This window comes from Podarcis filfolensis, assembly GCF_964270895.1.
Source record: "Podarcis filfolensis genome assembly, chromosome: Z".
NCBI classification, from domain to species: domain Eukaryota; kingdom Metazoa; phylum Chordata; class Lepidosauria; order Squamata; family Lacertidae; genus Podarcis; species Podarcis filfolensis.
In genome coordinates, this window is record NC_139617.1 from 4,031,391 (window position 1) to 4,305,967 (window position 274,577).

General features: G+C 47.2%; 11 protein-coding genes and 2 long non-coding RNA genes across 48 annotated transcripts; 10 read left to right on the forward strand and 3 right to left on the reverse strand.

Annotated features, from left to right (window-relative positions):
- Positions 1–291: 291 nt before the first annotated feature.
- On the forward strand, positions 292–25,797 carry GJB1 (gap junction protein beta 1). 5 transcript variants are annotated; one of them, XM_083595665.1, is made up of 2 exons: positions 292–480; positions 23,838–25,797. In XM_083595665.1, exon 2 carries the CDS (start codon positions 23,850–23,852, stop codon positions 24,684–24,686), a length of 837 nt encoding a protein of 278 aa, XP_083451791.1. In that variant the 5' UTR covers positions 292–480; positions 23,838–23,849; the 3' UTR covers positions 24,687–25,797. The 5 variants fall into 5 exon arrangements, with proteins under 5 accessions (XP_083451791.1, XP_083451789.1, XP_083451788.1 ...); XM_083595663.1 differs by lacking the exon at positions 292–480 and adding an exon at positions 11,933–12,021; XM_083595662.1 differs by lacking the exon at positions 292–480 and adding an exon at positions 15,316–15,423.
- A 1,865-nt stretch (positions 25,798–27,662) lies between these two features.
- Positions 27,663–31,064, forward strand: LOC310754099 (gap junction Cx32.2 protein-like). Its single transcript, XM_083595629.1, has 2 exons — positions 27,663–28,801; positions 29,496–31,064. The coding sequence occupies exons 1-2, from the start codon at positions 28,579–28,581 to the stop codon at positions 30,446–30,448; spliced, it is 1,176 nt and encodes a 391-aa protein (XP_083451755.1). The 5' UTR covers positions 27,663–28,578; the 3' UTR covers positions 30,449–31,064.
- Positions 31,065–31,207: 143 nt separating this feature from the next.
- On the reverse strand, positions 31,208–61,208 carry ZMYM3 (zinc finger MYM-type containing 3). Of its 10 annotated transcripts, none has more exons than XM_083595523.1 (25): positions 60,974–61,197; positions 53,579–54,457; positions 52,206–52,249; positions 51,675–51,747; positions 50,639–50,930; positions 50,247–50,424; positions 48,823–49,035; positions 48,273–48,423; positions 47,327–47,442; positions 45,718–45,804; positions 45,258–45,408; positions 44,591–44,763; positions 44,303–44,468; positions 42,716–42,780; positions 42,231–42,402; positions 41,796–41,911; positions 41,520–41,694; positions 41,004–41,150; positions 40,158–40,261; positions 37,866–38,034; positions 37,265–37,416; positions 36,594–36,708; positions 33,652–33,906; positions 33,444–33,561; positions 31,208–32,295 (listed from the first exon to the last, which is right to left on the reverse strand). In XM_083595523.1, the coding sequence occupies exons 2-25, from the start codon at positions 54,444–54,446 to the stop codon at positions 32,091–32,093; spliced, it is 4,305 nt and encodes a 1,434-aa protein (XP_083451649.1). In that variant the 5' UTR covers positions 54,447–54,457; positions 60,974–61,197; the 3' UTR covers positions 31,208–32,090. The 10 variants fall into 10 exon arrangements, with proteins under 10 accessions (XP_083451649.1, XP_083451652.1, XP_083451647.1 ...); XM_083595526.1 differs by having other exon boundaries at positions 60,931–61,169; XM_083595521.1 differs by lacking the exon at positions 60,974–61,197 and adding an exon at positions 60,298–60,614.
- A 22,665-nt stretch (positions 61,209–83,873) lies between these two features.
- On the forward strand, positions 83,874–96,895 carry NONO (non-POU domain containing octamer binding). Of its 9 annotated transcripts, none has more exons than XM_083595618.1 (12): positions 84,151–84,512; positions 87,997–88,220; positions 88,323–88,454; positions 89,978–90,171; positions 92,862–93,163; positions 93,793–93,888; positions 94,281–94,477; positions 94,570–94,654; positions 94,857–94,956; positions 95,125–95,167; positions 95,391–95,500; positions 95,967–96,895. In XM_083595618.1, exons 3-12 carry the CDS (start codon positions 88,331–88,333, stop codon positions 96,102–96,104), a joined length of 1,389 nt encoding a protein of 462 aa, XP_083451744.1. In that variant the 5' UTR covers positions 84,151–84,512; positions 87,997–88,220; positions 88,323–88,330; the 3' UTR covers positions 96,105–96,895. The 9 variants fall into 9 exon arrangements, with proteins under 9 accessions (XP_083451738.1, XP_083451745.1, XP_083451740.1 ...); XM_083595613.1 differs by having other exon boundaries at positions 84,154–84,512; positions 87,997–88,218; positions 89,951–90,171; XM_083595612.1 differs by lacking the exon at positions 87,997–88,220 and having other exon boundaries at positions 83,874–84,512; positions 89,951–90,171.
- Positions 96,896–97,332: 437 nt separating this feature from the next.
- On the forward strand, positions 97,333–110,616 carry LOC310754668 (mitochondrial ornithine transporter 1-like). Of its 3 annotated transcripts, XM_083596752.1 has the most exons (8): positions 97,333–97,866; positions 100,177–100,219; positions 101,013–101,131; positions 103,320–103,578; positions 104,350–104,490; positions 106,054–106,226; positions 108,212–108,370; positions 109,823–110,616. In XM_083596752.1, exons 3-8 carry the CDS (start codon positions 101,062–101,064, stop codon positions 109,948–109,950), a joined length of 930 nt encoding a protein of 309 aa, XP_083452878.1. In that variant the 5' UTR covers positions 97,333–97,866; positions 100,177–100,219; positions 101,013–101,061; the 3' UTR covers positions 109,951–110,616. The 3 variants fall into 3 exon arrangements, with proteins under 3 accessions (XP_083452878.1, XP_083452877.1, XP_083452876.1); XM_083596751.1 differs by lacking the exon at positions 100,177–100,219 and having other exon boundaries at positions 97,333–97,870; positions 101,021–101,131; XM_083596750.1 differs by lacking the exon at positions 97,333–97,866 and having other exon boundaries at positions 100,000–100,219.
- A 2,627-nt stretch (positions 110,617–113,243) lies between these two features.
- ITGB1BP2 (integrin subunit beta 1 binding protein 2) lies at positions 113,244–126,770 on the forward strand. Of its 4 annotated transcripts, none has more exons than XM_083595632.1 (11): positions 113,244–113,508; positions 117,130–117,179; positions 118,197–118,253; positions 119,321–119,460; positions 120,432–120,550; positions 121,478–121,533; positions 122,636–122,706; positions 123,801–123,903; positions 125,087–125,209; positions 125,557–125,619; positions 126,130–126,770. In XM_083595632.1, the coding sequence occupies exons 1-11, from the start codon at positions 113,445–113,447 to the stop codon at positions 126,418–126,420; spliced, it is 1,137 nt and encodes a 378-aa protein (XP_083451758.1). In that variant the 5' UTR covers positions 113,244–113,444; the 3' UTR covers positions 126,421–126,770. The 4 variants fall into 4 exon arrangements, with proteins under 4 accessions (XP_083451758.1, XP_083451760.1, XP_083451759.1 ...); XM_083595634.1 differs by having other exon boundaries at positions 113,245–113,508; positions 121,481–121,533; XM_083595633.1 differs by having other exon boundaries at positions 113,250–113,508; positions 125,090–125,209.
- A 5,039-nt stretch (positions 126,771–131,809) lies between these two features.
- Positions 131,810–144,340, forward strand: LOC310754109 (rho-related GTP-binding protein RhoG-like). Its single transcript, XM_083595667.1, has 2 exons — positions 131,810–132,087; positions 141,164–144,340. The coding sequence occupies exons 1-2, from the start codon at positions 131,905–131,907 to the stop codon at positions 141,761–141,763; spliced, it is 783 nt and encodes a 260-aa protein (XP_083451793.1). The 5' UTR covers positions 131,810–131,904; the 3' UTR covers positions 141,764–144,340.
- A 1,681-nt stretch (positions 144,341–146,021) lies between these two features.
- On the reverse strand, positions 146,022–148,717 carry LOC310754669. 2 transcript variants are annotated; one of them, XR_014543949.1, is made up of 3 exons: positions 148,554–148,717; positions 147,304–147,656; positions 146,022–146,697 (listed from the first exon to the last, which is right to left on the reverse strand). It is a non-coding gene; the product is annotated as an uncharacterized lncRNA (long non-coding RNA). The 2 variants fall into 2 exon arrangements; XR_014543950.1 differs by having other exon boundaries at positions 146,022–146,703.
- Positions 148,718–152,041: 3,324 nt separating this feature from the next.
- Positions 152,042–203,274, forward strand: TAF1 (TATA-box binding protein associated factor 1). 6 transcript variants are annotated; one of them, XM_083595515.1, is made up of 37 exons: positions 152,047–152,235; positions 154,072–154,189; positions 156,344–156,457; positions 162,957–163,058; positions 163,523–163,695; positions 165,200–165,433; positions 167,508–167,699; positions 167,808–168,000; positions 170,093–170,260; positions 171,451–171,575; positions 171,669–171,776; positions 172,182–172,355; positions 173,182–173,355; positions 173,444–173,548; positions 175,048–175,248; positions 177,327–177,465; positions 178,521–178,651; positions 180,975–181,085; positions 181,569–181,718; positions 182,032–182,145; positions 182,241–182,416; positions 182,649–182,890; positions 184,310–184,526; positions 185,552–185,696; positions 187,044–187,240; positions 188,898–189,006; positions 189,277–189,375; positions 190,947–191,124; positions 192,399–192,466; positions 193,564–193,686; positions 194,447–194,539; positions 195,092–195,176; positions 196,462–196,529; positions 196,617–196,733; positions 198,336–198,483; positions 199,866–200,040; positions 203,020–203,274. In XM_083595515.1, exons 1-37 carry the CDS (start codon positions 152,107–152,109, stop codon positions 203,093–203,095), a joined length of 5,271 nt encoding a protein of 1,756 aa, XP_083451641.1. In that variant the 5' UTR covers positions 152,047–152,106; the 3' UTR covers positions 203,096–203,274. The 6 variants fall into 6 exon arrangements, with proteins under 6 accessions (XP_083451642.1, XP_083451644.1, XP_083451643.1 ...); XM_083595516.1 differs by lacking the exon at positions 156,344–156,457 and having other exon boundaries at positions 152,042–152,235; positions 182,029–182,145; XM_083595518.1 differs by lacking the exon at positions 156,344–156,457 and having other exon boundaries at positions 152,042–152,235; positions 182,029–182,145; positions 203,023–203,274.
- A 3,646-nt stretch (positions 203,275–206,920) lies between these two features.
- Positions 206,921–221,845, forward strand: HTATSF1 (HIV-1 Tat specific factor 1). Its single transcript, XM_083595620.1, has 9 exons — positions 206,921–207,505; positions 213,074–213,278; positions 213,683–213,730; positions 215,269–215,423; positions 215,671–215,834; positions 216,649–216,748; positions 217,863–217,952; positions 218,645–218,782; positions 220,315–221,845. Exons 1-9 carry the CDS (start codon positions 207,335–207,337, stop codon positions 220,597–220,599), a joined length of 1,356 nt encoding a protein of 451 aa, XP_083451746.1. The 5' UTR covers positions 206,921–207,334; the 3' UTR covers positions 220,600–221,845.
- Positions 221,846–226,173: 4,328 nt separating this feature from the next.
- On the forward strand, positions 226,174–239,212 carry VGLL1 (vestigial like family member 1). Of its 2 annotated transcripts, none has more exons than XM_083595672.1 (4): positions 226,174–226,384; positions 229,032–229,237; positions 230,610–231,020; positions 238,949–239,212. In XM_083595672.1, the coding sequence occupies exons 2-4, from the start codon at positions 229,054–229,056 to the stop codon at positions 238,987–238,989; spliced, it is 636 nt and encodes a 211-aa protein (XP_083451798.1). In that variant the 5' UTR covers positions 226,174–226,384; positions 229,032–229,053; the 3' UTR covers positions 238,990–239,212. The 2 variants fall into 2 exon arrangements, with proteins under 2 accessions (XP_083451798.1, XP_083451797.1); XM_083595671.1 differs by having other exon boundaries at positions 226,187–226,384; positions 229,032–229,261.
- A 7,872-nt stretch (positions 239,213–247,084) lies between these two features.
- LOC310754121 lies at positions 247,085–247,729 on the reverse strand. Its single transcript, XR_014543626.1, has 2 exons — positions 247,592–247,729; positions 247,085–247,468 (listed from the first exon to the last, which is right to left on the reverse strand). It is a non-coding gene; the product is annotated as an uncharacterized lncRNA (long non-coding RNA).
- Positions 247,730–247,758: 29 nt separating this feature from the next.
- On the forward strand, positions 247,759–265,329 carry LOC310754100 (pinopsin-like). Of its 3 annotated transcripts, none has more exons than XM_083595631.1 (5): positions 247,759–248,469; positions 248,609–249,162; positions 254,878–255,209; positions 256,134–256,367; positions 262,105–264,521. In XM_083595631.1, exons 2-5 carry the CDS (start codon positions 248,784–248,786, stop codon positions 262,318–262,320), a joined length of 1,161 nt encoding a protein of 386 aa, XP_083451757.1. In that variant the 5' UTR covers positions 247,759–248,469; positions 248,609–248,783; the 3' UTR covers positions 262,321–264,521. The 3 variants fall into 3 exon arrangements, 2 of the variants coding, with proteins under 2 accessions (XP_083451757.1, XP_083451756.1); XM_083595630.1 differs by having other exon boundaries at positions 247,797–248,469; positions 256,131–256,367; XR_014543608.1 differs by lacking the exon at positions 247,759–248,469 and adding an exon at positions 264,649–265,329 and having other exon boundaries at positions 248,691–249,162; positions 256,131–256,367; positions 262,105–263,342.
- The last annotated feature ends 9,248 nt before the right edge of the window (positions 265,330–274,577 follow it).

Below are 274,577 nucleotides of genomic sequence, written 5' to 3' on the forward strand. Positions count from 1 at the left end.
TGCATCCATCCCCACACTTCCAAATCTCTCTTAATTCCATTCCACATTGGTGTATAATTATCTTGAAATAAATTTATATTCTTCGGGGTTAGCCAAATTCCCAAATATTTCACTTTCTTTACTACTTCTCGCTTTCAGGCCAAGGGAGCCGGTGTTTTCCAGGTCATGAGGACAGCATGACTAAACCACTTCTGGCACAATGCGACACCGTGACAGAAGCCAGAGTGCACAGAAACGCTGTTTACCTTCCCGCCGCAGCAGTACCTATTTATCTCCTTGCACTGACATGCTTTCAAACTGCTGGGTTGGCGGGAGCTGGGACAGAGCAACGGGAATTCACCCCATCACAGGGATTCAAACCGCTGACCTTCTGATCAGCGAACCCAAGAGGCTCTGTGGTTTAGACCACAGCACCACCCGGCACCTTCCCCACCCTACTCCAAATGTTAAAAATGTGGCACTTACTGTAACAACTTCATTGTGAGTACCAGCACTTTTTTATCTTTTTTAAAAAGCACTGCCAAGAACTATAATAAAATGGGGGGGGTGTTGGGGGAAGGATAGTACCTCTAATGGGATATGTTGTGCCTTTTGTCCACCTTTGGTCCCCACTTTGCACTCAGCTCTCACCTGTGGCTCCTAGAAGCTGTCAGCATGTGACAGCGGCCACACCCCACAAACAGCTTCAACTGGCCAGCTAAGCCTGGTAGCCAAGGAGTCTTAAACTCTCATTGAGTTATGGACCTCCCCTGCATGTGAAGACAGACTCCAGTGGATTGAGTAGACAAGAGTGGGTCCATTGATCAAGAAGGCAGTTTCTGCACATGCTATAGGGGGAGGTGAGGGGCAGATGGGGCTCGTCCACCTGGGAAAGTAGCCCATCAAGGAGAACTCTGATCCTAAACCTCCACTGCCTTGTGGAATATATTCGGGAGAAGAAAAGGCTATGGAGTAAACCCCCCACAAATCCAGAGCAGAGTCCCTAAGGCATTTGACTGGCACCCTGCATTCCTCCTTCCAGCAACTCCTGCAGCCAAGCTGGTGGCAAAGGGATTGCTTTCCTTTCCTTTGGACCACATCAGTGAGGCCGAGAGGAGAGTCTTGTCATCTGGGAAGCTCAGGAACGTCCTCCATACACACTGCCCGGGCCCCAGGGAGGTCACTTCAGTGCTGCTAACGCAGCAAAAACAAGGTTTGACTTCACCCCTCTGGAGGCAGACTTCATTGTCTCCCGAGACAGACGGATGCCAACAACAAGAATGAAATCCAGACAGTAAGGAGAGTGGGAGGCTCATTAATGAAACAATGCCTGTGAACCTCTGTTCTCCATTGAAAACAGGTGCAACAATTTTTAAGCCCTCTCCTTTTTTTGCAGTAAACATTCCTCAGTCAATATTTGTTGTTATCAAGAACAGAATCAGCCTCCATGTGCCAAATGACGTCAGGTGCTAAGTGCTTCAAGTTCCTGAAGTCAAAGGCCTTGCTGTTGCTGGCATCTGTCTGTTTTGGGAGACAATGGAGGGATGCACCTTCTGGTCAAAACATTAGAGGCTTGCAGCACCTACTGTGGCTGTAGAGACCGACACAGGAGAGACATGTTTTGTTGCAGCCGGGGCAGATGAAGGCGTCCGGTTGTATTATGGTGCAGGTGTATTATAGTGTTTCTTTTCTTTCTGCTCCTCCCAGCGGGCATTGCTCCGCTGGTCGCTACCATAGATGCATGACCTGACAGTCTGTCTCCAGACACTGCAGTCGTCTGCAAGAGATTCCACATGGTGGGGTTGATTTTGCTAGCTTTCCAGGGACAGATCTGCTATGAAACTAATGAAGCTTAATCTTCAGGGCCCCTAATCCCAGAGGGGCCCCAGAAGTGACTTTAGTCCACGTTGCTTAAAAACATTGGATCTAGTACAGTGGTACCTCGGGATGCGAACGGGATCCGTTCTGGAGCTCCGTTCGCATCCTGAACAGAACGTAAGACACGACTGCGTGTCTGCGTGTGCGCAGGTCACGTTTCGCCGCTTCTGCGCATGCGCCTGACACCATTTTGACCGTCTGCGCATTCACGAGTGGCGAAACCCGGAAGTAACATGCTCCATTACTTCCAGGTTGCCGCAAAGCGCAACCTGAAAATACTTATCCTGAAGCGTATTTATCCTGAGGTATGACTGTAGATGCAATTTGAGTCGCACGACTCAAACTGATTTATTTTCTGTTGTATATATTTCAACAATCCCCAAGTTTGAGAGTCAGCAGCACAGATTTTGTGAAGCTTGTTGTGAACAATCCCATTGAAGAAGATAACAGTGGTTCCCCAAACCTTGTTGCTGGTTGCAAAGGGGCCCCATAACAGTTCAAGCTTCAGGGCCCCAAAAATGTAGGTCCACCACTGCAGCCTTCATGTCACGTTTACAGACGTCTTTGTAAAGCACAGCTGGCCTGAAGACAGCTCCCCATAGAGCTCTTCCTTGGGGATCCTTCCATCCTCCATTCCGTGTACATGACTAAGCAAGCATAGACATCACTGAGACAGGAGTGTGAACATGTTGGGAATGTGGACTTGGGGGAGAACACCATTGTTTGAGACTCGGTTATGCCATGTGATGCCCAAAATTTTCACAGGGTGCCACTGAAATGTGAAAACCCAAAGTCTGTGACTGGTTCTCGTTCATGCAACCAATACCAAAGCGGTCTATGCAGTTGTCCCATGTATGATAGTCCTTGACATCTCTGGCCTTGAAATCTCCCAGCAGGAATAGGTGTTCCCAGTCTGAGATCATCCTGACAGTCTGGTCTAGTTGCTCATAGAACTGATCCTTGGACTGCACATTAGAGCTCGTTGCAGAAGTGAAAATCCTCAAAATGTTAACTAGACTAGAGGTGTTTGAGAGGTGGAGGAAAAGTAAGCATTCTGAGCCTTCAGTCGGCAGTTCAGAAGAGAGTTCCTCACTGTGAAGCCTACACTGTGGATACATGGCTCTTCTGGGTGGCCTCCTTGCCAGAAAAAGGTGTAGCTCTTCTCTCAGAGGCAGCCATTTGAAGTGAGTAGCCTCCTGTAGAGTGACAAAGTCAATGTTGACAGATTTCAGCTCACGGTCAATGGTGGTCATCTTCTATGAGTCGTTGACCTGCAGCAAGTCGGTGGACAAGCCAGGAAACATGGTCCTGACATTCCAGCTTGTTAGTTGCAAGAAGGTTTGTTTCTTTTCTTTTTTGCCCAGTGCAGAAGTTTAGTCCGCTTGCGGAGTGATACTCTGGTCTCCAGGCACCCATTGCAGCAGGCAGACAGTGGCAGGTCAGCAGTTTATTGACCAGAAGCTGCCTGGCTTATGGTGGGCAGTAGTTGACTAGTGAGACAACAGTGTGATGAGTCAACAGTGTGATACAGCAGCAAAAAAAGCTAATGCTATCCTAGGCTGCATCAACAAAAGTCTAGTGTCCAGATCAAGGGAATTACGCTAATAGTACCACTCTGTTCTGTCTTGAATACTATGTCCAATTCTGGGCACCACAATTTAGGAAGGATTTTGGCAAGCTGGAAGGTGTGCAGAGGAGGGCAACCAAGATGATCAAGAATCTGGAAACCAAGCCTTATGAGGAATGGTTGAAGGAGCTGGGTATGTTTAGCCTGGAAGAGAGGCGACTGAGAGGAGATATGATAGCCATCTTCAAATATCTCAAGGGCCGTTGCATGGAAGAGGGAGCAAGCTTCTTTTCTCCTGCTCTGGAGGGTAGGATTCGAGGCAATGGCTTCAAGTTACAAGAAAGGAGATTCTGACTAAACACCAGGAAGAGCTTTCTGACAGCAAGAGCTGTTTGACAGTAGAACGGACTCCCTTGGGAGGTTGTGGACTCTCCTTCCCTGGAGGGTTTTAAGCGGAGGTTGGGTGGTCATCTGTCATGGAGGCTTGAGCTGAGATTCCTGCATTGCAAGGGATTGGACTAGATGACCCTTGGGGTCCCTTCCAACTCTAAGATTCTATTATTCTATGAGACACAATGATCTCTCCTACCAATGAAGGCAACCTATATCATTTGTAGCTTACTCCAATCAGGTTGAGCTTATAGCTCATAACCGCTGCCTCTTGTGTTGTTTTTGCTTTGTTAGCCGCACTGAGGTGACCCCTCAGGGGCACAAGTTTGGGCAGTGCGTAAGGAGATCCTGGGCTGCCCAGATGGCAAGACCCCTCTCTCTTGGCCTCACTGATGTGGTCCAAAGGGAAGCAGAGCAAGACATTTGCCACCAGCTTGGCTGCAGGAGTTGCTGGAAGGAGGAATGCAGGGTGCCAGTCAAATGCCTTAGGGACTCTGCTCTGGATTTGTGTGGGGTTTACTCCATAGCCTTTTCTTCTCCCGAATATATTCCACAAGGCAGTGGAGGTTTAGGATCAGAGTTCTCCAAGCAGGGCTCTGCGTGTTGGAAGCAACGAAAGAGAAAGAGAGAAAGGAGCAGAAAGGAAAGGAGGAGAAAGAAAGTTCCTGGGCAGACAGCTGAGGTTTCTTGAGTGTCAAAAGGTTCTCAGTTGGCAAGATAAAAAACATAACCCTTTATACCAGCTGTGGGCTTAAAAATTAAACCAGAAACAAAACAACAACAACTCTTACATTCCTGGCTGTGATGAGAGGGTTAAGAAGTTTTATGTGGTGCCAATTAGGAAGTGTTTGTCTAAAATGTTTGCAAAATGACTTTTAAAAATGCTTCTTATCTTGCAGGGGAAGAGAGATTATTATATCTTCTGGGCTGGGCTAGCAACAGCCAGAAACTATGTGATTAGTAATTGGCAGGGAGGAAGGAGCGATATTCCGGTGACCATGTGCTGGCTTAACACTTCTAGAAGGATTCTGATGCTTTACAATTTACAAATGATAAGGGAAGGGTGGCAGAGGTTTACAGTGAAAGGAGATAGCCGTCAATGGGCTCCCAGGAGGTGTTGCGACTCAACGTGCTTAGAACTTTTGGTCTGCGTGAGTCCTGTAATGACTCATGAGCAAAAGCTGGGGTTTTATATTCTGTCGGGTGGGGACCAAAGGTGAACAAACTACTCCAGAAGGAACTCAGTGCCCCCCCCCCACCAGAGCTAATACCCTTCCCTTAACACCCCATAAACCCCAGCTTTGGCAGTAAACCCTGAGGAACAATTCCTACTCACTGCCTTGTGAGACATCTTCAGGAGAAATAAAGGCTAAGGAGTAAACCCTAAGGCGGTTGAATGGTGCCTTATATGGCCTTTTCTGGGAAAGTAGCCCATCTAGGAGAACTCTGATCCTAAACCTCCACTGCCTTGTGGAATATATTCGGGAGAAGAATATATTCTGCTTGGCGGAATAAGGGAAGCTATTAAACCTTACTTCTTTCTGTCTCTTACCTGGCAAGTCCACTAGCTAGCAAGACCCTCCTTCCCCTATCCTCTGATTTCAGCCCAGTCAAGTCCCTCTTTCCTGGGGAGACTAGCTCTCTTTCTTCCTTTTGCTATGCTCATTTCTTCATCCTTGTTGTCTTGCCCCAAAATCTCAGATCCCTCTTTCCTTAGTATCCATACCCCCTCCCTAAAAAACAACAACAGGCCGTTGCTGCTCTCAGCCAATGCTGCAAAATAACAACAACAACAACAACAACAACAACAATTTATTATTTATACCCCGCCCATCTGACTGAGTCTCCCCAGCCACTCTGGGCAGCTTCCAATCGAGTGTTACAATATTTAAATATTAAAAACTTCCCTAAACAGGACTGCCTTCAGATGTCTTTTAAAGATAAGATAGCTACTTATTTCCTTCACATCTGAAGGGAGGGCGTTCCACAGTGCGGGCGCCACGACCGAGAACGCCCTCTGTCTGGTTCCCTGTATCCTCACTTCTCACAATGAGGGAACCGCCAGAAGGCCCTCGGCGCTGGATCTCAGTGTCCGGACTGAACGATGGGGGTGAAGACGCTCCTTCAGGTAAACAGGACCGAGGTCGTTTAGGGCTTTAAAGGTCAGCAACAACTCTTTGAATTGGGCTCGGAAACATACTGGGAGCCAATGCAAATCTCTCAGGACCGGTCTTATGTGGTCCTGGCGGCCACTCCCAGTCACCAGTCTAGCTGCCGTATTCTGGATTAATTGCAGTTTCCGGGTCACCTTCAAAGGTAGCCCCACGTAGAGCGCATTGCAGTAATCCAAGCAGGAGATAACTAGAGCATGCACCACTCTGGTGACACAGTCTGCAGGCAGGTAGGGTCTCAGCCTGCGTACCAGGTGGAGCTGGTAGACAGCCGCCCTGGACACAGAATTAACCTACGCCTCCATGGGCAACTGTGAGTCCAAAATGACTTCCAGACTGCGCACCTAGTCCTTCAAGGGCACAGTTACCCCATTCAGGACCAGGGAGTCCCCCACACCCGCCCACCCCCTGTCCCCCCAAAACAGTACTTCTGTCTTGACAAGATTCAACCTCAATCTGTTGGCCGCCATCCATCCTCCAACCGCCTCCAGACACTCACACAGGACCTTCACTGCCTTCACTGGTTCTGATTTAAAAGAGACGTTGAGCTGGGTGTCATCTGCATACTGATGAACACCCAGCCCAAACCCCCTGATGATTTCTCCCAGCGGCTTCATATAGATATTAAAAGGCATGGGGGAGAGGACAGAACCCTGAGGCACCCCACAAGTGAGAGCCCAGGGGTCTGAACACTCATCCCCCAACACCACTTTCTGGACACGGCCCAGGAGAAAGGAGCAGAACCACCGTATAAGAGCTCCCAGCCCCTCTAGATGGTCCAGAAGGATGTTATGGTTGATGGTGTCAAAGGCCGCTGAGAGATCCAGCAGAACTAGAAAACAGCTCTCACCTTTGTCCCTCGCCTGCCGGAGATCATCAGCCAGCGTGACCAAGGCAGTTTCAGTCCCATGATGAGGCCTGAATTGGAAGGGATCCAAATGGTCCGCATCCTCCAGGTGTGCTTGGAGTTGTTCAGCAACCACTCGCTCTATCACCTTGTCCAAGAATGGAAGATTTGAGACTGGGCAATAGTTGGCCATACTGGCCAGGTCTAAAGATGTTTTTTAAGAAGCGGTTTAATGACCGCCTCTTTCAGCAGGTCTGGGAAGGCTCCCTCACAGAAAGAAGCATTCACCACCCCGTGAAGCCCATTGCCCAGCCCTTCCCGGCTAGTTTTTATCAGCCAGGATGGACAAGGATCAAGGAGACAGGTGCCAGCTTTCTTCTAAGATTTTTACCTACAAACTTCCTTGATCACTAAATCTCTACCCAAACTCCCTTCCCCACAACAACCACCCAAGCAACACCTTCACCCCAGGTCCCCTCCTTCAACCAACACCGCCTTTTTCCCTGACCACATTCTAGTTTTTATTCTCAAACATGCTTTTAAGAATCAGTCTCACATTGCTTTAAAACCCTTTAAAACTTAGCTGGTTGTTTTATGAAGGTCTGTAAACGTGCTAATTCTCTCTTGGTGTAATATATGTACTTTTGATTTATCTATTGTCTGTGTCAACCCTGGAGTCAGCAGTGGAAGAAGCCTCTGGGGCTCCTGGGGCAGCATGTCCAGGGGCAGGGGCGAGCCGCCCATAGGGGCAGGGTGCACTGCGGGGCCTCCGGAGTCTACCTGCCTCCTCCCACTCAGCCGCCCTACAGCTGGAGGGGAGGCAGCAGGCAGCGGGGAGCCTGCATGCGCCCAAGCCACCACGTCTCTCCCAGGCATGCTGCAGGCCCTGCGGTGAGTGTCGCCCCGCATTTTGTCACCCCCCTCAGTGGTAATACCTGGGGCGGCCTGCTCCCACCACACACCCCTACCTTGGCCCCTGCCTGGAGTGGTCCAGGTTTCAATGTCAAAAGAACCACCCCTCAACAAATGCATCTAAATTGCATGTAAGAACTGCACACAGGGATGCTCAATAATGGACCCAACATAGGCTGAATCTAGACACATCATAGAAGCATTTCGGTTAAATGCATTGTAAAATTTGTAAGAGAAATCGGGTAGGCAAAAACAGGATTCCACAGTGTGTTGTAAACAAAATCTGCCCTTATAGAGTTTTTTTTAGGTTCTCCATCGGTAGGAGAAAATAACAGAGGCCAACCAGATAATACTGAGAAGCAAAGCAGGTTGTAAGCCTGATCTTTATTAAACTGGGTGCTCACACCCCCACGCAGGAGGGAGGAGGAACCCCAAACATTGGTGTGCAAGCTCTTATATAGACTTTTGAAATTGCCACCCTGTAGCTCAAGACCACCACCCCCCCAATACATCATACAAACATCACTGAAGGGCAGTCTACAGCAGAAATCCTGTCTGCCAGATACCTGATAATGGTCACTGATTGCATTTACATGGGCAGTCTGGTCATTCTTTTGTGATGGTAAATACTCAGTTCCTGAATCCAGGTCACAGGCTCACCCTATTCATACACAGATACACCCTTAAGACAGGATTTGTGATCAAAGAGACAACAGGAGGTTTTCCCATTTCCTTCCCCCTTGCAGAGAAATGTTTGAGGTCAATTTGGGAGAGTAAAAAATGTCTGCAGGATTGTTCTCCAGGTCTGTTTCAGACACATGGTTTATATACTTATGTGTTTGCTTGGTACATTTATGAACATTTATTATATATATAAGGCCTTAAAAAAAATTATTACAGTGTCATCTGGTGTCACAGTGTATACATATAAATACATAACACATATAAATACTTAACACATTGAAAGTGTTGCCAATGTAGTTAAGTCCTAGTTTAACCTCCATGTGAGCTTTGTGAAGGCAAAGGCCCATCATCGTAAAAACTCCCAGCAGATAAACTGGAACAGATGCTCAGTAACAGACAGGACACAGTGTAACCTACATGTAATATCTGGGAATGCAAATCAGGATGAAGGCTCAATAAGCAGGGTCTCTGAAGGCACCCTTTGAATAACTGCAGCAAGGAGTGAGGGGAGACTGGCTACAGGGTGGTGATGGGATGGGGTGCAAGGTGAATAAGCTGCCTTCTCCCCCTTTTGCTTAAACTGCAAGTTTCCCTTTTTCTCTCTGCACCCTGAATAGAAACTGCATTTTCTGTCTTTTCCCAGCATAGCACCCATCTCTGGGCCTCTTCCTTCATTCTCACTTGGCACGCAACAGCAAGAATGAGAAGGCCTTCGGGGAAAGACCAGGAGTCTTCAGAGAAAGAGCAACAGTAAGTCAAAGTAAATCAGGAATAGGTCACACCTGCCTGATATAGACAGCAGGCCAGGCTAAAAATGCAACTTTGCTTAGGGTTACCCATTGTCATGGCATTTTGCATGTGCGGATAGGAGCATGTATTTATTAACCAATGAAAATGGACACATGTGTTGCTCACATTTCAAGTAGCCAATGCATGTTCAATACATGTTGTGTTTCATGTGAAAACTCTGTAGAGAAACCATATAAATCTCAGCCTTAGATGGCAAACAGGCTTTTGGTGTCAGTCTTCTGTGCCTTTCTTGCTGCAGCTTGAAATAAACTTTTTACTATGTTTCTACCCCTGGAAGTGATTATTGGCTTTTGGATCACCCCAGGAACAGGGACATGTGCCCCAAACCACTTCAGTGCTGGTGTGCGCATTCTGCCATTTTTAATTTTTTAAAAATATACTTTATTGAAATTCATATATAACATAAATAATGTACACAACTGTCGCAGGAACCCCCCCCAATCATTCAGTTTGTACAAACTTGACACACACACACACTACATACGCTACACTTCTGTTATAAATTGATAGAAAATCAACCATACATTGGATCTGCACCGTTCCACTTTTATTTTACTCCATGAAGGAAGGACTACAAAATGGGGAAGAGTTGATACAGGCCAGCCATAATCCCTTGAGCATACCAGCACATACACAGGAGGCCCTGCCCAGTTGCTATGCCAACCCTGATAGTCCAAGCAGAAGACCATCAAGGTCACAAAGAACTTGCATATAGGAGTGGATTCAGCACGGAGTGGAACAAAGGACAATGATCAGCTCTTCCCTCTGGGGGTAGGAAACAGCAAACTCCCCTTTGTCACCTGGAAAGTACTCATGGGGAGGGGGAAAGGAGGGAACCAGCCAGGTGACAAGATACTCAGGTTACCTCCACAACTCCTCCCTCAACCCCTCCTTTTTGTGATGTAGTTGTGATGTAGTCTTAGGGGTGTAGTTTGGGGAATTAGTAACTAATAAAAGGTGGGGTCTTATTTTGTTCTGGACTTCCATTTTGCTTCATCTTGTTGTGGGTGGGAGTCCTTTCGCGACAGTATTCAATAAAGGCCAAGCCTACAGGCTGCTGTTTTGCTCCAAGTTATCCTGGTTGGTGTCTTTGTTTTTGTCCAAGGAAGCCCTCGGATTTCTCTGTTAACACATCCTTGAATGAACAAAAATATAAACAGAATCGTATGAACAAAAACCACATACAAAGAGTCCTCTATATGTTTAGAAAAATTAAATTTAAGTTAGATTTATGCTTTCTCTTTTTTTAAAAAAATCTTTTTACTAACATAAATTAAAATAAAGGAGAACAGCGCATTCTGCCATTGTGCTGCAGAGGTTTGGTCATTATTTCAAACCACTACAATAAAGTTCAGATAGAATAAACACCTTAGTTCAGGAAGGCACAAGAGGATGTAAAGTCTGGTTAATGAGTAGAGTCATGGAAGCTATAAAAGACAAGAAAGCTTTATTTGGGAAGTAGAAGGATTGCTCAGACTAGGAAAACAAATCTTGTCAAAACAAATCTTAGGTTGATAATGAAGCATGTGGAGAAAAGAATTCCTCAGCAGATTGTTAAAAACATTAAAAACAAGCAACAAATGTGTCATTTAAATACATTGTGAGCAGGAGAGCACCCAAGGAACTGGCCCAGACTGTGAGGTGACAAAGGTGTGACATGATTGGCACGCACAGGAGGCTGCCTTTACGCACACTCAGATCCTTTGTCAATTGAGTTCAGTGTCACCAGCAGTGACTCTATGGGATTTCAGGCAAGGAGTATATTCTGGCCCTACCTCTAGATGTTGGGGATTGAACCAAGGAACTTCTGAAAACCATATGTTGTTCTACTTCTAAGCTATGGCTAAGGAGATGGCAATGAAGTTGGGTGAATTCTTCACTGCAGATAGCTGTGCCTGAACCACTTTTTCAGGGAGATCTTATCATTTTTAAGCAAATGAAAGAGGTGACAAAATGTGACATTTTAGGGCAAACTGGCTCATGGATTTTTTTTAAAGGTTACTTTGCCCAGATGGCACAAACCTGGGCAAGAGCTTTGTGAAAGAATCCAGATGTGAAATTACTGATTTTTAACAAAAAATATATATGCAACTCTCCACTAAAATCTGACAGTACATTGAGACTGGAAGATAAGCAACACAGATATTTCAAGGAAAGGGTCATAACTCAGTGCTAAAGTATCTTCTTTGCAAACAGAAGGTCCCAGGTTCAACTTCCCACACTGGAATCTCCAGGGAGAGCTGAGAATGTCTTCTGCCTGAAACCCTGGATAGCTGCTGCCAATCAGTGCAGGCAATACTGAAGGACCCAATATGCTTGACTCTGCAAAGGCAGCTTCCTGTATGCCTACGTGTCATGGGCCCTTTTAGCCCTCATTAGGAGACTTCAAGTCTTGCTTGGCTTTGTCTACCAGCACCCTCGGCAGCCCCCAGTAGGTGCTATCCTGCCCAGCAGTCACCTGGCACCTGTCCATTGCACGAGGGCCATCCGGCCTATTTGGGTGGCTGTTTTAACTTTCTCCCAGTTCTTGGGTGAGTACAGGGTGAGCTGTACTTGTTACTAAAGGCGATAAGTACTTTGGCACCCCGCCTGCCCTGCCCTTCCTTAACTGAGGCAGGGAGGGACAAATAAAATCATTGCCTTCTATGACACCAAAGCGTTGCAGAGAGGGCACTGCCCAAGAAAGGCATAGTTAGACACAGGATCCACCCCGCGAGGCAGCACCAGTTCTGTGCCCATCAAAGCTAGAGGACAGTGCAGAAGAAACCGGGAACCTTTTTCTGGCAAGTTTTTTTTCCTACCTCTTTAGGGGAGGGAGGGATCCTCCCACTCAGCTGTCAACAGCTGCCCACAAGGAGTAGTTACGGCCACCAACATGGATGGCTTTAAAAGAGGACTGGAGAAATGCATGTAGGGCAAGGTTATCGATAGCTGCTAGCCACAATGTCTAGGGTCTGCCTCCACTGTCAGAGGCAGATGCCTCTGAAAACAAGGTCTTGGAATTGCAATTGTATTGAGGAGCTATGAAGCTCAGGTCCAGAATCTGATTGGCTGCTGTGAGAACAGGGGGGCTGGACTAAATGGGCCACTGGCCTGATCCAGCAGCCAGGCTCATTGTATGTCCTAGCTGCTTTTCCTATGCCTGCCTTTGCCATAGGTGCTCAGAGTCACTGCCACGGTCACACCACAAACTTGATTGGGCCTTTTGTGCAATAAGGATTGATGTTCCTCTCTCTGTTGTCCTCAACCAGCCGACCACCCTGCAGATGAAATGGGTTGTGGGCCAGGTTGTGAGGCTGGGGCCGCTTCCACATTGCTTATGGAGGCACAGGCTGGCTTTGACAATGCAAAATACTCCATGCAGAAGCATAGGCAGCTGGTTTCTTAGAATGAGACCTGTTGGCACTTAAGCCTGACTGGAAAACAGCTCCTCCTGGGCATAGTCGGCCAACTGGTGCCAAAGAAGGACAGAACTTTATGTATGCAACAACAGCAGCAAGAATACTTATTGCAAAGTATTGGAAGACACAAGATCTACCCACCCTGGAAGAGTGGCAGATGAAGGTGATGGATTATATGGAATTGGCGGAAATGACTGGCAGAATCCGAGACCTGGGAGAAGAGTTGGTGGAAGAAGACTGGAAGAAATTTAAAGACTATCTGCAGAAACACTGTAAAATTAATGAATGTTAAAATGATGTTGGATTGAAAATAAGTGGCATTAGCAACAAAGTTAATAAGAATATGCAAAAATGAATTGATAATGGATGAAAATATAGAGTTATAATATGTTAAGATATAGAGTTAAGATAAACGAAAGAGGGTAAGGATTTGCTGATTTGATTATTTAAATGGGGGGAGGCATACAATTTGGACAGGAAAATTGGCTTCCAGGTGGAAAAATCTAAATTAGAAACAGAAGTGCTAGAACCTAAAACTAAAATCATGTCAAAAATGTATAACTTGCTGCTGAAATGGAATACACAGGATGAAACGGTTAAGTCAGCTATGATTAAATGGGCACAAGATCTTGGACATAACATCATGTTTGCTGATTGGGAACAGTTATGGACCACAGGTATGAAATTCACGGCATGTAATGCCTTAAGAGAGAATATTATGAAAATGATATACAGGTGGTACATAGCCCCAGTCAAGCTTGCAAAAATATATCACTTGCCCGATAATAAATGCTGGAAATGTAAGGAAGTTGAAGGTACATTTTTTCACCTATGGTGGACGTGCCCAAAGATTAAGGCCTTCTGGGAAATGATTTATAATGAAATGAAAAAGATACTTAAGTATACCTTCCTGAAAAAACCAGAGGCTTTTCTCTTGGGCATAGTCGGCCATCTGGTGCCAAAGAAAGACAGAATTTTCTTTATGTACGCTACAACGGCAGCAAGAATACTTATAGCAAAGCACTGGAAGACTCAGGATCTACCCACTCTGGAAGAATGGCAGATGAAGTTGATCGACTGTATGGGACTGGCAGAAATGACCGGCAGAATCCGCGACCAGGGAGAAAAGTCAGCAGAAGAAGATTGGAAGAAATTTAAGGACTATCTACAGAAATATTATAAAATTAATGAATTTTGAAAAGATGTTGGTTTGAACTTTGGTGGGGACTAGCTGTTATGATAAAGATAATGGGGATTATAATGGTTTATGTTATTAAATTTAAAAAAAGCTGAATGGAAAATAAGGTTTTATTTTAAAAGGAATGTTAAGAGATTAGGATTTGCTGAATTAATAAGGTGAACTAGAGAACAAGAAGGGGAGGTATGAGGAAGTCAAAGAAATATGTGATTGAAAAACTGTTATTGAAACTGAATTGTTTTTAATATTTTTCTTTTTCTCTTTTTTTGTGTTTATATAAAATTGGAAAATCTAATAAATATTCATTTAAAAAAAATGATTATTTAAATGGGAATACAAAAAGGGGAGGTGTGAGGAGGCCAAGGAAACAAGCTAATGAGTTTAAAGTTACAAAAAACGGATTTGTTTTTAATTCTTTTTTATCTATTTGTTTTTTGTATTTCGTATTTTTATTCTTTTTTCTTTTTTATGTATTTTTGTATGCTCTCGTTTTTGTATCTTTTTCTTTCTATATGACTTTTTCTATTTTGTAAACCTATGTTTTTGTAAAACCTCAATAAATATCTTTTTTTTAAAAAAAGAAAGAAAACAGCTCCTCCGAGACAGGAGTTCAGCCTCTCCACCTACTATGGAGGAAAAGGAAAGAGGCACTCTTCACATGCTCAGGAGACAGTATTAAAATGTTATGTCTCTGGAATTGATCCCTGACATCCAGAGCAGGTTCTGGGGTAAATTTCAAGCCCTGAGGAAGGTTACTGGCCAGCTATCGCAATGGGCAATGATTCTGCCATCATTCTCTGGTGTCTGTGTTGAAGCACACTTGATCCAGCTGTGCCCAGACAGTGAGCCTAGTGCAAAGGTATTGCTTGCTTTGCCTTCTCCGGGTCTTGTGACCTTTGGGCTGTTTCAACAGCTGTTAGCGGAACCTTGGAGTGGGGCGTCTTAGTACACGTGAGTTAATGTTTACATACAGAATTGGCTTTTGCAAGAGTTTGAAAGGCTTGTGGGGGCACAGTATTTGGTTTGTGGCGTTCACAGCTAATTGCAAAAACTGCTTCTAGGGTGTATGGACACGGGGTGGGTTGGAGGAATTAACCCAGGAGTCCATCTTCCTGTTTTGAAGCAGGTGCTGCCAACTCAGAGAGGTGTGGGCACATAGTGCTCTGTTCACAGCTGGCACCTTCTGGGTCCTGCATGGGGGAAAGGGAGCATTTGGCCCATGAAACTCTGCCGCTGCTGCCACCACTGTGTCTGGCAGAGTCAGGGTGGGGAGCATCTGCCCAAGGCATCTGACCCAGATGAGTGGGCACTGCTCCTGCAGAAATCTCTGGGCTGAACTGGCAGTGCCAACCACACATCCTTATGCTATGTGCCTCTTGTGCTTTATATGGGCAGGAGGCGGCAAAGAAGAGGCGAAGTCAGGGTGGGCAAAAGAGTCTCTCCTCCTTCCTTTGGTTTTCCCTAGATGGAAAGAGGGAGGGAAGTGGGAGGGGCTGCCCCAAGGTATAAACAGCTCAGCTGGGGCAGCTGGGCTGAAGCTTTTTGCAGAAAGGTTATGCTGGTGACTGTCCTCTGATTGGCTACAGGTAAGTGTGCTAGCAAGGGGCGAGGCTGGCAGAGATCCTGTGGGGCTAGGCAATGCTTTGGTTTTGTCAGTGTGTGGAGTTCCTAGGAGTTTGTGCCTACAGACTTTAACATCCAGAATCTAAACTTAATGAGGAAGACTATGTATGCATTGAAATGCAACTTTTTCTCAATTCGGATATAAGCTGGGTTTTTTTGGTGGGGGGGTGGAACACATCAAAATACAGTTATTTCATAAGCAATGGCTGGAACATTCGCAAAACAGCAGCGGGAACTTGCTTGATGCAGAGCAAATGGAAGACTGTAAACGTCCAAGTCCCAAAGTTGCATAGTCAAATCCAGACACCTGCAACCCAAATGCTCTTTCTCCCCCACCCTAACCTTTCGTTTGTTTTTCCACTACGTTTTCTGATTCATGCCATTTCGTATCTGAAATTTTCAGCGTTCAACAGAACTTCTCACATTTGAAGTTAGTGCCAGAAATTAAGCAACAGAGCAGGCTGTTGGATAAGGAGGAAATCCTCTCCTGTTCCAGCATAATGTTCCTTCTGCAGCACTGCAGAAATCAGTATTGGGTGTAAACTTTACAGCAAGCTGAGAAAGCCTCCTTTAGTGTGTGTCTGTGTTTAAAAGCCAAGTGCAAGTTTCTAGCCCTTATTGGGGCTTATGCGCTTTGGAGGCCGAGCAGTGATGGGAACTGGGCTGTGGAAGTTGAACATGACTATGCTTTGCAGCGGCAAGATTGTTATTTGTACAAGGATGCAAGGACATATATATTACCTTCTATGGAGCAATGGTTATTGAAATTAGTGGATTTGGCTGAGATGGCAAAGTTGATGTGCTTAATTAGAGGAAAATTAAGAGAAAATTTGTTGACATTTATGAATAATTGGAAACCCCTTAGGGACTTTGTGTGCAAAATAGAAAATGAGCTTGTGATATCTGGGTTTTAAGACTGAAAAAGATTTGTATATGGAAAGCAGAAGAGTTAGAGGCTATTATGGAGCTAGGGATTTGCATAAGTCTAGAAAGTTAATAGACGGAGAATTGGATGTCTTTTCTTTTTCTTTTCTTTCCTTTCCTTTCTTTTTCTATATTTTCTTTCTTTTAGTTTATATGTTTAAAAAATGCTTGTTGTTTGGTGTTAATTTTGTATATTGCTTTTTTGTTCTTTTCTCAAGTTTTAATAAAAATGGTTTAAAAAAGGGAAAAGAACACCACTATGCTTTGCCTAGCTCCTGGCCTCTCTGCCTAGCGGTCTGTAGAGAGAAAATGATAAGAAAGGGTTAAGTGTGAATGTGAACTTCAAGATTCTGCTCTCTTGTCCTTGTGAAAATATGTTTTGTCCAGAAGTGCAATTCACAGGCGCATGAAATGCATGCGTGAACTTAGGAAGCTGTCTTCCCCACCCCAAGAAATGCACACGTAACCTCCTGACTGCAACTGCTGATATATTACCATGATGTTGAAGTGGCCAGTAAACTCTGCCGTGGTGTCAGCTGGCAACAGCAATGCCTGTGCTGCTTAGGGAATGTGAATGCCCTACCTGGAAGCTGTGACAAAAACAGGTGCATTCTCTGGGGCTGTCCCAAGGCTGCTTTAAGTTGGAGCAAGCTCCAATGGGATGTTGCTTGGGCAGCATTTAGTTTTGGATAAAATGTGCAGTTGTTGCTGCTGTTTGGAAGTTTCTTGTTATATTACTAGGCATTGCTTCAATGTTTATTTAACAGGAGATGTTTGCTTGCTTGCCTTATTAACAATAGTACGACTGTTTAAATTGTGTTCTTTTTTTCTAACTATCCTTTCATTACCTGCAAATGTTGCTCTATTTTGTTCTGTATTGTGTTATGCGCCACTTTGAGCATGTGTTTACCAAAGGAAAGCTGCATACAAATAAACTCACAATTGATGAGGACGGTGCCATTTCCTATCCTGCAAGCAGTGGGTTAATGCTCCTTTGACACAGAGCCCCACCCCCTCCAAAAGCACCCTTTGCTGGGCTCAGGCTCACTGCTGGATTTGTGCTCCCTTCTCTCTTGCAAACCCCTGTCCAGTCCTGGCTGTTCTTGTCCCTCTTCTGCCACCTCTGCCAGGCCCCACCCCCCAAAAGAGCTCAGCCAAGGCTCATTGCCGTCAATGCTGACCTGTGGCGTCAAGCTCCCTGCAGCCCACCCTGGTCCTCTCCCACTAGGTAAACTCTGCCAAGGGATGGCGATTGTTCTGGCTCACAGTGAGACAAACGGCTGCTATCTTGGTTTGCATGCCGCACCCAAACACATCTGCCCTGGTTTTGCCACCGCTGTTGCTGGTGTGGCCATTTGGGAACATAAGAAGCTGCCTTATTCTGAGTCAGACCATTGGTCCACCTAGCTGAGAACTGACTACACTCCCTGGCAACAGCTTTCTAGGATTTCAGGTAGGGGACATTCCCAATGCTACCTGGAGATACTGGGGTTTGAGCATGGGCCCTTCTGCATTCCAAACAGATGCTCTACCACTGAGCTGGGGCTCTTCCTTTCTATGGCAACATAGCAAACTATTTATTGGCACTATATTAGGAACATAAGAAGCCTCAGTACTGCCTACACTGACTGGAATTTCAGACAGGGGATCTCCCCCAGATTGAACCTGGATTCTTCTGCATGCAAAGCAGATGTTGAACCACTGAACTGTGTCCTTTTACATGCAGGGCATAGTCTTCTTGGTTGCAACTCCCAAATTCCATAACTCTCACAGGAAATTTGCCTGGTCTGTTATTTCAATAAATCTTTTCCTTGGCTGCTAAAGACAGCACAGGGATGGGGAATCTCTGTGCCTCAAACCCGGCCCACCCATCAGGCAGGATGAAGCAGCTGCCTCAGGTGGCAAAAGCGCAAGAGGCAGCACCCTGCCCACTCAGACGCTTCTGGTGTGTGGTGTTGCTGCTTGTCTTCCTCACATCTGAGGCACAGAAGACAGGTGGCAGAACGCCTTGCAGAACATCCTCACCGAGTTTCAGCAAGGCAGGCGGGGGGGGGGGCGTGTTCAGATGGTGGCAGAAATGGGTGAAGGCTGTTCCTGCTGTGCCTCCTCTTGTTCCTCAGACTCCAGCCAGTGTTCTCCATAGTCAGCAGTGAAGAGAGTTGTGGTTCAGTTCCACCTAGAGGGCTACAAATTCCCCATCTGTGCCTTCTCATGCGGGTTGGGGGCATCCTTTCCTTCGACCACCAACTAGTGCTGCCATTTGATCATTTTCCCAGATCTGCTTTATTTTTCCATTGTCTAATTGCCTTGTTTTATTGGGATACATACCAACACCCAAAGTGAATGTTTTATAACAAACAAATATTCCGACTAAGCATTCGTAAAAACTTTCTGACAGAAAGAGCTGTTCTTTGGTGGAGCGGTCTCCCACAAGAGGTGGAGGACTCTCCTTCCTTGGAGGTTTTTAAAGAGAGGTTGGGTGGCCATCTGTCATGGATGCTTTAGCTGAGATTCCTGCATCATAGTGGGTTGGACTAGATGACCCTTGGGTCCCTTCCAACTCCTAGATTCTATGATTCCATGAACTGCGCTGTGCTCTAAGGAGACTGTTTCTGTTGGTGGAAAAGTGTATGCATTTTATTTTACTTTTTAATGTTCACTCCCATCCCCAACATGACTCACCTTTGGTTCTCAAGCAAGAGCCACTTCCTCTCCAAAGCTTTCTGGTGCCCTGAATAGGACCTTTGCTCCTTCCAGACCCATGGCCCCTTGTCCAGCTATGTTTGAACTGGTTTAATGGTTACCTTCCCACAGAAAAATCACTGTGTTATTGCTTCATTGCACCTCCACCCACCCACCTTCACTGCAAGTACTGGATTGGGATCTGGGATCAAGTTGCCATCCAGTTGGGACAGTGCTCAGTTCTTCCAGCCCCCTTGTAGCATCGCATGAACTTTGGGAGCTGTCCTCAGCCACCATTCTTCCTACGGGTCTGCATTTGAAAGGTCTTAGCCCACAAATACTCCAGACACAGAATCCATTTGCTGCCTTGAGTTGCTTGATAAGTCCTTCATGCAGTGCCTGATTACCAATAGGCAGAGTAGGTGCTGGTCTATGGGCCCCACAATGGAGCAAAACAATATTGATTTGATCTTGAAAGAGCAAAATGTACTAGGAGATAATTAGCAAGGCTCAACCCCCCCCCCAGGATTTTGACTGCCTAGGGGCCTCCACAGGGTTTAATCCGGCACTGCCTCCATGCCCAGCCCCCAGCCCAGCACCTGCCAGCAGTTGCCCCAGTTTCTGTCCCTGTGATTTTTCCCTGCGTTCACCCCTTCATGCATGTGGCAGGAATCTCTCTTGGACCGGGTTTATGCTCTGTGAGCTTATTCCGCAACAAAGCTCTTCTGCCCAGCAGTTACCTCCTGTGCTCTAGGCAGGCAGCTCTGTCTGTTGAGCTCATGAAGGGCAGTGAGTGTGTGGGCGGGTGTGTGGGCGGGTGTGGTGTGTGGGTGTGTGAGTGTGTAGGGAAGGATGCACTGGAACAGGGTTCGGTTTCCTAACTCAAAGGACTGAAGGCATCATTGTGCTCTGACAGGCTTGGCACCGGATTCCGGTACTGACTTTGCACCCCGGAAGGAGACGCAAATCACCATCCCTTTTCGTGGGACATGGTACAGCTGACGCCAAAAGGCGTCATGGCTGAGGCAGCTGGCGTGTTGAGCATCCTCCCTTCTGACCCCCGGGGGCAGCAACTAGCAGCCTTAACTCTTCCTTCTCCCACCCCCACCCCCTTCCTCCAGGGCCATTGCAGATCTTTCCAAGGCATGCCTGTGTGCACTGGCCTGAGAGCAGAGCGGCCGCCTCCAGTCAAACTCCTGGCTCCTTCTTCCACAAAGTTTAGCGCCCCCAGCTTCTATCCTTTGATGTCCAGAGGGGAGAGGTCACTGTGTGGGGTCTCTGGCCCCTGGCAGAGCCTGGGACCAGGTGCTGGTGCTTGGTTAGAACGGCCTGGAATGCCGTACACAGACACTTTGTTTGGCAAGGGTGGGCGGAAGTCCGGGCGCTTGGTCTGAATTCTAAAGTGTGTTGTTTGGGGGCCGATAAAGGCCTCATTGTATGCAAAGCAGTTTATAAAGCAGCGTATGACTTCCCCGAGCTGGGCACAGTCTGCTGGGAGGCCTGACCCTGCAGAGGGAGCCTGCGGCTGCCTTGGGAAGGACCTGCGGCAAGGTAAAGTCCCGGCTATGAAACCTCCCCTGACCCAGATCTTTGTAGAAGCAGGAATGACTTGGTAGGTAGAAGTCTAGACTAGGGTGGCGGTGGCAGTCCTCAGTGGTGGGATGGGAAGGACCTGTCTATTTTTCCAGAAGCAAGCAAAGGGCACGGATTCAATCTAAAAAGCCGGTACCCCAACCCACTCTTCTGCAGCTCTCCTTCCCATTTTGAAGCGTCAGTGGCTGTAGCATCAGAAGAAGTGCGTAATGGCAGCTGCTTCTAGATGAGACTTAAACCTAAATGGGTGTGAAGAGATGCCCAGAAGCTGGAAAAGCTCTTTCCCAGGAATTTTTAAAAAATCAAAATGCTTTGTTTATAGCTGTATTATTCCTTAACAATCCTTAACCTTGCAAGGTTGCTCACTACAGCAATCTCTGAATAACTGCTGAACGCCTGAGGTCCAGAGAGCCTAGTTGTCCACCTAGTGAGTTTGGGGCTGTGGTGACTTCTGAACCGGGCCCTTGTTAGCTCACACGGAGTTTGCTTCTGGGGCAGGCTGGGTGATCATTGTGCCTCTTGGGTGATACTTGCACCTCTTCACCTCCTGGAACTCATCCTGTCTCTGACAGAAAGAGAACCCCCCTTTTTTTTTTGCTTGAAAGGCATTTGGGCATCTGCAGTGCTGCCTCTTTTTCTGGCTGTAGGCTTGTTCAAACACAGGTACAACCTGCCTTTGCCATGTGTAGAAATGTGTGCATGGATGAGCTTACCTGTGTTGTTTTGTGCAGCTCCACTGGTGTTCAGAGACTTTAATGCTCCATGTGAGTAACTGTTTGGCTTTACAGCTCAGCTGTTCGTATGCAGAGGCAGAAAAGGAAGCTGCCCTCTGTGGAGTCAGACCATTGGCCCATCCAGCTCAGTATTGTTGAAACTGACCGTCAGCGGCTGCCCAGCATTTCAGACAGGGCAGTCTTTCCAAGCCCTGCCTGGAGGTACCAAAAGCTGAAGTTGGAACCTACTGGATGCACACCAGGTGCTCTTCCTCTAAGCTATGGCTCTTAGAAAATCTGTGGCTCAGTGGGAGGCATCCCCTTTGCATGCCAAAGGTCCCAAGTTCAACCTTTGATATCTCTAGGTGGACCATGGTCCAAAATCCCAGAGAGCTGCTGCCAGTCAGTGCAGGTGATACTGAGCTAGATGGACAAATGATCTGACTCCCTAAGCAGCGTTCACATTTACATTCATTAAACCCTCGTTGAATGTAATGTTTGACCAACGCTTCTGTCGCTCTCCAAACCATCATGTTGAAAGGCCCATTTTGGGCTGGCTTGCACTGTGACAGAACAGAAAGTGCTGTGGACATCAGGAAAGGAGATGCCATGCATCTCTGGTCCCACGCTATGCCTGGAAAACCTTCGTTGTTTGTTTTGCACCTCATCTTTGCAAGTAAGTGAGAGAGCCAGCTAGCAAGCAAGCAAGCAAGCAGCAAAGCTTTGCCCCCAATGGAATTCAGGACCTCCCCATCAAACGCTCTGCTCTGCTGCATGTCATGTGCCTCTCATAGGAACAGTGGGAGGTGGTCAGGGAAGCAGGGAGGGAGGGAGGGAGAATAGACAGACATCATTAGGCTGTGCTGCTCCCTTGAGAAAAGATCCATGGCTAAAAAGCAGGAGACTATGAAGACACACCTGTGGGTTTCAGAGTGAACGTTTTCATTTACTATCTAGAATTGGGACAGCCCTCAGCTTTCATACAGGGTGTGAGCGGGGGGAAATGGACTGGCAGAAATTAAAGGCCCCATCTGATTTTAGCTTGGGCTTTGCCCAGTGCCATGCTGGCAGTGGAGTAGGCTAGTCCCCTCAATGATCCACTGGCGCCTCCTTCCCAAAGCCTGGGAAGCTTCTGCCCAGCTCAGGGAGGAAGGCACGATGCTTACATGTGACACCGCCCCCCCACCCCATTGCCCTTGCAAGCTGGCACCTCTGGCCCTAACTGTTCCCCTATGAACAGTTTGCCTTTGGCCCCATTCATGGCCACCATGCAGCCCCTGAAAGATTCTGCTGCCTTCCCAGGGAATGTAGCCCCCAACAAAAGCGGGCAGGGGAAAGATCTCTCCAGCTGTTTTGGCCTGCAGTTCCCATCAGCCCTGCCCAGCATGGCCCAAGACTGGAGAGATCCAAGTTGGTGAAGACTGCCTTGCAGCAGCAGCAGAGAGGGAGCCGTTGAAAGTGGTCTCCTCTGTGACTGCCTGTTGCCCAGAGAAGCCCCTCTGTTTAAAGACTTGTTTCTTGAGCCTCTGTGTTCCTGTACAAGAAGTCTCAGCCAGAACTGGCATTGCCCCTGTTCCCTTCTAGAACTGGATGTGTTGAAACAGTGTTGGAAATGTTGTGATGTGTCTGGATTGCAACTTGGCATTCCCTTGGATGATCCTAGGGGTGGCATTCAGCTACGTTTTGGTCAGAGTAGACCTGTTTAAAATAATGGACCTCAGTCATGCTCATTCCTTCCAATGGGTCTATGCTGAGTAAAAATTGTTGAGTAGCACCATTACCTTTCTCTCACTTGTTTTTCAAGGCATTGGACTGTGCAGGTCAGAGCAATTCCCATCAGACCCAAGTCCAGGTGCTAAACTCAACACGTCTTTCTTTTGAAAACAGGGATTGTGCAAACTGGGTGTCAGGCACTGCAGCTCCGCCCATTGTTAAAATGTGGCTTTTTTCGGCCACAGTGCTTGCAGGTAAAAGCTGAACTAAAGGAGGCCCTAAAATAAAACAATAAAGGTGGGCAGAGGAGCATTGACTCTTGATTTCAGAAGTCTGGCAACAGCACGGCTTTGGAGCAGTCGATACACGCCTGCCTTGCTTAGCAGAACGGAGGTAGGGAAATGGGCCTTTCTCTGAAAAATATTACTTAGGAGAATCTGCAATGCCTACACTCTCGGTCCTTCTGGCAAGTGCCGTAGCTCAGTAGGAAAGCGTTTCCCTTGTACACAGGAGGCCCCAGGTTCCATCCCCTGCATCTCCAAGTAGAGCTGGGAATGTCCTCTTCCTAAAACCCTGCAGAGCTGCTACCAGCCTGTGTAGACAATACTGAACTAGATAGACCTCTATGGCATAACTCGTGTTATGCATCCACCTGTATCCCTACCAGCAGCACGGTGGTGGTGGTTGTGGAGGAGGAGGCACCTGCACCTGCCTACATCCTGTTCTGACCCGGCTCTGCTGTTCCCTTGCAGGAGTGCGGAAGAATGAAGTGGGAAGGCTTCTATGCCCTGGTGATTGGTGTGAACCGCCACTCCACCGCCATTGGCCGCATCTGGCTCTCTGTGGTGTTCATCTTCCGCATCATGGTGCTGGTCGTGGCTGCGGAGAGCGTCTGGGGGGATGAGCAGTCGTCCTTCACCTGCAACACGCAGCAGCCTGGCTGCAAGAACGTCTGCTACGACTACTACTTCCCCATATCCCACATCCGCCTGTGGGCCCTACAGCTCATCCTAGTGACCACGCCAGCCTTGCTGGTGGCCATGCATGTGGCATACCAGCAGCACCAGGAGAAGAAGCTCCTGGTCATGACGGGCCACGGAGACCCCAAGCACCTGGAGGAGGTGAAGAAGCACAAGATGCGCATCTCGGGGTCCCTGTGGTGGACGTACATCTGCAGCGTGATCTTCCGCATCGTCTTTGAAGGCACCTTCATGTACATCTTCTACATGATCTACCCAGGGTACCAGATGATCCGCCTGGTCAAGTGCGACGTGTACCCCTGCCCCAACACGGTCGACTGCTTCATCTCGCGCCCTACCGAGAAGACCGTCTTCACGGTCTTCATGCTGGCCACCTCGGGCATCTGCATCATCCTCAACCTGACGGAGGTGGTGTTCCTGCTGGTGAGGGCCTGCGCCCGACGCGCATCCAAGAGCCACAACCCTTCATCGAAGAAGGGCTCCTTCCTGGGCCACAAGCTCTCTGAGTACAAGCAGAACGAAATCAACCAGCTGCTGACGGAGCAGGACGGCTCCCTCAAAGACATTCTCCGGCGGAACTCAGGGATACAAGAGAAGAGTGACCGATGCTCGGCCTGCTAAGGGTCTCAGGACCGGAGGGCAGGGGTGTTCACAACTTGGTTACAGCACAGCACGCCTGGTGGGGAGAGGGGGGGACGCGGCTGTGGGCCTGCCAAGTCAGATCACCATCACTCTGTCAAGCCCTCACACTGGGCTCCCTCCGATTTTCCCGTTGCCAGATGCCCCACCAGCCGTGGCCTTTTTCTCCCTACTGCTAGCCCACATAATGTCCTCCAGGCACAGTCCCTGTGGACAGGATGGCCTCTGATATCGAGAATCACACAATTTGCCCACTGCAGATCCTCTGTTGAATATGCCTCTGGTTGTGATTAACCAGGCCTCAGCAGCCTAGGGATGATTGGGTAGGCACTAAGACTCCCCTGCTGGGCCCCATTCTGGGGGTCAAAATATTGCAGAATTGGGGGGCCTGTGTGCCTTTTCCTTGTCTGGCCAGGCCCTTTTTCCTTTTGCCCTCCCAACACCTCCTGCTCTTTATCACCCTAACCTACACCAGAAAGAAAGGAAAGCAAAAATAAAAGATGCTAAACCCAAATATTATATTATTTGACATGCTTTCTACATCCTGGAAGCACTTTGTATCCATACTGCGTAGTCCAGGGAAATTTGTGGCCCAGGATTCATCGGCAGGCGGGACAAGAGTTCATGCACATTGGTCTGCGTCTTTTGAATTCTCCCTGCTGTTTCTAGCCAGCACTTCATGCTGGTTTCCACCGCCCTGGCTAGTGCTTTGGAGGAAAAGGTTTGCAGCAGCAGCAGCAGCAGCAACTCATGCAGGCCAGGGGGGGCCACCTATTTCCTGCCCCTTCCTTTCTGCATTGGGAGTGTTCCTGGGCCTTTTAAACACAACAGAGAAAAGGTAAAATGGCACTGCTTTCACTGCAACTACCTGATTTGCTAGCCAGGCAGAGGTTAAAGGATGGCGAGCCCTCCCACTGGGGGGAAAAAGCCAGCAACCCCCCACCTCTGCATCATCACTGCTGCTCTCCTTTAGCCAGGGTTCAAAGAAGATTGGGTTGGGGGCAGAGAGGTGGGGCATTCCCAGGCTATTTTCATCACCTGCTACACCTCATTTTGCCAAAGCAGTCACACAGTATTAAAGCTGGTTTTGCAATTCTCGACTCAAGAGTTGTTTTTCATCTGGGGGTTTGTCTGTTACAAATAGTAGTAAGTTGTAGGAACCACACACTCAGATTAAGCCCCTCCTGGCAACTGGGGCAATCCTTCCAGCAGTTGTGCATGTCAGTATTTCAGAAGTTGGCATCCTAAGGCAGACTTCTTTGTCCAGCTAGGATTTTTCTCCGCTTCCTGACAGTAGTTCTGCAGGGTCCTCCTTATTGCGTACTACTTGATCCTTCTTAACTGGACACATGGCAAATGGAACCTCCTGCATGCAAGGCAGTTGGACCTACCCTTGAGCTGTGCCTCTTTCCTAACAAGGTAGGGAAGGTCTAACAAAGTAGACCTTTCATTCAACCCAAGTTCTGGAGCTCCATGCAAGAAGAGCAGGGCAAATCTCCAGTGGGTTGGGAACGGCTCTGAGCAACATGCCCAGAGAGGAAAGCCCCTGCTTAATTGAGAGTAGCCTCATGTACTGACCATTGAGTAACCGCTTCTCATCGGGAGCTCAGGAAGGGCACTAATCCTCAATGGCCACACTGCTGCAAGTTTTCATGCAGGGCTCTTACATAGTCTATTCTGGTGTTCTTCAACCTTGAGTGTCCAAGATGACCACTGGCTAAGCTGGCTGGGAACAGCCACCTCTGGAAACTCGAGGTTGAAGAACCTAAGGACAGCGCTGCTGGATCAGGTTGGTGGCCCATCTAATCCGGCAGAGTTGCCAACCAGATGGGAAGCCTGTCAGCAGGACCTGATCCAACAGCAACCTTTCCCTCCCTGTAGTTTCCAGCAGTGGGGATTTTGGAGCATACTACCTCCAACAGTGAAGATAAGAGCATAGCCTATCAAAACTTGCTGCATGAAAGACATTGCTGACAGGAAGGCTGCTCTACTCAGGCCAGAGGGACAGGGCTGCGATTCAAAGAAGGTCAAACATTTGCAGAGTAAGGTGGGTGGGGAGGTTTGGAAGCTGTGCTTCATCCACAAGTACCCTTTTCTCTTTCAAAGAACAAGATCCGAGGGAAATCCCTGCAGGTTTTTCAGCCTGTATGAGGAAAAGCTGCCTGAGGACAGGTTGTTCCCGTCCGTGCACTGCTCTCCCCAAAATCCCCAACTCACACTTGCAATTATTTTTAAAATGGTCCAGTTTTAAATGAGTTAACCTTGGCTTATAAACAAATGCAGGTATCTAGTTTTAGAAAACTGTAAACAAAAAGGCAGATCTGAGGCAGAGCATCTGCTTTGCATGCAGAAGGTCCCAGGTTCAAATCCAATGGCACCTCCAGATCAGAACTTGGGCTGTCTCCCTACTCACTAATCCAAACCCTGGAGAGCCAGTGTTGTCAATACTGAGCTACATGGACCAAAGACCTGACTCCGTATGATGCAGTTGACTTATTTTTTTTAAAAAAATGCATAAAGTGAAGCCTAGCCTTCTGACACCACCTGCTTATCTTACTGGTATGTAAGTGTGCAGGGTAAATTGCTAAGGTCCACATGGCAGATGCACCTTGTGCTGTGCTCACCTTGAAAATGTTTTGTTCCTCTTCACCTCAAGTGGTCCCTGATAAACACTGAGTGGTTTTATTGATTGGTTGCATTGCATTGCATTTACATCTCACCTTTCCTTCAGAGAGCTCAAGGACATGGTTATCCCCCCTCCTCAATTAATCCCCACAACAACCCTGTGAGGTGGGTTAGGGTTGAGAAGCAGTGAGTGGTTCAATGTCGCCTAGGGAGCTTCAGAGGAGATTCAAACCCTGGCCTCCCAAGGTCCTAGTCCAGCACTCAAACCACACAACACACTAGCTTGTACACTGCACAGGAAAATGCACTGTGCAAGAACACAAGATATATTTATTTCCCCTCCCCAACATAAGCCACTGCGTACCACCTGCTCCAGTGACCACTGGACTGGGTTGTGGGCAAGGAGGCTGGTCACAAAGGAGGTTGGTAACCTGTCACACTACTCTCCCTGACTTCTGAAGCAGCTCTCTTGAGTTGGGAGCATACTGGCTTGTTGCAAGAAGCTGCACAAGAGGCACTGCATCCCCCAAAATGTCACATTCAGAATGTAGGATGATGCTGGTTCCTGGATCAGGCCAAAGGTGCCCATCTAGTTCAGCATCCTGTTCTCAAGAGTGGCGAAGGAGATGTCTCTTGGAAACTCACACTTGGGAAATGAGCACAACACAATTCTCTCCGCTTGGGATTCCCAGCAACTGGTTTTCGTTTACTGTCTCCAAAGCAGAGGGAGAACACAGGAGTCAGGGTCAGTGACCACCAACAGCCTTGTTCTCCATGATTTTGTCTAATCTTCAAAAGCCACCCAGGTAGGTGGCCATCACCAGGTGGGAACACCGTAAATAAGTCCTTTCTTTTGTCTGTTAAGGTTTCCAATATTCAGCTTCACTGGGTGGTCCAAAGTTTTAGTAGCACATGTGGGGGGGGGGGGAATATTCCCCTTTTTCTTTGTTGACTTTCTCCCTACCATTGCTACAGACACAAGAGGGAGGAATGCCGAGGCTTCCGAGGGCGATGAGGTGGTGACTGGCTAGAGGAAGCAGAACGACCATCCCAGAGCATAGCCTCTCTCGTCCGCAGGTCATTCCAAGGTCCCTCTCACCAGAGAGCTCCTGCCTAAATATAACCCCACTCACCCTTCACACTCGCCCTGCAGGAGGGGCTATAATTAACCAAGTGTGCTGTCCAAAAATAAGAGTGTTGGACGTGACCCCCCAGTGGATGCTGCAGAGGTCAGTCATGAAAACAGCCAATGAGCAGCAAAGCCCCAATGGCAACAAAGCCCCAGCCCAGGGAGCAGAGACACCAGGAAGAGATCATAGCTCCATTGTGGTCACCGGCGGAAGAGACAGCCGGACAGGCGCTCAGAGGTGGCTCGAAGGAGGAGCTGCTGACACCCAAGGGAGCTGACAACACCTGGGATGCTGGCCAGGATGTGAAGTGTTTTGATGCCAGGACCTCCGAACACAGACAGGGTGAGTGTTGCTGCACCTGGGTGGAGTCTGACTTTGGAAGGGCTTACCACCCCACCCCCAGCAGCCACCTTGGCTCTATGAACTTGCTGCTTTGGGCACAACCCCAGCTTGGGCCGGTAGCAATCTTGGTGCACTATTTACTGGTGGTGTGTAGCATAGGAAGCTTGCTTATAAACCAAGTTGGACCACCGCTCCATTTAGATCAGTATTGTCCTCACTGACTGGCAGCAGTTCTCCAGGGTTGGGGCAGGGGCTGTTCCCAGCCCTACCTGGAGATGTTGGGGATTGAAACTGCATGCCTTCTGCATGCCAAGCAGGTGCTATGCCCCTGAGCTGTGGCCATACCATAGGGCCGGAGGGGGAGAAAGGGGGTCTTGGCCATCTCCCAGCTGTGCCCAGATCTGAGGGGAAGAACTATGCTTTGGGCCAAGGCTTGTCCTTGCAGGCAACAGGTGCTCAGCTCCACTCCTGGACACTAAGCTATTTATCCGGTTAAATGCCTGGCTTTTCAAGGGACATGCACACAATGGGCCCTACCCCGAGAACAAAAGCACAATGACTCCTCGTACATCAAAGGGCAGCCTGCTTGGCACAGGTAGGTCCTGCCCCTCCTCCCTCCCCGTTGGCAGGGAGGGGAAGAGAGGCAGCAGTGCCAGCACCCCACCCCAATTGTCTGAACCTCCCTTTCTTGCAGGGCAAGCCCGCCTTGCACCCATGGGCGACTGGCACCTGCTTGGGAGGCTGCTGGAGAGCGCACAGGAGCACTCCACGGTGGTGGGCAAAGTCTGGCTCACTGTCCTCTTCATCTTCCGCATCCTCGTCCTGGGGGCAGCAGCAGAGAAGGTGTGGGGGGACGAGCAGTCCAACTTCTCCTGCGACACCAAGCAGCCCGGCTGCCAGAGCGTATGCTACGACCAGACCTTCCCCATCTCCCACATCCGCTTCTGGGTGCTGCAGATCATCTTCGTCTCCACGCCCAGCCTCATCTACCTGGGCCACATCCTGCACTTGGTGCGCATGGAAGAGAAAGAGCTGGGGGCCTCCCCAGGGGTTCAAGTGGAGGTCAGCAGCAGCCCAGCAGCTCAGCCCAGACCTGGCACAGCCCCTGTGCGGGACGCCTGCGGAAGGATCCGCCTGCAAGGGGCCATCTTGCGAACATACTTCTGCAATGTTGTCTTCAAGGCTCTCTTTGAGGTGGGCTTCATCCTGGGCCAGTACGTGCTGTATGGCTTTGAGCTGAAGCCCCTCTACACCTGCAGCCGCTGGCCCTGCCCCAACACGGTCAACTGCTACATCTCCCGGCCCACCGAGAAAACCATCTTCATCCTCTTCATGCTGGCCGTCGCCTGCCTCTCCCTCCTGCTCAACATGGTGGAGATGTACCACGTGGCCACCACTAAGTGCAGGCAAGGTCATGAGCCCAAGCTCAGCCCGGAAGGGCAGCCGGAAGGAGAGCCTGCCAGCCACCGCCTGCTTCACTGCCCCAGTGCTACGCCTCCCAGCAGCCCCTCTCTGCAGCCTGCAGAGAAAGCCAGCCCACGGACGGAGGGAGTGAGCGAGAGCCCCGCTTGGGGCGGAGGGCAGAAGCGAGGGAGCAAGTCCAGCAAATCAAGCAACAAGTGGAGGTCCAGTGACCTGGCTGTTTAGCCAAGGGACTTTGCTAACCTCACACTGGATAGCAAGACCCAAGTGTTCCCACGGGCATTAGATGCACCACCAAGTCGAAATCCCTACCCCAATGCCTGATCACACAGAGAATTCCTGGGCTGGAGGAAAGGCAGCCTGTACCTGCTCAGGAATTAAGAAGCCTCAGCCCTCTCTCCTTTACCTCCCAAGCCTGCCCTTTCATCAGAGAGCAACTCTGCCACGCTAGGAGAAGCAGCAGAGACTTCACAGCTCCCTTTCCAATGAAGAAGGGGGACTCTGAGGGAAAGTCCCAGGCTGGTCCTAAGTCTCGAGACCCTCTTCTCCCAGGCATCAGCCCCAAATGCCTGAAGCAGAGACTTCAGCCACTTCTCCTTTTGGGAGCAGCTGCTGCAAAGCCACAAGCAGAAAAGAGAACTGGGCATGTGGACAATGGCCAGGCGCTTTGGAAGATTCTCTTGGTGCCTGCTGCCCCTTAGTGGCCAGGAAGTGGAAAGAGCACGCTTCAAGGCTGGTTCAGTCGGAGCAGAGAGCTGATGCGATGGGCCCCAAAGCAGCCAAGTCAGGGAAGGGGGTGGAGGTCTTCCCCTGGGGGCATAAAAGTTGGTAAGGCATGCTGGCTGCCACATGCACACCCACCAATGGAAACTACGTCGCTGGGACATGGGGCCTCCAACCCTGTTCTCGTGCATCACCACATTTTGGGGGCACAGAGACAAGGACCACAGCCCTGGAATAAGAGATGAAGAGAGACAAGTCGGCCAAATTTTTGTGCCTTTATTTGAAATGAATGGTTTCCAGAGAGACGCGGGGAGGGCAGGTCCTAATGCCCTGGGCATCACTACGACGACGAGACCCGCGGACTGGCTCACTGGCAACAAGGACACAGACAGGGCTGGGCCAGAACAATATATACAGGCTCAACAGACAGCACCAGCACCAGCACCAGCCATAGCTCAGAGTTCAACGCAACACACACAGATGGGTGAGGAAGGGGTTGGTGGGATGCTGAGCAGCCTCTGCCTCATGGGGCAGTGGGCGTGGTGGGGTGGGCGGCAAAGCTAGCATCGAGGAAGCAGGGGAGAAGGCGGCTCAGGGTGCAATGCTAGGGCCTAGTCTCCCCCAATACGAGAGAGAACAGAGTGTTCAACCGTTGAGGATGGGTGGGGGGAGGGAGGACTGCCATCTACTGGGCAAGGGGAGAACTGTAGAAGCCCCACCCCCCACCCCGTGCAAGAGAACGTGCACGGCAAGGAGCCAATTCATTCACCCCGCCCCAATTAGCACAACCAGGCACAGGGTCTGCACCCCCAGAGCCCAGCTCTCCTGCAACAGCACGCCCTGCACCCTTCCCTCCCCAGGTGAAGAGCCTACCTGTGACACTCCCCCCAAGCCAACACATAGCAAGGAGAAAGGGGCAGGCAAGCAGGCACTCCTAGGCAGCGTGGGAGGAGAGGGAGGGTGGGGGTGGCTCCTCATCAGAGGGAAAGTGATCACCTAGTGGGGAGTGTCTAGAGCCCTATGTGCCCGCCAAACCAGGCAGGAAAGGGGCAGCAAGCCACACACACCCCACAGTCACCCACTAGCTGGCTGGAGTAGTGCTGGGGGGCCCCAATCTCCCTCTGGCAAGACCGGCACCACCTGCTCAGTCCATTTCTTCATCCAGGCCGCCTCCGCCTCCGCGGCTGTGCTCCTCGTAGATCTCGCGCACAGCCAGGACGCGGTTGAGCATGCTCTCGAGCATGCTTTTGTCCATGGGGATGACGGAGTACCACAGTGGCGACTCGGCGATGCACGACCTCTCAGGCTGCAGGTAGAAGACGTCATTGCGGTTTCGCAGGCTTTCAGGGCTGCAGCCGGAAGGAAGGAAGGAAGGCAAGAGGAGATAAGCAATGAGGACAGAGAAGGAGCTCCTGGCCTAGGCGGGAACCCCACCCTTCCCTGGTCCCCCACTGCCCGCTCTTCAGGTTCAGCACATAAGCCCTGAACCAAGAGACAGGGGACCCCAAGTTGCACTGAGGAGCAAGGACTGCAGAGCAGCGGCTTTCTGCTCTGGCCAAAACCTTTCAACACAACCTGCTCCTGCTCTTCACAATGGCTGCCTCAATCCTGCTGCATCCTGCTGCCACCACCGCCCTTGATGCCCGTTTTAAAAAATGAATGGGTAAAACACCACTGCGTATGACTACCACCACCGCTGGCAGCAACGGCACCAGCCTCCCCCTGCCATCGGCATCTACCTAACAGCAAAACGGGGGGGGGGGGTCGCCAAGCTTTCGGGGTCCTGCGAGTAGAGGCAATGCAGAGAAACTGTCATGAGCACCACCATGCACAAGCTGCAATCGTGCGCACTGTGACCCTGTGCGCACAGAAACGAGGCGTTGTAGAGTTGGAAGGGACCCTGAGGACCATCTAGCTCAATGCCCTACAATGCAGAATTCTCAACACACAGTCCCCCATCCCATTTGAAACCATACCAGACCCTGCTTAGCTTTGCAAATGTGCTAGCACCTTTACTGCTGCACCACTAGGAGTTCATTCCCACCAACGCATTTAGGCTTCAAAAGGAAGCTTTTTCTTTTTCTTAAGCCTAATGGGTATCTTTGGGGGGGGGGGAGAGGATGGTGCAATCTTTCTGGAGGGTGCAAGTTTTGGAGGAGTGAGCAACAGTCAACCCCCCCAAGCTTAATATCTGCAGGGGAAAACTGGGGTCAGGGACTACCCTCCAAGCACCAGGGAAAGCCTCTGCGGGGGTCCATGGCCTACTGCCATCATACTGGGGACCCATGAGCCCAGCCAACTAACGTTCAGGAACCAACTGAATATCAAATGGGCCAAGGGCCCTCTGTTCTCGCAGTGGCCAACCAGACGCCCTAACGAGAAGCCCGCAAGCAAGACCTGAGCACAAGAGCCACCTCACCCCTCCTGCGGTTTCCCAGCAGCTGGCATTCAGAAGCCCTCCACCCTCTGGCAGTCAGCTGCTGCAAAAGGCTCTCACCATTTGGAGAGATAAAACTCGTAGAACTTGACCGGGCAGCGCAGAGGGTTCATGCGGTTCTCTCGCTGCTCCAAGACAGGCGCTTCCTCCTCTCGCTTCCGCTTGCCCAGGCCGCCGTCTGCAGGGAGAGTGTGGAGGTACAGTCAGGACAGGGGCATCCCCAAAACGGATGGGCAGCAAATGGATGTGGGCGGAAAGCATTCCCTACCTCTCCCCTTCCGGTGCCGCACGGGAGCGTAGTAGCGGATGCTCACCACCTTGGTGGTGCCCCGTGCTGTGGTGCACTTGCGCGACTGGCGCACGACATTGGTGAAGGAGAGCTGCATGTGCTCCTCAGCTGTCTGGAGCCCAAAGAACTTGGTGTTGAAGAACATGAGTGTGTTGAGGAGCACGAAAGGGGAGTAGACGCCCAGCTGCTTGCACTCCCAGAGATGCTCCTCTTCCACGCGGGAGAAGACGGTGTCTGCAAAAGGACAAGCCACCACTGTCACAAGCATAGTGAGCCACAAGGCAACAGAGAGAGCCAAGAACTGTGCTTTGATGCACTGGCTAGGGCTCATGGGAGCTGCAGTTCAAGTCGATTGGGCTTTATGAAGCCCCTGATGTCTTATGCCCCACCTGGATCACTTAAGCCTTCTGATGGGAAACTCTGGGTGGTCCAACATGCTCCTGAGGTTCCCTTGGCCCTGCCCTGTGGAACTCCTTGCGTACAGAGGTTTGGCAAGAGTCATCCAAGCTCAACTTGTAGGCATCATAGAATTGCAGAACTGGAAGGGACCCTGAGGGTCATCCAGTCCAGCCCCCTGCATTGCAGGAATCTCAGCTCAAGCATCCATGACAGGTGGCCAATCAACCTCTGCTTAAAAACCCTCAAGGAAGGAGAGTCCACAGCCTCCTGAGAGAGACCGTTCTATTTCAAACAGCTCTTGCTATCAAAAAGTTCTTCCTGATGTTTAGTCAGAAATTCCTTCCTTGTACCTTGAAGCCATTGTTTCTGCAAACTGTTTTACTCAGATGGGCCTTTCAAACCTGACATTCTTTACCACGAGCTTTTATTGATATATCTGACATTCTTAATATTTTTATTATTACACTGCTGCGCTTTTAAGCTGCATACTGCCTTTTGATGTTCAGTGTGAAGGTGTGGCTTATTTATACATACATACATTTTAATTAAAAGATACAGAAAGCATCAGGTTGAGGAGCGCTGCACTAAGAGGCTAGGAAGGCTGCATCTGGTGCAATAAAAGGAAACCTAAGTAGCCTGTTGCCATGGGACCCCCTCCTTTTCTCAGGTCTGACGCATTTAGAACTGGCCTTAGTATAATAAACTCAGTTGCTCGTTTTCTGCTGTGCGCACAATCAAGCACACGGCTGGCAAGAAACCAGTATGGGAAACCCATCAATTGTTACTTTGGAGAGGGGAAGTGTTTGTTATATACATATATTCATTTCAGCATATTTTCTAGCTCTTTTTCTGCACTACATGCATGAACCTATCATTTAGTGCAGCCCTCCCCAACCCAGACCCCCTAGATGTTTCAGACTCCAACTCCAATCAGCCCCGGCCAACACAGGCTGGGGGGAATCTAAAACAATCAGACATGGCACCAGTTTGGAGGAAATTGGTTTATGGCTTCCAGACCATCTTTTTTTAACTTGAATAGAACCATAGCACTGAAGGGCTCCCAAGGCACCATGTAGTCCAACCCTCTGCAATGCAGGAATCACAGCTAAATAATCCATGACAGACGACCACACCACCTCCGTTCCAATGAAGGAGATGCCATCATCACCTTCTGAGGCTGTCCATTCCACTGTCAAACAGCTCTTAGTGCCCAAAGTTTCTTCTTGATGTTTAGCCGGAATCCCCTTTCTTGTGACGTGAACCCATTGGTTCAGGTCCTACCCTCCAGAGCAGGAGAAAACAAGCTTGCTCCATCTGCCGTGTGGCAGCCCTTCAGTTATTTGAAGATGGCTATCTTATCTCCCCTCGGTCTTCTCTTCTCCAGGCTAAACACCGCCAACTTCCTCAACCATTCCTCATCTTTCTGTAAGTTTGCTGCATTCTTTCTTTGCTCGCCTTCCTTGGCCCCAAAAAAGAATGGGGAACCTTTGGTTCTCTGACTACAACTCCCATCTGCCAATGGTCAGTGATGATGGGAGTTGTAGTTCAGCAGCATCTGGAGGGCTAAAGGTTTTCAACACTGGGTCTAATAATTTTTGAACTCTTTCCTTCCCTAAGCTGTTGACCCCCAGGTGTTTGGGAACTCTCGCCAGCAAGTCCAAAATATCTGGAGAGCAACAAATTGGCAAGGGCTGGCTCGGCAGCTATACCCAAAAGATTGGGCCTGGCTCGGCAATCGCCTTCTTGGGCCAAAATTAAGAAGGAAGAAAAGAGGATGAAAAACAGCCCTGCTTCCTGGGATGGCTATGAAAACAGACTGATGAACAGTTCACTGAAAAGACCAAGAGCTGTCAATATACTATCCACAAAGCACCACAGACCCTCTTGGGTGCTAAGATGGGCAGAGAAGGTCCTCTCAGTGGTTCCTCCACCCTCAGAGGCTTAAGGGGTGGCGGCCTGTGGAACTCCCTCCCCACAAAGGTGCATCTGGTGCCTTCATCATACAGCTTTTGGAGAATGCTTAAGGGACACCTCTTTACCCTGGGCTTCTGACACGTGGTTTCAGGACCTACCTAACGTTTATGGTTACAAGTTGCTTTCGATATTGTGTTTTAATGTTGTAACCCACCCCAGGACCTTGGGGTGAAGGGTGGGTAATAAATATTAAACCTGCTTCCACAAACTGTGATTGTTGTGGGGGGGGGGGACACCAAGAAATAAATGCCCAAAGCCTGACCTGGAAGCCTCTGAACTTGGCCCTTTTGCTTGACAGTGACTATGAGCATTAAGTCCAGATGAGAGCCTCAAAAGATCCATTAGGTGCCTGGGAGGGTGTCCCAAGAAAAGCCCTAAGTGAAGCAGGAAGGCAAGAGCCCATTCCCTGCTCTAGTGCTACCCGCTGAAAATTGGACAGCCTGATATATAGCCCTTTCCCAGAATCTGGAAACTTCTCCCAGGATGCCGAGGGAAGAGGAAAACACCTCTCTTATTTCCCTCCCTCTGGCCCCCCCAAAGGCACGTACTGTTGGGCAGGATGGTGGGCTGCCAGCCGCTGAGCAACCTGTTGAGCTCCTGCACAAAGGTCAGGTAATAGAGGTCCGTGAAGATGTTCACCATGCGGTTGTTCTCCAGCAGGTACTGAAAGGGGGAGATGGGAAGCACAAAGTCAAGTAGGAAACTGCAAAACCTGCTCTCTCCCATGCACACTCTCATTACCTCCCCCCACCTCCATACAGAACACTTGCTAGGCTGGCAAGAACGTGTGAACCTAATAAGAGCCTGCTGGATCAGGCCAATGCCATCCTGTTCTCACAGTGGCCAACCAGATGCCTGTGGGAAGCCAGGAAGCAGGATTAGAGCACAGGAGCCCTCTTGCCTATGGTTTCCAGCAGCTGGTATTCAGAAGAATTCCTTCCTCCAGCTGTGAAGGTAGAGCCGAGCCACGGTGGTTAGTAGCCACCAATAGCTCTCTCCTCCATGAATTTCTCTCATTCAAGCACTCTCCCCTCCTGTGGTTTCCAGCAACAGGTATTCAAAAGCATCACGGCCTCCTACACAATAGCCTTATGTGTCAGTCCCAGAGAAAGCTCTCTTGCCAGCCAACAGGTGTTTCGGCAGCAGGATGCTGGTCCAATTGCTTGTGGGCATAAGGAAAGAAGGTTAAGATTTGGGAGAGGGTGGGGGGTCTCCTTACCTGCTGTATGCCAAGGCAGAGGTAATAGATGCTGTCAGGCTCATAGCGCTCGCCATTGGGACGAGTGATCTCCTTCACAAACTGGGCCAGACCGTAATTCAGTTCTGCCGCTGTGCAGGCCAGAATGTCCTCTTTGATCCGCATGGGTTTGGCTGCAGGACAGCAACAGAGCAGAGTGATCATCATCATCATCACCATCACTGTCATCAATTAAGGTCCCCAGGTTGGGCTACAGCACTGAAACGAAACTAATAAAAGCAACCTAAAACAAACTTACAACCACAAAACTAAAGGGAAGCCCTAAAAATACGCACCTCTGGCGTCAAAAGCCAGGGCAAAGAGTACGTCTTCGGTGTTTGCTATAAGCAGTGCAACAAAGGTGTCAGGAGTGCACCTCTGTGGGGAGTTCCACAACTTAGAGGCCACAACCTCCCAACTCAAGTCTCTGAGGGTAGAGGAACAACCAAGAAAACCCCCTCTGAGTGCCTGGGGCGGCACACCTTCCATCTCCTCCTCCTCCTCCTCCTCTTCCCTCCCTCCTTGACTCCAGCATCCCCATCTCCTAGAACTGCAACTGCCCCTCCACCTGGCGCAGACTTACGGCCAAAGCGCAGCTCGTCGCCCTTGCTGGTCTCGCCGCCAGCATACTTGGCCTGCACCCAGCTCTTCCAGGCGTTCACACCATAGGAGTAGTTGAGGGCTGTACAGCTGGGCTGGCTGCTCATGGAGTCCCGCGAACAGCTCTCTGAGAGAACCAGGCGCTTCGGGCCCTGGGGGAGGTGGGGAGGAAGGGAGGAGGAGAGGAAGGCCTGTCTTGTAAGACAATTGTCAGCAAGGGAGAAGGGCATCCACATTAAATTGGGGGGGGGGGGGGGGAGACGAAGCCAGAATCTGCTTTGCATGACATTTACTTGAGGAAGGAGGGTAGTCCTCACAGTTCACCATTTCCATCTCACACCCTTGCATTCCTTTACCTTGGGTGCAGTGGTTTTCAACCTGTGTGCCATGGCCCCCTGGGGTGCCTTGAATGATGGTCAGGGGGGCCGCAGGCAACACTGGCCCTCTTTCCTTCCCTCCCTCGGGTGCCTTTTCACATCTCATAGCTCTTTGTTGCAGCAGCTCTGGCTATGAGCTACCAGGCAAATGCTGCCTCTGGGGCTGGCTAGGGGGTGCTTCACAGGCCCCTGTGGGGCAGTGTGAAGAGGTATGATGGAAAAGTTTTGTTTGCTGGGCAGTTTGAGTCACCAAGTGTCGTTTTTTCCCTGTCAGCAAACGGTCGTCCAATTGGCCAAAGTTCCGGGGGAGGGATATGATTGGTTTGGAGAGGTTAGACAGGTTTCAGGTTGGAAAAGAGGGTGAAGGGGTTCTGAGGGAAGGAGGAGATACGCACTGAGGAGACTATCCATAGGGAGAGAGCAGCTGGGACAGGGAGACCAGGCTGAGGGTCTGGGGAAGGTATCCAGATAGGAGTATGCTGGGAGGGCTGAGTCTGAGCCAGGACAGACAGATCCTGTGGGAATTCAGGCTCCCTGAGGGGTCAGTCTAGCCAGGAGGGGAGAGTTCAGTACCTAGAAGACTCCCAACCCAGTGATGAGAGATAGGATCCCCTGGGTCTGTAATACCATTTATAATATCTCAGGTGTGGAATTGTTAAGAGAGGGGGTAACTGAGGAAAAATGCCACTCTCTCATGAACCAAATGATTAAACTGTGAAGGAAGTGGTATAGTGTTGAAAATATGATTTCAACTGATTTGAACATTTTACCATCTCTTCTGGAAACCTGAATATTTATCTACCTGAAGTGTGCCAACTGATGTTTAGTAACTGAAATTTAAGAAGAGTTGTACCTATAATACTATGTTTAAGACTGAGACATCTTATAGTTAAAGTACCGTATTTTTCGCTCTATAACATGCACCTGACCATAACACGCACGTAGTTTTTAGAGGAGGAAAACAAGAAACTATATTTAATTGAGGGCCGGCCCAACGGAGCCAGGGTGAGAAAGTGCCGTTGAGCCATCGCAGAGGCACCTCTCTTTGGGGCGGGGGGGGGGGAGCTCAGAGACCAGGAGCTGGCAGCCCAGAGGACTCCCAGAGGGGAGAAGAGAGGAGGCTGAGGGCACACCCCACCAGGGAGGGCGTTTAAAAAGGGGTGAGGAGCTGCCAGCTCTGCAGGCAAGGGATAGCATAACTGGGCTCCTGAGCCCCACAGGGGTGCCACAGAAAGAATGTAGTTGGTCAAGGGAGCCATGGACCCAAAAGGGTTGGAAATATCTGCATTAGTTTAAGCAGTGGGCTCCTCACACCAGTTCCCTCCCTCCCTCTGATGCTCATCCCATTCCTTTCCAATTAAAAAACCTTTAGGGAGAATGCATTTGTGAACAGTTGACTCGTACGTGGTGCCCTCCAGCTGTTGTTGGAATGCAGCTCCCATTGCCCCCTTGACTGTAGCCCAAACTGTTTGGGATGCTGGGAGTTGTAGTCATAGTCATCTGGAAGGCACCACGCTGGGTATCCTAACTTTAACAGAGCACAGGAAGTTGCCTTATCCCGAATCAGACTGTTGGCCCAACAAGCTCAGCATTGTCTGAATGGCAGCAGCCCTCCAGGGTATCAAGTCAGGGCCTTTTCCAAAGTCCTACCTGGAGATGCCACCAGGGGACCGAAACCGGGACTCTCTGCATGCAGAGTGCATGACCCTCCACTGAGCTGCAACCCTTCCTCCAAATGGTGATGCTATGCCTAATGGTTCCATTCTGCTGAAGGAAGGGCTGGCTGCTCTGAGCCCAGAGTGGGAGACTTATCACAGGGCTACTCAACCCCGAATCCAATCAATCAGTCAACATTAGATGAAATGAGGCGAGCGGGTGGCCTTGAGGAGCAGACTCACCTTGCGCATGCTCCGAGGCAAGTCTTGGTCAGCAGAGACATCATCTGGGCCCACAAGGCCACAGTCAAAGAGGAAATCCACACTGGGGTTAATGTCCAATGGGTCTAGGTAGGGAATGAAGCAGTATGGGAAGTGGATCAGTTATGGAGCTCCCCTGCCCCCAAGCAGATACACACAATAACCTTCCAGGACCAAGCCTGCAGAGAACAAACCCCCACTCCTTGCAGAGGGAGAGCGAGCCAATGAGACAGCTTCTTTCCAATGGGCTTCCTAGGGCTCCTTCAGGAGAGGTGTGGGGAACCTGCAGCCTCCCACTTGTTGCTGGTTTTTAAGAAGAAGTTGTATGGCCATCTGTCATGGATGCTTGGGGTCCCTTCCAACTCTACAATTCTGAGAGTCTACAATGCTCATCATCCCCAGCAAGCGTGGCCAATGACCACAGTGCCCTTTGAAAACAGGGAGAAGGGGCAGGGAGGAGCTTCCCCAAAAGGGATATTGGGAAATGAGGGTGGAACCACCACTCAGAAAGCCCTGCACCTGTTACCCAGCCACTCTTCCCAGCTGAGGAGGCAGAGATGAAACTGAGGGCCCTTGCAACCTATTACATAACTGAAAATGCCAGACAGCCAGTATTGGTCATGCTCAGTTCAGCGATACCTGAAGTGCCAAAGGTTCCCCACACCTGCCCTAGGGGCGCCGAGGAAGGATCTGAGACAAGCATGACACAAGCAATCCTTCTTACCACCAAAATGGCACCTGCCAGAGCACAGAGGAGACCAGTGCTGCATCCCCCACCACACCTGCTCCAGCAAATGCCCAACACCTCGAGTTTGCCTTGGCACTTACTTTTGGGAAAGTCAGCCTCCAAGTCCTGACCCGGCTCATCCAGGACATTTGCCATCTTGACCGCCATGGCGAGCACGTCGTCTCTTGCCGGCCCAAAGAGGTCGCAGTCCTCCAGGAGGCCTTCTGCACTCTGGTTACTCACTAGGTCTGCGAATACAGAAAGCAGGTCAGGCATGTGAACAAAGAAGTCGCTGCTTCAAATCTCTGCCTTGAACTCATTGAAGTTGGCCTAGGCAAACCATTGCTTCTCTTGCTCCCAGCCCTGGGTATGTTAACATCGTAGTACCAGCTGCTGCAATAAGCAGAGACAGAGGAGGAGCCCAAGCCGTTGGGTGCATCCGGCTCAGGACTGCCTTTTCTGACTGGCAGCAGCTCTCCAGGGTTTTAGGAAAGGGCTATTCCCAACCCTCCCTGGGACCTTCTACATGCAAGGTAGATGATCTGTCACTGAGCTAGGGACCCTTCTAGTAGCAGCAGGTGCTGCTGCTCCCAGAGAAATGCAATCATGAAACCTACCACAAAGGTCCGAAGAGGCTTTGTCCAGCTCCTCTGCTTCTGCGATCATCTCAGCCATGGCCAGGATATCGGCTTCCAGAGGATTGGAAGGGATCTTCACCTTCAGCTCCTCTATGGTCTCCACAATCTTCTCCGTGCTCTCCAGCGTGGTGGGCAGGAACATTGGCACAGGCACCTGCGGGAAGCAGGGAAGGAGGATTAAGGCGAACGTGGTGGTGGGGATGCAGGAAAGCTTGAATGGGCCGGTGTGGGGGAGACGCAGGGAACCACACTTACCGGGACAGGCATGGAGAAAGGCACAGGTACTTTCTGGCAGTACATGTTCATAGGCACAGGCACGAAAATGGGCACAGGAATGGGCAGCACAACCACCTGGGGCTTCCAGTCGGCTTCTGTCAGGAAGGATAAGCACACACCGTCAGGAGAGCCTCTCCTTGCCTGGCTTCCACAGCCCTCCAGGACAGGGATGCCACTTGCTCCCAAAGGTGTTGGATCAGGTCCTCCAGTCCCCAGATGCACAGCAAATACGCTGCTCATGGGGTGCAAACAGAATTGGCTGCCAATCTGCAGCAGTGCCAAGTTTAAGGTTGCAGGGCTAACATCTACGGGCCCTGTACGCAGTCCAGGACCAAGCCACTTGAGAGAATGCCTGACCACTCATCTCCCCAGCAGGTTGCTGTGTTGGCCCCGGCCTCCCTTGTGCCCCCTCACCTGTCTGACAGCCCTTGGACTTCATTTCTATCTTGCATGAGACCCCTCGGTTCTGCATGAGAGGCTTGCACATGGCGGCTTTGTTCTTCCGCGGGGTGATTGGCTGAGATGACGGCTGGGACGCAGCAGCAGAGGCGGCGGCTGCCGGGGCAGAGCTGTTCTTCGCAGGTACCTGGGCAGATCCATACGTGTGTCAGAAGCCACTCCAGAGGGAGATGGTGCCCCACCCACCCCTCTCTCCTGCAAGGCATTCTGCTGTACATCTCGCGTCTTGGCAGGGCCACTCGTGGGCCCCCACTCCTTGCAAGCTGCCAGGCTATGTTAGCAATGCAGGGCATGGGGGAAGGGACAGAGACCAACCTGCTGCCTGGGGGTCAAATGCTGCCCTCCTCCCCCATCTTAGCCTCCAAGCCCCACACTGCCAACAACCTCCCTCCATGGAGCAGCCCAGCAAACAGTGGGAAATCCCTGCTCAGGCCACTCACCGTGCTGGTCTCTGCTTTCTGCGAGGTGGTGGTAGAGGAGGGTTGCTTTGGCTCGGGGGTCTGACCTGGAAAGAAAAAAGGGCTTGGGGAGTGAGCTGCTTTCCCCCCTGTCGCCACCTGCCCAGATCTGGCAGGCAGGCAGTCCTGCGGGCCACCTTTCGCTTGGTGCCGAAGGGATAAAGGGGAGCTTTCCTCATTATCTCCCATTCCTCCAGGTTCAGTCTGGCAAGTCTTCGCCACTGGAGAGTTAAGGCCTGGCCCGTCTGCCGGCGGAGAAGCCACAGAAAGACCTAGGCGAGGAGGAGTTTATCAGGGCTCAAGTAGTACGTTTGAGGCAAGGCTCCCAGGTCTTAGCAGATATGTGGAATATCACAGAAGTGTTGGCGTGGGGTAGGGAGGAATTAGACAAGCCCCCTCCCCCTCCCCTGCAAGAGCCGTCCACTGAAGCTCAGGCAAATCCATTAACAGGCCAAGCAGGGGAGTGATGTGACTTATTCCAGAGGAAGGGTGCAAGTCAGGGCAGTGCAGTCAGGACATAAAACCGGGAGGAAAACAGTGCTGTCTGTGCGCTGCCGAGTTGCTGCCTTTGCCTGCCTCTAAGGGAGACCCACCTTTACTCGCTGGACTCTCTGCAAGTCAGCACCCACATGAGAGTTCTGCTATTCTGCGCAACTGCAAAAGCCCCCTACACAGAAGTTGATATTCACTGTGGATGCAGCATCCAAGAACCCCACCTTTCCTTAAAAACAGAAACAAAACACGTTCCTAGCCCTCATGGCTAATGAGTTCAGATAAACATGCGTAATCTATTGGACACAACAGTCACAGCATCCCGCTCTCAACAGCTGTAAAATAAAAATGAAAATAAACAAAAGGTTGGTTCTTCTCAACAGGGCATCTGCCGCCCCAATGTCGGCTGAGGATCACTGCCTAGGAAATCCGTAAGAGGATGGTGGGTGGACCAGAAGGAAGGAGGGGAGAGCAGAAACCCAAAGGACAGAAAGTGATGCTGAGAGCGTGACAGAGAGAGAGAGAGAGAGAGAGAGAGAGAAAGAAAGAAAGAAAGAAAGAAAGAAAGAAAGAAAGAAAACTGGAATGGGAGAGGAGGCGGAGTCCTTGGGCTTCTTGCCTGTTCCCAGCAGCAGACCTTTGGCAACACCACGGCCTCCAGCACCTGCCTTGGACACTTCTCCTGCCACAGGAGGATCTTCCCTTCCTGCTCATATTTCTGGGTCTCCCATCCCAGAACTGACCTGGCCCAACACTGGCTTAGCTTTTGGATTCTGGGGAGCGGCATGGGCAAGCCACATGCCAGGCCAGGCCCCACCCCTACACATGGAACTGTCCGCTGGAGAAGGGGAGCCACCCACGGAAACAGCCTGGGAGCTACAGGCAGCGCCGGCTTCTCGTGGCTGGCCCTGTGTGTCATAGAACCAGAGAGGTTAGCGATGGAGGGGGAAGGGGTGCTCCCCGCCAGGTCCCGTCCCACCCCCACCCCCCACCCCCCGGGGCCAGTGCAGAATCGTTCCCTAGCGCTCAAGCCAGACCCCTGAAGCTCTCAGCTAGCTGAAGCACCCAGCGACTCACTGTTCAGCAGGCTCTCAGGCCCTTTCTGGGTGTCCAGGTTGGGCTGGTTCTGTTGGTTATAAAACCTCAGAAGACACTGCTGGTTGCAGAAGTGTTTGATTTGCCCCCGCCAATGGATGGTTTCCAGCAGCTTGCCCTGACGCTTGCAGGCGTGGCACCGAGCCGCCTGAAAAACAAACAACACGACAAGGCTGCGGAGGGGGCCACCTGGGCTCCAGGGCTCCGCTCTGGCCCCTTGCGGGCCAAGCGGCAGGTGGGCACTGAGGCCAGCGGAGCCCCTGCACTGACCTTGTAGTACCAAAGCAGGTATTTGCTTTTGCAGTCGTCGCTGCAGAAGTCCCAGGTGCTGCCCTCCAGCTGCTCGGTGACGGCTCGCTGGCACGTCTGGGAGCAGTAAGTGCAGGTGATGCAGCACAGGCCCAGGTTCTTGGTGAAATCCTGTTTATAAAGAAGCACACACCCTGCGGAGAAACGAGACGGGTGAAACCTTCCCAGAGCAGGGAGAGAAAGAGTGAGCAACGTGTGGGCACACCAATGCCAGCAGGAAGCCTAGAGCGAAGGCTTGGAGGAACAAGCGAAGCACAGGAAGGCAGAGACAGAGAAAGAGAGAGAGAGAGAAAGAGAGAGATTCCTGAGAGCAAAACGTGTCCTGCACTGGCCCCCGGGGGTCGGGAATTGACAACAGGGGTGGGTGGTGGGGACTCACCAATCGCTCACCTCTCTGGTTCTAAGAAGAGTTTGCTCCGAGTGACCAAACGATTGCCCACCGCATGCAAGGACCCAGGAGGCGTAGCAGGGCCAGCTGGTCGCCAGCACAGCAGGAAGGGCCCCTCCAAGAAGGGGCGCCTTCCCCCCGCCCTGCCTTCAGCCCCTGGACGACTCTCTGCACACACAAGGCCCCCTTCTTCCTCCTCTCCAGCACAGGGCCCTGCTCCCCCCGTAGCTGCCCAGGTACCTTCGCTGCAAAAGTTCTTCTCCACCCCAGAAAAGCGGATCTTCTCGTGCAGCAGCTTCTCCTGCTTGCAGTGCTCGCACTGGGACACCACCCCATGCAGGCGCTTGAAGTCCTCACAGCAGTCTCGGCAGCAGAACTGGTAGACCTTGTCCTGCCAGAGAGAAGGAGGAGGAGGAGGAGGAGGGGGCCACGCTCGGCCATCGGGCAACACAGCAGCGAGACAGGATCTTGCGGAGCTGGACTGGAGCCCCACTGCTTTCGAAGGGCAGGCTCCAGATTCCCGCCCACCCACCCCCTGCACGCACACATACATACAAAGGAAAAATCAGCAGCAACTCCCAGGCCAACCCCAGACTGTCTTTCTGTAGGAGTGGCTGTAAGGTCCCATGTCCTGCTCATCTCCACATCTCACTCCCTGGCAATCCCTCTGCCTCTGCTGTTTGTTTTGCAGGCCCCTCACCTGCCAATCCAGGATCTCAGGCTTCCCAGTGAAGAGGCTGTGGCAGGAATGGCAAGTCAAGTGGATTCCACCTTCTGGGCTGGTGCGCTGCATTTTGAGGGAAGGGGAAAGATTCAGAAGAGGTGGGTAGGGGGACACAGGATCAACCTCTGCCCACTCTGGCTGGCCTGCAGCTGCCCGTGCCCAGGCTCACAACTACTCAGCAGAGGCACCGACCCAGCCACCACCTGCACACTCCCAAGCCACACACTCACAACCGCATCCCTGTCTGCCACTCCCCCACCGCCACCAGCACTGCCCACAGCATTCACCACGCTCCTGACCCTCTCCATGCGTTGCCCCCCAGCCCCCCAGCTCACATCCACCCTCTCACCACATACCCCCAGCAGCATCACCCGCCCATGACCCCAACCCACTGAGTGTAAAACACAAGTCCCCGCTGCTTCCCCCAACAGAAGGCTGACTGAACCCCATTCCACAAAGAGGGGGACAGTAACCAGCAGGCACCCCATACAGGTTCTTCCCAGGGGACGTCCAGCTACTGCAGCTGCTCCTGGGAGGAAACAGGGATTGGCCATTGGACAGTGGCAGTACAAGACCAACACTCTGCGAGTAGAATAAATTATGCAAATCACACAAATGTTATAAATTTGACTATTTATTGGATAGCAGACACAAACTCTCTTCTGCGTCAGCAGAAGTAGAAACAGTTTTATTCGAGACAATGACCCCCACGATAGATTTGACATCATATATAGAGATATATCAATAAGCTAAGTAGATGTGTGCAAGCTGTACACGCCCTCCTCCCACCCCTGCCCCAACCAGCTCCACCAACGTGCCCTGCCCCATCCTCTGGCCATTGGCTGGGCTTCTGTGATGTCAGAGCGTTGTGCTGGTGGACATTCTAAGTTCTGAAGGGAGAGGTGCGGCCATACAGTGCTGATATACAGGGCAGCTGCTGAGAGGGGAGGTTGATCTGGGAGGAGGAGGGTGGTTTGGAATCTCTCACACAAGCCTTAAGACAGGAGGAGCTGTGTGCAGACTGGGCAGCTAAGGAGAGTTGGAGCTTGGAAGACAAGGCAGTTGCGGGCTGGAGGTCCAGGAAGGAAGATGGCAAATCTTCATACACATATACGGGACCCAAGAACGAGGGATGCAGAATGGGCTCCTTTTTACTAAGCAGTGCCAAAAGGTCGAGAAGATGAATTTTACATCACAAGCCATGGATGTCTTTACTTTTGCAATTTAGGGCGGGGTTAAAAAAAGTGCACGGAATCCTGGCAGGGAGCAGACAACTGTGAAGTGCAACGTGACCCCTCCTCTCCTCTCCTCCTGGCCAACAGAAGCCCACTCCCCCACCCCCATGTCTTCTTTAGCCTCAGAGCCCTTGGCAGACATGCCTTTTGCCTTCCAACACTCTTCTTGGCAAACAACGAACTAGATGCTTCCCCCCCTTTTTTTAAAATAAATATGAAAGCAGAGAGAAAGAGAAAGAGAAAGAGACTTTCAGGAGTCTGATGGATGCACCAGATCTCAGCCATGCAGAAAACCCACGTTCCTGGGTTTGGTCCCGTCACTGTGACGGCGGCAGAGCCTCCTTATGTACCTGGAATTTGGTCCAGCAGCTGGGGCTGCAGAACTGGTACACCACCTGCTCGTTCTTGTTGTAGTAGCAGGGCTCAGACAGGCTCTTCCGACAGAAGCTGCAAGGCCGAGGGGGTCCTGGGGAAAAGAGAGGCAGAGGTTGGTGAGAGAAGATGCCTTGTTGGTTTTAGAGCATGGTGCTGATAACGCCAACGTTGCAGGTTCAATCCCCATAAGGGACAGCTGCATATTCCTGCATTGCAGGGGGTTGTACTAAAAAGATCCTCAGGGTCCCTTCCAACTCTACAGTTCTATGATGTAACATTAAGCAGAGAAAATGAGAAGAAATGCTCTCCTCCGCCTGGTCCAAACTACTCTTACCCCAGGCAGGGCAATCAATATTTAGCATGGAGAGACCTGACCTCTCTTTCTCTCCACTCCCATGTAGCACAGTCCACCCCAATGGGAGTTGGGGGCCTCATCTTGGTCTGGAATTTTGCAGCAAGTCAGGTGGAGCAAACTCGTGTGTCTTAAAGCACAGATCCAGCTGCCTCCCGTTCCCCACGTGCTAAGGTTAGCAAACGCCACACTTGTGGCCAACCACCACCCTTCTGAGACTGGCCAAGTGCTAGTAAACCTAATGGTGCTATCAGAGAGCTGGGACAGACGTCAAGGAGCCCAACAACAGGTGAAGCCACAGCCAACGGCAGGCAGAGCCAACTAATTCTAGATTTGTCCTCATCTTCTTGCCTTGCTAAGTTATAAAATGGCAACACTGAGATGGAGAAGGAGGAAGAGGAGGAAGCTGATTGGTGGTGCCACCTCCTAGGCTGCTTGTTAAGAAGCCAGGCCAGGTGAGGGCAAGCTGAGGTTGGTGAGGCAGTGCCCCATTTGCCCTAATGGACTAGCAACCCTTGGTTAAGCAGAATCCAAGGAGCTCTTTCTTCCCCCCACCCTTCTGCTTTTACCTGTCAGGCCAGCCTGCTTGACTTTGTAGGAGGTGGAACAGCAGACGGAGCAGAAAAGGCCCATCTTCCCATTCCGGTCTTTGTGGGACAGCATGTCGAAGTTCTTGCAGAGTGTCTTGCACCACATGCATGGATAAACCCGGGTGTTCTTCTGCAGAAACACAGTGCAGGGACAGCTGCCACGCAGGCTCTTTCACTGCAGGGCACCCTTTATGTCCCACTCCCCCCTGGATTTTAATGGACATTGCACTCGTGTGTGTGTCATTCTCTCTGACACACACCTCTCTCCCTCACAAGCATCTCCTTCCCCATCAAACATCTCTCTCTCTCTCTCTCTCTCACTCTCTCTCTCTCTCTCTCTCTCACACACACACACACTCAGTCACCCAAGCCAAGCTATCCTTATCACCTTTCCCATAATAACTTTTTTACACAATCTCACGTTGGGGAGGGGAGACAGGGCAAGGTCCATCACATGGCCTGGCTCAAAGAGAGGTTCACTTGAGGGTCTGGACCCAAGCTCTGGGACATCCCCTCCACCCATTCGCACCTTTTTGTAGCTATTGAGGCAGGTGGTATTGCAGAAGCGCTTCTGCTGCCCCTCGTGGAAGAGGTACTCCAGTGGCAGGCCCTTGTTGTACAGGTAGAGGCCACAGTTGTCACAGCAGTTGGTTTTCAGACCCTTGGTGGCACGGAACTTGGTGAAGCAGGCGTCGCTGCAGATGCGGTGCACCACATTCCCATTGCTGACCTCGTGTTGGATCTGCAGGCAAAGCAGAACTGTGGGTCACCAGGCCTGGCATTAGCTTCCATCCCCAGAGAGCAGCGATGCTCTACAGCCCCTAGGTAATGGCTGGAGGTGGCTGGGCCCAGGTGCAAGGAAACAGCTGAACGTTTTGTGGGCAGGGGAGGCTGTACCTAGCAGCCAACCTTATAATATCCTGCACTGACATTCCACTTTGCACTGGGAATTGCTGCATCTTGGAAGACGTTCTGCTGAATTTTAGTTCTCTGTTCTCAGTGAGCTTGTCAGTCGGGACGAATCTCTATTCTAGATCCACACCCTATACTAGTATATGATTGTTTTGCTACTTGAGAAACCTCTATTTAACAGATCTTCCTTCCCAAAAATCACATTTTTTTCTGGTTCAGAACATCCCCATATAATCTACTCCATTCTCCCTTTTCCCCGACATTGTGCTTCAGGAACAAAGTGAAGCAGGTTGTAAATGCTCGTGCAATCCATCACTCAATGGATCTGTTAAAGTCTCCAAGGGCCCATCTGCCCCATGGCTACCTTTCTGGAATCTGCCCAGTATACTTGTCTTTTCCTACACATCCACCAACATCACCTTACTTGATATACAAGTTACAGATATGAACAGGTCCTTATAGAGGTCCACACCACCTACTGGGACTCAGGACTCTCAAGGCAGCAGCCTTTCCCAGTCCTGCTACCTGAAATGTAATACTACCAACAGGATTGGATCTGGGATTTTCTGCATGCGAAACAAGTAGTCCTCTGTGGCCTGTCCCTGAAGAACATCTGAAGAGCCAGGATGCTGGACCAGGCCAACATCCTGTTCTCACAGTGGCCCAACCAGAAGCCTCTCCTGGGAAGCCTGCAAGCAGAACATGAGGGCAACAGCAGCACTCTCCCCACCTGTGACTTCCAGCTACTGGCCTTCAGAGATATAATGCCTCTGACAGCAGAGGCAGAGCATAACCATTGTGACTAGTAGCACATGAACTTGTCTAGCACTCTTTTTCAAGTCCAAGCTGCTGGCCATCACTGCCACTTGTGAAAGTTAATTCCATAGCTTAGCCATGTGCTCAGCAAAGATCTGCACCCTTTTGTCTGTCCCTTGCACTCCTCAACTGGACTCTTGCTTGCCTGGCAGCTTTCAACTACTCACATGGATTCCCATCTCCCCTCCACCCTGCAATACTTTCTCAGACAGCCGACGCGCTCACCTCTCCAGCCTTGTAGCACACACTGCAACGGACAGTGTCTGAGGCTTCTGCCGACTGTGGTGTCGGTCTTTGCTGCTGGGCTTCGTACAGCGAGAGGCACACAGAAGAGCAGAACTCGTGGAAAGAGCTGCCTGAGCCAATCTGAGCCACCACGGAGTCCTTGGCATTCCAGATCTCCCTAAGGGGCAGGAAGACACTGGTCAGACTAGGGCCTGGAGGCCACACCCTGGACTATCCCAGTAAGTGTGGGCAAGAGGTGACATGGGGACCCAAGAGCAACGAAAGCGGAAGAGAAGTAGCAAGAGGGCAAAGTGTACTTGCAGAGTTGCGGCCTGCCAAAGCAGAAGGGGCAGATTGGGAAAAGGGCACTTGGTTGGTTTTGGGGCACCCACTTTTTGCAGAAGGTGCAGCACTTCTTGCTGAGAGGCCTCTTGGAGAAGGTGGTGAGGCAGGAGCTGGAGCAGAAGAGCTGGGGCAGCCCCTTGCGCTGGTAGGCCGTCTGGCCCTTCTGCAGTGGGGTCCGGCAGTTGGCGCAAGTCATCTTGGTGACGGTGGAACGGGCAGCTCGCTGGGCTGCCTGGTTGCGCAGGGACAGGCGCGTGGTGCGCCGGGTGCGGTGGGGAACGAAGTCCTCGTCGTTGGGGTCATCCACCATGGCATCCGAATCCTCATCTGAGACGGGGACTGTGGAGCACAAGAGAGAACAAGAGGTTGTTGGCTGTCGCTGGCCACTGCTGCACAGGAGGGGTCTAGAAACTGGGGAGAAAGAGCGGGAGAAGGGCAGATCCTGCCTGTGCAGTTTCCACATACACAAAACAGACAACAAGGATTGTCAACTCCCACACTGGAGCAGGATCCTCTTTAACTGTGCAACTAGATCCGTTACTAAGCCTTGCCTCCAAATCCTACAGAAGGCAGATTGCACCCTTTCTTTACACATATCTGACTACATTTGCTATGTTTCGCTTTTCCATTTCACTGAAGAACTCAAGGCATTGCACATACTTCTTCCTCAACCCATTCTTTAACCCACACAACAACCCTGCAAGGTGGGCCACCCTAAGAGGTAGTAAACGGCCCACTGAGCTGCAGGGCTGAGCAGGATTTGAACCCAGGAGTCTCCCCTCCAAACCTTTCTATACCCACCACACCAAAATGGCCTACTCTTCTGGGAGAAGGGCCACACCTCTGTGGCAGAGTGCTCACTTTGAATGCAGAATGCTCCAGTACGCCTAGTTTTAAAATATTCCAGGCAAGCAAGTGTTGATCAAGACCCTCTTCTGCCTGAACTCTGGAGAGCTGCTGCCCATTACAGTAGATAACAACAGGTTAGATGAAGAAAGGGTCTAACCTGGAATAACACAGCTTCTTATAATACGTAAAGCATATGTAAAGCATGGTCCTCTTACAGTCAAGGAGGTAACTTACTGCTCTCAGAGGAGTTCACTGTTTCAGGCCGAGACACTTCCGCCCTCCTGGCACGCTCGCTTCTCTTCTGCTCCTGGAACGAACCAAGGAACCATCTAAACAGACAATGGCAAGCAGCCCAGGGAAACCCCCATCTCTGAAATTGTTTACCGAACACCTAAGAATGGCAGGTATGGTTGAGAGTAACCCCTGCCCACAGGTCCACAGTCTAAACTAACTTCCTGCAACCTGCTGCCATACAGATGTTGTTGAACAGGCCCAGAACATCACATTCCGAAACAACTGGAGGGCACCAGGTTGGGGGACACTGGTTTAGTGATGCACACCCACTCACAAAGGAGGAGGAGGAAGGAAACGTACAGTGAAAGAAACTTTAAGCCTGAAATGAACAGAACATGTCAATAATTTCCCCCACGCCGAAAAAAACAAAAAAACAAAAAACTAGGGGATTGGAGAAAGTGTTAGGAGGGTCTTAGTGGAAAGACAAACACTCAACCGGGTGGCGGCTGCTTCAGCTGCCTCCTCCCTTACCTTCACAACTGGCTTCTCGCTCCCTTTTGCGCCAGGGTCTTCCCCTGCAAGAGAAACACAAGAGAGACCTCAAAGCTGTCTGTGAGGCTGCCAGTCTAGGTGGCTTTAGAAGAGGACTGGACAAATTCAGGGAGAACAGTGGTGCAGCAGTAAAACTGCTCACACATCTGCAAAGCTAAGCAGGGTCCAGTATGGTTTCAAACTGGATGGGGGAACTGCATGTTGAGACTAGAAGTTGGACTAGACGGCCCTTGAGATCCCTTCCAACTCTACCATTCTATGATTCTATTATCAATTAGTACTAGCTGATATGGCTACTGTCAGAGGCATTATGCTTCTGAATGCCAGTTTCTGGGACTCACAGGTGGGTAGAGCTCTTGTGCTCATGGCTAGCTTGCAGGCTTCCCATTAGAGCATCTGGTCGGCCACTCTGGGATCAATATGATGGACTAGATGGGACCTTGGCCTGATCTTCTTATGGTCTTGCACTCTAACGAGGGTCAGGAATGGAACAAACTAATGCCGAGAACATCACTGAGTTAAGATGCTGCTTGAAAGCTATCAATGAACCATCTATGGGTGTGTGTGGCTGGTGAGAGGAAGAGAGAGTAGAAACACCTTTACAACTGGCGCAACATTCAGACAGCTGACCAAGCTCTCTAGCTCTGTCTGGGGAAGAAGCTGGGGAAGAAAGGAAAGGAGCCAGTGTGATGTAGTGGTCTGAGTGTTGGACTAGGACCTGAGAGACCAGGGTTCAAATCCCCCACTCAGCAATGAAGCACGCTGGGTGACCTTGGAGTCAGTCACAGTCTCTCAGCCTAAACTACTATGGCACGTTGTTGTGAGGATGAAATGAAGGAGGAGAACAATGGAGAAAAAGTTGGATATAAATGTGAATTGTAATAGTATAATCTTGCAAGGAAGAGGAGAATGGCCAGACATCTAATTTGTTGAAAATGATAAATAAAATATTAACATAACATGAAATAACATAACATAACCTCTAATTTGTTGCTTGCCGAGCAAAGTCAGAACAGGGGCTATTACAAAAGATGCAAAAGAATAAATAAAGGTACTAAATGAACATAATTTCATTAACTTAGATAAGCAAAGATTTATACGCAGTAACAACAAAATAATCCACATTATATATAGTTGATTTTATTTACTCTTTTGTATCTCCTGATTGGCCAGGGATCACATTCTCTAGGTTTGGCTAGTTATAAACAGAAACGAGTTGCAACAGCTTTTTACCCAAGAGAAGAACAGTGGGAGCACCTCCTGGCACCCCTCCCCACGCTTGGCCTCAGAGCAGAAGCAAAAGTGGGGCCGGGGCAATGCTCTAGGGAGAGCCCTCCTTCCTGCTTACCCACCTGGAGGTTGGAGCGATTGTTCAGCCTCTTGTGCTTTGGGCTCAGCAGGGTCCTTCTGGCTGACACTGCTGTCTTTCTCAGCCTCAGTCAGACTCTCTTTCATGGGCTCAGGAGCTGGAGCTGGAGTACTGTTGAGAACAGGCTCCTTCCCCTCCTCTGTAGATGTTGCCACTTCCTCCTTCTGCACTGGAGCACTTTTCTTTGGGGCTTTCAATCGGGCTTTCTTAACCGGCCGCGGAATTTTCGGTGAGTTCTCGGAATATTCTGTTGGTTCTTGTGAGGAGGAAGTGCTGCTCATCTCCACCACGTCAGGCGACTTTACCACATGGCTGTCGGGAAGGGAGGCTGCACTCTCCTCTCCATCATCCTTTGTGCTTTTGAAGTCTACTTTCGATGCTGATGCTTCTTTCCATGCTTCTGGCACAAGGGCTTCAGATCCTGGCACAGGGGGATCCCTAGGTCCACCCTCCGGATCTGCAGAACCTCGTGTCTTGTACAAGTTGTCCAGGTCCTCAGACTTATCCAGGTCCACCACGTTGTCATTGTTGCTCAAGCTATCGAGAAGACTGGGTTTCTCCGTAACATCTAGAGCACCAGACTTGCTGAGGGTCAGACTGTTGGATTTGCTCAGATCAGACAATCCGGCTGTTTTCACCAAGCCCGGGTCCAGGTCTGCATCTGAAGTTGCTTGCTTAGGTGCTTCCCACTCCATCTCTTGGGGCTGCTGAGCTGAAGCCTGTGGGATGGAGGCTGTTTGGGACGCTAGCAGATCCTCTCCATACTCCATGTCTGCAGGAAGGTCTCCAATCAGTGGCTTATCAGGCAGCGACATTGGCCCCAAGGAGCCAGGAAATTCATTCGACTCCATTCAGAAAAAGGCTTAAAACAAGGAGGCAGAAAAGGGAGAGAACGGAATGTTAGCACGTTTAAGCACATATGGGAATATAAGGGATGTAGCTCTTCCGAGCAGCTAACCGTGTGAGGCCTTGGAGATCAGCTGCCAGCAACAAGGAGCCAAACTGAATCAGACCCCAAAACTGGCTCAGAAGGGTGCCTCCCCTCGTGAACCAGAACTAACACAAACCAAAAATTTCTAACTTCAAATTCAACTGATTCATTCATGGCAAATACTGGGAATCCATTAGAAGTGGTCCAGAAGACAGAAGATCTTTTAAGCATTGTGAGAAGTAGACACATAATCCTTAAAACCCCCCCACACACACCAACTTAGGCCTTTTCACACTCAGGGGAGCAATTCTGAACTAATCAGGGTTCAGAAAATTTGTGTTCGCACAAAAGTTATTGGCTGGAGGAGATCTTAAAAAATAAGAAGGAATCAGGTGATGAGTTGGTATGCTGTAATTTGAAATTGTGTCCCTGCCCTTACCCCACACCAACCCTGAAGTCTCAGTGAAGTGTCATGTTTTTCCACCAGCGCCTGTCACTTGCTACGTTTATTAAAAAGATCAACAGACAATACACATTCCAAGTACGCAAGGTGCTCTCAGGTTGATAGACACCATTAGGATCCAGTTAGTCTAGAATAGCCCCTTAGTGTTACCAGCAGACAATTCTACACAGCTACGCCAGGCAGAGAGGGGCCCTTGCAAAAGCTGTTCCTCCCAGACCGAATTCTGCTTAAGCTTTACAGCAACCCACGCCTGAGAAAGCCTTTTCTCACAGAAATCTGGATTTGGTTTTTGGTGATCAGGAACACTGGACTTCTAATGACTGGGTCAAAAAAGCAACAGCAGCTATCCAATTAAGCATTTTGATTGCTTGTTTCTAAATCCTGTTGCTACCTCTGAGGCACAGGAGAGACAAGGCTACAAATCCGAATATGTAAATCTGAAAAAGGCAAGGTAGCCACAGCCTCATGGAAGACTTCAGAGCTGGTGGTGAACCAGTCAGCACCTGTGTTAGTGGGACTCAGGAAAAAATAAAAAAGCCCAAATGCTTCTTTGGACAATTAACGAAGGCTCTTTAGCAAGCAAACATCTGCAAGGAATCGGAAGCTCCTACCTCTCCCATCGCCTTTCAGTTAACCCTGGTTTCCTTTGAACAGCACTGTGAGTACATCAGCTATGAGCTAGAACAGGGGCAGGCAATATGGGACCCTCCAGGTGTTGTTGGATTCCAACTCCCTTCAGCCCCAGCCAGCATGACCAATGGTCAGGGATGATGGGGCAGCTGTCCAAAAACATGTTGGCTAAGCCCAGACTAGCAGGTATGCAAGTTCTATCCTGAGGGGACACCTGCCGGCTTCATAAAGGACACTGAAAGCAACATGTTGGCAGTGACTATACTGAAGACCAACCTGCAATGGGCAGTTCCCCTATCTGTAAAATGGGTGCATTTTCCTTACAGAGGTCGCCTGGGTTATCAATATATTACATGTACTGAATCTGCAGCAGACCTTATGAGCTTTCTCCAAGTGAAGATCTCTGTTTTGAGCAATTACAACACCAGCTATTCCTTAGTCTGGGAACAGGTGGACTATCTGAACCTGGGGAAGGCTCTGAAGTCCTAGACAGACAAACAACTTCCTGTGGATCTGCCTCCTGCTCAGTCAGTATACAACTCAAGTGGCCCCACTTAGCAATTCTCTGGGCTTGCTCACGGAGGCCCACCCTGGAAACCCAGCCACAAGGAAAAAGCAAAGCCACTTCTGAGACAACAAGCCAACAGCGTGTGCCAGGTGATGTTGAGGGCACACAGGTTTGCAGGGCATCTATTTCCAGGAACAGTCTGTGAAACACAAGCTATGTGTTGATCTAGAAAAAAAGCAAATGTCCCTTTTAGGAGGAAAGTAAAGAGGCTGGGAATGGTGGGAGATTGTAGCAAGAGAATTCCCCCCCCCCTCTTTCTCTCAGTTAGGGGCCTCTCACACAAGGAGCACTAAGTGCATTGCAAGAATGGCTGATACACAGACACAAAAGGGACCCAAAGGTCACCTAGTCACATTTTCTGAAACTCTGCATTCAGTGGTCTCAAGTCTTTTTAAACCTCCTAGGAACAAGATTCCATCCTTTGAGAAAATGTATGTCTCTTAATAATTGCTCTACACAGAGGTACACACACACACACCCTCACTGTTTGCTCTATCCCCTGTCAGGAAGGGACCCACCACAGTCTTCTAGCCCACTCTATGGGCTTATAACACAAGTCTCTATTACTTCCCCCCATGGGGACGTATAAGTCCAACACAATCATCAAATTTGCGGATGATACAACAGTGGTGGGGCTCATTAGTGAGAACAATGAGACTGCTTATAGGAAAGAAGTACAGGGGTTAATTCAATGGTGTAAAGAAAACAATCTTATGCTTAACACCAAAAAAACCAAAGAACTCATAATTGACTTTAGGAGAAAGAAAAGTGTATTTTTACCATTGTACATAAATGGCGAGGAGGTGGAGAGGGTTGGTAGTTTTAAATACCTGGGCATTTATATCTCTGAGGACCTCTCATGGACTGCAAATATTAATATGGTTGTGAGGAAGGTGCAGGGGAGGTTGTATTTCCTGAGAATGCTCAGGGGACTGAATCTATCTCAGCACCTACTTCTGTCCTATTATCACAGTACCATCGAGAGTGTCTTAACCTATAGTGTATTATCGTGGTATGGGAGCAGCTCCGAAACGGATAAAAAAGCTTTACAGAGAATAATTAAAATTGCCCAGAATGTTATTGGGCTCCAACTACCAACCCTGGATGAGATCTTCACGTCTCGCACTTTGAAGAAGTCACACAATATCCTGAGAGATCCCACCCATCCTGCTCACAACTTCTTTGAACTGTTGCCTTCGGGCAGAAGATATAGGACAATGAAAACACGAACCACACGCCTTCTGAATAGTTTCTATCCAAGAGCTCTGATTGCACTAAATAATGATCTCAGGGCCAGTTGCAAGAAATAGCAAGCAGGGAGTAGGAAGGAATGAGATAGGTTTTAGGTTATGTTATGCCTTTAAATAGGTTATGTTATATTCTGGATTATGTTATGTTTTATAGATTATGTCTGAATAGGATGAGAGTGTTGGAGATACGTGTAAATGTGTATGTGAACCCGGTCTTTGGGGGGGTGTTTGATTTTCGTTGTTGTGTATACTGTGTATATACGGACAATGACAATAAATTTATCTAAATCTAAATTTATCTAAATCTAAACAGCTTTTCCACGCTTCTTATTTCTGCATACATCACAAGCAAAACCTCCTCTCCCTCTGTCTGCAACTCCTTTGGAACCTTTCCACGCCACAGTTTAATTCTCCAAATCAAGTAGAACAGCTAATATTACAAAAGTCCCATCCCAACATTGGAGCAGAGAATGGGTGTTAATGTACAGTTCTTGCCTTTCATTAGCTTTGAACCCACATCAGAATGCAGGGTGCAGAGGTTCCTTGGTCCAATCCAATCAACAGTCCAATTTAATATTCAGTCATTGGGACTCTGAATGCTGACATCAAGCCAGGTGCTGCCAATCATTTTGTTGGAGGGGCAGTGGGGAGGACAAAAGACCAAATGCAATAACCAAGCCACACATTCTACAGGCTTCCTATTTGGCTGGTGAACCTACACACAGAGCCAGGATTAAACCCAGTGGGTTGGAAGCTGTAGAGAATCTGCACCAGAACAAGACCCCTGGGTTTTAGGGAAGCAACTCATATTTTTAATGTTTAGATTGCATCCTGCTCATAAGAACTCAAAATAACTGCTCTCCCTCAGACAGGCATCTCAGAGAAGTTCAAAGCAGCAGTATTTCAGTGGTACGATAAAAACAGCTAGCAGAGCTGAAGCCATTTGCTCTTTAATCTTCAACAATTTCATGTTGGATTCCTTCCTTGGTTACTCAAAACCTAAACATGTTGTCTACTGAAAAAAGCTCTTCCCAAGGATAAGGGCTGTGGGACATACACCTCCCACATGCCTTGGTCACTCCTCAGCACAATCCAGCGTTTGATGTTCGACAAAACAAAAACGAGTCCAGTTCAAGCCATCACTCCCCCTTTCCTCTGCAAATATCTGCATGCTATTTGATGTCTTCCAAGCCCAAACCAAATCTGCCTTTCTGCAGACCAGCTCCCCTCCCTCCACAAGTACAACTTAGTCATGCTTGCCTTGTCCCAGCTCAGATCTCCAAGATTCTCCCCCCCCCCCGCTGCCCCCCAAACCTTCTGAGCCATTCTCTCTCCTTCAGACTTGGTGCAGCTCAATCCAATTACTGCCTCTGTTTTCTACAAGTGCCTACGGGATCCTTTCTCCTAGTACAGTCCAACACCCAAACCTGCAATCTATGGTCCTTTCCAGGTACCTTGGTTTAAGCCAATCAGCTACTATAGCTTGAACTGGTCCCAGTTCAGGGGTTTTGCTCCTCCCCTTCACAGCAAAGACATGAATGGCTATTCCCTAGTGTAAATACATCCCAGGGCAAACCACTATCCTGTCCTCTAAGTATCAGGTGAGATCTGACCAGGGTTTCCCCAATTTGAGCAATAGGCTAAGATAGGTGGGCCTACAATTGAGGTTGCCAACATGTCTCCTCAGATATTTTTTGACTACAAGTCCCTGACCACTGGATATGCTGTCAGGGGCTCATGGAAGTTGCAGTCAACAACATTTGGAGGGGCACAGATTCCCCAATGTTGGCTTAGACAGGAAAACGGGTACCCTGAGGCCTACAAAACTACCTCAAAGTCTACAATTCTCTGAACTGAGCTTGTAGCCCATCCCTGCTAACAGTAGAACTCTCCTTGCAAGGCGAGTACCTGCAGAATCCCTCATGATTATTATCACTATTTATTAAATTTGTGTACTGCCCTTCATCCAAAGATCACATAGCTTTTCACAACATAAAATAAAAAATGGCAACACAAAATGCACAATAAAATAAAGAAAACCAATACCCCTTCCAACAAACACATTTTAAAAGCCATAGATTGTTTAATTAGCCAAAAGCTTGGGAGAAGAGCAGCACTTTTGCCTGGCACCTAAAGATATGTAAGGAAGGTGCCAGGCGAGTTTTCCTGGGGAGAGCATTCCATAATCAGGGAGCCACCACACAAAAGGCCCGTTCTCGTGTCCCTGCCAAATTTTGCACCAGCTGAAGTTTCCAACCCATCTTCAGAGGCAGCCTAACAAGCATAACACCGCTGCATTTCCCTGCACACTCTAGTGGCATGCCAAGCACATCTCGGCCTGCTGCTGCAACCTGATGGCCTTACCCACAAGTAAGCTCCTCTCCTTGAGCAAGTGCCCGCAGAATCCCACCCTTTCGGTGCATCCCGGACCTGCCTTGTTGCACAGATCTTAGGCTACCCTCCCACCCACCCCTGGTGATACTTGGCCAGGATTGCCACCAGCTTCGACCACAACCTCCTCCCCTTTGCCCAGCAAGTACCTGCAGGATCCTGACCTCTCCACTGCAGGCCTCGCCAATCCCAGGCCCGCCTCCCTTTAGAGCCCTCTTCCCTCGCTTTCCTTTCCCCGCCAAGGGCTCCAGGTGAGACTTGGCCTGGCTCCTTCCCTTGAACAGCAAGTACCTGCAGGATCCCACCCCGTGACGCGGCCCAATCGCTACAGGCCCCGCCCACCAGTGCGGGTTCGGGCCCCCCTAACCAAGCCAGGCCCCGCCCCTTGTCACGAGGTCCCGCGCCGCCGCCCCTCCCCCAGCCCACGATGGCCGCCCCCTCCCCCACGCCCCGCCCGGCGCCCCCTCACCTGCCGCAGCTTCCCCGACCCGAGGTTCGCCGCCGGCCTCCCCGAGCTCCCCTCCCTGTCTCTGCCCGCCAGCCCTGCCTTTAACTCGGAGCCCGCCCAAGGCTCGGGTGGCTGCTGCGGCCCCTTTAAATGGAGGCGCCGCTCGGAGCCCTCAGCGCGCCGCAGCCCGAGCGAGGGGGGGCGGTCCGGGGAGGCCTGCGATTGGCCGCGGCGCGAGCCAGGGCGGCGCCCCGATTGGCCGCCGGCGCTCGGGCCCCGCGCCCCGATTGGCCACGCGGGGCTCCGGGCTCGCGAGACCGGCCCGGCGGCGCGCAAAACCCGGCGCGGAGTTACACGGCTGCCCGGAGCGGGGGGGCGAGATGGAAAACGCGGAACGGCAGAAACGCGGAGCGGCGCCGGGGGTTGGTGCGGGTTGGGGGGTCGGGGAGGGAAGGTACGGGAAGGGGTCCCTCCGGCCTCCCCCATCTCGAGCAACGACAACAAGCACAACGGTTACCTCCCAAATCCAAGGAGGGGTCGCAAGGAAAGAAATCGCCCCCTCCCCAAGCACCGCCACCCCCCACCCCACCCCACAAGACCCACGCACATGAAAGTGGGGCTGCCCCTGTTGAATCTCCTCTTCCTTCTTCCTACCCGCCGCATAAAACACCTCCGGGGTCCTCCGGCGCCCCCTCACCTCTTCTCCCGCAGGTTGCGCGGCTCCCCGCTCGCCACCAGCAGCCCCGCCGCAGCGTCTCCCGGGGAGGCGAGTGACGGAGAGAGCGAGCGCGCGTCCAGGGTGGGGCAGGCACGGGCACCGCCTCCGGGACGGACGGAGGGAGGGACGGGTGCTGGGGAGCCGGCGCCAGAGGACCCCTCCACCTTTATCCTCCCGCCCGCCTTAGGGAAGGGCCCGCCCCCTTGCAACGCCCCCCATCCGGACCGTATCTGTGAGCGCCCTCCCCTGGAGGTTCCTCTTATTTCCCCTCGTGGGGGTGGTCCCTGCCCCATGGTGGAACACTGCGGAGCCAGACGCCCCCCCACCCACCCACCCAAAGGCACGATCCAGGATCCCCAAGTTCACAATATTTCTCCCCTGCATAAATGCCCCCTCTAACAACCCCAGATGTGTAGGGGAGGGCGCACCTAGCAAGACCAGGTCCCCCTTTCCACGGAACAAAAAGACAGGAGCCCCAACTCCGCGTTATCCTTACCTCTTCCCCACGGGTGCCCCACGCGCATTCGGTCCGTGCCCCTTCGGAAAATGCTCTGCTTTGCGTATATTTTTGACACCCACTTCCCCCCACCTCACGGTCCTGAGAAATCCGGCCCCGCTTCACATACCAGGATAGAGACGTGCAAAAACATACACACAAAAAACCCACACCCCATTTCCCTCTCGGCCACAAAAGCCTCTCTCCCCTCAAAAGTCTCATCTCAATCCCATACCACCTGCATCTGGGGTTTGTCTCTTATATCAATCGTATTCTGCCACCCACGACTCCCCCAAGGAATTGTCCACACACACTCCTTGAGACATGATGTTTTCCAGAAAATTGACACTATTAATTCATTTATTTCTGCATTTATTTATGCATTTATTGTGCCCCACCTTTCCCCGCAAGGAGCTCTAAGCTCAGTGAAGGGAAAAAGTATTTGCTCCCCTGCTAAATTTGCCCGTTTGCCCTCTGACGAAGAAATGACCTGTCCATAATTTTAATGGTAGGTTTATTGTAGCTGCGAGAGACGGAATAACAACAGGTAAACCCCCAGAAACCAGAAGACAAAAGTCAGAGATTGATGTGCATTATAATGAGTGAAATAAGTATTTGATCCCTTTGCAAAAGATGACTTGGTGGCAAAACCCTGTCTCTCCCAGCTACAATAAACCTACCATTAAAATTATGGACTGGTCATTTCTTCATCAGAGGGCAAACGGGCAAATTTAGCAGAGGATCAAATACTTCCCCCCCCCTCACTGTAGGTTGTGCATTTCCAGCCCAAACCAAACAAAGGCGGTGCATTTGAATTATGGGTGCAGGCAATGCAGCTGGTGGGGGCAAGAGCCAATTTTAGTGTCTGTGAAAATGCCCCTAGTCATGTTTACAGTGAACACCCCTTAAGTTCTGAATTCCATTGCTCAACAAAGCCCTATAGATGCAAGGGGCGCTCTTGTGCATCATTCACATCAGTTAAGTGGGAAAAGGACACGGTGCAGGCACCTTCCTAGCACCAGCCATGCACCCACCCAGCAGGAGAGGAGTGAAGTGAACAATTAGGAAGGCTGCATACACACCACACATTTAAAGCACCTTTGCTCCCCACCCCCCCAAAAAAACAATCCTAGGATCTGCAGGCAACCGTGCAAAGAGCTACAAAGCCCAGCATCCTTGACAAACTACAGTTCCCAATGTTCTTTGGGAGAAGCCATACACTTTAAATGTATGGTGTGCATGCAGCTGAAGCTATCTAAGGCTGTCTCACTGACAGTATACTGTCGGACTTCTGGCTAGGAACTCCGACCCGCCCCCCCCCCCAAGCCCAGCCCCATCACTTTTCCAAGAGCAGGCACAACCCATCAGGACAGTAGGAAAGGAAGCCACACACAGCCTGTTGACCCTAGTTATACACAGGAATCTCTCTCTCTCTCTCTCTTTTAAAAAGGAGACTTTTTTTAAAAAAGGAGTCCTTTTCCTTGGGGAAGAACAGTAAAAGTGATGGATGCTCCCTGACATTCCTCATCAGTTTCTATTTGGCTGTGGTCATATACAAGAAGTGTGCAGCCATTTTCATGCTTGTCTAATACCTACAAGTATTACCGCTAGCTTTCCAACCTGCAGTTAAACCCACTACCTATGTATTAATAATTTCACATAAAAGCAATTGGTAACTTGTACGTGTATAAGCACTGGTTGTTTGTTTTGTATTTTTTCCCTCTCATTTAAGTAAGTAAGCAAGTAAGTAAGTAGTAAGTAAGTAAATTTTTATTTATACCCGCACTCCCCGGCCAAGACCAGGCTCAGGGCGGCTAACATCAAATATCAAATACATTAAAACACGATCAAACAATTGATTAAAATATAGCTTAAAAATTAGAATCAGGATGAAATTAAATGACCTTAGGGGTCGGGAACCTCAAGTATTCATCAGGGCCAGCTATCCATGTTGGTCCCACATGAGCTGATAAAAGGGCAAAGAGGTAACCTACAGGCCCAGACCGAAGGCCAGGCAGAACAGCTCTATCTTGCAGGCCCTGCGGAAGGATGTCAAGTCCCACAGAATCACACCACCTAAAATTCTGCAACCTAGCTGTACTTTGGAAGAGAGAGGTAGTAGTTAGAGTTTTGGTTCTAGGGCCTGGGAAAACTCGTTTTCAGATCTTTATTCTGCAGTGAGTGACCTTGGGCCAGTCAACTTATCTCAACCTAACCTAAGTCACAGCATTGTTGTGAGAGTAAAAGTGGGGAGGGCAGGGGGGAGAGAACTATGGTGCCACATTAAGCTTCTTGCACAAAAGACAGGATATAATTGCAAATTTTTAATACCCCTCCCTTTTTTGTTCGTTCTAAAGCTGCTGCCTGTTCAATGCCAATATATGGCCCTGTTGTAATTACTGTAATGTATATTTTCAAGATGGAGAAAATTGCATTGCCTTACTGTCTTCCTAATCTTCCCAACAGATGCTTTTTTCTTCCAGTGACCCTTACTTTAAGACCCAGCTAAACTTTCTACAGCCATTGATCTATTTAGCTCAGTATTGTCTAAACTGACTAAAGGGACATTTCCCGTCTTACTCGGAGATGCCAAGGATTAAATATGGGACCTTTCGCATGCAAAGCAGATCTTCTGCCACTGAGCTGTGGCTCCTGCTATGCCTCTGATCATTTCTGGCGTCCTCACAATGCTTTCGACCTTCTTTGCAGAAGGGAATGGGTGAGTTGATCCTGGAAACTTAATCTGCGATTAAACTGTTATTTTATTTTATTATTACACTTATATATCTCACTTTTTCTCAAGGTGGCATATACACTTCTCCCCCAGTCTATTTTACCTTCACAACAACCCTGTGAGGTAGGTTAGGCTGAGAGATACTGACTGGCCCAAGGTCATCCAGTGGGTTTCGTGGCTGAGTGGGGATTTGAACCCTGGCCTCCCAGCTTCTAGTCCCGCACTCTAACCACTGCACCACACCGCTGCATATTTGCATTGACACCAACAGGGGTCAGCAAACTTTTTCAGCGGGGGGCCGGTCCACTGTCCCTCAGACCTTGTGGGGGGCCAGATTATATTTTGGGGGGCTGGGAGAACAAATTCCTATGCCCCACAAATAACCCAGAGGTGCATTTTAAATAAAAGGACACATTCTACTCATGTAAAAACGTGCTGATTCCCGGACCGTCCGCGGGCCGGATTGAGAAGGCAATTGGGCCAGATCCGGCCCCCGGGCCTTAGTTTGCCTACCCATGAACTAGATGAAAGCATCTGTAGTGCAGCAAAAGTCTGCAATCCTATACACACTAGGATTAAGCCCCCTTGGACTTGCTTCTGGGTAAATACATAGAACAGACTTTGCCAACCTGCTGCCCTCCAGAGGTTTTGGACCAGAAGTGGCTGGTACTAGGAGTAGTTATCATCCAAAACATGTGGAGGGCACCATGTTAGGGGAGACTCTTGCAACACTTTGGGCAAAAGATTTCTGCATTCCAGGGGGTTGGACTGGATGACCCCCGTGGTCCCTTCCAACTCTACAGTTCTGTGATTCTATGCCACTATTATCTCAGCAGTTCACATGTAATACAGGGTTGTTTGTAAGGCCTTCTGAGGTAAGGTATGCAACCATCTTACTTGTACCATACACCTGGGCTGCGCAGGAGTCTGGCTTTCGCTTTTGGGGAACCGGGGAACTGTTTTTTGGGGGGAACTGGGGAACCGGCTTCGCATCTCCGCTCCTCCACATGCAGCTGCTGGGTGACCTTGGGCCAGTCACACTTCTATGAAGTCTCTCAGCCCCACTCACCTCACAGAGTATTTGTTGTGGGGGAGGAAGGGAAAGGAGAATGCTAGCCGCTTTGAGACTCCTGAAGGGGAGTGAAAGGCGGGATATCAAATCCAAACTCTTTTCTTCTCTCTTCTTCTTTTGACAGATTTCTTTCAATCACTGTTACTTTGGTTGTTTTCAACCTGTGCTGCTTACTGGACATATGGGGCAAAAGCCAGATATGCTTCCTTCTGCAACAGCTTGCTTGACTGATAAGTCTTCTCCCACAATTCACAATTGCCTGTCAAGGCTGGGTGTCTTAAGAGGCACCCTCAGCTTAATGGGGGGGGGGTTGGAGCGCAAACATGAGCAGGTCCCACAAGGCCTCGCCAGCACCCCATATGCATAGAAATTGGATGCAATATCCTTTTGCAATGTGCAGCTGATAAATAATGTGCATCGGTTGCTCAGTAGATGTAAGTACCAAAAGGATTTATTGCAAGTTCAGAGTTCAAAACCCATCTCTCTGCAGCTTGCTATCTGCCCCATTTTTTTACAGCTCCTGGTGAGTAAAGGCTGCCTGCTGCTCTGTTCCGTTCTCATGAGAATCAGGTACCTTAAGAGAGCACCCTGCAAGGGCCCTGCTGGACATCCCTGTATGACGCTTTGGGCAGACTGACTGGCATTCACACACCCTTTAACAGGACCAGTCTAAGGTAATGAGTGGGAGTCCTGCTCTCCAAGTCGGCTACACCCGTTTCCAAGCTATCTCATGCACACAAGCCAGATGGGATTTGGCTGCCGAAAGGACTTGGCAGCCGCTCCAGAGGATGTTACGACGCTGTGGAGGACAGAATTGTTTCGAACGTGGCAGGCCAGAGGGTTCAAGGTGTCTCCGCAGAGCTGGGAAGACTCCTTTTCCTGGTGTAGGAAGGACCACATGGCTAAGGGCCAACTCTTGCTTGCAACAGAATCCTGCCTCTGTTTAAACAGCAGCAGCAGCAGCAGCAGCCAGACCAAGGGTGCACACAACACAAATCACTTGCACGTGCACATCATTTTTCATCAGCAGGAGCTTCACCTCCACACACACCCCCTCCAGAAGTGTGCCTCTTGCTCCCTGCTGCAGCTTTCACAATTCTGGGTGCAGGATACATGAGAGAGGCATGCTACCTATCTCAAGGGGCTGCAGCGGGAGGAGGAGAGAGGAGAAATGCCACAAGCACGCAGAACTGAAAGCTCCACAATGGCTGTCTCTACCCCCCACCTCCACCCCCGCCTCCCATGCATTCCTCAACACCCCTCCCCTCTGCTTCCAGGTTTTCTCCTTGCTGGGGCCTCTCCTGCCTCCTGTTGCGATGGCCTCCAGGCGTGCATTTCCTGCTGCTGCTTTCTCCGGAGAGGTTTGTTTTCAACTGCCAGCCTCCAACGCACACTGGAAAGGGAGCAGGCTCCTGGTTGCAGCATGCGCAGATGCACAGATGTGGGGAAATGCTGCAACAAACATGGAAAAATGGCACTGTGGATTCTTGGCGGCAACATTCCAGAGCTACGCAAACTGCCTTTTGAATTGCAGTGAGGCCTTGTTAGAGCTCTGGCAAGCCCACGGCTCTGCTAAAACGGTTGCCGGGGGAGGGGAGAGGGGGTTCTCAAGAGGCCTGGAGAAAATTTAACATACCTGCATTAAACAGAGTCCTGGCACTGTAGTGGCCAACCCCCACCCCACCCCACCCCGGGCACTTCCAGAATGATTCTGTTTTTCACTTGGGGTTCAGTGGCATACGTGGAAAGTCACATTGCACAGTTGAAATGGATCAGACACTTCAGCGCAACAAACCTGCTTCAATAACCATTTTCAAACTCCTTAGCTTTTTGCAGTAAGGAAAGTGAGGGGGAAACCAGTGGAAAAAGTAGAATAGCAATTGCTTGTCATGGTGTTGTAATAACATTCCTGACAACAATGGGAATAAAGGCCCAATGCATGGAAGAGACCCATGGAGGGGCATTTTACTATGTGTGGCCCTTGATGGTGCCGCATTTTGGAAGCTGCACCCGCAAGCAGCAATATCTCCCTGGATGTTCCCAAACAGACCACCTGTACTGTTGTGTGATGCCTAGAGGGTGGGTGAGTGAGATGGGGCAGGCTGGGAAAGCAGGAGCATCATTTACAAGGATGGGATCAATTAAATAGGATAAAGGAGGCCAGGAGTGAGGAGGTCCAGGGGCCAAATGTGGCCATTCAGGCCTCGCTCTATGACCCTTGGACCTCTTCCCAGGCCACACTCCTCTATGGCCCCTGCTTCACACCCTGCATGTTTTGGCCTGACTGGAGTATGTCATTGATGCTAATAATGCTTTTGGCTTATCATAACAGAAGACCAGAGAGTTGGGTGAATAAAAACCATCCTGTTCAGAAGAAAATAACAATAACTCATGGCTCCACTCATGTTTACCTCTGACCCTGCCTGCCACTGGCATGTGGCCCTTGGAAGGCTGCCCAGAAAAGAATGCAGCCTTTTTGTCCAATAAGAGATTCCCCAGCATCACAAGGTTGTGAAGCAGGAAGTGGGTGCGAGTAGAGCCATAGCTGAGCAGTAGAGCATGTGCTTTGCATGCAAAAGGTCCCAGGTTCAATCCCCAACATTTCCAGAGCAGGCTGGGAAAGTTCATTAGACCATGGGTAGGCAAACTAATGGTGCTGGAGGAGACTCTTGAGAGTCCCATGGACTGCAAGAAGATCAAGCCCTATCCACCCTTAAGGAAATCAGACCTGAGTGCTCACTGGAAGGACAGATCCTGAAGCTGAGGCTCCAATACTTTGGCTACCTCATGAGAAGAGAAGACTGTTACGAACAGTCTTTGTTGATATCAACAAAGACTCCCTGGAAAAGACCCTGATGTTGGGAAAGATGGAGGGCACAAGGAGAAGGGGACGACAGAGAATGAGATGGTTGGACAGTGTTTTCGAAGCTACCAGCATGAGTTTGACCAAACTGCGGGAGGCAGTGGAAGACAGGAGTGCCTGGCGTGCTCTGGTCCATGGGGTCACGAAGAGTCGGACACAACTAAACGACTAAACAACAAGAAGGCAAACTAAGGCCCGGGGGCCAAATCCGGCCCAATTGCCTTCTCAATCCGGCCCACATATAGTGTGTTTTTACATGAGTAGAATGTGTGCTTTTATTTAAAATCCATCTCTGGGTTATTTGTGGGGCATAGGAATTTGTTCATTATTTTTTTCAAAATATAGTCCGGCCCCCCACAAGGTCTGAGGGACAATGGACTGGCCCCCTGCTGGAAAAGTTTGCTGACCCCTGCATTAGACTGACTCAGTTTTAATCTGTATCCTATTTGAGAGCCAGTGTGGTGTAGTGGTTAGAGCTGTGGGGCGCCACACTGGTGTGGCAGGAGAAGCACAGAATTTTTGGGTTGGAAGGGACTCGAAACGTCATCCAGTCCAGCCCCCTGCAATGCAGGAATCTCAGCTCAAGCATCCATGACAGATGTCCACCCAACGTATACTTAAAAACCTCCAAGGAAGAAGAGTCCTCCACCTCCTAGGGAAGTATGTTCCACTGTCAAACAGTTCTTATTGTCAAAAAATTCTTCCTGGTGTTTAGTCAGAATTGTTCTTGTAACTTGAAGCCATTGGTTCGGGTCATACTCTATGGAACAGGAGAAAATAAGTTTGCTCCATCTTCCATGTGACATTCTTTTAGATATTTGAAGATGGCTATCCTATCTGCTGTCTCTTTTCCAGGCCAAACATGCCCAGCTCCCTCAACTGTTCCTCATAAGGATTGGTTTCCAGACCCTTGATCATCTTGCTTGCCCTCCTCTGCACATGTTCCAGCTTGTCAACATCCTTAAATTGTGGTGCCCAGAGCTTGACACAGTATTCCAGGTGTGGCCTGACCAAATGTCCTGTACCCTCAGCCTACCTGGCAGCAAGTCCCGCTGGCATGTACAGTGTGTAAAGTCCAAAGTTTAACAGTCAGGAAACACAGTCTGAGGGTCAATCCACGTAAGCGAAGTCCAAAGTCCAGCAGTCAGGAAACGCAGTCCAGAGTCAAACCCAAAGCACAGCGCTGTAGAGGTCCTGGAGCATCCAAGCCAAGGTCCATCAACATCAGCAGCAGAGCAGACCCAGAACCTCAGCTCCACTTCCCTTTTATACCTTGCATGTTGATTGCAGCATCTGGGCTGGATGAGGTAGGTGACCCTCACCTGTTCTGAGCCTACTACTGAGGAAAGCCCACCTGGGCTATGGGAGCCTGCCTCAGCCTCCCGCAGCATAACCTCCCACTGCTCCCTGTGTCTCAGAGCCCGCTTTGATTGTGGAGACAGGGGCCTCTCTGGCTATGTTGAAGGGTCCTGATCTTCTGGTCCCTGCACAATGACCCCCATTTCCTTCACCCTGTGTGTACTTCCCATGACCCCAACTTCTCCATTCCCATCCCCAGCTTGCCCCAGTGGGTCCCAGTCACGGTTACACCCCTCACCAGGATCCTCTTCCCACTGTCCTGCCAGTTCATGACACCAAGGTAGAATAGAGTGGTACTATTACTTCCCTTGATCTAGACACTATACATCTGTTGATGCAGTCAAGAAAAGAAGTTTGAGAACCACAAGGTTAGAGTGTTAGACTAGGACCTGGGAGATCAGGGTTCAAATCCCAACTCAGCCATGAAGCTGACTGGGTGACCTTAGGCCAGCCAGTCACTGCCTTTCAGCCTGACCACAGGTTTGTTGTGGGGTGTAAATGAGGGGTGAACCATGCACATAACCTTGATCTCCATGGGGGAAAGGTGCAATAAATTAGGTCCCAGCAGAGTCTGCAAGTCAGCAGAAGGCAAAATGTTCCATTTCCCGGGCAGGAATTTAGTCTGGGGCCCTTTGGAAAAGGGATGGCATTTTTGGCTACTGAGGGAGGGAAACACATGTCAGACTGGCACACATGTATCCTGGGCTGAAGCAAAGGAGCCAAGAGGAGGGCATCCCTTCTGGGCTCTCCCACTCAAAGCAACTGCCATTGGTGAACCTGATTTGGTACCCAGAAAGGACAATCTGGATATGGAACAACTGATTGGTTCAAAATTGGAAAAGGAGTACGACAAGGCTGTATATTGTCTCCCTGCTTATTTAACTTATATGCAGAATTCATCATGCGAAAGGCTGGGCTGGATGAATCCCTAGCCGAAATTAAGATTGCCGGAAGAAATATCAACAACCTCAGATATGCAGATGACACAAGCTTGATGGCAGAAAGTGAGGAGGAATTAAAGAACCTTTTATTGAGGGTGAAAGAGGAGAGCGCAAAATATGGTCTGAAGCTCAACATCAAAAAAACGAAGATCATGGCCACTGGGCCCATCCCCTCCTGGCAAATAGAAGGGGGAAAAATGGAGGCAGTGAGAGATTTTACTTTCTTGGGCTCCATGATCACTGCAGATGGTGACAGCAGTCACGAAATTAAAAGACACCTGCTTCTTGGGAGAAAAGCAATGACAAACCTAGATAGCATCTTAAAAAGCAGAGACATCACCTTGCCAACAAAGGTCCATATAGTAAAAGCTATGGTTTTCCCAGTAGTGATGTATGGAAGTGAGAGCTGGACCATAAAGAAGGCTGATCGCCGAAAAATTGATGCTTTTGGATTATGGTGCTGGAGGAGACTCTTGAGAGTCTGCAAGAGGACTGCAAGAAGATCAAACCTATCCATTCTGAAAGAAATCAGCCCTGAGTGCTCACTGGAAGGACAGATTGTGAAGCTGAGGCTCCAATACTTTGGCCACCTCATGAGAAGAGAAGACTCCCTGGAAAAGACCCTGATGCTGGGAAAGATGGAGGGCACAAGGAGAAGGGGACGACAGAGGGCGAGATCGTTGGATAGTGTTCTCGAAGCTACAAACATGAGCCTGACCAAACTGTGGGAGGCAGTGGAAGACAGGAGTCCCTGGCGTGCTCTGGTCCATGGGGTCACGAAGAGTCAGACACGACTAAATGACTAAACAACAACAACAACACACAGGACAATCTTGCCTTAGGAACCGATTCGGAGAAGTGAAGCGGTTATTTTGATAGTAGGTCGGTTGCTACCTTTCGTTGCACACATCCAAAGATTATGGTGAGTATATTATTAGAATCATAGAATCTTAGAGTTGGAAGGGACCCAAGGGTCATCTAGTCCAACCCCCAGCATTGCAGGAATCTCAGCTAAAGCATCCAAGGCCATTCAACCTCTGCTTTAAAAACTCCAAAGAAGGAGAGTCCATCACCTCTCATGAGAGTCTGTTCCACTGCCAAACAGCTCTTGCTGTCAGGAAGTTTATCCTAATAAATCAAATTTTATTAATTTGATTTATTACTAGCTGCCACCATACGGTCCCAGGGCAGGTCACAACAATTTAAAATGCAACATGGGGGAAAACCCCACTAATTTAAAACAAATCACCATCGCAAGAACAGGGTGCCTCCTGCAAAATATATCTCAAGCGCCAAAGGCCAAGGAAAAACAGTACGTCTTCAGCATACAATTAAAACTGCAGTGCCAGTGCCAGTTCCAGACACACCTCTGTGGGGAAGGAGTTCCGCAACTTTGGGGCTGTCGTAGAGAATGTCCTGCAACAGAACTACCCTAGGGCCCCCTGTGCCAATATTAACAGCTGAGAGGGTCTGTAGCAAAAGAGGCTGTCTCTCAGGCATCTGGGGCCTAAGGGTGCAATCCTAACCCTCTATCCACCGGGATGAGTGAGTTGGGATGTGGCAGATTCCCAGCTCAGACAGATTTGGCCAGGTTAAGTCCCATGTCACCTCTCAGCCAAAGAGATACATCGGTGTGACTTCTCCATCCCAAATTAGCTGGTGCCGAACTGCGTGAGCCGAGTATGGTGGGTCTTAAGCAAGGCCGGCACTTTCGCGGGGCAAGGTTAAGCAACTTGCCTCAGGAGGCAGATTGTTTTTTTAAAAAATTATTTTTATTAAAGATTTCGTCATTTACAAAAATACATGCATTGTCTCTTTTTTACAAGTTGTGTTTTCTACAGATCAGTTTCATTTGTTTTGTGAGACATTAGTGTTGCATGCAGTATTTCTACTTAGTGTAAGTGTGGGGTTTTGTGGCAGCCGTGTAGGTGTACCTGTGGGCGATTCAGTTGTGGTGGCAGGGCTGGCAGCAGTACAGGGGCAGGCAGGAGGCCCATTTGCTGCAGGGGGGCAGTTTGCCAATAGCTGTGAAACATCCTGACCCCACCCCACCCCAAGGGCATATGATATGAAAAGTACATCCCCTTGCTTCTCAGTTTGATATTTTTACATGATTTTGTATGTTCCCTGGTTTATGACTTACCGTTATTTTTATTGATTATAGTTTAATAATTCTTTATTGCAATTGATAAGTGTAAACTGTTTAAGTATTATTTGCAGTTATTTAATTTTACTGCTTACTATTAGATGTATTATTGAATATTGGTTAATTTGATATAAGTTGTTTACTGTATTTTAAAGACATTGTTAGTTTTTTTGTATTGGATCAGGCTATTATCATTAATGTTTGACATTTGTTGTTGTTTAGTCATTTAGTCGTGTCCGACTCTTCATGACCCCCCTGGACCAGAGCACGCCAGGCACTCCTGTCTTCCACTGCCTCCCGCAGTTTGGCCAACGTTTTTATGTGTGTTGGAAGCTGCCCAGAGTGGCTGGGAGTTAGGGAACTGGCTCCTATGCCTGTTCAGCTTGGTCACCTGGTGTAAATTCCACCAGCAAAGAAGGATGCTGTAGATCAAAGCACACAATGGATGTCAGTGGGGAGGGTCCAATCCTCAGAAATCAGACCCAGACTCACCTGCCAGCCCCACCTGCACTGTTCTGAAAGAGCACAGGATGTAACTCTTGGGCAATTGCACAGCAGCAGAAAATAAAACTGAAGGTGATATACCCTCAGTTTGCTTCACTTCTTCCTCTCCTGCACACTGTCTCATGAGTAGGGACCCAGAATTTGGGAGAGGGGCTAAGCCTCAGGGCACTTTGCACTTGAGGAACATGGGGCACTTTGAGCACTTGTCCCCCACCCTGCTGCAAATTAGATGCATGCAGGGTCAAACCTTTCCCAGTGGAGGCTTAAGTCAATCTGGTGGCATATGAGCTCCCGCTTCCTCTGCCCGTGTGAAGTGCTCCCTGCCTTCTGTCATTCACTATTGCCACGTGCAGTCCCTCTCCATCTGGGTGAATTGCCACCGGTTATCGTAGATGACAATGAGGAATTCAAGGCGCAACGCTAGCCAAGCCTCTACACCGCCTCCTCAGCACGAAGCTACCGTGGTCCTAGGGTCATCGGGAAATGGCGGCCTTCCTCCCAGCAGCACCAGTATCGGCCGCCGATGTAGCCTCCGCATCTGCCCAGGACTGCACCATCAAACGTGTGTCAACTGGGTGTGGAGGGGGTGGCTGGAAGGGTCTTTCGCACCAGAGTTCCAGCCGTTTGCAACCAGACAGCACGAGCTCTCGGTTCATCGCGGCTGCCTACTGTGGGGAGACCGAGTCCTGGTTCCCCAAAGACTCCGCCAACGCATCCTCGAGACTCTGCATATCGGCCACCCGCGGATTGTCAAAATGAAGGTATTGGCTCGGTGTTACGTCTGGTGGCCTAACATGGATGATGCCATCACTTCGTGGGTTGCCTCCTGTCAAGCATGCCAAGAGTCGAGACCTGCACTGCCGGCAGCTAAGGGTAACACCTGGGAGATGCCCAAGGCACCCTGGTCGAGGGTGCACATCGATCTTGCCGGCCCCTTCATGGCCGGACCTTTATGTTAGTGGTGGACGCCTATTCCAAATGGCTGGAGGTGGCCCTGATGCCCTCCACCCCTCCCGAAGCCCTCATCCGGGTGCTGCGGAGCCTGTTTGCAACTCATGGGTATCCTGATGTTCTCGTCTCCGACAACGGACCTCAGTTCACATCAGGCACCTTTGAAAGGTACCTCTTGGGGCTAGGCAACAGTTGGACTTCAATCCCAATGGGCTTGACAGATGCCAACCAACCAGCCAATTTATTCTTGTGATTTTAAGTTGTGTTAAACATAGCATTGTGTTTCAACTGTTGTAACCAGCCTTGGGGTGATGAGCAGGTAAAATTAATAAATCTTAACAATAAAAATAATTCATTGGAAGGGCTCTGGGCCCAAAGACAATACAAGTTATGGCAGCTGCCAGACGATGTGCAGACAACTTTTCATTTTATGGTTGCTATCCAGAGAAGCTCAAGTCTTAGGAGTTGTGTGGGGTGTATGGAGTGTTAGGGCAGGGGCAGTATCTCTGGTGAGGGACACATCGTACTGCTTCCAGAGTAGTTTGTCCACCTTTGGTCCCCCCCCCCCCACACTCAGCTCTGGGGCTCTGATAAGTTGTCAGCATGCAACAGCGGCCACACCCTTGGAATAGCTTTGATTGCTGGCTAAAGCAGGTGAGGGGAGCCAATGGGTCTCAAGCCCTTGGTGAGCTAGGGACTAACCCTGCAAGCAAAGACAGGCTTCAGCTGAGTGAACGGACAAGTCCAATAGCAGGCCCAGTGGTCAAGAAGGCAGTTTCTGCACATAGAGGGAAGTGAGGGGTAGATGGGGCTCAACCACCTGGGAAGGTAGAAGATCTTGGAGAAGAAAAACTCTGACCCTAAACCTCCTGAAATATACTCAGAGTCGCAAAGTGATTTCATGCTCTTTATTCAGCTCATAGTGGTGAGGAGGAATGAATGAAAGTCCCCTCAAGGTATCTGCTTTATATACATTATTTACACAATGGGCTGCACATGATTGGCTAATTCCGGAATTCTACTGTAAGCCAATCAGGTTGTGGATTGACTTCGATCTGGAGCATGATTGGGTGGTTCCTGCCAACCAATCATATTGCTGCATTGTTCTAGGACCAATCAGACTGCTGCAGTTTGGATCCTATTCAACTCAGTACATAACACCCCTCCCCTCTAAGTTCCAGTCCTGCCCGGGAGGTCGCATTCATAGTCCTTGAGGTACGCCGGTGGCCTACGTGTGCGTTGCGGCCTGGGGTGTTCCCTAGTCCGGGGTTCAGGTTCTGGCTCATGTTCCAAGGATGCTGGCTGTGATGGGCCTGTTTGGTCTGGTGCAACCGGCTCGCTCAGTCGTGGTTCTGGTTCCGGTGTCCTTTCGGCCTCGCGGGTCCTCTCTGTATTTACTGATTCTGCCTCTCCTGCTGGCCCCTCCTGCTCTATGGGCCTCACTGCCCCTCTGTTCCCTTGGGACTCCTCTGACCTTTCCTGGTTTTCTCCCGGGAATCGTCGCCGTATCTGGTCGCAGTGGCGGCGCCAGCATTGCCCCCCATCCGTTAGCACCTCGTACGACACGGGACCAGTGACCCTGGTGACTGTGGCGGGTACCCATGCTGGGCCTGCCCCAAAATTCTTTGCGTACACTGGGTCCTGGGCCTCGAAGGTCCGGGGGTTCCTGCCTTCCCCCACCACTACCTCATCCTGAGCTCTATCGGGGTGAAGGCGGTCCAATCTGATTGCAAGGCGCCGACCCATTAGTAGTTCAGCGGGGCTCCGGCCAGTCGTTGAGCTGGGGGTGCTGTGTTGTGCTAGGAGGAATGTGGCAAGGCGGTACTCCCAATCCCCTTGCGTCATGCGGCGAAGGGTGTCCTTGGTGGTCCGCACCATGCGTTCTGCTTGGCCATTGGTGGCAGGGTGGAATGGCGCCGAACGGATGTGGCGGATGGCGTTCTGCGCTGTGAAGGTTTGGAATTCTCCTGACGTAAATGCAGTCCCGTTGTCTGAGACGAGAGTGTCAGGGAGCCCGTGGGTTGCAAACAGCCTGCGTAGTACCCGGATGGCTGCGGACGTAGAAGTGGACGGTACCAGTGCGACTTCCAGCCATTTGGTGTAGGAGTCCACCACTATGAAGAATGTTTTCCCCTGAAAGGGGCCAGCGAAGTCCACATGCAGGCGTGACCATGGTGCTCGGGCGGACTCCCAGGACTGGACTGGGGCCCTTGGGGGATCTGGGCGGGATTCTTGGCAGGCCTGGCAGTGTTTGACCCAGGCCTCTATCTCTCCGTCGATCCCCGGCCACCACACATAACTCCTGGCAAGGGCCTTCATTCTTACTACCCCTGGGTGTGTCTCGTGTAGGGCTGTGAGGACCCTTTTGCGGAGGGGCTGGGGAACAACGACCCTGCTTCCCCATAACAGGCACCCCTTGTGGGCCGACAGTTCATGTTTGCGGGTTGTGTAGCCGGCGAATTCTGGCCCGGGGCTGCTGCTGGGCCATCCCCTCCACACCCAGTCCAGGACCCGGGAGATGACCCTATCTTTCTTGGAATGGTGTGCAACTTCTTGTGCCTGAATGGGGCGGTCGGGAAGCAGCTCCAGGCTCATAACTTCTTGTGCAGGTGCTGGGTCAGGGCCTGTTTCCGGTAGTGGTAGCCTGCTGAGGGCGTCCGCATGGCCCATCGCCTTCCCAGGGCGGTGAATCAGTGCATACTGGTAGCTGGCAAGGAAAATTGACCACCTGAGGACACGAGGAGACAGCACTTGGGGGGTCTGCTTTTCGGAGGCAAACAAGCCAAGCAAGGGCTTGTGGTCAGTCACCACGGTGAAGGGCCGCCCGTACAAGAAATCATGGAATTTTTTTACTCCCTTCACGATTGCCAGACCCTCCTTGTCGATTTGCGAGTAGTTCCGCTCGGTTGCGTTGAGTGTCTGGGAAAAGTATGCCACCGGTACCTCTCTTCCATCCGGGAGTTGGTGTCCCAGGACAGCGCCAATGCCATAGGGTGAGGCATCGCATGCTAGCACCACCGGCAGCCTCTCGTCGAAGTGTGCCAAGACCGAGTTTGAGACAAGCAAGTCCTTGACTGCCTGGAATGCGGCCTCCTGGCGCTGGCCCCACACCCAAGGGGCCCGCTTGTCCAGGAGTCTGTGTAGGGGCTCCGCTACCGCCGCCTTGTGGGGAAGGAAGGAATGGTAAAAGTTCAATAGTCCCAAGAAGGCCTGAAGTTCAGTCTTGTTCTTGGGCGCTGGGGCATCACAAATGGCCCGTACCTTGTCCCCAGTCGGGTGGACCCCTTCTGCGTCCACCATAAATCCCAGAAAGTCCACCTGAGGCACTCCTAGTAGACATTTTTCCCGCTTCACCTTGAGACCCGCCGTCTGGAAACGGTGCAGAACGGTGCGGAGGCGGTCCTCAAACTCCTCTGGTGTGGGCCCGGCAATCAACACATCATCGAAGAAGGGGGTGACGCCAGGAATCCCTTTAAGGAGAGAGTCCATTAGATTCTGGAATATGCCTGGTGCCACGCTGACACCGAATTGCAGCCGCTTTACCCTGAACGCTCCTCTGTGCGTCACAATCGTCTGTGCCTCTGCTGTGGCCTCATCTACTGGCAGTTGTTGATATGCTTGGGCCAAGTCCAGCTTGCCAAAAATTTTCGACCCAGCCAGGGTGGCAAGGACATGGCTGACCACTGGCACTGGGTATGCATGGGCCGTGAGGGCCTTGTTTATGGTACATTTGTAGTCTGCGCAGATGCGGACCGAACCATTCGGCTTGACGGGTGTGACGATTGGGGTTTCCCAGGGGGCATTAGGCACCGGCTCCAGCACTCCTTGCTCCACGAGTCGGTCCAATTCCTCGTCTATACGGGGTTTCAGGGCGAACGGGACCCGGCGGGCCTTGAGCCTGACTGGTCGTACTGCGGGGTCAAGCTGTAGAGCAATGGGGGGGCCCGTATACTGTCCCAATTTCCCATCAAAAACCCCCGGAAATTCCTTGCATATGGCGTCCACGTCCACTTGTAAGGTAGTGTGGTTCACCCCGGTGACGGCTAGCCCCAGTGGTCCAAACCATGCCAATCCCAGTAAGCTAATGTAGGGGCCCTTGACCACAAGCAAGTCCAGTTGCCGCGTCCGCCCTCGGTATTGCACCCTGAAGGTCCCCACCCCCATTGTGGGGACCTTACGTTTCTGGAAGTCCCGGAGGGTGAATGGGGCCGGCCTGAGTTTGGGACCCCCAGTAGGACACAGTTTCCTTAAGGTCCTTGCCGAGATTATGGATAGAGTTGAACCCGTGTCAAGCTCCATGCGGCATGGGGCCCCCTCTATCTGTACCTCTACATAAATTTTCTCTACGTTGGGGTGGGGCAACTGGTATACCTGGAAGTCCGTGAGCTCCGTCGAGTTGCCTTGGTGTGTTGGGCCCCGGGACCTGGGGCTCTTGGATTGGTCATCTGATGCCTGGCGTCGGGTGGGCCGAGCTCGACACACCCGGGCGATGTGTCCCAATTTTCTGCACTGCCTGCACTCTGCGTTGCGGAAACGGCAGGTCCTCCTCTCGTGACTGTCTCCACAGCATGCGCAGTTCCCTGCTTCGCGTTGAGGCAGCTGTGGTATGTGGGCTGCTTGAGTGCGCTGCTGTACTTGGTGCACCTCCTCCCTGTTGGATCCTGAGTCGTCTGTGAGGTCTTCGTGGTGGACCCTCGGTTGGGACGGCTGGCTCGGCCGTGCCTCTTGCGTCGACCTCTCGGCAGCTTCCGTTGCCAGGGCCTCCTCCAGAGCGACCTGGAACGTTAGGTCCTTCTTAGCGTAGAGGCGTCGTTGCAGCTTCTCATCCTTCAGGCCACCGACGAGGCGGTCACGAAGCATGTTCTCCAGCTCTGAGAAGTTGCAGAACCGGGCAGCTTGGCGGAGAGAGGTCACAAACCCAGTTATGGTTTCCCCAGGGGCTTGCCGCTCTGCATAGAAGGCATTTCGACGAGCCACCACAGAGGGCTGTGGCGAAAAGTGCCCCTTCAGCTGTTCCATTATTGTTTTGTATGGAACAGTAGCGACGTCTTCTGGTGCAAGGAGAGCCCGGGCGATTTCAAACGTCTCCTCTCCGCAGACGCTGAAGAATATCGCCCTCTTCTTGGCGTCTTCTTCATCGGTGACCCCTTTGGCTTCTAGGAGGAAGGTGAAACGGGAGGCATACGCTTCCCAGTCTCCAGATGCTGGGTTGAACGGCGAGAAGCTGCTGTCGGTTGCCATTCTGAGTTCCTTGTGTCCCGGAGCTGAAGCCTGGATACACGGTGCGAGGCAGCGGTGCGGCAGGTGGCGGTGCTGCGGTGCTGTGTGTGGCAGTCAGCTCAGCGGGATCCCACCTTCGTCGCCAGTGAAATATACTCAGAGTCGCAAAGTGATTTCATGCTCTTTATTCAGCTCATAGTGGTGAGGAGGAATGAATGAAAGTCCCCTCAAGGTATCTGCTTTATATACATTATTTACACAATGGGCTGCACATGATTGGCTAATTCCGGAATTCTACTGTAAGCCAATCAGGTTGTGGATTGACTTCGATCTGGAGCATGATTGGGTGGTTCCTGCCAACCAATCATATTGCTGCATTGTTCTAGGACCAGTCAGACTGCTGCATTCTGAATCCTATTGTTCTAGGACCAATCAGACTGCTGCCTTTTGGATCCTATTGTTCTAGGACCAATCAGACTGCTGCAGTTTGGATCCTATTCAACTCAGTACATAACACCTCCACTGTCTTGTGGGATATATTCAGGAGAAGAAAAGGCCAAGGAGTAAAGCTACAGAAATCTGGAGTCCCTAAGGTGGATTGGATGGCGCCTTGTAGGCCTCCTTCTGGCAACTCCTGCAGCCCAGCTGGTGTCAAACATCTTGCTCTGCTTTCCTTTGGACCTCATAATCGAGGGCGAAAGGGGGGTCTTGTCATCTGGGCAGCCCAGGACCTCCAGACACACTACCCAGGCTTGTGCCCTGCAGAGAGAGGGAGGCTTGCAGGGGACACCTGGACAAGGGGGTGATGTCATGAATCCTGTGGGATGAGAATGGAACTGGGAGGGACTGGATCCCAGGGATCGAGTTATATATATGTTATCATTGTAATCTGCTTGATTATATGTGATGCTATTGATTGGTACTAACCTATAATTAATTTGTATAGGAAAATAGGATGGAATGATATTTGGTAACTAAAAGGATGGCCAGGTTTTGAATATTGAGTTGATTGTATAAATATTATCAATCTCCATCACTCTGTCACATGCACACACATACACAACTCACATACAGATTTATTGAACAATTCTTTGTGTTTGCACATCTGTGGGGAAAGGAAGCATAATTACATATGTATGTTAAGGGTAATTTCATATGTATGTTAAGTTGCTAATGTGTATAACAAGTGGTCGCTGCAAATTCTCCAAGCAGGCTGGAAGACACTGATCCACGTCTAGGGGAGGGGCCAAGTGGACAGTCATGGGAGTAGCCCACCTCAGTGCTACTGGACACCCCAAACACTGGGTTACAGCAAATGTACATGACTGGCTAAGAGCCTTCCCCCTCCAGGAAGGTGCCTGGGGACAAAGCAGACAGTGAGCTGGCCTTGTGGAGCCTGCCTCCATCACCAAGGATACAGAGGCTGCTCTGGTGAAAACAGATCTGCTGAGAGGGGTGCCAGCTTGCTTTCCCGGTCCTGTGGCTCAGAACAACCACCACGTAAACAACTGTGATCTTCAGAAAGGGACTTTGGGGAAATGTCAAGTGCTGGGGGCTTCTTGACACCTCACCATGTGCTTAGCCTGTGCTGCACCCGTCCATCTGAATGCTTGTCACCTGGCTGCTCGTGTATCCCACTGACCTATGCATCCAAGCCTTTGGCAATAAAAGTGTTGGGAGCCCAGGTATTGTATCTTCCAACGGGGGCCAGGACAGAGCACTGCAGTTGCTCTGGGCACTGCAGTTGGTCACCAGGCTTCAGGAGTGCTGGTGCTGCCAGTGCTGGTGGGACTGTTGCAAAGGTACAATGATCGAGGCAAATACGCTATCCATGGGCATATTTAACATAATGAATGACTCGCTGGAGGGGTCTGGCTATTCTTTGCAAACTGGGGTGGAGAGGTAAGGCCACGTCCTGCAAAGCCCTGCTGGAATCCAACTGGCTGGTTACTTCCACCTAGCACTGGTGGCCCTGGGTTCAAATTATGCCTGTGTCTTCTCCTTCAGAAGTGATGGCTGTCACAAAGTTGAGAAGAGAGTGAGCCCCAGCAACCTATTATTATTATTATTATTATTATTATTATTATTATTATTATATTTTTTGGTGAGTTTATCTTATCCAAGGCAATGGAAAGCATCTTACAACCAACCAACCAATAGGGAAATGAATGAATGAATGAATGAATGCATACATACCTTTTATAGGTATTTTTTTTTTGGGGGGGAAGCATATGCAAGCTTAATATTACACTAAAGCTTATCAAGCAGAATGAGACAACAGCACAATCTTAAGTACTTGTAAAAATGATGGCTACAGATGCTCTTACTCCCGTTTTTAGCTTGTAACAATTCAGTGTATTTTCTAGTGTAATGGGGAGACGGTTGGAAGGTATCCCATATTCTGAAGCCACTAAAATACTGAAATCCTTAGTGAGTTGTACAGTGTGCCCCTAGGCACAGATCCCTGGAAATAAGGCAGATCAATAAGCCAAATTCCAAGTAACTATGCACAGGATTGCAGTACAGTATTATTGTATACATACACAAAATGTTATTTTCCCCTTGGGCCTGCTGAAGAGTTCAGCTTAACCCAGAAGTTTGTATTATTGCATAGTGCTACAGTAACAACATAAAAGTCCACTAAAAATTGTGCCTTCATGGATTTTTCCCACACTTCCCACCCACGGACTCACAATCCAGTGCAGCTTGTCTCCTCTTCCTCCCTCCTGAAAGCTCATTATCTGCATTTCTCACCTCATCACATCAGTAGATGTGCATATTAATTTATTATGCGAGCCTCTTGGTGTTTACTCAGAAGTAAGCCCACTGTATTCAAAACAAACAAACAAACAAATTTCTTTCCAGTAGCACCTTAAAGACCAACTAAGTTAGTTCTTGGTATGAGCTTTCGTGTGCATGCACACTTCTTCAGATACCTGGTATCTGAAGAAGTGTGCATGCACACGAAAGCTCATACCAAGAACTAACTTAGTTGGTCTTTAAGGTGCTACTGGAAAGAAATTTGTTTGTTTGTTTGTTTTGAGTATGGCAGACCAACACGGCTACCTTTCTGCCACTGTATTCAGTTAGGCTTTTTCCCAGGTTGGGTTTTCTTCAATCAGCCACATCAGTTGTGATGTTTGAGACTGCTTTATTTGGTCTCAACAACAACGGCCGCTGGGGAACCCACAAAAGTGGGATTCACAGGCCTAAAAATAACACAGATGTTCCCTCACCTTAGCTTTACACATGTGTAGAAAGTAACTCACATTCTCAGAGAAAAGCCAGCCTGCATTATCAGAGCTGAAGAATTGTCAGGCAGAAGTACAAGGCCGAGTTTTCCCAGCACAAACATTCTTGGCATTTTCTCAATAATGTCTAGGTAAGCAGACTCCCCTCTTCACATATAGGCTGTCTATCAAAGCAAAGAATCATAGACTCATAAAATAGTAGAGTTGGAAGGGACTCTGAGGATCATTTAGTCCTACCCACTAAAAATGCAGGAATATGCAGCTGTTCCGTAGGGGGACTGAATCTGCATCCTTGGTGTTATCAGCACCATGCTCTACCCAACAGAGCTGTTACTGTACAGTCACTTTTGCTTTTGTTTCTACCATGTCTTTTTTTCTGTTTATAATTTGTAGTAACTTTCCTACTACAACGTATTTTGAGATTTGTGAAAAACATGCCCTAGTGTACAATAGCAATCCCACACAATAACTTGGAAATAGGCCAGGCTGAACACATGCCTTACTTCCAAATAAACACTTGCTGCATTTTACGCATTATTACTTTAAGGTGGGAAAACGTGTCATGCAGGAGCCCTTGCACTGCTCTCTGCTGGCGAACCAGGTTAGCTGAATCCATCCATCCATATTGAATTATGCATTCCTTTTTATTATAACTGCATTTATGCAACTATTCCAATTTTTGTATTATATATGATGGTAAGTATAGGCATACATCGCTATGTTCTAGGGGAGACAGGGCGGGGTAGTGGTTAGAGTGACGGACCAGGACCTGGGAGACCAGGGTCTGAATCCCCACTTGAACATAAAGCTCACTGGGTATGGCCTTGGGCCACTCAGCCTAACCTACCTCACAGGGTTGCTGTTGGGATTAATTGAGAGTGGTGTGAGCCACCATGATATCTTTGGAGGAAAAAGTGGGACATAGATGCAATGAATATTGGGCTGTAAACCACCTTCCCAAACCCATTATTGGACGGAGGTACTGTTTTGCTTGCTACTATTTTATGCATTTTTGAGTTTTTAAACCGCACTTACCTCCCTCTTAAGTGGAAAAAAATAATGCACAGGATCGGTGCGCACAATCCTATTGCCAAACCCAGCACATTTTTGCAGCTGCTCCTGGGCATCATGTGGACAAGAGTTCCACTCGCCCACGCTTATGCACAGTACGTATTTGAACATGCTTAAAAGGCAGGGGCTTTACCGCAAGAGCGCGCTCCAACGCCCCCTGCAGACGGACCCAAATCCGCGGCACTGCTGCTTTAAGGAACAGCGCCTTTTTCTACTGCGCCTGCGCAGGGCCCCGCGGCGCCGTCACGACGCTCGCTCCTCATTTCCAGCCACCCACCGCCTCCCCTTTTCCTGCCCCCTTTGTCCCTTTCTCGCCTCTCACCCAAACCTTGCTGTGGGAAAGAGGCACAGAGAGGGGGGAACCTAAAACACCCCTCAGCCCGCCATTGGCTGCCGTTTGCGCGGGCTGCGGAGGGGCGAGGAGCGCGGCCAATAGGACGCGCGAGGGGCCGCCCCCGCCCAGGCGAATGCCTCCGACCGGCGTCGTCAGCGGCCACTCAGCGCAAGCCCGCCGGAGCTCCGTCGGCCAATCAGTTCGGCGGCGGAGGGCGGGGCGAGCGCAGCAAGCACGGGTGAACGGTTTCCGGCCGCGCGCGCCTTTTCCCCTCCCCCCGCTTCTTTTTGGCGTACCCCCCTCCTCTTCCTCCTCCCTCGTTCCTCTCAGCGGCTTTTCCTGAGGTGAGGAGGCCGAGGCTGCCTGGCTGGCCGGCCGGCGAGCAAGCAAGCGCGGCATTTGCGACCCGGGGTCCGGCTGAGGGACGAGGCGGGGGCGGAGGAGGAGAAAAGCACCTGCCGGCTAAGGCGGGCAGATCTAGGCCGGGGCTTCTGTAGCGCCGCTGGGCCTCTTCGCCGCCGCCTGAGGTGAAGGAAGAAGCAGCCGTGGGCAAGGCAGGAGCGAGCGAGCGACCAAGTGAGTGAGCGAGCGCATGCGCGGCCTACCTCCCCCTCACGCCTGGTCCGGGAGCCCCCCACCCCAAAAGACCCCTTGCCCCTCTTCTCGCCCCGTCCACCTCTCTCTCTTCAGGGGTTTGGAAGAAGTCGGCGCTGCCTCCTCCCTGTCCCGATTCCCGGGCAAGAACCCGAGGGACCGGTTCCGAGGAACGGAGGTCCGTCGGCGAAGTCTCGTGCGCGGCGAGGGGACGCAGCCTCCGGTTTTGGACCGCGGAAGCTGCGGCGAGAGGGAGGGGGCGAGATCCGTGGTGGGGCCAGGCTGTCCGCTGCCTTTTCTGGGTTCTCGGGGCGGATGGGGCCGGCGGGAAAGCTTTCGGCGGTAGTAGTACACTAGTAAGGTGGGGCGGAGTGTGTGTATTGAAGGGGGAGGGCTATTGGTTTGCCTGCTTCTTGTTTTCATTATGTATTTTCGGGCTTTGTTCAGCGACCCGTCCTGAGGCTTCTGCGGAGTAGTGGCATCGCCTCCCGGAATCGGAGGCCGCGTGTTTATGAAGGAGCCAGTTTGCTGGAGGGTTGCTGTTTGCGCGCGGCGGTGTGGGGAGTAGGGGACCTGGGCCAGGTCCAGGGGCTTTCTGGGGGATGCCTGACCCAGCAGGGCTTTTTGTTTGTTGGCTCCTTCGTGTTGCTAGCGCTGCCTTTGTCAGCCTGGAGCCCCCCTGAGTGTTTCCGGGCAGCTGCTCCCGTGGAGGCGAGTCAGTACACCTGAGGGTGGTTGTAGCTCGAAACCACCTGCAGGGGAATCGCTTTGGCAAAAGTTGCCTGGCCTGGCAGCACCCAGTGAAACGATTCAGCACACGCAAAAGGAAAGACATCTTCACATATCTGTATAGTGAAACTCTGAACTTGGCATTAAGATGTTATGATGGTTGTTGAGGTAGGTGCTTCAGATGAGGAATGGGAAAACTCGCAAAGGAGGAGATATGTGGCATTGGTCGTTAGCAATAATGAGCTGTGTATTATTTCCAGGACCAGAGGCAGTATGCCTATTGGATGCCAGTTGCTGGGGAACAATAGTGGGAGAGGGTTGTTGCCCTGTGAGCTTCCCAGAGGTATCACGTTCTCCACTGCAAAGAGATAGGATGCTGGTCCAGCAGGGCTCTTCTTGTGTGCCACACAGGTGACTTTGGACCTGCTTGAGATATGGCCAGTCAACCCAAGCTGCTGTTTTCTGCTCTCTGGACTGCAGCTGTTGGCCTGCTTGGCTCGGTGCTGGATGGGACCAATTCGGACAGTCTGCCCCTGCTACTTAATGAATCCAAATGGTTTCCAGAGAGTGATAGGGGATATTTTATCCCATGTTGATGGCCTTCCAGCTGATTCCCTGGTGGCCCGCTGGAATGCAGAGTTAACCAGGGCTATTGACTGTGAAGCTCCCTCTTTCCGATTGCATGGAGCCCAGACAGCCTCGTGGTTTTCTCCAGAGCTGAGGGCGATGAAATAATCGCTGAGGCGGCTAGAGTGCTGGTAGCGGAAAACTCATTCTGAATCAGACCGAACACGGGTTAGAGATCAGCATTGAGCCTACCAAGTGGCGATAGCATCGGCGAAGAGGACCTTCTTCACCGCCTCTATTGCATCTGCAGAAAACAGCAGCAGGAGACTCAGGTGGTTCACAGTCTAACGGAACCACCTTCGCCATTGGGGCCTGGTAAGGTCCCCAAGATCTCATGCAAGGATTATGCAAAGTTTTTTGCAGATAAAGTCGCTTAGATTCAGAAAGAGGTAGATTCCACTGTGGAAGCAGGGCTGGGGCGGGAGAGTGCTAGACTCGTGTCTAGTCAAGTTTCATGGGATCAACTCCAATCTGTTACCTCCAAGGATGTGGACAGGCTGCTTGGATGAGTGAAACTGACCACCTATCTCCTTGATCCTTGCCTATCCTGGCTCATAAAAGTGAGCCGGGAAGGGCTGGGCAATGGGCTCTGTGGGGTGGTGAATTTTTCCCTCTGTGAAAAATTCCCAGACCCGCTGAAAGAGGCAGTTATTAAACCGCTTCTTATAAAACCATATTTGGGCCTAGCCAATATGGCCAAATATCACCCAGTCTCAAATCTTCCATTCTAGGGCAAGGTGATTGAGCGGGTGGTTGCTGAACAACTCCAGGCACACCTGGAGGATGCGGATCATTTGGATCCCTTCCAGTCAGGATTCAGGCCTCATCATGGGACTGAAGCTGCCTTGGTCATGCTGGTCAATGAGCCGTCTCCTAGTTCTTCTGGATCTCTCAGTGGCCTTTGATACCATCAACCATGGCATGCTTCTGGACCGTCTAGAGGAGCTGGGGGCACTATTATACAGTGGCTCCGCTCCTACCTCCTGGGCTGTGTCCAGAAAGTGGTGTTGGGGCATGAGTGGGCTCTCACTTGTGGGGTGCCTCAGGGTTCCATCCTCTCCCCCCATGCTTTTTAATATCTATATGAAGCCACCGGAAGGGATCATCAGGGGGTTTGGGCTGGGTGTTCATCAGTATGCGGATGATACCCAGCTCTACCTCTCTTTTAAATCAGAACCAGTGAAGGTAGTGAATGTCCTGTGTGAGTGTCTGGAAGCAGTTGGGGCATGGATGGCAGCTAACAGATTGAGGTTGAATCCTGACAAGACAGAAGTACTGTTTTTGGGGGACGGGGTGGGAAGTTGTGGAGGACTCCCTAGTCCTGAATGGGGTAACTGTGCCTCTGAAGGGCTGGTGCATAGCCTGGGAGTCATTTTGGACTCACAGCTGTCTGTGGGGGCACAGTTCAATTCTGTGTCCAGGGCAGCTGTCTACCAGCTCCATCTGGTATGCAGGCTGGGACCCTACCTGCCCGCAGACTGTCTCACCAGAGTGGTGCATGCTCTGGTTATTTCCTGCTTCGACTACTGTAATGCGCTCTATGTGGGGCTGCCTTTGTAGGTGACCCGGAAACTACAACTAATCCAGAATGCGGCAGCTAGACTGGTGACTGGGAGTGGCTGCCAAGACCATATAACACTGGTCGTGAAAGACCTACATTGGCTCCCAGTATGTTTCTGAGCACAATTCAAAGTGTTGGTGCTGACCTTTAAAGCCTTAAACGGCCTCAGCCCAGTATACCAGAAGGAGCATCTCCAGCCCCATTGGTCAGCCCGGACATTGAGGTCCAGCTCCGATGGCCTTCTGGCGGTTCCCTCACTGCAAGAAGTGAGATTACAGAGAACCAGGCAGAGGGCCTTCTCGGTAGTGGCACCTGCCATGTGGAATGCCCTCCCATCAGATATCAAGGAAATAAACAACTATCAGACTTTTAGAAGACACCTGAGGCAGTCCTGTTTAGGGAAGTTTTTAATGTTTGATGTTTTACCGTGTTTTTAATAATCTGTTGGGAGTTGCACAAAGTGGCTGGGGGAACCCAGCCAGATGGGCGGGGTATAAATAATTTATTATTAATACTATTTATTAGTGACTTCCCATAGTCTCTTTCTAGCCTTATGACTTGAGAGCAGTTCTCAGCTGGTGAAGCCAAGGAGTAAAAGTGGACCCCTCTGCAAGCAAAGAACATATTCTGCCCTGAGCTTTGAGGCTTCTTCCATTTGTGAGCTAACAAAGCTGCCACCCACTGGATTGGATTTGTTAGCAGCTCTCCAAAGTACCAGACACACAGTCCCCAACCTCCAACTCCATCAGGAAAGATCATTTGTAACTGAAGGTGCTGGTATTTGAACCCCTGATCTTGTGGGAAGAAAAATGTGTGCTCTGACACTGTGGTTGTGGGTTCATTGTACCTATATTTAATTCTTTCCCCCCTCCCAGGTTTGAAGATGCAGGGCAACAAGGGCTTCGCTATGGAGAAGCAAAACCACACTCCGAGGAAGCAGCATCAGCACCAGCAACAGCAGCAACAACAACCTCCCCCAGCTAATGGACAGCAGGCCAACAACCAAAGTGAGTGGCGGCTTCCTTGGGTAACATCCACATTGGAGGTGGTGTCCTTTCTTGCAGCACTTCATTTGGGACATAGTTTGAAAAACACAGCACCTGTTCCAAGTCTCTTCCACATGGGAGGCTTGTGATTGCACTTTATTTCACCTTCACTTGTTTATAAAGTGTGAAGTGGCCCTCTGGCTCCAGGGAATTACACACGAACTGATTGTGAGTGACCAGTGGAACAAACCCATACAAGTCATTTTGGTGTCTTTGGAGATGTCGTAGTCATATGGTTAGATCTCCTATAGATAGTGCAAGGTATTAGTCTTCCTTTGGACCTGGTCACCACTGTGTGCTCCAAAAATATTCTGTTCATTGTGTACTTGCAGAAGTCTTTTCAAAGCTACTGTTGGTCAGTTGCATGATTGAATCACAGCTTGGTTTGAAAGTCTTAGGCTGGTGAGAACAAGCTCAGTGACACAGAAAGCATATATGAGGTGGGAATTTTTCAACCAGATCTGGTGTGATTTCTTGCGACTTTAGATAGGTGCTTAACATGTCTGCCTCAGGTCACCAGAGGTTACTGTTGGATTGACTCTTAAAGGGTGTATCGCCCCCTGTCCCAATATTAGCATTAACAGCAAATCCCTTCAGCACATGAGGATTGCTTATACTTCAAATCCTTAATGTGACTTGCAAACTAAGCTGGCATAACTTAATGATTTGGTTGCTAGTGGCCTAAGAATGCATGATTATTCTTAAATTGCTAGGAGTTCAGGGCTTTGTAGATTATAGGTATAGCTAAATGGTGGATGGAGACATGGCTTAGCTTATGCTTCTGTGGCTGATTGGGTTGCTTTCTAAGATGGTTTGCTTCTTTCTGCACTTAATGAACACTATGGCTTTCTTTCTACAACTGGACTTGGATGCTTGTTTCATTTGCTGCAGTTCCTCTGGCCACTGAGCACTTTCTCACCTCTTAATGCTCGTCCTTTTTCTATCACAGCAATATGTGGCCTCCTTCAAACACCCAGAAAGACTGGTGTTGGGCTTTGATTCTGATCAGTCTTTTAAGACAATGGGTAATGTGTTCTAACTGGCATTGCTATTTGACTGTATCTTGAGTTGCTTCCTCCAGATTGTAAATTTGCAGGCTGTATTTGGAGCCCCACTCTCCCATCTGCTGCTGTGTGCTGGAAAGCTTCCTACCAGCACTGTCATGTAAGTGCTGCTAAAAATCTTTGTTTTGGACCTATCCTTCCAGCATTTGCAGTGCTCTGGCTGTCCTGCAGGTGGCTTTGCATTTTCAGTCAATGGGCCATATCTTTCATCTGCGCAGGGCAAAGGCTGCTATGGGGCTGACTCTTCAACTCCCAGGGCCTCCGAGTTGTGTTGACCTGCAGTTGCTGCTAAAATAGTTAAGACTGGATGTGTGTTGGGAGACTTGGTGAATGTTCTGACCTTTGTGCTCTTCAATGTGTTAACACTCAGCGTTTGTTCCCCCAATTTTGTAGAGCGATTCTGTACCTTATTCCCCTCAGATGAAGGCCTGACAATTGACATGAAGAATTTCCGAAAACCTGGCGAAAAGACCTTCACACAGAGAAGTCGCCTATTTGTGGGGAACCTGCCCCCTGATATCACAGAAGAAGAGATGAGGAAGCTGTTTGAAAAATATGGGAAGGCTGGAGAAGTCTTCATTCATAAGGACAAAGGCTTTGGCTTTATCAGGCTGGTGAGTGGCTATAGTGTGCTAAGGATTCCTATGGCTTGGCGAAAGTAGTGCTGCTTTTAATGCTAGCCACGTGGGCTTGAATGGCCAGTGCATGGTTTCATATTGTGTGCACTGTGAATGCTGCATGTGGCACTTTATTTTGTGGAAGCAGACTCTTGCATGATGTTTGAGTTAGGACTTACAGAATAATACTTAATGCCTCTGGTCCTGGAATTTTATGGGGATTGTGAGAAAACCAGTTGCTTACAGGGGGGCCTGTGTTTCACTGGCAGAAAGCAGAATGTCTTCCCTAGGGAAGTGATCATTATGGCATGCAAGCTTAGTGGATTATGCTAGTTGATCCCCCAGTAGCTCCAGAATCCCTAGCTGCTCAGTTCTAGCTGAGTTTCGCACATGGAACTTCCAGCTGTGCACATAAAGAGATGAAGAAGCTCTTGAGAGCTTTCTTGGTGGCTGCTGTCCCATAGACTTTTGAACTTACAATGCTGGCAGAGCTGACCTGTTAATGTTCTCAGTCTGTGCTTCCAGACTGGTATTTCTAGAACTGAGGAAGAGGAGATGTGCAAACTCTAGATCTTCAATCATACATAATGTGTCAAAGGAATATATCAAGGTGGGAGGGCAATGATGAGCTGGTTTATATTCTGTATTTTTTAAATCAGTTGTTTAAAAAATACAAAAGTAAAAAAATAAAATGGCTAATTCAGTGAAGGAAGAAGGCCTAGTCTTAAGTAATTTTATTTAATCAAAACCTTATAATTTAGAAGCATTAAAATAAAGCATGAACAGTACAACTGCATAAACATTAAATATTCACTCCTGGTTTGAACTTGGACAGGTATGTTCTCTATAGTAAACTGAATTAGTTCTTTCTTTTAACTTGCTGTTTAATAAAGTTTAAACACCAGATTTTGCAAATAAATTTAAGGCAAAATGACGTATCATCCACATTTATAAAATATTAACAAAATTAGACATGATCTAACAGGTTTATGGGACGCAGGTGGTGCTGTGGGTCAAACCACAGAGCCTAGGATTTGCTGATCAGAAGGTTGGCGGTTTGAATCCCCGCGACGGGGTGAGCTCCCGTTGCTCGGTCCCTGCTCCTGCCAACCTAGCAGTTCGAAAGCACGTCAAAGTGCAAGTAGATAAATAGGTACCACTCCGGCGGGAAGGTAAACGGCGTTTCCGTGCGCTGCTCTGGTTCGCCAGAAGTGGCTTAGTCATGCTGGCCACGTGACCCGGAAGCTGTATGCCAGCTCCCTCGGCCAATAAAGCGAGATGAGCGCCGCAACCCCAGAGTCGGCCACAACTGGACCTAATGGTCAGGGGTCCCTTTAACAGGTTTATAAAATGTTAGAAAAAGGATTCTGATTATGATGTTGAGCCTATAAAATGGGAAAGAATATGGAACAAGAGGCCTAAAAAATCAATTTCAGCAAGGATTCAACAATCTACTCTCAAGATATTTTTAAGGTGGCATTGTACACTAGTGATCTTATCGTATATAAGCCCCAATTTCTCTCCAAAGTACTTCTGCTGCAAAAAAATAAAGGCATGCATTTCTGCTTATATTGGGAATATCATTCAGTGACAGCTTTTGGAAAGGTAGTGAACTGGTACCTCATTAGCTTTCATGGGGATATGGGATGGACCAAATGAAGACTTTGGATTATTTGGATAAATAATTGATTGTGTGTGTGTGTGTGTGTGTGTGTGTGTGTGTGTGTGTGTGTTTTCTATCTATATATGTGTATATATTCTATCTATCTGTATATGTATATATATTGCTGGCTGCCAGGATGGTTATTGTAAGGAAAAGAAAATATTTACATGAGTTGGATAAAGATTTATGATCAAATCTGGTCCATAGTAATTGCTAAAAAATTAACTCAGAAAATAAGGTACTGTATATTAGAAGGCCTGTGGATTTAATCTCCTGTGAAATATGCTGCCGTTTGAAATTCTTAGTAACTTCATCTACACTTGAGATTATGTAAGACCTTAATGGCAACATCTAGTTATTTGTAAACAAAGCAGATTTTTTTAAAAAAGAGCCTGTTACTACTCTCCATAGTAACAAGTACAACAACAACAACTAATAATGGATTGTGGATATAATGAATTTTATATCTGGTTTTCTTTCCTTTTCTTTGTCCTTGATTTTGGATCCCTCCCAAAGTCTGATGTATAATTTATTTTGCATCCCAGATCCTATGCCACATAGTACTTTCCGACTATGTTCTGCTAATTGTTGTTACTCGAGTTTTGAGGCGCTAGGAATGCTGTATTTTTAAGAGTAGCTTACAAGTGTGTGCCCTAAATGTCACACATGAAAAGATCCAGTTGGAAAATCTTGGGCTCCCTTTTCTCAAGAGTGTTTGGATCTACTCTCCCATGAGAGTCATGCATTCATCAGTTCCCTGATTTTCATCTCTTCTCTCAAGTCCTGGCTATTTGTAATGCCAAAGTGTTCTCTTTGCTGGGCTCCCTACACTCTCCATTCCACTCTCTTTGGGAATAAAATTGTTTTTCCCATAATATGTGCTTTGTTAGGGAGTGCCTACCCCTTTGTCTCTTCAGGGAGGTTCTTGGTCCAGTAGCAGTGAGCTGGTGGATTATTTACCCACTTGAAATAATTCTGGTGTGGTGGGCTTTAATGGGTGGTGCGTGTGTGTTTTTGTCTCCAGGAAACTCGAACTCTGGCTGAGATTGCGAAAGTGGAGCTGGACAACATGCCCCTGCGTGGGAAGCAGTTGCGCGTGCGCTTTGCATGCCACAGTGCCTCACTGACTGTCAGGAACCTGCCACAGTTTGTGTCCAATGAGCTTCTGGAGGAGGCCTTCTCAATGTTTGGCCAAGTGGAGAGGGCTGTGGTCATTGTGGATGACAGAGGCAGACCTTCTGGGAAAGGCATTGTAGAATTTTCTGGAAAGCCAGCTGCTAGAAAAGCCCTGGACAGATGTAGTGAGGGTTCCTTCTTGCTAACCACGTAAGTTATTCTAGTTTACTATTGTAAGTACAATAAAAGAAACCAGGTCTTTTGACTTAGGGCGGTGTGTGTGTGTGTCTTACCGGTAGAGGGCAATAAAGAGTGCATTTATTCAGTGGGCCTGAATCTTAAGTGATGTTCTCTATCTGTGTCTACAGAGCTAAATGAAGAAATACAGTATTGCAGTTTTACTCATCACCAGTCATTGCTTATGTTGAACAGGGCTGGTAGAACAAGAACTACAACCAGAAAATTGTGGGCTCTACATTTGGTGCTCATACCTTTATAAGAGATGCTTTTTGAGCACCACAGGACACATGGTGGTTTGCCCAGTCAAACATTATTTGCAAGGCTGGATCAAAGGTATTATGGCTTGCTGGCCACAGCAGAATCTCAGGTCTCTCTTGTGCTGCTTTAGTGCTTCTTAACTCTGAACATTGTTTTTCACCTGGGAGTCCTTATTGGTCCCAGGAGGCAGCAGCATTCAGCTTCAGGGAAAGAGTGTTGGTAACTAGGCTAAGGAAGGCCCTGATCATGCCTAAGCCTGTACAAAGGCTGCTGCTAGCTCTTGGATTTTGGCCTTTAAAGAGGTTGGCATTTATTTAGATGGATACAATTTTCATTGACAGGTTCCCTCGACCTGTGACTGTGGAGCCCATGGATCAGTATGATGATGAAGAGGGACTGCCAGAAAAACTTGTCATCAAAAACCAACAATATCACAAGTAGGTAGCCCGTGGAAGTGGTGCCGCCTTAGGGAAAGCTCATCTGAGGACAGTTACATTTTTATGGGAAATACCATTGTTATTAAATGGATTTATTACTACTTTTCAAACCAATTTCTATAAAGTGGCTTCCAGAAACATAAAAATGTAACATAAAGTAGCATGCAAGTGTTTTTTCACCTTGTTTTGTTGGCTTTTGCTAAGCATAGTGGTAGGATGCATAAAGCAAACTTAGTAGCTATCTGAGCTTGATTCCCATTCTCAGAAACGTTCATGATGCAAGCTGCTTGCCTGTAAACTTTACTTTCTTCCTTGACCCCAGTCCTGTGACTCTCACTAACTCAAGTTGCCTTTTCCTAAGTGACTGGATTTTTTCCACCTTGCTGTTGCAGGGAGCGTGAGCAACCTCCCCGTTTTGCACAGCCCGGTTCCTTTGAGTATGAGTATGCTATGCGTTGGAAGGCCCTGATTGAGATGGAAAAGCAGCAGCAAGAGCAAGTGGATCGCAACATCAAAGAAGCACGGGAGAAGCTGGAGATGGAAATGGAGGCAGCTCGTCATGAGCATCAGGTCATGCTCATGAGGCAAGGTGAGAAGCAGAATGGCGATGGCCTTTGCAGTTGGCTGGGAGCAGGTAGTGCAGGCATCCTGACCTGTCACCCCTGTGGATGTTTTTTCCAGACTTAATGAGGCGCCAGGAAGAACTCAGGAGAATGGAGGAGCTGCACAACCAGGAGGTGCAGAAGCGTAAACAACTGGAACTCAGGTGAGCAGGGAATCAGTCACACCTGTCTGTGAATTTACTTGTCTGTGAATTTACTTGGCTTGTGCTGGTAATTGGTAGGACTTTGTAGGGGCAAGGCTGTTGCCAAGAAGCATCTGAGAGCATCTGTAGCTTGTGAATAAGCAAGTCTGAATTGTTTGATAGCTCTCCAATTGGTGTGACTATATGGGAGCCTTCCTTGCAGGCAAGAGGAGGAACGCAGGCGCCGTGAGGAAGAGATGAGGAGGCAGCAGGAAGAGATGATGAGGCGGCAAGAAGGATTTAAGGGGGCCTTCCCTGATGCGGTAGGGGACTTGCTTCACCTGGTGGGGTGGTGAGGGTCAGCTTCTACAGTTCATACAGTTTCTAACCCCTTCTGGCCTGGGCAGTAGCACAGAGAAGCTTCTTTCATGTGTCCTGCCAGAAGGAGGTGTCGGGATGTTGTCTGAAGCAAGCTTGTCTGTCTGTTTCAGAGGGAGCCTCCAGATATGCGAATGGGACAGATGGGTATGGGAGGTAAGTGGTTTTTCCTCTCCTGTTAATGTTTTGGGTTGGGTTGTGCTTCATCAGCTGTTCTATGTGGTGGCTGCAGGTTCCTAAGTCAGCAGGTAGCTGAGCTCTGGGTGGGCCACAGGTGCTATTCACCAGCAGGAATATGTGCATTAAGGGAGCTGAGCTTTCAGTGGCCACTTAACCCTCAGGGGTATACAGACCAAGAGGCCTCCTTGCTTTTCCTCAGGTGCGATAGGCATGAACAACCGAGGGACAATGGGAGCTACCAGTGTTCCGGCAGGGCCACCACCTGCAGCTGGTCCTGGCCCAATGATTCCTGATGGAGCCATGGGAATGGTAAGGTCAACCAAGTGCAATTAGGCAGGATTTGGCTGAGAGGGTGGGTTGCAAAACCCTTGATCTAGGCAAGAATCTGCATGAGCATCTTCTCTCTTTGTAAGTTGATTTGAATCAGCTAGCTACATGATTCAACTAATGGTTTGGCAGGGGGCAGAAGCAAAGAAGCTAAGCCGTGTGTTCCCCCTTTTCCTAACTTGGCAGCTGTGCATTTGCCAAAAAAGATGTGACAGAAAATGAAAAGGGATTGGAAGTCAGAGAGAACTCAGGTGCTGTTGCTTTGGTGCACAGTTTAATGTGTTCTTCCTAAGCCCTCTTGGGCCCTGGTGGTTTCCCCGTAATGGCCATAATTGGTGGAGGAGGGAAGAGCATACTAAGTGGAGGTTGCATGGGGTCTGTACAGTTGCAGTCAGTCTTGAGGGATGTTTCTAACTCAAGCTTCTTTTCCCTCCTCACTTTCCTTCAGACTCCACCGCCACCCGCTGATCGCTTTGGCCAGGGCGCTGCAATGGAAGGACTTGGAACCATGGGAGGAAACACACCGGGATTCAACAGAGGAGCTCCTGGGGGGGACTTTGGCCCGAACAAACGTCGCCGATACTAAATGGGGAGGGAGGCGTGTCCAGTCTCCTGCCCATTCCATCGGGACAACCCTTAGGGGCTTCCCTTGGGCACCCGGGGTCTGGCCATGGCAAAAGGGCACCCAGCCAGATTTGTAAAGGGTTTAGTCGATGCCACAAGGTGCATTCCTGCAAAATGCAATGTGAAAATGGATCCCAGGAAGCTTCACTAGCTGTGTAGTGTGAGAGGCCAGGTTAGGACCTTGATGTCTCTCCCATTCCCAAGCACCACAACACAGGTTCAGCCCCCAGCTAACTCAGCTGCCATTGGAGGCCTGTTCTGCCTTCATGCAGCTCTCTGGATATATTTTTCCAGAGCAGTAGAGCAGGGCCTGTGAGTCTGTAAATGTCTGTAGCTTCAAACGGCTTATCATGTGGGGGACGGGGGACTAGTTTTTTTAAAGAATAAACCTGTAGCTTTTCACTTTTCTCCTCTGGACCATTTTTTCCTTTATTGTAGCTCGCTGGTGCAGCCAGGAGGGCCAGGTTAGTGGTGGTGGTGATATGGAGATGACTTATTCAATGTGTTGTACCATTTAAAAAAACAAAACATTTTTTTTACTGGTAGAAAAGTACAATCTATTGGACAAATTAAAGTTTCCTGTTGAAGACTCAAGTTGAAGCAACTGTTTGTATAACCCTAACTTTGCCTGTCTTGTGTAGAAGTATGAGACTTTCTTTATGTGAACCTGAGTTGTAATCGTCCACTAACAGGTTGAGTTTGTCTGAAGATTGTTACAGGAATGCATTATTAAAAGGGATTTTAAGCCTTTTTCATCTTGTGTGGCATCTCTTCTGTTTCTTGGGCTTGTGTATTTCTGGGTTTTGGTCACTAGAGGGAGAACCTGCTGCATCCTTTCTGCATCTCTTGGAAGTGGCAGCCAGATCTCTACTTTTTCTGAGAGGGCCTGAGACACTCTGTGTTTGAAAATACCACCACTCTACCCCCCAGTGTTCTCTTCCTCCAACAGTGAAGCTGATATGTCTTGTGTATAGCCCACAAAGTAGCTTGGTTCCAAATTATGTGACCGAAAAACAAATCCTGACAAGGTGGTAACAAGAACACACACAAAAAACACACACATACCAAAAAAGGAGATTTACTAGGGGAGGAGGGTAGTTTCCTGTTGGCATCTGCCCCATATCTCTTACTCTGGATTGTTAATGCACAGGTTGCTACAGGGGAGAAAGTTTGTGGGCAAAGTGGCCCACTCAACTTTCAAGTTGCTCCTTTCAGAGCTGGAAAAATTGTTTTGAAGGGAAGGTGAGAGAATGAAAAGTGTTGCACCTTCACTTGATTTGGAAAGTGAAAAGAAAGTGGATAGGTTGCAGGCAGAAGCAAGAGTGTTTTACTAATTTCACACAGCTGCTGTGTTCTCCTAGTCTTCAGTTTGGGATTATTACTGTAGTATGCACAATGTGGACTCACTGGTTCTGTAATGTTTTGGGTGCACAAACAGCTATTAGAAGCAAGTATAAGGCAGTCAACATCCACAACTCTGCTCTTGCCTTATGCCTGGAGATGGAAAAAATGCAGTGTGTAGCAACTGTTGTCTGAACCAGCTTAATGATTCAAGATAAGAGCCAGACTTACCATAGGAACCTGGGCCCTATATAAACAGGGTGTGCTGGAGGTGAAGGGGACATTCATTTCTGCTCAAAGTTCATCAAGCTTGCAAGCCTGGTGGGTGGTGCTGTTTGCAAGATTCTACTACAGCAGAGCTGCTGGCAGCAGAAACCATTCAGGTATGTAGGATTCTCTACTAATTGAACTGCCCCATGCACTGGTGGGACAGCAGGAGGAGAGGGAGGCTGTGATTCTGCTTTGGGTGGCGAAAATATAAGCAGTTTCCTATGTATGCAAGCTATGGGGCATTTTGTGCTGAGCTGCGGAAACATGGGAGTTGCTGGTATTACACAGCAAGTGGTTAAACAGTCAAGAGAGATGGATACTAGATCTTAGGCTCTGCATACAAAGGATAATCCTGGCATCTGCAGCGAAAAGGATCTGTTGTAAGAGAACTGGGCCAAAACTCTTCCTAGTTTCTTTGGCAAGCTGCTGTTAGCTGGAGTAGATAGCCCTTGGCAAAACGGATCTGTTAGGCCAGGGCTTTGCAAATTTTTCATGTTGGTGACATCCTTTTTAGACAGGCATCATTTCACAACACAGTTTTACTAGCAACTGGGAGGTTAAACTAACCCCTTTCCAACCCCAGGAGGAGCATGGGGAGTGTTCGCGTGACACACCTAGACACTGCAGCCAACATGTGTCCCAACACAGTTTGGAAAGTGTGCTGTAGGCTCTGGCTGTGATTTTCTCTTTCCAGCTTTCACATGATCTGGTCATCTGTTGCCATGCAGTTATTGGGAAATGGCAAGTGTCGATAAGTAGCTTTAAAATTCCGCTGTCTGCTAAGGGTCATGTGGCAAAAAGGAGGAATTTTGAATAGCCCCACCTTCCAAGTTGCTGTTGGTGGGAAAGGATGATAATGGCATGTGTAGCAGTGAGCACAGCAATGTATACCATGGGTTCTGCCGAAGCATAACCACAGCTGTATATCTTCTTTCTGGCCCAATACCTATGTACATTGGGAATCTGCTTCTTCCTTTGCTTCCCTAGCATAAACAAGAAGTTCTAAGGCCATACGTTGTTCCTGTTGAAGTGCTTGTAGACATTCAGGACCCCTGATTTGTGGGATCCTGAAAGACTAAACTCAAATAGTCTCGCTGGGGCAGTCTCCCCCCCCCCCAAACCTGGTCTCTTCAGATGTTTCCAACCCCTATTAATTTATCACCACTGGCTTTGCTGGCGGCAGCTGATGGAAGCTAGAATCTAAAACATCTGTAGGTCCCTATTAGAGATAGCTGCTCGTGGGCAATCGTACTACAGTACTGAAGCTGGCTGGTGACAGCTGCAGCGCATCTATGTTCCATGCTTTCTGCAAATGCATAGAAGTAGGTTAAAGAGTGGAAGCAAAGGTAAGGTAACTTGGCACCCAGCCTTGGGCAGTTGTAATCAGCACCTGGAATTTCACCCAAGAAACATGAGCTTGTCAGGCAGCAGAGTCCACCTAAGTGGTGATAACCATTCTCCCCAAAGCTGTATCCTGAGATGGCCTCAAGAAGCTTGAGCTTTTGGTAACGTTTGGGAGAATGGCCTAGTGTCCCACAGTACCTGTCTGTATCCTGTTGGTTTCAGTGTTCTGTAGCAGCCCTGTAGATTCCTACAGGCTTGTAAAATGACCCAAAGTCTCTCGATACTTTTGGTATTCTAAATACCAAAGAGCTGACTGTAGCAATCTTCACCATAATTTCATTCCACCTTTCTGTGGTTAGATTCTGTTGGTGCAGCTCTGCAGCTGCGCCCTACTACTCAGTTTGGCATTTACAGCCCTAAGGCAAAAAGATGAGAGAGCAATTAACCTACAAGAGAGCAGCCTGGTTTTCTAGCTGTCCCAGAGACCTTGTAACAGCCTTCATCAGTTTTCTGATCTGACAGGATTTTTCCAGTTGCTGTCTGCTCATTTCCCTTTAAGTCTTTTATGAGAGGCCTTTTATCAGTCCACTGCAAAGCCAGCTAATGCAATGGCCCGGTGTTACTACGATCCGTTACAGAGTCCATTCGTCCTTTTTATGTTAAAAGTGTGGCACTTGCAGTAACAACTTCATGGTGAGCACTGGATGAAGACCTGTACAAAGCAAATTTTAGCAGCTTTAAAGAACCTCTGGAAATATGTGTGTGTATTTGTGTCAAGGAATCTGCCTCATGCAACTGCAACAGCTAGAAATTCAACAGTGAATGTTTCCTGTCTAGTATATATAGATGGGGAATGATCCACTTGCTGCATAGAGCTAATAAATGCCCAGGAGCCCTGCTGGGAGAAAATTTAGCAGCCTTTTCCCCCTGAAACATATTTGGCTGTCTGGCCGACCAGCTGGCTAAGGCTGGGGTGGGTAAGAAGGCACAAGACAGAATGGAAATGCCACCCCACCCAACTCACATTCCTTGTTTGGCTCCCTTTAACTTTTTGCACCTCATCTGCCTACCTCAGGTAGCTGCCTGGGACACCTCATCCTGCTTCACCATCTCTCCTTACAGGTCTGTTACTCAGATATTTACATAACCTTCGGTTGGGGGGCAGGATGGAGCCTATTTAGATGACGCTCTTCAGTGGTGTAGGAGTGCAGATCTGGGAACTTTTCCCCCGAGCTGAGGTAATGCTGTCATCTCCTAGACTGCCAGGATAATTAATGCCAGGCACTGAGGTCATCTGGAACAGCAGATCCTCCTTTTTCTAGCAATTAAATGGTGCAATAAGCTTTCAAGTGTGTTTGCAACAGATTAGCTTGGAAGCAGTCAGAAGCCTGTGAAAAATAAGCAAAGTTGAGGTATTTCTTTTGTTCAGTGAGGTTCTTACTTCATGCTAACAGTTTGAATAGTAACATTTTCATGTTTAGGTGCTTTTCTAAGTCCCACTGTCATGCCTAGAGCAGACCTAACTGAAACAATGGAACTAGGTTCATTAATTTCATTGGGCCTACTTTGAATGTGACTACCACCGGATACAACCCATAAGGTTGCCTTTTAGCTAGCTGAAGATCTTTCGTTAAAGCTCTGTGTGTTTTGCAAGCCCACCCTTTCAATGGGAAGGGAGTACCTCTAAGTTCAACAGCGCTCCCAGGAAACTGTTTGATTGCAGGCATTCTGGTCCTAATAAACTGGGTGTTATGCTATGTAATGATGCTTCTGCGCTTGTCTATATAATAATAATGGATCAGCACAGCTGCTTAATTTCTGGACTCTCCTTGACTGCGTGGCTACAGGGGCTGTCATGATGAGTTGCTTCAAAACTTAACCACTACACCACTGATGTTCTTCTTTCCCTCTCCAGTCTTGCAGTCTTCTTTGGGACACCTGCACCTGAACGTTTGTGTGCTGAGATGCCTACTGAACAAGCCCGAGTCCACCCGCTGGTGCAGATGCTTATCGACCTCACTGCAGGGGCAGCAGGTGAGCCTGAAGGATGGAGAGCTGCTGGGAGGATGGGTCAAGAAGCCTCCCTTTAGAGGGGAGACCAAGGATCAATGGCAGGTGTAGGGAAGAATGGAACTCTTAACCTAGGAGGGGCAGCTCCAAGCCTCTCTGACTGACCCATGGGACTTTCCCCATACCACAATCCCCACCCCCAGCCATTCCCCTAACCAGCTCTGCTTTGCCCCTGTCTTAAGTGCTTCTGTCTGGTTGGAATGTGTCATTGACTGTGCCTTTTGCTTGCCTGGGTGGAAGATAGAGAGGCGGGTGGGTGGGTGTGCAGAAATAAGCTTACTGTACAAAGGCAAAGCTTGCCTTGGTTGGTCCATCCACTTTTGCCTCTGGCCCCGCCCACCACTTGAATGTGGCCTTGTCCAAAAGGTAATGGCGGTCCTTAACTAGAAAGTGTTTCCCACCCCTCCCTTAAAACTGAGCAAGCACTGGAGGCAATGCCTGTTCAGGAAAGCAAGCAAGATTCAGAGAAGAGCCATGGGATCTTGGTGGATCTTGGATGTGAGGGGTGTGTGCATACGAGTATATGGAGAACTGAATGGTCTTTTATTGTAGTGTTATATAGGTCTACATCTGGCAGGCCCTGTGCCAAGTCTGGCTTCTAGTTGTCTGCTCTGAAGGGAAAGAGATGTGTAGAACTGGCAACAGCGTAAGGTAGATTTTGTCAACCTGGTGCCCTCCAAATGCTTTGGATTGCGAATGGTCTGATGGGAGTTGTAGTCCAAAACATCTGGTGAAAGCCAACTTATGACAACTGGGCTTGCTAGCAGGTACCTGCTGCTACCCTACAGGGTCTTGCTGTCAAATCTGTTTTCTGGCTAAGACTGAGCGAAGAGATTTATGCACATCCACTTTCCTCAGCTCAGAAATACAGTTTCAGAATCACGTAAACATTAAAACAGGTTTAACAATACAATATCCCATTATCCATGCTGCCCAAACATCCAAGAAAACAAAAAAAGGTATTTCTGAGGCAAAAATGCAGACAAGGCTGGTGCCAGGCAAGCTTTCCTTGAGAGAGTATATATAAACTGGGACCTACTGCATACAAAGCCTGTTACCACCACCACCCTCTGAACTTCCCTCCCAGGTGGTGTAGAGAGACAGGTCTCATGATCTCAGGATAATCTCTGTTCTTCTACTTCTCTGTGCAAGATATCCTTAAAACATCACAAAATGTATCCAAGAAAATAAAGGTCTTGGTCAGGTCTGCTCTGAAGTCTTATCTTTCGTACGGTACAGCATGTACTTCTGCTGGTTTTAATGTTCAAACTGTAATTTTGTTTTCCTTGTCAAACTTTCTGAATCTGTCTTTGGGATCACTTCGGTGGTGAAAAGTTGTTTGTAGGTTTTATAAATAAATACAGGTGAAGACAAGCAGAGATGAATTAGAAATGCCAAGCCTTTGACAGATAATGTTCCAAGTCAGCAAAGAAATAGCCAGATGAAATAAATGGGCATTAAGTGCTCTGGGCAAAGCAAGCAGCAATGGTGAAGGCAAAGGTGCCTCGAGAAGGCATTCCACAGTCTGGGTGCCATCACATAAAAGACTCCACTTCTCATGGCTGGCCAGCCAATAAACACAAGGCAGACAACAAGGAAAGGCAGGAGGAAGAATGGAGGCAAGATTGCTGTAGCTTTAGCTTCATTGCTGTTCTTTTATTGTCAGTTGCTTGTTACTTGGAGGTCTCCGTGCAACTTACAATGCATGTAACACACAAACATAAATACATTATACCATAAAAACAGACCAAAACAAACCCCAAACTAGCCACAGGAAGTTTAGCAGCATGCTAGGAAGTAGAAAAGCAGCATAATCTTAGTTAGGGAAAATATATAGGTCATCCTGGCACTGAAGAGATGCCAACAAAGGCTATGGGGACATGGGACTTGAGATGTTGGATCTGAATGCTCTGACAAGTTTATATGGGTGAGGCCCCCTAATATGTCCCATTTCCATCATAGCAGCTTAGAACAGAAGCAGGCCTTATAGAACAGGGAGAGTGTGTGAGTGCTGCTCCTTTACTGCTCATCCCTTGACATGTTTCACGGGTACGTTTTGGCAAAGCAGGCACTGCAGTACAGTTGGTTTGATCTGCCCTGCTTTTCAGGAGCAAGTGAGTGACCTTGCCTGGGGTGGGGTGGCTCTTTGCAGGTGGTGTGGCATGCGTGGTGACCGGGCAGCCTTTTGACACCATCAAGGTGAAGATGCAGACCTTCCCAACAATGTACCAGGGCTTCTTTGACTGCTCAGTCAAGACCTACCAGCAGGAGGGCATGCACGGGCTCTACCAAGGCACCACTCCAGCCTTGCTGGCCAACGTTGCGGAGAACGCTGTGCTTTTTGCCTGCTACGGGTTCTGCCAGCAGCTCGTGAGGCAGCTCTTTGGGTTGGGCAATGTCCAGGAGCTCAGGTACAGTCTTTTTCTCTTCCCCTCTCTTCTGCCAGAGGCTCCTCCTCCTCAGTCTCAGTTTTGGCCTTGTTAGAAGGCAGGGAGGTGGATGGGGTAAAGCTGGAATTAGTTGGCTCTGCCTGTCCTCAGCTCTGGCTCCCCATTGTCTGCCCTACGAGTCCCAATGGACACCAGCCACCACACTGGACACCCAGGGTGAGTCATAGCTTCAGGACTGTGGGCCCCAACTCTATGGAAATCCCCTCTGGAGAAAGTTAGATAGGAACAGTCCCTTCTGAGTTTCAGGCACCTGGTCAGAACTGTTTGGTTTGAGCAGGTATTGTGGATGCCTCTCAGATGTTTTGCTTTTTCTTTTATGTTTTAAATCCTTGAGGTTTTAAATTCGGCAGCTTTAGTTTGTCTTTTAAATATATGACATAGCATAGGTCTCACAGTAGCTTGCAACGTAAGTGTAAAGAGGGATTTAAATAAATAAATAACTAAATAGAATGCAAAGGGAGGGTTGGGTGGGAGGCTGCTCAAGGTAGGATCCTTTTGCTCAGAATTCCTCAGCCTGGTCAGACTTCCCAATCAGAGTTGCAGCCCAAAACCTCTGGAGGACACCAGGTTCGAGTGGGCTGATTGACTTAATCAGCTCATTTCTGCTGGCGAAAGGCAAACAAATGCATAGTGCATGGGAGGATGGAAGGTTGCTCCCTAGCTGTGGGATTCCCCCCACCCGCCCTCTGGTCTTCGCTTTCCTCTGAGGATTCTTCTCTCGGGTTATTACAGTGATTTGCACAGCGCGATTGCCGGCTCCTTCTCATCAGTCTTCTCCTCCATGGTTCTGTGCCCCACAGAGCTGGTGAAGTGCCGGATGCAAGCTCTCCATGAGATGAAGGTCACAGGGCAGACAGCTCTGTCGAGGCACAGGTACTCGGAGGTAGACTGCCTCGCAACATGGAGGCTCTATTTCGTTATCCAGGCTAATGGGTGCCGAGGCATCTCTCCCATGTGAATTTAATCCTTTGAGAGGGGAAACCATCTAAGGCCCCCTCTGCACTACACATTCAAAGCAGTACTGTACCACTATAAACAATCATGCCTCCCCCCCACCAAAAAATAATAATTCATGGGAATTGTCATTAGAATTGTTGGCTGGAACACTTGGAAGGTCCCAGATTGGGAAAGGATACCTGATGTTAATTATGTATTGAGAAAGAGAGAGAGGCTTCCTTGGCTTCTCTGTCTGGTCCTCTGAATTCTCCATAGGCCACACCTCCTTCCTAGGCCACACCCCTCCCAGATTTTTCGCCTGGCTGCAATGTGTTCTTGAACTCCAAGAATGCCTCCTGCTTGCCTGAGTGGAGATATGCACTGTTGCATGCCACCCCAGTCTCCACAACAGTGTGAGATTCCAGGGGCTCCAAGCAGTCACCCAGGATTTCCTTTTGAGGCACAGCGAAGACTGGGTGTCTTTAAGATATATGGTTTATTCACACATATATACAACCTGAGCCTGTGATGGAGGGGCTCACAGCATTAACACCCCAAGAGGTTCTTGTGTCATCCATAGCTGCAGCCAGTGCTTTTTTTCTAAAAAAATGTTTAGGGGTACTCTCATTTTGACTCAAGAAAATCACCATTTTATAGTTCAAATTGGGAAGAATAAATACAGTAAATGGACAAAAGTACAAAGATTCACAAAATGTTTAGGGGTATGCGTACCCCCAGGCAAAAAACACTGGCTGCAGCCTTGGACTCAAACAGAAATCAGCCATGGGTCTCTGAACCTCTGCTTGCTGCTTTCCCCCAGCTTCTAGCTCACATCACAGTCAACCAAAAACACGTGCCTTTTGGCTTTCTAACTAACAGATGAGGGAAGAGCTCCTTCCATTTCCCCCTCTCCTTGGCTTTCCTAATGGCTCATAACCTTCCTTTTGTTTTCTTAGTGGTTCATCTCCCAGGCAATTACCTCATTCAGAAGCTGGCCTGACTTATAGTTTAACTCAGAGCTTGCCAAACTGTGTCTCATGACACATTAGCGTGTCGGCTGCAGTGTGTAGGTATGTTGTGAGAATGCTCCCTGCGCTCCTCTTGGCGCTGGAAAGGGGTTAGTTTAACCTCCAGTTTGCTAGTAAAACTGAATTACTGTGTCGTGAAGCAATGCATTTCCCAACAGGAAAAGTTTGGAAAGCTCTGGTTTAACTTTTGCTGAATCCAGGGATTCAGTGTCTGGCACTCACTAACTCATCACACAGGGGAGTCTTCCACTCACAAATTCCCACAAACAGTGTGTCTGGAAGCCTCTGGCTTTTGCAAGATTGGCCTGTTGCCTCCTGTACAAAGATGAATGTCAAATCTGTTGTCCCAGCTACCCAGGCATGCAGTCCCAGAAAGGCTGCCCATTGGGAAACGAGGCCCTCAGTCTACCCCTACTATGGATTCTCTGTGCTCTCCATGTGTCATGGGACTTTCTTCTCTCCCCTCTTATAGTTCCACCTGGACTGTGGTGAAAGCCATCTTCCGTTCAGAAGGCCCCCTGGGTTTCTTCCAGGGTCTGACCAGCACATGGCTACGGGAGGTGCCTGGCTATTTCTTCTTCTTTGGGGGTTATGAAGTCAGCCGAAGCTTCTTCCTCCAGGCTGGACAATCAAAGGAGGAGCTGGGTAAGCAAAGCCTGGGAGCAGGGGGATTTCCCTACAGGGGTCCTCAGCTTTGCCCATTAAGCCAGAATGGGAAAGAAGAAATGAGCTGAAAGATGTCGGAGGCAGCAGCCTTTCCAGGGTTGTGCTTTTTGCAGGGGTATTCTACAATGTGCTATTGATGCAATGATAGCACATTAGTGGTGAACTAACGGCAGATCATTCTGCTTTATTAGTTGCTCTGCAATGCTACCCCAATGTTGCTGCATTATTGCTTTCTGGACAGAAACCTTTGCCCTGCAGGGCAAGAAAAAGTTTACAAGATTTCAGCAGAAAGTTACAAAACAGGCACTGATTTGGAAATGAAGCAGTATATCCATTCCAACATATTTTGCAGCTGCAAACAGTATATGGAAAGCAAGACAGCAGATAACTGCCTAAATACCACTATGAACTCAAATCTCCTGAATGGACAATACAAAGGACACCTGGAGGAGGGGTCCCCTCTTGGGGGAGATCAGTCAATAGCAAGGGTTCAGTTTAGTCCTATTTGGGTAGTCAGCAGAACTTGCTCTTGGGCAAGGGAGGTCCTGAGAAGCCCCGATGTAAATACTCTGGCAGAGAAAAGATATATTTGCTTAGAATGATCTTTTTCTTGGATGCTTCTGTGTGTGGTGGCATGCCTCAATTTGCCCTTCAGAGGTGCCCTGAAGAGGGATTCCATTAGAATTGGCTTTCTTGCTCTCACGCCTGTGCCAGCTGCTCTGCCTGCCTGCCTGTCTGCCAGGAATGCAGGAGGGGATTCTGGAAGAGTGCAGACTCTCCAGCAGGAGCCAGACCCAAGCAGACTCTTGCATGTCCTAGAATGTGCCGATGATTCCTCTGGGGAATGCCAGCCCCTTCCTTCTGGGGAGCTCTGACACAGTGATTGTGGTGGAAGGGCTCTGATCCAAAGAGGACAGGAGCTGCCTGCTTCCATGCCAGCCTCCTCACCATTCATTTTTGTTTGCTTACTTCAAAAATGCATAAACGGCTTGCTCAAAGAAAGTATCCAAGCAGCCTGCAGTCTGACTTTATATATAAAGCATTATTAGGATGTGCAAAGCAATTAAAAACAGATATGCATAAAACCGTTTATGAAGGATGAAATCAATGAAACATCTGAAATGGCTGTAACTAATTCACGTGTCTGGATAGATTTGTTGAATACAGAAAAGTTTTCAGCAGGTGTTTAAAAGAATATAGTGGATGTACCTGTCTAATGTTGGTAGGCAGGAAGCTTGCTGTTCCAAGTTCCTTTTCTTAGTCATCACTTGGCCACTACTGAGGCTACAAAGTTTGCCTGACCCATGAAACATCATCATCATCATCATTATTATTAGGCTTCCAGCACATATAAAAACATAATAAAATGTCAAACATTAAAAACTTCCCGATACAGAGCTGCCTTCAGGTTATTGCCCATCTAGCCCAGTGTTATCATCCTCTGGGCTAGGGAGCACCTGCAGCCCTCATGAAATTGTTGGACTCCGACACCCATCAGCCCCAGCCAGCATGGCCAATGGTTAGGTTGATGGGAGCTGGAGTCCCGCTAGATTCACAAGTTCCCCATCTCTGCTTCAGCAGCAATTCATGGCCATTTCCAACCTGGCACCCTGCAACCATATTATACTCCCGACTCCCATCATTGCAAAGTCCCTTTATTATAGTTAACCAAAAATGTCACAAAATAACGAGTCCATCAGAACTCTTTATCAGGATGGACGCTAAGCAAAGTGGTATGTAATAGCCCAAAATCATTTTTACCATATAGTCTTAGAAGGCAATGCTAATAGGAGTGTCTGTACTTCAGAATTTACCACCACTCTGCTCTGTTGGAGAGCCTGCTATTGTGTAAACCCAGCTTAAGCTTTCTGAAATGTTCCAGAAGTGGGTCTTGCCTAGATGCACTTGACCATAATCTGCTTGAGCAACAACGGTGACCGTTAAGCTACACCTACTTTTTGCAGGTGCTCTTCCTGTGACTGTGAGTGGCGGAATTGGTGGTGCTGCTTTCTGGCTGGCTGTCTATCCCATTGATTCAGTGAAATCACGGATCCAGGTGTTGTCCATGGCTGGGCGGCAAGATGGTTTCCTGCTCTCCTTCTTACACATCCTACGTACAGAAGGCGAGTCCTTCCTAGACATTTATTTATTTAAAGCATTATTATTTTTTTTAAAAAAAACCTTTGTCCTTAAGCTGGCAAGGTTCCCAGAGTGGCTTACAAAGATGAGTAGTCAGGCATTCCCTGCCCTCGGGGCTACAATGGAAAAGGCACAACACACAAGGAAAAAGGAGAGGAGGAGGAGGAGGAGGGCTTAGGGAAGAAGAAAAAAAGCAAACTCTGGGCAGCAGTTCTTAAAGGTACAGTTTGTCAAGCAACCAGCTTCAGTGGAAACAATTCAGGCAGGCTGATGGCATGGCTGCTGCTAGGGAACTCTTAAAAAGGTAAAGGTAAAGGACCCCTGACAGTTAAGTCCCGTCGCGAATGACTCTGGGGCTGTGGTGCTCATCTCACTTTACTGGCTGAGGGAGCCGACGTTTGTCTGCAGACGGTTTTTCTGGGTCATGTGGCCAGCATGACTAAGCCGCTTCTAGCAAAACCAGAGCAGTGCACCAAACACCATTTACCTTCCCGCCATTTACCTATTGATCTACTTTGCACTTTGATGTGCTTTCGAACTGCTAGGTTGGCAGGAGCAGGGACCGAACAACGGGGATTCGAACCAGTGACCTTCCGATCGTCAAGCCCTAGGCTCAGTGGTTTAGACCACAGCACCATCCATGTCTTCTTAGGGACTCTTAGGGAGGAACAAATGCAACTGGTCTCTCAGCAGGGGCAATGGAATTGCCCTGCTTCTTTTCTCTCACTGCCTGATGGAATCATTAGTGCTGTCAGTGGGCATTAGTCATGATGGCTAAATGCTGTCTCTGGCATCAATGGCATTCAATGCCTCTGAATGTGGTTGGCCAAAATGGCCTCACTGGATAAACAGGGTGTCCTACAGGTGCCCAATTAGGACTGTGTGTCAGAGGTTCCTCACTAGGCATCAAAAGACTGCCTTGTTATTGCCTCTTTCTATGGGTATGGATGATCAGAGCAGGTGCTTTTAATGCAGAAGGCCTCAGGTTCAATCCCAGTCCTCCCTGCTGAAATACAAGAGGCCACATCAGCATTGGCATTCTGCCGGTTCCCGAAGACAGAATTGTTTAGGCGAGCATTCTTCTGAACTTGAATTTCTGGTTTTATTGCTTTTAATGATTTTTATCACATGTTTCTTAATTGTTTGTTTTTCTTTTATATTTTAATTGAGGAAGTTTTAATTCCCTAATGGATTTGTTCATGTGTATTTAATTATGTATTGATGTTTACAGTTGTAAACTACTTAGAAACCATTTTGGCATATAAGAAGTAATTAATAACAACAACAACAATTTAATAATAATAAGTGCTGAGAAAGACCCCTCTCTGTCCCAGCCCCATGACATCAGCTACCCTCCAAAGCAGACAATATTGGGATAGATTGACAAATAGTGTGGCATGGTATAAGATGGTTTTATATGTTCCTTTTTCTTGTAGGGTTTATGCCTCTTTACTGCGGGCTGATGCCCACGGTGATCCGTGCCCTGCCATCCAATGGGGCCCTCTTCCTTGCCTATGAACTGACTCAGAAAAAGCTGACCAGCCTAGCAGAGAGGACAACCTGAAGTCTGGACTCAGTCCCAGAGAAACGGGGACTTTGTTGATGGATGGAGAGAGCTGGGGATTTTCTTGGTTGAACAGAACTGCAGTGGTCAACCTCTCTCAAGGGGATCTTGGAGGGGACACCCTTGGCTCAAGGCAGGAAATGGGGGGTAGGGTAGGGCTTTCTGGATTTCAGGGTATCTATCAGTGGGGTGGGATTAGGAGACAGCCCAAGATTGCTTTTTTTCTCAGCAGATGCTGCAAAGACCAGCAAAGCAGCCAGACAGCAGAGACATATTGGGGGAACTGTGAGATGGGAATGATTTGAAATCAGCCATCCTGTGGGGTGTGGGAAATGTGACGAGGCAGTCCAATTTCTTAGTGATCTTTAATGCAAGCTTCCCCAACCTGGCTGTCCTTCAGATCTTTTGGACTATAGTAGCATGCTGGATGGGGCTGATAAGGAAGATTGCAGGTAATTACGGCGTTTATCCACTTTCCAGTTCACCTGCAGATGCAGGGCATGTGTGCAGCTGGCTGAAAGATGTCCCATGGAAGCAAGACCAACCATTGCATTTTGCTTTCTCTTCTTTTAACCTACTCCAGGCTTTGTTTCGGGGGTTTTGTACATATATTGTCCTGCAAATATTGAGATTTGTGTGGGATCTCAGGAAACAGAGAAATAAACACTGATTCCCAGACTGTCCATGGGCTGGATTTGGAAGGTGATTGGGCCGGATCCGGCCCCCGGGCCTTAGTTTGCCTACCCATGTATCTGTAGCATTCACATCTCACATTTCTTCTCCAAGGAGCTCAGCGTGGCCTATGCAGCTCTCTCTCCTCTTCATTTAAACTCCAAAACAAACTTGTGAGGTAGGGTAGGTTGAGAGGCAGTGGCTGGCCCAAGGTCACTCAGTGAGCTTCAAGGCTTAGTGGAGATTCGAACCCTGGTCTCCCGGTCTTTCACTTTAATTGCTATACCACATGGGCTATGTGAACACCCCTGTTCTTCATGTGTGTGCTGGGCATCACATCTTCTAGGGACCTTCTTCTGCAGTGCCTTCTGGGGAAGGTGCGTGCATTGCATGGTTGCAGCTCCAGTTAAAACACCATATGCAGCCATCACAATACTCTTGCATCTGTACAGGGAATCTGGAAACAGATGCTCACAGGGAGCAGGGATGGAGGTGGGTGGACCCGATTGGTTGTGTCACTTTCCATCCAACTGTCCGCAACAGTCTTTTGTTAGCAATCTTTTAGGGACAATAGCCTTTGGGTCTTTTCTCACGTGATCCCCACTGAGCTGATTAGTGTGGATGTAGGGCAGGAAATAGAAGAAGATTATAGAACTGTAGAGTTCTATAATCTGGAAGAGGGTCACAAGGGTCATCTAGTCCAACCCCTGCAATACAGGAATCTTTTGCCCAACGTAAGGCTCGAACCCATGACCCTGAGATTAAGGGTCTCATGGTCTACTGATTGAGCTATCCAAATGCATGAACACAAGAGCACCAGATCAGGCAAAAAGGCCCATCTTGTCACCTCGCATCCTGTTCTCAGAGTGGTCAGAAGCCTATTATTTTATTGCTGCTCTTATGTTTGGTTTTATTTTTTTTTCTTGGTTCCTATTTTTATCCTGTAAGTTGCTCTGAGACACTTCAGTGTGAAAAATGACAAAGTGGTAATAACAGAAGGGGTCAGCGTAGTGTAATGGTAAGGGTGCCAGACTAGGACAAGGGAGACGAGGGTTCGAATCCCTGCTCAGCCACAAAGCTCACTTGGAGGCTGGCCTGTGCCTCTCTGCCTAAATGACCTCAGAGGGTTGTTGTGGGAATTAAATGAGGGGCAGAAATTGTATGTACACCACCTTGAGCTGCTTGGAGAAAAAATGTGACGTAAAAGCAATGAATAGATTTTTTTTTTAAAAAAAGTACTATGGGAATCTACTCTCCCCACTTGTGATTCTCTAGCAGCCCCAACAGTGGAGGTGGGACATAGCTATTATGGTTGGAAGTCATTGTCAGCTGCAAAGTTGCCTATTTTTTTAAATCCACCTTAATTGAGAGCTACCACCACTACATCTTGAGGAAGTGGATTCCACAGCAGTGGCAGACCTTGGATTATCAAATTTCAGCGGTGATTTTTGTGACCCCAAAATTTGGTCGTCGTCGTCCCCCCCCCCGCGGTGCCCCCAGACTTTGCCCCCAGTGCAACCAAACTGGTCATACACACCCTAAATCTGCCTCTGCCCACGCCCCCCCCACTTCTGGTAAGGACATGCATCCTCCCAACCACTGTGGGTTTGTGTTCAAAGTATGAAATGCATCATCTCCTAGAAAAACCCTAAGATGTCAAGATTGTGGGGTTTGGGGATTTGAGCACCACAGATTGGGGTTGGGAAGCCAAGTCAAAGATGCAAGAGAAACAAAAGCTACACAGACACAATACATTTAAGGCAAATCCAGTCTCCCTGAAAAATAACAATTATGGGAACTGTAGTTTAGCCCTCACAGAAGGCTGGCCCACCCACAGAGCAAGGTGAGGCAACCACCTCAGGTGTCAGGGTCCAGTGGGGCAGCACATCCCAATGTTGATGCTTCTTTCCCACCCCACTTGGAATCATAGAATTGTAGTGTTGGAAGGGACCCCAAGAGTCATCTAGTCCAACCCTCTGCCTTGCAGAGATCTTATGCCCAACGTGGGCCTGAGATTGAGTCTCGTGCTCTACAGACTCAGCTGTTGTTCCTGATGTAGATCTTTCCTGACCCCTTATTCCCTGCCTCAGGTGCCAAAATGTCTTTGGCCGGCCTTGCTACACTTTCCAGCACCCTTAACAAACTACCGTTCCTGGGAATGGTTATGGGTGTTGGACTAGAACCTGGCTGGGAGACCAGGGTTTGAATCCCTGCTCAGCCATGAAGCTCCCTGGGTGACCTTGAGCCAGTCACCATCTCTTGGTCTGATTTACCTCACTGGGTTGTTGTGAGGATGAAATGGGGAGGAGGAGAACCACGTACACCACCTTGAGATCCTTGGAAGATAAAGGTGGTATAGAAATGTAATAAATAAAAACAAATAAAATATTTGCGGGGGCAGGGTACTTAATGCAACGCAGCCCAAACAACAGCTGATCTGAGCATCTTAAATATGGAGAAGACCAGTCCTTTATGTTTCTGGAGCATCTGCCTTGCGCTCCAGCTGCTGCTGCCGCCGCTGCCGCCCCATTGCGCTGTGCCCTCCCCGCCGGGGCAATCCACGCCTGCTTGTTCAGTGCTTCTGGTAGGCCGAACGGGTTGCATGCCCATCTTTGGGCCGGGCTCCGGTTGCAGGGCCCTCCCCCTTGCCGCCTGCTAAAGATAGCCAGGGCTCGTTTTTCGCCCAGCCCCGAAAGTTGCGGTCGAGAGAGCCTCTCTGACTGACAGGGATGCGTGCTGGACAGTGACAGAGCCGGCCCGGCTTGCTTGCCTGCCTGCCTGCCTTTCTTTCTTTGTGAGGGTCTGGATCCCCGACCCAGGAGATGGCTTTGCTCTGCTACAACAAGGGATGCGGTCAGAAGTTTGACCCGGAGAAGAACACGCAAGGTAAGTCAGAGGTCCGGGAGCAGCGATGGGCGGCCTCTGATGTCCACGTGACTCCGTGCGAGTTCCCACGGCGCTCAGGAGAACCGCAGGAAGTTTGTTTGCAAGGAAGTGTGCGTGTAAGTTAGGAGAGTTGCTTTAACAGTTGACACGTATGCATGTGCGCGCGTGCGCGTGTGTGGTATTACCGCTTTCTTTCTTTCCTGTGCCTCTCCGGCGAGTTCAACAGGTGATGTGATCACCCCAGAGCTATGATAAGAGGCTAAATTTCTGCCTGATGTTCACAGGACAGGAATCTCTGTAAGGGAAAAACCCGAAGACAACAATATATTGTTATTACAGTATTGTTACTAATCTTTACCGTTGATTAACTAAACCACAGTCTCAAGGCAATTTATGGGTAAGATGATTAAAAACACTTAAAAACACAAAAGTAACAAATGCATTTAAAACATGACCTTGCAGATCTGTCTCTGGCTGTGTACTCACATACTTCTGAAGCATATACACGCTGGAACCCTGGGAACTGTAGTTTACCCCTAAGCTACAATTCCCAGCACTCTTAACAAACTACGGCTTCCAAGGTTCTGGGGTGGGGGTTGCTTTAAAGGTACCGTGAGCCCTAGAACCAGCACATTCAAAGCACACGTCAAGCAAGGAGAATGTCTCAGTCATCTGCAGAGTCTGTAGTATCATTGCTATGCTTCCAGAGGGAAAAAGGTGGAGTCGCCAAGGCAGAGAGAATTACTTCAAAAGCACCTCTTGGGCTACACACACACTTAAAGCACATAGCTTCACCCTGGGAACTGTAGCTTATTATGGGTGCCAGGAACTGTAGTTCTCCGTGGGGCAAACTACAGTTCCTATTATCCTTAGGGGGAAAGAATGTATGGTGTATACACAGCTTTGGTTTACCTGCTCAGTGCCAGGGTTGCATTGCTAGAGCAAAAAGACAGACAATAACAGTGCATTAGTTATGGGTTGATTCTGGACGCTCCACACATCCTTCAGTTTTATTAGTTGTTCTGTGATGCTTCCCCAGTGTTACCATGTTATTGCTGTTGAAATGCCCCCCGCTTCTGTTATAGATTGGATTATTGCAATGTGGGTCTACTCTTAGGCCTGGTCTGGAAGTTCCGCTGGTGCAGAATGCTACACCTAGACAGTTAGTGGGGATAAATTCTCACCAGCACATAATTCCAAAGCTCAAAAGCTTGCGCTGACTGCCCATATGCTACCGGGGCAAGCTCTATGCTTTTGTATTAATTTACAAGGCCCTTAGCCACCTGGGTCCAAGTTACCTTAGGGAGCACCTGATCCCTTATATCCCTACCTGATCACAGAGGTCTTTGGGGGGCTCACTGTTCTTGGCCCCCCATGGCTCAGATGCACAGCGTGTTTAGTATTGTGGGCACAATTTTGTGGAATTCCCTTCCTATGGAGGCCAGAGGCCCCCTCCCTGTTGAACCTCTGGCACCTACTGAATGCTCTTTTATTATCATTATTATTCCAGCAGGCTAAATAAATAAATAAATAAATCTATTATTTGTACCCTGCTAATCTGACTGGGTTGCCCCAGCCACTCTTGGCAGCTTCCAACATAAATAAAAACATAACACAACATTACACATTAAAAGCCTTCCCTATTCAGGGATGCCTTCAAATGTCTTCTAAAGATTATATAGTTACTCATTTTCTTGACATCTGATGGGAGGGCATTCCATAGGGTGGGTGCCACCACCGAGAAGACCCTCTGCCTAGTTCTTTGTAGCTTCATTTCTTGCCATGAGGGAACCCCCAGAAGGCCCTTAGAGCTAGATCTCAGTGTCTGGACTGAACGATGAGGGTGGAGACGCTCCTTCAATGGTTTTTTTTAAAAAACTTTTTCTTTTCTCTCATTACTAATAAACTTATAACATACAGATTACATAAACATCTCTCCCTCCCCCCTTTTGGACTTTCCTCGGCTTCCGTTTCTGATTTATTTACCTCCTTATATTTGTAGAAGATATTTGTATTTGTATCATACTTTTTCCTTTTATTACATTACCTATTCCCTATCCATAAAACTGTGAATGTTTATTTAAATCCTACCATCAGATCAATGTTCTTCCTTTGTTTCTGCAAATATAATATAAAAGGTTCCCACTCTTTTTCAAAATCCCTATTGTCCTTTTCCCGAAGTCTGTGTGTCAGCTTCACCATCTCTGCATAATTCACCAGTTTTTCTTGCCATTGTTCTTTTGTTGGAATTTCTCCAGTCTTCCAATTCTGTGCTAGCAGTATTCTTGCCACCGTCATTGCATACATAAATAGTGCCCTTTTCTCTTTTGGCAGGTCTTGTCCTAAAATGCCCAACAGGAAGGCTTCTGGTTGTTTAACAAATGCTATTTTAAACTTTTTTTAAAAATTCATTGTAAATCATTTCCCAGTATACCTTAACCTTTTTACAATCCCACCACATATGACAAAAAGTCCCTTCAACCTCTTTACACCTCCAACATTCCCTCTGCTCATTTTTATATCTTCATATAATTTTCCTTTAACAATATACAGTCTGTGAATTTCAAATTTACTTTCCAGAGTTTTGTCCAATCTTCAAATTGTATGTTGTGGCATATATCTTGTGCCCATTTAATTATTACTGATTTCACTTCCTCATTTTTCGTTTCCAATTCCAAAAGAATGTTATACATTTTCTTTAATAATTTTGTGTTCTCTTCTATTACAGTGGTACCTCGGGTTAAGTACTTAATTCGTTCCGGAGGTCTGTTCTTAACCTGAAGCACCACTTTAGCTAATGGGGCCTCCAGCTGCCGCCGTGCTGCCGGAGCACGATTTCTGTTCTCATCCTGAAGCAAAGTTCTTAACCCGAGGTACTATTTCTGAGTTAGCGGAGGCTGTAACCTGAAGTGTCTGGCCCCGGTGATTTCCCTGCCTTTCCTTGGTTTATTGCATCTATAATTTCCTGCATGGTTATTTCCTTCAATGGGTGTTTGATTTTCTAGTTTTAACTGATTTTTTTTGTATCGTACAATAGAGACTGTTGTAGTCAAGGGATATGTAATTTGTTTAAATAAATACGATAAATAACACAGCACAACGAAAGTCGAACAAAACCCTAGACTGTTTGTGTTTTGAAAAGCTGCAGGATTTCAGCGGGGGGCTATGGGACATGCACAGATTGGAAATGCAGCAACATGTTCACCCTGGAACCTTTGCGAGTGCAAACAGCATCAAAAGTGGGATCATGTACAACCACTCCCCAATACTGCCCCAAGCACAAATTGTCCTGAATGCCCAGTGAGAAGGATATCTGAGGGGCCAGGGGTGAGAAAAGTAATACCACTTGCAGACTTCACAAAGGGATCCAGTTGCCCACTGTGATAATGGCATGCAGGGCTACATGAGCCTTTGGCCTGATTCAGTAAGATGAGAGCCTGGATAGCTCCAGTTGGTTGGAGTGGTGGTGATAATGCCAAGGTTGTAGGTTTGATCCCCATATGGGACACCAGCTTATTCCTGCATTGCAGCGAGTTGGAATAGATGATCCTCAGGGTCGCTTCCAACTCTATGATTCTGGCTGAACTGTTGACTTCTACCATTTTTGTTTCCCGCTCTCAGACTCCTGCCTCTACCACCCGGGTTTACCCATCTTCCATGATGCCTTGAAGGTGAGCTGGTTGAGCAGAGCAGGGCAATGGGTTGAAGATCATCACTGCAGTGCTACATCCTTGCATAGGATTGCGCAGGGTCTGACTGGGCAGTGGGGTCTGGAGAGACTGGCACAAGGCATGAGAATAGCAGGTTGTTGATCAGGTATTTGTGTGTATGGGGGGGGCATCCTGTTGCTTTACATTTTGGCTGGGCTTAGTAGCCCTTGGAATTCCTATCATACCACTTTAAACTGTCATGGCTCCCCCCAAAGAACCCTGGGCACTTTAGTTTGTTAAGGGTGCTGACTGTGAGTTGTTAGGAGCAAGGGAGGATTTAGGGCTGTGCAAGGGAAGGAGAAAAGGCAGAGGCACTAGGCTTTGGAAAGGAGGTGTGAGACTCTGACAGTGTCTCTTTCCCAAAACCTAATTAATGCATTCCCAACTCTGGGGTGCTATGGGAGCTTGGGAGGGCTCCAGCACCCTGCTAGAACCTCATGTCTCTTTCCCAAGGCAGAACTGCCCCCTCACCCAATTTTGTGAAAGCAGCATGAGGGCTGGGTGTGTGTGCAAATTTTGGCGCCATCCAAGTCTGCCAATGATAGAAGACCCCCTCCCTCACAGAGCTGCAGTTCTCAGGAACCTTAACAAACTGCAGTTCCTGCAGTTCTCCAGGGAACTGTTCAATGTACGCTGAGGATGTGAACTTGGCTTTCTCACTTGATGCTCCATGGCTGTGAATTAAGAGCATCTGTCCTGTGCCCACCGTTTACTGTGAGGACTGGGAAATGGAGGGATGAGTTTGCAAAAAATGCCCCTGTCCTCCCAGCATCAATACTGCATTCTGGGACTTGTTGCCCTGCCCCCCTGGTGTTACTGGTGGTTAAAAAAGAAAATATGCCACTCCTCTGGCTGTAAAAGAGCACACAGGTTTTCCCCGCCAGACACCAGTATTAAATTTCTAGTTGCCTCTGGTAACCATTTGTGGGTTGCTGTGTTTGTGAAATGGAAGACTTACCCCTATGTTATTCCTCCCAGGGCTGGTCTTGCTGCAAGAAACGAACCACCGACTTCTCAGAATTCCTCTCCATAAAGGTGTGTTCTGTGCGCATTGGATCTTCCCCTTCACCCCATAGTGCTGGCTCCTGTGAGCCAAGTGAGTTTTGACCGATCTCTGGTGCGCCACTCTTTTGGGTGAATTTCTTTGAACTGTATGAGCCCTATGTTGGAGATTCAGGCAGATGTTCTGATGACCATTGCCTTTATGTAAATATCCAACCTGCTGACCCTTAGAGTCATAGGAAGCTGCCTTATATTCAGCCAGACCATTGGTCCATCTAGCTCAATATTGTCTACATGGACTGTCAATGGCTCTCCAGGGTTTAGGGATCTCTTTCAGCCCTACTTGGAGACACCAGGGATGGAATCCGGGACTTTCTGCACGCAAAACAGATGCCCTGCCACTGAGCTATGGCCCCATCCCATCTCAAAGGCTTAGAGCAGGTAATTAACAACTGGAAAGCAGCCAAACAAGCACTAGCAAAACAGCTAAATTAAAATGGTTAGTTCAGCAAAGGTAGCAGATGGTGACATGTTATATTGACGAGCACTAGATCAACCTGTCACATCTTGAACATATAAAGCTGAGCTTTCCTAAATCAGGCCAACTGGACCACCTAGCCTAATATTTTCTTTCCGCTTGGTAGTTTAGTAACTGAGATCCTTTTACAGGGGAGATGTTGGGAACTGAATTGGGATGTTCTGTGTGCAGAACAGGTGGTCTACCACAGAGCTATGGCCCCCACCTCCATCTCTTATGGCAGACACTCACATGAATGTGCATGCAGACGTAAGCAGCCAGTGCATGGAATAGGAGAGCGCTCACTTTCAAGGGCAGGAGAGATCTTCCTCACAATATAAATGAGTGCTACTAACATGCTGTGGCAATGTGGCATATGGGCGTGCTCCTTTGCTTACAAGTACATGGACACATCATGTGCCTTCTGCAGAGGTATTTTGTAACATGTGAAGGGGCCCTTAGTGGGCCACTGGTTCCTACAGCTTTGGGCACTTCCAGACGACCTGTTTATTGAGTATTCCTCCTGATTTGGTTGTGGAGAGGTTCAAACTAGGGCTGGACGCTATGCATTTTGTCCCCAAAGGGCTGCAGCAAAGGGTATCACAGCAATGAGAAGCCTCCAGAGCCAGAGGAGGCCTCGAGCGAGCCAAAGGTCAAGACAAGCACTGAGGTCATCATCCAGGGGCCAAAGTCAGCAGAGATGATGGAGCGTGAGAGGCCCAGGTGAGGTGGGGAGAAAGGGCAGGCCATTCTTCTGGGACCAGGGGCAACGGGTTAAAAAATTGCCTTGTACCATACCCTCCAACATTTATCCAATGAAAATAGAGATATCCTATTCAATAATAATGATAATCATACTCCACCATCTGATTCGGTTAGCCAACACATATAAAAACATACTAAAACATTAAACATTAAGAAAAACTTCCCTATACAGGTCTGCCTTCAGGTGTCTTTTAAACGTTGTATAGTTATCTCCGTTTTGGGGGGGGGGGAGTGTTGCATCACTGAGCCAAAACCAACATTTCTCTGATGGAAATAGGGATGTCTTAAGGAAAAGCAGTACATTCCAGGATCAAAAACGAAACCAGGATGGCTTCTGTAAATCTGGGACCGTCCCTGGAAAATAGGGACACTTGAGGGTCTGTTATACTGAGCCAGACCATTGGGCCATCCAGCTCAGTTTCATCTATCCTGATAGACAGCATCTGTCCAGGGCATTGAGCAGAGACATTCCCAGCCGTACCTGGAGATGCCATTTGGGGCTGAACCTGGGACCTTCTGCATGCAAAGCAGATGCTCTGCTACTGAGCTACAGGCTCTTGCTGGATCAAACCAAGAGTCCCTCTAGTCTAGCCTGCTGCTCCTCTAGATGGCCAGCCATATGCCTCTTGCAACCCCCCCCCCCCCAAGGAGAGTGTGAAGGCAGCATCCCTTCCTTGTTGTATGCCCCAGTGTCTGCCACTGAGAGGCAGACTGCCTCCAGGTATGAAGGCCCCATTTTGGTGCTGTGGCTGATTCCTGTTTAAAGCCCTGGGGCAGGGAATTCCACAGGTGAACTGTGCATTTTGTGAAGGGGTGGCACATGGTGAAAACCTTCTTGGAACCCTGTTTCAGATGAAGCTTGGCAGTAACTCTGAATCTTAATATATCATCAAATATCTTTTGTTTTCTATTTTGTTAATGTTCTCCAGTTCTGATGAGCCTAAACAGCTGCTGCCTGTGAAAGTGTCCGGATCTCTGGCACAGGCCCTGAGCAAGCTGGATTTGACCCGCAAGGACCACCCGCCAGTTCAAGGCTCAGCAGACACTCGTAAGAGCCTTGCTGGTTTGGGAGGGTGAGGTGGGAAATAACTACAAAGGGGTACAGGACAAGTATTGTACTTGGAAAGGATTCCCCCAAGTTTTGGTGCCTGCAGGCATATTTGGAAATCTAAGAAACTGTTGTGGGCACCACAAGATACCCCTTTCACAGAATAAAAACAAACAATGTCCAGAACCCCCTCTCAAAAAAAGACAAAACTCACCCCCCCCCAAAAAAAACAAATAAGACTGTATCTGCAGCAAATGTTTAAAGCACATTTGACACATGTTTAAAGCACATTGCTCTGCCCAGAGAATCTTTGGAATGGTAGATTACCCTTCCCCCAAAGCTATAATTCCCAGCACCCTTAACAAACTACAGTTCCCAGTATTCTTTGTGGGAAAGCTATGCACTTTAAATATATGGTGGAGATGCGGCAGGGGGCTCCCCCATCTTGTTGAAGGCCCAAGGTCAAGAAGTCCAAGCAGTTTGAGCAACCACATGTTTTCATTTTAGAAAACCTGAGCTGGGTTCCCTTTCTGCTGCAAGCGGGAGCCTGCGGTGGCTACCTGTTGCTCTGCTGGATAAAAATGTAAACTCTTGGTATCCAATACGGCACTGAGGAATAGAACATGAGCTTTATTACAGGGGTGTTTGGGATTGCTGCCTTTGTGCTGAGCATCGACAGGCTCACCTGCCCACCTCGCTTTTTATGGGTCTGATAGCAGCGCACAGCAAATCAGTCACCCAGATCTACGAGCTCAGGGCTGTTAGTTAGCATAGGATCTCCCTGGACTTTAACCAACTGCAGTGGATTGCACTTTGCAGAGCCAATAGGGCTAAGCTCTTAGAAGTGGGTGGGGTGGCCTGTCATTTGGGGGTTTGCAAAGTGCCCTCAAGAAGTTTGCCTGACTTTGCATTTGTGCCTCCCCATAACAGCTTCCCTGGAGGTGAGCGCTGGCACCACCTGCAAGAACTCTGGCTGCAAGGCGGTGAGTTTGGGTTTGCCCCCCCCCCCTTTCTAAACTCCCGGCATGTCTCCTCAAGCCTGTGCTCTCTTTCCATGAGTTTTCTCAGATTTCCAATACTGATCCCCCCGCCTTTCATTTACACCCTCTGCTCTGAGACTTTGCATCTCTGATGTGAACTTCTTCTGACCAAACCTTAAGGCAACCTACCCCAGCCGCACATTTTGGACTACTGCCCCCATGGTTCCCAGCCGTCATCGCCAGCTCATATGTTGGGAGCTGTAGTTCAACATTTGGAAGGGCACCAGGTTGGGGGAGATTGCTATACCCTGTCCGATTGTGAAAGGATGGGGTTTCTGGGATATTTCTCTAGCATAGAATTTAGAGCTGAGGATGAGCCAGTTCACACACATTTCACAGAACCATGGAAAGGTGTGGCTGGCGCTCATGGGAGTTGTAGTCTGACCACATCTGGAGGGCACCAAATTTATCTATTTATTTGCTGCATTCACATCCCACCTCTTTCTCCAAGTTGCTCAAGGCAGCTTATGTGGTTCCCCCTCCATTTAATCCCCACAACAACCCTGTGAGGTAGGTTAGGCTGAGAGGCAGGGAGTGGCCCAGAGCTACTCGGTGAGCTTCATGGCAAAATTGGCCTTTGAACCTGGCCCCCACCTAGTCCAGTGCTCTAACTGCTATACCACACAGTCTCTTGTGGTAGTTGCAGTCCAACGTTTGGAGGGTACAACATTGAGAAAGGTTGCCTCAAGCCTAGAGCCCAATCTGTGGAGGCTTCTCAGTTTCCTCTTCCTAGGTCAGCAGCAGGAAGGATGGGGACAGAGGTGGAATTTCTTGCTTCTGTCTTTCATTGTCTCTGGCGCCACCTACTGTTGGGCTCCATGCCACCTGCCAATCCCAAAGGACACCAGCCACCATTGGCCTTGATCCATGGTTTCTCCACTCCAAACAAGATTCCTGCTGGGAAACGGAGCCCGCGGCTGTGGCTCGTGCATCAGGAAGCAAAGGGTGGGCCTGGGGCTTCTCTGGCCAGCAGAGAGATGGTTTGGCCGCCTCTGCCTCCCGCAAGGCTGCTTGGCTGACCTTTCTGCCCTGGCTTATCTTCCAGGTTTACCAGGGAGAAGAAAGCGATAGGGAGACCTGCACATTCCACCCTGGGGTGCCTGTCTTCCACGAAGGGTAAGGCGTAATTCCTCCAGCCCTGCCTGTGGGATCATGGGGTGCTTCATCTCCCATGTTCAACCCATGCTGGCCAGCTGGAGGACGGTTTCTCTTTGTCAGCAGTTGTGTTCTGGTGCACAGGCTATTCTGTTCCTGCACTGTGCTCTGCAGGGTGCAATACCCTTGGAGCTCTTTTATCATACTCGTACAGCTCGAGCAGGTCATTCCAGGGTGCGGAATCAAGCACACAGCACTGGACCCCAATCCATATCTGGCGAAATCCAGGACTCCTCCCCCAAATACTTCTGCTTAATAGAGCTCACCTCATGCACAGGCTTTCCCTGTCAATCCAGTCAATCAAGCTTCTGTCTCCCCCCATCCTGTAGATTCTAGTGAGGATGATGCATTCCAAGGCAGCTTGTGACAAAAAGTAGCCTAAATGCCCATTAGAGCTCATTGTTCCCCATCAGTGAAAAGCCCAAAGTTGTCACAAAATAATTGGACGTTTTTGAGCTATTTTTTGAAGGACATGGGCAAGAACAACACTGCTGACATCAGTTGCCATACATGCAGATTTTCCCGAACATTTAGCTGATTTCCGCCCAGATTCTGCTTTCGGCTGCAGTATTCTGGGCGTGACATATGGCAACCCAACATAAGAGGAGCCGGCATTCTGTTCTCACGGTGGCCAACCAGATGCCCCTTTGGGAAACCTGCAAATACTCCTCCTTCCTGAAGTTTCCAGCAACTGATATTCAGAAGCATCGCTGCCTCCAGCTGTGGAGGCAGAGCATAGCCTCCATCATGGCTGGAAGCCCTTGATAGCTTTATCCTCTTCCATGAATTTTTTCAATCTTCTTTTAAAGCCATCCAAGTCCATGACCATCCCTGCCTCCTGTGGGAATGAGTTCTTTAGTTTAACTAAGTGCTGTGTGTGTATATGTCCCTCCAGTCTTCCAATCTTCTGTTGGCAACCAGCCAGCTTAGGAACAATTTGCTACACTCAAATAGCCAAAGTAGGATCAAGGCAAGAATTCAGGGGTGGCTTAATTCTCAGCCTCTTTCCTGTGCTTCTCTCTCCTATCGGTTCATTTGATCCCCCACCCTCCCAGCATGAAATACTGGAGCTGCTGTGGAATGAAAACCACCGACTTCACAGCATTCCTGGAGCAAAAGGGTTGCAGCCGAGGGAAGCACACCTGGGTGAAGAAGCAGGTGAGGAACACACGCTCCTCTGGTCCCCTGTTAGGGATGGGCAAATCTCTCCATTTCAGTTTTCTCAGTCTCTCTCCCCTCTCCTCCCTCCGTTTCTTAAATTCAGCTCCCCACATGTCCGCAGAAATTTCTGGATTTTTAAAAATCCCCATTAAAATTAATCAGCGGGCTGGTGTAAATTTCTCCTAACAAACCTATTTTTGCATGCGGTTTTGAGCAATGCACACATTTCTGCAAGGTGTTTTGATGGGATTTCATGCGTTGTTCTCACATATATACAGTGGTACCTCGGGTTACATATGCTTCAGGTTACAGACTCCACTAACCCAGAAATATTACCTCGGGTTAAGAACTTTGCTTCAGGATGAGAACAGAAATTGCGCCGTGGCGGCAGCGGGAGGCCCCATTAGCTAAAGTGGTACCTCAGGTTAAGAACAGTTTCAGGTTAAGAACGGACCTCCGGAACGAATAAAGTTCTTAACTTGAGGTACCACTGTACTTGGAAGTGCTGGTCATTCACTTCTTCCCCATGACCTTCACACACACAAAGTAATCCATTAAAGGAGATTGAGAGCCTGCACCTTAAGTGAGTTAATAGTATGAAATGTATTTTAATGTTGCACGTGATGGTGAAAGTAGATGTGATGTAGGAGGGTTGTGATAAGACTCTTTCAGGGGGGAAAAGAATAGGCCCCATTAGCTAAAGTGGTGCTTCAGGTTAAGAACGGACCACCGGAACGAATTAAGAACTTAACCCGAGGCACCACTGTACATGCATTTTGACACATACTTGCCCCTCTTACACACATTGCTTGGCTGGAGAAATGCTTTGCAAAATGTGAAGTTCACATTTGAAGGATAGCTGTGTTCTAGTTCAGGAATTGGGTTGAGAAGTGCGAATTAGGTTAGTTTCTCATTAAAATGCAAAAAAGAAAGAAAGAAAGAAAGAAAGAAAGAAAGAAAGAAAGAAGGAAAGAAAGAAAATTATCCCCCTCCTCTGCTCGTCAATCACCTTAGTGTGCTTACTGGGCTTCCTATGAAAAGGGTCTCCTTGCCTGTCTTCAGCCTTGCTTTGCAGCTAAGATACCCTCCCCCCACCAACCTTTCAAGGCCCACCTGCCTTGAGGCTGCTCCATAAATAGGAAGTGGGCAGGTGGGAATGTTAACTGGCTCTTTTTGGCAGCAGGACAAGAAGTTGGTCTCTTGCCGGCAGGACTGGCACCAAACCGGCAGCCAAGTGGTGGTGACCATCTATGCCAAGACCCCTCTGCCAAATCTCAGCTCTGTGAAGGCCAACCGCACAATGGTAAGGAAGGGCAGACATTGCCCTGAGGAGGGCTATCTGCCCCTTGGAGCAACCTTGGCGCTGCTGAGTGCAGTGCTGGCCTGCATGGCGAATGTGCGATCATTGTATTCTCCAAAATGAGATGGGTGTCGTCAGTGCTATTTTTCTAGAAAAAGAGGTGCCGGAACTCACCATGAACGCCTGCCTTTTTTCTCTTATAATGGCAATGGCGCCCATCTGATAGGTGCCAGAACTGAGTTCTGGTGAGTTCCAGCTGGAAAAAAAAGCCCTGGGAGTGGCAGCGGGGGTCCTACAACAGGACAAAATTGTACTGAAGTTGCCTCCTCTTTTTACCCCCCTTCCTGCAGCTGGACATTCATATTACTTTCGAAGGAGATAAGGTTTTCCAGGCAGAATTGGATCTCTGGGGGGTAAGTTTTGGGTTGCTTCACTTGGTAACAAACTATAATTTTTTTTAAAAATATGTGGGACGGGGCCTATGTTGAGGGTGCAACGACAGCTAAAGCTATTGAATTCCTACTCCATGAGCAGCTGTTAAACACACAGGAAAAATACAGTTACCTTGCAGTTCCACAGTTTGGCTACAGTGGGGAAGCCTAAACATGCCCTCCACTCGCATAGCAGACCTTATAGCATGGCACAGCTATAAACATGCTGCCTAGTGTGTCCAGTCATTGGATCCCTCCCTTCTTTCCCTCAGAAGTACTCCTCTGCCTGCAGCCAAAGGTTCCAGAAGCCATGATGCTGGCTCCTACAAGAGGCTACTAGCCGTGATGACTGCCCTCCGATAATCTGCTGCCTGAAGCAGTTGCCTTCCTTTGCCTAACGTTAGGGCCAGCTCTATACCATACTATGCCTTGGCTCTGTGACAGCAGAGAGTCAGAACAGTATTCATTAAATGGCACTCTTCTCCTCTCCAGGTCATCAATGTGGAGAAGAGCTTTTTGAACATGTTGCCCTCCAAAGTGGAAATTACCCTGAAGAAGGAAAACACTGTCACCTGGGCTAGGCTGGAGCACCCCCAGGGCAAATCACAAATGTTGCAGCAGCAGCTGGAGACAGACAGCTTGGAAAGCCAGAAAGCCAGAGGAGCTCATCTGGAAGAGGAGTCCGACGACAGCTTGAGCTGGTCAGAGGAGGAGGAGGAGGAATGGGAGGAAGGAGAGAAGAGCCAAGCCCTCCCTGCTAGCCACGACTCTGATGGGAAGTGAGTCGCAGCTGAGTGCTGCAGCCTGTGGAATTGGGAATGGGCTGGACTGTTCCCAGCTCTGATCTGTGTTGCTGAAAACAGGGGCACCAACCGGGTGCTACAGGAAGAATGCCCACTGTTTGCCAGGGACAGACTATGCCTGATGCTCCTCCTCTTCTGTCCAGGGCTGCAGAGCTGTCTGGATTGGGATGCAGGTGAATGGAGGTGTGGGGGGCATATCCAAGGTGGTGGGAACCGGTGTCTGGAATTTCCCCATCCCTCTTTTGTTTGTGTCTCTGCTGCTGCATTTCATTCATGGAATAAGAAACTTTCTTCAATAAAAAGGAAGATGAAAAGTATACTATGAAAGTACCACCGTCTTGGACAGTGTTTTTGTGGTTGTGTTTGACTCTTGGGAGATTGTGCTTGGCTCAGGGTTGGGGGTGAGGGGAACATAGGAAGCTGACTTCTAGCTCAGTCTTTGTCCATGCTGACAGTGATAAGAATTGCCGGTCTGTTAAGTGCCATTAAGACTCTTTGCCGCTTGAGTATGGCATCGAAAGACTGCGCTCTGCTGTTTAATTCATTAAGAGACCAATATAAGCTGCAGCCTCTGGGCGTTAGGAAAACAAGAAGCTGGCTTTATACAGAATCAGACCATTAGATTACCTTGCCCAGTATTGTCCAGCCTGACTGGCAACAGCTATCCAGAGTCTGAGGCAGGAGATCTTTCCAACCCTACCTGGAGAAATGAGGGACTGGACCTGGGAGCTTCTGCATGCAAGCAGATGCTCCAAGACTGAGTCCTGGTCCTTCTAGGCTTTGTGTGGGTTTCCATTTCTGAGCTGGGGTTGCCTTCCTGTACCTGCTCTGGACAAGGCACAGCATCATTCAGACAATTCAGAGCAAGCAAAGGAAAAGTAATTCTTCACATAGTGCACAGTTGAACTATGGGATTGGCTCTCATTAGATGCAATGGTGGCCACCAGCTTAGGTGACTTTCAAAGGAAATCAGAACTCCATGGAAAAGGAGGCTGTCAATAGCCATGATGTGTTGTCCCTCCACTGTAAGAGGCAGTATATCTGTGACTTGCTGGGAGTCACAAGTGGGAAGAGTGCTGTTGTGCTCAGGTTGCACTTTCAGGCTTCCCCCTGGCATCCAGCTGGCCACAGTGACAGCAGGACTCTGGGCTACATGGACCTTGGGACTGATGCAGCAGCCAGTCTCTTCTGGTGCTCCTACCATTTTCAGAAAGGGAAAGGATGTAGAAGGAGCAGAAGCAAGGGAAATGTATGTTCGCCCCTAGCAGAATTTTGATCCACCTGAACAGTTTCAGGTGTTGGAGGGAATTTTTTTGGGGGGGTTGAAGCTGTTCAAGGGTCAGTTTGCAGGCTTGGAGAAGTGGTGATAATAACTATCCATTGAAATGACTACTTCACAGAGTTGGAAAACAAGAACAGCCTGATGCCAGGGTGGGGAACACCTTTCTCAAAGACCTACCTTCTTGGCATATGCCAATGGTGGGCGCGGCCAGAGGCAAAACTGGGCAGACCAATTAATGTAAATTTTACCTTCGTACAGTAGGCTTGCTTGTGCACACGCTTTCTCCTCCATCCAGGCATGCAAGAAGCATTATCAAACTTCATTGTAGCAATCAGGCCAGGCAAAAAGACTCTATGAGGGTGCAAAGCAGGGCCAGTAGAGGATGTCTGTGTGTGATGGGGGGGGAGGGGGGCTGCAGAAAGTCCCAAGGGGGCTGGAGAGCTGCATTCAGCTCCTGAAACTGAGTCCCCTACCCTGACCTACATAGAAACTAGGAGAAGAATATGCTATGTCTGTTCTGAGCTGCAGGCCCAAAGTGGTTTGATGCAGGGATACCAAAGAAGGATGGAGACAACTCCAGAATGGCCTCTTCTAAGTGCTTTATTAAAAGAAAGGTATAAACTCACAACACAGCATGCAGAGCCTCACAGTCTTTACAGACATGGGATGGAAACAGCAACAGAGAGAGGTCGTCATGACCTGCCTGCAAAGTGCTAATATGCTAAGCATTACTTACACAAAAGATAGCTTGCGTCAATTTGTCCAGAACCTCCCCTCACACCTGGCTGGTGAGGCCATAGGTGGCAACTGTCCAAAGCTTCTCCCCTCTCTGGGCCTAGAGCCCAGCATCCCAAGGTCCACAGATAAGCGCAGCATCAAAGCAAATTCATTAGTATACATCAAAGCAAGCTCGTTAGCATACACCAAAGCAAGGGAACATAAACATATATGAGCTCATTCTTGCAACGACTACCAATTAATTGTAGGGTTATCCTGAATACCAAGATGGCGTTTGCAGAGCTTCTGGAAAATTTCACCTTTGGTTCAATACAGTGTCCTTCAGGCACATGGTGACCTGTGAGAATTCTGGAGTTCCTGGAAGCAGGTTGCCGAGGAACAAAGCCTGCCTGCCTGCGTGGCCATGGGCGATATGACAAGTAAGGTAACACCTTTCAAGGTATTACCTTGAAAGTATTGCCTTGAAAGTATTACCTTGAAAGTGCTATGTTCTGAAAGTGGTATGTAATAAGAGAGCATATCCACGTTAGCTTTTGCAAGAGCTGTTGTTTTCAGCAGGCTGGCCACAAATTTGTGTTCTTTTCCCTGTCACCATCTCAACTTTAGCTAGCTTTTCATTTTCCCTGATGGGAAACGATGTGTCACTCAGAAAGCACGCATAACTAGCCCAATAGCATGTATCTGGGCTGATATGGGGCAGCAACTGCTTGACACAACATCTTGTGATCTCCCAACAAACAAAGCAGAATGAATGCTTAAGAAATATCTGATGTCATCTAATCTCCCTGCAAAGAAAGCAGGATGAATACTCAATAAGCAGATAACCTGGAAACTACCTCAGAGAGGTACCAGCTCTGGATGAAAAGGTGCTAGGGATTGAACCAGGAACATTTTGAATGCAAAACTATGTGCTTTCTACCACCTTGTTCTCCTGTGGCCTGGTATGAGTGAATCACTGGATGGCCACGGCTGCTGAGTGGCAGCATGCAGAAGTATAGGAAGTGTGAATGGAAATGCTTTACGTTCCCAGGTCCATGCAGGAATACACACGTTGCCTCTGTTCTGCCATACCAGTGACGTCATGCTTTGGTGCTTGAGTTGCCTACTGGAACTAGGAAATCAGGGTGATAAATGAATGTCTGCCTTAACTGCATGAAATGCAGAGAAACACAGGCGGTGATAATTATGTAACATAAGCAAGTTGTTGATAACACAGGCATTCTGACATTGACAAGGAAATGAACAAATATGAATTAAACATCCTTTATCTCGATTCAATCAGATGTGATAGTGTGGAACCTCTCGATAGCTTGTAACTCAGCAGTTTCATGTTGCAGCCTCCTGTTGAAATTGCTCTAGGATGAGCTCTCTAGAATCACTTACAGAAAGAACTGGAAGGTTGAAATGTTCCCCCCAAAGGGCTTTTAAATATTGTCATACCTGATGCCAAAATTTGTGACCATTTATTTTTTTCCACAGAACATAGCTGGCAGATGATAGCATACATGACATTGGAAGATGAGGTGATTGAACCCCAGATGTTGTGAATGGACGAGGGTGTTCAGGCATATGCCCCTAGAGAGTAAGAGTGTAACCCTAACCCCTATTTAGTAAAGGTAAAGGGACCCCTGACCATTAGGCCGACTCCGGGGTTGCGGCGCTCATCTCGCTTTATTGGCTGAGGGAGCCGGCGTACAGCTTCCAGGTCATGTGGCCAGCATGACTAAGCCGCTTCTGGCGAACCAGAGCAGCGCACGGAAACGCCGTTTACCTTCCCGCCGGAGCAGTACCTTTTTATCTACTTGCACTTTGACGTGCTTTCAAACTGCTAGGTTGGCAGGAGCAGGACTGAGCAACGGGAGCTCACCCCATTGCGGGGATTCGAACCGCCAACCTTCTGATCGGCAAGTCCTAGGCTCTGTGGTTTAACCCACAGCGCCACCCGCGTCCCAACACACCACTGAATTCAATAGGACTTACTTCTGAGTACAGTGGTACCTCGGGTTAAGTACTTAATTTGTTCCGGAGGCCTGTTCTTAACCTGAAACTGTTCTTAACTTGAAGCACCACTTTAGCTAATGGGGCCTCCCACTGCAGCCACACCGCCGGAGCACGATTTCTGTTCTCATCCTGAAGCAAAGTTCTTAACCCGAGGTACTATTTCTAGGTTAGTGCAGTCTGTAACCTGAAGCGTATGTAACCTGAAGCATATGTAACCCAAGGTACCACTGTATTTCGGGGTTAGGGGAGTCTGTAACCTGAAGTGTATGTAACCTGAAGTGTATGTAACCCAAGGTACCACTGTATACATTATTTGGATTGTGTGGTCACCCTCTCTGAACTCAGGGGTCATTCCTACTGAGTAAATGAGTAATGGAGCAGGGATGCATGATGTTCGTGCTGCTGATTTCATGTATGGTCTCAAAAACCTCAGCCATCACCGCAGTCAAAACTGGCCTAAGGTCACAGAGGCTTGTCTTATTCCTAGGGCTATCATCTGAGTGGAGAAATTCCTTCTTTACTGATTCATCATATGTGTTTTTAGCTGATGAATCGATCAAATTAATGATTTGATCTTGATTATATTTAATATTTGTATTCTGCTTTTCCAACAACAAATGTTGAGCTCAAAGCTGTTATTGTCGGCATCCATCTGTCTTGTAAGACAATGGAAGATTGTGCCTTTGAGGGTAAAGTCAAAGCACTGTAGAGTTACAGCACCTGCTATGGCTGCAGAGAGCGATACGGTAGAGACATGTGTTGTTGCAGATGGGGCAGATGAAGGTGCCTGGTTGTGTTGCTGCAGATGCAGCAAGGCGTTTCTTCTCTCTGCGCTCCTCCCAGCAGCCATTCCTCCCCTAGTCACTCTTCTGGATACATGACCTGACATGTATCCAGGCACTGTGGCAGTCATCTGCAAGGGATCCCCACATGACAGTGTTAATGGCAGCTCACAATAATCACAACAGCACTGCACACACACATTGTAAACACTATAATATTGAATACAGTAACATATAAATAACTCGATGATAAATTCATCAGCAATTCAGCAAAATCACAAGAATTCAAAATATCAGAAAGAGCTGCTGAGTGATGCCAGGCGACCTCCTCTCTTGGGTTTCTTTCCCCCCTCAGTGGGCAGGCACAACTCTCTACGTTTCCAAACCAGACTTAATGCCTGCAACCGTTTTTTGTTTTTCCAAATCTCCACAACCTCCTTGCGAGGTAGGCTAGCTAATGCCCTCTTTCAGTCTGGGAAGCCGCGGAAACTACATCTCCCATCAACCCCAGTCGCTGGCCACGGAAGCCTCCCCTACGCAAGAAAAACCATAGACCGAGGGGGGAAAAAGAGAGGACGGAAGTGCGCCTGGAGCAGACGCCGCAGGAAGCTCGGCTGGCTCCCGGCCACCGTAGGTTCGAGCTGTGTGTGTGTGTGTGTGTATGTGTGCCCGGCGGGCCGTTCCGAAAAGGAGGGCGGGCAGCGCGCGCGTGCGCAGAATCGAGGCCGGGCTGCGGCGGAGGTGTGGGGGCGGTTTCCCTCAGCCGGATACAGCTTCTCTTCGGCCGGCGGCGGTTGCAGCTGACGGGAGAGAGCGAGCGAGAGAGAGCAGGGGGGACCCCAAGGTAAGACCCGGAGCCCCAGGCCGGCTTCCCCTCGCGAAGCAGCGGGTTCGGAGGGTGGGGAGAGGAGCGCTTGCTTCCCGCTGTGTGGCCGCCGCCCTCAGGCCTGACAGGATGGGGGAGGGGGGCTATTTTAAAAAGGAACCCCCTGTGGGTGGGGGGAATCTCTTGCGGGCTCAGAGAAGCCTCCGGGGGCTCCGGGGGGTGGGCACGATGAGGAAGGCCCCCCCCCAGCCCAGTGTCTGAGCACCTTCCTTGCAAGCAGAGGAAGACCGGGAATCGCCTCTCTGGTGGCAGGGCTGCTGCCAGTCAGTGCAAGGCAATACTGGAGGAGAAAGGCCCAGTGGTCAGAGTGCCGCGGGGGGGGGGGCGAGACGGCTTGGTGTAATCTGTGGCCGCTGTTTCAGCCCCCGCTGGCAATCGCCAAGAGGAAGCGGGGAGGGGGGCGGAATCTGATTGATTGCTGCCGGTCTGTGCATGGGGTAAATGGTCACGTTCAGGGCAAAGGGGGTTTGCTGCCGTCTGTATGGGGAGGCTGGTGGGGTAGCTCAGCTGGGAGAGCCTTAAGACCTTTAATCTCAGTTCGCCGGACTGTAAATGAGAAATGATGCGGCAACGCGAGGAAAAGGATGGCGATCGTGAGTTCGGGACAGGAGCGAGAAACGTGATTTTAAGAAATTGTATTGCATTAATTTAATTTGGTTTGGTTAGTAATCGTTTGGGAAATTAATAAAAAATAATTTGTGTGTGTGGGGGGGAAAGACTCTTCATTTCAGAGCTGTGGGTTCGAGCCCCATGTCGGGCAAAGGATTCCCTACATTGCAATCACTACATGGATTAGTTGGTCTCTTCCAACTCTACAGTTCTGTGAAAAACCCAGCAAAAATCAAGGTCTGGGGCTTGGAGAAGGGCTTCGGCATCTGCTTTGCATGCAGCTTCAATCCTCCACACCACCAGGGAGGGCTGGGAATGTACCAGGCCTGGAATCCTGTAGATCTGCCTCCAGCCAGTACCTTCTTGCTGCTGCCAGCCTTAGGCCTGTAACAGAGTGGGCAGAGTAAGAATTGGCCTGACTCTGTATAAGGCAGTTTCCTCCGTTCATTAGCAATATCAGTAGGGGGGGGGAGAGAATTTGCTTTTGATCCCTGAGATCTCCAGGTGGGGCTAGGAGAGGACCCTGCCTTAAATCCTAGAGAGCTGCTGCCTGTCATTGCAGACAAAACTGAACTTGCTGTGATTCATGTTGACTAGATCAGAGGCAAGCAGCTGAACTGGTTCACCACTGAGGCTTAACTTTGGAAATAAATCATGAACTTGGAGGCTGCTATGAAATTTCATATTAATTAGCAGGTAAAAGAGATGTAGCTCAGTGGTAGGGCATCTGCTCTGCATGCAGAAGGTCCCTTGTTCAATCCCTGCTTCTCCACAGAGTCTTGAGAATGATCCTTGCCTGAAATTCTGGAAGCTTCTGTAAGTCAGAGTGGACAGTGCTGGGCTAGGTTCTTAATGGTCTGACTGTATAAAGGCAGTGCTTGTTTTCCTAACGTCCAGAGGCTGCAGTTTATATTGGTCTTTTAACCAATGAAAATTTCTCCCAAAACTGCAGAATGTAGTCTTTGGATATCATGCCCAAATAACAGAGTCTTGTAGCAGCTTGAAGACTGACAAATCTTACTGTGACATAAATGTCATTGAGCTACAACCTGCTTCATCAGATGCATAAAGCATAATCCTGAGTTCCAGGTATATTATGTTTGTCCTTGTCTTGCATAAGGTCCAGCTTGAAGAAGTTGAGAAAAATAACAAGGGAGGAGCTGGGGAGAAGAGAGAGCAATATTGTTAAAGCCCCAGAGTTTTCTATTTGTAATAGACATTAACACTTTCTGCTGTTGTAAGCTGTAGGATTTGTGCCTTCAACATTATGCACTTCTACTTCTCTCTCTCATCTCCCCCTCTGCAAACATTTTAACATTTTCCTGACAGTTCTGGAGAATGTGGGAACTTGTTCTCTACATGGATACCTTTTTATTGATCCTAATAAAGGTGTTACCCACCTGAGGTCTTTTGTTGCATTTCTAATAGGCTTTTAAAAAATGTTCTAATAAAGGGAACCAAAAGATAGTGATGGTGGAGAAGAGGGGAGGTCTTCATCTTTATTCACTGTGGGTGGGGGGACCGTTGATCAAATGCATTGGCTAGAGTTGCCAGCTGACCAACTTGGTCTGCTCCTGTGCTTGTACAGCAGCCAGAGGTGTAGAAATTAACAGGTAAAACTTTTCCCAGAGAAATTAAATTGCTGTGATTTGTGCATCAAACTGTTAGTAAACATGCCAGAGTAGGTTTAGAGAAAAGTTGGCCACCTGCAATGCATTCTGGGTGCTGCAGAGATGCTTAGCAAGGCATCCGTCAGTGTTAGAAACTGAAATATGAAAGCTAGGAGCTAAATGGCACCTTAAACCTAAGTTACGGGCACAACAAAGAAATGTCTAGGCACACTTTTAAAATAACAAGAATACAAAGCTGAAAATGAATAAACTGCAGCTAAAATATTATGTTCATTTTTCATATGGTCTAGTCCTTCTGCCCAACTCCCTAGTATTCTTAAGAGGGTCTCTTCTCCAGTCTTCAAAGAATAGCTGGAAGTGGGGAGGCAGAAAACGCTCCTCCTTTTCTTCCATTCTGCAGTTTTAATCTGAAATTTTAGGTGCAGTACTGCGTCCAGAGCTCAGAAACTGCTCACACTAATGAAATTCCCTGTCGCAAAATGCGCCTAGAACAATGGGAGTTTCGAACACTGGCACCCGTTCAGGGCTTCTTTTTTCTAAGGTAGGATTGGTCCTACCCTTGCTCTTTGGCAGCTCTTGCATTCCTTGTTACACAGCTGCATGATCCAGAGATGTTTTGCCTGTGGATGAGAGGCCAGAGCACAAGCAGTGAGGCATGGCTGCTGCTTCTCCACCCAGCTTGTGTACCTCCCTGGGGCATAAGGCTGATTTCTTTCTTTCTGGTGGCTTGCCAGCTAGACTTCGTTCAAGTGTGTCAAATTGAACTGGTGATCACGTGATGCTTTTCTCCCACCCACAAAGGGTGCTTGGGACTTGGTAACCCTTCTATGATCTACCCCCAACTCCACGCTCTGTCATTTAAATTTCAGAACTGGCACTCTCTTACACTGGCTACTTCCATATAGTCTGGTAGCGTCAAATTGTCTTTTATTTTATTGATCCAGTAAGCAGACATCACATTAAAACTTGTATATCAGCTTACAGAAACAGGATGCAGAGTTGTCAAAATATTGATTTTATATTTAATTGGATAAATTTTCTGCTTTCATCTGAATTTAGCTACAATTTATGTAGGAATCTTAATGACACAGTGTGCACATACACCCTCCTTCCCAACTCCTTTTCAATATGGCTTGAATATGGCTAGCACACAGGGGGACATGTGTGAGCAGCAAATCCTTTGTATGCACAATCTGTGGCGGGGCTCCTCTCACCTTGCAGCAGCATCTGCAAAGCTGCTTGCCATGTACAGCAACCACTGGGGAGGACTGAAGCAGAGTGGGTGAGGAAGTGGTTTTTTGTACAGTGTATCTGAATTGACTGTTTACAGTTTGTCACCTTATCTCTCCCTGGAGGTGTGGCAGCTTTTGACAGCATATTATGTGCCTTGCAGGGAGGGTGTTTGGGATACCAGGCTGATCTGAACTCACAGTCATTGCTGCAGTTTGAGCTGCTGACATTAGTGAGGATGGAATAGCTAGGGAAAGTGAGGGCTGTTGGAGCTTGGGGGTCCTGCTGCAAATGCAGTTTTGCTACCAGGGCGTTGCTCCTATCTGGACACCCTGGCTCCATAACCCAGCACTCTCTTCCTTCTAGCAGGAAGCAGACAAAACTGATCTTGTGACACTATTGTTACAGTTATGTTTTCAAATGTAATCTTCAAAGCTATATTGAATATCTATACAAGTCACTGCTATATTGTTCTTGCAGTGCATCATGGAATACTGTTTTTTGGCGTGTGGGGTATGGGGGGAGAAGTCTGTGCATTATAGAGATGTGATGAGTGAAATACATTTGCTGGGGAAAGTGAATGAGTTGGTAAAGATGCTTTGTAGGATGTGATTTGTAAATGAAATAAATAATTTATAATAATAAAATAGATGCTGGTTATAAACTGTTAGCCTTAGATAAAATGTGGCCAAGAAATTCCCTAAACCAACACTCTTAACAACACAATTCCTTACATATAAGTTCCATTGAGTTCACTGGGGCTTCCTTCCCAGTTGTTTTCATTGCATTTTGTATTTTCTGCACCACCATGATATGTGTGTTAAAGGTGATAGATAGATAGATAGATAAATAAATAAATAAATATATACAATAAGTGGGTATAGGATTTCACTCTTAATGAAGATAACTAGCAAACCGATTCCATTTTTGGGGGGCGGGGAATATTCTGGCCACCTCTGCTTGTTATTACACTAGCAGAAATTTACATGTGGATGTTTAGATGTTGGGCAGACCAAGGTTCCCTTATCACAGTTAAATTTCTAGCCATTTTTTTGTAACTGGCGGCTGTCCTTGCTGAGCCTGTGGTATATGATAGTTGAGATAGTATGTGACATTTTACACACTTCTGTATATGAAGCTGAGCTGGTTAGCTCCATCTTGTCCAGGCTTGACGAGATAGCTCTTTAGTGTCTGTGGCAGAGATTTTTGCAAGCCTGAGATCAGTTATTGGCTAGAGTGGTGGGATTGAATCTGGAAAGATACAGGACTGGGCAGGAGTCCAGTTTCCCAGATTTTGTAGGCTGCCTTCTATACCACACCAGTGCTCCCCTTTCATTTGATCACAGCTTCCTAGTTTTCCCTTGAAAGTGACTGCATTCCCTCAATGGCAAACATACCTCCCATAAGGAATTGCATGGATCCAGGCTTCCCCAAATTGGTGCTCTCCAGGCATTGTGGGTCTCCAGCTCCCATCCAGCCCAGCTAGCATAGCCACTGGTCAGGAATGATGGGAGGTGTAGTTTTGAATATCTGCAAGGTTCCAGGTTGGGGAAGACTCCAGATATGTTAGCAACTTTCACAGAAACAGCAGTCCATAAAACTTGGAATTCAAGTTAAATGTCACACGAGAAGATGCGGGATATTGGTTTGGCTCTTGTGGCTGGTTGCACAACAGAAGTCCCATTACTTCCTGTTCCACAAAAAAAATTCCACTAGTGCAACCGTTGTGCTGGATTTCATATTGCGCAACTGTGATTCTTGCCCTTACACTAGCGCAACAGTCTTTGCACTGGCAGTTACAAAATTTTGGGTCTCAGACTCCAGCTGCTTGTTTGCGGCTAGTATGAACTATTCAAGCAAGATGATGGTGGAAGGACATTTTGGGAGTTCAGATTGGATAGAGCTTCAGTGTGGATGATTGCTGTTGTGTGAACAGAGAACTCCAGTGCCAGTGTTCTCTCCCCCCCCATCCCCAAAAAGGAGATTGGTGATTTGGTGAGGAACTGGAGCAATTGCTTTAAGTGAAGGGACTTGAGCCAAAGGTTGCAGAGAGTGGTTGACTGAGTTGCTCTCTGGAGAGCTGCCCTGCTAATACATGTTCAGCTGTTAGTCTCTTGGAATGGGCTGCATTATCTTCTAAGAGGGTTTCTCGCTCAGCAGGAAACTGCATCCTGGGAGCTAAGTAGCACCTTCCAAAGAAAGAGGCTGACAAGTTGTTTCTTGTTTGGGCTAGCTTGGCAGTTCCAGCTTGAAAGCGTGCAGGCTTTTGGTTTATATTTGGGAGTGATATGTGGCTCCACCAAGTCCATTGGGAAAGTGCTGGGAAGTGTCCTGTCAGAAAATGGACTCCCCGCCCCATCTCCAAATTGTCTCTGGTGAATTTGAATTTTTCATGCTAAAAGTCATTCTGAAACTTTCCAGAGTGACGAGGCCTGCGCTGAGCTTTGCACTTTGCTTTCATCCTGAACTCTTCACATATATTTGGTATTAACGTGTTTGCAGCTCAAGCCCCTTAATTCCTGCTGGACCATTCATTGTTAAGAATAATCTGCTCTTGGCTTCCTTCTCAACAGTTCTTTGTGTATTCACAGAAGGCCTCCGTGCCTCTGGTGCTGGCTGAGAGAGGAAACGTTCTGAGCACCCATCACAGCTGTTGCGTTCTAAGCTGTTGTGGGTCTTGGACTGCTGAATTGGGCCCTAGATTGCACCAGACCAGCTGACAGATAGTTCAGATTTAACAAAGCAGAAGATGTTTCTCTTGCAGTCATTTTCAATGTAGAGAATTTCTGCTGGTAGAGAACCAAAGTTAAGACTGCTCAAGATTGCTAGAAACTTATTACAGAGTGTCTGGTTTGTTCCTTTGCTGTTTATTCAAAAACTTTGGTTCAGCAACTAGGAAAACTTTTCTAACAATCAGGGGCCAATGCTAACTCTTGGCTGGGGAGCAGTGAAAACTAGCCATGTACTGACCAGGGCAGAAGTCTTTTTGGTGTGGGGGAGGGGGGCAGTATTTGTCTTAATATTTGCTGAGCCAGCTCTGAATTGGACCCCTCTCCAGTTGATGGAGCAGTTTAGAATCCAGCAAATCTTTGTCTAGACCAGCTCTTCCTGTATCCTGCCCCATTCCGAGGCGTTACACTGGCTGCCCAAATACCACAAGTGGTATCCTGTCAATAATCTGCACTGTTGGCAGGCGCAAGGGAGGACCCCCCTGCTGGCAGAGGGAAATCACTGCACTCTTAATCCCCTTCCAACAACAGATCAGGGGTCAGCAAACTTTTTTAGGAGGGGGCCGGTTCACCACCCCTCAAACCTTGTGGCGGGCTGGACTGCGCACGCATGTGCGCGTGCACACATACGCATGCATGCACGCACGCACATGGCAGAGGGGGGCTTCTCTCTCTCCCCCAGCCCCTCCCCTCCCCCACTTTCCTACCTCCTCCACCTCTCTGCCTGCGGTTGGGAGCCGGTGGTGGTGGTGGTGGTGGTGGTGGTGGTGGTGGTGGTGGTGCGTCTCCTTTCTAGGCCAGCTTTCCCAGGTACCTGGTGCGGGGCCAGCAGGCACTCCAAGCTCCAGCCAAAGCCCCGTGACACTCCTGTCATGATGCCTACAATGCAGCCATGGACGGAGAGGCTGGCAGGCGGGTGGTGAGTCTGGGCTGTGCCTCAGCGCACGGGCGGCAAGGCTTTGGATTGGCTGGCACCAATCAAAGCCCAGCTCCCTTCCTCCACAGGGCAGGGAGAAGCCCGGAGGAGGGAGGGAGGGAGGAGGGGGGAAAGGTGCCCGGGGGGGGGATTGCAAAAAAAAAAAAGGCACAGCACGAATGATCATGCCGATCCAAGTGGCAATTCCAGGACCGTCTGCGGGCCGGATCCAGAAGGCAATTGGGCCTGATCTGGCCCGCAGGCCTTAGCTTACTGACCCATGACATAGATCAAGGGTTAGGATTGCTCTGTTACTGACAAACCAAAAAGTGTGTGTGTGAGTTTAGGGTGAATGTACGTTGAGACAACAAGGGACGCGGGTGGCACTGTGGGTTAAACCACAGAGCCTAGGACTTGCTGATCGGAAGGTCGGCGGTTCGAATCCCCACGACGGGGTGAGCTCCCGTTGCTCGGTCCCTGCTCCTGCCAACCTAGCAGTTTGAAAGCACGTCAAAGTGCAAGTAGATAAATAGGTACCGCTCCAGCGGGAAGGTAAACGGCGTTTCCGTGCACTGCTCTGGTTTGCCAGAAGCGGCTTAGTCATGCTGGCGACATGACCCGGAAGCTGTACGCCGGCTCCCTCGGCCAGTAAAGTGAGATGAGCGTCACAACCCCAGAGTCGGTCACGACTGGACCTAATGGTCAGGGGTCCCTTTACCTTTTTTATGTTGAGACAACAAGTCATGGTGTTTTACAATCTCTGGAGTTTTACAAAATACATCAGGCAGACCTGGTCTTGTTCAGATGCATGGTTTGCTTAGGAGTAGGTTCTAGCTCCCCAGAACATGGTTTTAAAAAGTGTTTGTTAAACTAGGTCAAGAAAAAGCTCCTGTGCTGTGTAAGACAGCTTCCTGGGTTTTTGGGGGGTGATGATGGTAGTGGTGGGTTGTTCTCTGATTGCTTCTGGCTCATTCCTGGCTGGTTTCTCTTTTCTCCTTGCATAACTTCTGAAAAATGAGCTCCTTACTGTGGTTGTGGTTCTTTTAAATGCTTACATATTTAATACATTCGTATTCTGCTTTCTCCTAGTGCACTTTTCTCCTAATGCAGTTTACTGTTAAAGGCACTGTACTAAAACAAAAGGTACAATAGACAAAACAGAATCCTCTCAATCTGTTTGTGGTTTCTTTAGGAACTGTTACACGTCATTCGCAATTTTGAATATTTATATTTTGCCGTTCTAGCGAATGATCTTCCAAGGCAGCTTATCCAGCCCAGCAGCCCTTCAGTCTCCTGGCCGAGGCATGTAGCTAGAAAGTGCCTCTTTTCAGCTCTGCAGTCTCAGGGCAACTTGCAATTGGAGACTATAGAACATGGGAATTCTTCCTGACACCAAATCAGACGCTTGGTCTACCTAGCTCAGTACTGTCTGTGGTGACTAGCAGAGGCTCTCCAGGGTTCCAGACAGGGAGCCTCTCTCAGCCCTACCTGGAGTTGCTGCAGACTTGGGACTTTCATCCTGATACTCCACCACTGAGATGTGGCCCATCCCGGTAAACCTTACGTTTTGAGGCAGGAAGGTGGGAAACCAGCTCCTTTCAGTTATGCTTCCCTTGGCTGATGGGGCGGGACCAGGTTTTATTTCCATCTTGCCATGGTTTTCTCCTGGACAGCAGATGGCGAAGTCTCCCTGGGCCATTGGCTGATGGTAGAGGCCTGAGTCTGCCTCTCTTTGGCTTTGCTGTCCCCTGGGCAAGTGGGAAGTGAGTCGTCTCTGGAGAAGGGTGGGTGCGGAATGCATGTCCATAACGTGGTTTCTGAGTTATTGCATAAGTCTCCTAGCAATACTGGAGGCTTGGTCCAGTATTTTTCTCCCAATTGAGTTTGGCTTCCTCTGACTTCTTCCTTTCTTTGTGCAGGACTCTTCCCTTCAGATCAGAAGAATGCAAACGATAAAGTGCGTGGTTGTTGGCGATGGAGCTGTGGGGAAGACCTGCTTGCTCATCAGCTACACTACCAATGCATTCCCTGAGGAATACATTCCCACGGTGTTCGACAACTACAGCGCTCAGATGACTGTTGATGGCAGGATGGTTAGTCTGAATCTCTGGGACACGGCAGGCCAGGAGGAATATGACCGCCTGCGCACCCTCTCCTATCCTCAGACCAATGTCTTCGTCATCTGCTTCTCCATTGGGAGCCCCTCCTCGTACGCAAATGTGAGGCACAAATGGCACCCTGAGGTGTCTCACCACTGCCCAAATGTGCCGATTCTTCTTGTTGGCACTAAGAAGGACTTGAGAAGTAACATGGAGACGGTGAAGAAGCTGAAGGAGCAGAGCCTGGGCCCCACCACCCCCCAGCAGGGGACGTCGCTGGCCAAGCAGATTGGAGCCGTCAAATATTTGGAATGTTCAGCGCTGAACCAGGAGGGGGTGAGAGAAGTCTTTGCTGAAGCTGTGCGTGCCGTTTTATACCCTGTGACAAAGAAGAACTCCAAGAAGTGCCTTCTGTTGTAGTCGCCAAGGAACGTGGAGCAAGGATTGAGGGCTTTGGGTTGTTTTGAAGGTTGCCTCCTTAATCTAATTGCATCTTGCACTAATGGCTCTAAAGAGATATATTTCTTTCTGCAAGTACTCCTGCAGTTCAGGTGCCAGTTCCAGCAGACTGGAACAAAAGACATCAATTCCAAGTTTTAAGATCACCCTATCTGCCATATTCTCAGTGTCTATGCTTACCTAATTCTCCATCTCTTCAGTGGAGGAGAGCTGCAGCCAAGAGAGACTGTCCAAGACAAGTGCTTTCTTTGCTATACAAACCTAAGATACAGTCCTTTCTGAAGGAGACAGTAATCTGTTTTGATTCATGTGCCACTGTTGCTTTTCCTAACAATTTCTTCATCAGTTAGCTGTCTTTTGTATAGATAGGGCTGTGCCTTTCCAATAACTGTGTCAATTTGCCAAGGGTGTTTGAGAACATGTTCTGAATTTTAGAATGTCTCCGCTGTGGGATGCAAGCACCACATGTGGTAACAGAGATTTAGAAACTGAGAGGGCTTTCAGTAAGATCAAAACTACTCTGCTCCTCTTCGTGGAATTGGATGCAGGTTCCACAAACATGTTCTGGGATTGGGAGCTGGTCCCTTTTTGCTTTCAGGGTTGGAAAGCTGGGCTTTATAATGCAGCTCCTTACTGTTTCTGGAGGGTGTCCCTCAGCTGTGTGATTAAGCCAAGGCATCCTTTCAAAAGCTGACTTTGCCACATACCTTTTTAAAGCTGGGCTTGCCCTCCACAGGATGATATTTCCTTTCTCAGCCTGCCATAAGAGTCCATCACTCCAAGATTATACTCTTGCTGTGCCTGCTGTAGGAAGATGCCCTGATGGCATCGCTGCCAGGCCAACTAAACCCCACAATGAAGAATGTGCCCACTCACTTGATTTTAGGTATGTTTTATACTGTTGGAGGCTTACTGAACTCAGCTATGCTACAGGTACCCTTATATAAACTCTGGACTGGCTGGCCTTTATGTCCATGGGCACCGTGGCAGTGCCCACCATTTCCTCAGCATATGCCTCCTTCCCCAAATATTGTGGTTGACCGTAAATCTTATGAATGTGGTATAGATGGCAGAGATCTGCCTGCTCTAGAGCAGAAGGTCTCATTTGCTCACTACACCCGCCTGCCTTTTTAATATAATTGCCAATGCTACAAAGCAGTACTGCATTTCTGTGCCTTTTCATTAGTACTATGTTTTCTCCTGCAGGTGAAAATATCAGTAATTTCTTGCCTTCTAAACTTTCAGGTGTAAATGCTATTAAAATGTTGCACTGGTTTGTTGACCTCTTTAGGACATAGGTACCCAATATAGGTGCATATAGGCAGGGTTTTAACTTTCACTGAAATATTAACTTCCCTTTCTTGGAAAAAAAAACATGTGCAAGTGCTTTTTAAAAAGAAAACATGCATTTCTAGCACCACAGCTGATTTAATCTAGTGGCATTAAGGAACTTTTTTTACTTATGATGATTTGTGGCCATATTCAAGATCTTTAGTTTATTGGGAGCCTGATGCTCTATGGCATCTCTCTGGCCAAGGATAGCTTATTTATTTGATCAACAAGTTTGTTAATTGCAGTTCTTGAGAAATGAGTGTTTTCTCCACAGGTATGCTGCATTGCTGCCAAGGAACAAAACAATACTGAGCAGAATTCTGTTCCTTTTTTTTTTTAAGCTCAGCACCATTTCGAAGTGAATTATTTATGTTTTTATATGACAATTGTTCTGATTACAAATCTGGTGTGTGTAAATGGAGAGCAAAATTTGCCTGACTTTAGAATCGCAGTACTTGTGAGCTGTCCTCGGTATTGATGCCAATAAAATGCAGGCGTAATGGAGCTAGACAGATAACTGAGACCAGGTGCAAAACCAGTGTAGTTCACACCATGGTTGAACAAAATCGGCACCTAGAAGTCCTAAGAGTTGAGGCTAACCTGACTAGATCACTACAATTGAAATTGGGTATTTTCTTCTCCTCCCCACATAGCCTGGGTCCTTTGGCTGTGATCTGACCATTCTCAGGATTTAAAGTGGAGACGGACACATTCTTGGTGACTAGGGAACACAGTTAAATATGGTTTGGTCTAATCTCTGGATCCAAATGCTTTTTTGAACACCAAATAAAATCATAACTGTGTTAGGCTCTGGTGCCTTTAGGCCCAGAAATATTGTGGACTAGGCTCTGCAGGCCAATAGGTTTTTTTTTTTTACTTGAATGTTTGTGTAGAATGTGCAGGCCCTAAAAACTTGCAAAGCTTTCTTCATCTGCCTTGCAGAAATAATTCTGGGTGCTGCAGGGGCCAAGGTGAAATAGCTGTCTGATCTGCCCGTTGGAAGGAATTTCTCTAGGTTGAGGTTTTACGTGGTTGATGGGTGTGCCACATGTGCCTTAATGTGCAAGGGGAATCTGAGACTGTGTGGTACTGAAACATACACTGGCAACTGATTTTATAGTTAAAAAATAAATTTGTATGGCGACTAACGGAGTTATTTTTAAATTATGCAGAATTAAATTGTAATAAACCATTTTCTTGGTTTTTTCCTTTGTCTGGTTATTCATTCTCTCTCTCTTTTCGTAAGGGGTGTTTCAAAAAGTGTTCCCTTTCTCCCTGAGCTTTTGTTATAAGGAATTTGTAGATCTCTCCATTCCTCATTCTTCCATTCAAACCAGATTTTCATAATCTCATTCTTCTTTTCCTTTATATCCATCTTAGCAGGCCTCTGGCTCTCCTTAATCATCTGCGGCATTATAGCTCCTCCTTCCTTTCCCTCTAAATTGTCATGTATCTCTTTCCCCACTTTCTCAAATTTCTCGGATTTCTTTTCTTGTTCAGCTGCAAAAATTTTTAGCTCAGATACAAAATCTTTTTGTTCTGATACAAAGACTTGAGTCAAGTCCCTTCCAGTTTCAGCAAGTTTATTTACTGTTTCATTCAATGTTGTAACATTTATAGCCAAAACAATGCATTGTTCTTGAAGTTTTCCCAGAAGAAGAAAAGTCTTTTCCAGTTCAATCAGTATTTTTCAACTTACAGCCATTCTTGTAATGTCCCAGAGCCCCCTCTAGAGGAGTTCTGGTTACTTAGTATTCCTTTCAGTTCCAATCCAAAAGTCAAAATAACTTTTTTCTCTTTATTTTCAACAATTTATTACCTGAATGTAACAAATATAACCAGCCGAGGCAACAGAAACAAAGTCTCTTTTTTCCCCCCAGCTTTGACAGCTAATTTGACAGCTGTCAAAATCTTCTATGTCTCTTCAACAGGCTCTCTCACAGATCGCTCCTGGGTCCTGGGGGGGGGGGGGTGACAGTTCCACTCTCAAAAATAGCTCTTATCCTCCAGCAAAGTCACTTATACTGCCAAAACGTGAAATTAATTACTTTTATCCTCTCAAGAAGGAGGTGTTCTCTCAATCTTAGTTATCTAGTCCTTGCTTTAAAATGTTTACAAAACGGGGAGACGGACTTCCTCTTTGCGCCTTCCCCACTCGTGCCAAATCCAAGAAAGAAATTTTAAGTCCAATTTCCGTATTACTCACGGGTTGTTACTTTTAGTCCAAATGTTCAAAGGAAGAAGTCAGCGCTCTCCGACCATGGCATGCGGCTTCACTCCGCGGAGACGGGTAAACAGCTCTCAGCTCCGCGCCGCTCACCCCCGGTCCGTTCCGGAGCCTTTAAAAAGGCTCCTTTGCAGCGGGGGGGGGGCGCAAATGGAGCCCGCCGAGCCTTCAGCTCACAGGCTTCCCCACCTGTGATTTTTTTTGGGTCCCCGCTTCGCCGTAGCGGTAGAACCCTAGCTCCACGAAGCCGATTTCCTCCGGAGATCAGAGGAAATCCGCCATTACGGTCGCTGGCGCTGACCGGAAGTCATTCTCTCCCATGCTGCAGAGTGTGTGTGACTACTGGATCACATACTCTGTGTGTTGACATTCCATTCTTTGGAAGCGAGGGAACAGAAGGAACTGTGCGCCACTTCCGTCTTCTTTGTTCTGTGTTCTGTTCTGCTGTTCTCTCTCGGAGGGCCCACCCCCCATGGTGCTTCCGTTGGAAAAGGGGTGTGGTTTAAGCAGCCCGGTTGCCCCACCCTTTCCCATTGTGCCCTGTCCCTTTCCCTGCAAGGGTTCGGGTGAGTGCAAAATGCCTACTATAAACGCATGCAGAAAGACAAACGTATTTTACCACCCTACTCCCCATGTTAATCACAACACTATACAACACAATACAATAAAAATACCTTTATTGGCATTTCAAGTTAAGACCTTCCAAAATGGCTTGAGATACAAAGTCTTTCTTCTTTCTGTTTCCTGTTTCCAAGAGATTTGAATTGGGAAATCCTTTCGATTCTTCATTAATAAGAGGCAGTGGGGTGAGGGAGGCCACGGCCACATCCACACCATTTAACACGCTATGAAGCCGCTTTAAACACTCATGGCTTAAACACCCCCAAAGGCTCTGGGAGCTATAGTTGGAAAAGGGTGCCAAGAGTTGTTAGGGGACCCCCTGTTCCCTGCCAAGAAGGGAACCCTACCTCTACCCCTACCCCCACCCCTACCCCTCACGCTAACCCTAACTCTAGCCCTAACGCTAACCCTTAAGCCTTAACTAGAGCTACAATTCCCAGAGTTCCCTGGCAAGAAGGGAACCCTAACCCTGCCCCCTAACTAGAGCTACAATTCCCAGAGTTCCCTGGCAAAAAGGGAACCCTAACCCTAACCCTGCCCCCTAACTAGAGCTACATTCCCAGAGTTCCCTGCCAAGGGAACCCCAACCCTACCCCTGCCCCTGACGCTAACCCTAACTCTAACCCTTAACCCTTAACTAGAGCTACAATTCCCAGAGTTCCCTGGCAAGAAGGGAACCCTACCCCTACCCCTACCCCTAATCCTACCCCTAATCCTAATCCTAATACCGTATTTTTCGTCCCATAGGACGCTCCATCCCATAGGACGCACCTAGTTTTTTGGGGGGGGAAATAAAGGAAAAAATTTTTCCTTTATTTCCCCCCCAAACCAGGTCAGGGAAACCAAACCAGGGCGGGGAACAGCGGTATGGCGACGCTGCACCTCCCCGCTGTCCCCCGAGCTTGTGGGGCTGGCCGATGTCTGCCCGAAGCGTGGGGCGCTCTGCTTCAGCGCGCCCCGCGCTCCGTGCAGCAGGCTGCTATCTGCAGCCTAGGGAGCCCTGCGGGAACGCCTGCAGGGTTCCCCAGGCTGCGGATATCTGCCCGGCGCGAGGGGCGCTCTGCTTCAGGGCTCCTGCGTGCCGGACGGCAGGCTGCTATCCGCAGCCTAGGGAGCCCTGCGGGAACTCCCGCGGGCTCCCCAGGCTTGCTGATAGCTTCCTGAAGCCTGGAGAGCGAGAGGGGTCAGTGCACACCGACCCCTCTCGCTCTCCAAGCTTCAGCGAAAGCCTGTATTCGCCCAATAGGACGCACACAGATTTCCCCTTCATTTTTGGAGGGGAAAAAGTGTGTCCTATAGGGCGAAAAATACGGTACTTAACCACCGTAACAAGTCTCCGTCCCCTTAACCACCTACAGTTCCCATAATCCCTGAGGGGAAGCCATGCCTGTTTAAAGTGACTTCATAGCAGTTCCAGTGGTGCACCTAATGTGACCTAATGTTCCCTCCCTCATTTTCTTCTCTCTCCCCACTGCCCCATCACTTGCAATGCAGCAGATGTCTGCCTGCAGTCTCCCTTCAAAGCTCCTTCTCTCAAGTATGGCCAAGGCCTTGTCCATTCCTCACTGCCAGTATTTCACGTTCACTTCTCCGATGTAAATAGGGATGTCCTGCAGTTCTCTTGATGACTTTTAAGACGGGACTTGGGGAAAACCTCACCGGCTCCAGACATCCCTGTAAGGCAAAGGCAAACAGATGAGTGGGATGGCCAACACCCGACAGCGTCCCCCCAGATTCCTCCTCTGTTTGGCTGCCTGTTAACAAACAAGGCTTCCAAACCAGTTTGCACCCATCTCAGCCAGCTTAGCCTCGCAACATCCACTAGCCTGAATGCAAATTCTTCCGACAACCATCCACCAGCTGCAACCTCATCAGGTCCATTGCCAGACATCAACCAGCTTCAGAGCTGAGTGTCAGTCACCTTCAAGTAGCAATCCCACCAGCAAGTAATCTTTGTACTTGCCTTCTCCTTGCTCCACAGCATCCCAACACCGGGTGATTGCCTCCTTCCGCTTGCCGGCTTGCCACCACGGGGCAGGAGACCACCAGGGCCACAGCATCCCAGCACCGGGCAATTGCCTCCTTCCACTTGCCGGCTTGCCACCACGGGGCAGGAGACCACCAGGGCCACAGCATCCCAGCACCGGGCAATTGCCTCCTTCCGCTTGCCAGCTTGCCGCCACGGGACAGGAGACCACTTGGGCTGAGTGCCACCGAGCTGCCCATTTCTCTCTGGGGAGGGCAACGGGACTTGGGGAAAACCTCACCGGCTCCAGACATCCCTGTAAGGCAAAGGCAAACAGGTGAGTGGGATGGCCAACACCCGACAGCGTCCCCCCAGATTCCTCCTCTGTTTGGCTGCCTGTTAACAAACAAGGCTTCCAAACCAGTTTGCACCCATCTCAGCCAGCGTAGCCTCGCAACATCCACTAGCCTGAATGCAAATTCTTCCGACAACCATCCACCAGCTGCAACCTCATCAGGTCCATTGCCAGACATCAACCAGCTTCAGAGCTGAGTGTCAGTCACCTTCAAGTAGTGATCCCACCAGCAAGTAATCTTTGTACTTGCCTTCTCCTTGCTCCACAGCATCCCAGCACCGGGTGATTGCCTCCTTCCGCTTGCCAGCTTGCCACCACGGGGCAGGAGACCACCAGGGCCACAGCATCCCAGCACCGGGTTATTGCCTCCTTCCGCTTGCCAGCTTGCCGCCACGGGGCAGGAGACCACCAGGGCCACAGCATCCCAGCACCGGGTTATTGCCTCCTTCCGCTTGCCAGCTTGCCGCCACGGGGCAGGAGACCACTTGGGCTGAGTGCCACCGAGCTGCCCATTTCTCTCTGGGGAGGGCAACTGCTGAGGCTTGCACCTTGGCCCACATTTATACCCGCTCAGCAGCCAAATGTTTTTGTCACATCACAATCAACCCACGGACAATGGCAGCAGCTGGGGAGGCATCACCATCACTCCCTCAGCCCTCACAATGGTGAGCACAGCTCAGCAGCCAAAACACACACACACACACACACAAGTTGTGCCAATATCTGTGAAGGCCACACCGGAAACCCAAAGGGGCAGGAGGGGGACATTTTTCAGCCCAGTGGTTACATTTCCCTCCACACAACACTAGTCCAATACACAAATGAACAGAGCAATGAAAGCAAGCCTTATCTTTGCACAGGAAGCTGTTCAAGGAATGACATGCAGAGAGAAATGACATGGAGATCTGAAGACTTATGGATTACAAACCTGACTAAACTGGAAGCTGGAGTTTCTGGGACATTTGGACTTAAAAGAAGTAAGAAACAAGATTTAGACTACAATTTTAAATATGGAGGTCTGGCTGGAAGAAACATGGACCTTATTGGGACAGAGCTTCTCCGAGATTTGGTGTTTAATACAAAGGACTACCAAAAAAACCGGCAGAGAGGAAATGAGAGAGACTTAAGAGCCTCGGACGTGAGGTCACCAGGCTGACACCAGATAGACTGATGGACATTTGTTGGAGCTTGAAACCGGGAAAGGCGGGGAGTGGGATTCTGGGTATCCAAAGGCTGTACAATTATACTTTGTTTTTATATATTTTTGTTTTGTTACTTATATTAAAATGGGGAACTCGTGAAAGGGAATTGGGGTCTATCTTAGAAAAGATATTAAGAATAAGTATTGATGCATAAAGAATGAGGTTTATGTTAAAATTGGTTAATCAAAAGGATTTAAATATAATAAGGTAAAATTTGGGGATAAGAACTTGCTGAACTAAAAATTGAATTGGAATACAAGAAGGGGAGGTGTGGGGAAGTCAAGGAAATATGTTATTGAAAGAAAGGAATGTAATTATATGTGTGGTTTTTTATTTATTTATTTTTTATATTTTTTTTCTTTATTTTTTGAAAATTTCAATAAATATCTTTTAAAAAAAAATAATGTGCAAGGGGAATCTGAGACTGTGTGGTACTGAAACATACACTGGCAACTGATTTTATAGTTAAAAAATAAATTTGTATGGCGACTAACGGAGTTATTTTTAAATTATGCAGAATTAAATTGTAATAAACCATTTTCTTGGTTTTTTCCTTTGTCTGGTTATTCATTCTCTCTCTCTTTTCGTAAGGGGTGTTTCAAAAAGTGTTCCCTTTCTCCCTGAGCTTTTGTTATAAGGAATTTGTAGTTCCTTGGAACCAAGTTTGTTTAGAGCAACTTTGATCTTTTATGAAATGCCCTTGCTCCCTTTAAGAATGTTCCTCTGTTTTTACAGCTTTGATCTTGCATTTAGTTCTGAGGGAAATATCTCTCCAGTCATGCCTAGAATTGCATTCTGAGCTGGAGAGGAGGATGTGAGTTATGACAGTAGTAGTGCCTCTTAAAAGGTTGAAGTAGGGATGGTGCAGCAGCTACCATCATCTACGCCTGTTTAAATGTAACCTTTATCATGTCTTTGTTCCATTTCAGAAGTGTCTCCTACTCCATTGTTCTATCAGACCTTCACAAATTTGGTGTAGGCAGACCAAATTTATAATGTCCAAGAACTACAATTGGACATATGCTACTTCTGTTACCTCTAGTGCCACCTCACCCTTGCCTGATTTCTGCTGGGTGGTAGTTGTGCAGAAAACACAATAAAAACTTACCCATTTCCCAAAACAAGCAATTGTGTGAATATATGTGGATGCAAAGGGACGCGGGTGGCGCTGTGGGTTAAACCACAGAGCCTAGAACTTGCCGACCTTCGGCGGTTCAAATCCCCACGACAGGGTGAGCTCCCATTGCTCAGTCCCTGCTCCTGCCAACCTAGCAGTTCGAAAGCATGTCAAAGTGCAAGTAGACAAGTAGGTACTGCTCCGGTGGGAAGGAAGCCAGAAGCGGCTTAGTCATGCTGGCCATATGACCCGGAAGCTGTATGCTGGCTCCCTCGGGCAATAAAGCGAGATGAGCGCCGCAACCCCAGAGTCGGTCGTGACTGGACCTACTGGTCAGGGGTCCCTTTACCTTTATGTGGATGCAAATCTATTCTGTCTTCCCTTAAGAGCACAAGAACTCTGCTGGGTCAGGCCAAATGTCCATCCAGTCTAGCACCCTGCAGTAGCCCGTTGTATTTTTTAAATTACCCCCTCACACACCACCTGCCCTTCAAAACAAATTAGCACAGTGGTTTACAATGAATATAAAAATACCAGCAGGCATCTGTGGCCCTGTAAGTTAAAGTAGTGTGCAGTGCTTCTGTTCACTGTTTCAGCTCCCTAATTTCATCTTTCCGGGTAAACCACTGGTATTGCGTTAAGCTAGGTAAGCTCTGATTTCGTCCCAAGCCTGCTGCTACCCCCCTTCTTCCTGCCCATAGCTGTCAACGTTTTCCTTTTTTTAAGGGAAAGTCCCTTATTCCGAATAGGGTTCCTCGCAAGAAAAGGGAACAGTTGACAGCTATGTTGCTGCCACCTCGTGGAACATGTTTCAGTAGTGCAAGCCTAAGCATGCCTACTCGGAGGTAAGTGCTATTGAATTAAATGGGGCTTACTCCCAGGTATGGAAGTTTAGGATTGCAGCGTTTACCCCCCCCCTTAAAAGCAGTCTTGAGTAAGAATTTGTTGCCACATCATTGTGTCGGAGTTCCACAGGTTAACTGCATGCAGGTTGGGAGAAAGTCCTGGGTTTTCCAACATATAATCCCCTACTTAGTGGGGTTGTGTAGAGGATAGACTAGGAGCACCGTCAGCAGCAACTTCGCCACTTGAGAGCTCCTCGTGGGAGATGGTGTGATGTAACAAAAGATTCATTTATAAAACCAAAGAGCTGTAAGGGACTACAAGGGTCCCGGAATAAATATATTCTCCCAGCGTGGGGGCTGGAGCCCGCAACCCGCGCTCGCTCTGCCGACTTGAGCTATGCCATCGCTCATTCATTTCGCTCAGCCCGGCGTAGTGGGAAGCCACGCCTCCTCGTTCTTCACAGGCCTCCCGCGTCCCGTCCCACAGCAAACTCGCTAGTCTAGCGCCGCTCTACCCTCATGGCTGCTCTCTATGAATGCGGCGAGACACGGCGCAACTTCCGCTTCCGATATAAACAAACCCGAGTTGAAATAAATGGCGCTATTGGAGGCGGCACCTGCAGATACCGCTTGGCGGAGATGTCAGACACGGACAGCGAGGAAGCGGCGGCGGCGGCAGCAGCAGCCAAGCCCTTCTCCCTGGCCGCATTCCACTTCGGCAACATTAACGACCACGGCCAGCTCGAGGGAGAAGAGAACTTCGACGAGGTGGGCTCCTCTCGGGGGCAGGGGGCTGGCGCTGGGCAGGGGGCTGGGGCTCGCTACTCTCCGAGCAGCCGCCCCGGGACCGGAGCTCCATAGCTAGGGGGCTTGCTCTGCATGGGGAAGAGCTCTTCGACGAGGTGGGCTCCTCTCGGGGGCAGGGGGCTGGCACTGGGCAGGGGGCTGGGGCTCGCTACTCTCCGAGCAGCCGCCCCGGGACCGGAGCTCCATAGCTAGGGGGCTTGCTCTGCATGGGGAAGAGCTCTTCGACGAGGTGGGTTCCTCTCGGGGGCAGGGGGCTGGCACTGGGCAGGGGGCTGGGGCTCGCTACTCTCCGAGCAGCCGCTCCGGGACCGGAGCTCCATAGCTAGGGGGCTTGCTCCGAATGGGGAAGAGCTCTTCGACGAGGTGGGCTCCTCTCGGAGGCAGCGGGCTGGGGCAGGGGGCTGGGGCTCGCTACTCTCCGAGCAGCCGCCCCGGGACCGGAGCTCCATAGTTAGGGGGCTTGCTCCGCATGGGGAAGAGCTCTTCTTCAGTCGCCAGGGAGGACTGGGAGAGCTACAGAAAAGCGTAGCAAATATCTAGGGTTGTCATGTGCCCTCTCTTTTTAGGGGGGGGGATTCTTCTTTTTCAGGGGGGAAATTTCAGTTCTAAATTTACCACATTTTCTCTGGCTTTACTTTCTGGATGATACATAGACATCGCTGGTGGCTGAAGATTTGCTTTCCTCTTCTCTTTTCTTCTGCCACCCCCCCGCCCCTGCCCCTGGGGGCAGGGGACACACACCACTGGTTTGGTTTTGGAGCATGTGCTCTGTGTGCAGAAGCCCCCTTCCCCAGTTCAACCCCTGACATTGAAAGGTGGGGCTGGGAATGTTCCTGTCTGAGGGAGTGCAGAGCCACTTCCAGCAAGCATGGACAATTCTGGGCTGGGGGGACCACTGGTCTGGTTTTGGAGCATGTGCTCTGTGTGCAGAAGCCCCTTCCCCCTCCCCCATCAAAAAACCCTCTCCCCCTCTTCCATCAATCCCTGACATCTCAATGTAAGGATTGGAGAGTTCCTGCCTGAAAGCCTGGAGAGCCAATCACATGAATAGCAAATGGTGGACTAGGTGGACCAATGGTTTGGTTGTGGAGGATGTGCTTTGTGTACTGAAGCCTCCTGGTTCGACCTTGACATTTCAAGAAGGGGCTGGGAAAGTTACTGTATGAGTGCGTGGGAACCTTTTCTAACAAGCATAGCTGATTGAAGCTGATTAAAGCTACAGCATTGGACAAAGCGTTAATTAGAAGCCCCTTTCCCTGCTATTGAAACACACACACACATTCTTCTTGCAGCTGTGCATCTGCTGTAACTGGTAGTACCTCTGCAAGATATTCCAGGCAGAGAAGGATTTCCCCCCCACTTGTCCTTCAGTCTGAGAAGCCAAAGACTGAATGTCACTGAGGTCTTGTCACTGAGCCCATAGTGCTCCCCCCACCCACCTTCCATATGAAACAGTCTTATATCAAATGAGACCTCTGGTTCTTCTAAACCAGTACTATCTGCTTTAACTAGCAGTGGTTCTCCAGAGATTTTTTTCAGCATTGCATCTTTTTAACTGGAGATACTGAAGACTGGATCTGGGGCCTCCTGCATACAAAATGTGCTCAGCCATCAAAACTACTATAGCTCCCAGGTATGCATTTCTGTTAATAGTGCAGTGTGGCTAGATGTTATCTGCAGTGCAACTTACTGCTTTGTCCTCCTAATAACTTTGCAGTTATGCCTTCCCAACTCTACTCCATAATACCGTCTTTCCTTCCACTTCTGACCAACTTCTGTTCTCTTTCTTTCTCCCAGGAAACAAAAAAACGTTTGGCTGATCTAGGGGCAATGGATCTGGGGAGCTACATAACCGAAGCCACAGCCGGTGAATATGATGCTTCTGTGGTAGATGAAGCCCATATGGATGAGGAAGGTGAGATAACCTTTTTGCCTTGGAGGTCTGGGGTAGAACAGCCTTCTCCAACCTGGTGTCTCCCACATGTGGTTGGAATCCAGCTCACATCAGCTCTAGCCAGCACAGCCAGTGGTCAAGGAAGATGGTACTTTTGGTGGAACAGAATGTGGAGGGCACCAGGTTGGGGAAGTCTAGGGTAGAAGAAGGGCTTTGGTCTCAGGATCTGGGATGACTCCTGTTTGTGTATTAAAAAGAGGTCCAGCTGGTTGATGCTTTAGTGATGCTTGCTCAGCATCTGCAAGCAATGGCTAGACTTAGTAGCAAAGTGGCAGCTTCTGCTAGGTAAAGGTAAAGGGACCCCTGACCTTAGGTCCAGTCGTGACCGACTCTGGGGTTGCGGCGCTCATCTTGCTTTATTGGCTGAGGGAGCCGGCGTACAGCTTCTGGGTCATGTGGCCAGCATGACTAAGTCGCTTCTGGCGAACCAGAGCAGCATACGGAAACGCCGTTTACCTTCCCGCCGGAGCGGTACTTGCACTTTTGATGTGCTTTCGAACTGCTAGGTTGGCAGGAGCAGGGACCGAGCAATGGGAGCTCACCCTGTCGTGGGGACTTGAACTACCGACCTTCTAATCGGCAAGTCCTAGGCTCTGTGGTTTAACCCACAGCGCCACCTGCCAGCCCCCAATACAATAGCACAACGTTATATACAATTAGCACAGATGCTTCAGGAAGAAATGGATGAAATTATATACCTCAGGTTGCAATCTTGTAAACTCTTACCTGAGAGGAAGTAGCCACATGTGATAGGACTTTCTTTTTGTTTGTGGCTCCAACTCTCCCCTTCCCCAGATATGTATTTGGTTCCCTCCCAGATTTCTTTTAGAAGAGCTTAAAACCTTTTTCTTTGTCGATCAGTTTTGTTAAGGTCATGCTCTCCTCTGGGTTTGATCTTCTCATAGATTGATGATGCAAGGACAGATAAAGATGCTACTCTTCTGTTAATTTTAGTGTTTTGTTAGATGTCTAGGCAGAGCTTAAGTTTTGCCAGGACTCCCTCTCAGATCTTCTTTGTTTACAGTCCTGGATGTAGTGCTAGATCCAGGAAAGCAAAAGGAAAACACTGAGAGCTGAAGATTACAGACTATATCTTGTAAACGCTTGTCTGGTAGTAAGTAGCCACATGTAATAGGCAGAAATCAGATGTCTAAGCATAAATCCTTATGCCAGTGGAACAAAAGTTAGTGCTAAACTGGATTCCATCAGGGGAGCTGATATTCTGCACTGGGACTGAAGGGGTTTATATGTGATGGTTCCTATGTGTTGTGGTTCCTTTAATTGCTGTTCAGAAAAATTTGGTGCATGGCTTCCCTTATCTTGCACCTGCAGATCTTGTGATTGGTGTTTGAAGGTCACTGTGACCTGGCAACCAGCCAAGGTTATTGTCATTCTTGAGTATATTAAGAGAGGGTTTGTACATTGTCTGTTCGGTTTGCTTTGAGGAAGCTCTGCCAGATTGATACTGAGCTTTGTGTTGTATGTATGCTGTGAGTTGTATTTGCTTTGCATTTGAAGCCTGCACCTTCTACCAGGGATCTAGTGGAAGCCTGTACTTTACGTATACAGTGAAACTGTCTTAATGCTTTGGACCTGTCAGTAAGTACTGAACTGACTGAAAAGTTGGAGTCTGACTGAATTTCTTCCAGCACAAACTGCACTGCCATGAACCTACATGCTTGGGGAGCTGCACATGCTTGGCACAAGCCCTATGCCAACAGCTTCTATGTGATTTGTTATCTGCACCTGGTTTGTTCATATTCTGTGAATTAAATATTGTATTCCTCCCTCCCTCCCTCCCTCCTACCCATTCCTTGCCTTGGTGTTTCCCTTACAGTCATGGGAAAAAGGAAGTGCACCCTCTTTGAATTCTGTGGTTTTACATATGAAGACATAATAACAAACATCTGTTCCTTAGCAGGACATATTACACTTTTGCTTTTATCATCATGTGTAGTTGCTGGTGGGAATGAGGCTTAGGATACTCCTGCAAAAGCCATACTCCTTTTTCCCACGTCCTTCATGAATGTGGGTGCAGAAGCTGTGATAGGAAAAAGGTGTTGCGTGCTGGATCTGTAATTTTGCTGTGTTTTCTGTTTCTCCCTCCACCACTAGGCTGGGTTAAGAGTAATGACAATGCTGTTGATTATTCTGACATTACCGAGCTGGTTGAAGATGATGTCCACAGTGGGCAGGCGGTATGCAGCCCTCAGCTAGTTGTGAGGGCAGGTAAGCGGTGGCAGATGGTTTCCTCTGTCGCCTTTGGCATAACTGATCTTTTTCTAATCAAGCTGGTTCCTGCTGCCCTGATGTCTGTGCTGGTTCTCTCTTGCTCTTCGTCTTTGGAGTCCTATACCTTTAATAATTGCAACCCTGGTTTCTGCTCCTGGTAAACATTTTATCAACGGAGTCAGTCTTGCATAGTAAGCTTTTCCATTGCTCTGCCCACCTTGGCCCCTGTTACAGGAGCTGATGGTAATGAAGATTGCATTAATTGGATGTTTTAGCCCTAGGCCTTTCCATTCCCATAGCAGGTGTCTCAGCTGTGGGGAATAGGGAAAGGTTTTTTAAAAAGAGAAAGTGGCTAGTTCCCTTGGATTCTTTCACATTTTTCTGTCTGAAGTCATCACTTGCAAATATGTCTCAGGCTTGGCTAGCCAAAGGACAACCTTCTTTCACACGGCCAGACCATGGAAGATGAGGCAATCAGTGGCTACTTACCATGACTGAATTGATTTTAGAATGTATTTCAATTAATTGACTGTGATTTTATGTAAACTGTGCTATTTTTACTGTTGTTAGCCGCTCTGAGCCCAGCTTTGGCTGGGGAGGGCGGGATATAAATAAATTATTATTATTATTATTATTATTATTATTATTATTATTATTAATCTTCAACAATGCTTTACGTTGGGCCAGGCGCCTGGCCCACCTAACTCGGTATTATCTTCCCTGGCTGGCAGCCGCTCTCTGGGGTTTCAGCCAAGGAGTCTACCAAATACCCCTGGAGATGCCAGGAACTGAACCAGGGAGCTTCTGCATGCAAGGCAGATGATCTACCACTGATCTATTACCCTTCTTCTGGGGGCCTTCGAGAGTTGCATTGGGCTGCTGTAATCCAAATGAATTCTGACTGGTCTGTGTTGTGCCATTTATTTATTCAGTGGATTTCTTTGCACTGTATCCCAGCCTTATATTGGAGGTTCAGGCTGAGTTGTGAAGTTGGTTGTACTTATGCACATTCCCAACCTGCTGCCCTTTGATTTGATCTTTGGTGCTGGCATAGATGTGACCATGCTCCCCCCACCCCCCGTGGAAGTGCCATGGTCTGATCACTATGCTCTGAAAGCCAAGATTGACTTCCCGCTCCTCCCCTGCTTGGGTGGCGAGCCTATTTGGGCTCGCCCGCGAAGGCTGATGGATCCTGATAGATTCCGCCAGGCCTTGCAGGACCCTGCTCCTCCTAGCAGCTCATTAGATGACCTTGTGAAGGACTGGAATAACCGGCTCTTGGCGGCCATTGATGAGATTGCGCCTAAGCGCCCTCTGCGACCCCGTCGAAACCGGGCCCCTTGGTTTACCGAGGAGCTCCGGAAAATGAAGCGGGATCTCAGACGGCTAGAGCGAGTATGGCGACGGACTCGTGACGGAGCCTCAAGAACATCTTATAGGACGCTTATGAAAGCTTATGAGATGGCTATGAAAGCTGCTAAGAAATCTCACTTTGCAGCTTCCATTGCATCCGCTAGCTCTCGCCCAGCACAACTTTTTAGAATAATTAGGTCAATAACGTCCTTAGGAGGACAACCAAATTTAAGCACAAATTCGACCCACAGCTGTGAGGCATTTGCGAGCTTTTTTTGCGGAGAAAGTCCTGTTGCTCTGCCATGACCTCCCTGCCAATTTAGATACAGTGACAGAACTGGAGGCCCCTCGACTGTCTTCGGGTCCAGTGTTGGACCATTTTGATCGGATACTCCCTGCTGATGTGGATAGACTCCTCCAAGCTGGTAGGCCCACCACCTGCCTCCTCGATCCGTGCCCCTCTTGGCTGATTAGGGCGTGCCCAGATATCGCACGGACTCCCCTGGTTGAAATTATCAATTTGTCCCTTGGCACGGGGATATTCCCAGGGGAGCTGAAGGAAGCAATGGTGTGTCCGCTCTTAAAGAAAACTTCACTAGATCCTTTAGATCTATCCAATTACCGCCCAGTTTCAAATCTTCCATATCTGGGTAAGGTAATTGAGAGAGCAGATGCAGAACAGCTTGGTAGGTTTCTGGAGGAAACATCAGCTTTATCGTTCCAATTTTAGTATATGTGCTGCCGAAGCGAGCACTGAAACATCGGGTTTAGATCCATTTCAGTCCGGATTCCGTCCTGGTTTTGGGACCGAGACGGCTCTGGTTGTCCTAATAGATGATCTCCGCAGACAACTGGATCGAGGCGGGTTGGGACTGCTGATTCTCTTAGATTTGTCAGCAGCCTTTGACATGGTCGATCACGATCTTTTGGACCACCACCTCGCCGACGTGGGGATGCAGGGCATAGCCCGTAAATGGCTGTGCTCTTTTATCTCTGGTCGGGGACAGAGGGTGGGAGGGGGATGTCGTTGCGCCACTCCTTGGTGTGTGGAGTGCCGCAGGGCGCAATCCTCTCCCTGATGCTTTTTAACATTCTTATGCGCCCCCTTGCCCAGATTGTCCAGAGCTTTGGGCTGGGTTGTCACCAATATGCTGATGACACTCAGCTCTATCTGCTGATGGATGACCATACTGACTCGATCCTGGACACACTGACCAGATGTTTGGAAGCTGTGGCTGGATGGTTTCGTGGGAGCCAATTGAAACTAAATCCTTCGAAGACAGAGGTCCTCTGGCTGGGTTGAGATGGTATGGGGATGAGGGACCAACTCCCTTCTCTTGCAGGGGCCCAATTAGTGCCATTGCCTTCCGTTAAGAGTTTGGATGCAATCCTTGATGCCTCCCTTTCCATGGGGGCGCAGGTTACAGCAACAGCCAAGGCGACATTTTTCCACCTTCGCCGCATCAAGCATTTGGTCCCTTACCTTTCCCGCCCCAACCTGGCCACAGTGATCCATGCGACGGTCACCTCCAGGCTTGACTACTGTAATTCGCTCTACGCGGGGCTGCCCTTGAAGCTGTCCCAGAAACTCCAGCGGGTGCAGAATGCTGCAGCGAGGCTCCTCACAGGGTCTCTGCCATGGGAGCATATTCACCCATGCTTTTCCAGCTGCACTGGCTCCCGGTGGAGTACAGGGTCAGATTTAAGGTGCTGCTTTTGACCTTTAAAGCCCTTCACGGCCTAGGACCCTCGTACCTATGGGACCGCCTCTCCTGGTATGCCCCACGGAGGACCTTAAGGTCCATATATAGCAACACCCTAGAGGTCCCGGGCCCTAAGGAAGTTAGATTAGCCTCAATCAGAGCCAGGGTCTTCTCAACACTGGCTCCGGCCTGGTGGAACGTTCTGTCTCATGAGACCAGGGCCCTGCGGGATCTGATTTCTTTCCGCAGGGCCTGTAAGACAGAGTTGTTCCACCTTGCCTTTGGCTTACAATCAGTTTGGTTCCCTCCCCCTCTTTCTTTTTCCTTTCTCCTCCGGTGAAGAGGCTACATCCTAATGTTTTAATGTTGCATTTTAATCTTTTTAAATTGTATTTTAATCAACTTGTTTTTATTATTGGTTGTTAGCCGCCCTGAGCCCAGTCTTGGCTGGGGAGGACGCGGTATAAATAACAATTTATCATCATCATCATCATCATCATTATTATTATTATTATTGGGGGTCATAGGAAGCTGCCTTAGACCATGTTGTTTAGTTGTTTAGTCGTGTCCGACTCTTCGTGACCCCATGGACCAGAGCACGCCAGGCACTCCTGTCTTCCACTGCCTCCCGCAGTTTGTTCAGACTCATGTTTGTAGCTTCGAAGACACTATCCAACCATCTCGTCCTCTGTCGTCCCCTTCTCCTTGTGCCCTCCATCTTTCCCAACATCAGGGTCTTTTCCAGTGAGTCTTTTCTTCTCATGAGGTGGCCAAAGTACTGGAGCCTCAGCTTCACGATCTGTCCTTCCAGTGAGCACTCAGGGCTGATTTCCTTCAGAATGGAGAGGTTTGATCTTCTTGCAGTCCATGGGACTCTCAAGAGTCTCCTCCAGTACCATAATTCAAAAGCATCAATTCTTCGGCGATCAGCCTTCTTTATGGTCCAGCTCTCACTTCCATACATCACTACTGGGAAAACCATAGCTTTAACTATACGGACCTTTGTTGGCAAGGTGATGTCTCTACTTTTTAAGATGCTGTCTAGGTTGGTCATTGCTTTCCTCCCAAGAAGCAGGCGTCTCTTAATTTCGTGGCTGCTGTCACCATCTGCAGTGATCATGGAGCCCAAGAAAGTAAAATCTCTCACTGCCTCCATTTCTTCCCCTTCTATTTGCCAGGAGGTGATGGGACCAGTGGCCATGATCTTCGTTTTTTTGATGTTGAGCTTCAGACCATATTTTGCGCTCTCCTCTTTCACCCTCAATAAAAGGTTCTTTAATTCCTCCTCACTTTATGCCATCAAGGTTGTGTCATCTGCATATCTGAGGTTGTTGATATTTCTTCCAGCAATCTTAATTCCGGCTAGGGATTCATCCAGCCCAGCCTTTCGCATGATGAATTCTGCATATAAGTTAAATAACCAGGGAGACAATATACAGCCTTGACGTACTCCTTTCCCAATTTTGAACCAATCAGTTGTTCCATATCCAGTTCTAACTGTAGCTTCTTGTCCCACATAGAGATTTCTCAGGAGACAGATGAGGTGATCAGGTACTCCCATTTCTTTAAGAACTTGCCATAGTTTGCTGTGGTCGACACAGTCAAAGGCTTTTGCATAGTCAATGAAGCAGAAGTAGATGTCTTTCTGGAACTCTCTAGCTTTCTCCATAATCCAGCGCATGTTTGCAATTTGGTCTCTGGTTCCTCTGCCTCTTCTAAATCCAGCTTGCACTTCTGGGAGTTCTCGGTCCACATACTGCTTGAGCCTTCCTTGTAGAATTTTAAGCATAACCTTGCTAGCGTGTGAAATGAGTGCAATTGTGCGGTAGTTGGAGCATTCTTTAGCACTGCCCTTCTTTGGGATTGGGATGTAGACTGATCTTCTCCAATCCTCTGGCCACTGCTGAGTTTTCCAAACTTGCTGGCATATTGAGTGTAGCACCTTAACAGCATCATCTTTTAAAATTTTAAATAGTTCAGCTGGAATACCATCACTTCCACTGGCCTTGTTATTTGCAGTGCTTTCTAAGGCCCATTTGACTTCACTCTCCAGGATGTCTGGCTCAAGCTCAGCAACCCCACTACCTGGGGTGTACGATACATCCATTTCTTTCTGGTATAATTCCTCTGTGTATTCTTGCCACCTCTTCTTGATGTCTTCTGCTTCTGTTAGGTCCTTACCACTTTTGTCCTTTATTATGGCAATCTTTGAACGAAATGTTCCTTTCATATCTCCAATTTTCTTGAACAGATCTCTGGTTCTTCCTATTCTGTTGTTTTGCTCTATTTCTTTGCATTGCTCGTTTAAGTAGGCCTTCTTGTCTCTCCTTGCTATTTTTTGGAAATCTGCATTCAATTTCCTGTATCTTTCTCTATCTCCCTCGCATTTTGCTTGCCTTCTCTCCCCCGCTATTTGTAAGGCCTCATTGGACAGCCACTTTGCTTTCTTGCATTTCCTTTTCATTGGGATGGTTTTCGTTGCTGCCTCCTGTATAATGTTGCGAGCCTCCATCCATAGTTCTTCAGGCACTCTGTCTAGCAAATCCAAATCCTTAAACCTGTTCCTCACTTCCACTGTGTATTCATAAGGGATTTGATTTAGATTGTATCTTACCGGCCCAGTGGTTTTTCCTACTTTCTTCAGTTTAAGCTTGAATTTTGCTATAAGAAGCTGATGATCTGAGCCACAGTCAGCTCCAGGTCTTGTTTTTGCTGACTGTATTGAGCTTCTCCATCTTTGGCTGCAGAGAATATAATCAATCTGATTTCGATGCTGCCCATCTGGTGATGTCCACGTGTAGAGTCGTCTCTTGTGTTGTTGGAAAAGCGTGTTTGTGATGACCAGCTTGTTCTCTTGACAGAACTCTATTAGCCTTTGCCCTGCTTCATTTTGAACTCCAAGGCCAAACTTGCCAGTTGTTCCTTTTATCTCTTGATTCCCTACTTTAGCATTCCAATCCCCTATAATGAGAAGAACATCCTTCTTTGGTGTCACTTCTATAAGGTGTTGTAAGTCCTCATAGAATTGGTCAATTTCAGTTTCTTCAGCACCAGTAGTTGGTGCATAAACTTGGATTACTGTTATGTTAAAAGGCCTTAGACCATAGCTCCATCTTTTTCAGTATTGTCTACATGGACTAGCAGTGGCTCTCCAGGGTTTCAAATTAGGCCTATCGCAGTCAGACCTAGCGATGCTGGGGATTGAACCTGAGGTGTTCTTCATGCAAAGCAGATGGTCCTCAGCCCTTCCCCACATGAACCCTAAAAATGACAGAAATAACTAGTTGAGTGAGGGAAAATATGTGGGAATAGAAGATGATGGAGGATGCCTGGGTCTTCTTGGAATGTTAATTCTGGTGGCTTTTAACAAGGACAACGAACTGGAGGTGCGATGAGATGGAAGGGCTGCCCATCATTGAGTTCCCTCCTTTCTTCCTTAGGTGGTGTTTCTGTTTCTGGCTCTGAAGAAATCAGTTCCAGGCTGATGACTCCTTCGCCACCGCCACCTCCAGCGCTGGAGGAACAGGACACAACTTATTTTGGTGCGTATGCACTCATGGGATGTGACTGTGAGCCCTCTAGAGTCAGGGGTAAGCAGAAGGTATACAGGAGCAAAACAAGCACACTGTACTTCACCTGTTATTTTCCATTGTTAACACCTAGCTCTCATCTCATTACGTTAAGGATTTATGGTTGCGCAATAGCTCGACAGTCACAGAATCTACTGGTAGTGGGAGAACTTGATCTGGGTCATTCAGACTTCTTGAGTGCAGGGTCAGTGTGGCTTTGGGCATGTCCAAGAGGATTCTCTGTGACTCTTCCCTTGCCCTGCCCCACACCACACCACTTTTGTCCCGAATGCAAGCTGCAATTCTCAAGATGCCGGGTTCCATTTGAAACGCTGCTCTTCTTTCCACTTCAATGCCTGAATTAGCTTTCTGCCATGTTGAGGTTACGGAGCAGAGATTTTCTTTCTTTTCTCTCTGAGAGATGCTCTCCATTCCAGGGAATGAAGACAGCGAGAATGCCATCCAGCTGCCCACCATTTCCTCTTCTGAATCTGAGCAGCAGTCCAAGGAAGACAAGTCTACATTTCCGCTTGCAGGGATAATGCAGCAAGATGCCACCAAGCAGCTGCCCAGCGCCACAGACCTGTTCCCTGAATTCCGGCCAGGCAAGGTAGGGCTTGAGGGTTGAGTCGGAGTGAAAGGCTGCACTTCGTGGTAGAAGGATGGGCGATTTCTCTCTGTACTTCTGTTTATTTCACAAATTTATATACCACTTGATTGTAAATCCTCCCCCCAACCCCCCCAAAACAGTTTGCAGAAGGAATAAAACAATAAAATTATCAGTAACAATAGTTACAAATATCTATTTAAAACAAAATATAATTGCATTTAACAATAAGCTAAAAACAGATTAAAGCACATGGCAACATTCTACATATTTGGGTAGGCTTGTCTAAGCAAAAGTGCCTTTAGCAGCGAGTTCCATAGTGTAAATTCCCAAAGTGTAAAGGCAGGGCAAGTATTATACAGCACCTGCAATGGTGTCAGTTCTGCAGACTGAAGCTGTTGGGTGAGCACATTTCAGGTATGGTGATCTTCCATTTTGGCCCCCGGAGCCCTGAGATGGCTCTGTGTCTCCTGCTCCTCTCCCAATCCTTCCAGGCTTCCTGTCTCAGGATGCAGTTACCTTGCCAATTCCTTGTAAGAGTGTAAAAAGCGAGGTGCATCCCCTTTTCTTCGGGTGAGGGTTCTCTTGTGGTCCCAAATTATTAGCGTAAATTCCCAAGCTTGAGGTATGTGTAATGACTGTGGGGAGCTCAGGCTGGAGGCTAATGAAAAGCACTTTTCAGCACTAATAGCCCCCCACCTACCCCCAGGATGTGAATAAGTCCCAAGAGCAACAAGATCGCTGGTACCTCCATATACTGTGCCCTATGAGAGAAAGCTGGACATGGCTTATTGTGTTGGACTGTCTCAAAGCTTGTCATTTGGAGGTGGGGGTACAGTTGGGGAGGAAAAGGATAGCCCTTCCCTCCTCGGCAGCATACACCTCTGCAGCCCACCCCACCCAGCCACATTTAGGGTCGGGAAAGGCCTCCAGGTGACTCCAGATTTGAAGCTTAAATGTGGTGCTTCCCCCTCCCAAACTGAAAGTGCGGCTCTAGTGCAATTGGGCTTCAGAAAAGCCTCCTGTTCACTCCGGGAGGAGCCTTTTATGCAAGCCTGATTGTTGCAGGGGCAGATGCTACATTGATGGAATGGATATGGGTGCCCATGAGTGTAAGGGAGGCAATGAGAGTGAGTGAGTGAACGAATTTGTGTGCTCTATGTGTGCAATGTTTGAGCAAGCGTGGGGTGGTCCCACCCTCCACCAGCTCTGGCCCAGCTCTCTTGGGCTGTGTCTGTTTACGTTTTGGACTCTTCCTCCATTGGCATGTGACCCACCAAAGGTTAGCCATGTGGAAATGTGGCCCCCAGGTTGCAGAAGTTCCCCCACCCCTTCTGCAGGTCTTGCAAACCCACCTGGAGAGGACTGCCTCCACAGCCAGCTAGAGTGACAGAGAGATGCGGCCTGATGGCATTAATGTTTCCGCGCTTGACATGCCCTGAGTGATCAGAGAGACCAGCCACTTATGCCTCCCAACCTTCGCTCCCTTCTTTGTCCTTCCCTGTAGGCGCTGCGATTTCTGCGCCTCTTTGACCCTGGCAAAAATACCCCATCTGTCTGGAGCACAGCCCATGGGAAGCTCAAGAAGAAGAAGAAGAAGAAGAAGCACCAGAAATCAACTCAGAAAGTACAGTTCCAGAAAGGAGAAGCTGCTACTGAGGAAGGCACAGAAGGCAAATCGTCCTGGGAGTACAAGTTTGCCCCAACTCCTCCTCCGGAGCAGTGCCTTTCTGACGATGAGGTGGGTTTCTGGGAGCAGAGAGGAGGATGGAGTAGGGGATTGTTAGTGTGTTTGCTGCTTTTACTGTCTCACAGCAGAGTTACTTAGAAAGCCTTCCAGCATCTTCACAGCAGTCCAGCTCTCTATCAGTGGGTCTGTTTAGCTTGGAAAAGAGGAGACTGAGAGGAGATATGGTAGCCATCTTCAAATATCTCAAGGGCCGTTACATGGAAGAGGGAGCAAGCTGCTTTTCTGGAGGGTAGGACTCAAGGCAATGGCTTCAAGTTGCAAGAAAAGAGATCCCGACTAAACAGTCAGAAAAACTTTCTGACAGTAAAAGCTATTCAGTCGTGGAACGGACTCCCACGAGAGGCGGTGGACTTTCCTTCTGTGGAGGTTTTTAAGCAGAGGTTGGGTCATGGATGCTTGAGCTGAGATTCCTGCATTGCAGGGGGTTGGACTAGATGACCCTGGGGATCTCTTCCAACTCTAAGATGCTAGGATTCTCTGAAATGAAGAGAGCCTCTTTGCTCCCTGCAGCCATCTAATTAGAGAGACAGACTCTCACAGACACAGGCTGACACTGAATCTCTCCTCCCTCAGAGGTGCCCCACCTGATGCTGGGGAGGATTCTCGTTGCTAAGCAACTTGCTTCAAGGACAGACTCTGTTCCAAGCACCATTTAAAGTTTATCTTTGGAATACAGCAGCAGGGGTGGGATGTAGTTCATGCCAGACAGCCTCTTTGCTACTTCAAAAGAGAGGTTGTGGATTCCTGTCTGCCTTGCTGTAGGACATAGGTTCCCCTGCCAACAACAGCTGAATCTGTTCCTACCAAGAAGGAAGGCTGAGAAATATTAGTCTCTGCAAGGCGAATGCCAAGTGCAAATCAGTGCTGAGGATGGTCCAAGTCCTCTGGAGATGCTCCTACCACCTCTCTTTTTTAGAAAATAATTTTATTAAGTTTTCAATTTTACATCTCCAAATAAACCTTTTACAAACTTTAAAATATCTAGTGACTTCCTTCTACTCTTTCCATGGTTCATTTTACACATCCCTGCATATTTTTACTATAACCATTCAAATCAGTTTTCCACTTTTACATCTATCAAAAATTATTTACTCTGTTGAATTTATCTTAGTTCTTCCAGCGTTTTCAGCTTTATAGTTATTTTCCATATATTCAATAAATGATTTCCACTTTTCTTTAAATATATGTTCTTCTTGCTCTTTTATTTTATGTGTTAAATATGCAAGTTCTGCATTTTCTGACAGCTTAAGTTGCCAATCCTCTTTAGTTGGGACCTCACTCTGCATTTTTGGGCTAACAAAACATGGGCCGCAGCTGTTGCATACATAACCTTTTCTGACACCTAGGAACTTCAGTCTGGGTTATTCCTAACAAAAAGGACTCTGGTTGTTTTTTTTGGGGGGGGGGAAGTAGTTTTAAATATTTTTTTTCAATTCATTATAAATCATTTCCCAATACACTTTTATCTTGTTACATGTCCACCACATGTGAAAAAAAGTTCTCTCCACTTCTTTACACTTTCAGCACATATCTGATTCTGTTTTATAAATCTTAGCCAACCTACTCAGAGTTAAGTACCATCTATGAATCATTTTCAAATAATTCTCTTTCCATGAATAACTTTCAGTAAATTTCAGGTCACTTTTCCAGAGTTTCTCTCAGAGGTTGAGATCTATATTGTGCCCTATATCTATTGCACAGTGTGTCTTTGAAGCTTTAACAAGCTCGTCTTTTGTTTCCTGTTCTAGTAGAAAATTATACATTTTAGACAAAGGTCTATCCTTTTTTTGTAAGTTTTTTCCCCTCTTCAAATTGTGAGCTTTGGTCCAGAAATCAATTCTTTCTATCTCATTTAAACATGTTGTGTAACTGGTGTTATTGCAACCAATCTGTAACTTGGCTCCTTAAGTCTTCCATAGGTTTCAATCTGGGTTCCTTCACTGTAAAATCCAGCAGTTCCCTGTAAGCTGCCCATTGTCGGTCCATATTAACTCTCTTAATTGTAATTGCTTCAGTGGGATCCAGCTCCTCTCTCTTGACCCTCTGATTCCCTCTCCCCCTCCAGATCACCATGATGGCACCGGTGAAGCCCAAGGCCTCCCAGTCTATGAAAAACACGAAGGTGGCAGCCCCCACATCCAAGGTGGCTGAATGGCGCCATGGGCCTGCCAAGTTCTGGTATGACATGTTGGGCGTCCCCGAGGACGGCAGCGGCTTTGACTATGGTTTCAAGATGAAGGAGCACAAAGAGGAGGAGGTGGGTGTGGAGGAAGGGCTCTGTTTTTCCTCTCCCAAAGCAGCAGCAGCAGGAGGAGGGAAGGGGCCCAGCTACCAGCACCTTGACCATTTTCTGTTCTCCCTTCAGACTCCTAAGGCTGAGAAGGACAATCTGCTGTCAGATGAGGACTTCCTCATGGTGACCCAGAAGCACTGGGAGGATGACGTGATCTGGAACGTGGATGACATCAAGGAGGATCCCAAGGCAAAGCAAGCGAGGCAGGAGGCCTGGTTGCCGTCCAGTATGAAGACAGGTGCTGCCACCACCAGCACCCAGCAAGGTAAGGTTAGCAGGCAACTGGAGGAAGGGCCATATCTCAGTGCCAGAGCACACCTGCTTCGCACACGGAAGGTCCCTGGTTCAGTTCCAGCATCTTCAGGTACGGCTGGGAAACGTGGCCTGAAATCCTGGAATGCTGTTGCCTGTTAGTGCCCACAATACTGAGACTGATGGACCAATCTTGGTATAAGTCAGCTTCCTATAATTATGTATCTTTAAAGCTGCAGGTTGTATTAATAACAATACCATTGTCAAAACATTATTATTGGTAGTAGTTGTAGTAGTAACCCTTTTATATATACAGTATATATGTATCAAAATGATTTACAGACAGGCCAAAGAAACAGATTACAATTTTACTCTGTGAAGCACCCTGAGATCTTATGATGAAGGGTAGTATATAACTCAAAATAATAGAATAAAAGCAGTACGACCCCCACCTAGCCCCCGGCAAATAGATTTCAAAAGCAATACGAAACATACCTGCAACAGAGACGTTTCACCTCACTGCACAAACTTATTGAACCGAAAAGTTCCTCAATTTGTCAGTTTGTTTTTAATGTCTGATTTTATGTTTTCAATGAATTTGTGTGTGTGTGTGTGTGTGTGTGTGTTTTATGTGAATGGCTTAGAGCAGGGATGTCCAACTGGTCAATGGCAATTGACAGGTCGACCCCCGGTTGATATAAGTCAATTGTGGTTGATTGTGGGCTCATTTTCCTCCTCGGGTGGACATCCCTGGCTTAGAGGGTTTCGTTGTTGTTGATTATGCAGTATTTAAAGATATTGCCAAGTAAATAGACAAGAAGCACATTTTTTGGACCGTCTGCCGCTGGACTTTGTTTGGCCTCCTCAACATCTTCTTGCATCTGTTGCCAGGACTGAACTGCAGTGGGTGCCTGCTCAGTTTGCCTCTCCCTCTGACACACAAAGCCCAGCATGTCGGGAGTGTTGGCCCTTGCTCAGCAAAGAGGAGCAGCTCCTCAAACAGTAGAGAGGAAAGAGGAGGCTTGTACCATGCAGTGGAGAGATGTTCTATGTTAGTCAGCAAAAGGGAACGGGCAATAATTACCTGGCAGGATCTAGGTCTGACGTGTTAGCTTCAGCCCTGCCCACATTTCAAGCTTGAGGCCTATTCAGAGGAACAGCAGCAGATCTGTACTCAGTCAGTGACCATTGAAGAGTTGTTGAATCTGGGAGTCCCTGCCACAGGACAAGAGATCCCAGCACCTGGGGCTCCTGGATAACTATTTGACCCCACCCCACCCCACAACAAATCTCCCCCAGGAGCACAGTATGCAATGAACCAGGCAGGATCTTCAGAGACACTGCCAAAGTGGCTGGTTTAGCTGCAGAGAACACTATTGTGGTGGCTTTAAACGAGATTAGGCAAATCCCATGTAGGCCTGTTAACCCTGATGGCTATGTTCTCCCTACATTGCTGGAGACAGTATGCTGCTGAATACCAGTTTCTGGAAACCATAGGAGGGGAGAGTGTCTTTGCACTCAGGTCTTGCTTGTGGGCTTCCCATTAGGGCACCTGGTTGGCCACTGAGTACAAGATGCTAGACTAATTAGGCTGTTGGCAGGACTTCTCATATATCGTTATGAGGTCTTGAGAGAGCAGTTCCTTGGAATGGAGGTGCTGAAATTCCAATGTACCTCAAGCACGTGGCAGTCAGTGGAGATATGGTCATTTGTATCCTTTGCATTTCTGGAAATAAAATGGCTAGGGTGTTGAGGAACAAATGGAAGCAGGGCTGTGATGATAAGGACCAATCACCTGAGTCATCACCACACACATGGCAAAAAGCAAACAAACCCTCTCCCCATATGCTGATAACTTGTGTTAAATGAGCAGCATCGGTTCTCCAATAAGCCTCTGTGTGGAACGAAGCACCTTCCATTGACAATGTGCTCTTCCTCTTTGTCTTGCAAAATTCACACACTCTGCCCTTACATCTTCTGAGGGTCAAGTCTGTGCTTTGGAGAGGCTGGTCAGCATCATTTGGGTAGATAGGGGGAAGAGGAATTTGACAGGGTCCTAGTTCTCAGGAGATCTTTACAGGAGTGCTTTTGTTGTGTCGTTGCAGCAAATCAGAAAGAAGGCAAGCCGTGGTACTCTATTTTCCCCATTGAGAACAGAGAGCTCATTTATGGCCGTTGGGAGGACAACATCATCTGGGACCATGAAGCAATGGAGAATGTCTTGACTCCATCGGTTATGACACTTGACTCAGACGATGAAAATCTAGTCCTGGGTTTGTTCACACAATCACCATGCTTTTCCTTTGACCTACTAGTGGTTGGAAACAAGAGATTTCTGGCTTTCTGGAGATCAGGGATTTTGCAAGGATGGGTTGGGGAACATAGATGCAAAATTCAGGTGGACTGAGGAAATAATGATGATGATAATAATTTTATTATTTATTATTTTTACCTTACCCATCTGGCTGGGTTTCCCCAGCCACTCTGGGTGGCTTGCAGCATATATAAAAATATAGTAAAACATCAAACATTAAAAACTTCCCAATACAGGGCTGCCTTCAGATGTTTTCTAAAAGTTGTGTAGTTCTTTTTATCTCCTTGCCATCTGATGGAGGGTGTTCCACAGGGAGGGTGCCACTACTTAGAAGGCCCTCTGCCTGGTTCCCTGTAACTTCGCTTTTTGCAGTGAGGGAACCGCCACAAGGCCCTCTGATTAGGACCTCAGGGGCTGGGCGATGGGGGTGGAGATGCTCCTTGAGGTATACTGGACTGAGTGTTTTCCTGAGTAAGCTGCTGTTTAAGACAGGTGAAGCTCTTCCTTTTTTTTTTAGCTCCCAGAAAATTGCTCCTAACTGTCCTGACTTCTCCCAAGGAATTCTGGGAATTGTAGTTGCTTAAGGGGCCTGAGGATCTAATAGAACTCTGATTCCTTTGGAGGAGACATGAGTTAACTCTGTTTGTATGTATGTGTGTGTGTGTGTGTGTGTGTGTGTGTACGTACACACACACACACACACACACACACACACACACACACAAAGTAGCAATGGGGCTTAACCTGCAGAAGCAAGGAGTGAGGTGACCTCTCATGTAATAGATCCCATGGGGAGGGAATTGGATCATGGTCTCAGATTTGAAGGTCAGTTAAATCTCTTATTGTTTTAAGTTAAAATTGTATTTTAAAAATTAGTTGGCCCCTTTTTTTACATTTAAAAATATTTTTACAAATTTTACAGAAGAGATAAAAATATCATCACCTGGCATTAACAATAAGAATATTCAATCAATCCTAACTTAAAAGTATAGATTAATATAAGCAGTCCATGTCCAAATAGGTTTCTTAAAGAGGTTGCCAGTGAAGGGTCATGCATTCAGATGGACTTCCTTTATGTAAGTGCTTTGGTGATGGGGATACCTACAGACAGACATTGAGAGTACACTTTTATTGTATGTTCTTTCCTAGAAATTCCTGAGGAGGAGGACGAGGGGACGTTGAACACTCCTTCTGAAAATAAGAAAAAACCTTCTCAAAGGAATAGCCGGGTTCTCCTGAGCAAGACGGGAGTTATTCAGGAGGAGCCTCAACAGGTTTGTGGAAGCGGCTCAGTTTGTTTCACATAAGGCTGATAAATGGAAGGGGGAAAAAATTCTGACTTCAACTTCCCTGTGTTGCAACTCTAGAATATGTCTGACCCAGAGGTGAAGGACCCCTGGAACCTCTCGAATGATGAATTTTACTATCCAAACAAGCATAGGCTTCATGGAACCTTTGGAGGCAACATCATCCAGGTTAAAACCAGTGGTATCATCTCTCTCTGTATGTGCATGCATGTTTAAATGTGCAAAAGTGCAGTCTCGTGCAGAATTCCAGCCTTCTGAGAACCATGTGCCTGTGGCAAAATGCTCAGCCTTGCATCTTCACAATAGGACAAGATTCTGTGTGCAGGTACGATTGGTGAGCCAGCTTTCCATTGGATGCTTACAGAGCTTCTTCCCAAGGCTTAGGATGTGGCTTTGCATGGCATGTTCGTAGGGTGGACATATCCCTCAGCCCCTTCCCTTCTGTGACACATGATTGCCCTTGTTCTGGGATGGGGACATGTTCCTTTGGCTGGCGGTAATGTACATCCAGACTTTTGTACATCCCGAGTGAAAGTTCATGTTTGGGTTGTGTTTTTTTTTGCCTTGGTGCAGCACTCAATTCCTGCAATGCAGCTTCAGCAGCCCTTCTTCCCCACCCACCTGGACCCCACAGAGCTCCGCCAGCTGCACCGGCCCCCCTTGAAGAAATACTCCGTCGGGGCCTTGTCCCAGCCTGGCCCCCACCCAGTGCAGTCACTACAAAACCACATCGAGAAGAAAGCCAAGGTAAAGCCTCCATTTCCTGGTTCTGCTCTGATGCTTTGACAGCTATGCCCTCAACTCTTTCTCACCTTGGGGGCTCAGAGAGAAACTACCTGATGCTGTACGTGTTTCTGTCTTCGTTTGCTCGTTTATAATTTTTTAATATTAAAATCTTCATTGGTTTTATAACTTGACACAAAACCCAATTTATACACTTAACAATTCCACTTCCCGTCCTCCCATTCATGATGCCTCCCCTCCTGCAATTACCTGGTGCCTTTTATATAATACTTATTCTACTTTACATTTCTTTATTTATTTCATTCTTGCTACCCTTCCATTGCTTACACTTCAAGCCTGCTTGCAATTTCATTTGGCTATAATACTTTTTGAAAAAATTCCATTCTTCCATATACTATTCTCATTTTGGTCTCTTTGCCATCACTTTTGCTATCTTCACATAGTCCATTAACTTCAAAATCCGCTCCTCTTTTATTGGAACCTTGCCGCCTTCCCACTTCTGTGCATACAGAACTCTGGCTGCTGCGGTCGCATACTTAAGCAACTTGGCCATCCTTTTTGGGATTTCTAATCCTATTACTCCTAATAAGAATGCTTCAGGCTTTTGGGGAACAGTGATTTTAAACTTTTTTTATTTCATTATGTATCATTTCCCAAAAGCCTGTTACTTTTTATATATATATATATATATATATATATATACACAAGTCCAGCACCTATAGAAAGATGTCCCACGTGTTGGCACTTCCGACATTTGTTCGACGCTGTCTTATACATCTTTGCTATCTGCATTTGGTCTCTTTGTACTTTCAACTTGCTCTGCACCCAGATGAGAAGGAGTGCGCTGCAAGCCTCTGGTGGTGGGGAGATGTTCTTCATGCGCACTACGCAAGACCTCTCAGGCAAGGATGGAGACCTTATCCTAGCGGAGTACAGTGAGGAGAACCCCCCCTTAATGATGCAGGTTGGCATGGCAACCAAGATCAAGAACTACTACAAGCGGGTGAGAGTGCTGTTGTTTGGCTGCAGGTGTTTGAGCTTCTGTAGCTTGAGGCTGCCCTTCTCACTAAAGCTGTATTTCCTTTTGGCAGAAGCCGGGTAAAGATTCAGGTCCCCCTAAGCAGCCATATGGGGAGACCACCTACTGCCAAACCTCCCCTTTCTTGGGTTCTCTTTACCCAGGCCAGCAACTCCAGGTGAGATGTCTGCCTTTCACAATGGGTGGGGTGGCAAGATTGAGTTTGTGTGTGTTCTTCAGAGTTGTGTGACCTCCTTCCCAAACCCAAGAAGTGTTTGCCTGGTTTTTGGGAAGGAGGCTCGAGGGCTCTGGCAGGGTCCCAGAGCTACCACCTTCCCAAAGCCCGGTAAGGAAGGTGCCGGGCTTTGCAGAGGCGTGTCATAGCCCCGTATGAGTCCTGTTGCTGAGCAAGCAAGGACTAGGAGTCTCTGGGGAAGACTTACCAGAAAGGAGAATCCACATATGAAGTCAGACAGTCCAGACAGTCCAGGGATCAGGGAAACCAGATGATTACAGAGCCCAGGTGGAGAGCAGGAAGCAGCAAGGTAAGGCCAGGCGCCACAGACATTGTTTCCAGCATCTTACTGCTACTGGGAGCTCTATTTAAAAAGGCTGAAGCCAGCTGATTCTCATCAGTGCCTTCTCTGTGTCCTTGAAGGGTGATCAGCTACAGGTGGAGTCATTCCACCTTCTCCTCCTCCAGGCTGCTGTTCAGCAGGCGAAACTGACTCCTGGCTCGTGACAAGAAGGCACAGGAGCTCTTGGGCACTGCCAGAGTCCTTGTGATGCCTTCCCTGCGGCCCCAGCTGTGCAGGGGGGAAATAAATAAATGGAGAGTGGGTTTCCTCCACTTTCCATTTTTTCATTTCGCTCCCCGTACCACAACCTCGTAAGTAAAATAAGCATAAGATGTGAGTCACCTGTATGGCTTTCTGAAGATGTCTAAAAGAAGGCAGGAATGCTTTCTCCCAAAACTCTCAGACACTTACAATAAAAGCTTGGACTTAGTCATTAGAGTTGCGGTGGAGAATTCTTCCATGGCTAGGGAGTCTGTACTCTGGGTGTGAGTGCTTCTCCCCAAGATACCAGCAGAGGCCAGATACCTGGGGAGGTGGGGGGCAAACAACTTGTTCATGGCAGTCCCACCCATGGACAGCAATCCAGTACTCCCTCTGGCCCATGACTTCAGAGAGTGCCACAGTGAACTGTGTGCAGGCAAGCAGCCAGTACTTTTGCTGTTTCTAATGTTTTGCACTTTGGTCACCTTTGGAAAATGGAAGGTGACTTGGTGTGTGGGTAGTGAGCTTGCACTGCTTGTACGCCTTTGATTTTGCTGTGTATCAACTGTCTCTTGGGTTTGATGGAGAATCCCAGTACAGTAAAACCTCATCCTGCATCCGCCTCTGCTTGCGTCCGCTTTGGCGAATGTCTGCGGCAAACCTGGAAGTACCGGAATGGGTTACTTCCAGGGTTGCCACTCGCGCAGAAGCGCTAAATCGCCCCATGTGCAGATGCGGCATTTCGACGTGCAGATCCTCCAGAACAGATCCCATCCGCAAAACGAGGTTTGACTGTATCTCTCAAGGACTAAAGCTGGTCTGTAAGGTCATGTTGGATTCTTTTTCTTTCCCTGACTCCTGTTGCAGTTGACCAAGGTAGCCCCTTTCCTTTTGACAGGCATTTGAAAACAATCTCTTCCGGGCTCCGATTTATCGTCACAAGATGCCGGAAACAGACTTCTTAGTTATCCGGGATCAGAATGGTTACCACATCCGGGATTTGCAGGATATCTTTGTGGTTGGACAGCAATGTCCTCTCTTTGAAGTTCCTCAACCCAACTCCAAACGTGCCAAGACTCACATTCGAGACTTTCTCCAGGTTTGTCTTCTGTGGGTTACGCAAGTTATTAGCTCTGCAGTAAGCTCAGGGAAAATGGAGTGTTGTTGCAGCTGTGACATATGGGCCTGTGCAAGAGGGCAGACTGTTAAAAAGTTTTGTGTTCATATTTGAGCTCAAAAATGGATTGGTTCACGTTCACTAGTAACTTCAAAGTAATTGCCCTCTTTTGTAGTTTGGCTCACTTGCTTGAGACTATTGATTAATTTTTTTAAAAAATTGTTCTTTAGCATTTTCCAAAATAGCATACAATAAAACTTACCGTTGCGAAATGAAACAAGGTCATGCACAACTAAGACACTCCTTCCCTCCCCAGTTCACATTGCAAGGTTGTTTTCCTCCTTCAAGAAGCTTAGCTGAAGGCACTGACAAATTTTCATTATCACAGAAACACAAGTGTCCTTCCAAAATAACCCCTGCCCTCTAGAAGGCCAAATGCTCTGCATGCTCATGTTTACAGAAGAAACAAATGGAAACCAAGTAGAGTCAAATGCATCAGGATTAGCTACTTGCCTTAAGAATCTATTACAGTGGTGCCTCGCAAGACGAAAAGAATCCGTTCTGCGAGTCTCTTCGTCTAGCGGTTTTTTCGTCTTGCGAAGCAAGCCCATTGACGGATTAGCGGATTAGCGCTATTAGCGCTATTAGTGGCTTTTAGCGGCTTTTAGCGGCTTAGCGGATAAGCGGCTTAGCGGCTTAGAAAAAGGGGGGGGGGAGGGAAAAAACCCCGCAGGAACTCGCAAGACATTCTCGTCTTGCGAAGCAAGCCCATAGGAAATTCGTTTTGCGAAGCACCTCCAAAACGGAAAACTCTTTCGTCTAGCGAGTTTTCCGTCTTGCGAGGCATTCGTCTTGCGGGGCACCACTGTAGTGTGTTTCACTTTTTCAGCCAGTGCTGTGTGCAACACAGTAATACCAAGTTTGCCATGACAGCTCTGACGTATCCCAGCATCAGGAAATCTCCATGCTGGCTTCTGTCAAGAGGAAAAAATCTTTGTTCAATATATTGGATGCAGTGCACGCAATATCTCGGATGCGGATTCACATGAGGCGGATGTGTCATCTGGTGTACTGAGCAGTTCTTCCCTAGGTTTGGGCTAGGGCAGTGCTGCCTATCAAGTATGCAGCCTTATTGTTCATTTCCCCTTCCCAGAATCACAGGCAAATAAAATAGGACAGAAAAAGCACTCTGGACAAGGCAACCTTATATGCATGTGACACACAGATCTTAGGCATTTGTTCACTGGGGCTCTTGCTGCCCAATGATCACCACCAGCTTCTCATTGTTGGGTTTGGTGATATTGCACAGCTCGAGCTTCAAGTCTTCATGATACTCAAGTGCCCCCATTTCTTGCCAAGTGGATCCATACTGAAGGCACAGACTCAGCTATGTGCAACGAGGGGGATGGCAGAAGCAGATTGAGCCACCTCCACTGTTGCCTGAGGATGAGAGACAAAAGGGCTCTCATAACGGCTCCCGTTTTCATTTGAGCCCCATTGGTGCTTTTTTCCAGGCTCTGAATCTCCATTAGCTTTGTTGCTGTCCCAGGGGGCTGCCTGAAACCCCAAATGTCTCCCGGAAAGTTTTGTATGCTCCTCCCAAGGCTTGCTGATGATTACAATTTCTTACTTGCCCTTTACCCCAGGGTCCCAGGGCAGGTCACAGCAATCAAAACCCAATGTTAAAAACAGTTTGAAACAAAATTTCAGAAATAAGGTGAGTCCTAAAAATATACAAGTGTCAAAGAGAGGTGAATCGAGCGTTCACCAAACTGTGCCAGATGCCCCTCTGTGGACAACTTAGGGGCTAACACAGAGAAGGCCCTATCCTGGAAACACCCCCCCCCCAGCTTCTGAAGGCAGTGGAACAACCAAGAGGCCTTCTGTGGGAAGGAGGTGGTCTTTCAGATATTTGAGGCCTGAATCATTTAGATCCCTCCTTAGAGGACTGAACGGCCCCCATTAAGAGGTCATTGGGCTTGGCTATGCACAGGTTCCCTTCTTGCCACACAATCGTAGCCCACTGGCATCTCAAGCTGTTCCTTTGGCTTTCTTGTTAGGCCTTCATATACCGCCTGTTCAGTAAGAGAGACGAACCCCGGAGGATCCGCATGGAGGATATCAGGAACGCATTTCCTTTGGTCTCAGACACCAGAGTCCGGAAGCAGCTGAAGCCCTGTGCAGTCTATGAGCGCACACGTAAGCTTGTGCTCCCTTGCAATACCAGGCACTAGCCTTCCAGGGAAGCCCCCCTTTGCTGAGGTGGTCACTGAGCATAGCCGTGTTTTCCTGGGGAGGGCCACTGCTTCTGCCTCCAGAAGCTCCCACGTTTCGCCTTTGCCATCTCTGCTTCAAAGGACCAGGCAACAAGTAACAGGAATGTCTCTGTTGCGGCTGAGACCTTGGGGAGCCGCTACCAGTTTGTCACCTCCTCCTTCAGGTTCCTAGGATCCTCAGAGCCCTAGGTGGGTTTCTGGCCTCACAGACTGACCGGTTGGGACCCTTAGGACGTGGAAATGCCTTTTTCATCACAGGAACTCTTCTCTGCTTTTATTCCCAAGGCTTGCCTCCCTGTATCCATGCCTAATTGTCTATAGCATAGCGCTTCCCCACACCTGCTCACATTCATCTCCGATATTCCCTTACTGGCTTTACAAGCATGAGTGGGGTGCTCATCTGTTTCCAGGGTCAAAGCAACATTTTCAAAAATGGCTGATCAGCAAGGGAGAAAAGCTTTTGGAAGCTGTTGAAAACTATACCCCCCCTTTGTTATAAGTATTAGGAGACAGATCTGAAAAAACGTTAAGATCAGATAAAATATAAAATGCAGTGAAGAATCTCAAACCTTGATAGAGAAACATATTTCACCACCCTGTGATTGCAAAAGTCTGGGTAGAATGTGTTTTGGGGTACTGAATCTGCATTTATTGATATTTTATTTGTCCCCGATATGTATATATTTGGTTTTCCACCTTGGCTGTGGGTTCTGGCATGTTGTCTACCTGCTTCTCCTGTTGCTCAGACTATAAGGGGAAGGGACAGTAGGCCAGAGACAGATTAAAACTCACATCAACTTTCTAAGCACCTGCGTAGGCTTATCTAAACAAAAACGGTTTTAGCAGTGCAGTGCCTGGCGTCAAGAAACAGGGAGTTCCAAAATATAGGACCTGCCACACTAAAAGAGCAGAGTTCTTACAAATGCAGATCAGGTATCATTCCTGGTATGACTCAGTGGGGACCTCTGCTTCTTTCAGAGATGTACTCAAACTGGTGGAAACTAAAGCCAGGTTTCAGACTGCCCACCGAAGAGGAGATTAGAGCAATGGTGTCTCCAGAGCAGTGCTGCGGCTATTACAGCATGATCTCTGCCGAACAGCATTTGAAGGTGAGCCTGTGTCTTTTATGAATATCCTCAGTCCTTGTTGGTTGTCTTCACACTCTGCAAGATACTTGAGAACTGCAAGGACATCTTGCTTCTGCCAATCTCCACCAGCGGGAGAATTATAAAGGCAGAGTGTAGGTTGCAAAACATGGCCAGCCACTGTGGCGTAGTGGTTAGAATGTTAGACCAGGACCTGGGAGGCCAGGGTTCAAGTCCCCACTCAGCCATGAAGCTCACTGGATGACCTTGAGGCTGAAATATTTTGGCTGGCCCATCTACCTAACAGGGTTGTTGGGAGAATTGAATGAGGAAAGGGAGAACCTTGAGCTCCTTTTTTGGGAGGGAGGAGAAGGTGTGATATGAACACAATAAGTTTAAATGCAAAGAAATATACAGTCATACCTCGTGTTACGTTTGCTTCACGTTGTGGCTTTTCAGGTTACGAATGCGGCAAACTCGGAAGGGTTTAGTTCTGGGTTCGCCGCACGCGCAGAAGCGATCTATGCGCTTCGCACATGCGCAGAAGCGATCTGGGCACTTCATGCATGTGCAGAAGCACTCTTATCGCGCTTCACGCCCGCGCAGTAGCAACACTCTACTTACGGACTTTTTGGGGTGCGAACGGCACCCCGAAATGGATCACGTTCGTAAGTGGAGGTACCACTGTATATAAATTTAATAAATAAATACATCATAAATATAAATCAATCTTTTGCTATCAATCAAAGAAATAGATGAGCCTGTGTCTTGTGTTGTGCATCCAGCAGTGTTTCTAGCTGCATTTGCCCTTTCAGTAGTACCATAATAAGATTCTCTTAAACATCAGGTAGAAATGGTCCCTTCCTTTGTGAAATTGCCCTTTTTGGTGATGGAATAGGAATGTCTGCCCCCCCCAACTCCTCCAGTTCACCAGGAGCCTCAAAAACAGTTCCTCATAGGATATGGGGCTTTCATTGGAATGCTTAGAATGTTAAAAATATGCTGACAGTGAGTTTTCTGGTTAGGCAGAGCTGTTGTTCTGGCCTAGGCATTCAAAGTTAACATTAATTTTGTGGAGAGGCCTTAGTTCAGTGGAAGAAGCATCTGCTTTGCATACAGAATATCCCAGGTTCAATTTCCAGCATCTCCTGGAGAGCCGCTGCCAAGCAGTGTAGATACCAGTGAGCCAGATGGACTAGTGTATGACTGGCAGCTTTCTATGTAAGAAAGAAGTGGCCAGGCTGACTGTATTCTAGCCAGATCCAGTGTGTGCACTTCAAGGAAGCAGAAAGGAGTATGCATTCGCTATGATTGAGGAGACTGGAGCCTCATCCATCTCTTTGTTAGGCTGGCAGTTTTTTACATGGCTAGCACTTGACTTTTATCATAGCTGTGGAATAGCACTTTGAATAGCAGTCTTGTAAGGTCCTGTTGGATATTTCTAGACACTGCTTAGAGCAGTGTTTCTCAAACTTGGGTCTCCAGCTCTTGTTTGACTATGATGCACATTATCCCTTTCTAGTGGGACCAGTGGTCAGGAATGATGGGAGATGTAGTCCAACCATGGCTGGGGACCCAAGTTTTAGAACATCATCTGAGCAGTATCAACAAAGCCCCAGTGCCCCTCTGGCTCACGAGGAGACTCTCCCCAGAGCAGAAAAGGATGTCCTCTTCAGACTCTGGGGAGGGTCTCCTCGCAAGCCACTAGGACTCTCCTGGGCGGACCCCACTTCCGGGTTCCCGGCAGAAGTGGGAAGACTGGCTTGCGTGTGGCTGCACACATGTAGATCACATGCAAATAGGGAGTTGCCTGTACTCAATGTAATATAATTTTTAATACTTCTAAAGATGGGGAAAACATGGTTTATGAGAAGTTGCTTCACTCTCCTGGGCGCAAAGTAGGAATTAATTGTTCTGTAAAGTTTTGCTTCAAAGCGATGCTTTTGGTTACACAAAAATAAGGTAACCTTTGTATCCGGATCTGAGTGTAACACACCATTTCAGGTGACTCTTGTCAGATGTCTTACCTTACCTATTGCTCTAAGATGACTCCCTTGCCCCAGCTGAGGCATCCACTCAAGAGAAGGCAGGTCTTTGGCTGCTGATTCTTTGGCTGCTAAAAACCTTGGGCAGACTTGCCATCCAGTGGGAACAGGGACAACGGGAAGGCAGTAGCCTGTGATGGGGAGATTGTTTCCTTGAGTATGTGGTCTCTTGAATACAAAGCTTGCTTTCTGTTATCACAGGTCCTGTGCTAACAGGGTGGCCCAAGGCCCCTCTGTGTGCCCCTGTTTGCATGGGCATGTCCCACGTGACTCAGAAAATTGCTTCCCAACTCTTTCCTCAGGATGCAGGTTATGGGATGAAATCCTTCATTGCCCAAGAAGAAAAAGAAGAGGAGGGAGAGCAGCAAAGAGGAGAAAAGGAAGAAGAAAACAATCTGAAGATAGATGATGAGGTAGAACCAGCACTGCACAGTGGCTCACCAGGGAAGTGCCAGATATTCTCAACCATAACCTTAGATGGGGTAGTAATAATAATAATAACAATTGTAAGAATGTATTGTTTGTACCCTGAGTGGGTTTCACCAGCCGCTCTGGGTGGCCTTCAGCATAATAAAAGCACAGCAAAACATCAAACATTAAAAACTTCCTGATACATGGCTGCCTTAAGATGTCTTCGGAAAGTTGTGTAGTTGTTTATCTGTTTGACATCTGTCAGGAGGCTGTTCCACAGGGTGGGCGCCACTACTGAGAAGGCCCTCTGCCTGGTTTCCTGAAACTTTACTTCTCACGGTAGGGGAATTGCCAGAAGGCCCTTGGAGCTGGACCTCAGTGTCCGGGCTAAACAATGCGGGTGGAGATGCTCCTTCCGGATAACCTCTTCCTTCACCTGACAAACAGACCCAGTGTGTGACAGCTTTCTCCCATCCACCCCTTAGATACGTTGTGCCCCCTGGAACACTACGCGGGCCTTTATTGCAGCAATGAACGGGAAATGTCTCTTGGACGTGACTGGAGTGGCAGACCCTACAGGATGTGGAGAAGGATTCTCCTATGTGAAGATCCCACACAAGTCATCTCAGCGGAAAGTAAGTGGATGGCCCAGGTTGGGAAAGTTAGGAAAATGGGCCAGGCCAGCCATTGTTGTAGGCCAGCCTCTTAGGGGGCTGCCTCCTCCTCCTGCTGCTGCTGCTCCTTCATTCTTACTCATTGGCAAGGAAAGGGGCAGAACAGCAGTTTCCTGCTAGACCCCCTGATTACCTCTGAGGGGCTTGCATAGGGTTAGGGAGGCTACTGGAGCTGAAGAGTTTCTCCCCAAGGCGCAGGCCTAGGAAGTGTGGGGAGGGAGACAAATGGGCAGGATATCAGAAGGAAGAAACCTGCTCTTCCTCCTCCAAGCAGGATGACAAGCCGCTCCAGAAGAAGACAGTGATTGGGTCGGATGCAGATCTCCGGCGCCTGTCACTCAAAAGTGGCAAGCAGATGCTGCGACAGTTTGGAATTCCTGAAGAGGAGGTGAGCACGGGGTAGGGGCTGTTGCAGGAGCATGCCTTCATGCCCTGGGCCTCCCTTGGCAGCCTCCTGCAGTCACCCAATCTCTCGTTCTGCAGATCAACAAGCTTTCCCGCTGGGATATTGTTGATGTCGTGCGTGCGATATCCACAAAGCAGGCTCGCTTTGATGAAGAATCGACAAACAAATTTGCCCGTGGTTCTCGCTTCTCTGCAGCAGAGCAGAAGGAGAGGTACAAGGAGAACTGCCAACGCATCTTTGACTTGCAGAACAAGTGAGTTCTTCTGCCAATACTACGGGTAGTTGGTGTAGTCCGTACTAAGCTAGATGGACGCAGTGGTCCAACTCTACATAAGGCAGCGCTCGCTGTGTGTGTGTGTGTGTAGGAATTGGATGTAGCAGAGTCACTAGGGCGGCATTTGTGTTTCCATCCTCCTGTTTGTGGCCCAAATGCTTCCATGGTGCAGACCTCAGAGATTGACCCTTGTGGTGGTTTTCTGCTGCAGAGTTCTGGCGTCCACTGACATCTTATCTACAGACACTGACAGTAGCTCTGCTGAGGACAGTGATGTTAAGGAGATGGGGAAGGAGGTTGAGAGCATGGTACAGGACAACAAGACCCGTCGTCAGCTGTTGAGGGACAAGGAGGAGGAGGAACGGAAGGAGCTACAGAAGATGCTGATGGAGAAGAAAAGCATCAACCACAAGGAGAGGAGTGTGAAGAACCAGAAGGACAGAAAAGAGCTGTGTGAGTGCCTGGCAGGGGCAGGGAGGTCCCCAGACAGAGCACCCAGTTATGGTCTTAATGCAAAGGGGGGGGGGGCACCCGTCGCACTCCTGGTGGTGTTGGACTTCAGCTTCCATCAGGCTCAGCTAGCATGGACTATGGTGTGGGATGATAGGAGCTGTAGTCCTGGTGTGTGTGTCTGTGTGTATACAGATATAGACATAAACATAATTTATTATCTTTAAGCAGGACTGTGGTTTTAATTTAATTTCTCTATATGGGCTCTTGGGTACCCTGTTAGGGAAAAGGAGCAGGTTTTTTTTCTTATAACATATATATTATTAAATTTTCAAAAATTTCACATATATATTCCAATACATAATAATTTTTCTCTTGTTTTGTCGACTTCCCTCCCCGTTTTTCATGGCTTTTTTTTATTTCTCCTCCTTGCTGCACAGAGGTGGTCTGCAATGGGCCTGGTGCCTGAAGAGTATGTCCTTCTCTCTATTTCCCAGGCATTTTATTATTAACTTTCTCTTTTAGTGCATGATGGTTTCTGTAGAACTGATGTACTTGGGGAAGGAGGTGATGATTTAATTGTTGGGCATCTGTGTAGAATCACAATTTTATTGTGTTTAGTGCACCTAATTTTTCAAATTTCTTTGTATTTTCTGCAAGTTGCCTGGAGACCCTTGTGGTGGTAAAGTGACAAAGAGAGAGAGAAAAAGAAAGAGGGAAAGAGAGAAAGAGAGAAAGAACAATTAATAATAACAGTAGCCATTGACAAGTGGCATAACTAGCAGACAGGTCAGGAGAAGGATGAAACATTTCACAAAATGTGTTCATTTTCATTTATAAGAATGTTTATAAGTTGCCAACTCATTAAAAAATACACCATAGTAAAACAATAATAAAATAAAGAAAAAATGATCAACAATGAACCACATTAATGCTGTTCAAACCCTTGCCCAGAACATGGGTATTCACATGCAGCAAAATATCAGGGTTGTAGGTGTGCCTGTGTGATTTCAGGAGGAACAACGTTCCAAATTGCAAGCACTACTAGGAGAAGAGCCTTGTTTTGCAGAGAAATGAAACAAAGATAAGCATCGGATAGTCAGCAGGGCTTATTCAGATGGTGGCCGGCCTTGTGATGGTCCTTGACCATTTAGGCCTTGGAAATTACAGAGAAAGAGAAGCTGGAGAGTAGAAAAGAAATACGCATGAGAAGCTGGTAAAGAGGCTGCCTGGAATGCACATTGCCTAAAATTCTGCATGGTACAATGGTGGATGACTGTTCCTTTGTGTGCGCCCTCTCCCAAGGCTCCTGAACGCCTGCCTTTGCAGCTTGCCATAGAATCTTGGAGACTAGGCATTTTGTTTGTTTCTTGCCCAGGGAGTTCACTGCCTTTGACAACACAGTCATGCTTTCCCCTGCAGCCTCCACCCCTGGCAGCCCAGGAGAGCCAAACGATAGCAGCAGCACGGCTTCTGCGACCAGCCCTGATCCTGCCACCACTTCCTCCAGCTGCTTGAAAATCTACCGCACTTTCCGCGATGAGGACGGGAAGGAGTACGAGAGATGCGAGACGGTCCGCAATCCATTGATCATCGACGCCTACACCAGGATAAGGAAAACCAAGGATGATGAGTTCATGTAAGGCAGAGCTTTCCAAACTGTCTGTCACAACACGTTAGGGGTCGGCTGTAGCGTGTAGGTGTGTTGCACGAACACTCTCCATGCTCCTCCCGGGGCTGGAAAGGGGTTAGTTTAACCTCCGGTTTGCTAGTAAAACTGGACTTGTCACGAAATGATGCATGTCTAAAATCTATGTCACCAGCAGGAAAAATTTGGAAAGCTCTGATGTAAGGGCATCGCAGGGAGCCTGCTTTCCCTTAGGGGGTGCTATTGGCTTGTTTTCTTTTCTTTTCTTGTTTTTATTATATATTTTGTGTTTTTAGCATGTATTTTTTTGCTGCGAACCACCCCGAGATCTATGGATGAAGGGTGCTATACAAACTGTATTATTATTATTAACAGTATACAAATTATTATTATTATTATTATTATTATTATTATTATTATTATTATTAATTTGGGTAGAGTGGGAATCTCCTTGTGAAAGGAGAGGTGCAGAAGGCTGCAAATGCACAGTATGTTTATATTTTTATTGTGTGTGTTTTTTAAATTACACCCTGCCTTTCTGCCTCTTTCTATATGAAATTTAAAGCAAGCAGGCTAACAAACATATAAACAGGATGCAGCAGGAAATAAAACACACAGCCAGCATATGGAGTCAGGCAGAGTAAATCAAATCTGGAAGCAGCCAATGCTGTAGTGCAGGGATGAGGAACCTGTGGCCCTCCAGATGTTGTTGGACTTCAGCTCCCATCAGCTCCAGTCAGTGTAGCCAGTGGTCAGGGATGATGAGGGATGTAGTTTAGAACATCTAGAGAGCCACTGTGACCCCCAGTGTGGTTTATCTCAGTGCCTGAATATTTACTGGCTGGCCGTACCAATAGGCCAGGGATGGGAAAAATATATGGTCCTCTGAGTGTTGTTGGACTACAGCTCCCATCAGTGCTGGACAGCATAGTCAGTGGTCTGGGTTGATGGGAGTTGGAGTCCTGCAACATTGTGTTCCTCACCACTGCCTTAACTGAAGACCTTTGTGTTTCCAGCCGGAGGTTTGCCTTCTCGGAAAAGCAGCGTCAGAAGCTGCGGTGTGAAAAGCGCCAGATCCAGTTGAAGTTGATGCGGCTTAAACGAAAGAAAGAGAAGGAACAGCAGAAGGCTCCTCCCAAGAAGAAGCTCAGGTTGGAGAAGGTAAGCAGGCTTTCTTGAAAGCTTCAGCTGCTTCTGGCTCCTTTTCTTGCAGTGTTGTTATAAATAAAGAGGTAATGGTCTTGTATCTGTGAAGAGACATATGCCACTGTGCTGCGCAGCACCTCAGAAACCAAAGCCGAGGGCTTTACTAGCTCTTCCCCCAAGTCTAGTGGAAGGAGTCATGCAGCCCAGCTAATGGAGCTTTCTTTTTTGAAACAGATTTTGATGAATCCAGATTGCATTGCAGCAAAATCCAGATAGAAAAAGCAAAACAAAACCCAGAGGGGTAGCCATGCAATGGAAATACTTAAAGAGTCCCATGGCACCTTAAAGGCTAACACAATTTACTATACTTATTCAAACCTTTATTAGGCATTATACAAATAAAACGATAAAAGAAAAAGTAACATATAAAAGCCTTGAGATATATACAGAAAGGCAGCAGTTGGCTACATACATATATATATATATACATATAAAATCAGTGGTTTTCCTTGTTAACCTGCTCCTTGGAGGACAATTTACTAAGGAATAAGCTTTCCTGGACTCAAGCCCCCTTTGTCAGATGCATGAAGCGAAAGTTAGATGATGTACAAAGAAGAAAATTTAACATATGCTTCAGTTCCAATTACCACTGACTAATTTTTGGCATGGAGAGGAAACCTTAACTTTTAACATTTCAGATATCTCATTCAGCCCACATTTTACCAGCTTCCTTGCGAGAATACAGTGGTACCTCGGGTTAAGAACTTCTGGAGGTCCATTCTTAACCTGAAACTATTCTTAACCTGAGGTACCACTTTAGCTAATGGGGCCTCCCACTGCCACCGTGCCACCACTGCATGATTTCTGTTCTCATCCTGAAGTAAAGTTCTTAACCCGAGGTACTATTTCTGGGTTAGCGGAGTCTGTAACCTGAAGCGTCTGCAACCTGAGATACCACTGTATCTTGGGGGGGCTTTGTCAAAAGCCTTACTGAAATCAAGATACGCTATGTCCACAGCATTTCCCTGATCCACCAAGTTTGTAATTCCATTTTAAAAAAAAAGAAATTGGATTCATCGGCGCACACTGGGTGGGTATGTGCATGGGTTGAGACTTTATTTTCAAAGTGTGCAAACAGCCTTTCTGCTTAAAGGTACACACAGCAGGGGAGCGCTTGGGAACAAGTCCAGCACTTTTTCACAAGCTCCCACCCCACCCCACCCGACCCCACCTTGGTTTTGTTGCTGCCTTCAGCTAGTGCTGGTGTTACAGTTGATGGGAGCCCTGCCTATCCCTCGATAACTCTGCTTTTGTGCTTCTGAAGTAGCCTGCAACCATTCATTCCTTTGCTTTTGCTTGCAGATTAAGTGTAGTGCTTGCGGTACCAGTGGGCACATGAAGAACAACAAAATCTGCCCAGCCAAACTGCCCTCCAAGCCTGTCGCCATGACGGTGGAGCAGGAGGAGGAGCTGGAGAAGACCATCATTCCCACTGATGACAGTGAGCTGATCAAAGTGGAGGGAACCAAGATTGTCTTAGGGAAGCAACTCGTTGAGAGGTAAGGGCCGTGTTTGGCACCATCTCACAGATAGAGGTGCAGGGGTCCTGCCTGGGCTATGAACATCATAAGAGCCTACTGGTTGACGCCCATCGCAGTCTAGTCCAGAATCCTGTTCTCACAGTGGGCACCCAGATGACTGTGGGAAACCTTCAATAAGGTCCTGAGCACAAAAGCACTCTTCCTCCGGTGGTGTCCAGCAACTGGTATTCAGAAACGTTGCTGCCATTGACAGTATTGACTTTCCTGCATTTGTCCACTTTTAAAGCCATCCAAGATGGTGGCCATCCTCCTGTGGGAGTGAGTTCCACAGTTTAACCATGTGTTTCATGAAGAAGTACTTATTTTTAATCCGTCTTGGATCTCCAAACATTCAAATGTCATTGGACGACCACAAGTTCTAGCGTTATGAGAGAGAGAAACTTTCCCCATCCACTTTCCCCATTCCATGCATAATGCTATAAACTTACATCATGTGATCTCTTGCTCACTTTCCTCTAAATTAAGAAGTCCAGAACAGGGTGGAAGAGTTGAAATCCCTTCCTGTGGACGTGTGGAAGTCATCCACATGTGGCAGTGGGTGAACACCTTGTCATTGCCCAGGCCAGACAGGGCCACGTATTCCAAAACGGAGAGAAAATCCAGCACCTGTATTAACTGATTGTCTTCTGGATGACTCCCACACATATCTGGTAGTAAGTGCCCAATACTCCAGTCTTTCTCACAGACTGGCATAGGTCTGTGCAGGACTACCTTTGAAGGTGACTCAGAAACCACAACTAATCAGAATGCAGCAGTAGATTGGTGACTGGGAGTGGCTGCCGGGACCATGTAACACCAGTCCTAAACAATCTATACTGGCTCCCAGTACATTTCTGAACACAATTCAAAGTGTTGGTGCTGACAAAGTGTTGGCCTCGGCCCTGTATACCTGAAGGGGCATCTCTATCCCCATCATCAGCTCTGACACTGAGGTCCAGCTTTGAGGGTCTTCTGCTGGTTCCCTCACTACAAGAAGGGAACCATTCTTGACAGTGGTGCCCACCCTGTGGAATGCCCTCCCACCAGATGTCAAGGAGATAAAGAACGACACAATTGCATGGCCCCATCAGCCAAAAACCTTGCAGAAAAGAAACATTTTTACCTAAAGTGCTTACATCAGCAAAGATGCCTCTTTGATGTGCTTGGTGAGGCTGTTCCCAAAAAGAGGTCCTGCAACCAAAACAGTTTCAAGTCATTGGGGTAATTGGTTTATATACCAGCCATTGCACAAGCCACAATGAATTTTACAGGAAGATCAAATAAACCCATAACACCGTAAAATCACACAAGCCTTAAAAAATAAGAACACAACAGTTCATAACAAGTTGCTAAATACCATTTACTATTATCCACAGGAGCAACAACTGTCTGGTGTACAGTGTAGGACAGGTAGTACCACTGAATCTAAATGAAGCAGCAGGCTGCTGTGTGGGCTGATGGGGTTAAAGTTCTTCAACTTACAGCTCCAGTTACCCCAGACTAGACCCAATAAAAGAGTAAATGGGCTTCATATTGTGCTCTTTTAATCAGTCCCTCCCAGAGGGGCAGCTGGGCCCACTGGAGGGAGAGGTGGTGGAAACTGCAGCGTGTTTCTCCTCCCTCTCTCTCCTTGCAGCGCGAATGAAGTTCGCAAGAAGTCTTTAGTCCTGAAGTTCACAAAAGGACAGCTTCTGCAAAAGAAGGAACAGGGCTCTGGAACCACGGCTACTAGTAGCTACTTAAACGTGAGTCCTTGTGTTGCTTTCATTGCCCCCACCCCACCCCACCCCTTGTCCTTGCCCACTATCCATCTTGGAAATGGTGGCAACAGCAAGTGCTTATTCTAAGCCTCAGCCAGGGCTGGTTCACTGTAGACCAGGAACAGCCAAAGGGCAACTCCTCCCCAAAAAAGTAGAGACCAATTAGATGCTTTGAGGTGCCCTTTGAGATTCCCAAAAGTCCATCATACGTAAACTTTGGAAGTGCCTTTAACGTCCCACTTCTCTCTCTTTCAGCCGCCTCAGAGGTCCAGCCACCAGGGGAGCACAACCCCCATAGAGATACTGTCTTATATCCTGGAAGGCATTATCAACGAAATGCAAGAACTTCCAAATGTAAGACCTTTTCACCTGTGAGGTTTGATTTTGCCTCTTCTGGCTCTATGTCATGCACAAAGACAAGGGGGCATTATCCTATCCATTTATCAGGAGAGCTAGTTCCTTGAGAAATTCTTGTCTCATATCAGCATTGAGCATTTGAAGGCAATCTTTCTGCTATTTCGAGGATGTTGCCTCTCCACCTCCTGCCAAACTCTACTCCATGAGTTGTGGGCTCAGTCTTCGACAGCTCACATTCTGTTTAGTGGGGTGTATGAAAAGTGCTGTGTATCAGAATCATACATTGAAATGTATTATTGGTGTCAGCAGCTTTCAAAGGGGATCAGAAAAATTCTCATGGAGGAAAAGGGAGAGAGGTCAATCAGTGGCTGCAAATCAGGCCAGAAGAGGAGAAGCCCAGGCCAGGGAGCTAGTGCCATCAGCCCCGGAAATTGGCCTGATAATGTTTTGTGCCATTTGTTGGTGTTAACTACGTTCATATTTTAAACCCTGGGCCGCCTTGGATGCCTTGGCAAAAAGGTGGTGTATAAATGCAATAATAATAATAATAATAATAATAATAATAATAATAATAATAATTAAAGAAGAGGTGGTTAAGTCTACCTCTGGACACCAGTTGCCTTCCTGGCTGAGCATAGGGAGAAACATAATGCTTTATATCCTGCCTTCCTGCAGCAAGCACACCACAGTTGCCTAAAAAGATGGGACCTACCTTTGGCCTGGTCCAGTGCGGCTGGGGTCACCTCCAAACCCCCGGAACTCCGAACATCCTCCAATGTGCACAGCACTGGAAAAGGCATCTCCCTTCCTCTCCAGGGCGCTCAGTGACATATATCAGCTTGATATATGCACACTAATCTTCTGGCATAACACAACAAGAAGAGTGAGACATTGTAGATCTAAGCTACTATTTATTTACATACTATATACAGACTACAATATAATGGTGACCATTCTCTTCAGCTCTGAGAGAACAACCAAAGTGAAAGTACATTACAAAGTACTTACAACGGAAGAGAGATCAGGCTGTCTTCCGTTTCCACAGTCTTCTCAGACAGGCATGTGATTTACACCAGTCACATTTTGTAGCATCGGCTGAATGAAATACTAACAGGAGTTGGGCATGTTTAGCCTGGAAAAGAGGAGACTGAGAGGAGATATCTGAAGGGCTGTCACATGGAGGAGGGTGCAAGCTTGTTTTCTCTTGCTCTGGAAGGCAAGGCTTGAACCAATGGCTTCAAGTTGCAGGAAAGGAGATTCTGACTAAACATACCGGAAGACTTTCTGACAGTCAAGAGCTACTTGACAGTGGAACAGACTCCCTCAAGAGGTTGTGGACTCCCCTTCCTTGGAATGGCTCCAGTGGCCCTTTTGAGGGAGACGGGTTTCATTATCTGCCCTCTCTCCTTGGCAGGTGAACAAAGCAATGGCTTTATCTGGGTTTGTTTGTTTGTCTTAAAAAAATGTTTTTTTCATGTTGTTGTATCTGTCCCTGGTAACTTAAGGGAGGGTGGTATATTAAGAAATAAAAGGGATGCTCACATTCTTTCCTGGTTTACCTTTGCCAGACATGTTACTTCCACAAGCCTGTTAGCAGGAGGGGTGTCAGAAATTATCGCAAGATCATCGGCCGACCAATGGACCTGTACACCCTGCGCCAGAATGTCCATAAGCAATCTTACAAATCGAGCAAAGAATTCCGAGAGCACCTGGAGCTGATTGTGAAGAACAGTGCCACATTTAATGGTGAGAGTTAATTTTCTTTCTTTCTTTCTTTCTTTCTTTCTTTCTTTCTTTCTTTCTTTCTTTCTTTCTGAACTGTTTCTCTTCTGCTCTTTCTTCCCTCCTTGTGCAAAGTGTCCCAGCCTCAAAAAAACAGGTTACGGCAACTGGGGCAGTGACCTGGTGCTCTTTCTGCGGATGTTAAGGGAAGAGGAGGAATGGGCTAGGCAAAGGGCGGCTTTTAAGTATTTACAATGTTTCTAACAAAAAAAGTTAAATATAAACAAAAATCAATGTTTTCTTCAACTTCCCTCCCCTCCTCTCTACTGTTCCTTATTTCATGTCACAGACTTACTGCATTACCAATTCCAACCAATTTATAAATTTTATCTTTTTCCTCTCTATAAGTTATTTTTTACTGCTCGTGTTTACATCAATCCTGCTGAAGTTTTTAATTGTTTACAATTTGTCTTCATATATTCAACTATCTACCCCCATTCTGTTAAAAAAAAGGTCTCTCATCTTGATCTTTTATTCTTCCAGTAAGTTTCGCCATCTCTGCATAGCTCTGTAAGGCTACCTTGTGCTGGGGAATTTCCTTCTGATGTTCACCTACTTTACACTGTGACCTACTTTCTTCTTTAAACCCTCTGGTGATCGTCCTGTCTTCACTAGGTGTCCAATTATTTCTCTGACGGATGGCCTTATATATTTGTAAGTTGCCTGCATGCTCCCCTTTGTAATTTCCTGGTTTCCTTTGCTCTCAGTGTGACTGCTTCTCTTTCCCTTGTCTGATTTCTCAACTGGGCCTGCTAAGAAAAAACCTCATCTATCTTGAGTGATTTCAGTTAGAACTAGTCCTTCTGGACAACCAAGGAAGAGTTGTGATACCTGCTCCTTTCCTCTGGGGCCATGATCTCCCAGCAGCTTGGGGACAGTGGGAATGGAGCAAAATAAAAGCATTGCTTTGCTGGCTGCTTCTCAATTGCCGTCACACCGTGGAGCAGCCTTTGCTAATCTGATGCCCATCAGATGTTTTGGACTGCAACTTCAGTGTGACTTTGTTGACTTGGGCTGATGGGAATTTCGGTCTAAAACATTTGGAGGACACCAGTTGGATGTAAAATTAAGTGTGTGCTCTCTGAGACTTCTGATGAGTCTCCAAGTTAGCTCTCCATACCACTGGGGAACAGGACCAACTTAACCACATGTAATCTTAAATGTGTAACTTGCCTTTTGTCAAGACAGCTCACAACAACACCATCCCACAATAAAGGTTTCTGCTGTTGTGTTTGCAGGGCCAGAGCACCAGTTGACTCAGATTGCTCAGTCAATGCTGGACTTCGGTGATCAAAAACTGAAAGAGGCAAGTCAGATTGTGGAGGGAGGGGTTGCTTGTGGCTTGGAGGTAAGGGCATTGCTTAGCCACTTAGGGTACTTTTAGGGCTGAGCTATTTGCATAAACAGTTTGGTGATTCTGGACTGAAGGGAGATCTCTCTTGAAAGGACTAAAGGCAGCCAGAGTGGTTTGTTGGAAGCTTGCATTAGGAGCTGAGCATAGGACCTGCTCTCTTGATTTAATAGTTTTTAGTGGTAGAGTTCGAATGGTGACTTTACTATCCAATACTAATTTTGGTTTCTGGATTTTAACTGAAAGTTACTGAATTTGAAAGTGCAGCATAGATTTCCGAACAGATTGTGAATATTGTATTAGCTGTGGGTGAGAAAGATTCCATGGCCATTATCTAATTAAACAAAACTTATTGCTGGAAGGACAGAATCAGAATCAGAATCACACACAAAATATGAACACAAACAACAAAATTTTTGGTTGTTGAAAAAAAACATTTCTCCAAAAAGGACACCAATTTATTTAATGGTAAAACATGACCTTGTTTGTCTACAGCTTATTTTAACTCTAAAAAAATTTAAAACTGGAATGTAGTGCTTTTTAATAATAGTGGTATTAGTGAAAATGAAAAAAGACAGTTCCAGGTAACTGAGAGAATGTGAACAATAAGCTTCTTTTATGGGTCATGTTGCATGTGAGAAAACCAGCCCAAATTGCTGGAGATTTTGAGTTGTAGCTGACTTTCCTTATGAATAAAGATGGGATATGTGTGAATGCCTTCTGTTTTAAAACCTGAACTACTGGTAATTGGATAGGAACAGAAGATGTTGAAATATATTTTTGAAATTACACAAGCAATAAAAATACAGTAGGCACATAGAAAACCACCCCATACTGAGTCAGGCCATTGTTCCATCTTAACTCATTTAGCTCTCCAGGGTATCGGGTAGGAAACATTCACAGCTCTACCTGGAAATGCCAAGGATTGAACCCAGGACCTTCTGCATGCAAAGGAGGTGCTCTGCCATTGAGCAGTGTTCAGCAAAAAGTGGGTTGCTATAAAGGAGTTGCTCTGGAGCTGAGTGCGTTTCTGTACCTTGGTGTCCTTTCAGAAGGAAGATAAACTGGCTCGTTTGGAAAAGGCAATTAATCGCCTTCTGGATGATGTTCATCAAGCGGCCTTCTCCTATATTCTGGACAAGATTGTATCCCAGAAGATAAAGGCTGTTCCTCATGTATGCCTGTCCTTAGCATTTGGTGGTGATGGAAAAGAGCTTGTGGAAAAGGGGACTGTCACAGTAGCCTTGTGCTTGGAGGATAAAGCTATCAGTGACTTCTAGCCACGATGACTATGTTCTATATCCACTTCTAAATACCAGTTGCTGGGAATCACAAGTGGGGATAGTTTCTGTTACACTCATGTCTTCCTTTTGGGCTTTCCACTGGTCTCCACTTGGCTGCTGTGCAAGCAGGATGGTGGGACTACAGTGGTACCTCGGGTTAAGAACTTAATTAGTTCTGGAGGTCCGTTCTTAACCTGAAACCGTTCTTAACCTGAGGTACCACTGTAGCTAATGGGGCCTCCTGCTGCCGCTGCGCGATTTCTGTTCTCATCCTGAAGTTCTTAACCCGAGGTACTACTTCTGGGTTAGCGGAGTCTGTAACCTGAAGTGTCTGTAACCCGAGGTACCACTGTATATGGTTCCTGAGCTGTATTTGAGCAGCACTGCATTTAACAAATGCTGATGCTGCACAGCTCCAAAATTATCTGGCTCTGGAGTTCCTTACTTTGGGTTTGACGAAAATGCTATAGTAGAATCCAGGCACCTCCAGAGGACTTAGGATTTGTTGGCAGATAATGGGATGTTCCCTCTAGATTCAGCTTCATGTTGTACAAAAGCTTTTCAGTGTCTTATGCAGATACTGGATCCAGCATGCAATTCACCGTGCAAGACTTGCTTGCTCATTCTCTTTTTACCCTCTTTTTGCTTGCAGGCCAGGCTCTTTTTCCGTCCTGTAAACAGGAGACGTGTGCCAAAATATTACAAAGTCATTGTCAGCCCGATGGATCTGAGGACTATCAGCAAGGTGCGAACTTTGAAGGGTGCAGCTGTTGTTGGTTTATGTTGCAGCTTCTCAGAACTGTCTTTTGTAAACTGCTTCAAGGTTTTCTTAGAATCAGGCAATGTATAAATTTAATTAAATGAAATAAAAGAAACCTTGGCAGAAAAGGCCCAAGGTTGATGGCAGCATGTTAAATCCCAGATAAAATACCAGGAATAGAAGTGGAATATGGAAATGTGGGCTGAGGGTGAAGAAATTCTGCTTGCCTAATCTCAGCCACCAGCTGCTGACTTGGAGGCCAAAAAGTCATGGGGAAAATAAATAACTCAAAGACATGTGCTGTATTTTGTAACTCTGGCTTGGGTCATGTTGAGCAATCAGGGAGGTTGTGATGGGGAGAAGCAGTTCTATATGTGAAAGGAATCACCAGGACACTCCAAAATATTAGTGAAGTGTAAGGAAGAAAGGGTCCTCATAAAGAATCCACTTCAGACTTTTTGTATGCCAGAATCAAGAATTCATATTGCCTCCTTAAGGCTTCACATTCCCATCTTGTCTCCTATTCATTCATTCTAGAATATCTCCAGACATAAATACCAGAACCGAGAAGTCTTTATGGATGACGTGAAACTGATCCTTGCCAACAGCATTAAATACAATGGTAAGAGACCCTCTTGGCTCCTTGCCATGTCTGCAGCCCTTTGACTCACATTTACAGAGAGTTATCAGGGCTTTGTGGGGCACCTTTGCGAGAAGAAAAGGCTAAGGAGTAAACTCTACACAAATCTGGATGGCAGTTAGATGGCATCTTGTAGGCCTCCTTCCGGCAACTCCTGCAGCCCAGCTGGTGCCAAACATCTTGCTCTGCTTTCCTTTGGACCACATCAGTGAGGCTGAGAGAGGGGTCTTGCCATCTGGGCAGCCCAGGAACTCCAGACACACCACCCAGGCTTGTGCTCCAGGGAGGTCACTTTGATGCTGCTAATGAAGCAGTTTGTCTTTATCCCCGGAGGCACATCCCATCGTCTCTTGAGACAGACAGATGCCAGCAATGAGGGCAAGACCTGAATGGGACTCCACATCTACTCATTAAGACATTAATGTATGCTTTTCCAAAATGTAGCTAGTTCCCTTGATGAAAATTCCTTCTTCTGGGGACTTTTCTGTTAAGCTTCTTCAGCTCTTGGGGTCCAATACTGCTTTGTAAGCAGGCATGAACAGAATACAGGAGGGCTGGTTAATCCCCAGCCTGGGGCTTCTAATCTGTCCTCCCCATCCAGCAATTTTTTCTGTCCCCCAAGATCCCACCAATTTTGGTAGCAAAGGGGCAGTCACAGCGCTGAGAAAGCCAGAGAGCTTTTAATTCTCTCCACTGAGTCCAGCTCCCTGGTGGACATGCAACCTACTCTCTCCCACATTATCAGATAGATCATTTGATTGAGTGGAAAGGGGGGATTCCTCTCCTCAAGCTAGCTGGTTTGTGTTGATTAGCTGAGGAGGGGCTGAATGTCTGGTGTGCATGTTGAGAGTGTGCAATGCTCACTTCCAGGCATATGGCCCCTGGGGAGCGGGAATTGGCAGACAGGCCTTGAAAGTTTACCTGCTCATGGACTAGAGTACTGGTTTTGATTAAATCTCAGGGCCTCTTAAAATGTGCTTGGGGGAGGGGAGGTTCAGGAATCTTACATGGTCAGAGCTTAAGGAAACCTTAAGGAGTTCTGCAGGGAAGAGAGCCTTTGAAGAATACCACATTCGGTTGCCACCAGTGAACTTGGCAAAGCTTTGGAAAGCTCTGGGTGCATATCACAAGGAAGTATGGACCTTGGCCCTGAAGAAGACCACTTCGAAGTGGGTTGCTTATTCCTGTGGCTTTCTTGTGTGCTCAGGTCTTAAGGAGCAGCATTAAGGAGATGTGGTTTGTTTGTTTGTTTGTATTTCCAATTCAGGTCCTGACAGCCAGAACACAAAAACAGCTCAGGAGATGGTGGACATCTGTTACAAGGCACTAGGAGAGGTAGGTGGCCCAGCAAGCCAATGCTGCCAAGGACCGTTTTTAATTCTTCAGCAAACACTTACTTTCTCTGTCTTTCTGCTTCTTCAGTATGATGAGCACTTGACCCAGCTTGAGAAGGATATCTCTGCTGTTAACAAAGCAGCCTTAGAGGAGGCAGACCTGGAGAGCTTTGACCCAACCATCTCTCAGCCCTGCATGCCCCAGGTGAGGCTGCTTGCCAAAGCTCTCTTTTCAGGGACCCTCTTCTGGCATCAAGGCCTGTGGCTGCAGTTTGGGGTGGTGGCTGCAGCAGGTCTAATGTATGTGCTTCTTTCTGACTCAACCCTGCCTATGTTGTTCTGCTTTATTAGATTTCTGAGCCACACCTCCATGCTGTACCTAGTAGCACCGGGAGACCATCTGGCTGGGAAAGAGCCCATTGGCCAGCTAGGCCCTTCCTGGCTACTTTAGCAGGCAGCATTGCCTACTCTGATTCTCTCCAGTGGCTTAGACAAGGAGGAGGTTTTCCTATCACCTGGTACCTGTTCCTTTTTAAATGGGTGTGTGCGCGCTAGAGACTGAGCTGCTGACCACCAGCTTGAAGAGCCCCATCTTCACACAGAGTCAGAGTAGCCAATACTGCCTGTGAGAGAACACAGTACTTGGGCTAGTTGGGCAGTTGTCTGACCTGGTGTAAGGCAGCTTTGCCTTGGCCACCAGCATTTCTTTCATATGGCAGGCACAAGAACTTTACATGGCTGCTACTTCACTTATTCAACAGGCTTCCAGGAATAGTTATTGTTACTGAATCAGCAAAAATATTTCTAGGTTGCTTTACTTTCAAGGCTTCAAAGGTGACTTGCACTTAAAAAAACACAAACAAATTAGTAACAAAAATCACAGGTATACACAGCGTTAAAGCAGCACAGAAATTACAGGCTAGTTGTCGCTCTCTATTACGATTACTACTACAATTTTTATGCCATCCTGAGGATTACAGGGTGGTTTACAATATAAAAACAAAAAAATGCAATTGTAGCAAACAAAAGCAATAACTCCTCAGCACACAGTTTAAAAGGCCATAGATTGTTTCATTAGCCGAAAGCCTGTTAGAGAGGAATGTTTTCTCCTGGTGCCTAAAGGTGTATAATGAAGGTGCCAGGTGAGCCTCTCTGGGGAGAGCATTCCACAAATGGGATGTCACTGCAGAAAAGGACCAGTCTCATGTTGCCACTCTCCGGACTTCCCATGAAGTGGGCACATGAAGAAGGGCCTCCGATGATGATTGCAGAGTCTGGGTCAGTTGACATGGGGGGAGGCAAGCGGTCCTTGAGGTATTGCAGTCCTGAGCTGTTCAAGGCTCTATCGGTCAAAATCAGCACTTTGAATTGGGTCTGGAAACTAATTGGCAGCTGGTGTTGTGGGCCAGGATTGGCATTATGTGCTCAAACCATCTTGCCCGTAACAGAAGTGTTCTGTTGCACAGCTTTTAACGTCATGTGATGTTTCATTATTTTATTCACTGCTGGAGGCTCAGATTCCCACTGACTTTGGGCAAATCATTGGCTCTGCCTCACTCACTCTGCAAGGTTGTTGTGAGTATAGATGAGTAGAGCAACCTTGTGTGCAAGGTGGTTGCAAATCATCTGCTTGCTGCAAAATACTGCAGAAGTAAGTACTAGTGCGGCTGGTGATGCAGGCACTTGGGTTTATTTCTGAAACCACTGCAGTTTGCCAGGGCCATTTTTAGAGAGCAGCTAGCTACCTTCATATGCCAGGAAATTCTCTGCAACCTCCTTTCTACCATTGGTTGTTCCATCATGACAGAAAGTGGAAGATGAAAACAGAGACCTGGGTGAAAAGGAAGAAGGCTCAGTGCAGCAGCCTCAGGCCAGCATGCATTATGAAGACTTGACCCTGTCAGATAATGAGGAGAGTGACAGCAGTGGCAAGGAAGACGATGACACTTTCACACGTAAGTTTTCACTCTTTACATAGCAAACTGCCTTGCGCTGAGTTAAACCATTGCTCCATCTAACTCATGGTTGCCTACACTGCCTGGCAGTGGTTTCAAGGGCTCCAGATCAGCCAGGGGTTGGACCTGGGACCTTCTGCGTGCAAAGCAGGTGCTCTGCCATTTTGCTTTGGTCCTTTGGCTATTAGCAAGAAGCAAACACTTGTGAATTCAGGCAAATGTACATTCCTTTCAGTTGCTGTGGCTTACCAGGACCGTGCAAACTGATCACAAGCTGTTGCCAGAGTTTGTCCTTGGTTGAAGTTTGTGGTTAGTGAGGAAGCATCTTAAGCCAAGACCCCTCACTTCTTTTCTCCTCCCAGCTTGCTTAAACCGGGGGCAAGATGTTCCTAGCCAATCCACAGAGCCTTTTGGATCTGCCCACTCCCCATCTCTTCTTCTGCACCCCTGTGTGGTTATTAACCTCTCCCCCCTCTAAGCCTAATTGCTATGCTGATGGGGTAGAGGTTTTTTTCTTTGGCAGTAGGGGGCAGCAGCCCTCTCATCCTAATGCAGGATTAGGGGGAAACCACTCTAGAACACATTATTTCCTAAGCCTAATTGCTGTGCTGATTGGGGGGGGGGGCTTCTTTGGGGTGGGGGCTAGAATGTAAGGAGGGGTGGAGTAATGCTCCCATCTCCACATGCTGCAGAGCCTAAAAATTGTGCTCCCTGCATGACAACTTGGCTTAAAAAAAAAAGGTCCCATTTATGACATTTTTTTTCTAAGACCAATTGTCATGCAGGTGGGGATGTGGAGGGTAGAGATACGATGAACGGTGACTGAAATGACTATGTGTGGATGGGGAGAATTAGTATGCAAGGGGCCATAGGGATGTGTGAATGAATGGAAGCAGGGGAGAGCATGCAGATGGAGACTCTTCCGATTTCAGCTTTGGCTCCCCCCATTGTCAGTAGACTCTTCCCCACCAGTTTCTCTCAGGGGAATCAAACTTTTGACTTAAAAGTTTACTGCCTCTGCAGTAGAGCAAATGATTATCGGAGATGCCTAGCTGTTAAATGCTGAGAAAGGAAAGCTGAGGATGGCGGAAACATACTACACATGAATGGAAGATTCCATGTGAGAATGGGGGACCCCAGACTGAAAAAGCTTCCTCTAGTCTAGTTTATCACATGGCACTAACTTTTCCAGTAGCTGACTTTGTTCAAATGCAAAATGCTTTTGAGGTTCTTATTTGAAGTGCAGCTTAGCCACCTTCTGAAGGATGACAAAACTACTCAAAGGAGAGCAATATCCTTGGAGCCATTTGCAGGTGACCTGGGGGATAAAACAGGCTTGGGTAACTTTATTATGGCTACCCATTTTCTGTCCTGTTGTGCAGCAATCCAGCAAAGTGAAAGTAGCAGAGATTCAGGTGCAGGATCCTCTGCAGTGAGACCGAGACAGCCTTTCGTTCTTCAAGAGAATGTGCAAATAGACAAAGACAACAAAGACAGCATGATGTCGTATGAGGCAGCAGGGAAGATTTCACATGCCATGGAGTATAGCAGTGCCAGGTAACCATAGACAAGTGTGCTGTTGGAGCCATTAAGGAGTGTTTGGTTGTCTCAAAAGCAGGTTGGCTGCGCTCAGTTCAGATGATTCTTATGAGTTGCCTTTGAGTTGTGGGCCTCCCTGTTCTTTACTGCTCTTCTGTTTACTGGTTACACTTTCATACCACCCATCCAACCAAGTTCTCTGGGCAGTCTGCTCATACAAGAAAATATGAAATGCAGTACACCATTAAACTCTAAAACCAAAGTGGGGGTTGGGGAGGGAACTCACACAGCAAGAAAAAGCCCAGCAAAAAACAACAACAAACATCTAAAATTAACATAAAGCACAGCAACTAAAACAATTTAAACAATTCATTTCTCAATTGCTGCAATTCCATCAGTCACCAAACAAAAACATGCTATCACAACTTTAGTAGTAACGCCCATGAGTCAATCCTGGCTTCTTTGCAGATGTGATTTATAACCCTAGTCATGGGCAGGATTAGTCTTCCCTATTCTTTAAATATTTACGTGGATTAGTTCTTGAACATACATAAAAATAGAAAGTGCAGCAGCACACATTCATCTCACGAGGGGAGTAATAATCTTATTCCTGCATTGCAGGGGTTTGGACTAGATGAGCCTTGGGGTCCCTTCCAACAATGCAACTCCATGATTCTATCCTATTCTATTCTAACCCAAACCCTTACCCTTGCCATGCAGGATTAAACCTATGCAGTTGCCTTAGAGCACTGCTCATGAAAGGTTCATTCTGATGCTAAAATGTTCAGTCTCTTAACACCATTTGCATCTGATTCTGCCTGCGATGCTTGCATAACCTCCTTCCACACAGCAATCTTGCCTCTGATGGGAGCAGTCTTGAGTGGTAGGGTTGCGGTGGTATTGCTGCACCAGATGCACACCTTGAAGGATGGCTGCACAAATGAGATGGCTTGGATGGTGTTCAAAGATCAGACAGATTCATGGAGGAAAAAGTCTATCCATGGCTACTTGCCACAAGGGAGGCATTATGCCTCCGAATGCCAGTTGCTGGGAATTGGAGTTGGGAAGAGCATTGCTGTTGTGCTCATGTTCTGCTTGCGGGCTTCCCATAGGCATCTGTTTGGCCACTGTGGGAACAGGATGCTGGACTAGATCCAACAGCCAGGCTCTTCTTACATTCCTAACGAATCAGAAACCATGCACTTGCAGTGATAAAAATGTTCAGAGAAGCAAAAAGTTAATGCTCCTCTGCATTTGCAATGTATCACACTTTCGTGTTTTCCTTCACTATATTGTTTCTCTTCTGTACAGTGCTCAGTACACATGAACTTATTTTCTTTATTGAGGTCAAAGTCCAGACAGCAGAATTAACAACAGGAACAATTTTGTCTACTGCGTCCGCCCCTTGAAAATTCCCTATAAGCTTATTTGCATTTAAAATAGCACTCCTTCAGCCAAAACATATGTTCAGAGTTTAAAATCAGTACTCATTCATCAACTATCGCCGTCACTGCAGCCTGTCTTGTCCTCTTTGCCATAAAACAGAATTTCATGACAGGCCTGGTGATATTCGGATCTTTTGTCAGCAAGAAGATATTTAACGTAGGTTTCCTCTGAGCAGCCAGGTAATTTCCTTAGGAACTGTTGAATTAGCTCTCTTTGGGTATCATGATACAGTGGGCAATATAGAAGAATGGGCCCAGTGGATTCAATCTCGTCAGAATTGCATGGGTATAATCTCTGTTGGACTGGGATGTCATGATATCTGCCCGCTAATAATGCTGAAGGGAGAACATTAAAGCGGGCTCTGGAAAATGCCCAACAGTGTTTAGAGTTGTCCAGTGCACTTAAATAATTTGCTGGATAGGATCTTTGAAGTTCGTGTAAAAATTTACAAATTTTGGAGGATTGATTAAGATCATTTTGGAATTCTGTCCCAGATTTATTTTTTTATTTTTTAATATTTAATTATTTAAGATAATTAATTCTCTAATTAATTCTCTAATTAATTAAGAGCTAGTCCTTCCCATTTCCAGACCTAAAATATATTCAGGAGAAAGGCCATATAAAGCCAGTTTTCTTGTGATGCCCTTCCAGCATTTTATTTGATAATTATCAATCAGTGTCAAAGAGAGCAGCCCAGTTGAGGTCTTATTAAGTCTTAGCCACGTGTACAGAGTAACTAGCCAATCCTATTTAGGCCCATCTCCAGTCTACATGGCTGCGTTGGGGACACATTTAGGGATTTGGAGAATTGACCTTGGGAATCCTGATTGTAGTTTTTCATAGGGGTCCAGATTAGAGAGGGGGACTAGTTGTGGACCATATAATAATTGTGCTATGGATTTTGCAGCAAATAGTTTGATAGCAGCTGGAATAAAAATTTCCTCCCTTTGCTCAATGGAATCTTAAGTTGCTGCAGTACTTTTTTGGGCCATAGAGGAAGTGTGATTAATATGGGCAGTTTTCTTTCTTGAAGCTGGAAAGACAACCCCTAGATATTTGAAACAGGTGACTTGTTCAATGTCTTGGTTATCTATGCACCATCTGTAGGTTTTCCTTCTATTGGAGAAAACCATGACTTTTGTTTTTTGGTAGTTTACTACTAATTGATCCTCCATACAGTGTTGGACTAGTTTCTTAAGAGCTCTCTTAAGGCCAATTTGTGTCTGAAACAGGATGACAGCATTATCTGCATAAAGCAGGATAGGCAACATTTTATCTGCCTTTTGGGCCATGTATATCTGTCCCTCGAAGGTGTTTACTAAGGGAATAAATGTTAAACAAAAAGGGGCCCATATGCAACCTTGTTTTACTCCCTTAGCTGTTAGAATTGGATTAGGAAGATGACCTGCCCAGCTGCATCTCACACTTGTGTTGTTGTAAAGTTTGCCTATCAACAACAGCTAGCATCGGTCTATCGTCTTTCTAAGTTTGTCCCACGCTCAGTACACATGATAAATAACAACAGCATCATGAGATTTCTTTCTTTTCCAGTAGCCACGAGGATGAGGAAGAAAGTGACTACCTCCCTTCCATTGCAGGAGACAGTGATCTGGATTCAGATGAATAAAACACTTTATTGGGGATCATGATAAGATTGCATCAGGGTCTCAGTGTATAGATTTTTCATTGTTATCCAATGAAACGCTGCTGCTAAACTGAGACACTTGTTGTTGATTCATTCTTTTATGAATCAATATTGTGTTTAGGATGTATATAAAGGTATATTAAAAATTACCCTTAACTGCATGAGAGTTGTTTTTTGTTCATACAAGCACTCCTTCTAAAAATCCAATTTGGCCTTCTAAAAGTCCAATGTGGCTCTCCACATGAAGCATTACTGCTCAAACCACTTGGAAAGAAAGGAAAATGGCTCACATATGCTGATTTATTAAAGGAACATGATGGAAAATGGAAATTAAGAGATTATGATGAGATCAAAGACCACTTTCAGAGTTGGTTGCATTATGTATTAGAGTATTTTAATATTTTTTTTGGAAGCCGCCCAGAGTGGCTGGGGAAGCCCAGCCAGATGGGCGGGGTATAAATAATAAATAATAATTATTATTATCGACAACTATATGAAACACATAAAGAAGACAGCAAGAAAGGATTTAGTTATACTAGATCTAGGTTTCAAACGGAAGTGATTGAAGGGAAAGTGAAACTACTGAAGGCCGCATACAGCATACTATTAGAATGGGAGACGAAAGATGAAGAGGTAAAATCAGTTATGATTAAATGGGCACAAGATGTAGGTCACAACATTATGATGGAAGATTGGGTTAAATTATGGAAAACTGAGTTAAAATTTACAGATTGTTCCCTATTGAAGGAGAATTACATGAAGATGATGTACAGATGGTACACAACACCAGTGCAGTTAGGGAAAATGTACAAAACTAGTTCAAATATATGTTGGAAGTGTAAAGAAAAGGAGGGAACATTTTATCATATGTGGTGGGACTGTAAGGCAATTAAAACATTTTGGGAAATGATATACAACGAATTGAAGAAAATGTTCCATTTAACATTTGTTTAAAAACCCGAGGCATTTTTGTTGGGGATTGTAGGGAAAGACCTGCCAAAAAAGTTGAAAAACATCTTCATGTATGCGACAACGGCCACAAGAGTTCTGGTAGCACAAGGATGGAAGACTGAAGAAACCCCAACTAAAGAATCATGGCAAGAAAAATTGATGGACTATGCAGAACTGGCAAAACTGACATATAAGCTACGGGACAAGGATAACTGTGACTTTAAGGATGAATGGGAACCTTTTACAAAGTAAAAGACCCAACAAAGTGAACTGGACACCTTGACAGGTTTTGAATAAACATTCACAAATTTTTTATTGATAATAATCAGCTAAACAGTTTGAGGATCTATACAACTTTGTAACATGCAGAAAACAGCATTATTAGAGAAACCAAAGACTGGAACTGAGGGAAGTCTGGGGGTGGGGGTGGGTTCTGTGTGGGAGGGGGAGAGGGGAGGGAGGAAAAATGGGAGGGGAATAAGGATGATATGTTTTTGGATAATATGTGTTGTTATAATTTTGAATAAAAAATAAATAAAAGTCCAATTTTGCCAAACAATGCAATTGATGTATGTATGTATGTATGTATGTATGTATGTATATTTGAGGTACAGTTTGTGCTAATTTGTCCATCCCTGGCGTTTTTGAAAAGCATTGCCAATTTAGGAGCTTAAATGGATGACTTGCATCCACATCCCTAGGTCACATATGCTTGGCTCTAAATACCCTTTTGCTTCCAAGCAAGCAAGTTATCACTCACAGGTTTTGATCATAGCTGAGGAACACTTAACCAAACTCTGAATAACCCTGTATCTATAAAGTCTGGTGTGTGGTTTCAGTTTGAATAAAAGGCAGAGTTTAACAGTTGCGGATCCCAAACCACTTTGAAAGCTGTTACCATGAGAGGACGAATGGGTGCATGCCAGAGACGTAGCGTGGGCGGGGGGTGGGTGTCCATGGCCCCGTGCAGTTTTGCGAAGGGGCGCAAACAGGCTCTCCCACAGCAGACTCCTTTATCAGAGCCTGGCTCTGAGCAAGTTACTGCACGGCTTGTGCCTGGTGCAGCTCTGCCCCTGGGTCAGGCCTTACCCGGGGGAGGAGAGCAGGAGGAGAGTGAGTGGCAGGTTTCCCATGCCTTTCCTATCCTGAAATGTGGCGCGTGCGCCCTGGGCAGTGTGGGCATATGCTCTGCCACTGGTGTATACAGGGAACTGTGCTTTGGGTGGAGGGTCTAGAACATGGGTAGGCAACCTAAGGCCTGGGTGCCAGATCCGGCCCAATCGCCTTCTAAAGCTGGCCTGCAGATGGTCTGGGAATCAGCGTGTTTTTGCATGAGTATAATGTGTCCTTTTATTTAAAATGTATCTCTGGGTTATTTGTGGGGCATAGGAATTCATTCTTTTCTTCTTTTCCCCCAAAATATAGTCTGGCCCCCCACAAGGTCTGAGGGAAAGTGGACTGGCTGTCTGCTGAAAAAGTTTGCTGACCCCTGGTCTAAAACTTTATTTCTGGCTGAGGGGAGCCCAAGTCTACCATACCTCCCACTGAAATTCATCAAGTGGGGTCTTGGGTCTTGATACTTTGGGATAAGGTTACCAGATTTTTTTTCAAAGAATCCAGGGACACTTTTTTTTGAAAAGAGAAAAAAAAAGTTCTTAAAAAAGGTTATTTTTTTAAAAAAATTAAGAAGTAATATCTTTTCTTCTGTGGTCTCTGTTGTGCGACCTTCCTCTGGGCCCTGGCCTGCTCTCTGGGCCCTGGATAGCTGCCGTGGAGTAGGCTCAGGTCAGGCCTGGGCTTGGCCATGTGCCCTCCCGGGGCTCTCCTACCTCTCCTCCTCAGTGGCGGCAGTGGCAGGTCGGGGCTCCCCTCTTTTTTCTCCTTCCTCTTTCTCTTCCTTCTCCTTATCTCTCCATCAGCTCCAGGGTTTTCCTGGCCCCGGAGTGCCGCTGGGCAGTCGGCCGGGTGGCCAGGCACTGTCGCTCCCAGCTCGATTTGGGTTGGGGGGGATCTGCAGTTCCCCCAGGTGACATGCCGGGTGTCCCCGGTTCCCCCTCAGCAGTGGCAGTCTCAGCAGCCCAGAGCCAGCCTGGTAGTGCAGTTGGTTCTGGCTGGCTTCAAGAGGTGCTCACTGCCATGGCGCCCGCCATTTTGCTTCACCAGAAGTCCCCATAAGATGTGTCTTGTGCCGTTGAACCAATCACGCAACATTCAATCCCTACTAATAAATCTACAATACTTAAAATACAAATCCAGGGACATTAAATGAAATCTGGGGGCATTCTGGGGACGGATTTTGTCCGGGGACAGATTCATAAATCTGGGGACTGTCCCCGGAAAATGGGGACATCTGGTAACCATACTTTGGGAGGCACAGCAAAAATGCTGCTTTGTCCCAAGAGAAATAAAAATCGGTTTGTGGCATGAGCCCGTGGACGTTGCCTTGGAAACAACCACCAGTGAGTTCAGTGGGGCTTCCAGGTCCAAATAAGCAGAGACTGGCAATCAAGATTGAGACTGGGACTCGGAGCCAACCATCAGCCAACGGAAGGAATATTTTTATTTTGTTTTGACATCAGCCAATGGTTTGGAAAAAGAGCTTCAAAGAAGAGATCCCTTGATGGGACTATCGGGTACCAGAGCACGTGCGCCTGGCTCTCACGAAAAGGGGGGCTGGGGTGGGGTGGGGGTGTCTCCCTCATTCGTCCCCCCACCCTCCAGATAATGAAGCGTGTCTCTCATTGGCTCCCACATCTTGCTTTTCAATTGGGTGCTTTTAAAAATACACATCACGTGGCTACGCCTTTGCGCCTCTCCCCAAGGACTTCCGCTCTTGCGCAGTGTTCGCGTGAGGAATTCCTCCTCAGCCTTTTGTAGAAAATCATAAAACCATCAACCGGATCCGATAAACAAATAAATAAAAGGGCTGAGGTGGGTAATATTTCTGTGCGTGTACAGAGGGAGAATGAGGTGGGGGGGGAGGGGGGTAACGGTCATTTCCTGCGCACGCGCCGTTCGCTTCTTCCATAACCGGCGGTTGTGAGGCGGGGCGTGTGTGGAGATGTGACAGACTAGCGTCGCATGTGGAGCGGGGCGGGGCCGCGCCTGCGCAAGAGCAGCCGTGGTGCGAGACCGCGCGCAGGCGCCCTGAACGGCTTCGTGCAGTCCGGCGACTCCCGAGTAGGAGGCGGCGGCGGCGGCGGCATCTGAGGCGCGGCCTAGCCTGTGAGGCGCGTTTTCTACCTCATCAGCCTGGGTTCCGGCAACAACATGAGTATCGGCGGCTCGGATCGGAACGAGGAGTTCTACCAGCAGCTGCGGCTGCAGGAGCTGTACGGCAAGAAGGACGAGGAAGGCGGCGAGGACCCTTTCACGTACACGGACCCGGCGGACGGGACGCAGTACGAGTGGGATCGCGACAAGAGGGCCTGGTTCCCGAAGGTGAGGGGCGGGGCCTGTGCCCGTCATGGTACGGACAGGGAAAGACGCCGCCGCCGCCGCCGCTGCTGCTGTTTCTTTGCTTCTAGTTTCATTACGATTGTATGCCGACTTTCAGCCAAAGATCTCAAGGCGGTTCACAGCATAAAAACACAAAATACATAATATAAAAGCAAGAACCGGAGCAAAGTATGGCTTAGCCTTGCTCTCGTTTATTGCTGCTATTTATACAGCGACCAAAATGTTCAGAGTGCAGGTTAATAATGATCATGGTAATAATAACAGTAATATTGGTGGCACGGGTTTGTATGGGGCCTTTTACAGACTGGCCCAAAGGAGGTGATGGAACCAATGGTAGCTCGCTGTGACTTGTTTGGAAAACACTTTGAGCATAAAATTGCTTGCCTCCACCAAGACTTTGACTCTGCTGTTACAGCAGATGTATCTCATGAGGTGTCCAGAGCACAGTCTAGTCCTGTTGTTGTTGGATGAGTTTCAGTTGGCTTGTGGACAAGGTGCACTGATCAGTCAGGGCAACCAGCAGGGAGGGAACAGCTGGGCCAGGGAGGTGATCAATGCCTCTTTAAGAGAGAGGGTGGTCCCTGCCTGTTTGAAAGAAGCAGTGGTAAAACCACTCCTTAAGAAACCTTCCCTGAATTCAGAAAACCTAACTAACTACTGGCCAGTTGCTAATCTTCCTTTCCTGGGCAAGGTTCTAGAGTGAGTAGTCACGGACCATATCTAGGCGTTTTTGGAAGAAACTGATTTTTCTGGATCCATTTCAATCGGGGTTTAAGCCTGGTTTTGGCACAGAATTTGCTTTTGTCACCCTGTATGATTTCTGTCAAGAGAGAGAGAAGGGATACATGTCCCTGTTAATTGTTCTCGACCTCTCAGCGGCTTTCGATACCATTGACCATGGTATCCTTCTGGAGCAACTCTCCAAACTAGGGGTGTGTGGCAACACTTTGCGGTGGTTCCAATCCTACTTGGATGGCCGTTCCCAGAGGGTGCTACTTGGGGAATGCTTTTCAACCCCGTGGAACCTTCAGTGTGGGGTTCCACAGGGCTCAATCCTATCCTCCATGTTGTTTAACATCTGCATGAAACCACTGGGTGGGGTTATCCAGAGGTTTGGAGTATTTTTTTGTCAGCAGTATGCTGATGACACTTAGCTCTATTTCTCCTTTACATCTGCAGGTGAGGCAGTGGAAGTGCTGGACCAGTGTCTTGCCTTGGTAATGGATTGGATGAGAGCCAACAAACTAAAGCTCAATCCAGATAAGACTAAGGCACTGTTAGTGGGTGGTTCCCCAGACCAGATGACTGGGACATCGCCTGCTATTGATGGGGTTACACTCCTTTCAAGGAGCAGGTTCGCAGCTTGGGGGTCCTCTTTCACCCTTTGATGTTGCTGGAGGCTCAGGTGGCCTCAGTGGCCCGGAGTGCCTTCCATCAGCTTCAGCTGTTGTCTATGCTCTGGTAACTTCAAGGTTAGATTATAGCAATGTGTTATACGTAGGGCTGCCTCAGAAACTTCAGCTAGTGCAGAATTCAGCAGCCAGGTTGCTCAGAGCAAGACGGTTTGAGCATATTACACCGATCCTGGTCCGACTGCACTGGCTACCAATTAGTTTCCAGGCCCAATTCAAAGTGCTGGTTTTGACCTATAAAGCTTTAAACGGTTCAGGACCACAATACCTCAAGGACCCCCTCTTCCATATGAACCTACCTGGACTCTCAGATCATCTTCTGAGGCCCTCCTTCGTGTGCCTCCTCCTTGAGAGGATTGGAGGGTGGAAGCAGGAGAACGGGGCCTTTTCTGCAGTGATTCCCTGTCTGTGGAATGCTTTCCCCAGGGAAGTTTGCCTGGCACTTTCATTATACACCTTTAGGTGCCAGGCAAAAGTGTTCCTTTTTAACCTTTGGTTGAGTGGATTGACATCTGACATCCTGTAGCCTTTTAAAATGTGGCTCTTTTTTGGGGGGTGTTATTGGGTCATTGTTCTTATTTTGATTTTATATATTGTAATCTTTTCTGTGAACTGCCCTGAGACCTCTGGGTATAGGGCAGTATATAAATTTAATAAACAAATAAATAAAATAAACAGCCCAGCAATATCTGCAGAGCCAAAGCCCACCCCCCGCAGCCCCAGGTCCACTTAGAGCTAGGGTACAGTTAAGGAATCATAATCATAATACAAATAAGTGGTGTTAATGTTAGCCAAGCTTTTTGCTTTGGGGCTGTTCTTAATATTCTCTGAATTGGACTGGTAGTTTTTGCTCTGGTGTGCCTTGCAGTGCAGCAATTCCTCCCTCCCAGGAAATACAAATTGGAGATCTATGTCTTTTACTTTTATTTCATGTGGAAAAATTCCATGTATGCCTGGTCCCCACATTGGCAGAGTTAATTAATGTTTATATGCAAATTTATTTTGGAGTGGCCTTCGTCCGTTTTGTTTTTTAGTATGTGAATTATAAAACTTACTTTGAAGAAGAAAAACACTGTTTCAAAAAGGTCTTGATTTGCAGTCTATTGAGAGTAGTGCAGTAATTTCCCTCACAGCTCAGTTGCCACGGCAGCCACTGTGGAGAATTATCTTAATGTTTTAGATTGACATGTGCCCTGTGGATGCGAGCTGAATCAGTGATGTAAAATATTTCCAAAGTTTGTTTTGATGCCATGTAGCTAATAATAATAATTTTATTATTTGTATCCCACCCATCTGACTGTACATGCATTTGTCTTTGAAGACAACACTTTGTGTTTCGTAATTGATTTTAGAATTTTCAGTGAAATTTGTAAAGAAGAAAGTAGTAGTAGTAGTAGTAGTAATAATAATAATAATAGAAAAGGAATAGGAATATAAGAAGAGCCTGCCGCATCAGGCCAATGATCCTTATAAATCCAGCATCCTGTTCCCACAGTGCCCAACCGGATGCCCCAGTGGGAAACCCTCAAGCAGGGCCCCAGCACAGCAGCCCTCTCATCTCCTGTGGTTTCCAGCAACTGGGTATTGAGAAGCCTTTCTGCCTCCCAGCTGTGGTGGCAGAGTATATCCATTGTGGCTAGTGGCCATAATGATAGCATTACTGTCCACAAATCCTCTTTTAAAGCCTGTTCCGTAAAGTGAGTTCCATAGTTTTAAGGAAGTGCTGCGTGAAGACTTTATCTGTCCTGAATTTTCCAAGAGGAAGGCGGGTGAGTGAAGCTCTTGGGGCTCTCCTACTACGCATATTAATATGAGTACAATAGTGTAACTCTAAATTATCTCCTAAAAAGATCAACATTAACAAATGAAACTAAACAGGGGAAATACTTTTTAATGTTCTTTTGATAAAGTAACCTATAAGGAAACACTATTGCATTATGCTAGGGGTGGCTAATCTGTGGCCTTCCAGATGATAACTGAATTTTAATTCCCTTCAACCCCAAGTAGCATGGCCAGTGCTCAGGGATGAGGAGAACAGGAGTCCAGCAGCATCTGGACGGCAACAAGTTAGCCACCTCTGTATTAAACAATGCCATACCCTTTTGAATTTTGTAAGGGGTTGTCCTTATAAGTTTTATAAATAGATAAAATTATAATGAAAAAAATGCTACAAAGAACAATTTAGAAGGAGTAAAAAGATGGCATTGCATCAATGTCATATTGTGTTTCAGATACGGTGAAGTACCTGCAAAGAATTGCACAGGTCAGACATAATTTCTCTTCCACCCCCCTTCCCCATTTCCAGTTTCTTGGGAGAGAAACTGTTCTTCACTTTATACTTATGCTCCTGTGCTCAGCCAAAAGTTGGGTGGGGAGCTCATCATCCTTGTCCAATAGCACTACAGGTGAAACTCAAAAAATTAGAATATCATGGAAAAGTTCATTTATTTAAGTAATTCAGCTTAAAAGGTGAAACTAATATATGAGATAGACTCATGACAGTGCCACTGTATTCTGCTCTGGTCAGACCTCACCTGGAGTACTGTGTCCAGTTCTGGGCACCACAGTTCAAGAAGGACACTGACAAACTGGAACGTGTCCAGAGGAGGGCAACCAAAATGGTCAAAGGCCTGGAAACGATGCCTTATGAGGAACGGCTAAGGGAGCAGGGAGCTGGGCATGTTTAGCCTGGAGAAGAGGAGGTTAAGGGGTGATATGATAGCCATGTTCAAATATATAAAAGGATGTCACATAGAGGAGGGAGAAAGGTTGTTTTCTGCTGCTCCAGAGAAGTGGACACGGAGCAATGGTTCCAAACTAGAAGAAAGAAGATTCCACCTAAACATTAGGAAGAACTTCCTGACAGTAAGAGCTGTTTGACAGTGGAATTTGCTGCCAAGGAGTGTGGTGGAGTCTCCTTCTTTGGAGGTCTTTAAGCAGAGGCTTGACAACCATATGTCAGGAGTGCTCTGATGGTGTTTCCTGCTTGGCAGGGGGTTGGACTCGATGGCCCTTGTGGTCTCTTCCAACTCTATGATTCTATGATTCTATGACAGTAAGCTCTTTCCCCTTCTTAACACCAAGCAGTAGTCTAGGTGAAGAGATTTTTTATTTATCCAGACTTTCTAGCTGTTTTTTGAAATCCTGGCTGTACATTATTTTATGCTGCCTCTGTGCAAGGAAGTTGCTTACTTAAAAAAAACCAACTGTTATTGTACAGGGTGAGTCCTTTAAAAGAGGCCCCATGGATACAGAGTACACATGTTCCACGGGGCCTCTTTTCAAAGACTCATCCTGTTTAAAGCACATTCTGTATTTTTCTGTTTGCTGCCTCGGGAATGCTTATTAATAGGTTGTCAAAAGTTGTTCATTCAGGATAAATATAAATCATTAGGGACTTGATGTCTTAGATATGCAAAGCTGCTGTGGTTCACAAAATGACTTGTACTGATGTACCTATAGCAGCATCCTTATACCTTGTATACCAGCTGGCTGGGACTGATGGCAGCTGTGGTGTGAAACAGCTGGAGAAGACCATGTTGGGGAAGTCTGTTATAAAAGATGCATGTTTGTTCCCCAAACTGTCATTTGCAGTTCCATTATGAAAGGCCTCTGCCCCATAATTTAAAAAATATAACATGATCATCATGATTTGTTTCAGTGTTTAGATTGGTACATTTATCACATGTAGTAGCTCTGGGGAGCAGGTGGCGCTGTGATCTAAACCACTGAACCTCTTGGGCTTCCCAATTGCAAGGTTGACAGTTCAAATCCACATGACAGGGTGATCTGCCGTTGCTCTGTCCCAGCTCCTGCCAACCTAGCAGTTCGAAAGCATGCCAGTGCAAGTAGATAAATAGGTACCACTGTGGCAGGAAGGGAAATGGCATTTCCGTGTGCTCTGGCACTCGTCACAGTGTCCTGTTGCACCAGAAGCTGTTTAATCATGCTGGCCACATGACCTGGAAAAACTGACTGCAGCCAATCACCAGCTCCCTCAGCCTGAAAGTGGAGATGAGCACTGCACACCATAGTCAAATTCGACAGGACTTAACCATCTAAGCGTCCTTTACTTTTACCTTTACCTAGTAGCTCAGACAGAATCCCTTATCTATCTCTACTCTGAATTCTCTTTTAGGTTACTGAAGATTTCCTGGCAACATATCATGCTAACTACGGCTTTCCCACTGAAAGTTCAGATAATTCATCTGCATCTCTTACAAAGACTGAATCTAAAACTCCTAAAGATTCAAAGAATACCAAGATCCAGCAGCCAACAGATCCAAAAGCATCTCAGGCAACAGATCTTAAACAAAGAGGAGAGAAAAGAAAACCCGATGCAGGCAAGGGGCCCCGTTGTGCATGACTTAGAAGTAGTCTGCTGCTAAAGAAGAAATGTCTATTTCTGTGGAGTTGAGCATTTAACAGCTTCAGTGGCAATGTTGCATGCATCTTCATACTGAAAGATCTCATTACCATTCAGAAAGACTACTTAATCTCTTCTGAAAGTCTAAATTTTAAAGAATCAAATGACAGGCAACTTTTAATGATTTGTGATCTTTGGTAAAGCTGCATAAATGTGAATATAGGAAGCTGCCTTAGGCCATGTCAGACTGTTTGTCTGTCTAGCCCAATAGTGTCAGCTCTGATTGGCAGCAGTTCTCTATGGTCTCATGTGAATTTCTGTGGTCTCATGTGCTGGTTTAGAACTGCAGCATAACTAATCTAATCATGATCTGCTCCTTAGGATGGTTTCATGTTGAAGAACAGAGAAACACAAATGTATATGTGACAGGTAAGAAAAAAAACTCTTGGCATTTGCAGATTGCTGAAGATGCATTGGGAAGCATATATGAAAGTCAAACCTTATGGTTAGGAAGACAGATGTATCTGAATATACTTTAAAAATATATTATTTTACTTTGGATTGCATAAAAGCTTTGCAGTGGAGCAAAACCTTTCTGGAAGTTGAAGAAGAGAAAAATGATGGAATTTTATTCAGGATTTTAATACAGTTTAGCTGGCTGGAATATAGGAAATAAAATAAAATAATAAAACAAAACAATACCACCAGGGAAATTGTAGGTGGGTAACGCTAACAACAAAATAACCTATTAAAAACTGGGTTCTGTGCGTATATTTGAGAAACACGTAACAGAAATTATTACGCAGAAGTTATTTATGCTGAAATGTGTGGATTTTTTGTCAGCCTCCTACCTTCTCCATTGCTTTTCTGCTTAACTATAATTGAGAGCCACACTTTGTCCATTTAGTGGTGATATGGATACTACTGACTCTTAGGCAAGTGGGACCTGCAACTGCTAACAAATCCCCTTTAGGCAAGTTTATTCCATCCAAGTTAGAAAGCTGTCTTATAGCAAGTCAGGCCATTGGTCCATCCAACAGAAAAATGCCTACGCTGCCAGTGGCCCTCTAGGTTTCTGAAGAGCGTTTCCAGCCCTCTCTAGGGATGCCAGGGGTTGAATCTGGGACCTTCTGCATACAAAGCATGCGAATTATGACCCCTTTCTGTTGTTCAACACGTGCAAAGTGCTTACAATTTTCTAAGTACTGTACGGATATTAAAAGTTAAGAAAGTTGCTGCCTGCAGGCTTACAATCCGACATATTTCTGTTGAAATACAAAAAGTGTATACGTTAATGAAATGGGGAAATAAAAGGAAATTAGGCGTGGAACAGCTATACTTTAGCAGCTGTTGAATGGGACCAGATTGATCTCTCTCTTGCTCCAGATCTCTTGGTGGGTAGCAGAAGCCAGAGTGTGTCTCTCTTCAGCTCTGCATCCCTGATGCAGTTCTCCAGCTTACGTCAGTTGTCCATAAAACCTTTTTTGTGGCACTGAAACACGAGGACTGTGACTCCTTTCCTTCCTAGTACCCTCTCCTGCAACTTCTGCTCCCGTCCTGTCTGCTCCTGAACGTGCCAAAGCAGAGTTGATGTTTGAAGTTCCAGATGCTTTCCATGGATTCATTCTGGAAGGCTCCTCTGGGTCAGGATCATCAGATTTCAACTCTGGAAAAGGGAGGGAGAGTGAGCTGTGCTTCATGACCTCCCTGAATACCGCAAGAAATACCTGCTTTCATTAAAACAATTCACTGCATGGCACATACTTTGGGATCTTCCACTGTGTTCTTAAGTCTAAAAGCCAGGAGATAATGCCAGAAAGCGTGTGAGTAGGGAAGACTAAAGGTATATTGAAGAACACCAGGAACCTTGTGATGAGTTAGAATCCTCTATTTGATTCTTCTGTATAAATTGATTTTGTGAAGTTGGCAGGTGTATTTCTTGCAATTGTTTAAATTTATTTCCACAGGTTTGCCACCAGACATTACAAAAGATGAGTTTGTGCAGGTTATGTCAAAATGTGGTATTGTTATGCGTGATCCACAAACAGAGGAGCCTAAAATTAAACTTTACAAAGACAAAGAAGGAAATCTTAAAGGAGATGGGCTCTGCTGCTACTTAAAGGTTAGTTGTATGCTTCAGTTATACTTTCACAATGATGCTTTCAGCCTTTCACTTGTCTCTTTGTTACTTTGAATTTTATTTTTATTTTGAGCAGTCACTGGGACTGCAAGGTAGCTTATTATGGTAATTTTTTTGTACGTTTTACCTCTTCACAAGCCAGACTTTGTTGTTTAGGTGGAAGGTAAGAGTCCTTCCACCTAAGTCTGAATTACCTCTTCTAATTTTTTGTTTTTATTTTTAATAATAGAGAGAATCTGTTGAATTAGCATTAAAACTATTGGATGAAAATGAAATTAGAGGCTACAAATTGCATGTGGAAGTTGCACAGTTTCAACCAAAGGGGGAGTACGATGCCAGCAAGAAGAAAAAGAAATGCAAGGACTACAAGAAGAAGCTGTCTCAACAACAAAAGTGTGTAGTCATTTCTGTAAATAAAATTGGCTTTTACATTACTGGGAGGAAATATACAGGCTAAAACCTGAAATCTAAAAATATGTCATTCATTTAAACCAGTGAAACAAAGTTTCTAAACTGTCTGGCACACCTTGCAGTTGGCTGTTATACCTTTTATGATTTCTAAACTTCAGGATATTTTGTTGATACTGAGTGTGCTGTCGTTTAAAGCTATGTCCACGCTTATTTTTGTATTAAGTAGAGTAAGCCTGCAGCTATACATGCTTGGCAAAAAAAGAAAGAAGAATTGTAAAAATGAAAAGGGAGGTAGATGTCAGGGGAAAAATACTTTGACAGTTGCACCTGGCCTTGCATCTGGTGTGTTTTGACTATATGTGATATTGGCTTTAGGCGCGATCTCCAGAATGTAACCTCCACGTAAGTTGAGGGCTTACTCTAGTGGTGTGACATTTTTACCAGTTTTTTTTTTACAGCAGCTGCCTGATACCTTTATCTCAAAAGCTGCTCCAAATTTCACAAGGGACTAGCTTCAAACTAAATATATACTGCTGGTGCTGAGTTCAGTGGGGCTTAGCCCGAGGTAAGTGAGTATGGGATTGCAGCCTTCTTTAAATTGCCAGAGACTTAAATCAGGTGGTTTTCCAATAGTTTTTCAGATTCAGGCTGCTAGCTTCATTATGTGTTATGAAATAACTGCCGGTGCTGAGACCTTGATTTAGGAAATATCAAATTTAATGGTTTTTCCCCAACAAACTCTTATAGAAACTGAAGAGATCAGCCCCAACCCCTTACTATTGCTTCATTTCATTAGACTGCTGGATTGGAGACCGGAGAAGAAAGATGGCAGTGTTCGAATGCGGCACGAGCGTGTTATCATTATCAGGAACATGTTCCACCCAAGCGATTTTGAGGTAGGGAAGCACATCACCCCCCCTTTTTTTAATGTAAGGCACAAAAGCTGGGAATGACAAGTGCAGGTAGTCATGCTAGGAAAAGAATCTAAACTGAAACTGCAGCATGCCTTTTAGGACCAACTAATAATAATAATTTATATTTACACCCTGCCCTCCTCAGCCAAGGCCAGGCTCAGGGCAGCTAACAAGCAATAATAAAAACAAGTTGAATGAATACAACTTAAAAACAAGATTAAAAGATAACAATTAAAATATTGAAACATTAAAATATTAAAATGCAGCCTCATCACAGGAGGAGAAAGGAAAAAGAAAAAAGAAAGAGGGGGAGGGAATCAAAGTGGCTCCAAGCCAAAGGCCAGGTGAAACAACTCTGTCTTACAGGTCCTGCAGAAAGAGATCATATCCCGCAGGGCCCTGGTCTCAAGAGACAGAGCGTTCCACCAGGCGGAGCCAGAGTTGAAAAGGCCGTGGCTCTAGCTGAGGCTAATCTAACTTCCTTAGGGCCCGGGACCACTAGGGTGTTGCTATTTATGGACCTTGAGGCTCTCCGTGGGGCATACCAGGAGAGGCGGTCCCGTAGGAACGAGGGTCCTAGGCCGTGAAAAAGATACATGATAGGTATCTGAAGAAGTGTGCATGCACACAAAAGCTTATATTTAGAACAAACTTAGTTGGTCTCTAAGGTGCTACTGGACTATTTTTAAATTTTTTATTTCGACTGTGTCAGACCAACATGGCTACCTACCTGAATTTAAAGATGTGGTTCTTTTAATTATAAGAAAATATTGTAAAAGGATATTTTATTTCATGTATACTTTGTTCATTTATACCACTTGTTCTTTTTCACATGGGCAACACAGTAGCCCTGCTAAGATTCCATTAATGTTGACCAGGAGCATTCTGTCCTGTAAGGAAGATGTTTTTCTTTTGGAGTTATGCTTTGAGCATCAGATGAATATGAAACCCAATTTCAATAATACTCATTAAACAGTTTGGCCAGGATTGGCTTAGTGTCTCAGGATGGTATAGCCAGTATGTGGAAATTCTTGTTTCTGAAGCAATGTTGGAAAATGCTTTTAAGACGTAATCTTGTAACTGGATCTTTTTGCAGGAAGATCCTTTAGTGCTAAATGAGATAAGAGAAGATCTTCGGACAGAATGTGAAAAGTTTGGACAAGTAAAGAAAGTCATTCTATTTGACGTAGGTAATTTTACATGATCGTAGTTGTTAGCTGTATGTAGCAGATACTTAAATTGTATTCAGTGTTAAATATTTTGCTTTTTTTTTGGAGAAACTGTTTTAGAAGAAGTTTAGATTCACTGCCAGATACGTTTAAAGTTTCTTGGATTTAAAATGCTTCACTTTATTAATAAATAGCCCCCATCCTCCTGAGGAGCTCAGGGTGGTATTTCTCTGTCTTCTTCCTCTCCTCTTGATCCTCACAGCTATCCTGCAAGGTAGGTTAGATTGAGAGATGTGGACTAAGATCACCAAGACACCATTGTATCTGAACAGGGAACAGATTCTAGGTCTCCCAGGTAGAAAATCTATTATTCTGTCTAGTACACCATACTAAACAGACAGATAGTCAGTGAAGATGGTGCCTCGCAAGAATGTGTTTAAGCAGCTACAGAATTCTGATGTTGATACTGCCATTGTAAGTATATAGGCTGACAAATATTTAAGATATTTAGGAATATGGTGTGATGATAGCCACCTCGTAATGTTTTCAGAGTTTCTTTCTTTCTGGAAGTGATTCTCTGGTACCATGGTACTTTTATAGTGTTCTTGCTCTTGAAGTCCCAGTAGTCTTCTAAAATCTGTCATTATGTTTAAGCATATAAAGGCCTAGATTGGATTTGATAGCCTCTGGCTCTCTTTTGTTTTTATAGAGGCACCCAGATGGTGTTGCTTCTGTGTCATTTAAAGAAGCAGAAGAAGGAGATGTCTGCAAACAGGCACTCAACGGGCGATGGTTTGGTGGACGTCAGCTCTCTGTGGAGACATGGGATGGTGTAACAGATTATCAGGTGTGTCTCTGATAATAATAATAATAATAATAATAATAATAATAACAACAACAACAACAACAACAACAACAACAACAACAACAACAACAACAACTTATTATTTATATCCTGCCCATCTGGCTGGGTTTCCCCAGCCACTCTGGGCGGCTTCCAACAAAACACTAAAATACAATAACCTATTAAACATTAAAATCTTCCCTAAACAGGGCTTTTAGCTGTTTGAGAGATATTTGAAGCTATGTCTGTATATGATGCATTACATAGAGGCTGCTTTCAGAAATCATACTGTAGGTTAGAAACCAACACATCCCCTCTGGCCGGCTAGCCCAGGGTGAAAGCTCTGGATCTCAGGCATTCATAATCACAACGGAGAATTGGAAATTTGAGTACTTTATATTTTCAAAGTACTTTCTCACTTTAAGTTTTGCTCTGCAGTCATGATTCCAATAAAAATTTTGGTTCCCTTCCCCTGCGGGAATGAGCCCCTTTTTGAAGTGGTGCAACAAAGCATGTCCCTTTTAACCCATAACAAAAAAAAAAGTCACCTTAAATTTAGCCAGTGGCATAACATGCTGTTACATTCTCCCCTCATCCCCTGGGCTCATCCAGCTTATTACTATTAATGCAGAGCTTTCCATATACATGTTGCTTTACAAAGAATGAGAAGATTCTCATGGTGGTGTATAATTCAGGAAACAATAGAAGGGAGACAACAGAAGGGACATAGGAGGAAATGGTTATAGATCACTGCAAGTCCCTTTGGGTTTGGTGCAGCTTACTTATTAGCAAAGATGTATAGGAACATTCTTTAGTTCCACAAATCCCATTTATTTCAATGGAATTAACTTAGGAATGGTTAACTTTTCAAGTTGATTTGAGTGGGGCCAATGTAATTCACAGCACAGATCTATTCACAAGGAAGTCCCTTTGAGCTCAACAGGACTTACTCTTAGGCGAGTGTATCCAGGATTGCAATCTAAATTGAGTTGGATCCCAATTCATCATTTTGAATTTTTATTAATTTGTTTTTGTTTGTTTAGTTTACCGTTTTTTAATACCATCATATATAGAAGATTATTAGACATCTTAAACAGATTAGAATGGGTACAGATATTTATTCTGTGAACTTGAGATGAAGTGTGGTATATAAATGTAATAAATAAGAGTTTTAAAAATCTGGTCTTTCTTATAGGTCATACATTTTATGTGATACCTGAATTTAGATCTGATGTTTAAAGCTTTGTATACAGAAGACATTGAAACTTAGGTCTGTCTCACACTTAAATCCACTTAGGCTTTCAGCAGCCTTAAGTCTTCTTGTACTGTTTGTTCATAAGAGTTTTATTTGTGTGTGTTTTTAGTGCAGTTAATTTACTTTAGGTTTGAGGGGCATTCCTGCAATATAAATGTAATACTTAGCATAGGTTTTGGTTAGGTTTCTGAAGCTTTGATTATTAAGTCACAAGCAGAAAGCTCCCCCACCCCCTTTTTGGCACAAAAACATTTACATATACTTTCATATGTGATCACAGGTCGAGGAGACTTCAAGAGAAAGGGAAGAGAGACTGAAGGGTTGGCAGAAGTTTTTAGGTGATCCAAATACAGAAATGCCGAAAACAGCATCTGACGCAGATTCTTCGGAAACTGGTGTCCAGCTCCCAGAAGGAGTTCAGCCATCTAAAGATAATAGTGCATCTGAGGGTGGCCCAAAGAGTGAAGCAGCTGAGAGTGGAGATAATGGCGAGCGTACCAACGAAGATGTCACAGCATCCACAGATAGCAGCGTTGCAGGCAGTGACGAGGAAGCAGAGACCTAACGTCTTTAACTCATTCGTAAAAGCATGTATGTAGGGTAACCTTTAGACCTCTGTTATGCTGTGCTTCGAAGCAACTGCAGGCAGCATTCAAATGAATATATATGCATTACCCTGTTAAGATATCATCAGCGTGTTTTTGAAGTGTTTCATTAATAGCAGCATTTAATGATCATCTGCTGCTGATGTCCAAGCTGTGTGTATGTGTCCATAAGTTGCCAAGAGCCTGCTGAACTGACCAGCTGTCTTACATTATACCTTTGCTTGTCAGTGTTCAAAGTCCATCATTGTAAGCAGGTACAGACTTGCAGTTCCTATTAACTACACAATGACCTTTAGAATTACAGAGGTATGAATGCTTTTAATGTTTTTTCTCTGAATTTCCTAAATGCGCCAATCTTTGGATGATCCAGTACTTTTTTGGATGAGCTGGCTTTCCTGATACTATGCACTTTTAAAATAACAGATCACTGAGAATACATTACAGTATTGGCACCCTGTACATGTAGCTGGCGAGTGGAAAAAATAATTATCACCCGCAATTAATAAAGATAAATGTTCTGAAAGTACTCTCCTGGGATGCAAAGTTTTAGATGACTGAAGTTCCCCTTTCATTTTAATTCATTTTAAATCCTGATGAGATTAGATGACAAATAGGAAAAATGTGTAAATAAGCCTAACTGATCTCTGTTTTTAATTTTTTGAGGATAAATTCATATTGGAAACAAAGCGAGAGCTTGTGTGGTGGAAGTGTGATTCTTTTCTTCACCTTACTGTGTTCAGTTGTAGTTTGGTTTCAGGCATTTGTCAAGGGTGATGAGCATTTAGAGCCTGTTTTTTGGTATACTTGGTTTTACTACAGGAGACTACAAACAAAATTGTTTTGCGATTCCCTCTCAAAATTGTTGCTCAGATTTTAAAAGACAGATGTTTGTTTACAGATGCAAACCATTCAGAACTAGCAAACATTTGTGTTTTGGTTTTAAATGTACCTGGCTTCCAAATGTTGTATATAAAATTATTTTCCAATATCATTTTTAACAAGATCTATCAAATCAACTGCACTAAAAACCACCAAACTGTTACTGTTTTTAAGCTCAATTCAGACATAATGAGGAACCATGAACTTCTGTGATGAGAATGAGCAGCAGTGGGCGTCTTCCTCTTAATGTTTAGCATACCTCTTTTGTATTTGGGAATATGGGATTATGTTTTAAAAAAATTAAAGAGAGATTAAATTTGCATCACATTTGGACTGTTTGCTTGCTTGAACTTGCTGCCAACAGATGAAAAAGCATTTCCATATGAAAACTAGGAATTTGAGTGAACAATGAGTGTTCATTCTAGTGTTGTTGGGGTTATTTTTAGATACTATCTGTACACCCAGGAACAACAACAACAACAATTTATTTCTAGACCGCCCATCTGGCTGGGTTTTCCTAGCCACTCTGGGCGACTCCCAATTGAATATTAAAAACACGATAAATACATCAAACATTAAAAACTTCCCTAAGCAGAGCTGCCTTCAGATGTTTTCTAAAAGTCAGGCAGTTGTTATTTTCCTTGATATCTGATGGGAGGGCGTTCCACAGGGCAGGCGCCACTACCAAGAAGGCCCTCTGCCTGGTTCTCTGTAATTTTGTTTCTTGCAGTGAGGGAACTGCCAGAAGGCCCTTGGAACTGGACCTCGGTGTCCGGGCTGAACAATGGGGGTGGAGACGCTCCTTCAGGTATACTGGACCGAGGTCGTTTAGGGCTTTAAATGTCAGCACCAACACTTTGAATTGTGTTTGGAAACGTACTGGTAGCTAATGTAGGTCTTTCAAGATGTGGTTTCGGTGACCACTCCCAGTCACCAGTCTAGCTGCCGCATTCTGGATTAGTTGTAGTTTCTGGGTCACCTTCAAAGGTTGCCCCACATAGAGCGCATTGCAGTAGTCCAAGCGGGAGATAACTAGAGCATGCACCACTCTGGCGAGACAGTCTGTGGGCAGGTAGGGTCTCAGCATGCGTACCAGATGGAGCTGGTAGACAGCTGCCCTGGACACAGATTTGACCCGCGCCTCCATGGACAGCTGTGAGTCCAAGATGACTCCCAGGCTGCGCACCAGGTCCTTCAGAGGCACAGTTACCCCATTCAGGACCAGGGAGTCCTCTCTTCTTATTGTTATTATGATTGGAACACCCAAAGATTGGGGCATTTAGGAAATTGGGAGCATCTTGATAATAAAAATGAATGTATTGCCTAGAATGCTATTTTTATTCCAATCTATACCGATAGTGGAGCAGGACACTTCAAACAATGGCAAAAGGACATAATCTAAATTTATCTGGTAGGCGGGAAACCCAAGGATTAAATATAAGTTACTAATGGATGCCAAGGAAAGAGGCGGATTCTCTTGCCAGATTTAAAGTTATATTATGAGGCACCGTGCCTCTGCTGGCTCCATTAATGGATAACGGTAAATAATTCAGATATATTAGATCTGGAAGGTTATGATAACAGATTTGGATGGCATGCATATCTTTGGTATGGAAAAACAAAACTACATAAGGAATTCCTGAACCATGTAAGAAAATCAATTTATGCTGTATGGGGAAAATACAAAAATCTTTTAGAAGGTAAAACTCCAAGGTGGTTATCACCATTGGAAGCAATATCAGTTAAAAAAACAAACATGGAAGGTGAATGGGCAGCTTACAAAGAACTGTTAACCAAAGTAGGAAACCAATTAAAGGTGAAAAAAATTGAGGATATAAGACATTTATTAACAGATTAGTTACAATACCACCAACGATCTGTTTAGGCTGGACAAAGGATTGGGTTTCAGTAAAGAGTTGTCAAGGTTTGAAAAGGATTTGTTGGGAAATAATGAAAAACTATTGTCAAAAATGTATAAACTGTTGGAATGGGAAACTAAAGATGAAGAGGTAAAAGCGGTAATGATTTATTAGGTAAAAGATGTAGGGTACAATATACAACTTGCTGACTGGGAAAGATTATGGATTTGAAGTTCACAGCATGCTGTACATTGAAAGAAAGTTATATGAAAATGATGTACCGATAGTATTTGACTCGCACAAGATCAGCGAAAATGTACAAAAACACTACCAACATATGTTGGAAGTGCAAAGAGAGTGAAGGCATGTTATGCCACATGTGGATGTGCAAAAAGGCTAGAGCATTCTGGGAAATTATATACTGTATAATGAACTGGAAAAAATATTTAAGATAATATTTGTAAAAGAAACACCCTGAAGCTTTTTAAATAGGCATTACAGGAGAAGAAATACCAGAGGACTTAAAAAGACTGTTTATGTATGCAACAACAGCTGCAAGAATGCTTTTTGCCCAGAGATGTAATGAAGAGGAAATGCCAACCAAGGAAGAGTGGATAGTGAAGATGATGGACTGCAGAAATGGCGAAAATGACGGGGAAGATCAGACACCCAGATGACTGTAAATTTTAAAAGAATGGTATAAAATTATAGAGTACATTAAGGAACAATGTAAAGATTGATTTAAAGACGTTAGCAGGATTGATTTAGCACTTATAATTTTTAATAGGTAAAGGATTAAATAAGGATTTAATTAAAGTTGGATATATGTAATTAAATGCGGTTAAAAATTAAAAAGTGTATCTGTGGAAAACCGGGGCGGGGGGAGGGAGGGAAGTCCAGGGGTTCAGGGAATCCCGCAATTGTATAAATATTGTTAAATTTAAGTTTGAATGATGTTAATGATGAAAAACTGAAAATAATTTTTTTAAAGGAAAGGTCATTCAGATTGAAATATTTTTTTGTGTAAGTTTAGCTGTACTAGACTTTATTAACTGACTAGTGTGATAGTTAATTTTAAATAAAATATTTCTGGAATTGAAATGGCTACTCTGTTATGAGAATACAAGTTCTGTGAGTCAAGTTTGTGTGTTTTCGGTATAGCACAAATTTACCTTACAATGTTCATTGTTTCAGGTTTGGTCGACGGGCAGAATAAAATCATTGCAATTCTGATGCAGTATTTCCAACCTAAAATCTCCTGTGGCTAACCGTGGCCTTCTCTGCGGGTGGTCAGCGCCAGAACCAGGTGTATAACCCTAGCAGAGGGGCTTCTGGGCAGGATCATCCAACCTGCCCAGATACCCAGTCTGCTCACTCCACCTAGAGCAGCGTGAAAGGGACTATCTCTACACGCCCAAGAAGGTGGTGGTATTATTTACTGATATCATGCTCTAGGTATACATAATGCCTTACAGCAGGAGAGGGGAACTTTTGTCCTACAGGCCAATCTTACCCTACCAATGGTCCAATTTGGCCCATGAAGTCATTCTGCATTAAGACAAGGGAACAGGATTAAGTATGGATTAAAGCCCTTGGCAAAAGCTCTGGTTGAAGCAGCCTGCCCATTGTTAAGCCACTGGGCAGCGGTGGCAGGTTAAGGCTTACATAAGGGTTACATACTGTAGGCCAGAGGTGCCTGGAAAGTAGAGCAGGATCTATGGGAAGCTCTCAGAGCAGAGATCCTGCAGTAGATGGCAAGGGTTTCTGACTCTCACTTGTCTTAACAAAATTAGCAACAACGTGACTTACCTAATTAGGCTGTAAAAATGAAAAACGATAATCAGGAATGCATTTTCGTGTGAGCTCAGCTCAGTTCTGGTGCTGAAAACGAACGGCCAGGCTTCAGAATGTGCCCAGAAGCAACCTGCCCTTTAATTCTAACTTCATGTCTCTTGAACTTTGGGTGGATGTTCTTGTAGTGAAAAATAAAGTTGATCCAAACAAACCTGAAGTCTACCCTCCCCTGACACAGGCAGCATTGATAAGCTCTAATTAGACAGTTGGGAGAGGTGGAGCACCTCCGGCCTTGGAGTGGGAGACAAATGCTGGCCTCCAGCTCTTTTCATCTGGTTCCCAAGGCTCTTGCCAGGCCATACTTCACACCGGCCCTCCTTTGCAAACTCCCTTGAGCATTTGTGCCTGGTTGGAACATGTTGTTGAGATCTAATAATGCTTGCTGGCCTGGATAGATAGAAGATATTGAAACCAGTTCTCTGCACAAAGGTAGAAATCAACGTTTGTTGGAAGGCCCATTTTCGCTTATGCCGCTGCCCCCACCCCCCACAAGGCAAGCGCCCCCCCTCTCAGTCCCTTGCCTTGAAGGGAATGTCAGCTAGAAAAGGTTTCCCACCCATTGCCTGAAATTTGGTTACAGCTGGGAATGAGGTGAAGTGGGAAGGGACGGATTCAAAGGTTGCACCATGCACAAGTTCAGGGAGGCAGTCGATGTGCAGGGAGAGTGGGAGTGAGCCGAGAGGGTGAAACAAGGGGTTGCATTTGCGACTCAGTATCTGAACAGTAAGGGGTGGGAGAGAGCTGCATTTTTTACCCTGGCCAGGCACACTGGACGATACCAGAGTCTAGCCTTCTAATATATGCATCAGTTCCTCAGGTTGCCTGTGTGCCTCGTTGCCAAAAGCTGCCTTGTAGAAACCCAAACCAAACAACCCTTTTTATTTTCCTCATTCCTGAAACCTCCAAACCTGGTTGACTTGTCAGGGTGCATTTTGCACATTCCTGCTAGCAAGCCTGAAGGATACGCCTAGTTCAGTCATTGCTGGAAGGACAGAGAACAAGTAGTGTGATCTGACGCAGGCCTCTCTTCATCCTGGGATTGCTGCCGAATTCCAGCATCAGCGTGGAGATGGAAACCTGGAGCGCTGCAGTATGAGCTGTATGGAGGGACAGGAACTCTGCCGGGTGGCTGATAAGAAAGCAGTACATTGGGGTAAGCAAACCTGGGTAGCTGAAGAAGAAATGCCTTCCCTTAGCTCCAAATATGTCTTGTTTTGTAAGAGGAGAGGATGGGGACAATCCCAATGCATTTAAAGGGCTCAAGTAACATCATGGGAGGACGGGAGGCCTGTCAACATCCAAATGGGACTTGCAATGACAAAACGTTGCAATGTTAATCTGTTCAGGGTTCCAGCAGTTCTGTTCAAAAACCTTTATGCCCTGGTTTTCCATGGGGGGGGGGGGGTAAGGAGGTGAGTTTTCCACACACACACCCTTTTTGCAAACGTGGTGGTTTCCCCCAGAGACCTGCTGAAGCATCCTCCTTGTGCGCTGGTGCTGCCATTCCTCCCTCTCTCATGACACCAGGACTCGTGGACATCCAACAAAGCTGATGTGGTGATTCAGGAAGGACAAAAAAAAGTGCTTCTTCAGGCAGTGTGGAGTTAAACTACAGAAGTCACTCCCACGGGAGGCAGGGAGGGCCACCAACTTGGATGGCTTTAAGAGAGGATTAGACTAAGTCGTGGAGGAGAAGGCTATGCTCCACCTTCACTGTTGGAGATTTTATGCTTCTGAATACCAGTGGCCAGGAATTGCAAGCAGGCTGTTTCACTCAGGTCCTGCATGCAGGCTTCTCACGGGCCTCTCCATGAGAGCAGGATGCTAGACTAGATGGGTCATTAGCCTATTCCAACAGGCTCTTCATATGTTCTTATTTGGGTTATCAGCCTATCACAGCTTGAACACTGGAAGGGGCAATATGCCCCCTGAATACCTGTTGCTGGTGAGTCTGAGCAGAGGAAAGCTGGTGTTGTTTGTGTGCTTTTCATGGACTGCCAGGAGGCATCTGCTTTGCAACGGTGGTAGACTAGATAAATTTAACATGACGGTCCTTTAAATCATATCCTTTGCAGTTTGCAACCCTCCATACTGAATGGCACATAAAGGTAAAGGTTAAGGTACCCCTGCCCGTACAGGCCAGTCGTGTCCGACTCTAGGGTTGCGCGCTCATCTCGCTCAAGAGGCCGTGAGCCAGCGCCGTCCGAAGACACTTCCGGGTCACGTGACCAGCGTGACGAAGCTGCAGCTGGCGAGCCAGCACCAGCGCAGCACACGGAAACACCCGCTATAAAGCGGTCCCTATTTATCTACTTGCACTTAAGGGTGCTTTCGAACTGCTAGGTGGGCAGGAGCTGGGACCGAAAGACGGGAGCTCACCCTGCCGCGGGGATTCGAACCGCCGACCATATGATCGGCAAGTCCTAGGCACTGAGGTTTTACCCACAGGGCCACCCACGTCCCAAATGGCACATACGAGTCACGTACTGAGAGCATGTCGTTCAAATAAAACAAATGCAAAGTTTAACGAAGTTCTGGTGGGCTGAAGCTAACTATAATTTCAAGCCTACATGCATAGGTGCCAACTCCCTGGGGCCCTGGGTGCCCGAGCACCCACAAAATTTCCCATGAAGGGGCTGGGCACCAACATATTTCAGTGCCAGGGCCATGCACACTGCATGGCACCCGCGGTCCCGGGCACTCACGGTCGCAGGGCCAAGCTGGCACTCCTGACTGCATGCACAATAATAATTAGTAAATATTATTAATAATAATAAAATTTAAAAGCACTCTAACCTACCTGGACGCAGGTGGCGCTGGGACGCGGGTGGCGCTGTGGGTAAAAGCCTCAGTGCCTAGGACTTGCCAATCGAAAGGTCGGCGGTTCGAATCCCCGCGGCGGGGTGCGCTCCCGTTGCTCGGTCCCAGCGCCTGCCAACCTAGCAGTTCGAAAGCAAGTAGATAAATAGGGACCGCTTACTGACGGGAAGGTAAATGCCGTTTCCGTGTGCTGCGCTGGCTCGCCAGATGCAGCTTTGTCACGCTGGCCACGTGACCCGGAAGTGTCTCCGGACAGCGCTGGCCCCCGGCCTCTTAAGTGAGATGGGTGCACAACCCTAGAGTCGGACACGACTGGCCCGTACGGGCAGGGGTACCTTTACCTTTACCTTTAACCTACCTGGAGAGTCAAGCCCTCCACCTGCCACGGGGGAGGGGAGGGGGGCAGGTGAACCTGGAGACATCAGCTCTGCCCTGGGGTCCAGCAACCCTATATTGTATCCATCTCCTTTAACAAGAAAGACAATTCTTTCTCCTTCATCATCATAGCCAATTTCAAGCAAACAACCCCCTGCCCCGCTCTGTTAAGTAATCTGCTCTTGACTGCACAGGCAGTGATAGCTTAGAACATAAATGGTGACCAATGATACAGTAAAGTTTGGTTTTAGGGTAACACAAAAACTAAGGAAAACAAGATTAAGACCCATCTGAGAAAATATGGAAAGCCTTTATTGACTACTGTATACAAGGGTAAAGATCACTGTGAGCTTGTTCCCTGCCCTTGATATACTCTAAACTACTCTTCACCTCAAAACTCCTGTAAAGAAAATATAAAGCAGAAATAAATTATTGAGATTACCAGTATGTATAATTATTGAGTCTTTTTCAACCTGTTTATTACCCACCCCTTGCATCTGTTTTGTTTATTTTGTTTTTAATTTGCAACTTAAAAATAGTTTAATGAAGCATATTTTTTGAGCCAGAACCCACTCTTCCATCACTTTGTTTCTCTTTGTTTTTAGGCACAGACAAAAGTCCCTAGAAATGGAAGAGAGGAAGGACTCCACAAAGCTGAGCAAATGCAAGCAGCCTGTGAAAACAGAGTGGGGAGCCCAGTGTGTGGTGTTTACCTACTTCCAAGGAGACATTAACAGTGTGGTGGATGAGCACTTCTCTAGAGCATTGAGCACATCCAAAACTCCACAGGATTTGAGCAGAAAGAACAGTGGTGAGGATGGAATTGTAAAACATGGTGAGCTTCTCCTCCACATTTTCTGGCTACTGGTTACTTATGTAATAATGTTGACTTACTGTGGACAAGAAACTTGTACAGCCACAGCTGCACTGTGGTTCTCTCCCTCAAAGAATTCTGTGCACTGTAGTTTAGCCATTGCAGAGACACAATTTCCATCAAACTTTAACATACTACAGTGCCCAGAATTCTTTGATGGAGAGAATATGCTTTGAATGTGCTTTGAATGTGCAGTGTGCTCACAGCCTCCATGATAGTTTCCAGACAACCTGCTTACTGAGCAGTCATTCTGACTGCTTAGTAGGGAAGTTATACACTGTGGCATCAAAGAAGTGCTACCCTACATTTTCCTGTGTGTTTTCCTGCCTCTTTTTGTGATGGTGGAGGGGGAACAGCTGTCCTCTTTCTCCTCCATTTTATTTATGAATCAATTTGCATGAAGCACCATGAAGTGATTGGCAATATTATAACCCAGATACAAATACATGAAACAGCCTAAAACAGCCACGGCACATACAAAAGACCAATTCAAATCCATGACAGATACAAACTCAGGAATGATTGGTAACAACTGGACTTGGTTGGGTGGCCCAGGGTGTGTGGGGTCACTGGAGATGGAGAGATTTGTTTTAGCTTTCTCCTTACCTTCCACTCTTGCAAAGATACTTTGAGGACTTAAGCAATACAGGTGCTAAAACAGAAGTAGGTTTTTGGTCGCCAGACTCCAGTGGTTCTTGGTATACATTACTGGAGGGCATGATTCTGTCTTTCAATAGCTGGGCTTCCTGGAAGCCTTTTCACAGGGTAAGAAGGAAAAAGATTTAATGGTTGTGCCCACTGAGTGATGCTTTCCTAGCACATCCTTTAGTCATGAGTATCCTTATGTTTGGGACGCGGGTGACTCTGTGGGAGCCTAGGACTTGCCGATCAGAAGGTCGGTGGTTCAAATCCCCACGACAGGGTGAACTCCCGTTGCTCGGTCCCTGCTCCTGCCAACCTAGCAGTTCGAAAGCACGTCAAAGTGCAAGTAGATCAATAGGTACCGCTCTGGCAGGAAGGTAAACGGCGTTTCCGTGTGCTGCTCTGGTTCACCAGAAGCAGCTTAGTCATGCTGGTCACACGACCCGGAAGCTGTACACCGGCTCCCTCAGCCAATAAAGCGAGACGAGCGCCGCAACCCCAGAGTTGGCCACGACTGGACCAAATGGTCAGGGGTCCCTTTACCTTTATCCTTATGTTTGGGTGACATGTGGTCTCTCTGTGTTTTTGGCGGTTGTATTTATTATAAAACAATTTCAAAATGCAATAAAAATGCATTGATTACATCCTTCCTCCTTTTAATAAACAGAAAGCCACACATCTTCCCAGCAGTGGAACTTCTCGCCGCAATGGGCTAAGCCGTACCATGCACCGCCTCCTTTAAACCTATCTAGCTCGGATGATAATGCAGCTGCTGCAGCGACAAGCCCCTATCCTCCTCCTCTTCTCCAGGGCATCACACCACCAGCTACAGAGCTATGGCAGTTGCCTTCAGGGGGCAACCCAAATTTGACTGCAGCTTCAGCGTACCCTCCCTCTATGCCTGACGTGCATATGACGCAGGGGTCTGTGTCAGATGGGAAATACGGGTCCCTGCTGGGTCTCCTGCAACAGGAAAGGTGTCCTTCGTCGGTCCAGGAGCCTCTCAATTCTGGATCTGCTTGTCCTACCAGCTCTGCTAGGTTACAAAATATGAGCCAGAGTTTAACTTCTGGGGGAGGTAAGTAAATATCGGCTTACTTTGATTGTTATGGCTTTTATAAATAGAAAGGGACCAGGAGAGAAGAAGCACTTAAATGAAAAATGCTGGAAGGATATGTTACAACAGCTCATTGCTGCTGTTGAATGAAACAGAAACAAATACTGGTTGAATGATTGTGCAATATTGTGATTGTGCAATATGATCGTATGATATCACCATTGAATGATATGATTGTATGATAATAAGGTTGGGTATTATGATTGTATGATATTATGATAAAACATGTAAACAGGAGCATTTGTGAGGGCATCTAGTGGGGGAGTTTGAGAGGGAGGCCTGGAGTGCCACCTCACAGTGTACATAGGACCAAGAGACATGGATGGCGAGGGAGCTGCTGCAGTGACCTGCAATACCTGTGCCATGTTTCACTTCCTGCCTGAGAATGTGCAAAACTATGCCTGCCCCAGGTGAAAGCTGGTTGCCTGGCTGGCAGAGAGGGTGCATCAAATTGAGGCCCACTTATTCACACTTTGAGCTGTTGGTATAGATGAGGAAATTATTGACAGAGCAAAGTGGACAGTCTTGGAACAGCAACACAGCCAGGGTGCTCCTAGGGAGGAGGAAGATTGCCCATTGCAGGAGACAAACACCTGGAGGAATGTGACACACAGAACCAGGAGTGCCAGTAGCCATGCTGCGTCACTGGAATTGCAAAATTGATTCCATGCCCTCATCTCAAACACTGATTCTGGGCCAGAGGAGCAAGGACAGCAGTTGTAGACTTCAGAAAACACAGAGGTGGCTGTGAAAGATGCAGTGTACCAATTCCTCCAAAACAACTCCCCAGAAGAGGAAGAGAGGTGTGGTGGCAGGAGGGGACTCCCTGCTGAGGGGAACAGAGGCTGTGTGGTGGTAACAGGATGTCCTGGAAGGTTCATGATGTGACAGAGAAGTTGCCAAGCCTTATAAAGTTCATTGACCACAACCCCTTCCTTTTGATTCATGTACGTACAAATGATACTACCAGAGACAGCCTTCCATAGCAAGGGGCTACGGGACTCTGGGTGGGAAGCAGAAGGGCCTTGGGCCACAGGTGTTTTTTTCATCACTGCTTCCTGTTGAAGGTCATGGCCCAGGAAGAGAGAGGAAAATACTGGAAGTAAACCATTGGCTACACAAGTGGTATCATCAGGAAGAGTTTGGCTTCTTGGACCATGGTCTCTGCTTCCTTGAGGAAGGACTTCTGGCAAGAGATGGGGTGCACCTCACAGTGGTTGGCAAGAATGTCTTTGCTGAGAGTCTCACAAACCTGATCAGAAGAGCTTTAAATTAAATTCTGAGGGCGAGATAACATTCCAGACAACAGGGGAACACCTGGTACTAGTGATAATACATTCACTGATGCACAGGAAGCTGAGGTGGTACTGCAGAAACTTGGTAAAGGCTAGGAAACTACAGTAAGGAAGCAGCCAGAGGGAATGACTCATGGTTTCAGATGTCTCTATACTAAAGCACAGAGTATGGGAAACAAGCAAGACATATTTGAGCCTCCCTAGAGCAGATTACCAAGCATTCAAAAAGGAGAGATATAGTAGTCAAGGGAGACTTCAACTACCCCAATATCTGTAGAACTCAAACTCTGCCAAGAATGTAAGGTCCAACAAATTCCTCAATTGCCTCGCTGACCATTTCATTTCCCAGAAGGTGGAAGAAGCAACAAGGGGATCATCTATCTACCTGGTCTTCACCAACAGGAAGGAACTGATGGACAAAGTGGAAGTCCTCAGAAACTTTGGAGGAAATGATTATGTCCTCTTGGGTTTCACAGAGGCAAGGGAAAGCTGAGTGTACTTGGGTATGCACTCTGGATTTTAAGAAGGTTGATTTTGAAAAGCTTCAGGAAATACTGGGTGAGATTCCATGGTCAGAAATACTCAAAGAAAAGGGACTCCAAAATGGATGGGAGTTTCTTAAAGATGATATATTGAAGGCACAAAAGCAGACAATTCCTACAAAAAAGAAAAGTGGGAGGCATCTAAAGAAAGCAGTGTGGCTGCATAAGGAGCTTACAGGTGAGCTGAGATTTAAGGAGGGTATGTCTAAGAAATGGAAGAAAGGGGAAATCGTGAAGAAAGAGTATACACGAGTAGCCAACAGTTACAGGGAGTTGCCTCTGTCTTCACCCAGAATGAAAGTAGTGCCCACCCTGATGTTAACAGAATAAATGACGCAAGAAGGGAAGTGCAGCCCAAGATAGGACAAGAGGTAGTAAGGGAACACCTAGTTACAATAAATGAATTCAAATAACCAGGGCCTGATGAGCTGCACCCAAGGGTACTCAAGGAGCTTGCGAATGTAATCTCCAAGACTTTGTCTATAACCTTTGAGAATTCTTGGAGAACAGGTGAGGTGCCTACAGACTGGAGGTGGGGAAACGTTGTCCCCATCTTCAAACAAGGGGAAAGAGAAGATCCAAGTAATTACCAACTGGTCAGCTTAACATCAATACCAGGAAAGGTCCTAGAGCAGATCATTTAACAGTTGGTGAGCACTTAGAAAAGGAGGCTGTGATTACTAAAACCGAGCATTGGTTTTTCAAAAGCAAGTCCTGCCAGACAAATCTCATTTTTTAAATTAGAATTAGAAGCTTGGTGGATCAGGGGAATGCTGTGGATGTAGTGTATCTTGATCTCAGGAGGGCTTTTGCCAAAGTCCTCCAATATATTCTTATGGAGAAGGTGGTAAAATGTGGGCTGGGTGAGGTAACAGTTAGGTGGCTTTGTAGCTGGTTGCTCACTAATGGTTCCTCATCACTCTGGAAAAAAGAAACAAGTGGGGGGCTGCAGGGTTCTGTATTGGGCCCATCTTTATAAATGACTTGGATGAAGGTATTGAAGGGATGGTAATCAAATTTGCAGATTACACCAAACAGGGAGAGGTAGCCCTCCATGAGTGGTCCAGAGGGTGGCAACACGGCTTTTCTGCAGTAGCTCCCCATTTGTGGAATGCTCTCCCCAGGGAAATTCAGCTGGCGCCTTCATTATACATCTTTAGGCACCTTTGACAGACTGACATACAATGCCCTTTTAAGTGTGATGGGGGGAGGAGGCATTATTGGTTTGTTTTTGTTCTTATTTTTATTATGTATTTTGTGTTTTTTATATAGTAATTTTATGTTGTAAACTGCCCTAAGATCTATGGATAAAGAGAGTTACACGAATTTACTAAATAATACTAATAATAACTAATGCCTTTGAATAGAAAATCAGGATTCAATATGTGCTTAACAGATTGGAGCACTGGGCCCAAACTAATAAAATGAATTTCTCTTGGGACAAATGTCAGATTCTACACTTAGACAAGAAGAACCAGATTCACAAATATAGGATGGGGGACACCTGGCTTAATAGCACTACAGGTGAAACTCAAAAAATTAGAATATCATGGAAAAGTTCATTTATTTCAGTAATTCAGCTTAAAAGGTGAAACTAATATATGAGATAGACTCATGACAGTGCCACTGTATTCTGCTCTGGTCAGACCTCACCTGGAGTACTGTGTCCAGTTCTGGGCACCACAGTTCAAGAAGGACACTGACAAACTGGAACGTGTCCAGAGGAGGGCAACCAAAATGGTCAAAGGCCTGGAAACGATGCCTTATGAGGAACGGCTAAGGGAGCTGGGCATGTTTAGCCTGGAGAAGAGGAGGTTAAGGGGTGATATGATAGCCATGTTCAAATATATAAAAGGATGTCACATAGAGGAGGGAGAAAGGTTGTTTTCTGCTGCTCCAGAGAAGTGGACACAGAGCAATGGTTCCAAACTACAAGAAAAAAGATTCCACCTAAACATTAGGAAGAACTTCCGGACAGTAAGAGCTGTTCGACAGTGGAATTTGCTGCCAAGGAGTATGGTGGAGTCTCCTTCTTTGGAGGTCTTTAAGCAGAGGCTTGACAACCATATGTCAGGAGTGCTCTGATGGTGCTTCCTGCTTGGCAGGGGGTTGGACTCGATGGCCCTTGTGGTCTCTTCCAACTCTATGATTCTATGATTCTATGACATGCAAAGCGAGATATGTCAAGCCTTTATTTGTTATAATTGTGATGATTATGGCATACAGCTGATGAAAACCCCAAATTAACAATCTCAGAAAATTAGAATATTAAATGAAATCAGCAAAACAAGGATTGCAAATAGAGCAATATTGGACCTCTGAGAAGTAGAAGCATGCATATGTACTCAGTACTTGGTTTGGGCCCCTTTTGCATCAATTACTGCCTCAATGCGGCGTGGCATGGATGCTATCAGCCTGTGGCACTGCTGAGGTGTTATGGAAGACCAGGATGCTTCAATAGCAGCCTTCAGCTCTTCTGCATTGCTCGGTCTCATGTCTCTCATCTTTCTCTATGGGGTTCAGGTCAGGCGAGTTTGCTGGCCAATCAAGCACAGTAATCCCATGGGCACTGAACCAGGTTTTGGTACTTTTGTCAGTGTGGGCAGGTGCCAAAGTCCTGCTGGAAAATGAAGTCAGTACCCCCATAAAGCTCGTCTGCGGAAGGAAGCATGAAGTGCTCCAAAATCTCCTGGTAGACGGCTGCATTGACCCTGGACTTAATGAAGCACAGTGGACCAACACCAGCTGATAACAGGGCTCCCCAAATCAACACAGACTGTGGAAACTTCACAATGGACTTCAAGCATCTGGCATTGTGTGCCTCCCCATTCCTCCAGCCTCTGGGTCCTTGGTTTCCAAATGAGATGCAAAAGTTGCTCTCATCAGAAAAGAGGACTTGGGACCACTGAGCAACAGACCAGTTTTTTTTTGTTTTAGCCCAGGTAAGACGCTTCTGATGTTGTTTCTTGTTCAGGAGCGGCTTGACAAGAGGAATATGACATTTGAAGCCCATCTCCAGGATCCGTCTGTGTGTGGTGGCTCTTGATGCACTAACTCCAGGCTCAGTCCACTCCTTGTGAAAGTCCCCAACATGTTTGAATGGTCTTTTCCTGACAATCCTCTCCAGGTTGCAGTCATCCCTGCTGCTTGTGCACCTTTTTCTTACACACTTTCCCCTTCCGCATAACTTTCCATTAATGTGCTTCAATACAGCACTTTGGGAACATCCAACTTCTTCTGCAATTACCTTTTGAGGCTTTCCCTCCTTATGGAGAGTCTCAATGATGGCTTTCTGCACAAGTGTCAGGTCAGCAGCCTTCCGCATGATTGTGCTTCCTACTGAACCAGACTGAGAGACCATTTAAAGGCTCAGGAACCCATTGCAGGTGCTATGGATTGAATAGCTACTGCACCTTTTCACAATATTCTAATTTTCTGAGATTGTTAATTTGGGGTTTTCATCAGCTATATGCCATGATCATCACAATTATAACAAATAAAGGCTTGACATATCTCGCTTTGCATGTCATGAGTCTATCTCATATATTAGTTTCACCTTTTAAGTTTTAACTTTTAAGTTAAATTACTGAAATAAATGAACTTTTCTATGATATTCTAATTTTTCGAGTTTCACCTGTACATGTGAAAAGGATCTAGGGGTCTTGGTCAGGGGTCAGCAAACTTTTTCAGCAGGGGGCCGGTTCACTGTCCCTCAGACCTTGTGGGGGGCCAGGCTATTTTTTTTGGGGGGGGGAATGAATGAATTCCTATGCCCCCAAAATAAGCCAGAGATGCATTTTAAATAAAAGCACACATTCGACTCATGTAAAAACACGCTGATTCTTGGACCATCCGTGGGCCAGATTTAGAAGGCGATTGGGCCAGATTCGGCTCCCGGGCCTTAGTTTGCCTACCCATGGTCTTGGTGGACCACAAGCCTAACCTGAGTCAACAGTGTGATGCAGCAGCAAAAACAGCTAATACTATTCTAGACTGCATCAACACAAGTATAGTGTCCAGATCAAGGGAAGTAAAAGTACCGTTTTATTCTGCCTTGGTCAGACCACATCTGGAATACTGGGTCTAATTTTGGGCACCACAATTTAAGAAGGAGATTGAAAAGCTGGAACATGTGCAGAAGAGGTGACCAAGACGATCAAGGGTCTAGAAGCCAAACCTGAGGAGGAACGGTTGAATGAGCTGGGTATGTTTAGCCTGGAAAAGAGGAGACTGAGAAGAGATATGACAGCCATCTTCAAATATCTCAAGGGCTGTCACATGGAGGAGGGAGCAAGTTTGTTTTCTCCTGCTCTCGAGGGTAGGACTCAAACCAATGGCTTCAAGTTACAAAAAATGAGATTCTGACTAAACATTAGGAAGAACTTTCTGATGGCAAGAGCTATTGACAGTGGAACGGACTCTTTCTGTGGTCTTGGATTCTCCTTCCTTGGATGTTTTTAAGCAGAGGTTGGCTGGCCATCTGTCATGGAGGCTTTAACTGAGATTCCTGCATTGCAGGAGGTTGAACATGGTGACCCTTGGGGTCCCTTCCAACTCTGCAATTCTATGATTCTATGGTTTATTCTATGGTGTTTAGGGTTTATTAGACTATATAGTGTAAAACTCGAAGATGTGTTTTGGTTGCATTTTCAGAGTGACAGCGCTAGTCACAACTCGCTTGAGCTGTCTTGGGGCTCTTCTTACAACCATGATGGATGGTGTCCTAAGTTGCTTCATGCACCTGTTTTGTCATTGGTGTTGCCTTGGATCTGCTAGGTAGATTGATGATGTTCTTTGCCCACCAAGTGCTCAAAACTGGTGTCTTTTGAGACATTTTGATTACAGAGCTATTTTTCAGAACAACCCGCCTGTTGCACAGGCCATTTATTAGGGTCTGTTTATAGTAACTGAAACTGCAGTTGCCTTGAAAAAATTGCCTCCACTGTGGCCTCTTCTCTAGCTCACCCTCATCTCCCAGGCAGTGATGGAGAGCCCATGCAATGGTTAACTGGCACACCATCCTCTGGTCCCTAAGCTTATTGGCTGGCTTTGGGTCAGTCATGCTTCTCTCAGCCTACCCTACCTCACAAAGTTGTTGTGAGAATTAAATAGGGGTGTGTGTGTGAGAGAGGGGGGGTATAGAATTAGGGTTTGGCCCTCCAGATGTTCCTGAACTACAACTCCCATGAGCCCCAGCATGGTCAAGGGTGATGGGAGTTATAGTTCATCTGGCAGCCCCAAGTTTCCCCATGCCTGGGTTAAATGAATAGATTTAAAATATTTTGAGGGTCTAGCAATGCGCCTTCCACACAGTTAATAAGTGTAAGGATTTATTATTTTTAATCCAAGAGCTTATAGCGACAGGCAAAAACCATCTTAGAATAGCATTAAATGTTTTCTCTTTTGCTCTGGGGCAGGTGTGGGGAACCTGGTGAAACGGCAACATTGGCTAGTGTGAGTTGTACTTCAGCAGCATCTGGAGGGCCAAAAGCTTTCCTACATGTAATTGAACTGATTAGTTTATTGAACAGCATGGGCCTAATTATTATTACTTAATTAATTTTTTTAATCATCGAAACTTTATCAGACAAGAAGCACATTAACAGCAAATGTGACATACACAACAAAACCCAATCGTGAACTTAGTTCTCACACTGTACTGTAAGTTGCTACAGAGAGAGAAAAAACTGGAGCAACCGGAGGACACAAATAATTATCTTTACAGTGGTACCTCGGGTTACAGATGCTTTAGGTTACAGACTCCGCTAACTCAGAAATAGTACCTCGGGTTAAGAACTTTGCTTCAGGCTGAGAACAGAAATCGCGTAGCTGTGGTGGGAGGCCCCATTAGCTAAAGTGGTGCTTCAGGTTAAGAACAGTTTCAGGTTAAGAACGGACCTCCAGAACAAATTAAGTTCTTAACCCGAGGTACCACTGTAGACATAAGTAAATGAAATGCAGAGGTTCCATCAGCCCTCCCTTGTTTCCTGCCCCTAATATCCTCCTCTTTAAGATTAACTATTTCCCCACTAATATCCTTCCTATTTTCCAGGTATCCTTGAAAATGATAGAAGAAGAGATCTCTACTTTTAGAAAATGGACACATTTGTTTATTGTTTCTGGCACAGAGGAATCTCCTGTGTGGACATTTTCCAAACAACAACAACAACAATCAGCCACTGTGATGAAGAGGAGAACATCAGTCATCCCCACCTCCAACCTCCGTTTGCAGACCTTCCGGTGCTCCTTTGAAAATATATATGCTGGGTGTGGGGAATCTTCAGCTTTCCAGATGTTGCTGGACTACAGCTCCTATCATCAGTGGCCTTTGTCCAGGCTTGCTGGGCTGATGGGAGTTGTAGTTCAGCAACACCTGGAGAGCCAAAGGTTCCCTCCCCCACAACACCTGGTCTATATACAAGAACATGCTACCACGTACACCATGTTTTTTAATTTCCCTTTTGCTTGCCTTTTCAACAACCCTAATGCAGCATGCTTGGCACATGGGGACTCTTTCCATCTGGAAGACCCCCAGATCCTCCTTTTCACACCAGCTGAAGCTTGCCATCAACTTCCAGAGTGTTTGCTGGTCGTCAAAAGAGAAGAGAAGCACCAGCTGTGGTGGAGGTGCATGGCTGCAGGCGTAAAAACCCTATGGGGTGTGATAAGAAAGCCAGACCTTAGAGATCATTGTGTCAGTCTAGATTCTCCAATATCTGATATGTGTTAATGGATGTGAAAATTATTTGTTTTCCTGAAGAAACAAAATAAAAAAATTCCTTCCAGTAGCACCTTAAGGACCAACTAAGTTTGTTATTGGTATGAGCTTTTGTGTGCGAAAGTTCATACCAATATCAAACTTAGTTGGTCTCCGAGGTGCTACTGGAAGGATTTTTTTTATTTTGTTTTGACTACAGCAGACCAACACGGCTACCTACTTGTTTTCCTGAAGAACATTCTCAGTTCACCCTGCTATAGATCCCTCAGCTCCTACTCTTCTCTAAAGGAGGAAAATTTAATAGAAAAAGATTGTGTGACTGGAAGAAGTAAAAGGAGGGGGAAACACAGCAGTTTTCTTGTTAAATGCGAAGCAATGCATCTGCAGGCCCTTATTGAAAGGCAGAACTTGCACACTGATGTAACACTGCCTAATTTACACAAGAATCTGGGTTTTCTCGCTTTCAGAACCAAGAGTTGGTTTTGCAACAGAAATCACAACTGCCTGTTTCCATCTCTGCTTTACTAGAAGGGAGAGAGAGAGTGAGTAATCATTTTCTTTTTCCACTTTAAAAACCAGCACGAGCAGAAAATGCTATTTCTGCAGGTCTCCCTTGAGGGTGGAAAAAGTCAATAATGTGTTCTCTGGGACACTGAGGTGTTGTCATACTTGCTGATGCTTTCATTCCTCTGGGCTTTGTATATTTCTCTCTTACTCTGGAAGACTTGGCAAAACATTAGATTGTATTGAGTTGCCACCATCTGGTGCTGCAGATATATATATATATATATATCTGGCTTCTGTTCCTCCCCAAAATTAAAATATGGCACTTCTTGTACTGTCAGCTCCCATCTGAGGTAAACCAGCAGTCACCAAGTTCTGAGTTGCTTAAAGTCTGGACGAACTGCAGCATCTAAATCCAAAGAGAATCCATGCATTGATTTATGAGCATCCTTCTCTCCGAAGCAAGTTGTCCTGCTTACATAATAAATAATAAATAATAAATTTTATTTATATCCCGCCCTCCCCAGCTGAAGCTGGGCTCAGGGCGGCTAACAACAATCAAAAATCCAACATTCTAAAAACATTCATTATAAAATTAATTAAAATCAAATTTATGGCAACCATTAAGCAAAATTCTGTGCAGATTGCCAGAGGAGGGGGTCAGGCTGCGCCCTGACCAAAGGCCTGGTCTGCCTCAGCAGTAGCCAACCTCAAGGGCAGAGCTAGAGGTGTGTGACCGGTTTGGTTAAACTGGGCATGGAGCTTCTGGGACGCAGCAGAAGGCCCACAACTATGAAGTTCAATGGAAGGCAAGAGGCAGGTGTGTGTGTGTCGTCGCACAGGGCACCACTGATATTTGAGGTGCCAAGGTCTACTACTGCCAGCCTCTTCAGCAAGTGTGCCAAAGAGCCAAGCCTAAAGGATGAGTCAGATTCAGCACTTCAGATCAACCCCTATCCAAAGCAGGAAAATACTGGGCTGACCTGACCCAACCTGGATCTGGGCCCTGATTTGATTTGGGGGGCCTTCCCTAATGCCTAATTGGGGTTTTAAACCCCTAATTAAATATGTGGTCAGGAATGGATGGGAGAAAGAGACACAGCATTTAATGTTGTGGGTGTCGCTTCTGTGGTGTGTTCCCTGCAAGGAATTACTGATGAAGCAGACCCAGCAGAGGCTACCAGCCTCTTCTCTTCCTTCCACCCTCCCCCAGCCTCATCACCTTGCCTTTCAACAGCCTCAGATCACTCTGGGTGGGTTCTGAGCAATCGAGGGCTGTCTCAACCAAAGTCAGGTGACCCTGTTTAGGATCTGATGCACAATCCTACCGAGCAGGAAGTGTGCCTGGATTATTGGAAATCTGGTAGCTCTCCCCTCCCCATTTTGTGACAAGTCTCTTACATTGTAGATTGACTAAGCAAGCACTTGTTTTCTTTAAATCTGTGTACAGTGCTTATTATGCATGCACTTGCTTAAATAAAATGCACCATTATGTTTATGAATATATATGTGTACCCACCAACTTGCTTCATGCATTAGGCAGAGAGTTTTTTTGGCCAAGTAAAACATGGTCCACAATAAGGGAGATTGTTCTTCATGGCATCAGCGGGGCAGTTAGGTAATCTTAGGGAAGCTTCCTCCAACCTGGGGCCCTCCAGATGTTGCTGGATTTCAGCTCCCATCAGCCCCAGCCAGCATGGCCAAGGGTGATGGAATCTGTAGCCCAGCTACTTGCTTCCCCAGCCCTGACTTACAGGGGTGCCTTTGAACAAAAAGAAGTTCCTCAAAATTGGATTAACAAACTATAGTTTGAAATATTTCAAAATGCAGCAGTAAATCCCTCACATTTTAACACAAATTCAGAGCACTTGTAAAAAGATGAAACAAATTTGCAGCTTATGTTTCTGGGATCAATAACAACAATAATATTTATATGCCACCCCTCTGACTAGGTTGCCCCAGCCACTGGGGCCGTTCCCAACAAAATATTAAAAATACAGTAAAATATCAAACATTAAACACTTCCTGATTCAGGGGTGCCTTAAAATGTCTTTGGAATGTCGTGTAGTTCTTTATCTACTTGACATCTGGTGGGAGGGCATTCCACAGGGCAGGTGCCACTACTTAGAAGGCCCTCTGTCTGGTTCCCTGTAACCTCACTTCTCGCAGGGAGGGAACCGCCAGAAGGCCCTCGGCACTGGACCTCAGTGTCTGGGCTGAACGATGGGGGTGGAGACGCTCCTTCAGGTATACAGGGCCAAGGCTGAATAAAGTCTGTGGGTGTTTTCAACACAGTCCTAATTTCTTGAGTTATCACTAGAGCACCTTTGGACCTTTGGCCCTCCAGATGTTTTTGAACCACAGCTCCCACCATCCCTGGCTATTGGCCTTGCTTGCTAAGCTGCATGGAAGCTGTAGTTCAGTGACATCCACAGAGCCAAAGGTTTCTCACACCTTCCTTAGAGGATAAAGGAGGACAGAGAAAATATGCCGCCCTCTCTCTTTGCTGTTGCTGCTTGTTTGCCTGTGGTTGGGTTGGCACCATGATTTTCAAGTCAGTAAATTGAAAGCAGAATGGTCTCTGCATATTGTCCCACACCCCCAAAGTGCAAGCAGCAGGTAATAGTGTCAGGACTGCAGGTTGCTAGTAATGGAAGAGCCTTGCGTATCTAAACCTATGTAACCCACCATCCCGTTCTCTCAGTGGCTAACCAGATACCCTAATGGGAAGGACCTGAGTGCAAAAGCCGTTCTCCACACGACTTCCAGCAAATAGTATTCAGAAGCTTCTGGCCTCCAGCAGCAGCAGCAGCAGCAGCAGCAGCAGCAGCCATCGCCCATCAGAACCCTGTTAGCTGGGAGATGTTGCCTACTTTATTGTGTTTATTTTGGGGTGTGCTTAGTAGATGTTTTGCCTATTTGTTTTGGGGTGGGTCTCAGTATTCCCACTTTTCTTCAGTGAAATGGGTGTTCTGTGGCAACCATGACAGTTTCTTACATGTCCAAATGTGCACCTAAGCCCACAAAGGTCGCGGACTGCTGGCTTACCTAAGTTTGCACCATAGCAGCCAACCTGAAGCCCGCACACAGGATGCAAGAGCTCCCACTGTTATTCCCCACAGCCACAGAAGTTTTCTTCATTCTGAGGGAATTGAACAGACCTCTGCAGGCTCAATGACTGGGCTGGCAGGTGGCTTTGAACTTTATGGCTATGCTCAAATGGCTTGACTTGCTTAGATTGACTCTCTGGGGGAAAGTAGGATTGTGAAGAGGCACATCAGACAAGGACAAGTGTCTAGTAATCCTCTTTGAAGAAGCTACTAGAGGCAACTTAAAGGCAATGAAAGAAGTCACCAGACATGAACAAAGACAGATGCCCATAAAAAAAAGTTGTGGTCACATGATGTCTGGTTTATAGCGCCTGCTCCAAAACTCACCCGAAAGTTACTCATCACTCAGAAAACTAGCATGATAGTTACTTGATGCTGATTTTTCTGATGATGTAGGATTTGATCCAACTAAGTTTTACTCAAGAGTTAGGGATAAAGGAAGAAATTAAATTCAGCTTGCATTTAATGGTGAGCCTACCTAATTGCAGTCTCTGAAACAATACATGAAACAGAATTTTGCCCATTGTGAAATTGAGAGAAATAGGCAGGACATGAATTGAAATTAATGGATGTAAACCCCGTCCTTACTTTCCAGTGCATCTACTTTGAGTAAAAAGTAGCAGGATAGAACCCACAGATGGTTAATAAGATGATCTTTGAATTTATAATTTTATTGGCAAACTTTGCTGGTTTAGCTTTGGATCCTCAAAAGCAGGCATAGGCAAACTCCAGCCCCCCCCAGATGTTTGAGACTACAATTCCCATCATCCCTGACCACTGGTCCTGTTAGCTAGGGGTGATTGGAATTGTAGTTCCAAAACATCTGGAGGCCGGAGTTTGCCTATGCCTGCTCAAAAGCAAGTGCCTAGACAGGGCACCATCTTGCCCAAATTCAGCACTTTACATGTTTACCCAGAAGCAGTGTTAGAAACTGAGATATGAGAACTAGGAGCTAAACGGCACCTTAAACCTAGGTTATGGGTGCAATAATGGAATGTCTAGGTGTGCTTTTTTATAACAAGAATGCAAAGCTGAAAATGAATAAACTGCAGCTAAAATATTACGTTCATTTTTCACATGGTCTCTAGTCCTTCCCCTGCCCACCCCCCTAATATTCTTAAGAGAGTCTCTTCTCCAGTCTTCAGAGAGTAGCCAGAAGTGGGGAGGCAGGAAAATGGTCCTCCTTTCCTTCCACTCTGCAGTTTTAATCTGAAATCTTAGGGGCAGTACTGCGTCCAGAGCTCAGAAGCTGCTCACGCTAATGAAATCCTTGTTGCAAAATGCGCCTAGAACAATGGGAGTTTCGAACACTGCCCAGAAGCAAGTACCACTGTGCTCAATGAGGCCCAGAAACATATGCAGCCCTATAATGGGAAAGTTAAGTATTTGCTTAAATCTCTCTCTCTGTCTCTCCCACACACATACACCAGAATTAAAATAAATCTTATTTTGGTTGCATCATGCCAGTTGTCACTAGGAAAACTCTAAGCAGGACCTGCCACATTCCTACCACACACACTTGTGATTGCTGGAGAAAAGCAATACCTTTCCTTCTCCTGAATTAGTTTATGCATGTGCTACTTTAAACCACGGATGGGGTGAGCTCCTGTTGCTTGGTCCCTGCTCCTGCCAACCTAGCAGTCTGAAAGCATGTCAAAGTGCAAGTAGATAAATAGGTACCGCTCCGGCGGGAAGGTCAACGGCGTTTCCCTGCGCTGCTCTGTTTCGCCAGAAGCGGCTTAGTCCTGCTGGCCACATGACCCGGAAGCTGTACGCCGGCTCCCTCAGCCAGTAAAGTGAGATGAGTGCCGCAACCCCAGAGTCGGCCACGACTGGACCTAATGGTCAGGGGTCCCTTTACCCTTTACCTTTTTTACTTTAAACCACACGAGGGCACTATTTGTCTTGCAAGCTAGCCAGCACTTGCTTGTAGTCTTCACTTTGTCTAAGACTCTAAGTTAATTCCACCCCTAAAAGTAGAGCCATTATTTGTTTGTTGTCCTCTTCCAGCTTGTTGAGATAGGATTTCTGCTATTTCTCTCTCTCTCTTTTTTAAAATATTTTTTTATTGATTTTCCAACATGAATTAAAACACGTTACAACTAACAATACATAGACAAACAAACATATAAACACGTATAATTTCATAACCTCTTTTTCTTAAGCCTTATTTCAACGACTTCCCCATACCTCCCTTTTCTGCATCCCTGTTTTGAACTTTTTCAGCAACCCCTAATTTCAATTACTTATGATTCACTTTCTTTAATCCTTTTTCTCTTACCCAATCATTTATCGCTGCAATTCTGTTTTACGTTACCCATGACATTTTAGCACTCATTGATTTTACAATAGTTCTTAAGATAAACTTTAAATTTCTTCCAATCTTCTTCCACCGTCTCTTTTCCTTGGTCGCGGATTCTGCCAGTCATCTCAGCCAGTCCCATATAGTCTATCACCTTCGTCTGCCACTCTTCCAGCGTGGGTAGTTCTTGTGTCTTCCAATACTTTGCTAAAAGAACTCTTGCTGCTGTTGTAGCATACATAAAGAACGTCCTATCTTTCCTTGACACCAATTGGCCCACCATGCCCAGGAGAAAGGCCTCTGGTTTCTTATGAAAGGTACACTTGAGGACCTTCTTAATTTCATTATAGATCATTTCCCAGAAGACCTTGATCCTTGGGCACGTCCACCAAAGGTGGTAGAAAGTACCTTCAGTTTCATTACATTTCCAGCATTTATTATTGGGCAAATGATAGATTTTTGCAAGCTTGACTGGGGTCATGTACCACCTATAAATCATTTTCATAATATTCTCTCTTAAGGCATTACATGCCGTAAACTTTATACCGGTAGTCCATAACTGTTCCCAGTCAGCAAACATGATGTCATGACCAATGTCTTGTGCCCATTTAATCATAGCTGATTTAACCGTCTCATCCTGTGTATTCCATTTCAACAGCAAGTTGTACATTCTTGACAAATTCTTAGTATTGGGTTCCAACAATTCTGTTTCTAATTTGATCTCTCCACCTGAAAGCCAATTTTCCTGTCCTGTTTGAATACTTCATTTATCTGGTAATAATGAAGCCAATCTCTTACTTTAGACTTCATTTTCTCATAACTCTGTAGTTTCACTTTTCCCTCCTCTTGTTCTGTAATTTCCCAGTATTTTGGCCATTTAGATTCCATATTAAGTTTTTTCACTTCCTTAGCTTCCATTGGTGACAGCCACCTAGGGGTTTTGTTTTCCAACAGATCTTTATACCGAATCCAAACATTATATAGTGCTTTCCTAACAATATGGTTTTTGAAACCTTTGTGAATTTTTACCTTGTCATACTATATATATGCATGCCAACCAAACCTGTTATTAAACCCTTCCAGATCCAAAATGTCTGTGTTCTCAAGAAGTAGCCAGTTTTTCAGCCAGCAAAATGCCGCTGATTCATAATACAGTTTTAAGTCTGGCAGGGCAAACCCCCCTCTTTCTTTTGCATCAGTTAATATCTTAAATTTTATTCTGGGCTTTTTGCCCTACCAGACAAATCTAGATATGTCTTTCTGCTATTTCTCTCTCACCCCTGCTTATCTTGTAAATAGTCCATTCTGTGGTTAAAGCCTTTGAACTCCAGAAACTGTAAGTGATCTTTTCAATCCAATTCACCAAGATGCAAGGTCTCTTAATGTTGATGCCCAGGCATTCAGAGGCATACTGCCTCCAGCAGTGGAGGAGGAAGACAGCCTTCATGGCTGTAGCCACCGATAACCTTATCCTTATGAATTTGTCCAAATATATGAACCTAAGGATTCAAAGGACTGTATGAAATTAAGAATCAGGAGCCAACTTCAGGCATCTGATGATGTGGATGTTATTAGGATGCTGCAGTAATTGTGAGCCCTGCAATCCAAGGCTCCCAGTACTTTCACTTTGTAGATCAGTCCCTCATGAATTTGGTCAAACTCTTAACATTTCACATAATGTAAAGATTATGGGGGATCTAGTCCCCAACCCAAGCTCACAATATCACACCCCCCCCAGCAATAAGTATCTGACCCAGCTGTGGCATCTGTAAAATATTTGTCTCATAGAGAAATAACGAAAAAGTGAGTAAGGCATCTAGAAGCGTTAGATTTCATACATCAAAGCTACACGTCTCTCCCAAGGCAGCACGTGCTGACACCTTTCTCGCATCTTCTCCAGCCTTCTTCCTTCATTCTGGGCGCATGTTCCAGTCAAATCTGCATTTCAAAAACAGTTTTCAAACACAACAATAGTTATCAGAGTAATTCTAAACGCATTAAACAGCGTGATTTATTAAAAAAAACCCTTCGCCGTATTTCCTGGCAAATAATGCTCCTTACATCCAAGTCTTCGTTGTGCGGCTAGAGATCTTTTCCTTTTACCGATCTGGAATTGTCTGCTGTCGCTGGACAGCCTCGAGCTCTAGTACTATGAAAAGTGGGATGTCTGTGTGTGGGAGGGGGTTGGTCCTTCGCTCTCTTTGCTCCACCCGATGTAGAAGACCCTTCCTGTTTCCGCTCGCAAAGGTGGCGAAGCGAAAGTAACAAGGAGGCGTGGTTCGGACCACTCAACTACGGCGGAGCAGGTGGAGCAGCCTCTCCCTTCTAGAAGGGAGTTCCATCCCTTCATTGTCCCGCCGCTGCTTTTGACTGAGCCAGAGATCCGCCTAGGAGCTTGGTGAGGAGCCGCTGCGGAACAGCCGTGCCGAAAGCGCGCAGGACTCCCGCTCTTCCTTACAGGGAAAGATAGTCTAGAGTCTAGACTAGACTGCTATATTGGAAAGGCGCGGGAAGAGGGGCGCGGGAGGCAGAGCTCTCTCCGCGCAAGGCTTGCTTTCTGCGCTGCCTTGCCGGGTAAGGGTGGGGGTCGTTGTCTTTGGTTCCCCTTTGCAGGCACAAGAACGGTCCCTCTCGCCCTCCAAGGGGTAGGGCTTTGTTAAAGGCGGTTGCGTGAGGCTGGGGGGGGGGGGCGTTGTGCCATAAACAAAACGAGGGCTCACGCCGGCCTCTGGTCTCCTCGCATGTCTTCATAAGTGTAAAGGCACACTTTACACTTGCGTGCGTGCGCTGGCACCACTAGGACAGGGCGCAACTTTGCGCAGCATTACTTCGCAATAGAAAATCGTGGCGAGGCAGGAGGGGCAACCCTTGAAAGGTGCGTTCCTTCAACTCTTCCCTGTGTCTCCGGCTCAAGGCAGGGTGCACTGCTGCGCGAATACGCAGCTCCGTCCTCCTTCGCTGATTTGCGCTCCGTTGCGGCCAAGAGGCTTCCTGGTGGGTCCATGCTCCTCTGCTAAAGGCGCACAGGTTTCGCCCGCTTCAGGGGTTGGGCTGGGCGCGTGGGTCCCTCTGGAGAAGAATGTGTACTTGAGGGCTTGATTGGAGAAGGTGCTCCGGGAAGGTTAGGGCAGAGCCAGCTGCTGCCAACTGTGCTCGAGTGTTAGGCTGTCCTAAGTCGCGAGGTGCCCTGACAATTTCTGCCAAATCCGCACCCCGAAGGCTTGGAGCAGCGTCAAGGTACTGCGCTGCTGTCATGCTCTTGGCGCTGGGCGACCGGAGCCTCAACCTTTCCAACCAGAGCGCGGCGGGAAGCGCCGGTAACTTGAGTTTCGACAGCCAGCTGCTGGCCTCTCCTGCTGGGAGCCTGGGACGGACGGGACACCTGACGGTGGCTGTGTGCCTGGGCGTCATCTTGCTCCTGGGCAGCCTCAGCAACCTCCTGGTGGTGCTGATCTTCGTCAAGTTCCAGGCCATCCGGACGCCCATCAACCTGATCCTGCTCAACATCAGCCTCAGCGACCTCCTGGTCTGCGTCTTCGGGACCCCTTTCAGCTTCGCTTCCAGCGTGCGCGGCCGTTGGCTCCTAGGCAAGGCCGGCTGCAAGTGGTACGGCTTCGTCAACTCCCTCTTCGGTAAGTTTTTAGAGCAAGGCTCTGGTTTGGGGGAGGACGCGCGTGGAATATTTGGGAAAGCAAGACGGGTTTGCCTTTAGGGTATCCAAAGTTCCTGCGTGGTTTTAAACATCGAAATTTCTGAAGCTCCAGTACATTTATGTATTAATTTATTAGATTTAACTACCACCTTTCTCCTCCACAGTTCTAAAGATCTCCTTCCCTATGAGGTAGGCAGATAGACTGGCCAATGGTCACCCAGTGCCAGTGTGATTCATGGCTGAGCTGGGATTCAGACCCTGGTCTCCCAGGTCATAGTCCAATATGCCAGCTGTTACAGCACCCTGGCTATGTGGAGACCACACCAGAGAAAGCCATAGAGTTGACCCAGCCTTGACCAAAGCTATGTGCTGGGCTTGGTCCCATTCACACCAGTGAAGTGCTCCGGAACAGTCATGGAGAATCCTGGGGACTTGTTAAGCATGATAGGAATTGTCACTCTGTGAGGCCAGCACCCTTTAACTACAGTTCCTTGGGGAAAACCATTGCTGTTAAAGAGTGCTTTAAATTTATGGTGTAGATCTGACTTTTCATTTCTGGCCCCCCAAATTTAGCAAATTGTATGAGTGATGCAAGTTTTCATAATTGCTTCTCTTATTTTGCCCAATTTATGCTGCATTTAAAAACTATTATTTGTATAATTTACTGTTGCTTTGCTGGTCGTGGAGAAAGGCAAATAGTTATTCCAAGCCCTTGGGTGACTTTGTCCGCTGTACCAAGACTGTTGGCAATTTTACTCTGCAACACCTGCAGACTTTCAAAACTGTTCATGCACTTTCAAGCCATTCAGGAATCTTAGGACTCAGCCATACAGCTGCTAACGTTTTAAGTGCATTATACAAACGGTACACTAGATGGCGATGGCGAGCTTTTGACCTATTCAATCTCTTTTTAAAACTTTTTTCAAAACATTTTCATAGCATTTTTTATATGTGCCTAGATTCCACCCTAGACAGTCTCCATTCTGTGTACTGACCAGACCTAAACCTTCAGTATGCCCACCCACCATGTGTGTCCTGGGGCCTTGACCTTTCCGTCTTTCCAAACATGCATTTGCTGCATTCACAGGTCACATTTTTGGGGTGTACATCTAAAGATGCAATGTGTGAAATGACCATAAACAGCCACTATCTTTAAGGTCAAAAGGTGTCAGAATCTGGGGGTCTGGCAGGATGGTGGATCTGAAAGCCCAGGCCAGCCCTACTGTTAGGTTGAGTGGGGTGGGGTGATTTTGGGTGTCATGAAAGGGCATCTAATTCTTAGTAGTTTTATTTACTACCACTGCATTTGTACTCCTAGGGAGAGACATCTGTACAATTTTCTGTCTCAAGTGCCAAAATACCTTTGCCTGCCCTGTGGCTTAACTTTGGGCAGGGGGCGGGGCTACCTTTGTTTGCCTCACCTTGGGCAGTAACACATCTTGGTTTGGTTCCAGATGACCTGCATTCATCCTGATTTGTTTGCAGAATGCTTGAGGGGAGGTTAGATGAAACCAGCAATTTACACATTGCTGTTTCTTATTTCTGTGTGGGGAAATTAGATGGCAAGCACACTTTCAAGAGCGTTTCCGCATCACTTTCTCTACTGCAAAAGTCCAGTTTTCAGGAGGAAACAAGTTTGTTGCACAAGAATCAAATCAACTTTAATTGTGCAACCTGAAAATAGAAAACACCTCTGGACCTGCCATGAGTTGAGCTCAGTGGTTGATCTCTGAGCTGTTAGGGGCATCTCTGCAAATGTATTAACTGCCCCAAAAATTCCAGCTTCTTTCAAATATGGCTATCATTTTTGATGCCAGCAGGGTTGTAGGATAAAGCATCAATGTGCAGCCTGATTCTGCACTAATCTCCTGGGCATCTGTACCTCTGTAGCTCATCCATTGTTCATGATATTATCCGTATGTGACACAGTTAATCTCTCTAGCTGGGATGTGTCACAGTCCATCTGCTTCAATCAGAAGCATGACTTCTCCTGCATGCACTCTTTCCTCTTTGCAGGGACTGGCTACCTTTCAACACATGTCTCACAAAGGAATTTTGTGTATGAAGATGCAGAGAACCATAAAGGCAAGACCTGGCCTTTATTGAGGGATAGATGCAAGATGAGATCTACCAGCTCTGAAATCAGGAAACAGGAAACAAACTTCCCAAAGATCACAGAGTCTGGCTTTTTTCCTTGTGAGAAGCGGGAGAAGCCAGCATGGGTGAAGAGGACGGCAACTAGTGCCAGCCTATTTTGCATCCTAGGCTAGGCTAACTACAGTGGTACCTCGGGTTACAGACGCTTCAGGTTACAGACTCCGCTAACCCAGAAATATTACCTCAGGTTAAGAACTTTGCTTTAGGATGGGAACAGAAATCGTGCTCTGGCGGTGCGGCGGCAGCAGGAGGCCCCATTAGCTAAAGTGGTGCTTCAGATTAAGAACAGTTTCAGGTTAAGAACGGACCTCCGGAACGAATTAAGTACTTAACCCGAGGTACCACTGTACTTGCATTCTCCAGCCCCAATTGCTAAATTCAATTTTCAGAAACAGGTGTCTTGTAGAAAAACTGAAGTGCACAAAACTTGAAACTACTAAATTTATTTTAAATTGCAAGAGTACATCATACAATAATAATTATTGATTATTTCAAATACAAAGAAAATGTTTCAACATGCAAATCATCTTGAATAATCTTGCGAATTTTGACATCAAAATTTAAGTCTCTTAAAAGTTTCCATTTCAGGCACATCGAAATCTCACTTTGTGTGACTTTTCCTTTGCAAATTTTGTCACCTTCAGGTCAAGTGAGGATGCTTGGGCATGTTCAATTGATATAGTTGCCAAGTTTTTATCAGTTTGAGCTTTGGCACTGGAAATGTGAGAAGGATCCTGAGATTAACTGAAACATTAAAAAAAGGTAAAGGACCCCTAGATTGTTAAGTCCAGGCAAAAGCAACTATGGGGTTGTGGCACTCATCTTGCTTTCAGGCTGAGGTAAATGGCATTTGTCTGCAGACATCTTTCCAGGACATGTGGCCAGCAGGACTAAACTGCATCTGGCACAATGGAACACTGACGGAAGTCAGAGCGCATGGAAACACAGTTTATCTTCCCGCCTGAGTGGTACCTATTTATCTACTTGCACTGGTGTGCTTTCAAACTGCTAGGTTGGCAGGAGCTGGGACCGAGCAACGGGAGCTCACTCCATTGTGGGGATTTGAACCGCCAACCTTCTGAACGGCAAACCCAAGAGGCTCAGTGGTTTAGAATACAGCACCACCTGTGCCTTATCCACACTTCCTGTTGTCCCATTGCTTTTCCCCCAGGGAAAACCACTCTTTAGTGCTCAATCGGAGCAAACAGCAATTTGCTCCAGTCCAGATGGTTTTGCTTTATTAATCAGACATAGCTCACTAGAAAAATGAATACCTTTTCAAACAAAGATTATGATGTGACCGTAAGATTTAAAATTAAGTGATTTTCACTTTGTATGTGTGTGTGTTTGTGAACATAACTTCCAATTAACTCCCTATTTTAAGTATACATTTAAAAAACAATTCTAATGTATAATGCATTTTACCTAAAATGATTAAAAAATCAAAATATAAAATCAAAGTAAAATATCATAATAAATTTATAATATATTACAAGAACTAATCTGTATAAAACTGTGCCCTTCAAAGGTCAGTTCTGCACCTGTTTGAGCTCTATACCCCATCTGGCTGCCTAGTTTGCCTGATCATAGCACTGGTCCTGAGGAAATGTCAGTCACCCCCCCCCCAAAAAAAAACAGCATGTGTGGTTCTTGCAACTGTACAAGGCTGCTTTTCGTTTAGCTAACTGCAAAACTCCATCCCAGCTGTCAAGCTCTTTCCCCTTCAGACCTTCACCAGTGGGGTGTGTTAAATATTTAGGAGCCATCAGCTGGCAAGAAAACAGAATGCCTGTTCACTTTATGTCACAGAGCAGGGTTCTAGCTACAATGTTATTAAGGTCAGCTTTGCCTGCTTGCAAAACTCCTCCCCCCAGCATGATTGATATAATTATTATTATCCATTAAACTTACTAGTCACTTTATGGACAAATTTAACTGCAAGCAACTTACGGCAATAAACGAATGACACATACATTAAAGCCTGCATTAAAAAAACAAAACCCAGAGAAAAAGCTAAAACTCACCCAAAGTTTTAAAAGGCAAGACTAAAACATCCCACCCCACCCAAAATGTTAAAAGCCAAAGGCTTCGCAGAAATGAATAATAAATAATATAACAAACTTTTATTTATATCCCGCCCTCCCTGGCCGAAGTTGGGCTCAGGGCGGCTAACATCAGATACATAACATTGGTAGAAAATCAGACAATAATTAAATTACCTCTTAAAAACAGGTCAAAATCAAATTAAAGTTTAATTAGATGGCTTTCTGCAGGGTTAGGGTTGGAAAGAGTAAGTACTCATCGGCCCAATTGTTACGCTGATCTTATATGGGCCTGTGAGAATGCTGGGAGGCCTCTTTCATATTAGTTCTTATACTAAAAGAAAAGGGGAGTCAGGCTGAGCCCTGACCAAAGGCTGTCTTGCAGGCCCTGCGGAAAGATGTCAAATCCCTCAGGGCCCTGATCTCTTGTGGCAGAGCGTTCCACCAGGCCGGAGCCAAGGCCGAAAAGGCCCTGGCCCTGGTTGAGGCCAGCCTAGAGGCCCAGGATCTCCAAGGTGTTATTATTTGCAGACCGTAAAGTACAAGGGTCCTAGGCCGTATAGAGCTTTAAAAGTTAAAACCAGCACCTTAAACTTGACCCTGTACTCCACCGGGAGCCAGGGCAGCTGGTATAGTACTGGGTGAATGTGATCCCGCGGTGAAGACCGCGTAAGGAGTCTCGCCACGGCATTCTGCACCTGCTGGAGTTTCTCAGTCAGCTTCAAGGGCAGCCCCACATAGAGTGAGTTACAATAATCAAGCCTGGAGGTGACCGTCGCATGGATCACAGTGACAAGATCAGGGCGAGAGAGGTAAGGGACCAACTGTTTAGCACCGCAGAGAAATGTTTTTTTTCTTCCTGGTGCATAACGGTAAGTAATGATGGTGCCTGGCAAACCTCCTTGGGGAGAGCATCCAGCAAACAAGGAACCACCACTAAAAGGCCCCTTCTTGTGCTGCCCCCCTCCAGACCCCCCCCCCTTGGAAGGGGCACATGGAGAAGGACCTCTGGTGACAATTGCAGGTTATGGTTTAGTACATAGCAGGGAGAGGTATTGAGCCAGCGTGGGGTAGTGGTTAAGAGAGGTAGACTCGTAATCTGGTAACCGGGTTTGCTTCCCCGCTCCACCACATGCAGCTGCTGGGTGACCTTGGGCCAGTCACACTTCTTTGAAGTCTCTCAGCCCCACTCACCTCACAGAGTGTTTGTTGTGGGGAAGGAAGGGAAAGGAGATTGTTAGCCGCTTTGAGACTCCTTCAGGTAGTGATAAAGCGGGATATCAAATCCAAGCTCCGCCGCCTCCTCCTCCTCCTCCTCCTCCTCCTCCTCCTCCTCCTCTTCTTCTTCTTCTTCTTCTTCTTCTTCTTCTTCTTCTTCTTCTTCTTCTTCTTCCTGAGCTGGATATCATCTGTCTTCCAATGTCACAGGTTTACATTCCAGCATTCGAAAAGCAGATTTTTGATCTGTTAACTCTGGGCCGCTCTCTCTCTTGCAGGCATCGTTTCCCTTGTGTCTCTTTCCATCCTCTCCTACGAACGCTATGCCACGGTCCGGCAGAGGCAGGCCAATCCGGCTGTGTCCAGTTACACCAAGTCCTGGCTTTTCATCATTGGCTCCTGGATCTACTCTTTGTTCTGGACCTTGCCGCCTCTTTTCGGCTGGAGCAGCTATGGCCCCGAAGGGCCCGGCATGACCTGCTCTGTCTCTTGGCATGTCAAGTCTCCCAGCAACTTCTCCTACATCATCTGCCTCTTCATCTTCTGCCTTGTCTTGCCCCTCCTGACGATGATCTACTGCTATGGGAAAATCCTGCAGACGATTAGAAAGGTAAACCAAAGCCCCCTAACCTCTTTGACAGAATGTGGTGGTGCAGTCGTGTGTGCGCACATGTCATGTTGCTGGCCTGAGGTTGTTAGCTTGGATTTGTTAGGAGAGGCAGGTGTGACTCTTGTTTGGAGCTCTTCCATCTTCACCTCTGAGAGCAATTCCTTATGAAACATGCTTCAGAGTTAAATGGCTAGAACAGGGAGGCCAGCGATTTAGGAGAAACAGAAAAATCAGAGGATTGTGCAACTTGCACAAAATGTCTCTCTCCCCTTATTTATAGAAGAACATTTACCTCTGGTGTAAACTTATGAATGGTTGAATCACAGCGGCATTTTTAAGCTCCCAGGGATTGAGAGGTAGCTGTGAATTCTAACAGCTGGCAGTTGTGTAAGAGCCGAAAGTTGCATACTGCGACTTCAGAAAAATCACAGGGACAATGAGACAATTACTGTCATTGACTTTTTTTTTAAAGAAAGAGCAGAGCCTCCAGAAATGATTTTTGTGAATAGAAGCAGATTAACAGCAAGGGTAACATGGGAAGCAGTGTGATATATTCTCCTTATATAAATAGCAAAGGCAATGCCAGGCTTTGAACATATTCTTCTGCTCAGATCCTGCTTGTGGGCATCCCATAATGGGCCTCAGGATGCCCAACTCAATGGGCCACTGGTGGCTCTTATGTTCTTGCACACCCAGGAAGCTGTCAGAGGAAACTGAAGGAGCTGCTTGTTAATAAATACCTTTGCTACTGGGACATCTCCTGAACCACACTGACGGCCCCAGGTTTCAGAACGTTGTTCTAAAGACTTAAAGGAGCTAGTGCAAAAAAATGATTTGGGGAATGACCTGCGCTTGGGTAAGGTGGTACAGAGTGCAATGAGGATGAAACTCTATGAAAATGTCCCCTCTCTCATATTTTAGCAGGTCTGTAGATTCCACCGGACATCTGTTCAGAAAAGAGAACACCACGTCCTGTTCATGGTTGTGTCAATGGTCACCTGTTACCTCCTCTGCTGGATGCCATATGGAATTGTCTCCCTGATCGTGACATTTGGCCAGCCCGGAATAATCAGCCCCTCAGTGAGCATTATCCCGTCCATTCTGGCCAAGACTAGCACGTTTGTGAACCCCATCCTTTACGTCCTCTTGAACAAGCAGGTAAGAACATGATAGCATATCATGGGAACATCAGAAGAGCCCAGTAGAGCAGATCATGGAGAATAACCAAGCAGCACAGCATTATTTTGGGTCAAATCAGGCTGCAACTTTATCGACTGCAGGTGTAAGAGGTTTGGCATAGGCATTGGGTACAACCATTGGCTTCCAGTGTCCTAACCTCTCCCTCTGCTCTCCCTTTTCTAACTTCTGCTGTGCATCCATTTGCTGCCACAAACACAATTTCTCATTGACTGACATACAGTATTATAATAGTCTGTGCTCAACAACAATGCGTTGTGCTGTCTGGCTCTGCAAATCCACCCGCCTCTCCCCATCATCTTTCCCCCAAGCTATGTTTAAGCTTTAAATCACCAACTCTCACCTGCTGCTCATGACTTGGCAGGTTGCTGCTGCAGCACTGCTTGCGGCTGTGTGTGTGTGTGTGGAGTGTACAATTTTAGCACTATTGTTATTCTGCTCTGTTTTGAACCAAAATATTTCAACAGCTGGGATGATTTGGGAAAGGGCTTGAAAAAGCATGTGCAGAAAAAGCATCAAAGGACTGTTTGAGAGGCTTTAGCTGTGAGCATTTTTGTGACCTGCTAATGGCAAAACGGGCAACTTAGCATGTGGCTCGTTCTACAGATAAAATCTGCGCCTCCTTTTTTAAATAGCTGCAAGGGTGTTTCTCACGCTTCCTGTTCTTAGGTGCAGTTAGGGATTTGGAGATTGAGAAAGGTTACCTCTGAACCAGACCATTGAATCATAAGTCTGGCTGCTGGATCAGACCAAAGGACCATCTTGTTCTCACAGCAGCCAACAAGTTGCCCTAAAGGGTCACAAGGGTCATCTAGTTCAACCCCCTGCAGTGCAGGAGTCTTTTGCCCAACCTTGGACTTGAACCCACAACCCTGAGATTAAGAGTCTCCTGCTCTACCGACTAAGCTATGGGGCGATAGGTCTTAGTATTGCCAGTTTTCTTCTGCAAAATGAGTGTTTTGTGGTGCCCATGGAAGTTTATTAGCTTTCTGAATGTGGAGCTGATATTCATAGGCATACAGCCCCCATCAGCATTGGAGAGCACAGCTATCCTGGATGCCTGGAAGTTTTCCTGCTTGAGCCCCAGGGTCAGTTTCAGGTTTGACGTCATCCAGGCGTAGCAGGCCTTGGCAGGCTTACTTGACTTTGGCGGAGGTTCTCGGAGCAGTGCTGAGTCCCTGGGTAGAGCCACCCTTTCTGTTCCCCACGGCGCTCTGGTGTGGCGCTAGGTTGGGTGCTCTGTGGGAAATCAGTAAGAGCAGCCAGATCCAGAAAACTGGTGCTGCTGAAAGAGTCAAGCTGGTAATCAGCAATGGCCTCCAAAAACTCCCCAAGAATGCCTGGCAGGGCTCCTTGGAAGGGAGGCAGTGAGAGACTGCTGGTGCAGCCCTGGCTCATTTTAGTGGGGCTTTCGTGGGAGAGCATCCAGGGAGATCTACTAGGGCCAGAGCCCAGTGGCAGAGCACCTGCTTTCCATGCAGAAACCCCAATTCAATCCCCAGCATGAAACTCTGGGAAGCCACTTCCAGTCAGTGTAGACCATGGGTAGGCAACCTAAGGCCCACGGGCCGGATCTGGCCCAATCGCCTTCTCAATCCGGCCTGCGGACGGTCCGGGAATCAGCATGTTTTTACATGAGTAGGATGTGTGCTTTTATTTCAGATGCATCTCTGGGTTATTTGTGGGACATAGGAATTTGTTCATTTATTTTTTCAAAATATAGTCTGCCCCCCCCAAGGTCTGAGGGACAGTGGACCGGCCCCCTGCTGAAAAAGTTTGCTGACCCCTGGTGAAGACATTATTGAGCCTGGTGGACTAATACCCTGGCTCTGTATAAGGCAGCTTCCCAGGCTCCTGTGATCTGGTTCAGACTTGTGCCCAAGTGGGTTCATCAGTGAGGGAGGTGCATGTTTTGTTTTGCATTTGATGATTAGTAACATCCCCACCCCGCTTCATGTTGCTGCTTTGAATTATAATAGAATTCAATAGAAGTGTGTGGGGGGGGGGTAGCTGGCAGCAGTAAGGAGCTGGGAGGGGCACTGGTGAGTTCTGTGCCCCTACCCCACAGGCTTCAACTTCAAATTCTAGCCCTGGAGAAAACTGGAATTCCCTCTCTGCTTTTGCAGACTGTAACTAGGGCTGCAAAAGTCCAAAGGGGTATGTGTGGGTTTTTTGCTATTCCCTTGCCGGTGCAGTACTCTTGAGCCCATGATGCTGAGTTTAGTGATTCACCACAGAACTCCATGTTCCTTGCTCCACATCAGGGCTAAGCTCTAGCTGGGCTCCACATCAGGGCTAAGCTCTAGCTGGTGCCAGCTAGAGTTCCCACACAAACTATAATTTGTAACCATGGTTTGAAGCTGGCTTAGCAAACCCTGGTTTAGACCAACCTTGGTTCATGTTAACCCCAGCTGATTCCAGTGAACCATAAAAGGGAGGGAGAATTTGTGTGTGATTGGGAAGAAGAGAGAATGGTGCATATTAGAACATACCACCAGCTTGCAAAACCCAGACTTTGGTTTGGGGACAGGTGGTGCTTACAGCTGAACTGGGTTTCTGGAGATAAGTTTGTGGTGGAGCACATGCTTTGTATGGGGAAACTCCCAAGTTCACTCCAGGCATCTCCAGTTTAAAAAGGATCAGATGGGAACAAACCCTTCTCAGCCTGGGCTCTTGCAGGAGCGCTGCCAGTTAAAGTAGACCAGGGATTAGGGACCTGTGGCACACCGGGTGTTGTTGGGCTCCAACACCCACTGGCCCCAGGCAGCAAGGCCACTGGTCGGGAATGGAAGGATTCGGAGTCTAGCAACATCTGAGGAGCCAAGGAATTCCCCTTACTCGTAAATTAGAAACCAGGCATAAATGTCAGCATTGCCATTGGTGGCCACAAGGTGGCAGCAAGCAACTATGGTTTCTTCAGAAGGCTGGGGAATCTGCCTGCTGTTAGATAGTATACTGAGCTAAGACACTTGCTGCTGTGACTCAGTCAGTGTTTTCATAGAATCATAGAACTGTAGAGTTGGAAGGGAACACGAGGGTCATTTTGTCCAACCCCCTTCAATGCAGGAACCAAAAACTCACGACCCTGAAATTAAGAGTCTCATGCTCTGCCAATGGTGCTCTCCATAGAGCTGAGGGCCATTGAGAGCCTCACATGAAGGGGTGGGCTGCCTCAGGAGAAATGGGACTGGCTTTCCCACATGTGTTTATCACTTGATGTATGAAAGACAGGAGGACAAACAGCCTGTGTGAAGGAGCGGATCGGCATTATGTACAACAAAAGCAGTACCATACAGCTTTAAACAGCCATGTCTCCCCCCAGAGAATCCTGGGAACTGCAGTTTGCAAAGGGTGCTGATTGCTGGTAGGTATTCAGAACTCTATGATTCCCAGCGTGCATTAACAATCCATCCCTCTTTGCAGAGAACGCTGGGAACTGTAGCTCTCTGAGTGGAATAGGAGTCTCCTAACTTGCTTAAAAAGCAGAGACATCACCTTGCCGACAAAGGTCCGTATAGTTAAAGCTATGGTTTTCCCAGTAGTGATGTATGGAAGTGAGAGCTGGACCATCAAGAAGGCTGATCGCTGAAGAATTGATGCTTTTGAATTATGGTGCTGGAGGAGACTCTTGAGAGTCCCATGGACTGCAAGAAGATCAAACCTCTCCATTCTTGGGGAGATCAGCCCTGGGTGCTCACTGGAAGGACAGATCCTGAAGCTGAGGCTCCAAGTCTTTGGCCACCTCATGAGAAGAGAAGACTCCCTGGAAAAGACCCTGATGCTGGGAAAGATTGAGGGCACAAAGAGAAGGGGACGACAGAGGACGAGATGGCTGGACAATGTTCTTGAAGCTACAAACATGAGTCTGACCAAACTGAGGGAGACAGTGGAAGACAGGAGTGCCTGGTGTGCTCTGGTCCAGGGGGTCACGAAGAGTCGGACATGACTAAATGACTAAACAACAACAAACTTGCTTTACAAACTACAGTTCCCATGATTATTTGGGGTGCAAGTGCTGTGATTCTGCTGTATATATAATGCAGATGGGGCCTTTGTCTAATGCCACAGATTGGTTGTTTGAAGCATCTGAGGAGGCGCTTGAGCAAACAGAGCTGCACCCCCCCTTCATCAAGCTGTCAGTCATAATCAAGGAGCAGGGAAGTGAGGCATGTGCAGCCCACACCAGCTGCTTGCTGCTGCAGGGATAGGGAAAGACTGAGTGGGTGATCAGCAAGCTGCCTGGGCCAATCGAAAGAGGTGCAAACTGGACTCAGGGAGAGGCTAGTCATTCCCCTAGCAACTGTGGTCCCCTTCTCCTGGAGATCATCCTCCTCCTCCTCCTCCTCCTCCTCCTCCTCCTCCTCCTCCTCCTTCTACCTGGTCATAGCCAGCATGCCTGCAATCAAAGCTAGTTGGCTAGTTATTTCCAAGCAGCACCTGAAATTCAGCCTACTGCCTCTTGGTCCCTTATGCCACAATCTTGCCGTGACCATAGTAGCAAAAGCTGGTGGGATTCTCCCTTCTATGCCGTTCTTGAAAGCACAGGAGCTCCATCGGGGTCTTTATCTGGTTGCTCTCTGCACCCGACCCTTAGAATCCTAGGATGTTAGAGTTGGAACAAACACCAGAAGCTGGCTTATGTTTAGTCAAACCATTTGTCCACCTAGCTCAACATTGTCTGCACTGACTGGCAGAGGCTTTCCAGGGTTTCAGGCAGGACCCTCACCCAGCCTTACCTTGGAGATGCTGAGGATTAAACCTGGGTCCTTCTGCATGCAAAGCAGGTGCTCTACCACAGCCCTTCCCCTCTGTTGCTCCACTGCTTTGGTTGAGCTGCCAACAACCTTTGGTTTTCTGACCCTTAGGTTCCTTGCTTTTTATGACTGCTTCCCAGTTGCTTTTTAGTCCTTAGCCTGTCCCAACCCTAGCCTTCCCTTGAGACCTAGGTGAAGTTTTGGTCTTAGCACAAGTACCTTTTCTCATGAAAGCTGGGCTGTGAATGTTTGCTTTTGCTGACAGATCTCCTCCACAAGTCATGGAGATGTTTGCAGACATTTCGGCAGCATTGCGCTAGGCGAGGGTTGGAATTGGGAAAGACGGTGGGGATCTGAGATTAAACCTCTGTCTCTTTAAATGTTTGCAAAGAGCAACTCGGGAGAAAATGACTAAGACTAAGGTCCATTTGCTGTTTCAAGCCTGCCTCTCCTCTCTAAACTCCTGTTGGTCCCCCTGCCCATGAGGAAAAAAGGAATCAGTATCATGCCTACATATTTTCTTCTTGGAGACTTGTAGTAACTTTGGGGAGCAATTAAGAACAGGGGTAATGTAGGTGTGGCGTAAAATCCCCCCCATTGCACTGCTGATCCAAATGCCCCCAGCTTTTCTTTTCTTTTTGCAAGAGTGTGAAGGCACTGGTGATCCAACCCCAGGACTTCCTTTGCCTCATTTGGTGCTCAATTAGCTAGTAGGGGAGGCTTCACTGCCATAAATAAGCTTGATACAAAACAGATTATTCTGCCAAGGGAAGTAAGGAAAGCACAAGCCGGCTGCTTGCTTTGAGAATCCAAAGCAAGCAACTAAATTGAGGATTGAATGTGATGGCTAAAAAGATCTGTGCAAGTTAACTGCAGTGAGATTGTTTGTTTTTGCTTGCATGCTGAATTTCACATTTTGTTTGGTTTCCTTCCCCCGCCTCCAGTTTTACAAGTGTTTCATCCTTCTCATGAAATGCGGGCCTCCACCAAAGCAACTGCAAACTACTTTGAATTCAAAAGGAAGCCAGGATTTCAACAATGCAGCTGGTGGAACGTTCGAAATCCAGTTGTCCTGCATGCAAACAGATGAAAGGCCAAACCAAAGGGATGCTGGGCTCCCTGCTACAAGGAAGCAGAAAACTCCTGTGGTTTCACTATGAGTCGTAGCTTGAAGAGGCTTCTTCTGGCATCTTCAGCCTCATGCCCATTTGATGACTTGCACCTAGACTTCCAAACTGATCCAAAGTCACACGTGCTTGCTCAAAACTTTGAGAGCAGTTAGAGGTGAGTGGAGGACCTTGTCTCTAGAAATGCCCAATGCTACCCTGCTTGTTGCTGGAGTGCAGCACCAGAGTGACAAAGTGTGACCTCTGCTGTATGGAAAAGAAATCAGAAGATGCTGTCAGCTTTTTAGGTTTTGCACAGGAGAGCAGGTGACTCATTGCTGCCTCTCTCTGCCAGCCAGTTCCAGTCAGATGCCTGTCCACACTACTTCAACTTTATGCCACCTTTATTGCAGTTTAAATGTTGTGGCTTCCCCCAAGATCAGAGGCATAACTAGGTTCTCTTCCACCCTTGGCAAGGAGATTTATTGGTGCCTCCAAATCAAGTGGAGATCATGGACCAGAAACTCAAAAGGTTTTGTTGTCACCTTCTGGCTCTGCAAGTGACTTCCTCCACGGCCATTAGTGACTTCTAATGCCATGAGCATTAGAAACTACCTTATACTGCTGGCCTTTGTAGGCTAGGCATCCTCAGTATTCTTTTGACTACAGTCCCCATCAGCCCTAGCCAAGGACGATGGGACTTTTAGTCCATAGCATCTGGAAGGCACCAGTTTGTGGAAAGGCTGATGCAGCCCAGTTACCGTCAACCCAAACTGAGAACAACTGTCCAGGATCTCAGGCAGAGAGGGGCCTAACTATTGAGAGATACTACCTGCTACCTGTGCCTCCTCTCTCAATCAGTCTTGGCGTTTGTATACTTCCTGGTATGATGCAAGCAATGTCCTCAGGCCAGGCCTTGTGCAGAGCTTAGGCCAATGGCTACGCAAGGCACCGAGAAGAGCTCAGGTGTTGCTTCAGCGACAGCCAGGGCTCATCCAAACTTACGCTTTTCCCGCTGCTTTCCTCCTCTTTACCACTGAATTGGAGTAAACATCAATTGGGTTTTCTGCAGATTAGTGTTTGTTCTGATTCAGCAATGAAGAGTCGGTTGTCCCAGGAAAAGCAGTGGGGCAAACAGAAAAACTGCTCAAACCTGTGGCTAGAAAGCATGGGACAAGCAGAAACCTCTCAGACCCATGCTGTCTAGGCATGGGACAAGCTTAAACATGGACAAGCCCTGAGACGGAGCCCTGTGGTGGTAAGTGTATCCCAGTTGCAAACTCCACCTTCACTGCAAGGAGGCTCTGTGATGAGGGAGTCCTCCAAATCAGAGATTGGCAGTGCTTCATCTGTGAGCCAGAAGAACTCTGGCGCTACATGCTCATATTGTGGATGTGCTTCTGGGATGCACTCCGTGTGCCATTTCCCCCTCCGAACTAGAGTCCCTAGTCTCAAGTGGGATCTTGAGATGGGAATGATTCCTGGCTCATAATGCCACCCAACTCACCCTGTCTCCTAGGTGGTTCAGAAATAGAAGTCAAGAAATGCAAATCCAACCAGCGAGAGGCTTAAAAAAAGAAAGGAAAAGATCAATGCAGAATCCACTGTCAGCAGAAAATGAGCCTGAAACCATTGTGATGTGACATGAGATCACTAAAAACATAGCACTCAAACCCAATGAAAGAGGGAAACGAAAGAGATGTAAACAGCCTGGAAGAGCAAAGGAATCTCCACCTGATGCCTACTTGTGTCAGTGTGATGTGGCCGGTGGCAGAGCTTCATGCTCCGGCACCGGGGGGCAGAGAGCAGGCGATCCCCTTGCACTCCTCTTCCTCCGCTAATGGATGTGGCTACCATTTGTCAGGCTGGTTCTTCCAATATGTTTCTCCATCTTGAATCTTGAATCATGGAGGATCATCTAGTAAAACACTGTGCAGCTCTCTGCAGCCTTGTTGTGATCAGCACCCTGCTTTAACAAACTGAGCTATTTTGGGCTGCTACAGCTGATAGGACTTGCACCTGGATAGCACTAGATTGAGGAAGTTCTGGGATAGTGTGTCAGACCAGGCCTAGGGAAATTTGGAATTCATATCTTGCCTCTGTCCTGAAGCTCATTGGCCAATCTTATCCCAATCTCTATCAAAGGGTTGTTGCAAGAATAAAATTGCAGAGTTGGGGAGAATCATGTACACCACCTTGAATTCCTGAGCAGCGTAGAAATGTAGTAGGATAATAAATCTTACCATATGAATTGTCCCAGAACCTGTGATCATTATTTTAGGTCCTTTTTCACGTGCCTCCTCCACGAGAGATCTGGAGGATAGCAACACGAGAATAGGTATTTCCTGTGGTGGCTCCACATTTATGGAACTCTCTCCCCAGGCAGGCTCCCCTAGCATGTTCGCTACATTATCTTTAGGCACCAGCTGAAAATGTTTCTCTTCAACCTTTGGCTGATTAACATTCTATGGCCTTTTACATGTGTCTGTCAGATGGGGGTTATTGGTTTGTGTTTGTTTTATTCGTATTTTGTGTTCTCATTTTCTGTGTCTATGTTGTGAATTGCCCTGTGATCTTTGGATAAAGGGCGGTAAACAAATTTAATTAAACAAACAAACAAAAAAATGACCATCACAACTAGGACACCACCATAGAGCACACCCTCTCCCAATAACCACTTGTCTTACCTGCTTCTGTGGCCCACAGAAGGTCATGCATCCCCCACCCCTGAAATAAATAAGATAAATAAATGGAACTTTGCTTTGATGGGACTTAAGGCGTCTTTCTGAGTTGCAGCTAGAGCCCCATGACTCAGTATCCTGGTTTCAGAGTCCTCCCAAGTACAAGCACTCCATTTTCATTTGCTGGTCATTATAGATGGATCTGTGTGCCTCTTTGTCATGTTTAAGATTAAAAAATAAGGATCTTGCTGATTGACTTGTCTCTGGCTCTGTTTTGCTAGACCTAGACATGGCTGATCTGAGCTTATTCCACATGTGATTATGGTACACTTTATTACAATTTCATTCAGAAGTACAATTCCCCACTCCCAACACTTGCACACTTGCAGTTCGAAGAAATGTAGTCCATTCTACTATTCAACTTGATGTGTCAATAAAATTGTATAAAACAGGCTGCTGAGTGCTGAAACAAATTGCCCCAATTATCTGGGAAATGAAGAGAGATCGTTATGGGCCTGCATTGAGAAAAATCATGTACTGAGCAGTGTGGGTGTGGTGGGAGGGATATACTACAGGACCTCCAGAGTCTCTTCTGAGTTTAAAACTGGATAATTATGGAGCATCTCTGAAAAAATGAGTAACTTAGGGCCCCTTCAGATGAGCTTTTGTCCTGATCTGCTTGCACAAGGTTTATCTGCAGCTTAGGCTGCACCCAGTCTTTACTGAGCTTTTATTCTGATTTGTTCGCAGGGAGGTTATGCAATGATGAGCATTCATATTGATTTGCTTGTAGGTTGTTTGTAGTCTTCTCACATATCATTTGTTCACCCCACACTTTTCATTGCACTTCCCCATCACTTTCTAACTGCAAAAAGTCCATGGGGCCCTCCAGACTGGAATTCTATGGTGGGTGTATTTGGAATAACAACAGTACATCACACAACAATAGTACATTAGTGGTGGATATATTCTGTGTTATTGGCTGTTCTGTGACATTTCCTTGATGCCATCATATTATTGTTGCCCTAACAGAGCTTTGCTTCCAACATCCATTTCTCTCTCTCTCTCTCTCTCTCTCTCTCTCTCTCTCTCTCTCTCTCTTAATATTTATCAGAATTTTTTTAATTTTGCAAACTTTTACAATCACTAAATCACATATCATACACTTGACATCGACTTCCCCTCCACCCCCTCCATGGTTTGCTTTAGTTACCCTTTCCCACTGTTTATTCTAATCAATCCCTGGTCTTTTATTTCTCAGTTTCTCTCAGTTAACCCTATACTGCTGAATTTACTCTAAAAGTGCTAACGTCTTAATTTGCTTACAATGGGTTTTTTTTAGATAACCTACCTATATTTTTCCAATCTTCCTTAAAGAGCCTTTCTTCCTGATCTCTTATTCTGTTAGTTAATCTGGCCATTTCTGCATATTCCACCAGTTTTGTCTGCCATTCCTGCTTTGTTGGTATTAGACCCTCCTTCCATTTCTGAGCATTTATGATTTGGGCTGCTGTTGTGGCATACATAAATAGAATTTTCTGATCACTAGGTGAAGGATGATCAGAGTGAAGGGCAGGTTAACAGCAGCAGCAGCAACCTAGGCACCTTTATCTTCCATCCAGGCAAACAAGAAGTGTTATCAGAGTTCAAGGACACTTTCTAGCCGAGCAAAGAACACTCAAAGGGTGTGCAAACTAGGAAGTGCAGTAGGGAAGGGTCTGTGGCCCTGAGGTTCCCCACCACTGACGTTTAGTGTTAAGGGTAGCTTTATGGAGAATGCATTGCAGCAATCAGATCTGGAGACCATTCTTCTTTGCCATGGGGAACCAACCAAGCCAGTGGCTATTTGCAAGCCTTTCCTGAATTGATGACCCTAATGCAAAAAAGGGGGGAAGACTGTGCCTTGCCACCATGCCAGCTTAGTGCTGCTCTCTGCTGAGTCAAGCTTCAGTGAGTCTAAAAGGTGGGAAACCGCAACAGTAGTTTGTTACGCACAGGAGCTGAGGTTTAACACCTTGAGGATCTTCAGCCCATGATACTTCATGATGCTGACTAACTAGACCTGTTCTAGTCTGCTCATGGGAGAATTTCTTGTAACACTAAGCTAGTTATGGATAAGGCCTATGTAAAACAACAGCAGCATAGCTCTTGAGTCATGCTGGAAAGACAGTGCATATCGGCCAATGAAATCTGGAATTTCAGCAGCAATGAAAGAAAGAGACCAGGAGAAAAAGAGAGAGAGAAAGTGACTGCAAGATTTTCCAAAGTGATAAATTCTGAATCAGGATCACAGTCAAGTTTGATCTTACGAATGCTCAACCCTCAAACGTGTTTATAGTACCAGGATATGTGATATCATCAGTTACTTCAATCTAGCTAACCTTTATCATGTTCAAAACTCTGTTTTTAGGTACCAAGGCACAATGTGCCTCTCACTGTGTGGGTGTACATTTTTACAAATGTTGACTGTTGGTAAGAGCTTTTCAGAAATGCTCCCATCAACTCATTCCCTCTAAGTTGGAGAAGGGGGACCAGCAGGCCTCTGGGTATTTGCTGAACTACAACTCCTGTCATCCATAGCCGTTGGCCATGCCAGTTGGGACTGATGGAATCTGGAGTCCAACAGCCATCGCTTCCCATCCCAGACCTGACTGTATCACACCCACAAGTTTCTTAGGTTTCCTAAGAGTTTTTTAAAAGTGTAGCTTCTCAGAAGGATTGAACAGACCAGAAGTGTGCAGATTCCTATGTACTATACATGTACCATCCATCTATAGATGTGAGTAATCTTAAAAACCATTTAGACAAAGGTGGGGAAAGATATTCAGCCCTAGGGCCACATTCCATTCTGGGCAACCTTCCAAGGGCCACATGCCACTGGTGGGCAGAGCCGGAGGCAAAAGTGGGTGGAACAGCAAGCGTAAATTTTACCTCCATAACATAGGCTAGTTTCTACATACACTCACACAACCCTCACTATCTTCCAGCAAGCCAAGCAACCAATGTTGAAGAACACATTTCAGCCAGGCAAAGCATTCAGGTGTGAAGCCAGGGAGATGTATGGCCTACAGAGAGTTTTGAGGGCCAGCTAGAGATGCCCTCAAACTCCTGGACCTAAGGTTTCCTACTCCTGTTTTAGACCCCATCACCCTGATCCAACAATCTATGGAGCTCCACGAACGTTCACAGAACAAGCTCCACTCAAGCTGAGGCTTCCTCATTCATTTCCATTGCTGAGGTCAGTACGACTCATGGACACAAATGGGAAATCGGCAACCTGGATGGTTGCTGACCTAGTTATGGGACTTTTTCTGCTGATGAGTAGATTGCAAAACAGATACGCTGGTGGCGCAGCGGCTTTTGTGTTCTACGGAAATACTTATCAGCTTCCCGGGTGTTTATGACAAATGCTCACAGGCTTTGCTGTTGCTTGACAAGGAGCAAAGGCTGAGGAAAGGATGTGGTTGTCGGGTAGGCAACTTTTCTTCACTTGGTGTTGCTTGGCTACTTCAAGCAAGAGCTGCTAGTCCCACTGGTGCTTTTCACACCCACGGAGCAGCAGCAGGGCCATGTGCCGCCACAGTGCATTGTACTAGGAGTTGCAGCTACAATTTTAACTCCCAAACTACATGCCAGGAATGGCACAAAGTAGCAAACAACTAACACAGCGTGAGAAAAAACAAAAAACAGTAGATGTGCACCCAAAGCGCCCATCCACAGATAATGCTTTTTGCATCTCTGCAAACCCATTGTAAGCAAATTAAGACATTAGCACTTTTAGAGTAAATTCAGCAGTATAGGGTTAACTGAGAGAAACTGAGAAATAAAAGACCAGGGATTGATTAGAATAAACAGTGGGAAAGGGTAACTAAAGCAAACCATGGAGGGGGTGGAGGGGAAGTCGATGTCAAGTGTATGATATGTGATTTAGTGATTGTAAAAGTTTGCAAAATTAAAAAATTTCTGATAAATATTAAGAGAGAGAGAGGGAGAGGGAGAGAGAGAGAGAGAGAGAGAGAGAGAGAGAGAGAGAGAGAGAGAGAGAAATGGATGTTGGAAGCAAAGCTCTGTTAGGAAGAGAAACAGAATTTGTTGTTCTCTTTCTTTCTTTGGCTGGGTTTCTGACAGGCAGAAATTCAGCAGGTGAGGAGGATGTGAGTCATTGAAATTAATGTGCATTGCTAACTTGGATTCATAAATTTCCTTGGGACCAGCATTGGAAACAACCCAGTGTAATGGATTGCTTTGAAGTCATTTCATTCTGCACCAGGTAAAGTAATTTTTACCCCCCCCCATTTCCCCTCCCCTAGATTTGTCTCTTATTTTGCCCAACCAAAGGTGGTAATGCTATTTGGATACCACCCAATGGAGATAAATTGACCCATTATATTTGTATAAACTTGCAAACAAAAGCCCTCTGAAACATGAAGCAAAATTCTACAGAGGGTTATTTTTTGCTCTATAGGATGCACTTTCCCCCCTCCAAAATTAAGGGGAAATGTGTGTGCGTCCTATGGAGCGAATGCAGGCTCCTTGGCTTCAGCGATAGCAACGCGAAGCCTCCAAAGCGCAGAGGGAGCGCTCCCAGTCCCACCAGGAGATGCTGGGGACTGAACCTGATGCCTTCTGCATGCTAAGCAGTTGTTCTACCACTGAGCTATGGCCCTAGCTCACAATATTGCTGTCAGGATAAAATGGAGAAGGTGGAGGCTGAAGTGTGTATGCTCTGTGGAGGAAAGGTGGGATAGAAGTATAAGAAGGAATAAAGTAGGTAAACTAGCCTATAAGGGAATAAACTACAGTATATTTTCAACTTACTCTCCTAATAATTTGTATATAAATTATAAAAGTAGTATATAAACTTTGTTAAATAAAAAAAGAGGAAATGTTCAGACTTTCAAACAGTATGTTATGCCTGAGCCTTCATTGCTGAAACTCCCAACAGCATTTTCATGCTCACAAACACCTGATGAAGGAACCATTGTGACATAACCCACTCAAGCAGAGTGAAGGGGCAACAGGCTGTCAACAGTGGCAGTAGTTGGGGGCTCCCAGCTATTAAAAAGCCACAGAAAGTCTTTTCCTACTGCCTGAGGAATTAATCCCTTATTTAACGTCCATAATTGCTGGATCGATTTAACAGGACTGGAGCTAACATTTGCTTGGATTTGGCACCATTGATAGGGAACTGTCTGCTGCGTCCTCCGCTCTGAAGTCACCCTGGTCTTTGGGCCTCCAGCACCTTCTTCAGCATGTCCAACCCATCTAAGAGGCGTATGATACTGGTGTTCCACTGGGTTAAGAAGCCCCTGACAGAGAAGCCGTGCTCTACCATCTCGGCCAGACCTTCTGCCTCTGCACCGGCTTGCAACACTCCTCACATTTCACCCTACTTCACGAGGAGCAACACACAACCCGCTCTGCTCCGGAGATCCAGCAGGCACAAGGTGCTGTGATTGCCGAATCTCACTGACCCCAAGTTTTTACAATCTGTCATTGGCAGCGTTGGCCGGAAGAGAGCCCGCAGGTGTGGCAAGCAAAAGAAGACTCCTGCGGGAACAGGAAAAGGGGTGAGGGCTAGGCTAGAGGGAAGAAGGCTCCAAAGCTATTTGTGGGGTGGGATTGCTTTGGAAGATGCCTTCTCACAATCTCTACCCTTGAACCACGTAAGGACATAAGAAGTGCCTGCTGGATGAGGCCACATTGGCCTGTCTAGTCCAGCATCCTGTTCTCACAGTGGCCAACCAGAGGCCTGTGGAAACAAGAGCATTCTGTATTCCCTTCCTGCATCTTCCAGCAACTACTGTTCACAAACGTTACTGCCACTGACTGTGGAGGTAGAGCATAGCCATCGTGCCTAGTGGCCATTGATAGCCTTTCCTGCATAAAACCATCCAAGTTGGTGGCTGTCACAGCTTTCTATGGGATTGAACTTCCAGAGGGGTAGCTGAGCTGCAGGAAAAACAGGCATTAAAAGCACATTTCTCCCAAAGAATTTCTGGGAATTGCAGTTTGTAAAGGGTGCTACAAATTGTAGCTATGCGGTAGAAGGGTAATCTACAGTTCCCAGGATTCTTACAGGGGAGAAGCGATAATGCTTTTAATGTATGGTGTGTACACAGCCTCAAATTAGCTCCACCACCTCTGTAATACTAGAGCAAAATTTATAATGAATATTGTTGTTGTTGTCCTTTTATAAATATTATAAAACCCATTCCTGCAAGCCATGTAGTCTGGAATAAACTCAGTCACCCCTCCCATCATTAATGGTTTCTACTAGGTGGGGAGGGGTGTTGGATCTGCTTCCCTGCCTTGAAGAAAAGCGCAGGTCAGATGTGTGCCCAGACCTGGCCACGCTTCGCAAGAGAGGTGTGTTGGTTCAAGGTGGCCACACTGCCTGCAACTTGCACTCCTTCCTGACGTGTCTTCCCCAAACCCCTTCTTCCAGAGGCTGTGTTGACGTTTTCCATCACGTGGAACACAAACTGGCGGAACTATCTCAAGGCTCAGGCAGTGGTGGAAACCCTCCTCAAGCATGAGACGCCAGAGAGCCTCTTGCAATATGAAGGGATCCAAGCAGCTGTGGAGTCTCTCCTACCATACACGGCACTTCCAGAGGCTGGGCCGGTTACTGCAGGCCTCCATGTTCCTTGATTTCATGTGACAAAACATGAAGTTGCCTGACACCGCCAATTGGGACGAGGAGATGGACACGTGATGAGCTTTATTTATTTATTTATTTATTATTAATTTTATTGAGTACAAATTAGAAAAAAATACAAATATACAAAAAAAGGAAAATACATGTAACCAATAGAAAATTAGAAAACATTTTACCTCTTCTGATATTTACAATTATTTGCACCTCTACAAAACAATATTCACAATAAAGAAAAGAAATGAAAGGTAAAATATAAAAGAAAAGAACAAGAAGATAAAGAAAAGGAAGAAATAAGATCAAGAATGAGAATTTTAAAAATAGATAAGTATTCACTATACACAGCCATTTCCAATCTATATTTATGTTCAATTATGTATTTTCATCATTAATGTCTCGCTTCGTATTTTTTCCCCTCCCTTAATAGGTCACACGCTGTAAAATTTATGTTTTTCACACCCTTACATGGGTTTTGGATATACCGTATTTTTCGCTCTATAGGACGCACTTTTCCCCCTCCAAAATTAAGGGGAAATGTGTGTGTGTCCTATGGAGCGAATGCAGGCTCCTTGGCTTCAGCGATAGCAACGCGAAGCCTCCGAAGCGCACCGCCCCCTCTCGCTCTCCAGGCTTCAGGGATAGCCACCTGAAGCCTCCGGAGTGCAGTACGAGTTCCCGCTGTGCTCCAGAGACTTCAGGTTCCTTTCAGGAACCCGAAGCCTGCAGAGCGCAGCTGGAACTTACTCTGTGCTCCGAAGGCTTCAGGGATCTTTGAGGCTGGCGGTGGGGGAAAGCGCTGCTTTCCCCCACTGCCATCCCCACAAGCTCGGGGGCAGCAGGAAGGCAACGTGCAGCCTTTGCGCTGCTCCCCGACCTGGTCTTTGAGGCTGGCGGTGGGGGAAAGCAGCGCTCCCCACCCCCGCCAGCCCCAAAGAGCAGGTCGAAAGGAACCCAAAGCCTCCGGAGCCCAGCAGGAACTCCTGCCATGCTCCTGAGGCTTCGGGTTGCCTTCACTGAAGCCTGGAGAGCGAGAGGGGTCAGTGCGCAGCGACCCCTCTCGCTCTCCAGGCTTCCAAGGTAGCCGTCTGAAGCCTCCACAGTGCAGCGGGAACCCCCGCTGCGCTCCGGAGGCTTCGGATGAACGCAGCTTGAACGCACAGAATGCACCTTGTTTTAGAGGGGGAGAACAAGAAAAAAAAAATCTCCCCCTCTCTGTGCAGCGCCCCTTCAGTGAAGCGGCAGGAGAAATGGAAGGGCGCTGAGCAGAGAGGGGGAGATTTTTTTTTCTTGTTCTCCCCCTCTAAAACAAGGTGCGTCTTATGGTCAGGTGCGTCCTATAGAGCGAAAAATACGGTATTTACTGCAAGCTTTGCTGGCTGTTTAGTGTGTGTGTACTTATTTATCTGTTAAAATATTATTGGACCACATTTTCATCATAAGGCAAAATGCACCATAGAGATTAAAATGAATTTAAATACAACAAACTTAAACAACAAAACAAAGCAGCTGATCAATCAAAATGCCACAAAGCACTGCAAACTATTCAAAAGCGATTGGTCTAATAGAACTAATATAGCTCATTTCACTGTGAAACAAACTATCTTTATTACATCAATTGCATTTGCCTAGGAGGGCAAAGTAAACATAAGCCATTTAGCAGTACTCATTTTAAATTCATTTTTTAAATGTCACATTTAACAAAGAAGAAAGAAGAAAAACGGATAAGAATGCAATTTAGCTGTTGCAATTTTTTTAGCAGCGATGACCAGATTTAATCATGGTTGTGTCTGCTTGGTATAAACATCAGAGTGGATCTCTCCCCCCCCCAGCTGTTTAGTTGCCATGATCATTCATATCAATCATCAGCTACTGTACTTGATGCCCTCCAGATTGGCTGATAGGGTAACCATTTATTTCCACACATCCTTGTTTTGGATCTGTTATCAAGATACGTGAGGGATCACCACGTTTGGAATACTGTGTACAGTTCTGGTTGCCTTCCCTCAAACAGGTCATGGTAGAGTTGCAAAAGGATCAGAAAACAGCAGCCACAATGGCCAAGATGATGGGGCGACTCCCCTGTGGAGTTGCAACATTTGAGACTTCTGGGTTTAGAGAAAACGTGAGCAAGAAGTGACGGGACCAAAGTTTGTAAAACCATGCATGGCACAGAGAAAGTGAACAGAGAAAAATTGTTCTCCGCTTTTAACACCAGAAGCTGTGGACATCCAATGGAAATGAATGTTCAGGGCAGATTAAAAGAAAAGTCCTTCACAGTGCACAGTTGGGAACTTGCTCCCACAGGAGGCAGTGATGGCCAACAATTTGGATGGCTTTAAAAGAGGATTCAACAAATTCATGGAAGAGAAGGCTATCAATGTCTACTAGCCAGGATGGTTATGCTTTGCTTCTGTGGTTGAAGGGATCAATGAATCTGGATACTAGTTACTAGAATCCACATGGGCGAAGAATGCTCTTGTGCTTGGGTCATAGCTGTCAATGTTTCCCTTTTTTAAATGGAAACTCCCTTATTCCAAATAGGATTCCTCGCAAGAAAAGGGAAAAGTTGATAGCTATGGCTTGGGTCTTTCTTGATGGTTTCCCATTGGTACATCTGGTGGGCCACTATGAGAGCAGGATGCTCGACTAGGTAGGTCATTGGCCTGATCCAGTTGGCTCTTCTTATATTCTTATGCCCCCAGCATCCACGTGCAGGATATGAGAGTCAGGATGGGGGCGATAACGCTACCTTCTTGTGATTTTATTTAGATACCATGAAGAAGAGGTTGATCACCAATGTTGATCAATCAACCCTGACTGAGTCAAACGGAGGGCCCCATGTTGGAAAAGGCTGCCATAAATGAGGAGGGGGAGGGGAAACAGAATCCAGGCAAACTTAGCAAATTCACATTTTCTGAAACATATGACCTCTGAAACACAGCCATTCTTTGAAATTCTCCACATTTTGTCAT

Bases quoted from the DNA above. Each gene is read 5' to 3' on its own strand.
- GJB1 (XM_083595665.1), top strand. From the start codon at position 23,850: ATGAAGTGGGAAGGCTTCTATGCCCTGGTGATTGGTGTGAACCGCCAC.
- LOC310754099 (XM_083595629.1), top strand. From the start codon at position 28,579: ATGAGCAGCAAAGCCCCAATGGCAACAAAGCCCCAGCCCAGGGAGCAG. The intron at 28,802-29,495 runs GTGAGTGTTGCT...CCTTTCTTGCAG, and splicing joins GACCTCCGAACACAGACAGG to GGCAAGCCCGCCTTGCACCC.
- ZMYM3 (XM_083595523.1), bottom strand. From the start codon at position 54,446: ATGGAGTCGAATGAATTTCCTGGCTCCTTGGGGCCAATGTCGCTGCCT. The intron at 48,424-48,822 runs GTGCGAATGGGT...GTGTTTCTGCAG, and splicing joins GCCTCAATAGCTACAAAAAG to AAGAACACCCGGGTTTATCC. The intron at 32,296-33,443 runs GTGAGAGCCTTT...TTCCGGCTGCAG, and splicing joins GAGTTTTATCTCTCCAAATG to CCCTGAAAGCCTGCGAAACC.
- NONO (XM_083595612.1), top strand. From the start codon at position 88,331: ATGCAGGGCAACAAGGGCTTCGCTATGGAGAAGCAAAACCACACTCCG. The intron at 94,478-94,569 runs GTGAGAAGCAGA...TGTTTTTTCCAG, and splicing joins GGTCATGCTCATGAGGCAAG to ACTTAATGAGGCGCCAGGAA. The intron at 95,501-95,966 runs GTAAGGTCAACC...ACTTTCCTTCAG, and splicing joins CTGATGGAGCCATGGGAATG to ACTCCACCGCCACCCGCTGA.
- LOC310754668 (XM_083596750.1), top strand. From the start codon at position 100,095: ATGGAAATGCCACCCCACCCAACTCACATTCCTTGTTTGGCTCCCTTT. The intron at 100,220-101,012 runs GTCTGTTACTCA...TTCCCTCTCCAG, and splicing joins TTCACCATCTCTCCTTACAG to TCTTGCAGTCTTCTTTGGGA. The intron at 108,371-109,822 runs GCGAGTCCTTCC...TTTTTCTTGTAG, and splicing joins ACACATCCTACGTACAGAAG to GGTTTATGCCTCTTTACTGC.
- ITGB1BP2 (XM_083595632.1), top strand. From the start codon at position 113,445: ATGGCTTTGCTCTGCTACAACAAGGGATGCGGTCAGAAGTTTGACCCG. The intron at 123,904-125,086 runs GTGAGGAACACA...TCTTTTTGGCAG, and splicing joins ACACCTGGGTGAAGAAGCAG to CAGGACAAGAAGTTGGTCTC. The intron at 125,620-126,129 runs GTAAGTTTTGGG...TCTCCTCTCCAG, and splicing joins CAGAATTGGATCTCTGGGGG to GTCATCAATGTGGAGAAGAG.
- LOC310754109 (XM_083595667.1), top strand. From the start codon at position 131,905: ATGTGTGCCCGGCGGGCCGTTCCGAAAAGGAGGGCGGGCAGCGCGCGC. The intron at 132,088-141,163 runs GTAAGACCCGGA...TTCTTTGTGCAG, and splicing joins AGAGCAGGGGGGACCCCAAG to GACTCTTCCCTTCAGATCAG.
- TAF1 (XM_083595515.1), top strand. From the start codon at position 152,107: ATGTCAGACACGGACAGCGAGGAAGCGGCGGCGGCGGCAGCAGCAGCC. The intron at 184,527-185,551 runs GTAAGGCAGAGC...TTGTGTTTCCAG, and splicing joins ACCAAGGATGATGAGTTCAT to CCGGAGGTTTGCCTTCTCGG. The intron at 196,530-196,616 runs GTAGGTGGCCCA...CTGCTTCTTCAG, and splicing joins GTTACAAGGCACTAGGAGAG to TATGATGAGCACTTGACCCA.
- HTATSF1 (XM_083595620.1), top strand. From the start codon at position 207,335: ATGAGTATCGGCGGCTCGGATCGGAACGAGGAGTTCTACCAGCAGCTG. The intron at 207,506-213,073 runs GTGAGGGGCGGG...ATTCTCTTTTAG, and splicing joins AGAGGGCCTGGTTCCCGAAG to GTTACTGAAGATTTCCTGGC. The intron at 213,279-213,682 runs GCAAGGGGCCCC...TCTGCTCCTTAG, and splicing joins GAAAAGAAAACCCGATGCAG to GATGGTTTCATGTTGAAGAA.
- VGLL1 (XM_083595671.1), top strand. From the start codon at position 229,054: ATGGAAGAGAGGAAGGACTCCACAAAGCTGAGCAAATGCAAGCAGCCT. The intron at 229,262-230,609 runs GTGAGCTTCTCC...TTTAATAAACAG, and splicing joins GGATGGAATTGTAAAACATG to AAAGCCACACATCTTCCCAG. The intron at 231,021-238,948 runs GTAAGTAAATAT...CCTATTTTCCAG, and splicing joins GAGTTTAACTTCTGGGGGAG to GTATCCTTGAAAATGATAGA.
- LOC310754100 (XM_083595630.1), top strand. From the start codon at position 248,784: ATGCTCTTGGCGCTGGGCGACCGGAGCCTCAACCTTTCCAACCAGAGC. The intron at 249,163-254,877 runs GTAAGTTTTTAG...TCTCTCTTGCAG, and splicing joins CTTCGTCAACTCCCTCTTCG to GCATCGTTTCCCTTGTGTCT. The intron at 256,368-262,104 runs GTAAGAACATGA...CCCCGCCTCCAG, and splicing joins ACGTCCTCTTGAACAAGCAG to TTTTACAAGTGTTTCATCCT.